This window comes from Adiantum capillus-veneris, chromosome 17, assembly GCF_014529385.1.
Source record: "Adiantum capillus-veneris isolate H3 chromosome 17, ASM1452938v2, whole genome shotgun sequence".
Lineage (NCBI taxonomy): Eukaryota > Viridiplantae > Streptophyta > Polypodiopsida > Polypodiales > Pteridaceae > Adiantum > Adiantum capillus-veneris.
This window is the reverse complement of record NC_140947.1, coordinates 16,366,556-16,654,913: the sequence shown is the minus strand read 5'-3', so window position 1 is coordinate 16,654,913 and position 288,358 is coordinate 16,366,556. Positions and strand designations below refer to the sequence as shown.

Sequence of the window (288,358 nt, the reverse complement as noted above, 5' to 3'; positions counted from 1 at the left end):
TTGGGGTTAGATATTTTCAAGAGCATGTTGCGCCACAAACATTTAGTGCTCTACATGCCATTGTCATGGTTGGGAGTGAAGAGTTGACAGTGCCACTAGAGAAAATAAGCAATCAATTAAGAGAGGAGTTTTATGTTGTGGACAAATCTCTCTCTACAACATTCTTGGTGGTGGTCAAAGATGACATAGTCTCCAATTTAAGTGGCATGGCTGCTCCTCTAGTGGACATTCCTTACATAGACCTTACTAGCCTAAGCAAGGAACAACTTTATAGTGGGGAGCAAGCATTGCAAAACTCTATTGTGGTAACGAGAATAAATAGTATTTTGTCTTTTTTCAACTCAATGACGAATCCCAATACCTTGACGAAGGTTCTTTCAAAGATGGTGCAAACCAAACAAGTGTCAAAAATTCCAAAGGTGTATAATGGTAACATGGTGTTTGAGTTTCCACCAATCTTAGGAAAGGTTCATTAAATGGATGCTATGGAAAGGTTCATCCTTAGGAAAGGTTCATCCAAACTTGAACATCGCATTTCTTGGAGTGTGTCGCAAAATCCATTATGAAGGTGCCCTAGTGTCTCAATGAATGTTGTCCCAAATTGGTTAATTGGGAAGTCAAACACAACGCATTTCAATGGCAGTATGCTAAAATTATCTTGTATGGACGAGTTTTGTGATGGATTTGGAGGCAAGCTTAATTGCCACTATTGTGGACAACCACTCATTTTTTTGCGTACATGTGATTGCTTCGTATATTATGTCATTCCAAGGGATGAAAGCATGAGCAATTTGATGGTACATCAAGGAAATCACCAGCATGACATGAGGGATGGTACATCCAAAGGACTCACTGATAAAACCAAAGAAATGGTTGCATGAGTCTTGAGTGTAGATAGACATGCAAGTGCATGAAAGGTATAAATGTGTGTGGTAATGGAAATTGTGACAACAAGTGTGATGCAAGAAGGGGGCTCTCACCATGTACTTGGTGAGCAAGAGTTTCTGAATGTTGCAAAGGCAATGGGCCCCTTAGTGAAGGACAATTGGTGAGGATGATTACTTGTTTCTCTTGTTTGTGCATATTATTTCAAAGTAACTAAATTACGTGTTACAAGTGTTGTAGGTTCATGGCAGCAAGAAGAAATGGGACAACAAAGGAGATCTTTGGTGTAGAGTCTTTGTTGCGGCTAAAAAGGGATTGCACATATAATTTTTTTCAAAGAAGCAAGTTTCTTGAGCAAGGAGAGAAAGTGGAGCGGTGCTTTGTGTTCAAGATATCCACGTTTGGCCCTGCATCTGGATTGGATTTGGTTAATCGGATGTGACTAAGTAGAACTCATGATCTTTGGCACGATTGGGTGGAATTTGATCACACTTGGTCCTTTACATTCTACTACTAATGCATTGCTATATTGCAAACTCTGCACAAGTTTCACGGGAATGTTTAGAGAAGTGAAATTTTTATAGTTTTGTTGCTATTGATGCAATTGGTCATCATCATTTGCCTAATCCTACAAGTCTATCAAAATACTTGTGTCTGCTATAGAGAAGATGACCCAAGAGAAAATCTAGGATAACATGCTAATTTTGAGTTGTGTGCAAAAGGGTATCAAAGAAGGACAATGGGCATGCTTGTGGTGGATGGAGAGGTCTTGCAAATTCCTAACTTCTTTTAGACAACATTTATGCTAAAGAGTATAGAAATGTATAGACAAGGTGTTATTTTTATTTTCTTAATGTCACTTAGTGTGGGGAATGGTTTTGCAGGCTAAGAAACTGGTAGAATATTTTGAGTCTCATGTGGAGGTCTTCATGAAAACAATGGCCCAAATTTTAAGTAATCTTATGGAGACATGGCTCTAGAGAGTCCCCATGCATTTGTCTTGCCACAACCATGTCGCACCATGCCCTCCACCTTAGAGATACTAAAAGAAACCTCCAAAACCCATGTAGAAGCCTCTTCTCATCTTTTTGAGGATTTTGATTCTAGCATTGATTGATAACCGATGACAAGGAAACTATTGTGTAATCCTCTCCTCACCCCTCACCCCATCACCCAACACCCCCACGCTCTCTAGTATGCTCTTCTTCTGGTGACCCAACACCTCCGCGCTCTCGCCCACTCTCATAAGTATCAACCAACACCTCAACCATCTCCATAGCATTAGTCAACACCCTTCATCGTTCATGCTTTGGAGGCTACTTCTCTTCACCCAACTTGCTAACCTTCCATTCATGCTCCCTCGCCCTCTGTCTGTGATTCTTGAGAGCTTGTTTCTACTTCCCTCACTATTGTACAAGTAAAGGATGTATCTCCCTAGAGTGAGCTTTTGCATTCTACAACTGATGCTCATGTTTGAAAAGAATCTCCCTCTACTATAGATCAAAGTTAAACTGAGTGTGTCTTCTCCTTAGCTAGCATGATCCCTTTCCCATCAAGTGGTATCAGAGCCATGGTGTGCTAGCTAGGTTTGTTATCATGAATTTGTGTGTGAGTAATTAGCATCTCTTAATCATTTCAATATGCTAGGTTATATTAGCGCTTCCTCTCTTGCTAATTTTGATTGTTACTATACTTCCTTGCATTTACATTTTTTGGTTAGCACCAACTCATTGCCTAATCAACTTGTAATTGAGGAATATGTTCATGGTACTAGCCCATTGAGCCACTACCCTCATTATAAGCTGGATTAGGAAAGCAATTAGTGCATTCAATCTTTCTAATAATCTCTCTACTTGAGCACATTAAGTAGGTTATTACATTCACGTTTAGTATTGCGCTTACTGTTGATTTTTTTTCACATTTTGCATCTGCAATCATTGTTTTTGTCTTCGCAATCACCTAACACTATTCACCTCATCTCAAAGCCGTCTCATAAGATCTCTATAGAGCCTTCTAGCTCTGTATTTGAGCTCAGGAGCCCCTTCATCTCCATGCCCAAAACAATTCCTAAAAATAGGTGTGAGTGTGTATTTGTGTGTGTGCCCCCCTTGCTAAACTAAGCATAAAGACTTATTTGTCGGGTGTCTCTCACAAGATCTTTTGTTGGCCCACTTGGATAGCATATACCTTGTAAGGTGTCCATTGTGGGTGAGGTGATGAGCTCAACTCCCTAGTTGTAGAGTGAGCAATGTGGGCGGATCTCAAGCAAGCGGAAAACTGCAGCTTAATACAAGTCAGGTCCGCAAGAGGGTGTTCCCGCATCCCATGCGACACCTTTGCTTGCAACCGGACGCGAGAAACTTCAAGCACATTTTTTTTTCTTTTGGCTCCGTTGGGCCCCCTTCCCATGCTAATCTAAGCCTTCTTGAGCTCCAGTTCTCGTGGCCAGTATCGCATCCAAGAGGCTTTGGATTACCCCCTTACCAAGGGGCTCATCCCGTTTGCCACTTCTTGCAGACTTGCATTCAAATTCCAAAAGCTTCCAAGGCCAAGGCACTAGAGCGCATCTCCAAGCCAAATACTCCAAGGTAAAACAAAACCTTGAAGGGTAGCTTCACTCATGTGAAGAGGTACTTCACTCAAATTCAAGAGGAAAAAATTCTCTCTCTTGCATTTAAATTAAAATCTTGCAGCCAAGCACAACAATTTTGCAATGTATGATTTGATATCTATCACCAAGGATATATGAAATTGTAAGAAGCTTAGACACTGGCCTTGGAACAATTCTCAAGAGCAAAGACCACTCCAAAGCATTGGGAATTGGGAATTTCCACTTCAAGGGGAGGAAATTTAAGCATGTTTTCACTTTTTTGCATCTTAGGATTTGCACTTGTTTTTGATAAAGCTCAAGAGAAGGCTCTAGAGACAGCGACATCATTGGCACCACCAGCAAGGTGCAAATCAAAGACTCCAAGAATGAAATGAAGAAAAAGGGGGGACGACAGACGTGTTTCAAGAATCAAAGACGCAGATTTGTAACCTCTATGCCAAGAAGAGGTTTTCTTTTGTCATCCTTTATGGATTTGTCATCCTTCGTGGATATGTGTTAACAACCTGTGTAGATACCATGTGTCATCCTTAGTGGATTTGTCATCCTTTGTGGAATGTATTGACAACCTATGTGGATACCATGTGTCATCCTTAGTGGATATAAAATCTTTAGTGTATTGTCTTAGTACAAACCCCAAGGGGAGAATGGTAAGGTATGGGATTTGTTCTAGAGTCACTAGAGTGTGAGTGAATGAGAGAAGAGGTTTCATTATCCCACATTTAATGGTGTAAGGTTGTAGAGCTACTTAAATCTCCTTTCATGAATAAAGTTTATGAGTCCAATTTAATCTATCTTGGAACCTAGTTTGCTTGAGTAATAATCTAGCCTACACACGCTCACACTTGTGCACGATGTTTGTCTATCACCCACCTTAGCTATCACGATCCCATTCCCATTAGAGAGAGAGAGAGAGAGAGAGAGAGAGAGAGATAGAGAGAGAGAGAGAGAGAGAGAAATTTCCCTAGTGTAGATGAGCGCAAAGAGGATGCTATCAAATGTTAAAAAATTACTTAGCTCATCGAAAGCGATGGGAATGAGTGGGAGAACCAAGAAATATCACATATCAAAAAAGTGTGCTCGCATTGAGTGTGATTTATGGCACATTTGTCCTATATTCCATTTTGGTAGAAGGAAAATATGTGCAAACCGTGGCATATACTATTATTAAGGTTTTTAAGCAATTAAAGTCTATGTTTTAAAAATGCAAAAATTTGAGATGGAATAAGTAAAATGGGATCTACCATTGTAGTAGCTCACCCTCCATTGGTTGGTGGATAAATTCTCTCTCTAGCATTAAAAAGACCAAATTTAAGTCCAAACTTTCCCTAATGGGCATCCCTCTCCACTATCAGGTCCCACCGTGATGATATTTTGAAGAGGAGTTTTGCGGTGCTATTCTTGGAACCCACCATAGCCATACCTCCCAACAGCTGATACCAAAGTTGAGGGTACACGTACTTGGCAGGCAATGGATTAGTACATTTTGAAACTTTGTCTCACTTATGTGGCAAAGTAGAGCCAAGACATGATAAGGTCATAGAGGAGAGCCAACGAGCATTTTGAAATGCTATCTCAGGCGGCTGGCATCTTAGTTATTTATAGGCGTCTTGATATGCCCTTGGGCTGATTCAAGTGTTAGGCGGGTATGCATCTCCAATCAGCGTCTTGAGACATAGGAAAACTCTACAATCCAACATGGTTAGCAGATGCGTTTTCTAGAGTAGCTTCTTGTGACTTTGCAAGGAAAATCCACAACATCATGAGATATCAATAAAGCTTTTGTTTCAAGAAACATATTGAGAAGTGAGTCTCTTTTGAGCATAGTCTTGAGTATTTCTTTGAGTTTGATTTTTTTAAATTTTAATTCTCCACTTGCATTTAGCAATGTATGTGATATGTCGAATGAAGTTTGGCAAAAAAAGGACCCCACTTTCGTCCCATGTTTATTGCAATGTTCATCAAGAATTGTTTATCAGCTTTAAGGTATCGGCCAATGTATTTCATATAATATTTTTGAACTAGACACTATTTCATTGTATAAAAGCACTAAGATCTTCCCTACACTCTTCATTGGTCTACTTGTGTGCTGGATGAAATCAAGAGAATCGTGTTTTATAAGAAGCAACATAGTCATAGTCTCATGCATCAAGCTTCACAACTCAGCATGATTGAGTTGTTTTATGATGTGAGGCCAACGGCTAAGTGGGATCGGCATGAGGGTTGCCCTATAAGTAGAGGGCAGGATGTCTGGGTAGAGTATTGGTTTCCACACCCTCTCGCCTTTTCAATGCTATCAAAGCTTGATATACAGATTCTATATTGGGGTGTACTTCATGCAAGGGCATGAACGATGGAGAAGATGAGGAAATAGAAGCTCTTAAGCTTGCAGGACCTCTAGCACACACATCCCTTAGGTTTTTGACCTTCACAAAACTTTTCGTGGTTGGGTTTATCGGGTGTGCGCAGACATGTGGCAGCCTTTTTGTTTCTACACCTTGGCCAATCGGCCCCTTCCTCACGAGCTATCTTTTTCTTCATCCTTTCACATTTTTGCTACATGCCATGGGTGCTTTTTGGGGAGCTTATTTTCATACCATGACCCTAATTTTGCAAAGTTTTGGGCTTGCCAAGGGCCAGGTCCCTTGTAGGAATATCGACCAATTTGAGATAGTAGTCACATGTATCTCTCAAGCAATCCGCCTTGCTCTTGGTTTTGAAAACATAGACATCTCTTCTTGACAACCAATAAATACAACAATTTTGCAACAAAGCCCACCAAGGCTCGGTTTGGTAGTGATCAAAGTAAGGCTTTATAGTCACAAAATTTTTTAGCGATCAAGTTTTTCAAATAGGCCTTTTACTATTGAAAAAGTTGAAGCTCCTACGGGTTCTAATTGTTATCCCACATGGTAATTGAAGGATTTTGAGTTAGCATTGGTATCAATTTTCTTTCAGGAAAGTCACATCAGTTTTGGCTTTGGTTTGGCACAGCCAGAGTCTCTTTTGAGTTTGCGGTTACTCTAGAAATTTGGCAAAAGCGTTGCACGATGGTTTTAATACAAGGTATTCATCTTTTAATTGTTAGCACACCATGGATTTAGACATAGACATGCATCATATGTTTGATTTTGGGCATCCTGGACCCATTAGGCCCACAGTTGCATCATAGTTTGGATGCTCTCAGGGAGGGGTACCCACAGGAAAACTGGCACAAACGACAACATAGAATTGCTTGATTTGCAATAGTTTAGAGCATTTCAATCATTTATATCTATTTTTGAAACAAATTTTGCATGTTTGAATGAGAATGCCACTACATTTTCTGATTTGGTAGTGCACTATATGCAACAGCAGGCCAAGGGCCCTGCAAGTGAGCAACGTCCAATTTTTTTGAGCATTGTGCCTAAAAATCCCATCCCTAGCATGCCAGAGCAAGGCTCTAATCCGGACCCATTGCTAATTTTTACTCAGAAAGAGGTGGACGAGTTATTGAAAAACACAAAACCATTGATCTTTTAAGAGGATGAGAAAGAGTACAACAAAGATGTTGTGAAAATATTCCGAAGTAACTGGGATTATTATCATGATCTTTGTCAAACTCTAGATGCAATCAAGGCATTGCAAACTAGTTTAACACTACAAGGTAAAGCCTATAAATGGTGGATGTTGCTCAAGGAGAGAGGCATCAGACCGCACACATGGGAAACCTTTCAGGATGTGGTTAGAAAATAATTTATGCCCACTAATGAGAAGGTCATAATTTGGACTACATGGGATAATTGTTCGATGCGTTAGAATAAGAATGCTTGAATATATCTTGCATTATAAAAATGTTATCCTCAAGCTAAAGGGTCTAGATGTGTTAACCCTCATGGCTCACGGACACCCTATCACCTACGAGACGGACGTTGTAACCTACGGCGGACATTGTATTATTTATTTGGTAGAGTCAGGTACCAGGCTTATCGGTCCAATAGAAAAAGGGTAAGAGTGATCGCCGATGAGAGACGCACTCTAACTGGAACATTCAAGGAATTAGTTGGCTAAGCATGGGCGTCCAAGTGTGAATGGGGTGAGCTCATATAAAAGTCAACTAAACCTAAAATTCACTCATTCTCTCATTTGTGCAATTGAAGAGTGCTCTTGCTCCATCTCCTTCTTCTTCTTCTTCATCTCTTTGTGTGTGTGTGAGAGAGAGAGAGAGTGAGAGAGGGAGTGTGTGGGCAATCGAGCATTACGAAGACACGACGGCGGTGAAGTGGTCGAGCACGGCGAAGCGGCGGCTCCTTCTTCTTCGCGGCGAGGAATCCTCCATGAAGCAAGCGTAGAGCGGTGAGGGACACATCATCGCCTTCTTTGAGCTTACTAGTTTAGGCTTGTTGTGTGCTTGGAGCCATTTGTGGCTCGCACACGGTGTATCGGCAAGTTCCTTGCATTGACACGTGAGACATACGCGCACATTTTTGGCGCCGCTGCCGGGGAATGCCATACATGAAGCTCTAGTAGCACTCTGTGCTTCTCCGTGGTGCAATTTCTATTGTAGGAAAGGTAAGGAAGGAGTGTGTGTGTGTTAAGAAGAGGGATTTGGTGTTATACTGTGTGTTTTTTTTGTTAATTGAGTTTTCAAAGGTTCTGTGTTTATTCTCTGTGTATTAAGGTAGTTAGTTTTCTTTGTTAATAGAGATTTCAAAGGTCTGTAAACATTCTCTGTGTATTAAGGTAGTTAGTTTTCTATGTACAGTAAGTAGGAAGTAGATTAGTGAGAGTTAATAGAGTGTGTTAGTGTGTAAGAGTAGGTGTATTAGTTAGAAGTAGGTAGAGAGAGTGTGTGTGTGCTCTCGCGCAGGCCGCGGCAGCCTTATCCTTTTTTTTTTTAAAAAAAAGTTAATTTTTTTTTTAAAAAAAATTAAAAGGTAGGACTGGGATCGGGAATATCTCCTTGACCCAAGCCCAAGCTCACGCTTAGGCCTAGGCCTCAGTCGCCTTTTAAAAAAACGAATTTTAGCTTCACACGTAGCTAAAAATTGATTTTTGAGGACCAACGGAACCTCAGATGCCCGAAAATTGTGTTGTAAAGCACACAGCGACCCTTTAAGTGATACGCTAGTTTCGAGCTATCACACACTTCAATCAAAAAAATCAAACATTAAAAAAAAAACATTCAAAAAACATCAAAAACAAGAAAAAATCAAGTAGAAAACGGGGTGTAAAACACCCACAAAACAAAGCAAGTAACCTTTGAGGGTACTTGCCGACACTTGTAGGGCACCCAAAGCACATGTATCTACGCTTTGGTCGTGTGCTAGAGTCCGAACAACTAGCTAGTGCTTCGATTTACGGGGGTACTCACTATCCTTCCACGCTAGGGTCTACGCCCTCGGCGGGGACCCAAGGTAGTGCAACCCAAGACCCAAATATAGCGGCTAGCGACTCTTCCTCTGACTACGATATTATGGAACAGCATCTTACACAAAGCCCCGGGAAAAAAATGAAACCGTGCCTAGCTGGGCCCAGCAACCTGGAACTAGTGTTTTTAGCCGTTTGATGGAAACTTTTAGTAGAGCTACGCACTCTGAACCTACGGCTAGTGAAGTAAACGAAGGAGGTGGGGAAGTAGAATCACCATTCACATCTCTTGTAGACCCCACACTCCCTCAGAGTGTCCACGTGGACATTCTACCTACCTCATTTAATGAGGGCCCTACCGAGCTACCACCTTCCAAAGTCGCCTCTAGGGTAGCGGTGACTAAAAGTCAAAACACGGGAAGCAACATTGCATCCACCTCACGGCAACCCTCTAGTACACCAAGTTTGGACGGAGTATTTCTCAATGAAAATTGGGAATATGACCTACACACGGAGACTTTGACCGTCCTATACATGGGCTACACATACCATGTGGGTTGGTTAGAAGTTGTACAATCCACATCTAGTGCCACTAGTCTAGAGGAACAACAACACATGATCTGCAATGTCATCCATAGGATTATCCAGTCCGAGAGGCAAAATCGAGGAATAAACATACCTTCGACGGGTCCTATGCGATTTTTAGACACGGGCAAAGAGAAACAACCCATTCTATCACAAATGGAGACTCCCCCAGTGAGTCCCATCGATCCCCCATATGTTGTTTCGCCAGGGGTCTCAATGCAATCTGAGCCCACAAGTGATAATTTTACTTTTCCAAGTCTAGCTCATCTTTCCCTTGATGACAGCACGGCTACCATGCCTACCCCAATGATGGGCATGCCAAGAAACACACCATGGACCTCGTTTGTTAGTAAAGCACCGCTACATGGTAGCTCAATGCCTGCAACAGTACCTACAAGTGTGTACCAATCGGATGCACCTATGGGTCCATGTACTCATGTAGTCCCTACCCCTCCCATTGTTTCAACTACCTATGCTCCACAACCACAATACACAAGTTCTTATTTCCATGGGACTATACCGGCTAGCATTAGCATGTCACATCCAACGTCTGCTATGCCTAGGGCCACCCATATGAACTATGGACCACCACATGGCACAACATCGTACCCAACGTGGAACCCAAGGGCTTCCTATGCGCCAAGCCCAATGCCAATACCTACTCCACATGTAGTCTCTGGAGCGCCTTCACCCACGGTACCTGCTCACTTAGGTGACTTGGCAACATTTGCTCAAGCTATTGGTCGATCTATTGCTGAGAATATGCGTAACACGCCTGATAGAGAGCCTAGAAGTAAGGCAGTACAAATAGCCAAGCTTACACAAAAATTTAGTGGAGACGGGGATGTGCGAAAGCATATCGAAGTGTTTGAACAAATATGCGATTCCTTAGGAGAACACAATGACCTACATAAGAGCAATGCTTTAAGCCTAACCTTAAGTGGAAAGGCTGGGGATTGGTATAGAACCCTAAGGGTGGAAGAAAAAACGATTTACCCTACTCTTAGGAGATTGTTCTTAAAGGAATACATACGAGAGGGAGTGCTTTGGGGTGTAGCTTCTCAGCTCTAGAAAGCCCAACGAGAGAAAGGAGAGTCGGTGAGATACTTTATAAGTCACTTGAAGCATTTGAATTATCGTTGTAATCCAAATGAGCGCTTCAACAATAACCAAATGCTTGATAGATTCATTAGGGGATTACGACATGAGGATATCTACAATGGCCTAGTCATTAGAGGTATCACCACTTGGGAAGCAGTCACCACCAATGAGATCCAATTGGAGGATAATTTAATGATTCAAGGAGAAAGAGTGTCTGTTGAGACTAAATCTATTAGCTCGCAAGAATCAGGGCATCAGCCAATGACCCTAAAGCCTATTGCTAAGGAGCCAAAGATATCTGAGATGACTTTAGCAGATCTCACCAAGGCTATTCAAGAGAGTCTTAGAGACAATAGTGCTCCGCAAAACAATCATATGTATCCAAGAAGGGAGCAGCAATGGTGCTCAGTATGCTATGGACCGCATAGTACTGGTGAATGCCCTACTTTTAGAGTACAATTCAATGCGAACTGCAATGCCTGTGGGAGGTATGGTCATCAAGCTAAGGATTGCATAGTATTTAAGCGTGCGATGGCCAATAGACCAACCTTAGCATGGACAGACACACCTCGAGTGCCTGCATTGATGCCGGCCCCACCTCTTGAACAAACAACACAACACATGGTCCCTAGGGCCCAAAATGTTGTTCAAAGAACACCCTTACCACCTCCAGTGCTAGGACCGCAACCACCACATCCAAGAATCACTTCTGTGAATCAAGTGGGTTGTGAGTCATCTATTTCTTGTTTGGAAGGCTATGAGGAAGATATAGATCCTAATATCACCTATGGGATGGATGTGCTTCAAGAAATTCCACAATACTACATGGAGGACTATAGGGGACAAGTCAAACCTATATATCAAGTAGCTGCTCTTGCGGCAAGAGGCCAAAATATCAATTACACCGCTAAGAGACCACCTCTTCAATGCTATGAGTGTGGAGGTCCACATTGTGTAGCCGAGTGTCTTATTAGGCTACAAAAGAACGCAACACTAATGCAAACCAATCAAGCGAGCACGTCTACAATGCCGATACTCATGTGTAATCGATGTGGCATAGATCATTTGATTGCCCAATGTCCAAATAATCCAAATGCACCGAAGATCACGCCATTAAACTTGATTGAAGTTACCGAGGAGCCATCACCAAGTACACCCGTGGTACCAGTAAACGTACTCACACGATCGATGCTCCAAAAACAAAAATATATTCTTGAGGAAAGAGACACGGCATCAATTGCCCAATCTCAGAAAAAGAAGAAAACACGAAGAAAGAGATCGCAAAAAGCAATGAAGTCAGACCCCAGTTCAAAGACCAACATAGGGACTGGTGACGACCCCGTATATATGAATGACGCTGAAGAAGATTCTGATTCGGGTGAAACCATGGAGACCAAAACGACCACTAACATAGAAACCAACAAGGAAGATCTTCATGAGCCACAATGGCCAGGATCCAAAAAGAAGATAGGAACTTACCCAAACCCTACAGAGGAGATTGAGCGAGTCAAGCAATTAAGGAGTTTGGTAGAAGATACCCAAAGGGATCTAGAACCAGCACCTAGGAAGATCCAGATTACAGACACCGTGTTCCCTACGCAACAACAACCTCACCAAGTCCATAGACCCTTGGACATACCTAGTGTTATCCAAGAAGAAAGTGACTTAAAGTCATGGGAAAGTGGGCGTACTCACTTCTTGATGGAAAGAATGTTTACAGAGGGACTACCTGATCCTATCGAAGAAATGGAGATCCCCTCTTCCCCACGTCAAGGGACTCAAGGCCAAAAGGTGCCGTTAAACATTGCCAAATTGATGGATTTCATGTCTTCAGAAGTTAGAACCACCATCATGTCCAAACTATATAAAGACCCCGAGCTAGTCTCAGCTCTTCGAGCCTTCCTCAATGGAGAACTGAAGTTTGGGCTACCACAATTTGCACAGATGGATGGAGCTGGGGAGATGCCAACAGAGGAGGAACACTTAGATCCACAACCCAACCTAGATGAGAACCTTGTTATAGAAATACATGTTAACAAGTTGGGACAATACTTTGAGGGTGATGAATCCAATGCGACTATACCAATCACTACTAAGGGATTAACTGTGAAGGGAATCCTTGATGGTGGCGTTGGGGTTAGCATTGTGACTAAAAATTGTTGGGAAACTATGGGAAGACCTCACCTTGCGACCACAACCATAGTAGTGAAGATGGACAATGGGTCTATTGTTAAACATATTGGGATGCTAGAAGATCTCAAGATCAAGGTCTTTGGACATAAAATAAGGATTACCTTTATTGTTATGGATTTCTCCAAACACACTATGGCATCGGAGATGATCTTAGGACGTCCTTTCATGAGGGAAGCAAAAATGGTGCATGATTGGTCTAAAAACCATGTATACTTGCAGTTCCAAGATTCTGTCATTCGAGTGGATCTTGTGACGGGTCGAGCACATCCTCTAGGAAACAGGTTTATAATTGATCATAGATCTGACACCACAGTTCACTCGGCCCCATTGCAGTATTGTTACACGTGTAAAGCGGACACTGATGTTGGGGAAGATTCTCCTTATATGGATGTACTACCTGGGATGACTGAGTCGGACAATGTGGATTGGGTCCACCTAGCAGCAACCATAGACGCTTGGGGAAATAGGAGGACGACATGGGTAACACCTGAGGGGGATGAAATGCCCGTACCCTTAAATATGCTACAAGCAATGCATATAGCTTCTGACAAGGCTCATCCTAATATAACGAAGAAAACATACAAGTGGGTCCCTAAAACTTCTTTAGCGACCATGGCTAGTACTAAAAAACGAAAGCCTTATAAGAAACGTACCACTCGCCCCAAGAAAAGCAAGAAAACATGGCGTTGGATACCTAAACAATTATTGGAAGCCCAAGGCTACTATCGAGGAAATGATCAAATTTGGGTGCCAAAACCTAAATTGTGTTCTTACCTGTCACCCAATCCTTATGAACCCACTCCTGTAGCTCCAAAACAAATTGACAATCGCGGAAAGAAAAAAATCACAGAATACTATACACCCGCTCCAGAGCTAGTTTGGGTACCAAAGAAAGAACGATTTGTTCCACCTAGCTCAGGAAGGGGGGAGTCCCATGAAGCTTCTAGCTCCTCATATAATGCATCCATAGAGGTAAAAGCTTCTCCACAGCCTCCACCTAAAATAGTGGACCTCCATAAAGCTACAAAGGAATCCACACTTCCCAACGTTCAAGAATCACCTGATGAACCACTTCAAGTCCGATCCTGGGAGAGTACCTTACCACCCTTGCAACTCGATGAGGCACCTAAGGTAATAGAAAACTACTGGCAAAAATCCTCACCTATTATTGACTGGAACAATTGGTTTCAAAGGGTGACGAGCACATTTCAAACGATATGATCTACCCAAGGAAGGGGGGAATGTTTGCTGACAGTCATCATTCACTCACTCCCCTCTCTCTCAATCTCCCAATCTTAGGGAATGTATATATAAAGGCTTATACTCACAAAAAACGAAAAAAAAAAGAAGAGCAAGAGCAATTAGCAAACGAGTATGCACAATAAAAGTCAAACCATTGACCAGACCTACACATTCACATTCGGTACACTGAAACAGAGACCTATGTCATTAAACACCTTTGATCCTCATCACTCGAGTGACGGAGGGTAGGTAGAATTAGTATGATAGGAGTGTTTCTCTTTGAGAGTTGAGTGATTAGCAAAGTTCCTTTTCCCACTGATGTGCCTCCTAGAGGTATTCTTTGTGTTTCTTAGTGTGTACAGGAACGTGTTGCTGTTGTTAGGATTTGGACCTTCATGGGATCTTTCTCTCATTCACACTTCAAATCAAGCGCGATCATCAACACAAACAGGTGTTTCTTGTCCATTAGCATTGCCCCTTATCTTTTTGTGCATCTATGATTGTCTGCTTTGATTGTGATTGGTAGCATAATATTCAGCGCATTTGCTTAGTACCAAACATTAAATTCAATGAATTTTTTGTCATAATCACTTGTCTAGATTTAAAAATCAAGCAGTCCGACTAAGCTAGTTTGACCAAGTTAGGTGTTAGAGATCTTCTCTTAATACCATGGGGAATGCCTTCCTAATAATCAATGGTTACTTAGGTTCTTAATCCGATTTAGGTAGCATTGTGTGAAATGTACTAGGGCTTTCTAGTGGGCTTGACCCTATTGACCTTTAGCTTAAGTATTATAAAGGGAGTTTACTTGTGTGATGAGCCTAGGGAGGTGTATCAGTGTTATATGACCCCCCAAAGTTACAAAATTAAAATGCTGAAAATGAACAAACAAAAAATCAAAGTGCCACATTGTAAAATCTTAAGCTGGAAGAAAAATCTCAGCTTGATTGGGTACTTCACTCACATGTATCGTCTATGGTACTAGAGCCCTAGAGGTTCCCAGTGTCGGCGCTTTTCCTTGAAAAGCAAAAAACCCAAGGCATACAAAATAAGCACACACATCAAAATTGAATCACTGTGAAAAGACTTTGGGGAGTCAAAGAAAAAGTAATCAGTCAGGCGATGATTTCATGAGAAATTCCTTTAATTGTAGCTTAACTACAAGGTCTTCTAGGTATAGCCTCTAGTCAGCCCTCGAACATGAAATACTTGGCTCTCGCGATTAAACAACTTAATTGACCAAAGATAATTAAGAAGCTTACCCATGGTATTAATAGTCGATCTCTAGTGCCTTTCGACCATTAAATTAGCGACCCCAGACTTGTTTAATTTTTTACCTTTACATCTATTTATGCATTTGATTATATTGCAATTTAATGTTTATTGCTAACAAATGGTTTAAAATTCTGTTACCAATCACATTGTCTGCCTACAACTGCATATGCTTTTTTATTCTATATGAGAATGCAATTACTGTGCCAATGTTGTTTGATTTTGCAGTGACTGAAGAAGGCTAAGGACATTCATCTCAAATGCTCTTCCACCTCGACGAACGAGCTTCAACTCAATAGCTTCCGAGGACGGAATCTACATCAGGAAGGGGGGCATGTTAACCCTCACTGCTCACGGACACCCTATCACCTACGAGACGGACGTTGTAACCTACGGCAGACATTGTATTATTTATTTGGTAGAGTCAGGTGCCGGGCTTGTCGGTCCAATAGGAAAAGGGTAAGAGTGATCGCCGATGAGAGGCGCACTCTAAATGGAACATTCAAGGAATTAGTTGGCTAAGCATGGACGTCCAAGTGTGAATGGGGTGAGCTCATATAAAAGTCAACTAAACCTAAAATTCACTCATTCTCTCATTTGTGCAATTGAAGAGTGCTCTTGCTCCATCTCCTTCTTCTTCTTCTTCATCTCTTTGTGTGAGAGAGAGAGGGAGTGTGTGGGCGATCGAGCATTACGAAGGCACGACGGCGGTGAAGCGGTCGAGCGCGGCGAAGCGGCTGCTCCTTCTTCTTCGCGGTGAGGAATCCTCCACGAAGCAAGCGTAGAGTGGTGAGTGACACACCATCGCCTTCTTTGAGCTTACTAGTTTAGGCTTGTTGTGTGCTTGGAGCCATTTGTGGCTCGCACACGGTGTATCGGCAAGTTCCTTGCATTGACACGTGCGACATACGCGCATAAGATGCCTTCCAACAAGTACATGGGTTCTCTCCTAAGCTTAAGAAGCATGTTGAAACCTAGTATGCCAAGATGCTTGAGGAAGCTATATTGCAAACTCATATTCATGATGATCCATAAGAAAAAATAATTGTGTAGCACACATATGCTTGATACTTTGCATATAAGTGAATCTCACAGTCATAAGAAGAGAAATTTTATGGTAGCCTCATTTGATGCATCCAAGAAGCCCAAAGGGTATAGAGGACGTCTATGAAGTGAGGAATTTGAAAAAGGAAAGGAAGATAAGTTACGTTTTAATTTCTTAGTAATGTTGGATGGAGACAGTTTCCCTGATTGATATAACCACCAATAAGAAGGAGATAGTGCACACCAAAAAAAGAGAGGGTTATCTTTTAGGTTTTTGAGCCTTGTAAAGGCATTTAAAAGGATTCACACACGATGGATGCCCAAGTTGGTTTGATCCCTAACAATCGGCCCCTTCCATCAAACTTGGCATTTTTACAACTATTATCATCATTCACCCACTTGAACTAAGTTCTACACTCTCATGACACCACGAGTTTTTGGTATACATGCCCAAGTTGGTTTGTTCCCTAACAATTGCCCCCTTCAATCAAACTTGGCATTTTTACAACTATTATCATCATTCTCCCACTTGAACTAAGTTCTACACTCTCATGACACCGCAAGTTTTTGGTATACTCACCAAGTGTGAGTTTTAGGTTTTCTCACAACCCAATGCTACTACCAAGCCACCACCATGTGGGGTTTTTGGTTTACTCCCAAAGCTCGGGTTTAGGTTTACCTCTTAACCTCATGAGTATGGAAACAGAGGTGGAGCTTCACATTGGGAAGACCTCCGGTCTCATATTTCCTTAGTCAAGGTAGTTTCTAGTCCCATACAAATGTTCACAAATAGATAATCACAAGTACAAATGTGGGGTTTTGCCAAGAAAACATATATTTCACAGCATACAAGGGAAATGTTTACCTTAATATTGGTTTGAAAATTGAAAATGGTTACCTCCCCATAATGAAACTACAACTTGAAGAAAAGGCTTCATTTACTTCAAATAGATCTAATGCTTTGACAACAGTTGGGGTAGCTATAACTGCATATCATTTTAAATGTTATTGTCTCAACTGCCTTGCAAGAAAAATTCAGCATTTTAAGATGCATTAGGAAGCCTTGACCATCGTTGGTGGATGGTGTCATCTTGACATGCAAATGGTTGAAGCAAGCGGAGCCTGCACAATGGGCAGAATGATAAGACAGTAGGTAGGAGCATTTTGAGATGCTGCCTTGTAGTAGACCCTTGTGAGGTGCCACTTGAGAGAGGCCTTTCCTTCCCGCGAGTGCATCTCAATATGCAGCCAAAGCTAGCCCTTTGCCACCCAAAGCCTCCGTGTGCCTCAAGGCACCCAATGGATCCAATGCTCTTATGTGCTATAGCAACAACAACGTGTTGAGAAGCAACGCTACAAGTTGAGACATCAGCTTGTGGAGACTATGATGAAGAAAAGGTAGGAAGGCCACTTTTGATAGCATTTTGAGAGGTTTTTGTGGCGTTCTTGAGTGATGGTGAGTCCATCTCCTCCAACCTTGCTGTGATAGTAGTAGCTATTGGGATGGAGACATCCTCCTTGATCGACATAACCATAACATACGAGAAGGACATAAGAAAAAGATAGCATGCACAAAAAAAAGGATAATCTTTTAGATTTTTGAGAATTTTAAAGGCATTACAAAGGGTTCTCATATGATGGCCACCCAAGTTTACTTAATCCCCAACAAGGAATTGGGCATGGTGAAAAGGATTGTCCAAAGGGAAACTTTACGACCCAAGGTAAGGAAAAATTTGTGTACATGGTGAAATTGCTTCTACTCCTAGAGCCCTCTTCTTGTTATTCCAATGTGGAAGTAACACATACCGAAGGGGTTAATAAGCGTTGTATTATGGCTTGTATGTGGAAACCAACTTTTTTCCCACATAATCTTGTGAGAATGCATGGTTCTATCCAAGGTCACAAGGTGAGAATCCTGGCAGATGATGGAGCATCTGAAAATTTCATTTACTACAAGTTAGTGAAATGTCTCAATATGCACCATAATCCTAGTTCCCGTTGCTACAAGGTAGTTATGATAAATGGCCATGATGTTGAAGTATGGGATACACGTTAAGCGTGTACCTATTGAGTAAGGGTAAAAGATAGCCTTGTATTTTCAAATAATGAATATGAATAGAGAAGATGTAGCGTTAAGTCGGGAGTGGTTGCATGGATTAGGATCATCATTACATCATAGCTATGAACATAATAGTCTAATGTTTAAATCCCATGGTATACAAGTGCTACTATTGAAGGAAAAGGATGTGCATTTCTCACTACTTATTTGTATAACCAAGCTTATGAAGCTCTCTTCTAATGATGAAATAGAAAAACTCTTTTTGTGTTACTCTTTGTGTCATTTTTTTAATCAAATGTTCTTCCTTCTCTTGCTTCCCCATAACAATCAAATATTGCTAGTCATTTGAAGGAACTTTTAATTGAATACAAAGATGTATTTCCAAAAGATTTTTAATTTCGGTTACCACCAACACATTTTGTGCAACATGACATAGATGTGGTTAGATTTAGTAAGACCGTTAGTAAACCACCCTATAGAATGAGTCATTTTGAAACAATTAGGTGTAACACCAACTTGTTGACTACCTTAGTAGAGGGTTAAAGTTAGTAAGCCCGTTAGTAAACCACCCTACACGATGAGTCATTTTGAGACAATCAGGTGTAACATCAACTTGTTGACTACCTTAGTAGAGGGTTTCATCAAGATAGTTCGTCACCATGGGCATCTCCCATTTTGTTGGTGAAGAAAAACGATGGTAGTTTACACATGTGTGTAGATAATCGTGGTCTGAACAAGATAACTATTAAGAACAAGTATCCATTGCCATGGGTGGATGAGTTGTTTGATAAACTCATTCATACTTGTATGTTTGCAAAAATGGATCTACAATCATGGTATCATCAAGTGAGAATTAAGCTTGCATACCTAAACCTACCTCCCAAACAAGGTTTTCACATTATGAATTTTTGGTTACACCTTTTGGTCTAACTTATGTGCTGGTTGCTTTTAGTCTCTTGAAACCATATATGGGCAAGTTTGTCATTGTTTTTCTTGCCTAGTATACAGTGCATCTAAAGAATAGCACTTACAATGCATTTGAGGAAGAGCACTTACATTGCATCTAAAAAAGAGCTTTACAACATGTGAAGAAGGTGGTTGATCTTCTTTGGCAGCACAAACTATATGCTAAGGAATCCACTTGTGATTGTTGAAAGCCAAAATTCTCTATTTGGGTGATGTAATTTCTCATGTAGGTCTACAAATGGATCGATCCAAGTGGATGTCATTCGTAAATGGCCTTTTCCAAAAAAATTGAAAGAGCTGAAGATTTTCTTGGGATTTGTATTTTTCATCATAGGTTCATTAAAAAAAATACTAGAATTGTTGTTCCTATGACGGACCAATTGAAAGCCAAGGGTAGAGCATTTCATGGGGTGACGCTCAATGGTAAAGCCTTGATGCACTTGAAGTTGCTCTAGCTATTGCACCCATATTAATAAGTGTAACACCTTTTGTGCTCAAGAAAGATGTTATTAATTGAGCTATTGGAGCAATTCTTTTGTAAGAAGAAAGGCCAATTGCGTTTGAAATCATGAAACTTGACCTTGCATATCAAAGTTATTTTTCTTATGAAAGAGACCTCTATGAAATAGTCTCCGATCTGAAAACATGGCAACATAATTTGTATGGTGCTCAATTTAAAATATTCTTTGACTATGAAAGTATAAAATGGCTTACACAGCAATCTGACTTAAAGGGTCGAAAAGCCAAGTGGACTAAGATTCTTTAGGAGTATAAAACAAAGCTCCGGTATCATAAAGGATGATACAATGTGGTAGCTCATACTCTTAGTACAATCCGCGATCAACTCTCACGAAACTTAAAAGTGAGTTTTTGGAGTCTCTTAAAGATACATGTGAGCGTGATAATGCATACTCCATGGTATGAAATTATGTCAAAAAGAGGGATCCTTCTTGATCCAATGCTGGCAGTGTGTCTCTTTCCTCCACACCTAGTTCTCCTCTTTCAAATGATGAGCTAACTAGATGGAAGAATTTTTCCATTGATGATGGTACCTACTGCACAACGGGAGAGTTTGTGGTACTGATGGATACAGACATTCGGTGCCAAATTCGTTATGAATGTAATGATAGGCCAGGTGCAGGATGCCTAGGCATAAAGAGGAATTATGCCTTCGTATGACAATATTTTTACTCGACAGGCTTACATGGGTATGTCTTGCATTGACAAAAATTTCAAGTTAATAAAGTAGTGTACCTGAAGGTAGGAGGTCTCTTGTATCCTTTGGATATTTCCAATCATAAATGAGAGAGCTTCTCTATGATTTCATTGTGCATCAACTAGCCACTGTAGGAGATCATGACTTGGTATGGGTGATTGCATATAGATTGAGTAAAATTAGTAAGTTTAATGGAATCATGTCCACTATTAAAACTCTAGATTTGGTCAAGTTGTTTGTTGACAATCTATACAAGTAATATGGATTTCCCAACAATATTGTGAGTGATCGTGATCCCAAGTTTAACAGTCATTTTTAGGGGACTATGTTTAAATGGCTGGAAAGACAACTCAATATCGATATTACAGATCATCTAGACACATATAGGTGCACTTAATGTGTTAATCAAGTGCTAGAGGATATGCTAAGAGCGTATGTTAGCAAGAAGTAGTCAGATTGGGAAGATTAATTTCCTATTTTGGAGTTTTCTTATAATACTGCAAAGCATGTTACAACAAGGTTTAGTCCCTTCATGCTTATGTATGATTTTCTACTTAGATCACCAATTACAGCGGAGTTGGCTACTGAGAAAATTAAGTAAGTCGAGGACTTTATTCAAAACCATTTGGATTATGATAAAAATTTCTCATCAAAATGTTCAACAAGCATAAAACAAATACAAGAAGTATCCTGATGAGAAACGTTGGCAAGTCACTTTCATGGAACGTGAAGAGATATTCTTATGTATTCCAGAGCATTCAAAAAGTCTAAAAACCGGTCCTATGCCTAACATAACTCCTAGATATTGTGGCCCATTCAAAATACTCAAGCAAGTTGCTGATATGGCCTACAAACTTTCTTTACATGTACACTCTACATTCATCCGATTTTTCATGTAAGTCATTTACATAAATTCTTTCATAGAAATGACAATGTAATTGATCATTAATTTTTTGTCAATTTCATTGACCTTCATCCTAGCCCCATGAACCCAATAACTTTTTAGACTATCACAATTTATGTACTCATCATCATGTGCATTGCCAAGCAATAGTTAAGTGGAAAGACCAACCTGAAGAAGGTGCCACTTGGAAAAATATTAGCATTCTTCAGAAGAAACATCCCAATTTTGTTTTCAATGACAAAAAAAATCATCCAAGGGGGGAGTTAATATGAGGCCAAGGGATAACTAGGACTGGCACGAGGACCGCCCTAGAGGGCAAGATGACTATGTGGAGTATCGATTTCCACACCCTATAGACTTTCATATGCATTGGATAGAGAAAGGAACATCACATGTATGGCATAGATAACGATTCAGCTTAGCTATCTAAAACCATGTTAAAGGGTTTTAAAATAAGTAATATATTATACATTTGAAAGAAATAGCATCTATCTCTAAGCTTGAATTGGCTTCATTTTGGTCATTGAAAACTGGTTGAATGTTTTTGGACGAGTTTTGTACAAAGTCAAATAATTACACACCATGGTTTCTAGGACACTTATGCCATAGGACCAATATGTGCTAATTCTTGAACATCAAGCCATTGAAATATTAATGTTGTTTTGAGCTAACCAGATAAAGACTAAATACATCCTCTTGGGCTCATCTCAAGATTGGCGTGTACGATTAACAAAATGGATTCATTTGTGAATTAGTTAATCTCGCTCAAATTCTTCGCTTGGTTTTTGGTAATCCTCACCTATGCAGGGTTAAAATAGTATCAAGACCAACCATGTTGTTATGTAGATTTAAAAGATGTAACTGACGTGGATAGGACTAAAAATGAGCATTCTAGATATATGTCAAAATGGCTAGTGTAGACCTTGCAATTGATTGAACCTTTGTCTAATTGTACTTTTTTAGGTTCCCAACATGCCTCTTATGCATCATATTGTTATGTTTTGGTTGTGTCTAATTGGATGATGAGAAAGAACCTTTGTCATTTAATAAAGCACAAAATTCTAAAGAATTGGTTGGCTGTAATGCAATCTGAGGATGATGCTATTGTGAAGAATGGAGCATGCCTTCATGTGACTTACCTCCTATAGCAAAAAGGCCATTAGAACCAAGTGGATATTCAAGTTGAAACATACTACATGATGATAGTGTTAATCAGTGTAAAGGGTAGACTTGTGGAAAACGGGTATGCTCAAGAAAGGGTATTGATTTTGATGAGACTTTTTCTGCCATATATCATATGACTACCATTTACAGAATTTTTGCATTGGCAAATGATAATGATGATTTGGAAGTGTATGAAGCATAACCGCGTGGTTTTGTTCAAAAAGGGCAAGAAAAAAAGACGTGTAAACTTAAAATGGCTTTGCATGGTTTGAATCAGACTCCAAGTGGTTGCTACACAAAAATATTCATGCTTACTTGGCTGCACATAATTTTGGGAATAGTCCAAGTGAGATAAATTGTGTGTCAAGCATGGATGATGTATGTCTGATCCTTGTGCTCTATGTTGATCACATGTTCCTCATTGGGTCAAGTGAGGCACATATTGTTGATCTTCAGGATGAAATGGGACTTGTTTGAAATGTCAAAATTGAAGCTTTATCATAATTATTTGGATATACACTGTAAGCAAGTTTCTTGAGGTATTGTTTTGTGTTAGACAAAGTACATTGTCATTGTTGTGTACATTCTACCTTGAATATTGAAAACCTATTGCTAATCCTATGGAGACATGTTTGAATCTGTTACCATATACATGTGGTAGTGATGTGTGTGAACACACTAGGACCGCCGGGGCATTTTTTCACTCTTTAGGAGGTTTTTTCTCCCGAGAATTGTATATACGCCCATCACTCTAGGGCTATCTATCTTTCCATTGCACACTAAGTAACACACTCTCTATTGTGTGCCTTGAGCTTCCTTCGTCTTCTCCAAGATGTGTGTGTTTCTCTGCAACCCTAATTCCAACAATTGGTATCAGAACAGGTCACGTCCTCCCGAGCTTAGTCGCCAGCTGCTCCAGCACATGCCTGCTCACTTTCTCCGATTTCAGTGAGCTTTGGCAAGCGTTCGCAGGTCGACAAATATTTTGGGGGAGCTTGTAGAGCTTGGTTTGCTGAGAATTTTGATTTGGGCTCATTTCGGCCTCCGTTTCCACTACAGGCAGTACTGCACATACTATTTCGTCATTTTGTGCAGAATTTTTGTCAGTGTCGTTTTCTGCATAACAGGTGCCTTATAGTCTTCTACGGTTTGTGCTATATAGCACAGGTTTTTCCCGCTCCATTTCTCCTATTTTTGGGCAGTTTTCACATCAGGTCCAGCATTTACCATGGCTGACAACAACAACACAGATGTGTTCAAGATGTTTGCTGCTGAGGACAGGTTGGATGGGGACAATTACCCTATGTGGGCTTATATGACGCAACATGTTCTTGTGTCAAAGGGCGTCTAGAACATTGTGCAGGGCATTGATGTACGTCCTGGTTTTGAGGATGTAGGCGATGTTGAGGATGTTGCAGGTCTTGCTGCAAGGATTGCAGCTGTTAGAGTTGTTTTGCCTAGTGCAGAACAAGCTCGTTGGGATGTTAAGGATGCGCAGGCTCATGCATTGATTGCGTTGTCTGTGAAGCGCACCATTGTTCCTCACATCCGTTCAGCAAAATCTGCAAAACAGGCTTGGGATATTCTAGCAGGTCTTTATGCAAGCCGCAATGAAGCTAAAATTGCTTTGCTGCGTAAAGAGCTGGAGTCGAAGATTATGCATGAGAAAGATGATATGGACACTTTCCTTGCTAGTGTTAAGGATATCAATGAGCAACTTATTTCTGTAGGTGAAGTTATTTCAGACAGTTCCCTTATGCAGACTGTTCTTGATGCCTTACCAGATTCTTACCAGAGTTTTGCTAGTACTTGGAGACTTATGACCCAAGGAAATCCAAAAGTTGTCAAGTTTGATGCATTATGCACATTGCTGTTGCAAGAGTCACTTTCCAGAAAAAACAGGACTAGACAATGTGCAGTTGAGCAGGCTTTTATTGCTTCTCAAAGAAAGGGTGGTAACAGCAATGCAACCACTTCTTATGGTTCTGCTGCTAGTGGCAAAAATTATGTTCCTAATGCTTCTGCTGGTAGAAATTCGTCTGCAAATTCTGGTGATAAGGGCAAAAAGAAGATGCGTTGCCATTATTGTAAAGCCAATGATCACTTGATCAAGTCATGTCCTAAGTTGAAGGCCAAAGAGGCTAAGAAGAAAGAGGGTGGTTCCACTGCAAATGCTGGTTCCACTACAAAATGCAGCCATTGTTGAGGGTGGTTCCACTACAAAAATTATGTTCATAATGCTTCTGCTGGTAGAAATTCGTCTGCAAATTCTGGTGATAAGGGCAAAAACAAGATGCGTTGCCATTATTGTAAAGCCAATGATCACTTGATCAAGTCATGTCCTAAGTTGAAGGCCAAAGAGGCTAAGAAGAAAGAGGGTGGTTCCACTGCAAATGCTGGTTCCACTACAAAATGCAGCCATTGTTGAGTCTTCTGTGAAAGGAGACTGTGATGCTGATGTTGATGCAAAATGGGATTTTAGCGCACAGTGCACTTACAATCCTGCTGTCCATGATGCATGCTTGTTAGTTGCTGCAGATTCACATGTGTGGTATTTCGACAGTGGTGCTACAAAGCAAATTACCTCACATCGTGAATTGTTCACCTCTCTCGAGTCTGTCCCTCATGGGAATTCAGTCACTTGTGCCAACAATGCCTCTTATCCGGTTCATGGAGTTGGAAAGATTATACTTACTGCTGTAAATAGCAGTTCCTTCACACTTGTTGATGCACTTCATGTACCTGGGATCCATAAGAATCTCTTGTCTGTATCCGCACTTGCTAGACTTGGACTTGTAGTCAAATTTGTGGATGACAGATGTACAGTTCATGATCTAAGTTTTTTGGTGATGAAATTGTTGCATCTGGCGTTTTGTATCGTGGGCTGTATAAGCTCACTTTGTACGACAAGTGTGGACAAAATTTTGCAAATGCTGTTGCAGATTCAAGGGCTATTTCAGATGCAAAACTTTGGCATGCACGTTTTGGTCATCTGAATTTTGCCAGTTTGTTGCGTTTGCAGAAATCTGATATGGTTGCTTCTTTGCCGCCTCTTGAAGCACCTGTCAAACATGTTTGTGAAGGCTGTATTCTCGGTAAAATGCAGCATTCTAAGTTTCCAAAGGATGGTTCAGTTAGGGCCACATGCAGGTTGCAGCTTGTGCATAGTGATGTTTGTGGGCCCATGCAAACTCCGTCCTTGGGCAATTACCTGTACTTCGTGACTTTCATTGATGATTACTCCAGGCATGCATGGGTATTTCCGCTTAAAGCGAAGTCCGAAGTTTTTATGTGCTTCAAACAATTTCTGGCTATGGCTGAAAATGTCTCGAAATGTACTATGGACACCCTCCATTCCGATTGAGGAGGGGAGTATATGTCTCATGAATTTAATGCATTTTTGGCTAGTCGTGGGATAAAACACCAATGTACAGTGCCTTATACACCTCAACAAAATGGTGTTGCTAAGAGGAAAAACAGGTCACTTAAGGAAATGGCACGATGTATGGTCAAAAGTCAAGCTTTGCCGCATTCTTTTTGGCTTGAGGCCATCATGTGTGCCACTTATGTACTAAACAGGTGTCCTACGAAAGCTTTGCAGTCTATTACTCCATATGAAGCATGCCATGATAGAAAGCCTTCTATTGAGCACATGCATGTTTTTGGTTGTTTGGCATATGCTTTGGTGCCACAAACACAACGTAGAAAATTGGATGAAAAGGCTATCAAATGTATTTTTGTTGGTTATAGTGCTGAAAGCAAAGGTTACAGGTTGTATCATCCGCAAACAAAACGAATTTTGGTTTCACGAGATGTGTTTGTGGAAGATTCTGTTCAACCCTTGCTGTCATGTACTAGAGACAGCAATGTAAGCTCACAGGACATTTATGACACTTTGTTGCCTCTTTTCAGTGGTGGAAATACGAATGTAAGTTCCAATGAGGCAAATGTACAGCCTATGGGGGTTTTTGAAAATGTTACAGATCAGCCTATTACTGATGCAGATATACATGATGTACTTGATGAGGAAAGGGCTGAAAATGAGCAGGCTAGAGGTATGCCAAAATGGCTGGTGCACACTTTGCGTGATAGTAAATTGGATGCACCTTTGTCTAGTCGAACTCGTTCACGCTCTCGCCATGCATCTTATGCATCAAATTGTTATGCTTTGGCTGTGTCTAGCTTACATGATGTTGAGGAGCCTCTGTCTTTTGATGAAGCACAGAATTCAGAAAATTGGATGGCTCCCATGCAATCAGAATATGATGCACTGATAGAAAATGACACATGGACTTTATGTGATTTGCCTCCTGGCAAAAAGGCCATTGGTACGAAGTGGGTTTACAAGTTGAAACGCAAGCCGGATGGTGAGATCGATTGCCATAAGGCTCGACTTGTTGCAAAAGGTTATGCACAGCAAAAAGGCATAGATTATGAAGAGACTTTTTCTCCCACTTGTCGTATGACTACTGTACGTTTTCTATGTGCATTGGCAGCTCATTTTGGTTGGGATGTACATCAATCAGACATTATTACTACTTTCTTGAATGGTGACATATTTGAGGAAGTTTATGTATCACAGCCTCGCGGTTTTGTCATAAAAGGACAAGAGGACAAAGTGTGCAAATGTAAGAAGGCTTTGTATGGGTTGAAGCAATCTCCTCGTGCTTGGTATGAGAAAGCTGACACTCATTTGGTTAAACGAGGCTTTCGTAACAGTCCAACAGAAAGCACATTGTATGTAAAGAGTGAGGATGATGTATTTCTCATTGTGGTTCTTTATGTTGATGATTTGCTGATCACTGGACCAAATGAGAGACATATTGCTGAATTTAAGGCTGATTTGAATGCTACTTTCAAGATGAAAGATTTGGGGCTGTTGCATCATTACTTGGGTATACAGTTTAAGCAGTGTGATGGTGGTAGTGCTTTGTGTCAGAAAAGTTACATAGAGACATTGCTATGTAAGTTTGGACTTGAGGATTGCAAACCTATTGCCACTCCCATGGAAACAGGTTTGAAGTTGAGTCTACATGATGCTGGCGATCCTGCTGATGTCACTCTTTACCAAACTGTTGGTGGCTGCCTCATTTATGTATGCAACACGAGGCCAGATATTCAGTTTGCAGTCTCACAGGTCAGCAGATTTATGCATAGCCCAGGGTCTAAGCATTGGCAAGCTGTCAAGAGGATTTTCCGCTACCTTAGTGGCACTTTACATCTTGGCTTGTTTTATCCCAAGGGGGGATCATTGCCGCCACACTTACATGCTTTTTCGGACTCAGATTGGGCTGGTTGTTTTGACACGCGAGTGTCCACAAGTGGTTTTTGTTTCATGCTTGGCAGTTCATGTATATCATGGTTGAGCAAGAAGCTACCTACTGTGGCCACTTCGAGTTGTGAGGCTGAGTACAGGGCAGTCTTCACAGCTACGATTGAGTGTGTATGGCTCAAACGCCTTATGGCTGATTTGGGTGTTGGACAGGACACTGCCAACACTATCTACACTGACAGTCAGAGAGCATTGGCAGTTGCGAGGAACCCAGTTTTTCATGCTCACACAAAGCACATTGAGGTGCATTACCACTATGTCAAGGAGAGGCTCTCAGCAGGAGAGATCAGCTTGGCTTATGTGCCAACACAGGACAACCTTGCAGATCTTTTCACAAAGGCATTGTCTCGTGAGAAGCTTGAAGCTTTCCGCAAAGCTTTGGGCTTACTCCCCTTTGTGGACTGATAATGTCCTTAGGGCATGGCACTTCCCTTTACTCATGTACCAGCTCTCGTTCAACGCATCACTCCAGGGGGGATTTGTTACCATATACATGTGTTAGTGATGTGTGTGAACACACTAGGACCGCCGGGGCATTTTTTCCCTCTTTAGGAGGTTTTTTCCCCCGAGCATTGTATATACGCCCATCACTCTAGGGCTAGCTTTTTTTTCCATTGCACACTAAGTAATACACTCTCTATTGTGTGCCTTGAGCTTCCTTCGTCTTCTCCAAGCTGTGTGTGTTTCTCTGCAACCTTAATTCCAACACGGTCGCCAGAAAGGCCATTTCTATATGGGCGCCGATTATCGCCAAGATGCTCGACATAAGCGATTGTAGCATGCAATGTGGCAGGGTTAAATTTGTGGACATCATCTTGCAGGGAAGGCTCAAGCCCGTCAACAAAGCTATGTAGTTTGTCAGAGGGGCTAAGAGTCTCTATCTCAAGAGTCAGTTTTTGAAACTCCAAGATATACGCGGCCAAGGAGCTTCTTTGGCTCAGGCGGCGGAGAGAAGACCAGGAGTAAAAATCCGCGTTTGCAGGCTCAAAAGCCTTGCAAAGGATGCGCCGGAATTTTTCCAATGTAGCGATTATCTTGCCATCTTTAACCCGTCGGCGCCACCAAAGGAATGCGGTATCCTTTAGTAGGAAGCTCGCCAAAGCAACCTTTTTACTTTCAATGAGATCTGTGTTCGCGAAATAAACATCCGTCTTGAAAAGCCAATGGTCTAGCACGCGCTTATCGGCAGCAGCGACCGTTGTATGGCTCCGGTAACTTTGCATCAATTTTCTTTTTCTGTGCTGTGCTTATTATTTTAAAAAGATATTTTAATTCTCGATTGTCTACCTCTGGTTCCGGAGCCTCGGCTTTTACTCTGCTACAGAGGAAACCAAATGTGTAGCCGGCTGGGTCCTTGACTGTGTTGCTGATGTTGATGCAGAATGGGCTTTTAGTGCAAAGTACACTTACAACCCTGCTGTCCATGATGCATGCTTGTCAGTTGTTGCTGCAGATTCACATGTGTGGTATTTCGACAGTGGTGCTACAAAACACATTACCTCACATCGTGAATTGTTTACCTCTCTCAAGTCTGTCCCTCATGGGAATTCAGTCACTTGTGACAACAATGTCTCTTATCCAGTTCAGGGAGTTGGAAAGATTGTACTTACTGCTGCTAATGGCAGTTCTTTCACACTTGTTGATGCACTTTATGTACCTGGGATCAAGAAGAATCTCTTGTCTGTATCCGCACTTGCTAGACTTGGACTTGTAGTCAGATTTTTGGATGACAGATGTACAGTTCATGATCTCAGTTTTGGTGATGAAATTGTTGCATCTGGGCTTTTGTGTCGTGGGCTGTATAAGCTGACTTTGTATGACAAGTGTGGACAAAAGTTTGCAAATGCTGTTGCAGATTCAAGGGCTATTTCAGATGCAAAACTTTAGCATGCACGTTTTGGTCATCTGAATTTTGCCAGTTTGTTGCGTTTGCAGAAATCTGATATGGTTGCTTCTTTGCCGCCTCTTGAAGCACCTATCAAACATGTTTGTGAAGGCTGTATTTTGGGTAACATGCAGCATTCTAAGTTTCCAAAGGATGGTTCAGTTCGGACCACATGCAGGTTGCAGCTTGTGCATAGTGATGTTTGTGGGCCCATGCAAACTCCGTCCTTGGGCAATTACCTGTACTTCGTGACTTCATTGATGATTACTCCAGGCATGCATGGGTTTTTCCGCTTAAAGCGAAGTCCGAAGTTTTTATGTGCTTCAAACAGTTTCTGGCTATGGCTGAAAATGTCTCAAAATGTACTATGGGCACCCTCCGTTCCGATCGAGGGGGGAAGTATATGTCTCATGACTTTAATGCATTTGTGGCTAGTCGTGGGATAAAACACCAATGTACAATGCCTTATACACCTCAGCAAAATGGTGTTGCTGAGAGGAAAAATAGGTCACTGACGGAAATGGCACGATGTATGGTCAAAAGTCAAGCTTTGCCGCATTCTTTTTGGCTTGAGGCCATCATGTGTGCCTCTTATGTACTTAACAGGTGTCCTACGAAAGCTTTGCAGCCTATTACTCCATATGAAGCATGGCATGATAGAAAGCCTTCTATTGAGCACATGCGTGATTTTGGCTGTTTGGCATATGCATTGGTGCACAAGTGCAGCGCAGAAAATTGGATGATAAGGCTATCAAATGTATTTTTTTTGGTTATAGTGCTGAAAGCAAAGGTTACAGGTTGTATCATCCACAAACAAAACATATTCTGGTTTCACGGGATGTAGTGTTTGTGGAAGATTCTGTTTAGCCCTTGCTGTCATGTACCAGAGACAGTAAGGTAAGCTCACAGGACATTTATGACACTTTGTTGCCTCTTTTCAGTGGTGGAAATACGAATGTAAGTTTCAATGAGGCAAATGAACAACATATGGGGGTTTCTGAAAATGTTCTAGATCATCCTATTACTGATGCAGATGTACATGATGTACTTGATAAGGAAAGGGCTGAAAATGAGCAGGCTAGAGGTATGCCAAAATGGCTGGTGCACACTTTGCGTGACAGTAATTTGGTTGCACCTTTGTCTAGTCGTACTCGTTCAGGCTCTCGCCATGCATCTTATGCATCAGATTGTTATGCTTTGGCTGTGTCTAGCTTACATGATGTTGAGGAGCCTCTATCTTTTGATGAAGCACAGAATTCAAAAAATTGGATGGCTGCCATGCAATCAGAATATGATGCACTCGTAGAAAATGACACATGGACTTTATGTGATTTGCCTCCTGTCAAAAAGGCCATTGGTACGAAGTGGGTTTACAAGTTGAAACGCGAGCCGGATGGTGAGATCGATCGCCATAAGGCTCGACTTGTTGCAAAGGGTTATGCACAACAAAAAGGCATAGATTATGAAGAGACTTTTGCTCCCACTTGTCGTATGACTACTGTGCGTTTTCTATCTGCATTGGCAGCTCATTTTGGTTGGGATGTACATCAATCAGACATTGTTACTGCTTTCTTGAATGGTGACATATTTGAGGAAGTGTATGTAACGCAGCCTCGCGGTTTTGTCATAAAAGGACAAGAGGACAAAGTGTGCAAATGTAAGAAGGCTTTGTATGGGTTGAAGCAATCTCCTCGTGCTTGGTATGAGAAAGTTGACACTCATTTGGTCAAACAAGGATTTTGTAACAGTCCAACAGAAAGCACATTGTATGTAAAGCGTGAGGGTGATGTACTTATCATTGTGGTTCTTTATGTTGATGATTTGCTGATCACTGGACCAAATGAGAGACATATTGCTGAATTTAAGGCTGATTTGAATGCTACTTTCAAGATGAAATATTTGGGGATGTTGCATCATTACTTGGGTATACAGTTTAAGCATTGTGATGGTGGTATTGCCTTGTGTCAGAAAAGTTACATAGAGACATTTCTATGTAAGTTTGGACTTGAGGATTGCAAACCTATTGCCACTCCCATGGAAACAGGTTTGAAGTTGAGTCTACATGATGTTGGCGATCCTGCTGATGTCACTCTTTACCAAACTACTGTTGGCTGCCTCATTTATGTATGCAACACGAGGCCAGATATTCAGTTTGCAGTCTCACAGGTCAGCAGATTTATGCATAGCCCAGGGTCTAAGCATTGGCAGGCTGTCAAGAGGATTTTCCTCTACCTTAGTGGCACTTTACATCTTGGCTTGTTTTATCCCAAGGGGGGATCATTGCCGCCAGACTTACATGCTTTTTCGGACTCAGATTGGGCTGGATGTTTTGACACGCGAGTGTCCACGTGGTTTTTGTTTCATGCTTGGCAGTTCATGTATATCATGGTTGAGAAAGAAGCAACCTACTGTGGCCACTTCGAGTTGTGAGGCTGAGTACAGGGCAGTCTTCACAGCTACGGTTGAGTGTGTATGGCTTAGACGCCTTATGGTTGATTTGGGTGTTGGACAAGACACTGCCAACACTATCATCACTGACAGTCAGAGTGCATTGGCAGTTGCAAGGAACCCAGTTTTTCATGCTCGCTCAAAGCACATTGAGGTGCATTACCATTATGTCAAGGAGAGGCTCTCAGCAGGAGAGATCAGCTTGGCTTATGTGCCAACACAGGACAACCTTGCATATCTTTTCACAAAGGCATTGTCTCGTGAGAATCTTGAAGCTTTCGGCAAAGCTTTGGGCTTACTCCCCTTTGTGGACTGATCATGTCCTTAGGGCATGACACTTCCCTTTACTCATGTGCCAGCTCTCATTCACGGCATCACTCCAGGGGGGATTTGTTACCATATACATGTGGTAGTGATGTGTGTGAACACACTAGGACCGCTGGGGCATTTTTTCCCTCTTTAGAAGGTTTTTTCCCCCGAGCATTGTATATATGCCCATCACTCTAGGGCTATCTATCTTTCCATTGCACACAAAGTAACACACTCTCTATTGTGTGCCTTGAGCTTCCTTCGTCTTCTCCAAGCTGTGTGTGTTTCTCTGCAACCCTAATTCCAACAAAATCTTGAGACTACTCTGATGTCAATATCTATCAGTAAATTGTCGATTGCCTAATTTGTGTATGCATTAGAAGGCCAGATGTTCAATATGTTGTCTCACTACATCTTGGGTTGTTTAATCCCGAGGGAGGATCTGCTAGCACACACGAGTGTCCACTAGTGGTTTTTGTTTCATGCTCGGCAGCTCATGCATATCTTGGTTGAGTAACTTGCCACTTCTAGTTGTGAGTCTTAAGTACATGGCAACTTTCACATCTACTACTTAGTGGGTTTGGCTCATACGCCTTCAGACTGACTTTTGGCTGTTGGACAACAGATTTCCACCATGATCTTTTCACAAGTGTTCCATACTCTCACAAAGACCATCAAGATGCATTATCATTATGTCAAGGAGAGATTCTCTAATGGAGAGGTTAGCTTGGCTTATGTGCCTGCGTAAGACAACCCTGTCGATCTTTTCTCTGCCTCCTAAGAAGTTCAAAGCTTCTTTGAAAATATTTGGGTCTTCTCCTCTTTGTGGTCTAATCACATGATGTGTGGCACTTCCCTATGCATGAGTGCAAACTCTTGTTCGTCCCATCACTCCAAGGGGGGATTAGGGGGGATTTGGTACCATATTATGGGACTGATGTCTGTGAGCACATTTAGGAGTTTTGAGACACGTTTTTTCCTTTTTTTCCCTTGGCTTGTATATACTTCCATCACTCTAGAGCAAGCATGATCTTTGTTTAGCATACTTAGTAATACTATGCATGTGGTGTAAGCTCTTAAGCTTATCCTTCATCTTCTTGATCCTCATGAGAATTCTTGCAACCGTAGTACCAACATGATTTATGGTGAGCTTATTTCCATTTACCTCATCTTTGACACATTTATGACTCCTCCCTTGGTTATAAGCAAGTAGAACTTGGTAGATCAAGGCTGTAGATCAAGGCTTGGGCCTTCCATGAAAAGGTTGTGTCTCCCTTTAAGGAGTATCTTCACCTTCACTAATTTCCTCCATGTTTGTAGCTTTGCAAACTCACCATTTCCTATGTAATCATATGTGTAATCCTCTTTAGAGTCATCAATATCATGATTTTTTATTTTCTCTGTAGCATGTCTATTGGGGGTTTGTTTAGGTCTATGAGTATGATTACCTTGAGGCACATTATATCTAGGCTAGCTTCATCATTAAAGATTGATTGAGAATGAGGGCACTCGTTCAATGCTTTCCAACATAGCATCATGTTTGGATCTTGAACTTGCTCTCTAGAAATGGATTTGTGACATATGCTTATGATTTACAACAACTTTATGGCTTTTGAGAGCCTCTTTAGAGATTTGTCGATTTTGAGAGCCTCTTTATCATATCTCCATCCCTTTGTTACTATCTTTCCCACTCTTGCACTATTAGTAAGATCATAAAGGGTCCTAGGACTAACTTCATGAGGAATGTATACTTGCCAAATTAAGCTATGTCAGGTGCATGCTCGTAATCTATTTTGAAAGTAGCATTTATAATTTGATCAAATGAACTTGGAGGTTTCTCTAAAGTTTATGTCTATGAGGTGAAAAAGTTATAAGCTTTCTTGTTCATGCTCATGCCACCTTGTGTCTAATATTCGGATGTTTGGTTTTCCATTTTGCTTTTAATACACCACCTCTAACTTGCAAGCGATTATGTCTAATCTACTAACTCGCACTATATTCAACTGGTGGATAATTAGGGCCTCACTTTGGTTGTCATTCTTATTCATCCATTTCCAAAACTACCTTTTTGAGGCATTGAGCTCATCCAAAACCATGGAAATTCTGAAATGGGGCCACTCTATGCAAAGGTGAAAGAATACGTTCGTCTTCCTTGTATAGTTTCTTACACATTTATCCTAGAGTTTTATTGGCTAACTATTTGTCTAGCATTTTCATTGATGAATCAAGATGGCTACTCATGCAAAAGATTTATTGGTCTCCTCCTCAAAATCAAGTATCATGATGTCTTCTATACCTTTCACACTTAACTCTTTAAAATGGTTTCTAATGGTCAATGGTACCTATGGGAGTGTGCAAATTTGCCTACAATTGTTTGTTAAACTCAAAACTTCTTACTTCTTGAAGTGCACAAGGGTGTTCTTTACAACTTTTTTGGCTAATTGAGTTTTGGCTATAATTGTACTCTCCATGGGTACCCTCACTAGCTCTAGGCTTTTTGTGATCTCATAGACCCACTGTGGATCCTCTGACTCTAGCTCCTGCAGATGATTCCTTTGCTTCCTTATCTTTACTTGCCATGGCCTCCTCTCTTCCATAAATGATCTATTTGAATCCTTCTCAGTGTCTTGCCTTGATAGTCATCACACCGGCTAGATGATATCATACTGCTCTTGGTCTCATAGTCTTGTAGACTCAACCTACATTGTTCTCGAAAAGAATCACATGTTCATTACCAATGTACACACATTTAATGGTCATTTTAAGAACAAATCAATGGGAGGAAGCATGGCCTTGCACAAGCGATTGGATTGTCGGGCCCCTTTTGATCTATAAACATGCATAGAAGCCTTGGAGGGAACCATGCATAAAAGTATGTGTCATTTTTTGGTAATAATAGAAGCATATTACGTTTTGGTCCCTTATTCAGGAGATACAATTGAGTCATGGCATATCTTTCTTCTTCTATTTGGCAGTCCATTATGTGTTGGCCATGATTACACATGTGCATTGGCATCTTGTCATATTCTTGAAATTATGGGCATATCCATCTTGGTGGCCTTTTTACCAAAGGTGCACTCTCTTGCCTTAGCAACTTTTCCGTCCTCATATTAGGAGCAACTAAGAACCCTATTTTCATGCTAGAAGCTGTAGGATGTTTTCTAGGATTTTGAACATGCTCTTTTGTGTAAGACATTACCATATTGTCTCACAAGCCAATTTTCTATCACTATATTTTTTGGATGCAGGAAAACACACACAGCTTGGAGAAGGCAAAGGAAGCTCAAGGCACACAACGGAGAGTGTATTAATTAGTGTTCAATGGAAAGATGAGATAGCCCTAGAGTGATGGGCGTATATACAATGCATGGGTGAAAAAACCTCCTAGTTAGGGAAAAATGCCCGACGGTCCTAAGTGTGTTCACACACATCACTACCACATGTATATGGTAGAAAATCCCCCCTGAGAGTGATATGGTGAACGAGAGCTGGCACGTAGACTATAAGGAAGTGCCATACCCTGAGGACATGATCAGTCCACAAAGGGGAGTAAGCCCAAAGCTTTGCGAAAAGCTTCAAACTTCTCACGAGACAATGTCTTCGTGAAAATATCTGCAAAGACTACCATGTACTCAGCCTCACAACTAGAAGTGGCCACATTAGGTTGAGCTCAAACATGAGATACATGAACTATCAAGCATGAAACAAAAACCACTTGTGGACACTCGGGTGTCAACACAACTAGCCCAATTTGAGTCTGAAAAAACATGTAAATCGGGCGGCAATGATCCCCCCTTGGGATAAAACAAGCCAAGATGTAAAGTGCCAATCAAGTACCAAAAAATTGTCTTGACAGCCTGCCAATGCTTAAATCCTGGGCTATGCATGAATCTGCTGACATGTGAGACTACAAACTTAATATCCGGTCTCGTGTTGCATACATAAATGAGGCATCCAATAGCAGTTTGGAAAAGATTGACATCCGTAGGATCACCAACATCCTGAAGACTCAATTTCAAACCTGTTTCCATGGGAGTGTCAATAGGTTTGCAATCCTCCAATCCAAACTTACATAGCAATGTCTCTATGTAACTTGTCTGACACAAGACAATACCACCATCACAATGCTTAAACTGTATACCCAAGTAATGATGCAACATCACCAAATTTTTCATCTTGAAAGTAGCATTCAAATCAACCTTAAATTCAGCTATATTTCTCTCAGTTGGTCCAGTGATCAAAAAACCATCCACATAGAGAATGACAATCAGAAGTACATCACCCTTATGCTTTACATACAATGTGCTTTCTGTTGGACTGTTCACGAAAGCCTCGTTTGACCAAATGAGTGTCAACCTTCTCATACCAAGCACTAGGAGATTGCTTCAACCCATACAAAGATTTCTTACATTTGCACACTTTATCCTCTTGTCCTTTCTTGACAAAACTGCGAGGCTGCGTTACATAAACTTCCTCAAATATGTCACCATTCAAGAAAGCAGTATAACAATGTCTGACTGCTATACATCCCAACCAAGCTGAGTTGCCAATGCACATAGAAAACACAAAATAGTCATACGACAAGTGGGAACAAAAGCCTCTTTATAATTTACGTCTTTTTGTTGTGCATAACCCTTTGCAACAAGTCGAGCCTTATAGCGATCAATCTCACCATCCTGCTTGCACTTCAACTTGTGCACCCACTTCATACCAATGGTCTTTTTGCCAGGAGGCAAATCACATAAAGTCCATGTGTCATTTTCTATAAGTGCATCATATTCTGATTGCATGGCAGCCATCCAATTTTTTGAATTTTGAGCTTTATCAAAAGACAGAGGTTCTTCAACATCACATAATCTAGACACAGCCAAAGAATAACATCCTGGTGCATAAGATGCATGGCGAGAACCTGAGCGAGTACGACTAAGTGCATCCAATTTATTATCACGCAAAGTATGCACCAGACGTTTAGGGATACCTCTAGCCTGTTGATTCTCAGTCCTTTCCTCATCAAGTACATCACGTACATCTGCAGCAATAACAGGCTGATCCGTAACATTTTCAAAAACCCCCATAGGCTATACCTTTGCCTCATTGGAAGTTACATTCAAACTTCAGCACTAAAAAGAGGCAACAAAGTGTCATAAATGTCTTGTGAGCTTACATTAGTGTCCATAGTATATGACAGAAAGGGTTGAATAGAATCTTCCACAAACACACCATCCCGTGAGACCAAGATACACTTTTTTTGCGGATGAAACAACCTGTAACCATTTCTTTCAGCACTATAACAAAAAAAAACATTTGACAGCCTTATCATCCAATTTTATGCGTTGCGTTTGTGCCACCAGAGCATATGCCAAATAGCCAAAAACTCACATGTGCTCAACAGAAGGCTTTCTATCATGCCATGCTTCATATGGAGTCATAGACTGCAAAGTTTTTGTAGGACGCCAGTCAAGTGCATAAGTGGCACACACATGATGGCCTCAAGCCAAAACGAATGCAAAAAAGCTTGACTTTTGACCATACATCGTGCCATTTTTGTAAGTGACCTATTTTTTCTCTCATCAGCACCATTTTGCTGAGGCGTATAAGGCATTGTACATTGGTGTTTTATCCCACGACTAGCAAAAAATACATTAAATTCATGAGACATATACTCCCCCCCTCGATCGGAACGAAGGGTTCCCATACATTTTGAGACATTTTCAACCATAGTCAAAAATTGTTTAAAGCACATAAATACTTTGGACTTTGCTTTAAGCAAGTACACCCATGCATGCTTGGAGTAATCATCAATGAAAGTCACGAAGTAAAGGTAATTACCCAAGGACGGAGTTTGCATGGGCCCACAAACATCGCTATGTATAAGCTACAACTTGCATGTCCCTAAGTGAACCATCGAATGCTGCATCTTACCCAAAATACAGCCTTCACAAACATGTTTGACAGGTGCTTCAAGAGGTGGCAAAGTAGCAACCATATCAAATTTTGCAAATGCAGCAAACTGGCAAAATTTAGATGCCCAAAACGTGCATGCCAAAGTTTTGCATCTGAAATGCATTTGTAAAATTCAGCCCACACTTGTCATACAAAGTGAGCTTATACAACCCATGACATGAAATGCATGATGCAACTCACCAAAACTGAGATCATGAATTGTGCTGACATCCACAAATTTCACAACAAGACCAAGTCTAGCAAGTGAAAATACATACAAAAGATTCTTCTTGATCCCAGGTACATAAAGTGCATCAATACGTGTGAAAGAACTGCCATTCGCAGTAGTCAAAACAATATTTTAAACTCCCTTAACAGGATAAGAGGATTGTTGGCACAAGTGATTGAATTCCCATGAGGGACATCCTCAAGAGAGGTAAACGAGTCATGATGAAAGGTAATGTGCTTTGTAGCAACCACTGTCAAAGTACCACACTTGAGCATCTGCAGCAACTGACAAACATGCATCATGGACAATACGATCATAAGTGCACTTTGCACTAAAATCCCATTATGCATCAACATCAGCATCACAGTCTTTTTCCACAAAAGACTCAACAATAGCTGCATTTGTAGTGGAACCAATATTAGTAGTGGAACGTGCTCTTTCTTCTTAGCTCTTTGGCCTTCAACTTAGGACACTAATTGATCAAGTGATCATTAGCTTTACAATAATGACAATGCATCTTTTTTTTTCTTATCACCAGAATTTTCAGACGAATTGCTGTCAGCAAAAGCATTAGGAACATGTGATGTTGTTGGGGTTAAGGCCTATGTGCCTTGACCGGTCGCCCAGGTCATGGGCGTCCGCCCACTGTTACCCTATACTTATAGTGAGTATACTATATAGGGAGAGCTGCCACTTCACAGTCTCCCCACCCACATTGTGTGTGTGTCTCCTTCTCTCTCTCTCACTCTCCGTTTGTGGTGCTCCCCGATCCCCTTCAATTGGTATCAGAGCGTAGGTGCGGAGGGAGCGTGTGTGTGCACAGTCACGACGACAGCGGAGAGCCAGTTTCATTCCCGAAATCGCGTCCGTGCGTGCGCGCACTTTCAAGAGTGCAAACAGGGTTTTGACTTCGGCATCGGCAAATTCAGCTTTCCGAGAGCGTTTCCAGCAGGTGTCCTGCCATTTTACCCCCCTTTCGAAGCCAATCGAGCCATCGAAAACCTCATTCGAGCTACGGTTGAGGAGCTGCATTTTTCAGCCCTCTTTTGGCAGTTTATGCTGCATTTTTGGGTCGAAACGGAGGTTTTTGGCATAGCTTTCACACCCGGACTCGGATACATGTGATCCAGGAGTCTACCTTGGGGTTTTGGCATGCTCCGGACGCGCTCGTTATATCAGAATTTTAAAATTCTGAACGCTGAATTTTCTACCGCAGCAGTAGTTGTTTATTGTGTGTCGAGGATTCCACACATGGTTTGCTCTCAGATGTGAGAGTGATATTTGCTGCAAGTTCCTCACAGGTGGGAGGATACGATGTATGCCTTATGTGGTTTGATGCTCAGGGAGACTAATGTGATTGCATTTTGAGCTCGGCAATGTATGCCTCGAGCATGTTTTTTGGCAGTCACAGGTAGAGCAGATATTTGTGTACTAGATTTGCAGGTGTTTGCAATCATGTATGCAAAGTGTGGAGATTGGTGCATGCATTTGGAGTGCGGTTTGATGCGCTTTGGTTGCTCATGGTTTTGAGCGTGTAGTCAGTTTGGTTACTGGTTTTGTGGCCATTTTACTGACAAAACTCTGGCAAAATTTCCCAAGGAGTTTTATGCGTATCATTTATGCGATCTAGGTAGAGATTGTGGGTTGCACTCAGCATTTGCGTGCGGTGTTCTCTGCAGGTGGGAGATTTGTGCGTGTGTATGCATCGATACCGCATAGTGTGAGCTTGGTGATTAGCTCACAGATTGCAGTGTGATACTAGAGCAGGCGAGGCTTGTATTGACATTGCGGGAGCTCTATTTTGGAGTGTGTCTCACAGGTTTTACATTGTGTTTCTGGCCATATTGGTAGACAGTTTCCAGGTGTTGTTGGTGAGGTGGTTTTGCTTTCTAGTTTGCTACATTGTGCTCATGGTAGAGACAGGTGATCGATCAGATTGTGTCCTCTCACAGATGCGCGTGTTTGATGGGTCAGACTTTGCGGCATGGAGAGAGTGTATGCTTGACGCACTGACACAGCGAGGGTTGCATGGACCATTGAGTGGTTATGCAGATAGACCTTCAAACATGTCTGACGATCAGTGGCAGGAGCTAGAGGAGATGGCACTATCTACACTCTCTTTGCACCTTGCGGAATCTGTATATGCTCTTGTTATGTATGAGACTACTTCGAGAGCACTTTGGTGCAGATTACATGAAATGTATGATAGATATGAGTCATCACGGACTCGTGTGAGACATGTACATTCACGAGCACGCCGACAAGTGACATATTGGTATTGTGGTCATTCTGGACACGTTAGACGACGCTGTTTTTGTCGTATGCGACATCGTAGGAGACATGGCAGTCTCAGAGATGTATGTAGTGATGCCATGGACTCAGTTGCTTTGACAGTTGAGGCACATGTACTGTCGGAGTATACTAGTGACGGGGATGTCACTTTAACCTCGAGCTATGCACGAGATTCTATACATGTGGATAGTGCACTCCCTTCGCAGTGGTTGCTAGACGCAGATGCTATGTTTCATGTCACGCCGCATCGTGAATGGTTTTCTAGCTATTCTAGCGGGATGCTTGGCAGTGTACGTTTGACCGATGGATCGGTGCATGCGATAGCAGGTGCAGGAGATGTGAGATTGTCATTACCGAGTGGTGCATCTTACTTGTTACGACATGTGCGCTATGTACCAGATTTGATAGTGAGTTTGATCTCGATTGGTCAGCTTAGAGATTGTAAATGTCAGATTTCGCTACGAAAGCGAGATTTTGTGATGCATTTGGGTTCGCTAGTGATTGCGAGAGGTGCCAGGTGTGGTACAGGTTACCCATTGCATGTGGATCACAAGAGAGACGGTAATGTCTCTGTGATCATGCAGCCAAGTAGAGAGCGAAAGAGCAGACGAGTCTCTTTTGCTTGTGGGTTGCAGGATGCTTTGCATGGAGTGCAGAGCAGTGACCTTGTTGTGCAGGTTGCGTCTACGGATGCACAGGTAGAGCGGGACAGCTCTAGTGAGTCACAGCAGGATGAGTCATCAGAGGTGATGACAGAGATGACTCACATGGATGCTGAGATGTCGGCTATTGTGGAGTCATTTCTTGATATGCTTATGCCAGAGCTTAATGCAGATTCAGGACAGATGGATACTCTTGGTACACATGTGATATGTGGTGGGCACGAGGAGTCACTCCAGAGCTCGGAGTCAGAGTGCCATGGTCTCTATGATAGGGGACAGGATTGCCATGAGTTGAGTTCTGAGTTGGAGGTGGCAGAGGTTGCCAGGGTTGCATCAACATTCGATGTCCTCATGTACGAGATGCTGATCTCGAGGCCCGACATAGCAGCTGCAGTGGGAGCATTTGCAGCAGGGTTGATTAGTTGTTCGATGACTGATCTCGGCATAGAGCATAGGGGAGGTTTGCAGGTATTGGACCGATACTTGCAGGAGTGCATGAGCTCTTGTAGACTCTTTGCAGAGCTTGGAGCTAGCTCTGTGTGGCTTCCGCAGCGGGATGTTTGTCTATCAGTTGAGCCGGATGCACTAGCTCATCGAGAGTCAGTGGGCATAGGTTGAGAGAATCTCTCACCTTCTATTAGTTGTACACTAGTAGATCTTGCTTAAAGGCGCATTGGCCTTTAAGTGGGAGGTTGTTGGGGTTAAGGCCTATGTGCCTTGACCGATCGCCCAGGTCATGGGCGCCCGCCCACTGTTACCCTATACTTATAGTGAGTATATTGTATAGGGGGAGCTGCCACTTCACAGTCTCCCCACCCACATCGTGTGTGTGTCTCCTTCTCTCTCTCTCACTCTCCGTTTGTGGTGCTCCCCGATCCCCTTCAGATGTAACACTCTCAAAAGAACCATGACAAGTGGCTACATTATTGTCACCACCTTTTCTTTGAGCAGCATAAAGGCATGTTCAACTACACGCTATCTAGTCCTTTTTTTTTTGGAAAGTGACTCTTGCAACAACAATGTGCATAATGCATCAACCTTGACAACTTTGAGATTTTCTTGGGTCATAAGTGTTTAAGTACTAGCAAATATCTGGTAAGAATCTCGCAAGGAATCAAGAACAATCTGCACAAGGAAACTGTCTGAAATGACTTCGCCTCTGCAGAAATAAGTTCCTCATTGATATCCTTGACACCAACAAGGAACGTGTCCATGTCATCTTCCTCATGCATAATCTTTGACTCTAGCTCTTTACGCAGCAGTTCAATTTTTGTCTCATTGCGACTTGCATAAAGACCAGCAAGAATATCCCAAGCCCGTTTTGCAGATTTTATTGAACGAATGTGGGGAGTAATAGAGCAATTCACAGACAATGCAATTAATGCATGAGCGTGCGCAGATTTTACATCCCAACAAGCTTGCTCAGTCGTAGGCAAAACAACTCTGCCATTAGTAATCCTATCACCAAAACCTACAACATCGCCTATATCCTTAGAACCAGGACGTACATCAATGCCTTGCACAATGTTCCAAATGCCATTTGACACAAGGACATGTTGCATCATATAAACCCACATAGAATAATTGTCCCCATCCAATTTGTCCTCAACAACAAACATCTTGAATACATCTATGTTGTTGTCGGCCATGGCGAATATCTGCACCTGATGTGAAAACTGGCCAAAAAGAGAAGCGAAGCGAGAACAATACGTGCTATTTAGCACAAACCATAGAAGATTGTAAGGAACATGTTATGCAATAAACGACACTAATAGGAATGCTACACAAAATGACAAAATAGCCTGCATAGTACTACATGTAGTGGAAACAGAGACCGAAATGAGACCCAATCATAAATCTGAGCACACTAAGCTCTATGAGTTTCCCCAAAATATTTGTCGACATGCTGACGTTCTCCAAAGCTCACTGAAATCGGAGATAGTGAGTAAGTGTGTGCTGGAGCTGTTGTGGCGACTAAGCGCGATAGGACACAATCTTCTCTGATACCATTTGTTGGAATTAGGGTTGCAAGAAAACACACACAACGTGGAGAAGGCGAAGAAAGCTCAAGGCACACAGTAGAAAGTGTATTTTCTACTATTTTTTTCTTGCTTGGTTATTTGTGTGTGTGTGTGTGTGTGTGTGTGTGTGTGTTCATCCAAGAGTAGTCTGTTTACAGGTAGAATGTTCCTGAAATCAAAATAATTTCACATGGGTAAGTAATTTTGGATTAACCCGCAACCTAAAATCAGCAGAGTCAAAGACTATAGTAGCTGTGAGCATGAATCCAATATATAGACAAGGAAAGACCATCTAACACCTATCAACCTAAACAAGAAATTATAAACAGCGAGTCAATCAAAGCCTATAGAAAAAATAATTCTAAAGCCAGCATCCTGGTCTCCTAACTTTTTGAGAGAACCTTGTATTGAGGACGTGTGTGTGGTTGTATTAAACTTATACTTATACACAAAAGAACATAAAATTTCAAAAGACAGTTGATTTTAGACAAAGAGCAATTACTAGCACAAAAATGACTCAGTTTTAAATTCATTTTTGTACACCAAAGTAAGAACGAAGTATCATTCTAGTGCTTTTATACACGAGATAGAAAAAAAATGGTTCTAAAGTAGAGGAGGTTGGATTCTTCATTGCCGGACAATAGCTAAGCCAAAAAGATCCTAAGTAAAGATAGAATTCTCACTTGCATCCATATAAAGAAAACAAAAGATTCATTAGCCTTAAATATGTATTAAAGGTGTCAACGAACCTATCAGTTGTTATTCATATCCTACTTAAAAAGTTTTTAACTTAAACGTACTATCCTTTTTAAAGTATCAAATATCACAAAAGTCTTTAGGAAAACGACACATCACATAGTAGGTCTATAACCCAAAAGAAGAGTGTTTCCATATACTTTCATAGTGATCAGTAGACCACCACCCTTTCTGATCCAAGTGTTAGAAGATCCCTTAAATATTTCATAAAAATTTGAAGTATTCAAGATATATTGTAATTAAAAAATTCTTTTTGAATTTACAAACCCCAAAACATAAAGAAGTGTTTTTTCACATGTTTTCATTGTGATAAGAAGGCCACCACCCCTTCTGATCCAAGTGTCAAAAGGTCCCTTAAATATTTTATAGAGAATTGAAGTATTCACGATATGATGTAAATTTTTGAAATTTACTAACCCCAAAACATAGAGAATTATTTTCCACATGTTTTCATTATGATCAGAAGGCCACCACCCCTTTTGATCCAAGTGTCAAAAGAACATGCTTCTAAAAGTCAGTGTATAATAGTCATCTAGAATTCAAATTATTCAAAGCTAAGCATCGACACTTGTTTGTCAAAGGCTCATGCATAATTTAATAAGCTTGAAGGCCTATCACCATTTTTCAATGAAGGAATAACTTGTAACAGGCAAAAGACCAGCAACATTCAAAATTATGGAATCTATTATAGCCGTTTCTTCCCTTTCGGCAAAAACCCCAACAATAGTTCAAGATTGGTGTCAAATAAACCAAAAGCTTATCCCATAATGACTAAAATGTAAATCCGACAAGTAGTCGAAATTCCTAGTAGCAAAGGGTCAAAATCAAGCAAAGAAATCAGAGCCTAGATTCCCAAGATCAACTATCAATAATATCTAAACCAAAATCACTAGTAATTTAAACAATTTCCAACTTTTTTAATGATCAAAGCATCAAGTCAAAAACCCATAGTGTTAATTTGTATGAGCATGCATTGGATACGAGTACTAGTCAAAAGATCAGTATAAGCCAAAGTACCAAGCTATCCACCCTTGTTTATGTTCAGAGTGAGTAACATCAAGTAGTTAGGTAAAAACTTGAGATGCAGCCCCATCATGGCCCAAAAACTTACCGACTATACCAATATGAGTTTAGGAATCTCAAAAGTATAATCCCAGCCAAAGTTAATGCCAGTACAGCTTCTCCAAAATAAAAAAAAGCTCTAAGATTGAGCAACCCGTAATGTCCACTTGTTGGAATTAGGATTGCAAGGGAACGTACACAGCTTGGAGAAGATGAAGGAAGCTCAAGGCACACAACTGAGGGTGTGTTATTTAGTGTGCAATGGAAAGATTGATAGCCCTAGAGTGATGGGCGTATATACAATGCAAGGGGGAAAAAACCTCCTAAGGAGGGAAAAAATGCCCCGACGGTCCTAGTGTGTTCACACACATCACTACCACATGTATATGGTAACAAATCCCCCCCGGGGTGATGCGGTGAACGAGAGATAGCACATGAGTAAAGGGAAGTGCCATGCCCTAAGGACATGGTCAATACATAAAGGGGAGTAAGCCCAAAGCTTTGCTGGAAGCCTTGAGCTTCTCACGAGACAATGCCTTTGTGAAAAGATCTACAAGGTTGTCCTATGTTGGCACATAAGCCAAGCTGATCTCTCCTGCTCAGAGCCTCTCCCTGACATAGTAGTAATGCACCTCAATGTGCTTTGTGCAAGCATGAAAAACTTGGTTCCATGCAACTACCAATGTGCTCTGACTATCAGTGTAGATAGTGTTGGCAGTGTCTTGCCCAACACCCAAATCAACCATAAGGCGTCTGAGCCATACACACTCAACAGTAGCTGTGAAGACTGCCCTGTACTGAGCCACACAACTAGAAGTGGCCACAGTAGGTTTCTTCTTGCTCAACCATGATATACATGAACTGCCAAGCATGAAACAAAAACCACTTGTGGACACTCGTGTGTCAAAACAACCAGCCCAATCTGAGTCCGAAAAAGCATGTAAGTATGGCGGCAATGATCCCCCTTTGGGATAAAACAAGCCAAGATGTAAAGTGCCACTAAGGTAGCGAAAAATCCTCTTGACAGCCTGCCAATGCTTATACCCTGGGCTATGCATAAATCTACTGACATGTGAGACTGCAAAACTGAATATCCGGCCTCGTGTTGCGTACATAAATGAGGCATCCAACAGTAGTTTGGTAAAAAGTGACATCTGGAAGATCACCAGCATCATGAAAACTCAATTTCAAACCTGTTTCTATGGGAGTGGCATTAGGTTTGCAATCCTCAAGTCCAAGCTTACATAGCAACGTCTCTATGTAACTTTTCTGACACAAGGCAATACCACCATCACACTGCTTAAACTATATACCCAAGTAATGATGCAATAGCCCCAAATCTTTTATCTTGAAAGTAGCATTCAAATCAGCCTTAAATTCAACAATATGTCTCTCATTTGGTCCAATGATCAACAAATGATCAACATAAAGAACCACAATGAGAAGTACATCACCCTCATGTTTTACATACAATGTGCTTTTTGTTGGACTGTTACGAAAGCCTTGTTTGACCAAATGAGTGTCAGATTTCTCATACCAAACATGAGGAGATTCAACCCATGCAAAGCCTTCTTAAATCTGCACACTTTGTCCTCTTGTCCTTTATTGACAAAACCGCGAGGCTGCGTTACATAAACTTCCTCAAATATGTCACTATTCGAGAAAGCAGTAACAATTTATGATTGATGTACATCCCAACCGAAATGAGTTGCCAATGCACATAGAAAACGTACAATAGTCATACGACAAGTGGGAGCAAAAGTCTCTTCATAATCTATGCCTTTTTGCTATGCATAACCCTTTGCAACAAGTTGAGCCTTATGGCGATCGATCTCACCATCCGGCTTTCATTTCAACTTGTAAACCCACTTCGTACCAATGGCCTATTTGCCAGGAGGCAAATCACATAAAGTCCATGTGTCATTTTCTATAAGTGCATCATATTCTGATTGCATGGTAGCCATCCAATTTTGTGAATTCTCTGCTTTATCAAAAGACAGAGGTTCCTCAACATCATGTAATCTAGACACACTCAAAGCATAATAATTTGATGCATGAGATGCATGGCTAGAGCCTGGACGAGTACGACTAGACAAAGGTGCATCCAATTTACTATCACGCAATGTATGCACCAGCCATTTTGGCATACCTCTAGCTTGCTCATTTATAGCCCTTTCCTCATCAAGTACATCTTGTACATTTGCATCAGTAATAGGCTGATCTATAACATTTTCAGAAACCCTCATAGGCAGTACATTTGCCTCATTGGAACTTACATTCGTATTTCCACCATTGAAAAGAGGCAACAAAGTGTCATAAATGTCATGTGAGCTTACATTACTGTCTTTAGTACATGTCAGCAAGGGCTGAACAGAATCTTCCACAAACACTACATCCCGTGAAACCATAATAGCTTTGTTTGCGGATGATACAACCTTTAACCTTTGCTTTCAACACTCTAACCAACAAAAATACATTTGACAGCCTTATCATCCAATTTTCTGCGCTGTGTTTGTGGCACCAAAGCATATGCCAAACAGCCAAAAACATGTATGGCCTCAAGCCAAAAAGAATGCGGTAAAGCTTGACTTTTGACCATACATCGTGCCATTTTCATAAGTGACCTGTTTTTCCTCTCAACAACACCATTTTGCTGAGGTGTATAAGGCACTGTACATTGGTGTTTTATCCCATGACTAGCCAGAAATGCATTAAATTTACGAGACATATATTCCCACCCTCGATCGGAACGGAGGGTGCTCATAGTATATTTCGAGACATTTTCAGCCATAGCCAGAAATTGTTTGAAGCACATAAAAACTTCGGACTTGGCTTTAAGAGGAAATACCCATGCATGCCTGGAGTAATCATCAATGAAAGTCACAAAGTAAAGGTAATTTCCCAAGGACGGAGTTTGCATGGGCCCACAAACATCACTATGCACAAGCTACAACCTGCATGTGGCCCTAACTGAACCATCCTTTGGAAAATTTGAATGTTGCATCTTACCCAAAATATAGCCTTTACAAACATTTTTGACAGGTGCTTCAAGAGGCGGCAAAGAAGCAACCATATCAGATTTCTGCAAACGCAGCAAACTGGAAAAATTCAGATGACCAAAACGTGCAAGCCAAAGTTTTGCATCTGAAATAGCCCTTGAATTTTCCACTGCATTTGCAAAATTTTGTCCACACTTGTCATACAAAGTGAGCTTATACAGCCCACGGCACAAAAGCCCAGATGCAACAATTTCATCACCAAAACTGAGATCATGAACTGTACATCTGTCATCCACAAATTTGACTACAAGTCCAACTCTAGCAAGTGTAGATACAGAAAAAAGATTCTTCTTGATCCCAGGTACATAAAGTGCATCAACAAGTGTGAAAGAACTACCATTTGTAGCAGAAAGCACAATCTTTCCAACCCCCTGAACCGGATAAGAGGCATTGTTGGGACAAGTGACTGAATACCACACATGTGAATCTGCAGCAACTGACATGCATGCATCATGGACAGCAGGATTGTAAGTGCACTCTACACTAAAAGCCCATTCTGCATCAACATCAACATCACATCACAGTCTCCTTTCACAGAAGACTCAACAATGGCTGCATTTGTAATGGAACCAGCATTTGCAGTGGAATCACCCTCTTTCTTCTTAGCCTCTTTGGCCTTCAACTTAGGACATTGCTTGATCAAGTGATCATTAGCTTTACAATAATGGCAACGCATCTTCTTTTTGCCCTTGTCACCAGAACTTCCAGACGATTGCTACTAGCAAAAGCAATAGGAAGAGAATTTTTGCCACTCGTAGCAGAACCATAAGAAGTGGTGGCATTACTGTTACCACCCTTTCTTTGAGAAGTAATAAAAGACTGTTCAACTACACATTGCCTAATCTTGTTAGTGACTCTTACAATAGCAATGTGCATAATGCATCAAACTTGACAACTTCAAGATTTCCTTGGGTCATAAGTCTCCAAGCACTAGCAAAAATCTAGTAAGAATCTGGTAAGACATCAAGAACAGTCTGCACAAGAGAACTGTTTGAAATGACTTCACCTGCAGAAATAAGTTGCTCATTGATATCCTTGACACCAGCAAGGAAAGTGTCCATAGCATCTTCCTCATGCATAATCTTCAACTCTAGCTCTTTACGCAACAAAGCAATTTTAGCCTCATTGCGACTCGCATAAAGACCAACCAAAATATCCCAAGCCTGGTTTGCAAATTTTGATGAACGAATGTGAGAAACAATGGTGCGCTTCACAGACAATGCAATCAATGCATGAGCCTGCGCATCCTTTACATCCCAATGAGATTGTTATGCCGTAGACAAAACAACTCTAATAGCAACAATCCTTGCAGCAAGACCTGCCACATCCTCAACATCGCCTACATCCTCAGAGCTAGGACGTACATCAATGCTCTGCACAATATTCCAGACGCCCTTTGACACAAGAACATGTTGCATCATGTAAGCCCACATAGGGTAATTGTCCCCATCCAATCTGTCCTCAGCAACAAACATCTTGAACACATCTGTGTTGTTGACAGCCATGATTAATGTTGCACTTGATGTGAAAACTGCCCGAAAAGAGGAGAAACAAAGTGGGAACAACACGTGCTATATAGCACAAACCGTAGAAGGCTGTAAGGCACATGTTATGCAAAAACGGCACTGACAAAAATTTTGCACAAAATGACGAAATTGCTTGTGCAGACTTGCCTGTAGTGGAAACGGAGTCCGAAATGAGCCCAAATCAGAAATCTAAGCAGACTAAGCTCTATGAGCTATCCTGAATTTTTTGTCCGCTTGCGAATGCTCGCCAAAATCCAATAGTCAATATAAACAAAATCCAACAGTAATTCCAACAGTTTATACCACATCATACTCATAAATGTCCTACCACAATCACCAATATACAGTGTTCCAATGGTTTCAAGTCCCTATTCATAATTTACGATTTGTTAAGCATTGAGCAGCATAATTTTTAAATATTAACTAGAAGGCACTTAAATTCTACAACATAAAATACAGTAATCGATTAGCATGGTGGATCAATTACAACAGTTGGTATAGTCGCCAACTAAATAAGAGATGAGAAAAAGAATATGTAAGGCAACGGGCATCACCACCAACACCATGTTGCAAGAGTTGAACCATCAAAGAGGTTATTATCACCTTCTCTTATTTTCAATAAGTTTTAATGCATAGATGAGCACGTGGTATCACCACGGCTCGTGGCACACTTTTAGACAAACTCAACCACGTAATGCAAATCTAAGTGAGGGAAACAATTATCCCTCACATAGTGCTAGATAGTTGCAAGTAGAAGACCATCAAACAATAATTGAGCAATAAGTCCCACAAAATCCGTTTACAGAATCGGCCCACAATCCAAGTTTGCAAGTGATGCCGCTACAGGGTTAGGATAGTAGGAGTCCTTCGCGATGGCACTGGGAGGGGAGAGAAAGGGGAAACTAGAGGCAATGCGACTACTCAATAGGCAAGGGCTCCCTATAGAAAAATGTGCAAGGATATCTTCAAACTCGAGAGAAGAGACAAATAAAGGATGTGTACGAGGTTCAGACAGTAGGTAACGGGGTAATTACTCAATTAAAAAACGAGTTTAGGGGTGAGGTCCCACTAGAACCTCAAGGGTTTTAGTATTGAATAGTAAATAAAGCAAATTTATCTTAGCAATCTATTTATGCCAAGACAATACAGGAAGGGGTCAAGCCCACGCGAGGTGATAGTTCTAGGGATTTTTTTGTGTGAGCATCAAGTGGATAGCACTCCAACGGATATGGTCAAATCCAATTGATACAGCTATAAAGGCTTAAGACAAGAATATCTCAATAGAGAAATTTCAAGCTAGTAAATCATTGATATAAGTGATGCAGGATAACAACGCATATTGCCACACACAGAGAGAGAGAGAGAGAGAGAGAGAGAGAGAGAGAGAGAGAGAGAGAGAGAGAGAGGGGGGGGGGGGGGGGGGGGGGGGGAGAGAGATAGGAGGTCTAAAAGTCATCCACAAGACAATGCAACCATCAGCATCAATGAGCATAGCATGAGGCATATATACCCATGGAAATTAAATAAAGGTAAAAACTACCATTTATTGCAAAAAAACCTAACTACTAACACTAGGTAACCACTTACAAGACAAAATATTCAACAACTCATAGCTAACACCAGAGACTCCCATTAAGGTACGTACAAGATAAATACTCAAGGTCACCCATGACACATTGTAACCAACAGAGTAGGTCATTAAGTCAAGCCAAGTATAGTGACAGTGTGTGTCAGTGTGTGTGTGTGTGTGTGTGTGTGTGTGTGTGTGTGTGAGAGAGAGAGAGAGAGAGAGAGAGAGAGAGAGAGAGAGAGAGAGAGATTTCTCAACATCTTCTAGTGGGAAAGATTGGCCGACGAGGAGATGAAAAAGGAGAGCTTACAACAATACAATAGCTAAAATTGGAGGAGGTAATCAACTAAAGTATACAATGGTTGGGAGATGGTAATGTAGTGTACGAGAGGATACAACTCTTTGATTAGAGACTCACAATGTAAATATATGCATTGAGTAAATAAGCATGACACGCATAATCTAGCTAGCTCCATTGTGGGTGTAAGATGGTGAACATAAGTGATAGCTAGCTCCATCGTGGGTGTAAGATGGTGTACATAATTGATTATTGGGGTGAAGCGGGCGGAGAGAGAGAGAGAGAGAGAGAGAGAGAGAGAGAGAGAGCACGTATTTTTTGAGTTTTTCGAGCAGGCGGCCGAGTGGGCGGGCCACAAGAGGGGGGGGGGGGGGGGGGGGGGGGGCTCTGTGTTGTGGCCTACGCATCTTGTGCACACTCTCTTTGGTGGATAGATGTATCGATGGCATACCCATGTATACTAATTGTCCATGAGTCGTGTGGGAAGGCCAAACACCATCTTTTACATTCCCCAAAGGTCAAGAGTCATTCCTAAGAAGAGAACTCAAGTTTCCCTCAACAATGCTCTTGCAGCTACTGATTTAGGAAACATGTTGGACCTAGGTTTAACTCGTCTCCTAGCTACTGACACCTGGTAATCACTTACAAGACAAAATATTCAACAACTCGTAGCTAACACCAGAGACTCCCATTAAGGTCAGGTAATCACCCATGAGACATTGTAACCAACATAGTAGGTCATTAGGTCAAGCCAAGTATAGTGACAAAGTGTGTGTGTGTGTGTGTGTGTGTGTGTGAGAGAGAGAGAGAGAGAGAGAGAGAGAGAGAGAGATATTTCTGAACATCTTCTAGAGGGAAAAATTGGCCTACGAGGAGACAAAAAAGGAGAGCTTATGACAAAACAATAGCTAAAATTGGAGGAGGTAATCAACTAAAGTATACCATGGTTGGCAGATGGTAATGTATTGTACAAGAGGATACAGCTCTTTGATTAGAGACTCACAATGTAAATTATATGCATCGAGTAAATAAGCATGATACACATAATCTAGCTAGCTCCATTGTGGGTGTAAGATGGTGAACATACTTGATAGCTAGCTCCATCGTGGGTGTAAGATGTACATAATTGATAGTGGGGTGAAGCGGGCGGGGAGAGAGAGACAGAGAGAGAGAGCACATTTTTTTTTTGAGTTTTTCGAACAAGCAGGCGAGCGGGCGCTCGGTGTTGTGGCCTACGCATCTTGTGCACACTCTCTTGGTGGCTAGATGTATCCATGGCATACCCATGTATACTACTGTCCATGAGTCGCGTGGGAAGGCCAAACACCATTTTTTACATTCCCCCAAGGTCAAGGGTCATTCCTAAGAAGAGAAGTCAAGTTTCCCTAAACAATGCTCTGGCAGCTAATGATTATGTTAGGAAACATGCTGACTCGTCTCCTATATAAAGCGATGGATGTACTCACTTCAATCTAAATAAACTTTTGTTTGCATTATGGTGAGACTTTGCTGGTGCCCCGAATTGTCATTTGCGTTTAGGATTTCCATTAGGCAAGCCTCTCTACGCATTCCACTAAATATATACAATAACTTCTCTATAGTCCCACTATTGGATGAATCTCTCAGCTTACTTCCTCAACCAATCTCTCAATTAGAAGAAACTAACATTCAAGTCCATGTGATAATACATCTAAAGAGTTTATAAATAAGCCCGTGAATACCCTCAGTGAATATGGTTGGCTCAATCAATTAGTTCCTAATCTTAATAGAGGATATTTTAGTCCTTGGTATTTGCAGCACATTTGTGAGACTCGGCATGCATTCATTTCTTCATTTGCGAAAATTTCTAGCCTGGTCAGTTTTTCTTTGGCATTGTTTATTACTACCTACCTCTAGAGTCTTCTCATTGTAGGCATGTGTTTTTGTAATGAGAATTTATGTTTGTGAGATCGTTTTATGCCTATTCTTTTATTTTTGGCTTCCCTTGTCTATTACTTCATTTGTGTTTTTCCCTATGGTTTGTAGTTTGTTTGTGTTTTTTGTAATACAGACGGGAACCAAGCCCATGTTTTTTTAAAAGGGAGACCCACTTATATCTATGAATTACAAAGAACTCATGGACACCCATCTTCTACTGCATTTCTTTTACGTGGCATGTTAACACCATGAACATATGCGTTAACATGTAGTCATTCTGTATAATAACAGCAAATGATTTGGAAAGTGAGCTATGAAAATAGCTGATCCTGAATGCCTAGTGTGGCTATAAAGGGTGGCAATCAACTTTCACCCTGCAAGTCTTTGGAGCATACCAAGAGCATATTCACCTCCACCGCGCTAAACTTAGGCAGCCAATATGATTGCAACGGAGCTTTTACTCGAGAAGAACAAAACAAGCTCTTGGAAGACATCCAAAGTTAAATCATGTATACAAGGTGCAAACGATCCTGAAGCTGGACCGAGTAATCGCACGGATCTAGACGAGCTCAACCAAGTCCTGACACTACTACATTCTCGCCGCACCATTCTCACTGTGTTCTCACACAGTTGATAATGTTACACACTCTATCATTGCCCTTCTGCCTGCCACCATGAAGTAAAGTGCTTACAAGTTATTACAACTTTAAGCTATTACAAGCAGAGAGTTTACTAGTATAATTACCTTGCATCACTGATAGGAGACATCATGAGAGAGTTCGGCAATGCATCAAAGTTGTCAGCCTGCAATGGCAGCTGTGTAGATTCCCTCTGGCCTCTTTCCAATGGTGTTGCCTCAAAGATTCCTGATTAAGATGAAGCCAAAAGGTTACTTTTCGCATTATAATGAATGGCATGTATGTATGTGTGTCTCAGCATGCCATCACATGTTGTGAAACAGAACAGGCTTGATGTACCTAGTCCAAGCAAGGAGGCACAGATAAGAAAGCCAAGAAACGAAAAATCCATTCCATAGATAAGCTCCAGTATGCTTATGCAACCACTCGTCACCAGAAGATGTTTCGGCGAAGCAACAGAAATGTGCAATCTGCAATTAAGGGCAATAAACCTGGCTTAGGCTACATATCAGAACGCAAGACCTTCGGTTGTTTCCAGCCAAGGAGATTTACCAAATTATAAATCACACATGCAAGGGGGGGGGGAAAAAGGGAGTCCATTCTCCCAATTTTTCCTCCTCATTATTTGGAAGAATGGCACTTTGAAACAGTTTTAAATACATCAATGCCTAGATGCTGCTTGCTGTTTTCATGAAAGAGTTCTCAAAAAGACTGCCATTAATGCAATAAGGACCTTGTTAACAAGTTTGACCCGTACATTAAGAATCCATGCACTGATCAGCCAAGTATAACGTTCTTTGCTAGACGCAAATACAGCCGAAGACGTAAGCATACGTTCCTTGAGCCCAGACATCACTCATTTGATTGGTGTTGTCTTGGTGTTTGTTGGTTAAGAGAACACACTCAAGAATAGGCCTCCATTCAAGGTCATATCCCCTTTTAAATAAAACCAAGTCAATGTGCAAGAGGGCCGCATGCTATTGGGCAAGAAATTTGCTGAGGCATCTCCCGTGAAAACCACTGATTGGTTACATGCTAAGAGCAGCAAAGGGGGATGCAAGCATACCTAGAACATGTGAATACACAACCACAACCAAGTGACTATGAAGTGTACACCTTGGCTAGAGCATAGAAATATGTCAAATGGCTGTGATGACTACTAAAACAAATTCCTCCTTTCAACATTTCTATCAGTCTTAGAACTTGCTTTTGCATGGTGAACAATGTAAAGTCATTTCTTCAACTTCATGGAAAACTAGCACACTCTTCAAGCCCAAGCTGAACAGCACTAATTGTGGCCATGATTAACAGCCTCTACAGTTGAAAAGGGTAGTTCACATACCATGAAGGTTGATACATTTACTGATTCATGTCCAGCAATAGCCATTCAGCTTTCAAAAATAAAAGCAAGAGCAACAAAAGAGTAACTTCCAAAAAGTGACTGAGCAATAGTGAATTGCCACATGTTACAATTGTAATCGTAGACAGATTGGAAAAGACTAAGTTTCAAAACCAAAATATAAATCTCATTTTAGCAGCAGGTGTGCACCCTTCGAAGATTCATAATAATTATTAAAGAAAGCATCAAAACATTACCACTGTTTTCTTTGCACAAGCATAATCAAAAGGTTTTGTCAATTCTGAACAGTCTTACTATAGAAACAGACGGAAACGGTTGGAAGAAAGTTTAAACATACCTCTCCTCAGCGATTACATCCACGTAGTAGAGCAGAATAATCCCAAACAATGTGTTAAGTATGAAAGTCCATATTGGTATGTTATGAGTTTGTACTTTGGCCTCAGCTGGTTTCTGCATTTAAACAAAATCTCTCTCTCTCTCTCTCTCTCTCTCTCTCTCTCTCTCTCTCTCTCTCTCTCTCTCTCTCTCTCTCGCTCGCGCGCGCGCGCGCGCATTGAAAGTGGGGCTTTGACCCTTAGCATTTCAGAAAATCGGTCCATGTACAAGAAATATGGGAAAAACCCTGATGAATGTAGAATGAGAATATGGGGGGAAATCCCATAACAAACTACAGGAAACATCTGAGGGTAAAGATAATTTAACCAGGTGGTGAAGTGTAGCTATCTAGGTAGTGATCAAACCTACACAAATCTGCCCAAAGCTCTGTCCACCTCATGTAAGGTGCAACGGAAGTGAATTGTTGATAGTGCTGAGGATCATGGATGAGTGCTCCAAACTGTGCTCAAGGGTTCCTTTTACTTACGAAAGGGAGAGCCTTCCGTTCTTCTTAGAGAGAGAGTGCAAGTGCAATGATCACAAACAAAGTGAATGCTACTGTGAATGAGAGTGCTAAGAATATGAGAGAGAGTGAGAGAGAGAGAAAGATACGACACCAGACGGTTCTCAAACCCCCCTCCAAGGGCCCCCCTCTCTATGGCGAGAGAGGTCTATGCTATAGATTGCACAAATCTGGTACAATGGTCTAGATGCTGTGAACTTGATGATGACAATGTCGCCGACGATGGAGATTATGCCGATGACGACGATGGTGTCGTCGTCAAGTCCGGGATCAACGACGATGGCGACGAAGGTGTCGTCGTCAAGTCCGGGATTTTCGATGACGATGACGAAGGTGTCGTCAAGATAGGGATTACGATGACGATGACGATGACGATGTCGACAACGACGATGGTGTCGATGACGACGGCGTCAAGGCTGAAAACTGGAAACGTTAGATGCTCTGCTATGGATCTGCTACTGTGGCCGTAATGCAACGCTAATCTCCAACTGCCGTGTCGTGCAAGGGCTGAAAAGCAAAAATGCTGGCTGATCTGGCTGAAATCTGGAAACGCTAGGCTGATCTGCTAATTTCTAAAAGCGCTAGGCTGATCTGGTTCTAGATGGGGAATCTGACGAGGATCTGCAACCGGGTGGGAGCGGGTTCTCGCAGGCTAAGGCTGAAACTGAAAACGCCGAGTATAGTGGCTGAAAACGCTGATCTTCTTCTTCTTGAGAAAACTCTAGGGCTCCTGCTGAGGTGTTGCCTGACTGTTGGGTGCGTGCCTCCTTGTGTCCCTGCTTCTTCTGCTTCTACTGAGTGCCCAATGGGTTTCTTTTATAGAACTTTAGCAATTTTCCCTACCTACCTTTTCAACAAAAGTCACTTATTAATAAATAAGTGAAAAATGAGTACTTTGGAAAAAAGGGTTCTATGCTCTGGAAAATGCTCATGATGGATACAACTATTCTAAGTGCCTGGACATGCACCGCCTGCGCACAAACTCATAAAGGTGTCAAAACACTTCCTAGGCTAACCTGAACCCTAGAAGAGGGATAGCTTGTCCACATGCACATAGGGTTAGATGTGCACGTGACACCTCAAGCGATGTAGCAAAAACCATTGAATCCAGTGTTGTTTATCTGACTGATATAAAGTCCAATGGTGTTTATCTGACTAATATAAAGCATCCTCTCTCTCTCTCTCTCTCTCTCTCTCTCTCTCTCTCTCTCTCTCTCTCTCTCTCTCTCTCTCGTGTTCGTTAAATACTATGGCTATAGGTGAACTAGGGTGGGTGATGGCATAAGTGAGAGAGAGTGTGAACAAAATATGTGACTCAAGCGAATTAGGTTCCAAGATGAATTAGCTTGGACTCATCAACACGATCTTGAGTTAAGTGCAAGTGATTACAAGTTCATAAGAAGCATTGCACCTCTTGTACACAAACTTGGTTGAACTTTCATTGAGAAATGGGCCTCTTTATACCAGGCCATACACTACTGCATTGCATATGGGTTTTGAGCCCCTTCACCTTCCAACAACTTTTCTATAACCTTCAACACCCCCCTCAAAGATACAATCTTTGCACTTTCCTTGAATGCTTTAAACTTGTTAAAGTGAGCCACAAGCGACTCGTCATCCTTCTTCTTCAATTTGTAAACTGCATTAATAAGTTGGTCTTTGAGCTCTTTGATGCGGTGCCAAATTCTCGGTTGAGAGTGTCCCAAGCCTCCTTTGCGTCCATGATCCCAGCAATGTATGAGATGACATCATCTCCTAATGATTGGGCGACTAGACCGAGGACCTTTTGATTAAATGCGATTGTTGTTGAGCTCCATGCTTCATTATTAAGCTCTATTAAATGCCATAAACCCTTGCGCATTAGCAAGTACATTGTTTTGCTCTACCATGTGAAAATTTATCCCCATTAAAGGTGGTGACGATGGCGAGTTTCTGCTCCATGAGGTGGTCTTACTTGGCAACTCGCATAAGCAGTGTCTAAACTCTACAGTGAGCGTCAGTGTTCACAAGAAAACAACCATTAGTGTAGATTGAAAATACACGGCTAGTTTGGAGGGTCACCTTGATGGACACCGGCTAGATTTGGAGGATGTTAGTGTAAGGAACCGGTGAAAACACCTTTTTTGGCATTCATTAATGTGGGAATGGTGCTTAACACCTTGCCACGATCAAGTATGTGCACAGAGAGAGAGAGAGAGAGAGAGAGAGAGAGAGAGAGAGAGAGAGAGATGTGACTCAAGCGAATTGGGTTCCAAGATGGATTAGCTTGGACTCATAAACACAATCTTGAAGTGCCAGTGATCACAAGTTCACAAGAAGCATTGCACCTCATGTACACAAACTTGGATGAACTTTCGTTGAGAAATGGGCCTCTTTATACCAGGCCATACACTACTACATCCCCCCCCCCCCCGAGAAAAAGATCCTTCTATTAGTTAACAAAACTGCCCATAGGGCTACAACCACCTCTACTAGAGAGGGCTACATCAACCATAAGGGGAGACTCTCCCAATGAAAAAACAACATATGTACAATGAGGGCTAAATCAAGAGATGGGAGGAGGGAAAAGCCACACAGGTGGACAGTAGTGCCATCTGGGCTCACGGACCATGGTGAAGAAAGGCCCAAGGCGCCAGAGTCGAAGGAACGCCTCTCTGCGCTCCCGCATGCGGTCAGAGCTGCCTTGAAGTCTCCAGAACTGTCCCCTGAGAGTATGGATTAACTCCAGCCAAAAATATCGAACAATCTCCGTTGGTGGCACAAGGCAAGCCTCGAAGATGCGGAAGCAACGGGCCTGCCAAATGAACCAGATTGTCAAGCCACAGATGAGCTCCCAACACACCTCTCTCTCACTGCACCACTCCTGTGGGGTAAGCTCTGTAGCAGGCTACATTGTAGGTCTGTATTACTATCATCCTCCAAGTGGAGGATATCTCAAACTATAGTGCAGTGCCCGTAAGTGTAGACCAAGCAGCTGCCCCCAAGTGTACTGCCGTGCTGTGAAAAGAGCTCGCATCAGCCAAAGGACCCGAAGCCAAACCTTCTGTGCTATGGGACAGTCCCACAAACGATGACACTGACTCTCCAAAGGATGGTCACAAGCTGTGCATGCTGCCGAAAGGCCAATATGTACTAGCCAGCTCCCCATTGCTGTAGCTCTATGTGCAACTAGCCACTGGAACAAAGTGACTCACCGCGGCTGTCTGGAGTCCCACAACCTTGCCCAAAAGGCTGACAAGAACTCAGCTATGAGACCCTCCTCCTGCCAATGAAATGTTGTAGCAGGACGAGCCTCTCTCCGTGCTGCCAGTATGTGATGTCCCAGTCGAACAGTGTACTAAAAGAAAGGGACCCTTGGATGGTAAGTCGAAGAGAAATGGTCCCTCCAAAACCACTCTCCAAGATCCCATTGCACTCGTGCCAGTGGGCAGCTCTCCTAAGCCCAAAGCCTCCAATGGCCCGTCTCCAGAGCTGCAGGGTCAAGATCGATGACACAAGTCCTCCCGCAGATGTCAAGATCCTCTGAAAACAACACTCTGCAACCTGTGGAGCCTCTATTGAGACTCTGTGTAGTCGACCCTTGCCCTCGATCTCCAAGAACATGGAGAGTACAGTCTCTGAGCAAGCTCGAACTTCGATAAGGACCTCCAATCGCGTGAAGGCCCCCATCCATTTGGGAGCTGCTGTCTCTAGAGGTGTGAGCCACTCAACTGGTACAGCCTCTGTGATGTCCTGACACATGGGCACCACACCCCTCTCATGCCATGCAGCTGGATGCTCTGTAACTCCTCTGGCAAACCTGAGAACCGAAGCCAGTCGCCTAGTGTGCGTGCTGGACCCTCTGCCATGGGACCCCAAGAAACAAGAGGGCTACTACCAGCCAAGTGGCCTCTCTGAGTGCTGACTATGGGGTTTCAAACAAGGGGCTGTCTCAAGCGCTCCTCCGTGCAAGTGGGCCAATGCTACTCCAGGCCTCTCCGCAGCTGCTCCCAAGAGAGAAGCAGACTCGCAGCAAAACGATCCTCCAATCTCCTATTCAGACCAACTCTGCGCATCTCTGTAAAGATCCATTTGATGGAGGGTCTCCAAGGGCCTCTTGCATGAGGCACTCGAGCTCTAAGCCGCTGAAGCAAAAACTCCTTCCAGGGCTCCTCCCCTAGAAGAAGTCCTCTGACAACAAACTTCCCAAGAAGGGTTATGCTCTGTTGTGCTCGGTCTATGATCCCCGACCCCCCCTTAGAACATGGTAGAGTGATGACCTACCAGGCTACTTTGGCCCGGGGTAGCTGAGTGTCGCGCCCTGACCAAAGAAAGTTCCTGATCAGCCTCTCTACCTGGCTGATGTAGGAGCTTAAAAAGAACCAACAAGATGTAAGTACCACATAGTAGCCAACAACACATGGTTGGCCACTACAACTCTGCCTGCCAAACAAACTCGTACCGAACTCCACTGAAACAACTTCCTCCTGTTGCTCAGGGATCAATCTGTTGCTCAGGGATCAATCTGTTGCTCAGGAGACAAGTCCAAGCCAACCTGACAGTCCAAGTGGCGAACTGCAGTCCTTGGGGGAATCCATCTAAAACCCTCACCTGGCAACCAATCAGGCGTAGGAGCACTACCAACCCCTCCAATTGATCAGTGCGCCTGATGCAAAACAAAACGTCTTTAGAGCCTGCTCACACCTGTGCAGGTTGGCCTCCTGGCCCTCAAAGTACAAAACTGAGTCGTCTGCAAACTCAGCATCCAGTAGCTCATCGCTCCAAATAGGGAGCGCTAAGCCACCTTGCCAAGTGGAATCTGACTCATCAAGATCCATCCACTTAACAAGAAATTATGTTGTGATCTTTCGTCTTGTCTCTATTTGACGAACATGAAGAATCTTCTCTGGAACAAGAATAATGTGTTCATCTTCAATTTCTAGCACATAAGAAGATAAGTCTGGAATAGGCGAATATCCTTGTATGTACTGTTTGAGCCAAGAAATGTGGAATGTTGGATGAAATTTTCCCCATGAGAGTGGAAGCTCCAACTTGTAACTGACAACTGAATACTTCTTGATTATCTTGAAAGGTCCATAGAAGTGAGGGCGCAACTTTGGAAAGACCAATTTGATAGTTTTGTAGCGATATGGGGCTACATATAACAAGACGAAATCTCCTTCTTGGAAATCTGAATGTCGTCGATGCTTATTGGCTTGCTTTTGGTATTTTTGTTGGACATGAACCAACTTGTCACGTACTTGAATAAGTACATCTTGCATTTCTTGAACCACCTGATCTGCTAGAGCTACTTTGTGTTGAAGAACAAAGTTTGTAGGTACAAGAGGAGTATGCCCATAAGCTGCTTGGAATGGAGTCATGCCAGTCACTGAATGGGTAGAGTTATTGTATGCGAACTCTACAAGTGGCAAATATTCTTCCCATGACCCCAATCGAATTTGTACGTAATGTCGAAGAATTTCTTCCAAAATTTGATTTACTCTTTTTGTCTAACCATCAGTTTGAGGATGGTATCCTAAGCTGAATAACAAATTTGTACCAAGAGATTTGAAGAGAGATGTCCAAAAATGTCCTATGAATTTTGGATCTCTATCTGAAACAATAGACTTCGGCAACCCATGTATTCTGAAAATGTGTTGCACAAACAATGTCGCAACATCTGGGGCACAAGCAGCCTTCTTGCAAGGAACAAAATGTGCCATCTTTGAAAACCGATCAACCACTATGAGAATCTGTGCATTGCCTTTTTGGGAACGAGGTAAAGTAGTGATATAATCGATGCTAATACTTTCCCATCTTTCTTGAGGTGCAGGTAGAGGTTGAAGTAAACGTTGAGAAAGTTGTTGAGAAGCCTTCATTGTTTGACACGAATGACAAGCTTTAACAAACTTGATAACATCTTGCTACTTCTGCGGCCCAAAATATGTTGCCGACAACAGTTTGTATGTCTTGTTGATGCCAGGGTGAGCAGCAAAAGAACCTTCATGATGCTCTTGGATCAAAATCTTCCGCAATGGTGCATTGTGAGGAACACCAATGCGATCAATATAATAGAGTAAGTCATCAATAATGGTGTAAGTCGCAAACATATTTATCTTTGTAGGAGTAGGAGTAGAGGATTTGAGAGCTTGATATGCGTCTCCAAAATCTCTATCTGTCAAATATTCATGCTTGAAACAAGCAGGTATTTCCACCAGCACACTGGAAATGGCAAAGTTGGTAGCACGAGGCATGCGGCTTAAGGCATCTGCAACTGCATTTGCAAGGCCCGGCACGTATTGAATAATCATATGAAAATTTTCCAAGAACTCAACCCATTGTACTTGACGAGGATTCATCACTAGTTGAGTAAAAATGTATCTTAATGACTGATGATCTGTCTAAACAACGGAATCTGCGCCAAGAAGATAGTGCTTCCAAGTATGAAAAATGGCCAAGGATTCCTTATCATAAACTGGGTATCCCATTTGAATGGCTAAAAATCTACGGCTTTCAAAAGCAATGACACGCTCATTCTGCATAAGAACACCTCCAGAAGCACGATCTGAAGCATCCGTCTCATCACCTAAAATGGTTGAGTAGGATCTGCAATAGCCAAGACTGGGGTTGTCAACAAGGCATGCTTAAGAGCTTTGAACTATTGTTCTGCTTCATTAGACCATTGAAGCTTATCTTGCTTGGTCAGCTCAGTCAAAGGAGCTGCAATATTTGAGAACTTGTGCACCTTGGTGTGATAAAAATTGGCAAGTCCCAAAAAAGAATGCACATCCAAGATAGTGAGTGGTAAAGGCCAATCCACAATGACCTGTATCTTCTTGGGATCTATTGCAACGCCATTAGCAGAAATAATATGACCAAGGTATTCCACCTGATTCTTGAAAAAATCACTTTTCTGTTTGATGATATATAGCACATTAGTTCGCAGAATTTGGAAGACAATCTGCAAATGTTCTTTGTGATCAACCATCGTTCGACTGAAAACAAGAATATCATCCAAGTATACGATCACAAATTTGTCAAGTAAGGACCGAAGATTTCGTTCATCAATGTCATGAAAGAGGCGAATATGACCTTTATCCAGCAAATCTTCTAGCTACCTACTGTATCTCTTGAGATTCTGAATATGAAACTCGATAAGGGGCTCAAATTGGTGGAGGTTAGCCAAGGATCAAATCAATTGGATGATCCACAGAACACCGAGGAGGCAAAGTGGTTGGTAGCTCATTGGGAAATAAATCCAGATGTGCTTAAAAGAAGGGTTGTGGCAAATAAGCAAGGGTTGACGAGGATTTAGAGTTCTCTTCACACGTCTTAGACTGTTCGTCACATGACTCTTTTATACTGGGTTTAGCATCTCGCAACATGATTAAAGCAGTAGCACAATCACATTTTCGAACCAGGCGTTTGACTTGAAGAGCAAAGACCAACGTGATGGGTTTGGTACTGAAGAGACCATGAAGCTCCACTTCATGCTGCTTGTGAAAGAGTCGAATAGAGTAATCTTTGAAATTGATGATGTAAGTTGGCCAAGGATTAAGTTGTAATGTGACAAGGGCATAACTGAAAAACCAAGTTGATCCTGTTAATTCTGAATCTGAAAATCCAGCTTTTCAATCCTTTTGTTGCACTCGAGAAAGGAACCATCAGCAAGTTCTACTTGATAAGCCGCCTCACTAGGTTGTGTTTGAAGGCAAAGTTTATTAACCAAGGATGTGCTGACGAAATTAGTGGAGCATCCACTATCCACAAGAACATTGATTGGATACTTGCCAACAAAGCCAAGAAGACTAAGGACCCGATTCGAAAGGTCCACTCGGACAACAACATGATTTCGAGCATTTAGCATCAAGGCACTCGCCACCTTAGAAACTCCAACACAATGCGCTGCTTGCTTGCCTTTATTTGGAACAGGAGGTTGGCTGTGGGCAGGTTCTGAAATTGTTGTGGGAATTCTGGCGAGGATTGGAAGGGTTTGGCTTCTTGGGGCACTCATACCACCTGTGCAGTCCATTGCAGATTGTGCATAATCCACGATGGTTGGAGTGGGAGGTTGAAGGATCCGATGAAGAGGCTTGCTACCTAGAAGAAGTATCCTACAGAAAGTCACGACGACCATTCCGTCTGTGATTGAGATGATTTCGTCGTCGATTCTGAGTACTTCCAGAAGATGAGGCTCGGGAAGCGGCTGCTTGTCCGAAAGACTGTGGTCAGAAGGAGTTTTGTCCAGCAGAATATTGTCCCGAAGATTGAGATCAGGAGAAAGAACACTTGTTTTGGCCACCTCGTCCTCTCTGCGATTACATTGTGAAGAGCCGGTATAATTGGAAGACCGGTCTGTTACCATACACATGTGGTAGTGACGTGTGTGAACCCCTCTAGGACCGCCGGGGCATTTTTTCCCTCTTTAGGAGGTTTTTTTCCCCGAGCATTGTATATACGCCCATCAGTCTAGGGCTAGCTATCTTTTCCATTGCCCACTAAGTAATACACTCTCTATTGAATGCCTTGAGCTTCCTTCGTCTTCTCCAAGCTCTGTGCGTTTCTCTGCAACCCTAATTCCAACAATTGGTATCAGAGCAGGTTACGTCCTCCCGGGCTTAGTTGCCAGTTGCTCCAGCATATGCTTGCTCATTTTCTCCGATTACAGTGAGGTTTGGCGACGTTCGCTCATTTCGGCCTTCGTTTCCACTTTAGGTAGTACTGCACAGGCTATTTCGTCATTTTGTGCAGAATTTTTGTCAGTGCCATTTTCTGCATTACAGGTGTCTTACAGTCTTCTGCGGTTTGTGCTATATAGCACGTGTTGTTCCCGCTTCGTTTCTCCTCTTTTCGGGCAGTTTTCACATCAGATGCGGCATTTACCATGGCTGACAACAACAAGATGTGTTCAAGATGTTTGCTGCTGAGGACAAGTTGGATGGGGACAATTACCCTATGTGGGCTTACATGATGCAACATGTTCTTGTGTCAAAGGGTGTCTGGAATATTGTGCAGGGCATTGATGTACGTCCTGGTTCTGAGGATGCAGGCGATGTTGAGGATGTTGCAGGTCTTGCTGCAAGGTATGCTGCTATTAGAGTTGTTTTGCCTACGGCGCCTACGGCAGAACAAGCTCGTTGGGATGTAAAGGATGCGCAGGCTCATGCATTGATTGTGTTGTCTGTGAAGCGCACAATTGTTCCTTACATCCGTTCAACAAAATCTGCAAAACAGGCTTGGGATATTTTGACTGGTCTTTATGCAAGTCGCAATGAGGCTAAAATTGCTTTGCTGCATAAAGAGCTGGAGTCGAAGATTATGCATGAGAAAGATGATTTGGACACTTTCCTTGCTAGTGTCAAGGATATCAATGAGCAACTTATTTCTGCAGGTGAAGTCATTTCAGACAGTTCCCTTGTGCAGGCTGTTCTTGATGCCTTACCAATTTCCTACCAGACTTTTGCTAGTACTTGGAGACTGATGATCCAAGGAAATCCTGAAGTTGTCAGGTTTGATGCATTATGCACATTGCTGTTGCAAGAGTCACTTTCCAGAAAAAACAGGACTAGGCAGCGTGCAGTTGAACAGGCTTATATTGCTTCTCAAAGAAAGGGTGGTAACAGCAGTGCAGCCACTTCTTATGGTTCTGCTGCGAGTGGCAAAACTTATGTTCCTAATGCTTCTGCTGGCAGCAATTTGTCTGGAAATTCTGGTGATAAGGGCAAAAAGAAGATGCGTTGCCATTATTGTAAAGCTAATGATCACTTGATCAAGTCGTGTCCTAAGTTGAAGGCCAAAGAGGCTAAGAAGAAAGAGGGTGGTTCCACTCCAAACGTTGGTTTCACTACAAATGCAGCCATTGTTGAGTCTTCTGTGAAAGGAGACTGTGATGCTGATGTTGATGCAGAATGGGATTTTAGCGCACAGTGCACTTACAATCCTGCTGTCCATGATGCATGCTTGTTAGTTGCTGCAGATTCACATGTGTGGTATTTCGACAGTGGTGCTACAAAGCAAATTACCTCACATCATGAATTGTTCACCTCTCTCGAGTCTGTCCCTCATGGGAATTCAGTCACTTGTGCCAACAATGCCTCTTATCCGGTTCATGGAGTTGGAAAGATTATACTTACTGCTGTAAATAGCAGTTCCTTCACACTTGTTGATGCACTTCATGTACCTGGGATCCATAAGAATCTCTTGTCTGTATCCGCACTTGCTAGACTTGGACTTGTAGTCAAATTTGTGGATGACAGATGTACAGTTCATGATCTCAGTTTTTTGGTGATGAAATTGTTGCATCTGGCGTTTTGTATCGTGGGCTGTATAAGCTCACTTTGTATGACAAGTGTGGACAAAATTTTGCAAATGCTGTTGCAGATTCAAGGGCTATTTCAGATGCAAAACTTTGGCATGCACGTTTTGGTCATCTGAATTTTGCCAGTTTGTTGCGTTTGCAGAAATCTGATATGGTTGCTTCTTTGCCGCCTCTTGAAGCACCTGTCAAACATGTTTGTGAAGGCTGTATTCTCGGTAAAATGCAGCATTCTAAGTTTCCAAAGGATGGTTCAGTTAGGGCCACATGCAAGTTGCAGCTTGTGCATAGTGATGTTTGTGGGCCCATGCAAACTCCGTCCTTGGGCAATTACCTATACTTCGTGACTTTCATTGATGATTACTCCAGGCATGCATGGGTATTTCCACTTAAAGCGAAGTCCGAAGTTTTTATGTGCTTCAAACAATTTCTGGCTATGGCTGAAAATGTCTCGAAATGTACTATGGACACCCTCCATTCCGATTGAGGAGGGGAGTATATGTCTCATGAATTTAATGCATTTTTGGCTAGTCGTGGGATAAAACACCAATGTACAGTGCCTTATACACCTCAACAAAATGGTGTTGCTAAGAGGAAAAACAGGTCACTTAAGGAAATGGCACGATGTATGGTCAAAAGTCAAGCTTTGCCGCATTCTTTTTGGCTTGAGGCCATCATGTGTGCCACTTATGTACTAAACAGGTGTCCTACGAAAGCTTTGCAGTCTATTACTCCATATGAAGCATGCCATGATAGAAAGCCTTCTATTGAGCACATGCATGTTTTTGGTTGTTTGGCATATGCTTTGGTGCCACAAACACAACGTAGAAAATTGGATGAAAAGGCTATCAAATGTATTTTTGTTGGTTATAGTGCTGAAAGCAAAGGTTACAGGTTGTATCATCCGCAAACAAAACGAATTTTGGTTTCACGAGATGTGTTTGTGGAAGATTCTGTTCAACCCTTGCTGTCATGTACTAGAGACAGCAATGTAAGCTCACAGGACATTTATGACACTTTGTTGCCTCTTTTCAGTGGTGGAAATACGAATGTAAGTTCCAATGAGGCAAATGTACAGCCTATGGGGGTTTTTGAAAATGTTACAGATCAGCCTATTACTGATGCAGATATACATGATGTACTTGATGAGGAAAGGGCTGAAAATGAGCAGGCTAGAGGTATGCAAAATGGCTGGTGCACACTTTGCGTGATAGTAAATTGGATGCACCTTTGTCTAGTCGAACTCGTTCACGCTCTCGCCATGCATCTTATGCATCAGATTGTTATGCTTTGGCTGTGTCTAGCTTACATGATGTTGAGGAGCCTCTGTCTTTTGATGAAGCACAGAATTCAGAAAATTGGATGGCTCCCATGCAATCAGAATATGATGCACTGATAGAAAATGACACATGGACTTTATGTGATTTGCCTCCTGGCAAAAAGGCCATTGGTACGAAGTGGGTTTACAAGTTGAAACGCAAGCCGGATGGTGAGATCGATTGCCATAAGGCTCGACTTGTTGCAAAAGGTTATGCACAGCAAAAAGGCATAGATTATGAAGAGACTTTTTCTCCCACTTGTCGTATGACTACTGTACGTTTTCTATGTGCATTGGCAGCTCATTTTGGTTGGGATGTACATCAATCAGACATTATTACTACTTTCTTGAATGGTGACATATTTGAGGAAGTTTATGTATCACAGCCTCGCGGTTTTGTCATAAAAGGACAAGAGGACAAAGTGTGCAAATGTAAGAAGGCTTTGTATGGGTTGAAGCAATCTCCTCGTGCTTGGTATGAGAAAGCTGACACTCATTTGGTTAAACGAGGCTTTCGTAACAGTCCAACAGAAAGCACATTGTATGTAAAGAGTGAGGATGATGTATTTCTCATTGTGGTTCTTTATGTTGATGATTTGCTGATCACTGGACCAAATGAGAGACATATTGCTGAATTTAAGGCTGATTTGAATGCTACTTTCAAGATGAAAGATTTGGGGCTGTTGCATCATTACTTGGGTATACAGTTTAAGCAGTGTGATGGTGGTATTGCTTTGTGTCAGAAAAGTTACATAGAGACATTGCTATGTAAGTTTGGACTTGAGGATTGCAAACCTATTGCCACTCCCATGGAAACAGGTTTGAAGTTGAGTCTACATGATGCTGGCGATCCTGCTGATGTCACTCTTTACCAAACTGTTGGTGGCTGCCTCATTTATGTATGCAACACGAGGCCAGATATTCAGTTTGCAGTCTCACAGGTCAGCAGATTTATGCATAGCCCAGGGTCTAAGCATTGGCAAGCTGTCAAGAGGATTTTCCGCTACCTTAGTGGCACTTTACATCTTGGCTTGTTTTATCCCAAGGGGGGATCATTGCCGCCACACTTACATGCTTTTTCGGACTCAGATTGGGTTGGTTGTTTTGACACGCGAGTGTCCACAAGTGGTTTTTGTTTCATGCTTGGCAGTTCATGTATATCATGGTTGAGCAAGAAGCTACCTACTGTGGCCACTTCGAGTTGTGAGGCTGAGTACAGGGCAGTCTTCACAGCTACGATTGAGTGTGTATGGCTCAAACGCCTTATGGCTGATTTGGGTGTTGGACAGGACACTGCCAACACTATCTACACTGACAGTCAGAGAGCATTGGCAGTTGCGAGGAACCCAGTTTTTCATGCTCACACAAAGCACATTGAGGTGCATTACCACTATGTCAGGGAGAGGCTCTCAGCAGGAGAGATCAGCTTGGCCTATGTGCCAACACAGGATAACCTTGCAGATCTTTTCACAAAGGCATTGTCTCGTGAGAAGCTTGAAGCTTTCCGCAAAGCTTTGGGCTTACTCCCCTTTGTGGACTGATAATGTCCTTAGGGCATGGCACTTCCCTTTACTCATGTACCAGCTCTCGTTCAACGCATCACTCCAGGGGGGATTTGTTACCATATACATGTGTTAGTGATGTGTGTGAACACACTAGGACCGCCGGGGCATTTTTTCCCTCTTTAGGAGGTTTTTTCCCCCGAGCATTGTATATACGCCCATCACTCTAGGGCTAGCTTTTTTTTCCATTGCACACTAAGTAATACACTCTCTATTGTGTGCCTTGAGCTTCCTTCGTCTTCTCCAAGCTGTGTGTGTTTCTCTGCAACCTTAATTCCAACACGGTCGCCAGAAAGGCCATTTCTATATGGGCGCCGATTATCGCCAAGATGCTCGACATAAGCGATTGTAGCATGCAATGTGGCAGGGTTAAATTTGTGGACATCATCTTGCAGGGAAGGCTCGAGCCCGTCAACAAAGCTATGTAGTTTGTCAGAGGGGCTAAGAGTTTCTATCTCAAGACTCAGTTTTTGAAACTCCAAGATATACGCGGCCAAGGAGCTTCTTTGGCTCAGGCGGCGGAGAGAAGACCAGGAGTAAAAATCCGCGTTTGCAGGCTCAAAAGCCTTGCAAAGGATGCGCCGGAATTTTTCCAATGTAGCGATTATCTTGCCATCTTTAACCCGTCGGCGCCACCAAAGGAATGCGGTATCCTTTAGTAGGAAGCTCGCCAAAGCAACCTTTTTACTTTCAATGAGATCTGTGTTCGCGAAATAAACATCCGTCTTGAAAAGCCAATGGTCTAGCACGCGCTTATTGGCAGCAGCGACCGTTGTATGGCTCCGGTAACTTTGCATCAATTTTCTTTTTCTGTGTTGTGCTTATTATTTTAAAAAGATATTTTAATTCTCGATTGTCTACCTCTGGTTCCGGAGCCTCGGCTTTTACTCTGCTACAGAGGAAACCAAATGTGTAGCCGGCTGGGTCCTTGAAGAAGAGAATGCTTGTAGGACGTCCAAACGGGATGTCGTTGATGCAAGACCGGTGGAAAGGGCCTGCTGGAGGATTGACATCTGCTCTCTCAGTTCGGCTATCAAATCTTCGGGTGGAACAGAGCACTACCTTCCTCAGACATTCTGATAGTTCAGAGGGAATATCTTGGAGAAGCTGGAGAGGTATGTAGGCCATAATGAGAGGAATTTGCTGTTGACACGGCGTCGAAATCCTCTAGGAACTCCGCTCCAAAATCGAATTCCTCCAAGAACTCCACTCCAAGATCTGAATTCTCTATATCTTCGACCTCGTTGACAGGAGGTGTGTCGTCTGGGATCAAAGGAGTATAATCGGGAATCCAGAGCTCGTTGTGAACCCGAACTAGAGGCTGCTGTGAGATGACATCGTTCACCGTATCGACCCGGCACTCCGTCACAGAATAGGCCAAATGAGGGTACTGCCTCAAAATGTGCTCGAAATGTGGCAAATGAAGAGGTTCGCATGTAACAAATATGTGCCACACCACCCTAACCTGGAATTGAGAGGCATTGCGATGTGTGACATACACCAGATAGTCCTTAGGCAAAGCTGCTAATGGTGGTGCAGGAACAGGACTAGGTGCACGAGTAGGTGCGGACACCGGAGTAGGTTCTAAAATAGGTACCGCCTCTGGAATAGGTGCGGGTTCGGGATTTAAGCAATTCAAAATTATAATCACTTCTGGTTCTTGTGCTGGTTCCGGTTCCGGCTCCGGGGTATCAGGAATGATAATAACTTCGGGTGCTGAGAGAGGGTACGCCGGTAATTCTGTGTCGAGAACCTCGTCTATGTACGAGACGTAGGGAAAAGTCGTCCAACGGTTCGCGTTGGCCATTGCAGAGGAGTGTACAGCACAGGGGAAAGGAGCGGCAGAGGACCAAAAGGGCCAGCGATGACTCTGTGTGAGAGAGGCGAAAAGCAATTTGCAACGCTTGCGAATTGGCATGGTTACGTATTGCTTGCTGGGTGATTTTACGCAAGTGGAAAATTGGCCAAGGGGTTTATTTAAGGGGTGCTTTCATATAGGCCCTTTAGTTATTGGGCTGGCCGGCCAGCGTTGCTGGTTTGGGCCGAAATACACCAGCGAAGCGTTAAGCTAATCAAAAAGGCAGCCAGCATGCAAAGAGGCAGCAATCGAAACGCTCCAACAGCACAAATGGGCAGCCAGCGTTTCATGAAAGGGCACGCGAAGCGGCGAGTCCATGAACGGCAAGAGGTACCACCATGCGAGGGCCATGTCCTTTCACAGGAAAGGATGCGAGCACATAAGCGCGAAGGGGTGTAACCCAACAAAGGGGTGCGGGCTGTTCGGGTACGCCGCACACACACACAAGGTTCTTCTGTCTCTTATTTTATTGAACTAAAATAAGAAAATCAAGTTACCTCATGCTCGCGAGGCTCACGACCTTCGGGTCTCGGGAAAAAAATTGCTCAAATACCACTGTAAGGATTCTAGTTACTAATCCTTAATCAAGTACTTAAACTCATGACTAAGATTTAAGAAACTTGAACTTGACTCAAAAGACTCTGTGTTTGATTTTTTGAAACTGTGATACAAGGGCTCCTTATATAGGAGACGAACAGGTACATATGAAAAAGTATGACCCTTCACGAAGAGACGCGTCCTTTAGGCGAACAGACACATCTATTCGATGAAGAGCTGCAACCATTGGTTAAAGGGGTATGACTAGTCGTTGAAGGAGTGTGCTTATTGGTGAAGAGGCATAACTTTAGAGCGAAGGGTTGTGACCATTCAAGAATAGGAGTCCTCCTCAGCTAGTCACACATCGCATCTGCATCTGTAATGAATATAGAAGTGTATTATTAATAACAAGTCACAATCGTGACAGATCTCCTAGCAACCGAGAAAGGTCTTGCCCCATGGGTCGGTAGGGGGGTAGAAGTGGAAGCAGTGGGGCTAGTAGGTGGGGAAGTGGGACAGGGGGAGCTGTGGGAAAGGGGGGGGGGGGAGGGGGGGGGGGGGGGGGGGGGGGGGGGGGGGGGGGGCGGCGGAAAAGGACTCAGGAGGAGGAGCTATCGGTGGTGAGGCTAGGTGGAGGGCGGAACTAGGGCCTCGTCTTGCTGAAGAGGATCAAACGATTCCCTGTGGGACGACTGCTATTGGCTCGGAGCCTCGCGACCACCCGGAGGGCCAAGCTGACATGGTGGCCCTTGTTGACGCCTGCCACGAACCTGCTACCAACCCTCCTCTGCCTGGGCCCCAAGCTCTGAGGGTGAAGTTGCCTGCGTACCCTGTGTTTCTGTCTCTTGATGGTGGCCAGCCTTAGAAGGTTGGGGCTGAGTCTGAGGTGAAGGTCGGGTCCTCCTCCGTGGACAGGCCTTCACAAGATGGCCAATTTGTCGACAAATGAAGCACTGATTCGGGAGGCCCGAATACTCCACACTCTGGCGGAAACAACCACTACTCACCCGAGGTAGTAGAATGACCTTCGGGAGGGTGTGGTGCGTCCCGAACAAGAACGCGTACTGAGGGTAAGCCATTTGCCTTGGCAACTACAGAGGATGCCGTACGAGGCGCCTCCAGGACAGTCCCAATCTCTGAGCCAATCCTGGACAAGAGAGGAAGGTACTCTCTCCTCATGCCGGGGAAGTAGACTGAAATGGGAAGGTCTGCCTCCTCGACAAGAACATCGGTAGCTGGGTCAAAACCATGGCGCCACTGTCGACAATGAGCTCGAGTTGCTCGGATGGCCAGAGGGCTCATCGCAATGACCTTGGACGCCATCTCGGGGGCCTCAAAATCTATCTAGTAATAGCCACGCCCGAGAAGCTGAACATCAAGGATCTTGCCCACCTCTACTAAAAGGCCGGCCTAGAAGAGATCATGCACCTCTCCTTTGCTACGTCGGTTGCCGATGATCTTGCAGATGATAGAAGTTTCCTGAAGGCGCTCCACCTTTGCTGCGAGGCTCGCTTGCTCTGTCAGCGAAAGAGCAAGTCGCATGGTGAGCTCTGCAGGGTCGGGCGAGGGGGCTTCTTGAGAGTCCCTCTGGGGTGAAGCATGAGCCTCCATCTACGTCTGTTGCTGTGATGGAAAGGGGAAGAGTGAAGAGTCAAGACAACCCTCTGAGAAACTCCGGCGAGTAGAGCAAAAAACACCACTGACGAGGCTAAACACAGCGAGGTCTTTAAAAGAAGGGGGGGGGGGGTGTGTGTAAATGGAAGGTGCACAAAGGGGCGTGGGCAGAAAGGGGGGACTGAGGATGGCGGGCTGAGGAGCTGAGGGGAGGCGGGCTGGGAGGATGGTGGGCTGAGGGCAGCGGGAGGGGTGGGGGGAGCAGCGCGGGAGTAGGAAGCGGAGGGGCGGGGCAGCACGGGCTGTGGGCAGGGCAACACGAAGAGGAAGAGGGTGGGCGAGCACAGCAAGCAACGAGCACTGGTTTTTCTATATTACACAATACTACATTGCATATGGGTTTTGTGCCATTGATAAGATGTTGGCCGCAAGTATCATTCAGCCCATTGAACACACACACAATGTATGCCCTTATTCCATATAAATATGACCTTGTATTAATGTATCATGTGGGGCTAGACATTGCCACCATAGCGGTCCCAACGGGCTCCATGTTGATGGAGGTAAGGCGGCACCATGGGAGTCGAGGGATGAGATAGGGTTCATCACACAAGAGGGAGGTAGGTAGGTGGGGACCTCGGCGTGCAGAGGCCAGCCGGTAGCGCGAAAGAGACGACATGCGCTTCAAGATAAATGACGTAGCAAGGTTAGGGTTCTGCAAAGGGCAGCACACAAGGTAAACACGATCGTGGCAGAGGGCAGGGGCTGTGGACAGCGGGCTGGATCTAGAGTGGGCACACCAGCCAACAGGCAAGTTCGCACAACAGAGGAGATGGGGAAGACGAGGTCGCGGCAGGTGCAAGTGACATCGCTACGCGAGCAGGATGCCATAGCTAGCGCTCTCTCTCTCTCTCTCTCTCTCTCTCTCTCTCTCTCTCTCTCTCTCTCTCTCTCTCTCTCTCTCTTATATATATATATATATATATATATATATATATATATATATATGCAGAGACCAGATCACGGTACCCCACTCTATTTGACAGGCCAGAGGTCTCATTACAGACAGTGATGACATCATTAGATCAGAGACTACTTGGGAGACTCTTGGTGGAGATACACCAGCATAGAGAGAGAGCCCTCCAGACCGGGGAAGGTGGAGGATCAAATAGGCAGACACACCTTACAGACTACTTCCAGGCTAGAGTACCCATGCAGCCACAGCCATCCACAAATCAGGGGATGACTTTGATACGAGCTGAGGAGGCCAGAGCTAGGCGGAGACCACGACTACCAAGATATCGCTCCAGGGCCTCTTTGACACACAGACGAGAGGTCCAGGCCATCAGGGATCGACATACAACATATATTCAGAGGAGGGCAAAGCAGACACTAGACATGGCGGGCATAGCCAGAGTCCTCACATCAGGCTCACGGATGTACCAGATACTACACCCTGCCATCACTACTGGATGGAGTTGATGTACCACACCACCCCCCTCCCTCCTCCCCTCACTCTCACTACACACATGCATGCCTCTTTATGTACACCGGATGTTTTGTTATTACCCGGTCACCCCACATCTGCACACCGGATGCTTTGTTATTACCCGGTCACTTACCACACTACACTTTGTACACCGGATGTCATTATTACCCGGTCATTCTGCACATACCAGATATCCAGAGGATATTCACATTTTTGTACATGGATCTGTCTCATAGGCCAGTTTTCTTTGGCCTTCTGAAGACGTAAATAAAATCTTTCTTTCTTTCTTTCTTTTCTCTCCCCCCCCCCCCCCCCCCCCCCCCCCCCCCCCCAACAACAAAAGAGCCACGTACCAAGCTATGGCTTTTTGATACTCTGGTTGCCTCAGCTATGCTATATGGAGTGAAAATATGGGGACCCTCAATAGATCATCATGGTCATCAGCATGGAAGTGCAGATAGGTGGCATTGGCCTCTCCATGATCCCCAAGATGATCAAGGTTAAGGAATCGGTTCCCCATGCGATCATCCGAGCCGAGCTGGTTGCCCCTCCTTTGGTGGTTGAGGCTCTTACAAGATCAGTGGCATTCATTCACAACTTATGGGCGCTCCCACGAGATCAAATATGCTCGGCTGGCCCTCAAGTCCTCCCGATACTTGACAGCATAGGGAGATACATCATGTTGGTATGCATAGATGGCAGCACAGTTTGAGCTACATGGTTTCTCTATGGACAAGCTCCCCCCCTTTCACTATTCTGTGTGTGTGTGTGTGTGTGTGTTACTTGGAGTTTGTCTACGATCGTACCTATTTTCAAGTAAGGGGACCCTATGGAGCCTGGGAACTACTGCACTATCATGATTGGACGCACATTGGCACGGTTGTACGCATACATCCTTGAGCAGCAGTTGAATAGATGGGTAGAGAGAGAGGGTGTACAGGCAACAGGATAGGCGGGTTTCAGGAGAGGTTTCTCTACTCTTGATCATATTCTGACACTCAGAGCCACTATTGAGGAGGGGAGATCACGCGAGAGATGGCTCTATTGTTGCTTTGTGGACTTCCGCAAAGCTTTCGATACAGTGCCCACAGCTAGATGTTGGGTTAAAGGCCTAAACAACCCCTTTTTGTACATTTTTATACTTTGTCCAGGTTCATATTGAACCTGGACACATTTTTTAAAGGTCACTTGTAATAAAAGTGGGAAAACCCAAAACTCACTTATTCAGTTTTCCCAAAAAACGTGAGCTCTCTCTCTCTCCCTCTTCGTTCTGCTAGCGCTTCCTTTTTGCAGCACAGTGCCTCCGCTTCAAGCCTCAAGGCCTGCACATCTTCGTGTGCTCTATCACTTGCACACACCGCCTCATCAACTCGTATCAGAGCCCAATTAGGGTTTGCTCCCAAACCTGCAAACGCTGAATTTCAGCCAAGGAGATCAACTTTCATGCGAGATTTTGCAATTTCGTCGCCAAAGGACTCGTCCCCGGACACTAGAGAGCTGAAATTAGGTCAAAATCAGCAAATTACAGGTTATGACAGCAAAATACAGGTTTTGCAAATGATGTATTAAGGTGTGGAACAATTTTGCTAAATCCCTGCGACCCCAAAAACACTGAAATTGCCGAAAAACAGGTCCTAAAACAGGTGTTTTCAGCAAATTTCAGATTTACACAGGTTTTTGCAAAGTGTTTTTATGATGCGACTACATTGAGGAAAGTGCAAATTGATGCAATCTACGCACGTTTGACAAATCTTGGCTATGTATGACCATTTGTGGCTCAATTTCATGCAATTTTGATGCTACAACAACTAAATTTGTTGTTTTCGAGCACAAATTCGCTCACTGAAATTTCCTGCGCATAAATTTCAGATATTGATTTTTATGCCCAAATCGACCTATTTTGCCCCAAATTGCTCTTGTGACCATTTGGAGTTGTACTGCATATCTCTGTGAGGCTATACTCCGGTTTTTGTGCATTTTGCCCAAAAATTCAGCGTATTAGTCCTCTTATTCGTGCAACTATGGCCTCATCTTCTTCGAATGTGAAGAATCTCTTCGAGATGAGGAGGTTCGATGGAACAGGCTTTGACCTTTGGAAAGACAGGATTCAGGGAATCCTATTTCTTAAGGATTGTGAAGGGGCACTTGAACAGGTAAAGCCACAGACTATGACGGATGAAGCATGGGTTAGTCTGAACAGGAAGGCTATTACATACATTAAAATGGCCATGACCGATGAGACAGTCATTGATGTGAAAGGTCTCACAAGAGCTTTTGATGTGTGGGAAAAGTTCAAGGGAATGTATGAGAATACAACGCCTATCAACTAAGTGCATTTGATGCGAAAACTTGTTGGCATGCAACTAGATGAGTCCAAGAGCGCTGCAAAGCACTTGTTGTTGTTCGCAAGCACTTTGTCGCAGTTACAGGATTCAGGCTTGCCCCCTTTTGATGATAAGCTGAAAGCTATCTTCTTGCTTATGACCTTACCTGAGTCATGGGAAACATTGCTGGTTTCATTGTCCAATAACCCCAATTTGACCTTTGATGGTGTTAGGGATTCTATCTTGAATGAGGAAATCAGGAGGAAAGCAAGTGGAGAGGGAGGCAGCTCTGCCAACATGGTTAGAGGCAGGACAGAAAAGAAGAATGCCTATGCACAAAGGAGTAAGAGTAAGAGTAGGAAAGGGGAAATGCCAGCAAAGGCAAAGGTAATGTGACTTGCTATCAGTGTGGCAGGAAAGGTCACAAGAAACCCGATTGCAGGTACTACAAAGCCGAGTTAGAACAGAAAAAGAATGGCGGAGACAAAAAGAAAGAGAAGAAGGAAGTCAAGACAGATGCACAGGATAGCTCAAAGGACAAAGAGAAGGCCAATGTGGCTTCTAGTGTTGTGATTGAGGAGCTGTCATATGTAGAGGACATCTTGTGTGCCACTTTGTCAGATGATGATGCTTATGACATTGATGCCTCTCTTAATGTTCATTCACAGGACATGCACATCACCAAGAGTGATCTTATTGATGCTTTGTTGACTGTCAATGATGCATTATCCCAGACTTGGATTGTTGATTCCGGTGCTTCATTTCATGTGACTCCTATCAAGGAGTGTTTCTCTACTTTTGATGCAGGCAAGCGTGGCCATGTATACCTTGCAAACAAATCATGCATGTTCCATTGAGGGTATTGGCACTGTGTATCTCTCCATAGATGGCACAAATGAGCTTGTCTTGCATAATGTTAGATATGTGCCGGGAATCAAAAAGAGTCTACTTTTTGTTGTTCAGATGGATATGCATGGTTACAGCATCTTGTTTGAGAGAGGATCATGGAAAATGACTAAAGGCTCAAAGGCTGATTGTAAAGGGCACAAAGAAAGGGACACTTTATTGCATGCATGGAAAGGCCGTTTTGGGCAAGTTTATTGCATTGGCTGAAATTAACTCTCACATGGAGTTGTGGCACAAGAGGCTTGGCCATATGAGCCAAAAGGGTCTTTCTAAACTTTGTACTTTGAACAAGCTTGATGCTAAAGGCACAAAGCTTGACTTTTGTAATGAATGTCAATATGGAAAGCAAGTAAAGCGTTCTTATTACTCTGGTGTCTCTCGTAAATCTTGTGTGCTTGATCTTGTACATTCTGATGTATGTAGCATGCCTACTAAGTCTATGGATGCTGCATGTTATTTTGTCTCCTTTGTTGATGATCATTCTAGGATTATTTGCTTAAGTCTAAGGATGAAACCTTTATTGCGTTTAAGAGATTTCATGCATTTGTGACCACCCAAACAGGTAGAAAGCTAAAATGCTTGCGTACGGACAATGGGGGGGAGTTCACAAGTGCTGAATTTAACAAGTTTTGTGAAAATTTGGGCATTAAGAGGGAGCTTACTGTGCCATACAGTCCCTCTTCTAATGGTGTGGCTGAAAGATTTAATAGGACAATTTGTGAGAGGGTGAGATGCATGCTATCCACAGCTAATCTCTCTCATGGATTTTGGGGAGAAGCTTTGAGAACTGCAGTGCATATATGCAATCGATCCCCTCACATGTCTTTGAAAGGTGACATCCCTGAAGAGGTTTGGTCTGGCAAACCTGCTTCATATGATCACCTACGCATTTTTGGTTGCGAAGCTTTTGTGCATGTTATACCTGAGTTGAGGAGTAAACTAGATGCGAAGTCCATTAAAGGCCTCTTCATGGGATATGGTGAAGAAGGAGAAATGGGCTACAGGATTTGGTTACCTCAGCTCAAAAGGGTTGTACGCAGCCGGGATATTGTTTTTAATGAGGCAAGGCTGCTTCAAAACAATTGTGCCTCAAAGCATGACCATAAAAGGGTGAAATTTTAGCATGACCAGCCACCTATTAGGCCTTTTTGACCCTCAGGATGCACCACAAATGGCTGAAAATGTAGATGATCCAGTGGTGTTTGAGCCGGATGATGTTGGACAGCAAATTGAGGCTCCTGAAGGGCATTTTGCAGCCACGAAACAATGCCGAAAATGGTGCTGAAAATGATGTACAGCAGCCCATTGTTGATGATTTTATTATGCCACCTGATGTAGACCCATTACCGGATAATGTGGATCATTAGGTGAGGCGGTCTACTCGTCCAAGACGGACTGTGAGCAGATATGTTCCCTCTTTGCATTACATTATGTTGACAGATGAGGGAGAGCCTCTTACGTATAAAGAGGCAAAGACGTGTGAGTCAAGCAGTAAGTGGGAGCTTGCAATGCAAGAGGAAATGAAATCCTTGTATGCAAATGATACTTGGGATCTTGTGCCATTGCCTAAAGGGAGAAAGGCTCTTCCTAACAAATGGGTATACAAGATTAAGATTGTGGATGAAAAACCCAAGTACAAGGCAAGATTGGTTGCAAAAGGATATGCACAGAAAGAAGGAAATGATTTTCAAGAAATCTTTTCTCCCGTTGTAAAGCTTACAACTTTACGTGTCCTTTTTGCTCTCGTTGCGGTGCTTGATTTAGAATTGAATCAAATGGATGTGGAGACAGCGGTTTTTCATGGTGACATTGAAGAGGACATATACATGAAACAACCTGAAGGTTTTGTAGTTCCTACAGGTGAGGAACTTGTATGCAAACTGAAAAGGGCTTTGTATGGTTTGAGACAATCATCACGGCAGTGGTATAAGAAGTTTGACACTTTTATGCTGTCTCAAGGCTTTAAACGCAGCCATGCAGAACATTGTTTGTATACGAAAAGGGATGACGATGGTAGTCCCATCATACTTGTTCTCTATGTTGATGACAGCTGCTTGCCGGGAAACATAAGACTAGTCTTGATGCTCTGAAACGTAAGCTAAATTCAACATTTGCTATGAAGGATTTGGGTGATGCAGAGCATATTTTGGGCATGCGTATTAAAAGAGATAGAAAGCTGAAATTGTTGTTTTTATCTCAAGAAAGGTACATTGCAAAAGTACTTGACAGGTTTAATATGGCTGATGCTAAGCCTCTTGGAGTACCTTTACCTCCATACACTAAGCTTAGCAAAGCAAATTGCCCAAAGGATGAGGTGGCATTGAAAGCAATGAAGGGAATCCCTTATGCATCAGCTTGTGGTTCTCTTATGTATGCTATGGTTGCCACTCGTCCTGACATTGCTTATGCACTGGGAGTTGTTAGTCGATACATGTCGAATCCTGGCAAAGCGCATTGGGAAGCTGTCAAATGCATTTTGAGATATTTGAAAGGTAGACAATCAAAGTGTATCTGTTATGGCAAAAGTGACTTAAAGTTGCAGGGATATTGTGATGCAGACATGGCAGGTGACATGGATACCAAGAAATCTACCAGTGGATATGTATTTGCCATTGCTGGAGGTACAGTCTCTTGGTGTTCTAGGTTACAGAAAATTGTGGCATTGAGTACTACTGAGGCTAATATATATTTCAGCCACAGAGGCTTCAAAAGAGGCCATTTGGTTGGGCAGACTTGCAAAAGAACTTGGCATGCCTCCCGTGTTGGGTTGTGATAGCCAGAGTGCTGTCTATTTAGCCAAAAATGCCATGTTTCATGAGCGTACCAAACACATAGATGTGCGGTACCACTTCATACGACAGGTATTGCAGGATGATCTAGTCAGCTTGACTAAGATCCATACATAGGATAACCCTGCAGATGTTCTCACCAAGAGTCTTGCTAAGGCTCAACATGAGCATTGCATACAGCTGGTGGGAGTTGGTTAACTTAAAGGCGTCATTTATGCCTTTAAGTGGGAGGTTGTTGGGTTAAAGGCCTAAACAACCCCTTTTTGTACATTTTTATACTTTGTTCAGGTTCATATTGAACCTGGACACATTTTTTAAAGGTCACTTATAATAAAAGTGGGAAAACCCAAAACTCACTTATTGAGTTTTCCCCAAAAACGTGAGCTCTCTCTCTCCCTCTTCGTTCTGCTAGCGCTTCCCTTCTGCAGCACAGTGCCTCCGCTTCAAGCCTCAAGGCCTGCACATCTTCACATGCTCTATCACTTGCACACACCGCCGCGTGCTCATCACTAGATTGATGTGCAGACTACAAGAGATGGGGGTACCCAAAGAGTTGATTCGGGGGATCATGGCTCTATACAAGTTAGTAGTGGGGCACGTACGCACTCCAGAGGGTATTTTTCTGATTTGGTTCACTCCACTATTGGGGTGAAACAGGGTTGCCCGCTATCTCCTACATTATTTGGCATGTATGTGGATGAGGTTGTTGACTACATTGAGAGGGATGGTGATAGAGGAGCACAGCTGGCAGGGACATGGATCTCATTATTGTTATATGTTGATGATACTGTGTTGATTTCCGACTCCCCGGAGGGAATGCAATGTCATTTAGCTGCTTTGTACACATTTGCTCACGATAGTGGATTGTCTGTTAACTTGGGGAAACCAAGGTTATGGTGTTTAACACCACACCACAGTGGGTCAGGAGGTCAGCACCTACTTTTACATATGGCCAGGAGATGGTGGAGTATACAGATGCATACACCTATCTTGGGGTAGTCTTACAGAGGACCGGCGTTTTCATTGAGGAGAACAACAGAGACTAGATTGACAAGAGCTTATGCAGCCTTAGGAGGTTTGGAGAAGATGTGTTCGCAGGTTCAGTTTCAAGAACCTCGAACAAAGCTGTGGCTTTTTGACACTCTAGTGGCTTCAGCTATGCTCTATGGGGTTTAGATTTGGAGGCCCTCACAGGACCACCAGGGCAGATCTGGTAGCACTGATGAATGGAGTTGTATAGAGAGGCCTCTAGTCTCTATGATCTCTCGGATGATTCGGACTAAGGCCTCAGTGCCACATGAGATTATTCGAGCTGAGCTACCTGTCCCCTTCTCTCGTAGTTGAGGCCCTTACTAGATCAGTTTCCTTCATGCATGATTTATGGGACCTTCCCAGAGACAGATATGCTCAGCTTGCCCTTGAGTCATCCCGACACAGCATGTTGGTATGGGCAGATGACATCATGCTTTCAGTCACATGCTTCAGCATGGATAGACTGTCTCCATTCCAGTACTCCTTGGATGCGCCCTCCCTTTCTCTCACACGGACAGAGACCACTAGACTTTTACGTCAGGTTTTGATTCAACTAGATACCAGAAGCACAGGGATACAGGCGGTACAAGAGTTGGGCACGAAGATGGCTTTCTATAGAGAGCATCTCCTCCAGCTAACAGAGGATGGATATGTGATCAAACCGGCCTATATGGACACTCATTAAACCTATGGAATACGATGTGCTATTGGTCAAATGCCCACATCATGCATCAGCTAGAGATTGAGACTGGCAGATTTAGGAGAGTACCAGCAGAACCCAAGATATGCCAGTTGTGTCATATAGAGCCAGAGGCAAAGTTACATCACATTTGTCATTGTCCAGTATACCTAGATGAATCTAGGATAAGCCCAAATTCACCCTTAAAGGAAAGTGCAAGGTATAGACCCATGGTAGTCACCCACAAGACAATATAACCATCAGCTCCATCATGCATAGTTAATCCCCACTAACGTCGTCAGTGCCCAATAGTGGGTGTAGAACTAGGTACTAACATATGCTCTCAAACACAACACACACCACACGCGCATACACATGAGCATACATCAACACAAAGTTAAGTGTACCGAGTTTCTGTCACGACTCTGGAGATCAAGGGCAGACTCAGCCATAATGAAGCCTAGCACTAAAAGAAGCATTAAATCGGAAAAATTAGCACAACAATGAGGTAGTTGATAGGGCATGTGCACCACAAAAGATAGAAAGAATTAGCACAATATCAACTGGTCGTAACTCAAACGAAAACTTCACAATGTGAAGTCTGCATGTCCGCTATACGACTAAAACATATACCTAGATGAATCCAGGATAAGCCCAGATTCACCCTTGAAGGAAAGTGCAAGGTATAGACCCATGGTAGTCACCCACAAGACAATATAACCATCAGCTACATCATGCATAGTATTGACTAAATACCACGACATCCCCACTAACGTCGTCAGTGCCCAATAGTGGGTGTAGAACTAGGTAGTAACATATGCTCCCCAACACCACACACACCACGCGCACACACACGAGCATACATCAACACAAAGTTCAGCGTACTGAGTTTCTGTCATTGTCCAGTATACTATGAGATAAGAGGCCACTTTCACTGTCTATTCAGAGAGGGCTTTGGACCGTTGGCTAGAGTCATGAGATATCAGGATCAGAGATGCCTCGGGTTGTTTTGGCTAGAGCTGCGCAGACACACGGAGAGTCTATTGAGGAAACAAGGTAGTGGGAGACATTCATAGAGGGAGATCACTGACTTCTTAATAACATTTCATTTCATCTCTCTCATCTCTCTCTCTCTCTCTCTCTCTGGGAGATGACCTTACATTGGCACAAGTGGCACACATGCAAGAGTTGATGCCAGAGATCAGGGCAGCAAGAGAAAAGGGGAAAATCGCCTTTTATAGAGGAGGGAAAGTAGTGGTTCTGGAAAAGCGCTCATCATGACGGTGCGAGACCTATGGGGCGACGCTCCGGATAGCGACGTGGAATTGTAATGGATCATATAGGCTAGATGTAGGTGCATTTGAAGACAGCTTTAGGGACAGAGACATAGTTTTCTACTCAGAGACACACCAGATACCGGGACAGCTTATGCCACATGTGAAGGGGTATTTATGGGAAACAGTTGGTCGACCAGACAAGAGATCTCTACGAGGTAGCCGGGGTTCGGGAGGAGTAGCAGTCTTATTTAAAGAGGAGCTGAAACCACTACTACAGATTATCAAGAAAGATGAACAAGCAAGTTATATGTGGGAGAGAATGAGAGCCAAGACAGGTAGATTTCTATATATCGCTATATGCTACTTCCCTCCAAGTACATCAGTCTACTCCTCACCTAAAGGACAGTCCCCTTTCTCCATATTGAATAATGACATATGGGAGTTCTCTAGAGATGGAGACATCGTTCTCTTAGGAGACTTTAATGCCAGAACGGCCAACTCTCAAGCAGTATTCTATGATACTTCTGAGGAAATGCTCAGAGAAGTGGATTTATCACAGGAGGGGCTTACTAGAAACTCACACGATAAAGAACACACTGAATATGGGAGACATCTCATGGAAATGGCAACTACACATGGTTTGGCCATACTTAATGGTCTAGAGAATTTCCCTTTATCTGGGGGATTCACATGCTTCCCGCACAAGCATGGGGCCAGTACAGTGGATTATGTCATGACTTCACCAAGCTTTATTTCTAGTATCGAGGACTTTAAGGTGGGACCCAGACCGGTTGGGATTGCAGTGGATCATGCTCTCTTGACCTTATCAATCTCCTTCCAATACAATGCCTCTCAAGTACAAAGGAAGAAGACACACACAAGATATACTTTCATGCCAGAGACTGATTCAGTCTATGTGGAAACGATCTATAATAGGATGTGGGCAGCCGAGCCAGTATATACTGTAGAGGAGATTACTTCTCAGCTAACAGAGATACTACATGGAGCAGCACAAGAGGCATACCCACATACTCAGCCTGATCAGAAGAGAGGATCTGGGAACATGCCTCAAAACAGTTGGTACGACGAGGAATGCAGAGAGACGAGAACCCAGGTCCAGAAAGAGCTTACACTTGGGATCATCACATATAAGCAGTCTCGGATTGCTCTTCGGCGTATAGTACGTCGCAAGAAAAGGGCATTTTTAGCCAAACTCGAGAAGGATTTATATCAGCTCTTCTTGAGTCAGGACTCACATGAGGCCTGGCGTTTATTTCACGAGCACTCATCGCCTCCAACAATTACTTCTCCTGAGATTGGGGGTCAATATGTAACATCATTATATACGGTATCTGCACAGACTCTATTACCAGATCCGCTAGAGCCATGCCCTCATAGTAGTCTCGTACAATCCCGTACGTTTTGCACGCGTACGATGATGTGCGGTACTAAACGAACTAAAAAAAATTATGATGTACGATGACGTTATGTACGTTCAAATTTAAAAAAACAAATAATTCTCAAGTCTAAGGGCCTAAGGCTTAGGCCTTAATACTTACTTATAGAAACTTGACATTTGTATAGATTACAAGTTAGTAGTTACAATACTACATAGTACATAGTACAATGTAAAGAGTCAAGACTCAAAGACTAAAGAGAATGAGCATTACATAAACCAAAATGATCATTGAAATTTGATAAGTAGAGACCAAGTGGCAAGGGCTACAAAGTACTCAAAAAGTGGCAAGGGATACAAAAAAGTGGGGGGACCAAGTGGCAAGGGCTACAAAGTACTCAAAAAGTGACACACCATAATAGAGAGACTAAATAGTAAAGTCACTAGTCACTAGTGCTCTCATCATCTTCCTCATCTTCCTCTTCTGAGCCTTGCTCATCAACATCATCCTCTTCCTCACAAGAGTCGAAGGATGACGGCTCATAATCTCCATCACTAATGAGGTTGCCTTCATCATCATACTCTGGCTCTCGAGGCTCTCTATCCTCCATAGTGATGGCCGCCGCACAAGAGCCGCTTCCGGAGCCTCGCCGCACATAGGTCCTAGGAGCCTCCGTGGGTGTTGTTGATGCTTTGCCTCTACCTCTTGTAGCCCTGGCACCTCTGTCTCTTGTAGCCGATGTAACTCCATGGATGACGACCTTCTTGCGTGATCGTGTGCGAGAAACCCGGCGATCAATCTCCTCAAGCTCCAAGTAGAGCTCACGAAAAATCATTTGCTCCTCAGGGTCTTGCTCTTTATTGACACTCTTTAGAGTGTCAATGGTAAGTGTGAGCTCATCCACGTTGACCTATTTGACATTTACAGCATTGGACAATGAAAACATAATTAGTATATTCAAACTAATTAAAGACTAAACTCTAGAGTATAGAAAATGGAGTGAGTAGTGATTATAATTTATAATTTATACCTGTCGAGCCATAGGCATCTCATGCATAGAGCGCAACATGCGTAAGTTGGAGCGACAATAGATAAGTCGCTCTAATTGCTTCGTTGAGAGCTTGTTTCGGATTTTGGTGTGGATGAGGGAGTATGCGGACCAATTACGCTCACATGCTCCCGATGAGCAATCCTAAAACACATCAAGAGAGGCATAAGCTATAAGAGACAATAGTTGAAGAGATTAAGCATAAAATGTAAAAGGTTGAGGCTTGTCGCTTACTTGGCCAAGAACCCTCAAAGCAAGTCGTTTGAGAGTAGGCAATTGATAGCCAAAGCTCTCCCACCAAAATAAAGGCTTCACCAAGGATTGCCGCTTCCAACACAAGTTGGAAGTAAATGCGGTGCCTCGTTGGTCGCTATAGTTGATTACCTCTTGGAGAAATGCTCCAATGTCCTCTTCTTTTAGCACCTTAAAGAGGTAATTGTTGCGCTCCTCAATAAGCTCTTGATTTGCAAAGAGTTCGGGCTTCTTGTAAGCCGGATGCAAGAGAGCCGCAAAGTAATGGATAGGTCTCTTCATCCAATCCCACCGCTTTGTGATTAGGAGGAGAATGTCGTCTCTCTTGGGAGAGTCCTCGAGGTAATCACTACAAGAAGAGAGAGGAAATGTACTAAGTAGAGAAACAAGCATGTAGAATTTAAATATATAGAGAATGACATATGTAATAATAAATATGTAGTTATACCGTGTTCCATCGGGAGCCCCATCTAGGATTGTAGACTTCTCAATCTCCTTGTAAGCTTCCTCCATGAATTGCCATAGAAGCCCAATAGTTGCCCCTTCCATGTCGGTCATGCGGAGAGCCTTGTACAAGGGCAAGATCGCAACGACAAGACCCTTAATTTCTTGCCAAAACTCCTCCCGCAAGCAAAGCCATTGGATGGCTTTTGCATCTTGTTGGGAAGCGGCGGACTCTCCATTCATCCACTCCTTAAACTCATCGGAGACCATGGTCTTTTGTATTTTGTTTTGCACATCATAGAGCCGCTCTAAAAGTAGCCACATGGCGGCAAAGCGAGTGGCCGATGGCTTCTTCAACTCAAGGTCGGAGTAGGTGCGGTAAATGGCAAGCACCCTCACTTTGCCATTGATGAAATTGATGATGGAGAGTGCTTGGTTGAGGATATCTTTCACCCAACCTAGCTCCCCTATGTCTTCAAAGAGAAGGTCAAGGCAATGAGAGGCACATGGAGTCCATACTATGGATGGAAATTCCTTCTCTAGCCTCTTACTCATTGCCTTGCAATTTGAATCATTGTCGGTAATCACTTGCACGACATGCTCTGCACCAACCTACACAAGAGGCATTTGTGACAAGAAGAGTTAAAACTTAAAAATTAAAACATAGGACTCATTGGCAATTGCTCAAGACATAAAGGCTCGATTTACGGTTTTACCTCAATAATGGCTTGGCGAATGTGCTTCCAAATGAATGCCCCGGTCACTTTCTTCCCTCTCGAACCCGCATCCACCGCCCGTAAGAAGTACGTGCCAAGAGGACAAGAAACAAGAATGTTGATGATGCCCCTCTTCTTGCGGTCGCTCCATTAGTCGGAGAGGATAGAGCATCCATACTTTGCCCAACCCGCACGTACGGGCTCAAGTGACTTGTCAATCCTTGCCCTCTCTTCATCAAGCTTCTTTGTTCTCATGTCATGGTATGACACACCCGTCCACCCTTCGCATGGACCAACCGCCGCAATTGCTATGATCATCCTCTTCCATCGCTCCAACCGAAGAATGTTGAAGGAGAGATTGCATTCAATCACCGTGCGGGCAATCTCTATTTCCGCGATTCTTTGTCTCTCCTTGAGGAAAGACAAGGGGCCGGAGCATCCACCCACCGATTTCGCAAGAGAAGTTTGCTTTGCCGTCTTCGGAGGCCGGCCGCCATCACTTGAAGACCCCTTGGACTTCTTGGACTTCTTGGAGGAGGCACTACCATCACATGAGGCCGCGGTGGCACCGGTAGCCATGGACATAGTTGGAGAGGCCTCTTCCTCCGAATCGGAGCTATCAACATCCGGCGACACGAACTCATCCGAGGTGACTCTACCCTTGCGTGTCTTCAATGGAAGATACTTTCTCTTGCATTCCGCAAGGATATCTTCGGGGATATTAGGACATGGCCCCGCTTGTCCTCCTATCTTTGTCAAGTGGATGATGAGACGGGTGACGGAAGAGGTCATAGCTTTTGGGCAATATTTGCACCACCACTTGCAAGAGTTTTGCTTGCCCCCCACCCGCTCAAAATATCGGCAATGCTTCTCAAAGGCTTCATGAAGAGGAGGCGGCATTATGTAGTATGTAGCTAGTAGCTACTAGTATGATGTACGATGTATCAATAGATTAGAGAGAGAGAGAGAGAGAGAGAGAGAGAGAGAGAGAGAGACCCAAGGAAGCTTGAAGGAGAGACCCGTCACGGTGTCACCCAAGGGACCTTGAAGGAGAGAGATGGTAGACCCAATGGAGACTCGAGAGCTTGAGAGCTTGAAGCTTCAATGGAAGCACATGGAGATGAGAGGGTAGAGCATTGAGAGGCTTAGGGCTAAAGCTTGTAGCTTGTAGTTGTAGGTTGTGTTGGATAACAAAGGGGAAGGGTTGCTTAAATAGGAGAGGAAGAGCATGTGAGGCTTGACATTTGAGCAATGGGCATTGGCCCTTGGGCAATAAGCATGGCAATGTGCCAATGGCCCATGGGCAATAAGCATGGCATTTGGCTTCAAAACTGCCCGCAAACGGCTCCAAAAGGCCTATAAACTGGACGTTGCAAAACGGTCAAAATGCTGCCAACGGTCATAAACTGCCGAAAAAAACAGGCCGGACGGAACGAACGGAACGAACGGGACGGGTCCGGCCGGACGGAACGAGAGGTTCCGTTCGACGTACGAAAACTACCCTGCATGCCCTGCTACCAGTACCTTCTTTACTACGGAAATGGTGGAAAAAGTCATTGATAAGATGAAGACAAGAAGAGCATATGATCATGAGGGTTTAGTAGCAGAACATCTGATCCATGCAAAGGATCTACTTTCAGAGTCCTTGCTCGTCTGTTTAATCGGGTCATGTGTGAAGGATTACCTGAATCTTGGAAATTATCTACTATCGTACCTATTTTCGAGTCAGGGGATCCTATGATACTTGGGAACTACCGTACCATTATGGTGGGTCACACATTGACCCGACTGTACGCATCCATTCTGGAACAAAAATTGAGTAGATGGGCAGAGAATGAGGGCATAAGGGCAACAGGGCAAGCTGGATTCAGGAGGGGTTATTCCACTTTAGATCATATTCTTACGCTCAGAGCCATTATTGAGGAAGGAAGAGCAAGCGGGAGAAGGATGTATTGTTGCTTTGTGGATTTTCGGAAAGCTTTTGATACAGTACCAAGGTCCAGATTGATGCGCAGAATGCAAGAGTTAGGGGTCCCCAAAGAGATTATCTGGGGGATCGTGGCCTTATACGGGTCAGTAACTGGTTATGTACGTACTTCAGAAGGGGATTCCGACATTGTTCATTCCACCGTTGGAGTAAAGCAGGGATGCCCACTGTCCCCTACTTTATTTGGTATGTATATAGATGAGGTATCAGATTACATTGATAGAGAGGGTGACAGAGGTGCTCAACTTGCAGGGTTATGGATCCCTCTGTTGTTGTATGCAGATGATATTGTATTGATAGCAGAATCACCATATGGAATGCAGAGGCAGTTAGATGCATTACATAAATTCGCGGAGGACAGCGGACTATCGGTAAATTTGGGTAAAACCAAAGTTATGGTGTTTAACACCACACCGCAGTGGGTTAGGAGATCGGCACCTACATTTGCATATGGCCAGGATACAGTAGAGTACACAGATGCATACACATACCTTGGTGTGGTATTTACAGGACCGAAGTTTACTCTTAAGAAAGCAGCGGATGCTAGATTGTCCAGAGCCTCTGCGGCCTTGGGAGGGTTGGAGAGGATGTGTTCACAAGTGCAGTTTCAGGAACCACGAACAAAACTTTGGCTCTTTGATACTGTGGTGGCTTCGGCTATGCTTTATGGGGTCCAGATTTGGGGACCATCTGTGGATCAGGATAATTGGAAGTCAATGGAGAGACCTTTGGTATCTATGATTTCCCGAATGATTAGAGCCAAGGCCTCCGTACCACACGTGATTACCCGAGCGGAACTAGCTGCCCCTCCGATAGAAATTGAAGCTCTTACCAGATCAGTGTCCTTTATACATGGTTTATGGGATACAAATAATTGCCGATATACTAGATTGGCCCTCGAATCCTCTCGACAATTAGCAATGAAAGGAGATACATCATGCTGGTATGCGCAACTGTCCTCGTGGTTTCAGAGACACGGGTTCAGTATGGAAAGATTACCCCCCTTCCAATACTCTCTTGAGGCTCCATCACTGGCAATCACACGAACGGAGATTAATAAAATCATCCGCCAGGATCTTATACAGTTGGACACTAAGAGGACATGAATAGACCCTACACAAGAATTGGGCACGAAGATGGCTGACTACAAAGAAAACTTCCTACAGCTATCTAAAGATGGTTTTGTGATTCACCCGAGCTACATGGATACCCAATTGTCTCATGGTTTGAGATGTGCTATTGGTCAGATTCGTACATCCTCACACCAGCTGGAAATTGAATTTGGCAGATTTAGGGGAATCCCACCTGAGAGCAGAATTTGCAAGTTATGCGGAATGGAGCCGGAGACAGAATTACACTACATATGCCATTGCACAGTATACTATGAGATACGTGGGCGTTTCCATTGCCTATTTAAAGAAGGCTTTGGACCTCTAGATAGAGTCATGCAATACCAAGATCAAAGGTGCTTAGGCCTGTACCTACTGGAACTACATCAGCACAGGGATAATCTAATGAGAAGACAAAGAGCACTACAGCCTCAGAGGCAGATCACAGATTTCTTCGGATCGAGAGAAGCAGGAATGGAAGGAGAAGCAAGAGGGTGTCTGGCTAGAATGCTTCTAATCCTTTGTTGTAGTCTCCTCCGGTGAAGTGTGCTTCTGCATCTCGGTCGTGGTCGTCTCGATTTCCTAAGCTCAATCGCCCTATCAATGAGGGTGCCTTTAGTATGAATGTGGGTACTCCTTTGTGCTCGCTGCTGGTCAGAATGCTCCTGAGAAGTTTATCTAATACTTTGTATTTAGTTTTTCGCATTTATTTTCACACTTTCACACTTTTCAGACATTGTAACAGATTCACCACTTTTGTATAAGTTTGGTCTCATAGGTCACTCTGGCCTTTTGAAGACTTTAATATAACATTTCATTTCATTTCCTCTCTCTCTCTCTCTCTCTCTCTCTCTCTCTCTCTCTCTCTCTCTCTCTCTCTCTCTCTCTCTCTCTCTCTCTCTCTCTCTCTCTCTCTCTCTCTGTGCGAGCATTCGAAGAGGCACAGGAGCTTGAGCTATACCGCCTATTCATGAGCATGGATAGCGCGACAGCATGGCGCACCCTGCGCGAGCCACGTCCGACTACAGCTATTGAGGATCCACAGATATGGCATGATTATGCAGAGCGACTTTACGAGGTGCCAGGACAGCCTCCTATCCCACAGCCACACGAGCCACGCCCCACGTGCTCCTCCTTCTTTACAGCACAGATGGTAGAGAGGGCCATACGCCGCATGCAGCACAGACGATCAGCTGACCATACTGGATTACAGAGTGAGCACATCATTTATGCGGCCTCCACTATAGCCCCGTTGATTGCACATGTCTTCAACCGGGCTATAGGGGAGGGCTTCCCAGAGGAGTGGACACAGCACACCATAGTGCCTATCCACAAATCTGGCAACACCCTGGATCCAGGGAACTACAGGACTATCATGATTGGCCACACGATGGCCAAGCTATATGGAGCAGTACTTGAGGCACAGCTCAGCTGCTACGCAGAGATCGAGGGTTTACGAGCTCCAGGCCAGGCAGGTTTCAGACGAGCTTTCTCCACCACTGATCACATCTTCGTTCTGCGCTGCCTCATTGATGGGGCAAAGGCGCGGAAGAAGAGGCTTTACTGCTGCTTTGTGGATTTCCGCAAGGCCTTTGACACAGTCCCACGCGAGAGACTCTTCCAGCGCCTTCACAGCATTGGGGTACCAACAGAGATGATTTGGGCCATATATGCTCTCTACGAGAAGGTGACGGGTCGAGTTCGTTGCCCAGGCGGTTTTTCAGAGACCATTGCTAGCACCATTGGTGTTAAGCAAGGATGCCCACTCTCCCCGACACTCTTTGGGCTCTACAGCGACGAGATCTCCGACTACATACTGCGAGCAGGGGGAGAGGGGAGCGACTTGGCAGGTACTCCGGTCCACATCATGTTATATGCTGATGATATTGTGTTGATTTCAGAGTCACCCGAGGGCTTGCAACGCCATCTTGAGGCCTTGGACGAATTCAGCACACACAAGGGGTTGACTGTGAACCTTGGCAAAACCAAGGTTATGATCTTTCACACATCCAGTGCAGTGAGGAGCGCTGCCACCTTCACAGCAGCAGGAGGAAAGGTTGATGTAGTCACCTCCTATGTCTACCTTGGCATCACATTCACCAGCCTACCAAGACCCTTCACTATGAGGCAGGCTGCTGCTGACAGGCTCACCCGAGGATATGCAGCTCTAGCCATGCTAGAGCGGAGATGCCACCAGGCACACTTTCAGGAACCCCGCACGAAGGGGTGGCTTTTCGACACCTTAGTCACCCTGGCCTTGATGTACTCGGCGGCAGTATGGGCACCAGGATTGACAGCTGACCAGTGGACACAGCTTGAGAGGCCACAGGTATGTATGATCTCACGCTTGCTCCGCAGCAAGAAGACAGTGCCACATGACATTATTAGAGCCGAGCTCGCCACACCACCCATGGTGGTAGAGGCACTATTCCAGACAGTCTGCTTCATCCAGAGGATGAGAGAGCTACCTCCTGACAGACTTACTCGTAGAGCATTTGAGGCAGCTATACAGCTATCAGAGAGTGGGCATGAGAGAGCATGGTACTCACAGGTCAGAGCATGGTTTGAGGGACACGGTCTTGACATGGAGAGCCTACCACCATTCCAGTATGACCCCCACTCACCATATGTTCACCTCTCTCGCAGTGAGAGGAACTTGGTACTGAGAGAGGATTTGTGGCAGCTATACACTAGGAGAGTCTGGGAGTCACCTGGCTTGGGGACGAGGATGTCAGATTACAGAGACCAGTTTCTCACCATATTGTCCGGGGGGTTCATACAGAGACCACGCTACATGGACACATATATGCCACATAGCTCACGGGTGGCGATTGGTCAGCTGAGAGTGGCTTCACACAGGTTAGAGATTGAGATCGAGAGACATACTGGTGTTCCCAGGGAGGAGCGCGTCTGCAGAGCCTGCACAGAGGAGGTGGAGAGTGAGGAGCACTTTGTATGTAGATGCAGAGCATACACTGAGATCAGAGGCAGGTATGAGGCCCTATTCAGAGGACAGCCCACTCTCCGAGAGATCATGGACTCTCGAGATCAAAGACAGCTCGGACGGTTCTTACTAGAGATACAGAGCCATTGGGACACACTACTACAGCCACACACAGCTACACAGACAGAGGGGAGACAGTCGCAGCTCACAGACTTCTTTCAGAGGATTACCGCCCCTCCCCCACCAGACACTCAGAGGGGAGTGACACTCCCACAGGCGGAGGTGAGCCGAGCTAGACGACGACCACGAGTCACAGGCTACAGGGGCGCGAGCTCCCACCACCGACAGATCGAGGAGATCCGAGCCCGGGAGCGCCGTGCCACTGAGGAGCGAGTGGCCCGGATGAGGGCCGACCCGACAGCTTTCATCCGGGCAGCCTTGGCACCAGACCCGCCCATGTACCACATCTTACATCCCCCCATTAGTACAGGATGGAGCTAGATAGCTTGATGCATTCTCATGATTGTACTACCTTGAGCATATAGACATGCATATACCCCTAGAGATAGAGCTCCATCCCTCCTCAGATACCCCAATACCTACACTCAGTTCAGTTTTGTATCAGTTTTTGTTTCATTTGTCTTTCCGATAGACGGATGACATACACACCATGTACATTTGATTTGTCTCATAGGCCGATTTCGGCCTGACATAGACGTTAAAAATCTTTCTTTCTTTCTTTTCTTTCTTTCTCTCTCTCTCTCTCTCTGCGTGCGTGCGTGCGTGTGTGCCACTTTTTTCCCTTACTCCGCTGCTCCTAGCTTTTGCAATATCATCCATCTTTTGTAACTTTATATCACTGATAGTTTTTCCCCTGTTATTGTACATCTCTAGGGTTTTTTAACTACATGTAGCTTGATTACGTAATGCAAAGGATTCCAAGCCCTCCTTTTCTTGCAAAAAAAAAACCCAGGATACATCCATAATAAGAAGTCATCAAAAAGTGGTGTAGAAGCCACTTGCTGTGTGAAGCGATGCCAAAAGCTCTGTCCACTTCTGGTGGTACAGCAAAACCGTGTAGTCCAATGCTAGATACCAAAAATGATCTCAAGTATCTGATTGTAAAAACCATCCTGGAGCAGCTCATAGAAACCATGGGACTGGGATCCTTTAGGCTGTGCCTCCAAATCATTCACGTCCACTCCATTAGATCCCTATGTGGTACACCAAGGTAGGATGCAAAACTCCTACAGAGCCATACTAGCATACAGTAAGAGAAGTGGAAAAAGTCCACTTGTCCTTCACTATGAAGGCCAAGGGAAGGTACCAAATTGAAGGGCTCTCTAAACATACCAGCTTTCCTAGAGCATCATTAATCTGGCACTCATACAAGTGTGAGAACTAACTAAAGTCTATGAAATTGCTGGCCTCCAGCATCTGCTCTTGTTAAGTATCATAGACAGTAATCTCTATCCAGGGGGGCTCATGCAGGGTTTGCAACCTGTATCTGATCATAGGTGCCCTCTGGACCTAAAAATGCCGAGCCTGGTTCTGAAGGAATTGCAAAATGAAAGAGCCGAGAGGATATGGAGCATTTGCAGGTGAAGCAAAGCCTGCTTAATAATCGAACTCCTTTGCTAAACAAGGAAAGGTGGGCCGACATCCATATGGATAATGGAACATCTGAAGGTGAAACAAAGCCCGCTGAATAATCAAACTGCTCAGCTAAACAAGGAGACTAATTTCCTGCTACCCCCCAACAGTGCCTACCCTGTGAGAGGCACATGTGATTGGATCTACAAAGAATCAACAGGTTGCTAACTGGACAGAAACCTGAGAGCAAAGGTGCACATAGGAGAACAAGTGCACGGCGCTAGTTAATGCACGCTACATGCTCTTCCGGCTCTTCTAGCCAAGGGCAAACACCTACACGAAGCCTTGCTATAAACCCTTCAGACATGTTTGCAGCAAGTTTTCTGAAGGATTTCCTAACACAGATGCTGATTTATGAAGATATTGCATTGTTAGCAGCTACTCATTTCTTTTGTTAGGGACTTGGACACGCTACAAGGATACTCTGTTGCTTGCCTTTGTTGGCATGAAGCACATTTCTTAATAAACCCATCTAGTAACTTTCACCTACCCATTCCTCCATTTGAAAAACCTCACAAAAGTTCATACTTGGATTTTTATACATTTATGATCATAATCAGCTATGCTTCTCTTGAGTAAAAGATGATTATTGAGCCTTAAGCAACCACCACTTCGGTGCTATTAACGGTGGGTTGACCAACGTCAGGAACAATAAGACTTCATTAGGCTCAACAAAACCATTAGTCACCTGTGTTGCCTCAAAGACTGCTACTGGGAATAAGAAACAAGATGCTGCCACAACCGTCACCACATGCAAGCGCCTTTTCATTTGTGTCTGGCACAAGCCATAAACCCAAAACAAAACAAAAAAGCTACATCAGGAACAGCAATTACAAAACAAAGAAAAACAAACAAATGACTTACCCAATTAGAGCATCTTGCTTGGTTGTTAAGTTGCATTACTCACCCCTTTAGTAAGAATATAGAATACATAATTCTACACACTATAATAACCATACTTTCTTGCACTTCTAAGTCAAGTCTTTAACCACACCCTTTATGGTCAAGCAGATTCTTTGATGAATAAGGTACTGATTGCCCTAAGTTAGAATCCAGCATTTGTCTATATGATGCCATAGTTGGTTACATGCATTTAGACATGAGATTGTCAATTGTGTGTGTGTGTGTGTGTGTGTGTGTGTGTGTGTGTGTGTGTGTGTGTGTGTGTGAGAGAGAGAGAGAGAGAGAGAGAGAGAGAGAGAGAGAGAGTTCTGCCGTGACCAATGCCAACTCTCAAATTCTTAAGGTCTAGCAGCTTGCACAGGTATTCGCCTTTAGCAGCTGCTGCACTCATGCCTATTTATTGAGCTGCTGCTGCAGCACAGTAAGTTGGGTACTGCTGTCGAAAGGACCACACACACACACACAGAATGAAATGAAATGAAATGTTATATTAAACGTCTTCAAAAGGCCAAAATGATCTATGAGACCAAACTGATACAATCTTGGTGGATCAAATACAATGTCTGGGTACAAAAATAAAGGAAGTAAAGTGAAAAACTAAAATCTTAACTACTAGATGTGAACTAAGCAGCTAGCTGGAACTGTGTAGGATATGAGTAGGGGGGTGATAGTAGTGTCACGTGCACATCTAACCCTATGTGCATATGGACAAGCTATCTCAGGTCTAGGATTCAGGTCAGCTTAGGAAGTGTTCTCGCACATTTGTGAGCAGGCCGTGCATGTCCAGGCACTTAGATTAGTTGCATATCCTCTGGTGCACACAGCATGACATTCAATAACCATCATGAGCATTTTACAGCGCATAGAACCCTTTTTCCCAAATTACACATTTTTCACTTATTTATTAATAAGTGACTTTTGTTGGAAAAGTGAGTAGGGCAAATTTGCTAAGTTACTATAAAAGAAACCTAGAACCTTTTTTCCCAAATTACACATTTTTTACTTATTTATTAATAAGTGACTTTTGTTGGAAAAGTGAGTAGGACAAATTTGCTAAGTTACTATAAAAGAAACCTAACGCTAGCACTTTCTGGCAGAAGAAGCAGAAGAAGTTCCAGCAACTTGCAGTGCCCTTCTCAACAAGACCGGCAGAGAACCTAGCGTTTTCAGCCAACAGAAGCAGAACGGCCTAGCGTTTTCAATTTGGAGTTTCCCGGGCATTTGTGGGAGGATTTGTGTCATAGATCCTGACTTAGCAGCTCTTGAGACAAGCCACTGGAGGCTGTGGGCTTGGGAGAGCTGTCCACTGGCACCAGTGCAGTGGGATCCTGGAGAGTGGTTTTGGAGGGACCCTTTCTCCTCAGTCCGACCATCCAGGTGTTCCTTTCTTTCAGTACACTGTTTGACTGGGACGTCACATACTGGCAGCACGGAAGAGACTCGTCTTGCTGCAGCACCTCATTGGCAGGAGAAGGGTCTCACAGCTGAGTTCTTGTCAGCCTTTTGGGCAAGGTTGTGGGACGCCAGGCAACCGCGGTGAGTCACGTTGTTCCAGTGGTTGGTTGCAGATCGAGCTACAACAGTGGGGAGTTGGTTTGTACACAGTGGTCTCTCGGCAGCATGTGCAGCTTGTGACCATCCCTTGGAGAGTCAGCGTCACTATCTTTTCTGCATTACAGTTTGAGCTATCCTCCACCAACAGGATGATAGTGATACAGGGGGGTCGACCTACACTCCAGCTTGCTACAGAGCTTACCCCACAGGAGTGGTGCAGTGAGAGAGAGGTGTGTTGGGAGCTCGTCTATGGCCTGACACTCTGGTTCATCTGGCGGGCCCACTGCTTCCACATCTTCAAGGCTCGCCTTGTGCCACCAACGGAGACTCTTCGAGATTTTTGGCTGGAGCTAATCCATACTCTCAGGGGACACTTCGAGAGACTTCAGGGCAGTTCCGACCGCATTCGGGAGCGCAGAGAGGAGTTCCTTCAACTCTGGCGCCCATTTCCTGATCTAGCCTCATTGTACATATGTTGTTTTTTCATTGGGAGAGTCTCCCCTTATGAGTGCTGTAGCCCTCTCTAGTAGAGGTGGTTGTAGCCCTATGGGCAGTTTCATTAACTAATAGAAGGATCTTTCTCTCGGGGAAAAAAAAACTGAAAACACTGGCTGATCTGCAAGAGTGCTCGGGCTGAAATCTGAAAACGCTGGCTAATTGCTGCAAAAACACTCAAGCTGATCTGGATTTGCAAACGTTGAAGCTGATCTACTGCTCCTCTAGCTCTTTCTTTACTTGTCCAAATCAATGACTCAAGTGCTCCCTTTAGAGGCAAGGTTTGGGGCTTATAAATCTCTTAAGGTTGAGATAGGGCAAAACCTCCGTCAAATTTCAAAAAAATAAATCATAAAAATGATTTATTCATAACTTTGACGAGAGCTCAGTTTCTAGGTGAAACTGTCGCACATTTGTCAATCCATGAATCCGATTGACACAGCGAATGGCTCGTTGGATTCCTCTAACCTAAAACTATATGCACGTCATGCCAAATGCCCATCGTAGTGTAACACCTATCAAAACGCGTGTACCAACATTTATGCAAGAGGGTTCCAAAACTCAAAAATTTGCTCTAGAAGTCAATAAAGCATGTCCACGTGGCACATAGAGCCATGTGCACGTGGCATCCCCTCCTATTTATGGTGAGGTATTCGTACCGAACTCCATGCACGCCATAAGATTGTCTAGGATGAAGTTCCTTCTAGATGATGTCCTCCACGGTGACTTTTGTGAGAAAGGCTCCTTTGGATGATGTGGAAATGTCCAAAACACAAGGATGGTGATGATGCATCTACTCGCAAACAATGGACTCCCTCTTGCATCAACCATGTCCTCGGTGGTTGCCAGCCAACAATAGCCTTTGTTGCCCCAACTCGATGGTGTGAGCCAAACTGCAAACCGGATGGATGCTCGTAGAGCGAATGGCTGGCTATGCAAACGCGGATGTCCACAAAGGTTACCGGCGAGCCTATGTTGCCCCTATGCGGGAAGATTGGCGAGAGCAACGCCGAATGGGAGATGAAGATGGATATGTCCTTTTAAATGCCCGCGAACGATGGTGAGTCCTTTTAAATGTCCTTTTACATGCCCGCGAACCATGGCAAGTCCTTTGATGTCTCATGAAACCGCCAAGTAACTCCGTTAGAGATGCAGGCTCCTCTTCGGGCTTCAACTTGATTGCCATATGATGGAAGCCCCAGATGAATCCTCCTCTCTGCAACGGACGTGGCCGGGAATGTAGGTTCACATTGCCTGCAAACTCTTGCGGTGATTGCCTCGGATTGAAACCCTTCGGCTCCAGATTGATGGCCACCAATTGCTAAGAAGATGCAAATGGTGTGGACCGGATGTGCTGCCAAAGATGTGTACAAATTAATGACGATGCAATGCCTCTTTTGGACTGATGAAATTCTCCAGGCAGATGGCAGAGAGGGTTGTTCAAACAATGCCAAGACTCCAAAGCTAATAGGCTGATTTGGATGGCGCCTTCCTTTGTCATCATGGGCCGCTAACAAATCCTAATACTTGCAATCAACATCTTTATGTTTGCAGTGCATGTCTTCAATGATGCGATCTCTCAAAGAATTTATGACTGCAAACATCCATGATAGGATTTCTTTATGTCGAGGTGGCCAAGCGCCCACACCAAGTCAACTACCCTGTCGCAGGCACATCACAACTGTAACCCCCGGTATAGAGTATTTGCATTTCCTACGCTCAAGGCGCACAGTCCTACATGCAATGGCAGGTCCTTACAGAGACCTTAAAGATCTAGCCGACGAGGAAAGTTGAACTCAAGTTATTCAAGAGGGAAACCAACCCTCTCAAGGGCCCTTTCAAGGGCTCCCCATACAGTTGCCGATGTGGTATTTGCTTTTAATTGTGTGAATGGAATGTGCACACATGTAATACCTCAAGTGCAAACTCTAACTTGAATGGTGAATGTCCCCGCTATAACTCTTCAAGATGAAGCACCTCCGGGGCTGATTTTGTCACAAATTGCTGACGTGTCAAGCCACCTAAGAACGGAGCCAACTTGCAAATCCTGGCCGAGGGGCCTAAACCCTAGAAGAAGCAGAAGCAGGAGAAGAAGTTTCACGAACACACAGAATTGCATAAAGGCTGATGACGTGGCAGAGTTGTACCGAAGTTTCACGAACACACAGAATTGCGTAGAGGTTGATGACGTGACAGAGCTGTACGGAATCCTGCATTTTACGTTGACATGACGACGTGGCAACTGTAAGGACGCTCGGCTTTTGCGCTAACAGGTGCTGACGTGGCAATGTACAGATTTCCACGTTTTGTGCTTACACGTGCTGATGTGGCACTGTACAAATTTCCCTAATTTACAATGGGCACCTTTTGGACAATATGCTTTTGAACCGGTTGCTTTTGAGTTTGAAAGATTTTCATGTAATTGCTTTTTATGGCCAAGGGCCTTTTAATGTGTGCAGAGGGCTCATTCTTTGGCATGCTTCAGTGTGAAGGTGCAGGGATTGGAGTAACGGCATTGTACTCAGTTGAAGCAATATAAAGAAATACCAAAAGGGGAATCTGCCGCTCGCTACTGCTGCACGCCATCGCTGCACAACCCTCCCCCCCCCCCCCCCCCCCCCCCCCCCCCCCCCCCCCCTCCCCCTCGTGCTGCCTCCCGCCCCCTGCCAGCCCTTGCGCGCTTCAGCCCTGCCCAGCCCGCACGCATTTGCCCAGCCCGCTCGCCCCCCTTGCGCACTCCAGCCCGCTGCCCTTGCTTCGTGTTTCCCCCCAGCCCTCTGCTGCCCCCTTCTCGCGGCGCCATTTCCCTGCCCGCTGCCTCTTGAATTATCGCGCGCTGCCTTATCCGTTTCCCCCCACCGTCTTCGTCGTTCCCGAAGGTTCCTGCACTTGGCTCTGCACTTGGCTCTGCACTTGGCTCTGCACTCGGCGTGCTCGGTTGCAGAGTCTCTTCACCGTCCGCTTCTTCGCCACAGCAGTAGACACAGATGGAGACTCCAGCTTCGCCACAGAGGGACTCATCCAAAGCCCCCTCGCCCGACCCCGCTGAGCCCACCATTCAACTTGCTCTTCCGCTAACAGAGCAAGCGAGCCTAGCCGCAGAGGTAGAGCGCTTGCAGGCGACTTCTGTCATCTGCAAGATTCTCGGCACCCGACCTAGCAGAGGAGAGCTGCGTGACCTTCTCTAGGCCCGGCTTCTCGCAGAGGTGGGCAAGATCTTGGACGTACACATACTCGGACGGGGTTACTATCAGATCGAGTTTGAGACCTCCAAGATGGTGTCCAAGGTCATCGCCATGGGTCCATTGACCATCCGAGCAGCACGAGCCCACTTTCGACAGTGGAGACATAGTTTTGACCCTGCTTCGGATGTTCTAGTAGAGGAGGCAGACATTCCCATCTCTGTCTGCTTTCCGGGTTTGCAGAGGGAGTACTTACCACTTCTGTCCAGGATCAGCTCAGCCATTGGGACTGTCTTGGAGACACCTCGTACGGCAGCCTCAGTAGCTGCCAAGGCGGTTGGCATTCCCTCAGTTCGCGTTCTGGTCAGAGACACTCACACGCTCCCGAAGGTTATTCTTCTGCCTCGGGTGAGTGGGGGTTGGTTTAGACAGAGTGTGGAGTATTCGGGCCTCCCGAACTAGTGCTTCATTTGCCGACAGATGGGCCATCTAGCGAAGGCATGTCCACAGAGGAGGCCTCGACCTACACCACAGCCTCAGCCCCAGCCTGCAAGGGCTGGCCAGCAGACACACAGAGAGACAGCGCACGCATACAGAGCCACCCTCTGAGCTTGGGGCTCCAGCGGAGGAGGGATGGCAGCAGGTCCGTGGTCGACGACAACAGGGGCCACAGCGACAGCCTGGCACCCAGGGTGGTCCTCAAGCACCTACTCAGCAGCAGTGGGTTCCCACAGGGAACCGGTTTGGTCCCCCTGCTCCAACCCCCACCCCAACTTCACCCTCGACAGCACCTCCCCCTCCAGAGTTTCCCCCCTCTTCCTCATCCTCCCCCCCGCCTCCCGCCTCCCGCTCCCGCCGCCTGTCCTCCCGCCCCTCTACCTCTACCGTTCCCCCCCGCCGCTCTTCTCCACCGCTCCCCCCTGCTCCTTCTCCCCCCCCTCCCGCTCCAATTCCACAGTCGTCTCAGGGGGCAGGGCCTTCTCCGGCTACTAGGAGATCTCTTGGCAGCGCCTTTGCCACGAGTCACTTGGCGAGAGAGGGACAACCTTTCTTGTGGCCCCCTCTCCAGGTGCAGACGCCCCCCCTTGCAGACATCCCTCAAGGTCTGACGAGCATTGACATCCGGCGCCGATGGGACTTCTTCGACTACGACTTCACTCGTTTTCTCGGCGACCCCTCAGCAGACCATGAGGCAGGGTCCATGTTCTGTTCCTTGCAACTAGGGGGACAGAGGCCTTGGACTCTGCAGTTGGCTTCTCCTTTCCCCTCTGCGGCAGGGACCAGACAGAGTGGACTCTCGACTCAGTGTTGGGATGGTTACACACACAGGTCCTAGAGTTCTCTCACCACATGGGAGAACTAGGAGTCACAGACTTTGTGGCCAACGTAACCGCGAAACGTTTCAGACCCGAAACGTGGCGTTTCACCCCGAAACGTTTCGCCCTAGGCTAAGGCCTCATTGAAACGTATGACCGAAACGCCAATTTTGTGTATATATAGAGTTATGTATCGACAAAATAGGTGTTCACAGTGCAGTGAGTAAAGACACATGCTATGGTAACCTTGAAATAGCATATACATAATAAAAAAAATAACTATCTAATGGCCAAATTCTCTAAAGGAAATTTTTTATTTCAGGCATTTCACTCTAGGCGTTTCACCCGTTTCGCGTTTCAGGCCTGCTGAAACGCGTTTCGCGGTTACGCTGTTTGTGGCCATTGGCCAAGTTTGCGGTGACACCTCTAGATTCAGCAGGATGTAGACACATTGTGGTTTACTTCTTTGCCGATACACAGTGCTTGCCATGCTATGTATACATTCATGAGGACTCCTGGACAGAGGAGGTTGCTTTACGTACCGCTCGCTCTACTTGGGCTTGGGCCAGGCACTCGATGCAATCACGCCTATCTAGAGGACGTTCGGATGCGGATTACTCCCCATCCAAGCCAGCCTCGAAGATAGCCCGTCTAGCTGCTGCGGCAACATCTGTTCTCTCTCACTCCCCATGAGGATCGTCTCATGGAACGTGCAGGGACTAGGTGGGCCCCAGTTTCAGCGTCAGCGGGGCCGACTGCGTCAGGAGCTTCAGCGCTGCCTTGTGGGAGGAGAGATTGATCTCCTTATGCTTCAGGAGCACCATCTGTGTGAGAGCCGCATTAGACGTTGTGGTCAGCTCTTGCGTGGACGATATGACACTTTTTGGTCAGCTGCTTTTGGACCTAGAGACATCCAGGGTGGGGTATGTATGACTATTGCGGACTCTTTGCAAGCAGGCCATTGTGGGCAAAGGGATTATTGTGCCAGGCAAGGCTCAGTGGATTACTATGCAAGTTCACGGTTACCTAGTGGGCTTCCTGAACATCTATGCGCCCAACGTGGCAAGTGCTTGAGTAGAGTTTTGGTCACAACTAGTTGAGTCTCTGCCGCAGGCAGAACACTGGTGCATAGGAGGGGACTTCAACATGTTGGAGGACCCTTCTGACAGGATTGGTGGTAGCCATGCTACTGTGCATGGAGTTGAGTTGGCAGCTTGAGAGAGGTTTTGTATGACTCTTAGGTCTCGGATGTTTGGTAGCACTCTGGCTTTGTAAGGCCCCCAGACAGCCTTGCTTTCTCGCGTCCGGACCACAGAGTGGGAAGAGTGAATCTATCGCGGATAGATCGCTTCTACACTAGTGACCACTTCAATGACTTGGGTGGGACAGTGGGCATTCTGGCAGGGACTTCCTTCTCGGACCATGCACCAGTGATCCTCACAATGGCAGACAGGCAGAGGAGTGGGAGCACGATGCTTCGCATCTCAGAGAGGATCTTGTTGGATTCAGCACTCAGAGAGCGGGTAGAGGCTCTCTGGACAGAGAGCTTAGACAGGCACGATTCTCCTGCTGACAGAGTGGCCTCAGGCCTAGCTCAAATTAGCCGCTTCTTTCTCCAGGAGTCTTAAGGCTTGCCGGGCTGCAGCGAGAGAGGAGCAGCAGCGTCTCAGACGGGGCATTGCTTCGCTACAGAGGATGCAGGAGCAGCATCCAGGCAGTCCTTGGTTGGAGGAGCAGCTACAGCAGGCTCGTCAGAAGCTTGTTAGCACAGAGGAGAGGCGCCATGAGTTTGCTTTCCACCGACAGGGAGCTCAGTGGACCCAGGTGGGCGACAGAGTGACGGGTGCTTTCTTTGAGACAGTGGGACCTCGGCATTCACATACCAAGGTCAGTCAGTTGAGGAGGCCCGATGGATCAGTTGCTTCTGAGCCCGAGGATATGCGTGCAGTTGCTACTGACTTTTACCATGAGTTACTGTCTGCAGAGCCCCAGTGAGAGCGCCAGGATGCATGCAGGGAGCAGGTTTGGGCACAAATGCCTTGTCTTGTGACTGAGGAGATGCGTCAGAGGCTTGAGCTACCACTTCAGCTTGAGGAGCTGCACACAGCTCTTAGGGCCCTCCCCCGTGGTAGCTGTTCGGGTGAGGATGGGCTGACTCCCAGTTTCTTCTTAGAGTACAGGGACCTATTGGGCCCAGATCTCTGTAGTGCTTTTCAGTACATTTTGCACACGGGGGTGATGCCTGAAAGCATGAGTGAGGACCTGATATACCTCATTCCCAAGGAGGGTGGTTCCTTGGATGAGATTCGATAGTGGCGTCCCATCACCATCCTCAACTCAGCCTACAAAATTCTTGCCAAGGCTCTGAGTTTGAGAATTCAGCCACTTCTAGAGAGCCTTATACATGGGACTCAAACAAGTTTTGTCAAGGAACGCAGTATCCTTGACAACATCTTTACTTTTTGGGAGGCTTCTGCCCTGGCACGGCTCCGTGGTGAGGACCTAGTGATTCTTCTTCTCGATTTTGAGAAGGCATATGACAGAGTTGACTGGGACTTTCTAGAGGGCACTCTACGCAGGATGGGCTTCTCAAATGCTTGGATCATAGGGGTGTTAGCTTTGTACAGACAGGCCCACAGTCAGGTTCTTTTGGCGGGAGGTAGAGGTGATCGCTTCATGCTCACACGTTCGGTCAGACAGGGCTGTCCTCTTGCCCCCTTCCTCTTTCTGTTCTATGCGGAGGCGATGAGCAGGTTTTTGGTGTCGCAGCAGGTTGGTCTACGGGGCTTAGCACTCCCTATTCGGGGAGATGAGCTTCTGGACGCTAAGTTTGCCGACGACTCAGCCTTGTACTTAGAGGGCAAGGAGGCCAACCTTCACAGGTGTGAGCAGGCTCTGGAGACCTTCTGTTGTGCATCGGGCACATTGATCAACTGGAGAAAGACAATGGCTTTCTCGGTTGGTAGTGCTCCTGTACCCAATTGGATGCCATGAGAGGGTTTTAGGTGGATTCCCCCGGGGACTCCAATTCGGTACATGGGTTGTCAGGTTGGTTTGGACTTGTTTCCCAAGCAACAGATTGCTCCCCTTCTCTTGTCTATCAAGAGAAAGTTGTTACATTGGAGCTCAGCACGACTTTCTTTGGCTGGCAGAGTAGTAGTGGCCAACCAGGTGTTGTTGGCGACTATGTGGTACATCACTTCTTGCTGGATTTTCTTGAGTTCTTGTATCAGCCAGAACTTCCTTTGGTCAGGACGTGACACTCAAATAGCCCGAGCCAAAGTGGCTTGGCAGGTCATCACTCTTCGTTGTTCACAGGGAGGGCTTGAGATCATTGACCCAGCACAGGAGAGCAGAGCCCTTCTTGGGAAGTTCATCGTCAGAGGACTTCTTCCAAGTGAGGAGCCCTGGAAGGAGTTCTTGTTGCAGCGGCTTCGTGCTAGGGTGCCTCAGGCAGGAGGCCCCTGGCAACCTTCGACCAAATGGATCTTCACAGAGATGCGCAGAGTTGGTTTGAGCAGGAGACTGGAGGACCGCTTCGCTGTGAGTCTGCTTCGCTCTTGGGAACTCTTGCGGCGAGGCCTGGAGCAGAGACAGCCTACTTCCACGGAGGAGCGCCTACGGCAACCCCTTGTCTGGAACCCCATGGTTAGCACTCAGAGAGGCCACTTGGTTGGTAGTCGACCTCATGTTTCCTGGGGTCCCATGGCAACGGGTCCAGCGCGCTCTTTAGGTGACTGGTTAGAGTTCAATGGTTTGTCAGAGGAGGTGCAGGGTTTCAAGCTACAGGGCATGAGAGGGGTGCGGAGCATGTGCCAGGACATCTCAGAGGCAGTTCCAGCTGAGTGGCTCACACCTCTCGAGCCAGTAGCACCCAGGTGGATGGGAAGCCATCGCACGACTGGAGGTTCTCATCTCCGTCAGGGCCTGCTCAGAGACTGTTCCCTCCCTTTTCTTCGAGCTTCAGGGTGGGGGACGCCTACAGCGAGTTGCAGTAGAGGCCCAACAAGTTGCAGAGTTCTGTTTTCAGAGGGTCCGAGTAGTGGGCATCTGTGGGAGGACTTGTCATAGATCCTGACCCGGCAGCTCTTGAGACTGGACACTGGAGGCTGTGGGCTTGGGAGTGCTGTCCACTGGCATGAGTACAGTGGGATCCTGGTGAGTGGCTCTGGAGGGACCCCTTCTCTTCTGCAGACCACCCAAGAGTCCCTTTCTTTCAGTACATTGTTCGATTGGGACGTCATATACTAGCAGCACACAGAGAGCATAGTTACCCGGAACGCGGAACGGGAACGGCGACAAGATCCCCGCGGAACGGGGGAACGGCTAGGGGTCCGGAATGGGAACGGCGCGGAACGGGAGGTATAAAAAACACCCAAATAGTGCATTTTTTAGCACCTTGTGTTCAAATACAAGGAGTATTAGAGTGCTTTGACTCTAATACTCACAAAAAACTCGTTTTGAAGACCATTCAACCTTGCTATGACTAGATGATGAGAGAGAGAGAGAGAGAGAGAGAGAGAGAGAGAGAGAGAGAGGGAGAGACTCGAGAGAGTGAGAGGGAGAGGTAGAGATTTGAGAGAGTGGGAGGGAGAGGAAGAGAGCTTGAAGGCTTGAAGCCTTGAGCCTTGAGAGAGTGAGTCTTGAGAGAAAGAGATCTTGAGAGTGTGAGAGGGAGAGAGCTTGAGCCTTGAGGATTAGCTTGTGGAGAGAAAGGGGGAGGGGGGTGCATTTTATGAGTCCTTGAGGCCTTGCACACTTCAAAAAGAGGCCCAAACATTTACTTCAATTTTTTCAATTTTTGCCAAATTTGTTTGTAGCCGTTGGCCGTTCCAGGGGCATTCCGGAACGTTTCTGGGGCGTTCCGGAACGGCCGTTCCGGTTTGCACTGGCCACTCGGAACGTCAGACGTTCCGGGACGTTTCGGAATGTTCGGGAAGGGAACTGTCCCCCGGAACGCCGGAACGGGGGCTAGGGGGCGTTCCCCGGTAACTCTGACAGAGAGGCCCGCCCCGCTGCAACACCTCATTGGCAGGAGGAGGGTCTCACAGCTGAGTTCTCGGCAGCCTTCTGGGAGCGATTGTGGGACTCCAGACAGCCGAGGCGAGTCACCTTGTTTCAGTGGCTGGTCGCACACAGAGCTACAGCAGTTGGGAGCTGGCTAGTGCATAGTGGTCTCTCGGCCGCATGTGCAGCTTGTGACCATCTTGTGGAGAGTCAGCATCATTGTCTCTGGGACTATTCTGTCCCTCGGCCCAGCAGGTGTGGCTACGAGTTCTTCGGCTGATCTCCACGGCTCGACAGTACACTTGGGGAGCAGCGGCTTGGTCCACCCTCACGGGCCCGGCACTTCAGTTTGAGCTATCTTCCACCAGCAGGATGATAGTGATGCAGGAGGGGCGACCTACACTCCAACCTGCTATACAGAGCTTACTCCATAGGAGTGGGGTAGTGAGAGAGAGGAGTGTTGGGAGCTCATCAGTGGCCTGACACTCTAGTTCATCTGGCGGGCCCGCTGCTTCCACATCTTTGAGGCTCGCCCTGTGCCGCCAGCAGAGATTGCTCGCGATTTTTGGCTAGAGCTGATCCATACTCTCAGAGGACAGCTTGAGGGACTACAGGGCAGCTCTGACCGCATGCGGGAGCGCAGAGAGGCTTTCCTTCCACTCTGGCGTCCTGGGTCTTTTTTACACCATGGTCCAGGGAGTACTCCGATGGCATTACCGACCACCTGTGTGGCTTTTCCCTCCCCCCATTTCTTGATTTAGCCCCATTGTACATATGCTGGTTTTTTCATTGGGAGAGTCTCCCATCATGGTTGTTGTAGCCCTCTCCTAAAGAGGTGGTTGTAGCACTATGGGCAGTTTCAGTAACTAATAGAAGGATCTCTTTCTCGGAAAAAAAAAAAAAAAAATACCGAAAGGGGCGCCAAGGTTTGGGGCCAATACTCTCCGGGGTGGAATTCCGCCACTCCGTGTCGCGTGTGCTCTGTCTCTCTTTTTCATTTCAGTTGTTATTGAAGTGCTAAAAGTCTGTTCTTTTTTATTGGCACGTGGTGCCCGTCTTGTGACAGATTTGATGCACCTTTGGATTCGTTTACATGTGGGATTGCAGATGGCCACCAAGGGGTAGATCTTGGGCTGATTTGCACTCCCGATGTAAGAGGAATGAAGAGCTGAAAACGCAGATTTCGATGATGCCGCTAATGGACAACAATGGGAGCACTCGATGCCACGAGGGAATGGCGTTGAAGAGATTCAATGGGCTGTTGAAGTACCGGACCGCATCTGAGAGGTTAGCGTTCGTGGATCTTGCACACTTCCGGCGATGGAAGGACTGAGAACTGAAAACGCTGGCTGATTGCTGCAAAAACGTTGAAGCTGATCTGGATCTACAAATGCTAAAGCTGATCTGCTACTGCTCTAGCGCTTTCTTCATTTGTCCAAATCGATGGCTCAAGTGCTCCGTTTATAGGCAAGGTTTGGGGCTCTTAAGGTTGAGGTAGGGCAAAACTTCTGTAGAAGTTTGATGAGAGCTCAGTTTTTGGGTGAAACTTTCGCACGTCTGCTGATACAAGATTTCAATTGACGTGAGGAATGGCTCATTGGATTCCTCTAACCTAAAACTATATGCACATCATGTGAGTGGTCCACCGTAGTGTAACAACCCCTATCAAAACGAGTATACAAACCATTGATGCAAGAGGGTTCTAAAACTGAAAATTGGCTCTAGAAGTTGATGAAGCAGTCCACGTGGCACATAGAGCCATGTGCACGGGACACAAAATGCAAATCCAACCAGTGTTTGCCGCACGGTCAGATCAGCCAGTGTTTGCAGATTCAGCCCGCTATTTGCAGATTTCAGCATCTGCGTTTTCAGAGCGTCATCGTCGCATCGTCATCACCGCCGTTGTGACCGACATAGAGTCAAGATTCAACAGATACAAGATTTGCAGATTTCAGCCCTTATCGTTTTCAGATTTCAGCCCGTCTCGTCGTCGTCGACATCGTCAGCAAGTCCATTGCATTTAGACCATTGTACGCCCTTGGAGGAGGGTTTGACAGCTTTTCTGGTGTCGTATTCTTCTCTCTCTATCTCTCAATCTCAGCACCTTCATTCACAATGTTTACCACTTTGTTGTGATCATTTGCACTATCTCACTAAAGGAACGGAAGGTTCTCCCTTCCATAAGTAAAAGGAACCCTTGAGCACAGTTCGGAGCACTCATCTTGAGCAAAGTTCAACATTCACTTCCGCTGCACCTTACATTGGTATCAGAGCTTTGGCAGTGTTCTTATCACTCAAAGAAAGAACCAAAGAATTTTTTTTTTTGCTTGTTGCGGTCGCACGTAACCCAAGTCCACTTGGGCGTGTCGATTCCTAATCGTGTTTTGAAGAGTTACAGGAAACCCAAGAAAGAAGGGCTTGTCCAACCTCCCCTTGTTTCTCTTTTCACTCATTGAGAGCGAACCGTGCACTTAGTGGCTGGCCAATCACCGTGAGGTGAGAAAAAGGAACCTTGGTGTGAGCGCAAGGCCGCCAAGGGGTGCGCCCGCGGGACAGAGAAGAGCTCGGGAAAGAGAAGATCCTTCTCTAACAAAGAGTGCAAGCTAAAGAAAGAACCTCAAGAACTCAAGCCCTCGAGGACTCAAGAACCTCAAGAACCTCAAGAACTCAAGAACCCAAGAACCCAAGAACCACAAGAACCCAAGTTCCTCGTGAACATAAGAACCCAAGACTTCAATGTATGGTCATCACTTGAAGCGGAATGGATACTTCGCATGGAGGTGGCGAAGAAGAATTTTCCCCACCAGGAGGTTTTTCCGACCCTCCCCCTTCTCCATCTACGCCAAGGATTGCACTAAATCCTATGGAGGCTTTGGTCGAGACGATGATGGACATGATGATACGACAAGAAGCGCAACGCGCCGCCTTGGAGCGCGAGCGCGAAGAAAGAAAGGCAGAATTGGATCATGAACGCGAAGAAAGAACGACAGCCTTAGAGCGTGAGCGTAAGCAAGTGCGCTTGGCGGCCAAAGAAAGAAAGGCAGAATTGGATCACGAGTGCAGAGAAAGAAAGGCAGAATTGGATCGCGAGCGCGAAGAAAGACGAGCGGCCTTGGAGTTAGAGCGTGAGGCATAGAGAGACCAACGCATGCAAGAGTAGGCCCTACAGGTACTCACCTCGAAACCCGAGCCGGCCAAAGATGTTGGTGGTTCACCAAGTGGCGCAAGCCGAGATTCGGACTCCAACAACCCCGTCACAGAGAAGATCACATTCAGTAAGTATGACCGTAAGATAGATGCTAGTATTATTCATTCTTGGTTGCATCTATTTAATGCTTATTTTGCGACAACTAAGAAGACAGGGAATAGCAAGGTTTTAACGGCAGCCATGTATCTTGCCAGTGATGCCATTAATTGGTACCACGCATGTCAAGAGGCACGGTTGGCCGTGCATCTAGAGGAAGCTAACGGAGACGTGCCCCTTTCCTTCAATTGGGCCGACTTCCAAGAAAAGCTCAAGGCGCAGTTTATGCCACCATTGTACCTAGCACGGTTGAAAGACGATTGGCACGGTCTCAAGAAAAATGGTATACCAATTATGTCTTTCTCTAATCGTGTTTTGCAGCTCGGTACCCAATTACGCAAATCGGATAATGAGCGCAAAGAGGCATTCCTTTATGGATTGGATGAGTATATCAAGTATGATGTCGAAGTACTCGATCCAATCGATTTCAACAAGGCGGTAGCGATTGCTCTCGCACAAGAGATGAAGCACAATAAGGGAAAGCCGAAGGAGAACAAGACTTCTCAAGGTACCACTCAAACTTCTCAGAACCCTCAGAACGGTAAGAACGGTAAGAGTGGTAACTCTTCTAACCAATCTTCCTCTAGTCTCTCAGAAAAGAACTCTCCAAATGAACCTAAGGGTAAAGCAAACACAATTGCTAAACCTAAGCTCACTCCATATGAAAAGGCAGAACAAGGAATTTTAGGAGGATATATCCCGTCGGAAGAACAAAGCATTTATTCTAAGGAAGGTCGATGTTATCATTGTCACATCAAGGGTCACATAAAAAGAACATGTCCTAAGCTTGACTCTAATGAATCTAAATAACCCACAGAACCCACGCCCTCTGTGAATGCAATAAATGAGAACACGAGTGTGACCCAAGTTTCTCATGATCCTGCCATTGATGAGTCTCTCATTAAGTGTTATGGTCATGTGAAGGGTCAGCGTTTTGTCATATTGTTTGATCCAGGCAGTATGCATGATGTGATAAGTGACTCTCTTGTTGAAAGAGCCCGCTTGGAGTTAGCAAGACATCTCCTTTCGAGGTGTCGGGCTTCGCTCCCGGTATGGACTCTCTCAACACGCAAGAGTGCCTTGATGTTTTGTTCACTGTTCAACAAGCGTCCTTCCACAAAAAAATTGTAGTATCTCCTCTTTTAGGATGTGATATGCTTTTAGGCATTCAATGGTTTCGTGAGCACAAACCTCTCATTGATTGGGCAGCCAATACTTTCACTTTCAATGCCAAAAGTGACTCTCTCATTGTCATTCATGGGGAGGAAGTCGTTCATTCTTCATCTCTCATTTCTAATGTGCAAGCGAAGCTTGAAAAGAATCAGGAAAAGGAGACTCTCAGTCTTGTCTTCTCCAAAGCACGACACACATGATTTGCATGATCACGATGTGATTATTCACGAGCATGATGAATTGCAGGATAAAGATGCGATTGTTCACAAGGATGATGGTTTAGTTGATGCTTATTCTAGTGAAGCTAACCTCATTGCAGATTCGATCAATCACGTAGAACGGATCTTGGCTCTCGAGCCGAGGTCCAAGGAACCTACTCAGGAAGTATTATGTGTTCGTATGATTAGTCAGCATGCATTGTTCGAGTGTTTCATTCATGAAGGTTTACTCTATTTTAGTCACCGTCTTTATGTAATCCCTTTTCATAGGCATGCCATATTGTACGTTGAACATGATTCACTCATGAATGAGCACGGATATATGCGGATTACTCATGAAAAGATGAAATGTTTGCACCCGAGGAATTCACATTCCATGTCTCTTCCTTGACATGACACAGTATCCGAAAGAGCACAAGAAGGACTGAGCATCACCCATCGGCATTTCCATTATGATTTGCCACAGCTGATAGAATTAGATCAGAAAGACAAGTTTCGATCCCATTGTTTGCGTGTGTTTGATAAACGGTTTGGCACTCTGTCCATATGTTCATCTACATTGCATGCATAGTCTTTAAAGAAGACTAGAATTTTTCCAGTCACTTTACATGGAATGGGTATGTTCATGTTTTTGTGTTGGAAGTGGTTTCAGGAATTTTCATCCTCAGAGATTCTTGAAGAAGGTAGACGCATGACTCTAGACGAAGTTGAAGCATTGAAGCAGCCTCAGATGACTGTCGCTTTCGGCGCGGCCCAAAGAAGCAAGCGTTGTAGACCTTTATAAAGTTCAAGTACCGTATGACCCACGCATCAGAGTGGGCCGGCGAAGAGTCCTTCCCACGATTCAAGACACTGTTGTCGTTCTCCCTCGACGCCAAACAGTTCGGTACCAGTACCTCACTTTAAAAAAGAGGGGATGTCACGTGCACATTTAACCGTATGTGCAAGTGGACAAGCTACTTCAGGTCTAGGGTTCGCTTAGCTTAGGAAGTGTTTTGGCACCTTTGTGAGTCTGTTCATAGGCCGTGCATGTCCAGGCACTTAGAGTAGTTGCATATCCTCTGGTTGCACACAGCATGATCATCAGCATTACCATCATGAGCATTTTACAGTGCACAGAACCTATTTTCCCTATTTTAGCCATTTTTCACTTATTATTAATAAGTGACTTTGTTGGGAAACTGGGTAGGGCAAATTGGCTAAGGATATATATAAGAAAACTAGCACGAGCACTTTCTGGCAGAAGAGGCGGCAGGTACCAAGTGTCTGGCAGTGCACCTTCTCAGCAAGACCCATGACGGAACAACATAGCGTTTTCAGCCATCAAGACACAACTAGCATTTTCTGCAGCAGATCAGCCTTGGCGTTTTTGCAGACAACAGATCAGGCCTAGCGTTTTTGCAACATGCAGTCCAACCTAGCGTTTTGCAGATTCGCGACGATAGAACATCCATTTACATCAATGTTTTCAGTTTTCAGCACTTAGACCCCGCAGATCAAGTCCCGAACCTTGCAGATGTCACCTTCCCGCAGCAGATCCTCGCCGCACGGTCAGATCAACCAATGTTTGCAGATTCAGCCCGCTATTCGCAGATTTCAGCATCTGCGTTTTCAGCGCGTCGTCGTCGCATCGTCGTCACCGACATAGAGTCAGAATTCAGCAGATACAAGATTTGCAGATTTCAGCCCTTAGCGTTTTTACGTTTCAACCCGTCTCGTCGCCGTCCTCATCGTCGTCGACATCGTCGGCAAGTCCATTGCATTTAGACCATTGTACGAGATTTGTGCAATCAATAGCATAGACTTCTCTCGCCATCGAGAGAGGGGCCCTTGGAGGAGGGTTTGATAACGTTTCTGGTGTCGTATTCTTATCTCTCTCTCTCAGTCTCAGCACCTTCATTCACAGTGTTTACCACTTTGTTGTGATCATTTGCACTCTCTCACCAAAGCAACGGAAGCCTCTCCCTTTTGTAAGTAAAAGGAACCCTTGAGCACAGTTCGGAGCACTCACCTTGAGCAAAGTTCAACATTCACTTCCGCTGCACCTTACACTGAAGCACGTCCTCGAGGCTCTCGGAGCCTCAGGACTTATCTTAAGTACCTTGGTCACCATATCGGCCTCTCAAACTCAATCTCGTAATAGCCTTGGCCCAGAATCTGCACGTCAATGAGCTTGCCGACCTCAGCTAAGAGGAGGGCCTGCACCAAATTCGAAACTCCCTGTGACTAGGATGGGTGCCGACAATCCTACAAATGACGAAGGTTGTGTGGAGCCGACCAACCTCCACTCAATCTCGTAACAGCCTTGGCCCAGAATTTGCACGTCAATGAGCTTGACGACCTCACCTAGGAGGAGGGCCTGCACGAAATCTCAATGACTAGAATGGGTGCCGACAATCCTACAAATGACAGAGGTTGTCTCGAGCCGAACGACCTCCACATCAAGGCTCGCTTTCTCTTCCAAAGATTGCAAAAGTCATATGGAAGCCTCTACGAGGGCAAGCAAGGGGGCTGCGGCTGAGTTCCTCTGAGGCGAAGCAGAAGTCTCCATCTGTGTTTGGTAGTGTTGCGACAGCTCGGTGAACAGAAGCACAATCAAAAGCGAAAGAGACGGGATGGGCGAGGTGACGACAGAGGCGTGTGAGTGCTCGAAGATGCTAGCCACAGCAGGAGGAGGACAGGACAAGGGCGAGGGCGAGGGCGAGGGTGAGAGGTGGCAAGAGGGATGGGGAGGGCCGGTGGCAACACGAGGGAACCAGGAAGAAGGCGAGCACGAGAAGGGGCACTGGTCTCAGCAGCACAGCAAGCAGTCACTAGTGCACATGATTTGAAAGTTTCTTTTGTAGCAATGAATAATAAGCAAAAGGAAAGAGGTCGTTGTGCCTAGTGGTATACAACATAACTTGCAAGCAACTCGAAGAGAAATAGAGAGCCTTTGTACTTGAATTAAAGCAACGGGAGTGGAAGCTAACACTAGAAATTTCACCACGACAGAAATAAATACCTTTAGAGAAACCCGCCGAGCTATCACTCTACAAAGTCCTGCAAGGACACCACCAAGAAGTGCAGAAGACATTGGCTGGAACCCTACTGATTCTTTCTCTGTGAATTTTCCATCTATTTTCCGATCAGCTCTATATGGTGCTTCAAGTCAAGGTTGCAATAGTCGAAAATGGAAACATATTATCTCAAAATCTGCCTCAAAAAACAAAAGGTGCAGACCTCATAGATATAGCATATACTAAGTTAGGATATAAAATGGCGACGACGTTGACATTGCCCATCCTTGAGAGAAAAACAAGTAAGATGCAAGCATAGCCACCAAACCTGCTACCTGACAAACGAAGCAGTCATGACAGCATAACCATTTTTTCAAGAAAGCATTGAAGGAAAAACAAATATCCAGCATAAAAATTACCTTTTTCCATTTCCCACCACCTCTACTGAGGATGAGAGTTGAAATTGCACCCAGCACGGCTCCTACATATTCTGCCATTATTGTTCTGACCAGAATAATCAATCCCAAAGACAATAAAAACAGCGAACTCAAACTACTCAAAAGCTAACCTGCAATTGAGTTTGAGGCGTAAAACAAAATAGATTAAACGGAACTTTTCACAGTCGTGAGTCGCAAATGTTTGATAAGATGCGCTTCTCGCTGGGTAAATCAGTTCCCCCCCCCCCCATCCCCCCCCCCCCCCAACCCAAAAAAAAAAAACACTAAAAACCACATGTTGATCCCTAGCACTGATTTCTACTTATATGGTGGTAGCAAGTGGATAATAAGGGCAAGTTAACCCATTACAATAATCAAGATATAATAATATTTAGAGACTGAAAGTGCAAGGGCAAGATTTCATAGGAGAGGGCCCCCTTCTAATATAATTTTCATAAAATTATTGAGATCAAACATGACATAGAGATTTTCTATGAGCTGTGTCACAATCAATCCAGCATAACAACACCTCAAAAACAATTTAAATATTGTCACGTGCACATCTAACCCTGTGTGCATGTGAACAAGCTAACTCCTATTTCTAGGGTGTAGGACAACCTAGGAAGTGTTATGGCACCTTGTGAGCCTGTATGCAAGACCTGCATGTCCAGACACTTTAGAGTAGTTACATCCTTTGATTGCACATGAGCACAGCCAGCCTATGCTAGGTGTAGGCACTGGGGAGTGTTCCCATATAGATCATTAGTACCTAGCCTAGGTATTTACCAGCATGAGAAGCACTTCTTATAAGTGAAATTTTTTATAAGTGGCATTTAGCCAGTTACGGGGCTTTTTAAGCCTTGCCCGACCCAGCCTTGCTTGACCTATAAAGGTGACCCCAAGGGTCACCACTAGAGGCATAAGTCAATACCCCCATGGGCATACAGCGCCCTCAGAGCAATACCCAGCCCTAGTGTCTCCATTCCAGCAGCATCCCTGGCATTTTTCACTATCAGCTCCAACCACCCTAGCATTTTTGCCTAGCGCCAGCCTACAGTACCAGATTCAGCCCGCAGTACCAAATCAGCCCGAGCGTTAGTATTTTCAGCCCTTCACCATACAGCCATGAAGCGTTTTTGCATCAGATCAGCCATTGCAGATTTCAACCATCAATTCAGTCAGCGTTCTCAGATTTCAGCTAGCATAACGTTTTGCATTTTCAGCCCTTAACCTCACAGATCCAAGCACCTACAGGAAGATCCCATCAGCATCTCCACATCTAGGACCATTGTATCAGCATTTGTGCAATCTAAAGGAAACACCTCTCTAGCGATAGAGTGGGGGGGGGGGGGTTGGTTTGGGACCCTATCCGGTGTTAGTCTTCTTCTCTCTCACTCACTCACAGAACATTCACTCATAGTATTATTCTCTCTTCACTCTCTAGTCTATTGCACAGTTCTATCATGATAAAAGGAACCATGGATACGCACTGAGCACTCATCCTAAGTTATCACCGTAAATCACTTCCCCTGCACATTACAGATACATACCGATTGATCAAGGTGAATCCCAGATTCACCCTTGAAGGAAAACGCAAGGTATAGGCATCATCAATGCCCAATACTGGGTGTAGAACTAGGTATCAAAATACGTTCCCACGCACGCACGCACACATGGTTTTAGCATGGATGGACTGCCTCCCTTCCAGTCCCCCTCTCTCACTATGACATGGACAGAGATCACTAGACTTATCCGGCAGGACTTGATTAGGAGGACTTGGATAGAGCCTACTCAAGAGTGGGGCACGAAGATGGCTTTTTACAAAGAACATTTTCTCCAACTCACGGCAGATGGCTTTGTAGTCAGGCCCAGCTATATGGATACACATTTACCATATGGGGTGCGGTGTGCTATTGGCCAGATACGCACATCCTCACACCAGCTTGCAATTTAGACTGGCAGATGTAGAGGAGTGCCAATTGAGGCCAGGGTATGTCGTGTATGCCATAGGGAGCCAGAGACAGAGCTACATTACATATGTCATTGATCCACATACTAAGAGATTTGCATGTGATTCCATTGCTTATTCAGGGAGGGTTTTGGACCACTTTCCAGAGTTATGGGATACCAGGATCAAAGATGCTTGGGTTTGTTCTTGCTTGAGTTGAGGAGACATACAGATTGCTTGTTGAGGCGACTAGAGAGACAGATTCAGGGGCAGGTTACACACTATTTCACGCCAGCCATTACCACTAGACAGCTAGACAAACAGGTTCTGTGGCAGAGTTCGGATCCCACCTCCACTAGAGGCACACTGATCAACCATGCGATGGACCTAGGGAGATCCAGGGGTCCACGATTACAGAGGAGGGCATCCCAACATAGACAGAGATTATAGAGGAGGATTCGGATTTTGGCACGCCACGCACATACCCAGTCCGGTTTTTGACCATGGAGGACACCGAGGAGATCAGACACCAACCGATGCTGGATTTACATTGAGCTTGTGGACTATCCCCTTCTTAGCAGCTTAAGTTTCTTGCATCCCTCATTATTTTGTACCTTTGTATTGACTAGAAAGTCTCTAGTCTTTCCCCCACTTTCACTTCCACTACAACATTTTGTTTTACGATGTTAGTCTTTCTTTCATCACACAGACTTTGTATTAGATTCACCAATTAGTATTAGTAACTTGTTGGTCTCATAGGTCGTTTTGGCCTTTTATAGACGTTAATATATATATCATTTCATTCCATCTCTCTGAAGCTCGGCTCTCATCTCTGCACTCCTCATCATACCAACTATTCTGGGGCATGCTCCCAGAATGTCGTCTCTTGCCCGGCTGAGTGTGTGGGTATGCCACTGATGCAGGCCCATTGAGTGTCTCAGTCAGTAGAGGTGCACTCCTCCACTGAGAGGCCTGTACCATTTGTGTCAGTTATGCCTTCCAATAGACGGTCCCAGATCTCCTCTGTATAAACGAAATCAGTCTCTGGTGTAAATGTATAGCGGGTGTGTGACCTGCCTCCTGATGTCTGGGTTGTACTATACTGAAATTTAACGGACAGTGTCAAGAGAGCATGATCTACTGCTATGCCCACTGGCCTGGCTCCCACTGTGAAATCATGAATGCAGGGGGCAAAAAGCTCGGTTGTTTCATAACATAATCCACTGTACTGGCCCCATGTATGTGTGGAAAGCATGTGAAACCAGCTGCTTCAGGAAATCGCTGTAAGCCATTAAGTATGGCTAATCCATGTGTAGTCGTCATTTCCATGAGGTATCTCCCATACTCCGTCTGCTCTCTGTCATCTGAGCATCTGTCAAGTCCCAACTCACCCACATCCAGCTCTCTAAGCATCTCATCTGAAGTGTCGTAGAAGACTGTCTGCGAGTTGCCCGTTCGGGCATTGAAGTCCCCTGGCAGAATGATATCACCATCCCTAGAAAACTCCCATATGTCATCATCTAGAATAGAGAAAGGCGACTGCCCTCTGGATGCAGCATACACTGATGTACTGGGAGGAAAGTAACATATAGCAATATACTTATTTATTTTGTTAATCTGACTTTGTATCAGATACACCGCATTGTAACTTTCTGGTCTCATAGGTCACTTTGGCCTTTTGAAGACGTTAATATAACATTTCATTTCATTTCATTTTATTTCTCTCTCTCTCTCTCTCTCTCTCTCTCTCTCTCTCTCTCTCTCTCTCTCTCTCTCTCTCTCTCTCTCTCTCTGTGTGTGTGTGTGTGTGTGTGTATCAGCTCACCCTTTGTATTCCCTTTGTATCAACTTTCACCCCACCCCTACCCACTATTTTCTTTTCAGTTCTTTGTACTTTTTGTACCCAGACCTGGTATTAGATTCACCACATGTAACCTTTTGGTCTCATAGGTCATTTTGGCCTTTTGAAGACGTTAATATTATATTTCATTTCATTTCTCCCCCAAGTGTGGTAGATTGAATATGCTATCATTTGATTTGTCTCATAGGCCGATTTCGGCCTGACATAGACGTTAAAAATCTTTCTTTCTCTCTCTCTCTCTCTCTCTCTCTCTCTCTCTCTCTCTCTCTCTCTCTCTCTCTCTCTCTCTCTCTGTGTGTGTGTGTGTGTGTGTATCAGCTCACCCTTTGTATTCCCTTTGTATCAACTTTCACCCCACCCCTACCCACTATTTTCTTTTCAGTTCTTTGTACTTTTTGTACCCAGACCTGGTATTAGATTCACCACATGTAACCTTTTGGTCTCATAGGTCATTTTGGCCTTTTGAAGACGTTAATATTATATTTCATTTCATTTCTCCCCCAAGTGTGGTAGATTGAATATGCTATTTCCGTCTTGAATAACAGGTCTTGAGTTCAACTCTCCTCGTCGGCTAGATCTTTAAGGTCTCTTGGGATAGTTTCCTACGACGTTAAAACTCTCTTCTTCTTCTTCTCTCTCTCTCTCTCTCTCTCTCTCTCTCTCTCTCTCTCTCTCTCTCTCTCTCTCTCTCTCTCTCTCTCTCTCTCTCCCCCCATTAGTACAAGATGGAGCTAGATAGCTTGATGCACTCTCATGATTGTACTACCTTGAGCATATAGACATGCATACACCCCTAGAGATAGAACTCCATCCCTCCTCAGATACTCCACTACCTACATTCAGTTCAGTTTTGTATCAGTTTTGTTTCATTTGTCTTTCCGATAGACGGATGACATAAACACCATGTACATTTGATTTGTCTCATAGGCCGATTTCGGCCTGACATAGACGTTAAAAATCTTTCTTTCTTTCTTTCTCTCTCTCTCTCTCTCATTCGAGCAGAGCTAGCTGCCCCCCCCATGGAGATTGAGGCGCTTACCAGATCAGTGTCCTTTGTGCACAGCCTATGGGATACTACTAGAGACAGATATGCTAGATTGGCCCTTGAGTCTTCCAGACAGTTAGCTCTACAGGGGGACACTTCATGCTGGTATGCACAGATGACTTCATGGTTTCAGACGCATGGCTTCACCATGGACAGGTTGCCCCCTTTCCAGTATTCTCTTCAGGCACCCTCGCTGTCTCTTACACGGGTGGAGATCACTAGACTCATTCGTCAGGACCTGATCCAGCTCGACACTAGGAGGACATGGATAGAGCCGCCTCAGGAGTTGAGCACAAAGATGGCTTTCTATAGAGAGCATCTTCTCCACCTCACAGGAGATGGGTTTGTGATTCGACCCAGCTACATGGACACACATATGTCTCATGGTTTGCGTTGTGCCATTGGTCAGATACGCACATCCTCACATCAGCTCGAGATTGAGACCGGTAGATTCAGAGGGATACCAGCAGACAGCAGGATATGCCGATTATGCCAGAGAGAGCCAGAGACAGAGTTGCACTACATATGTCATTGCACAGTGTTCTATGAGATACGGGGGCGTTTCCACTGCTTATTCAGAGAGGGTTTTGGTCCTCTATCTAGGGTCATGAGTTATGAGGATCAGAGATGTCTTGGACTATATCTACTTGAGTTACACAGGTATAGAGACACTTTACTGGGGAGAGCTAGAGAGAGGCAGTCCCAGAGACACATTACAGATTTCTTTTCACTAGATATGGGACAGCCAGAGGAGCAGCCACCACTGCAGAGCTCGTCCCACACTCATTCGACCACTACTGGCACTCTCATCGACCGAGCATTGGAGCTACAGAGATACAGACGACCGCGACTGAGGAGAGGAGCTACACAGCATCGACGGAGACTACAACAGAAGATTCGAGCCATACTCTCTCGACATCCAGAGTGCAGATGAGGATGGATCCTCACCATTTCTTCCATCTTTGTTTCTCACACTGTTACATCCAGTTTACCGGGTACCTATTGTATCAGCTGCTACACCCACGTAGTTTTAGATTGTAGTAGTAGTAGTAGTATTTTGTTCCACTTCTAGTTCTTTTGTACCCAGACATGGTATTAGATTCACTATTTTGTAACTGATTGGTCTCATAGGTCATTTTGGCCTTTTGAAGACGTTAATATAACATTTCATTTCATTTCATTTCTCTCTCTCTCTCTCTCTCTCTCTCTCTCTCTCTCTCTCTCTCTCTCTCTCTCTCTCTCTCTCTCTCTCTCTCTCTCTCTCTCTCTCAGGATTCGAGCCATACTCTCTCGACATCCAAAGTGCAATGAGGATGGATTCTAGTAGTAGTATCTTTGTTCTAGTTATTTTGTACCCAGACATGGAATTAGATTGACTATTTTGTAACAGATTGGTCTCATAGGTCATTTTGGCCTTTTGAAGACGTTAATATAACATTTCATTTCATTTTCTCTCTCAGCTTGCTGATTCTCAGCCAATTTGCCAAGGCAGTGGCCGATCTGCACCAATGGGCAACATTCAAAATCTCTGAGAATGTGCAGAAATTTTCCTATTGCCCCAATTTCTCACAGAATTTCAGAAATTCTGAATCTTATGAACCTTTAAGACTCTGAAATTGCAGAAATTTCAGATTCAGAATTTACCTAATGCCCAATTTGCACAGAATTTCAGAATTTCAGAATGTGCATTGTGTATTTCATAAAAATTCAGAACTTCTGAATTCCTTACAAAATTTAGGAATTTGTGTATCATACTTTCAATGTTCAGAATCCAAACAATACACAGACCACTTGATTTTTAGAATATGGCATATGCATATGCCATAGATTCTCTCTCAAAATGTCAATGGACAAATTCAATGTCACTTTTCTCTGATGATACAATATCTTGTTCAATTGGACCCATGAGAAGGAAGTGCAGAGTAGATTGGGAATTTGTCGAGAGAGTGAAGCCCTTCGGAAGAGGGCAGTATACCTGCAAATGCAAGTTTTGCCCCAATTTCTGAGATGGGGGACCCGACGGGTCCCGACCACATCAGGACATATATGCTTTGGGTTGAAGGGCCATGGGTTCACAAGTGTTTGCATGCATCACAAAGTGGGTTATGCACAAAGGAATTGGTTGAGCAAGAGTGGCCTCATATTTTCTAAACTAGATGTACATGCCATTGTCTTGACCTACTCTTTGAGGATATTGGGCAACTTGCATGGGTGAAGCTAGTGTTAACTAAAGCCACACAGGCTGTTACATTTTTTACCCGTAAGCACACCATGTTGGCTTTGTAGAGACCTAGCTCATGTGTAGGTTGTATCCATGTCCTCTTCGTATCCAACTGAATCAAGTCCTTTTTGATGAGCCTGGTAATCTCTACCCTAGTGAGGGAGATGGAGGGTGCATCCAGAGAGTACTGAAATGGGGGTAGCCGATCCATACTAAAGCCATGTAATTGAAACCAAGAAGAGAAGAAGAAGAAAAGAGTCGACACGGCACGGCGTAGTTCCGCGCCCAGATGCATTGGCCCCAAAGACTAGCACCCCTTCTCGGTATTTCTTTCTTATTATACTTCACAAAGTACAATGTCCGAGGGTCCTCTTTCTCTAGTGATGCTCTTAAGCTAATCTGCCAAGAGTGAGGCCCTGGGGGCACACTTATAAAGGCCCCTGGCCAAAATCAATTACATGAAAAGCTCTAACTCAAAAGCATCAGGTCCCAAAAGCGAGTTCCCAAAAGCTCGCGCCCCTTGGGCTTTTCTGTAAAAGGCGAAATTCCATACGATGCCACATCAGTAGTCAGCGCAAATTCCGGGTTGTCTGTACAACCTACTGCATCAATAGCCGCTACGCAATTTTTGGTCCCTTGCTTTAATTAGAAGAGGTTTAGACCCCTCGTCCGAGTTCTGTAAGTTGGAAAGAGTTAGGGTTTTTAATCCTAACACCCTTGAGGCACCAGGAACCTGTAAGTTGGTAAAACTTCTGCCTCTCTCTCTCTCTCCCTGTAGACCCTTCCGCCAAGCTCTATCCTTTGGCATGCCACATCATCACTTTGTGACAAGCTACTAGGGGACTTGTTTATGAGCTCACACATCGCATTGGTGAAAAGATACAAGGGATAGAGGGGGGGGAGCTCTACAAAGATACACGCTTTGTGTGTCAGTCGGTGGAACATGACATGCGGCAGGATTTTTTCTCCATCCTATTTGGAGATCCAAGGCCCCAGATAACAAGAAGGAGGTACATGCAGGGTGGATGGATGTGATAAGAGTGACACACTAAGTATGATGTTGACCTCCCTGGCATATTTTTTATGAGCTTGATGTTTAAAAGGCAATATCAGGCACATTTTCTCGTGCAATTGCAACAGATGAAAAACATATTCACAAGGAACAAAATGGTGGGAGACATTTGGAGCTCATACACCAAAACTGTAGCAGTTGGCTGTTCGAGTATGCACATGTGCTTCACCTTGTGAACGCAATTCAAGCACCTTTTCTCTTGTACATACCAAGAGGAAGAATAAATTGCTTCCCAAGATTACACAGAAGTTGGTATACACTCACACAAATTTTCCCCTTATCTCGAATTCAAGGGAGTTTCAGAAGATTGAAGTCACCTTGGAAATGAATCATGATCGACAATGAGAAGGATGATGAGAGGATTCTTGCATTGCAAGAAGTTACACAGGGAGAAGAGGATACCATAACCCCTATTGTTACACCCATTGGGGAGTTATAACTGCTAGTACCTGCAATGTTTCAGAGTCCCAAGGTGAGACTGATGAGGATGCTAGTGATGATGGGGTGACGAGGAGGAGGATGCTGATGTTGATAATGATGAGGATTATGACGCTTGAGGCATGGATGCTAGGGTTCATTAGTTGTGGTTGCATTTGAGTTGTGCACCTTCGATTGGTTTTGGTTTTGTTTTGGTTCAGTCATGTAGTGCCTACTTAGTTCTAATGTTCATCTATATATACCTAGATGAACCCAGGAAAAGCCCAAATTCACCTATGAAGGAAAGTGCAGCTACAGACTCATGGTAGTCACCCATAAGAAAATACAACCATCAACTTCATCATGCATAGTATTGACTAAATACTACAACATCCCCACCAACATCATATACTATGTATCAGCGATGGCAAAGGCTTTGGTTCCCTAACAAATTTTGATGGTTGACTTAAGTCCAAATTTGTCATTTGCTATGTACTTGGTTTCAATTTCATTGTCCCAACCCTCAAAGTTGTGAATCAAAAATTCTAGTTTGAACTTTGATGATTGAAGTTTTGCACTTTAAATCTCAGGTTTCAGCACTTTCAAGTTTCAATACTTGACAACTATAAGCAAATATTGGATATGTACAGCATAAACATTTATCTCCCTCTAAACCTTTGCGCCCTACCATGTAAATTTGTATAACAATTGATTTAATTTTGGCCACATATGTTCGACCCAAGGGCCGAAACGTACTCGAAACATACTTCCATACCAAGTATGTGTTTGCCATATAGTAATGTATGGAAAAAACTATGGTTACAATTGTTCTATGAGCCCACTCACAAAATCCCAAAACAACTGGGACCTTGACATTCAATTTATAGGCATTGGTCACCCAAAAGCTACCAAAACATATGCTATTTGCGTAACTGGCACGGCCAATAACCCACGCAGGAGATTTGCAACAATAAAACTTGCGTAGAAACTACCACATCAGCATGTCATATGGATGTACAAAGTTTATGAAAGTGAAATAGCTTTTTCTCTTAACCCAATTGGTGTTAGATCAAGTGGACAACAACAGTGGTTCTAAAATCTGTGAAGAAGATAATAATGCTTTCACCACATATCAGGCATTTTAAAATTAGTTGTCCTTCAGTTTCCCTAAATGGGCAACCATGATAAACATTCGACAGCACCTGCCACTTTTTGGCAATCAACCATCCAGGCTTAAGTACATTAGATCAGAAGACGTAAATTTAGAAAGAGAAAACCCTGTCCTCAGCACTAGATTGCTGAAATGAGGACATTGAACTTCAAAAACAAACTTAATGCACCTCTTTATTCGTTCTTTAGATTTTCTTTTTTATACTCTTTTGGAAGATTCTCTATAAGGGTAGACAATGGTTAAGAACTTCCATATTTCACATTTCAGCAATTGTATAAATTCCAAGGCTCTATCTACGTGTAGCTACTCTGTTTTCTATACATTAGAAACAATTGTTTTATCCACATTCAGATTCACAAAGCATCTTACAAGCTTATTCGAGCACTTTGTTGGATCTCAACTGGGACAATTGCACAGAGTAGGATGTTGTCTTAGATGTGACCAAGTTAGTGGGACAAGCCACCTAAAAGACCAGAGAAATGAGACTCGACTGTGTCAATTACGTGCGAGGACAATCGCACTCATTGTACCTTTCTTTAAAGACTTAAAAACATTCACTGCAGTAATCAAGCCATTTACTAATTTTCATTTCCACCCTGTGTGTCATGAGGACACACTATGCCCTTGAAGTTTTGAACAAAAGACATGCACGCAAACAGACAATGAATATAGCTTACATCAGAATGGAAGAAAGCTAACCATGTCAAATCAGTCGAACAATAAAGATAATGGACTGGTTGGAAATCATTTTACCTTAAAGGACCGCAAGCACGCAGTCCAAGCCCCCACAACACATATGAGATTGCCAAAAATGCCCCATTGATTATTGAAGGAACAAGCTGCTCCACAGATTGAGCACCCATTAGTGACAATAACACCAGTAATTTTCTAGCCAAAAAGCTCCCCATATAATTAAGCACCTGATATGTAGTAAGCGATCGACCTCTCCATGGACGATGGATAATGAGAAACACTATTGCTGCTGTCGATATGCATAAGAATGTGAAAATCACAACTGAGCTGCCTGACAATAAAAGGTACTGGTACACAGTGTAAACAGAAAGCAATCGCAGAAATCTTCCAGCCAGGTGGACAGCATGCAATGGGTATATCCTGCAATTCAGCTCTGTAAGTTCAGCAATGCCAGATGGATCGACATCAATACAGACGTCACTACAATCAAGGTTTGCTACAAAAATGCAGAAGACACCCCCAAGAAAATCAACCGTAGTTTTGAAAAAACAAACAAATCTAGTGCTAAAACTTTAAAAGCTGATGTACAAGCTACAGTGGAAACAATATCACAACACGCATATATGCACACAGTAAAACAATATTTCTACCTTGACAACAATGAAGGCAAGCAAAAACAACAACAATTGACCATAGAGCACGAAAACATATACAAAACATCACTGTCTGACTCATAGGTTAAATGATTGTAGGACTCTTGGTCTTCTTCCACTACATGAAGCTTTGCTTTGCGTTTGTCCTTGTGTCACAAGGGCATGGCAACTGCTAACCTTAGTTGTTGGTTTCTTTCCAATGATTTTTATTTAATTTTTGGGACCCTCTTTTTGAAGTTGCAAATGGCTGGACATTGTATGGTCAATGTGAAAAGGCCGACAGCCAAGAGTCACCCACAGACGGGAAGGCCTTGTCACCACGAGTTGGTGGGCCGACCGGCACAGGAATGCGAACAATAAAAGGGTGTCTAGGCTTAGTTCAAAGTCAGTTAGGGCCCCTGGGCCCTCGCAACACTTACAAGTCGGTGGGTACTAGGAAAATTAACTCAAAGAGGCATAGTGGACACTTGGCAGCACCAGAGCCTGCAGAAAATCAAATACTGCCACCTCAGCTCGGAATTTGCGCAAAATCCACTTGAGAGCTGCCTCTCTCTCTCACTATAACTTACAGTGTGTGTGTGAGTAGTTGGTGCATGTGTTGAAGCTTTAATGGAAAGCTTGCCTTCTTCCTTGCACTATGTAGCGCGATGATTCTGCTCTCGCGCACCTCTCTCCCCCTTTTGAATACAGAAACGTGATGCCCCGCTCGAGGGCTTTTCATCTGTATAAACAATTGTGTGGGTTCATGCGCTTGCACGGGTACTGGATTAGCTAGTTGCTAATCCCCCGTAGGTATAGGTGAATTCGGAGAGATTTCACGCGAGAAACCTCATCCAATTCAAAGGGCAAGTAACCCTACAAGTGCGGGAGCTTGAGGACTTGCTACCGATGCGACCGGTTCGCGAAAAGGAGCCAAATACAGCCTGCTGTGTATTTTGCAGGTTTAGGGTTTCGGTCTTAAACGGTCCCTAATACCCCCAAGAGGTCCGGGAAGCGACGGGACTGCTGTGCGGGCGATCTGGCGCATTTTCAGGGCAGAAAACAGAGAATTCAGCGTGCTGCAGATTCTCGCCAGGTTTTGCAAAGTGTCCTTACGCATCAGAAAAGTCACTTTTTGCATGGGGATACTGTCTGTGAAGCGTCCTAGTACAGTTATGCTGCCAAAAAATCGGGCCAGAACACGTCATTGTCAGCCAGGATTATGCAGGGGAGCTCGTAGGAAATCACTGGTTTTATTCCCTCTTTGAATACAATAAAGAAATACCAAAAGGGGCGCCAGTCTTTGGGGCCAACAGGTGTCGGCGTCTGCCTGGTAGCGCTCTAGCTTCCAAGCCAGGTGTGTTTGAAGTGTCAATTCCCGATACAGGTTTTTAGTTGCAAAGTCTCTATGTCCTAGAGTCTAAAGTAAAGTTTCGGGTGAAAGCCTACGTCTACCGCCCTACCGGCCAGTTTCATGGTTCCATTGACGAGACAGAATCACTTTTTCCTCAAGAAGTGAGCCTCGGTTGGTTTGCGGCGAAGACACATAGTACAAGAACGCAGGATTACAGTATGTCCGACAAAGGGAATGGCATTATGGAAGAGGGTTCCTCTTCACAGAACAGGCAGGCAATTCCTGCAGTGTTTGAGGTTGGCGAGAGTTCACGGCCACGCCTATCTGTACCAGAGTTACCGGGGAATGCCCCCTAGCCTCCGTTCCGGCGTTTCGGGGGGCAATTCCCTTCCCGAATGTTCCGAAATGTCCCGGAACGTCTGACGTTCCAGGTGGCCAGTGCAAACCGGAATGGCCGTTCCGGAACGTTCCGGAACGCCCCCGGAATGCCCCTGGAACGGCCAACGGCTACAAACAAATTTGGCAAAAATTGGAAAAATTGAAGTAAATGTTTGGGCGTCTTTTTGAAGTGTGCAAGGCCTCAAGGACTCATAAAATGCACCCCCCTCCCCCTTTCTCTCCACAAGCTAATCCTCAAGGGTCAAGCTCTCTCCCTCTCACACTCTCAAGATCTCTCCCTCTCAAGACTCACTCTCTCAAGGCTCAAGGCTTCAAGCCTTCAAGCTCTCTTCCTCTCCCTCCCACTCTCTCAAATATCTCCCTCTCCCTCTCACTCTCTCGAGTCTCTCCCTCTCACTCTCTCAAGCTCTCTCTCTCTCTGTCATCTTCATCTAGTCATAGCAAGGTTGAATGGTCTTCAAAACGAGTTTTTTGTGAGTATTAGAGTCAAAGCACTCTAATACTCCTTGTATTTAAACACAAGGAGCTAAAAAATGCACTATTTGGGTGTTTTTTAACCTCCCGTTCCGCGCCGTTCCCGTTCCGGACCCCTAGCCGTTCCCCCGTTCCGCGGGGATCCCGTCGCCGTTCCCGTTCCGCATTCCGGGTAACTATGATATGTACCTCTTGTAGTGAATGCTCCACCAGTGCAAGGCTTTATGACTGGGCAACTTGAAGATGATGCATTGAACATTCAAGACTCAATTGGTTGCCGTTGTGAATGTGTTTTCTAGATTGGTGCAAAACCCAAGGTTTATGGAGTTTTTGCAAGTGCCACAACAGACAAGGCAACTCACACAGCCAGTAGAGCCCGATGAGGCTCAAGCCCAGGTACGTCATACGTCCCAGCAAGATAGGGAGCACTCGCACGTTGCGGAGTCAGGGGCTCCAAGACAGGTTCCTTCCGTCCATGAACAGGTGGTTAGGACACCATTCCACAGGTTTTGCCAGTTCAGCCCGCCACCTTTCAGAGTCCACATGTTGCATTAAATGGACAGGAAACCAGTTTCCAGGTAATGCATCAGGTTTTTCCACCACCCACGGTACATTCTGGGTATTTTGGGGATGGATCTGTGTTCCAAAGTATGCCTGGTTATGCGGCTCGAAACCAGCAATATATTCCAGGAACGGTGTTTGGGGGTATGCAAGGCATAATGCCAAACCCCCCGTATGGTAATATCAGCATGCAACAAGGCTTTCAGAGCAACCAAGGCCAGTTTGGGGTGCCACAGGGCAATTTTGGCATGGCTAGTTTTTCTGGACAGCAGCCAGATATGGCACTTACGACGCAAAATGTCAATGGCCAATGAATGCCGATGATCCCTACTACAGTGCCCATGTTGCAGACAATCCCCTATGACAATTTGGGGGCATTGGAAAAGCCAAAAGCTTACAAAGAAGGTGGTGAAGCTGTAAAGTTTAGCACTTTCAGCGGCTTTGAGGATAGGGCAAAGGCTCTTACTTTCCTCCAACAGTTTGATACAACTTATGCAGGAGGGAATTTTACAAAGGCCTCTAAAGTCAGGAAAGCTACCACTTTCTTGAAAGACAATGCGCTTACATGGTGGACGACATTGTTGATGCAAGGACAGGCACCCGCCACATGGATATACTTCAAGCAAATGTTTGCATATGCATGGCTGTCAAATGAATTTGAAGCCGATGTCATGACGGATTGGCACCAACTCACTGCGGCTACGTGCAAGAGCCTACAGGAGTACAATCTGAGGTTTTGTAAATCATTGCTCTCGGTAACCTCCTACAGGTTTGTGCCACTGACAGAGCAGATTGAGAAGTATTCTTGTGGCTGCCTAGAGGGCTTCGAGATTATTGTACAAAGAATAGAGTGGCTACCCTCACTCAGCTTATGGAAGTTGCAAACACAGGTCTTGCCTTGTTGAAGGGAGAGGATAGTGGGTTTCTGGGCAACGTGAAAGGGGGGCAACAAAAGAAAAATTCAACAAAGAAGCCCTTTGTAAAAATGGCTCCTAAAGCGTCACAAGGGTCCAAAAAGGTCAACAAGGACAAGGACTCAATCGGGACTTCTGGAGCGCACGCAAAGAAACAAAAAAGGAAGCCTTTTGTGCGTAAGTCACTCGAGGGTCTTGATGGCTGAGAATAAATGCTTTATATGCGTCGTGCGAGCAGCTTGGTCACTTTGCTGCAGATTGTCCACAAAGAAAAAGACCAGCTCACTCTGATGATAGAGAGGAAAAGAAAGGAAAGAAGCCCAAGCCCAGGGCAGGTTTAGTGCCAGACAGTGTGTCAAAGGATGGTGTCCGAATGAATCCCGCAAAGGTTGAAGCTATAAAGACATGGCCAGACTTAAGGCCTGTGCGGTGCACGATGTTCGACGCTTCTTGGGATTGTGCTCATATCGGGAATTTTGCAGAGATAGCTTCACCTCTTCACACTTTGCAAAAGAAAGAGGTCACCTTCAGATGGACCCAAAGAGAGATTTCAGCTTTCAGTCTCTTAAAGGAAAAGTTGACTTCACATCCCGTGATTGTTTTACCAGATCTCAGGAAGTCATTCGTGGTCCAGTGTGACGCGTGTGGCAATAGCATCGGAGCAGTGCTAATGCAAGATGGTCGGGTAGTAGCTTATAAGAGCAGAATCTTGCGAGGGCCAGAAAAGACTATGCAAATCTATGAGAAAGAGCTACAAGACATCATTCATGCGCTCTCTAGCAAGAAGCACTATCTATTAGGTGCTGATTTTGTTGTCATCAGACCTTGCGATACTTCTTGACACAGTCAAAGCTATCCGAAAAGCATATGCGATGGGCAAAAATTCTTTCTATGTTCCACTTCCAGATTATGCATGTGGAAGGCAAGAAGAATGTTGTGGCTGATGCGTTATCAAGAAAGCCACAAATTTCAGCTGTGTCAATTCCTTATCATCATAAGCTTGATGATACGAAGGAACAGTACGCTACTGATGAAGATTTTGCAATGATCTTTGAACAGTTGCAAGATGGGCAACGTCATGAGCACTACTTCCTCAGAGACGGTTTTATAATGATGCATGGAAGACTTTGTGTCACTAGGCCATTGCGATATAAGATCATGGTAGAAAGTCATGTCCCACCGCATGCAGGGCATCGTGGAATTGATGCGACAGTGAAAGCGGTAGAGACGTTCTTTTATTGGCCTACTTGAGGAGAGACGTGGATGCCTTTGTGCGAGCATGCATGATTTGGCAAAAGGTCAAGTTTGACAAGCAAAAGGCTCCGAGGTTATTACAGCCACTGCCGATTCCGGATAAGCCACGGGAAAGCATTGCTATGGATTTTATCTTTGATCTTCCAAGAACACCGACAGGGAATGATGGTATATGGACCATCATTTGCAGGTTCAACAAGCAGGCCCATTTTATTCATGTCAGGAAGAAGATAAAATCTGACCAAATGGCACGGTTGTTCATGTACAATGTGTTTAAGTACCATGGTATGCCACAATCGATTGTCAATGATCGTGATCCTCGCATGAGAAGTTTGTTTTGGAGAGGATTATTTGAGAACATGGGCACTATGCTCAAGTTCTTGTCTTCGTTTCATCCACAAACTAATGGACAGTGAGAAGAGGCTAATTCTATTGTCTTGAATCTGCTGAAAGTTTTTGTGTCAGATAATAAGGGCAAGTGGGAACAGCAGCCCAACGTTTTCTCAGGAAGCATATCAGTGTTTCCAGATTTGCAGAGCCAGTGTTTTCAGCTTTGCCAAGCCAGCAATTTGCAGATTTCAGCCCCTAGCCTCATCGTGGTTGCAGACCCCTGACCTCGACCTCGCTAGCAGTTTGGCATTCAGCCACAGCCTCGTCGCCGTCATCGTCGTTGTCGCCTTCGTCGACACAGTAACCAGTACCAGTACCAGTACCCAGCATTAGTAGCATCAATACCCATTAGCATCAAGATCTCAGCGTTCAGTCATTGTATGAGCATTTGTGAAAAAATAAAGGAAGTACTTGCTCGGCAACAGAGCAAGGGGGCCCTTAAGGGTTTGAGAAAAGGTTGTACCGTACGTACCTACGGATGCCATCCGTACGGTGCGTCCGTACAATACGGATCCGTATCGCACGGATTGCATCCGTACGATGCAGTTTTTTTATATATAAAAACTGGCAACGCGTAAGGCGTCCGATGGTACGATAGGGTAGCGCTTTAGTTTTTGGGCAAAGCTCTATGTATTCACTACAGAGAGTTGTGCGTTTCTGTAAAAGTTGCAGAGCAGGTGCAGAGCAGGTCTGTGAGCGCCTTTCTTGCGAAGAAAACACCATGCCTCGCGAAGCCAACCCCCTCTGGAACATTCACACCAATGTCATCGAGATTGTAAAGAGTCCATGGCAATCCGGATCAGGTACACGACGTTGACAATGCAAGTACTATGGGATGCAGAAGACGAGCACGGTCACTCGTGTCGTCAGGCACTTGACGAGAATAGGATGTACAGCCAATTGTGGAGCATGCAAGAAGGTGCCTCCTGCTGTAAAAGATCAGCTGATTGCAGAAAAATTCCCAGCAATGGCAGGAGGAAACAAAGGTAGGGGAAAACAATCTACGCAAGACGCTCTTCATGATGCCCTTCTCGGAGACCTTGGGGACACGGACACTCAAGATCAAACAGTGGGAAGTAGTGAACCTAGTGCACAAGCTCAATCTAATAGGAAGAGGGCTTGTGTCATGCAAGATGTTGAGGATGTGTTTTCTAAGGATGTTAATGATACGGAGGATGTCACAGGGCCTCGGCAAACCACCTTGCCCTCGCGTGTGCATACTCAATCTTGGATCAAGGAGTGACAAAAGGTGGCGGAGATGGAGATTGCTCGCACTCTTATTGAGTGCAACATCTCCTTCAATGTATTGAGGACTGACCAATGGAAAAGGATGGTGAAGGCTATTGCTCAAGTTGGTCCCACAGATACATGGATTGGCTTAGAGTACAAGAAAATGCGCACCACAATGCTTGATGAGCAAAAGGCTTTGATTGACAGGGCGTTGGTTCCAGTGAAGGCAGGATAGAAACAATTTGGGTGCACAATCATTTCAGATGGTTGGAGTGACATACGTCGACGACACATCATTGACATTCTTGTGTCATCTTGCCTTGGCACTTATTTTTTGCGAGCCGTGGATGCAGGGAAGCTAGGGAAACATATTGCAGGTCAGTTCATTTACATGCACATCCGGCAAGCTGTTGGCGCAGAGAATGTGGTACAGGTTGTCACTGATAATGCATCAAATTGCAAAGCAATGGGTGACTTGATTTCAGCAGAGTTTCCATCCATAGTTTGGACCCCCTGTGCTGCACATTGCCTTGATTTACTCGTAGAGGGGATAGGGAAACTCCCTTGGGTGCTGCCTATTGTGTCTAATGCAACAAAGATCACCACTTTCTTCCGCAAGAAGCACCAAGCACTTGCCATCTTCAGGAGGCACGACCAGTTGGATATGGTACGGCCCTCAAAAACCAGGTTTTCCTATATGTATTTGGTGCTCCATAGGCTCTTCAAGCTGAGGGATTCCCTCATGCAAATAGTGGTGGATCCCAAATGGAGAGAGATGCACAATTCCCAGCAGGAGAACACTAAGTGCATCCAGAGGCGTGTTCTTGATGAGAGCTTTTGGACAGAGGTGCAGTCTCTCACAGTGGCTTTGCAACCTGTTCACGTGTTGTTGCGTGTCACGGATATGGAGGGTTCCACACTGGGGCTGGTTTACCATCTGTTCTTGCAGATGAAGAGCCACATTGCAGAGTATCCTTCTTTGTCTCGGCAGCGGTATGTTTCCTTGATTGCATCATTGACAATTGTTAGCAATTGTTTTTTTAAGGTAGCTCGGAGCTAGTACACTGAGATGCTTCTTTTTTTATGGCTGTGTGCAGACGAGATGACATACTAGCTATTGTGGAGAGTCGATGGACGTTCATGAGCCGTCCTATACATGGAATGGCTGAATGTCTCCATCCTCTCTACAAAAAGCGAGAACTATTCCATTTAGGAGATTTGCTTGCACTGCGCGATTCATACATCTCGTTGAGGTATGACGAGGACACACAATTGGAGATTGATGCTCAGATGACGAGCTTCATCAATAGCTTAGGCCCTTCCTTTGTGTGGCCAGTGGCACTGAGACAGGAGGCCACCAAGTTTCCTTTGACTTGGTGGCAGAGCTATGGGAGACAGGGTCTTCCAAAGCTTACAGATCTTGCATTACACCTACTTTCGCAGGTAAATACTAAACCTAAACCATTGCCACTTTTCTAGGTAAATACTAAACCCTAAATCATTGTAATTTCCCAATTGAAGGATTGCTCTGCGGGTGCTTGTGAGGGCAACTGGAGTACCTACTCATTGATCCACACCAAAACACGCATAGACTAAGCATTGCACAACTAGAGAGGTTGGTTTATTGTAGAGCCAACACGAAGCTTGTGCCTACCATGCTTTGGGGACACCAAAGCAGGTAATATTAAATATGTGGTTTTGTTAACTCGCCGATTTTACTCTATGATGATATGATCGAACTCTTTGTAACGTACATTCGATTTTTCTATGAGCACGTAAATCCCACACAGGTTAAGATGGTGCCTGATCCCACTATAGAGAACATTGAGCAGCAGACGAGAGATGAGCAAGAGGAGATTCTTCAACTCCTTCATAGAGAGTTGGAGAGTGTGGATCTGCGTGTGACCAGATCGCGAGCACGAGCATACAGCATTCCACTCCTAGAGCGAGTTCCAGATCCAGATATTGTACGACGTGAGAGAACTCGCAAAGGAAAGCTTCCTGTCCGCAAAGCACGAGGCCGTGCAAATGAGGCTGTTCGTCTCATTCACGCTACAGAGGAGGAGGATCTTGAGGATGTTGCAGAGCAGCCACAGGTGTCTATGGTTGTGGAGCCAAAGTACGACGACGAGGGCAATGTCTTGACACATGGAGACATTCTCTCCTCTGCAGAGAGCTCATCTTCATCCGATGATGAGTTCTAGGCTAGTTGCTTGGGAGAGAGAGACTTGAGTCTCTTTGACTGAGGACTCCATTGGGGTTTTTCCAGTATTATTCATGCTATATTAGTTTTAACTTTTGGCATTTGCACCTTGTTGGGTTATGAGCTTTTGTAGTTGGCATCAGACATTGGTCATGATTGATATGTCATTCTCATTGGTCATGATGGATATGTCATTTTCATGCCAGGATGATTGTAGTGTTGAGTTTTGTATTTGCAGTATTTTGATCATCAGTAGTCAATCTTTGGATCTTCACTCTTGTACGATCATTGATGTACATTGTCTCTTACCTTACAATGCTATGTTGCTTTTAAGTTTATGGTATTGAGTCTGTCATACTATTACTCAAATCTGGTATTGTGTCCCATGTTCGTATCATGGACCATGGTAAGTCACTTGATTGATGTTTAATGCGGGTAGGCCTTTTAATTTAGCCATATAGATTGATAGTTATTAAAATTTGTAAGCTTCTTTGTGAAATTTCAAATGTTTTTTCTAATTTTTTAGGGTTTTTTTACCAATACTGCGTATTTTTACGTACCTTAAACCTCAATCCATACAAGACTACGTACCTTAGTACCGAATACGTACAGTATTTTACGTTTGGTTCCACCTTGGTTTGGGACCCGACATTCGGTGTCGTCTCTTTCTCTCTCTCTCGTGTCTCTCTTTCTTTCAGTTCAGTTTCAATTTTTTCAAGCGAAGTAAAGTGTCCCTTGTGTTTGTGCAGAGTACCTCATCCGAGCTAAATCCTTAAACACTTCCGTGACAGTACAGGTGCCACATCAGCATGTCAGCGCATTTTGCGGGCTGTCCGTACAGCAATGACACGTCATCACTTCTCCACGCAATTCTTTTGTGTGTGTGTGTGTGTGTGTGAGTGTGCGTGTGTGTGAGTGGATATTGCTTTATCTTTAGGTCACTTGGGCCCCATCGGACGGGTCCCATAAGTTGGTGGAAACTTCTTCTGCTTCTTCTTCTGTTGCTACTACTTCTTAGGGTTTAGGCCCCTCGACCGGGATGTGCAGGTTGGCTCTGTTCTTCAGTGGCTTGACACATAAGCAGTTTGTGACAAGGAGCTTGTAAGAACTACTGCATCCTTGGATTGTTGGCCAACTGCTGAAACATTTCCATGCACCTATGCAGTTGAGCTCCGAACATCCTATCCTCTTCTTAAAGAATTGAAGGAACTTTCTCTGTGCCATGTGAGGAAGATTCCTCTTCAGGTACTTGGTCTCTCTTCTCTCCATATTGACAAGCTTTGTGTTGCTTTCACCCACAATAATCCACGCTGCATTTTTTTAAGGAAAAGTGATTATCCCGTCAATAGAACCATAAGGCCGGCCCGTACCCAGTAGAGAGTAGTACTAATTCAATCACCTGTTAACTTTACACAGAGCACTTGCTGTCCAAAAACGCTTCAAGCTGAAATCTGCTGCGACTGAAATGCTGAATTCGGGGCTGATTTTATGCTGTTCGAAAAACGCAGATTTGGCTGATGAAAACGCTGATATGTCTGCTGCGTTTTGGTGCTGAAAACGCTGCCTTTTTGCTGCGGATTGATGCTGAAAACGCCAGGGGAAGTGGGCGGAGGGCTCTAGAAAACACTAGATGCCAGATGCTATGGCGATCTAGGGTTTGCTGAAAAAACGCCAAGGGAATGGCTGCAGGCGATGGTGAGGAAAACGCTAGGGTTGCCTGCATGAGGGAATCGCCCAAGGACTGGGGAGTCTTGCTGAGAGAGAGGGAACCTGTCACCGAAGCCTGCTGTTCTCCTTGCTCATCTGCTACTTAGTGCTAACCTTGGTTTGCTTATATATTTTCTTACCCAATTTGCCCTACCTACTTTCCAACAAAAGTCACTTAAATTAATAAGTGAAAAATGTCAAAATTAGGTAAAATAGGCTAAATGCACTGGAAAGTTCCCTTGAAGGATTCGGATGGATTCTGATGGGAATGCTTATGATCATGTTGTGTGCAACCAGAGGATATGCATTTACACTAAGTGACTGAGCATGCACGGTCTACGAATAGACAAAAGTGTCAGATCACTTCTAATCTAGACTGACTGGACTGACAGAACCCTGTTATGCTGTAGCTTGTTCTCGGATACATAGTCTTCTTCTTCCGAAATGTCCTTTGAAGGTGTTCCCTGAAACCCTTTCAACCAAGAAACATGGAAAACATTGTGCATTGACCATGAGTTAGGCAACTGCAATTTCATTGAAACCTCATTTATCTTTTTAATGACTAGAAATGGACCATACATACGAAAAGACAACTTGGGACACTTCTTTCCAACTTGCTTAAGACGTTGCTTCATGATTCTTAAATACACCCAATCTTCTTCCTTGATCGAAACATCCTGACGATGCTTATTAGTCTGTCGTGAATAAGATTCCTGAGCCTTGCTTAGCCGACACTTCACACTCTTAGAAATCTCATCCAATGACTGACTTTCAGCATTGGCATCAGGCATCTGACTGACCGAGCGAGTCAAAAGTGACTGGAACAGACGGCCAAAAGTTGGCTCATACGGAGTTCGACCAATAGCAGAGCTGATCATGCACATATGACTTTAAAACATCAAAAGCCAATTGATTGTAAATTTCTGTTTGACCATCTGACTGTGGATGAAAAGCCGATGAAAAAGTCAACTCAATGCCAAAATTTTCAAAGAGTGCGCGCCAAAAATTGGACATGAACTTAACATCCCTATCTGAAACAATTCATTTTGGCAAACCACAGAGGGGGGTACCAATGCTTAATGAACAACCGTGCTACATCTTGTGCAGTAACTGTGGCTTTACAAGGAATCAATATGCAAAACTTGCTGAAACGATCAACAATTGTCAAACATTGAGTGTTCCTGAATGCAAACTTGGTGGTAGGTTAGTCACAAAATCCATAGAAATATCTTGAAAAGGTCCATCAGGAATAGGCAGCGGGAGCAAGAGGCCTTGCTGCTTACCTCGAGGAGCTTTTACTTTTTGACATATAGTGTACTGTGTGACATAACGAAACACATCTTTTCGCATTTTAGGCCATAAAAGAATCTTTCAATTTTTTCCAAAGTGGTCTTCATTCCCCTGTGCCCACCCATGAGAGAATCATGTGCATCATGCAATATGGTTGGCCTGAGAGAGGGCAACACACATAAACGTTGATGAAAATACAACAAACCGTCACAAATGAGATAGTTGCTTGGCCCTTGGGAAGCAAGAACTTGCAACCAATGCTTACCAAACTCGAAATCCACATACTGATTCTTCATGTTGTCAAAAGACTCACCCTGAATAGAAAATGTGGATCTTGACTCAAGAGCCAAAATCTGTCCTTTGCGACTCAACGCATCTGCAACAGGGTTAGCTTTTCCAGGCATATACTCAATCAAACCGCCAAATTGCTCAAAAAATTGTGACCACCGTGCTAGGCGATCACTCCAATGTGCACTCGGCATAGACTGTAGCCACTTGAGGGCTTGATGATCTGTGCGAACTGTAAACGCTCTACTATAAAGAAAATGCTTCCAATGCTTAAGAGAGTGAATGACAGACAAAAGTTCTTTATCATAAACTGAATAATTCTTTTCCGCACTATCGAGCTTCCGGCTAAGGAAAGCTACAGAACGACCAGGCTGCTGAAGCACAGCGCATATGGCGACATTGCTCGCATCCGTCCACACCTCAAAGGGATCATCCCAAGAGGCAAGGATAAGACACGGTGCTTCTGTCACCGCAAGCTTGAGAGCTGCGAAAGCCTCAATGGCTGCTTCGGGCAAGTCTACGCGCTGACGGCGAGTCTTTACCCCTTTCAAAACATCAATCATAGGTGCAGCAATGCATGCAAAATTCTCGATGTGCGGACTATATGCTTGACATAAACCAAGAAAAGAACGCACATCATATGCAGTTTTGGACAAATGCCAATTACGAACCTGTTCCACCTTCGCGGGATCTAGCTTGACGCCTTCTGCAAAAATGATATAACCCAGATAAGTGACTTCAGTAAGAAAAAATTCAAACTTCTTAGCTGCAATGTACAACTGACACTCATCCAAACGGGTTAGTACCCTTTCGACATCTCTTTCATGTTGTTCCCACGATGCAGAAAAAATGAGAAGATGAAAATACATACACCGACCATATCGCCGAAACGACCTACCATGAGACGATTAAATATACCCACGGCACCTGTCAATCCAAAAGGCATAACAATATACTCCCATTGCCCTCGCTCGGTGTGAAAAGCGGTCTTGAAGATGTCGCCTTTGAATACCCGTACCTGATGGTATCCACTCTTAAGATCGACCTTGCTGAAAACCTTTGCCCCATTGAGCCTATCTAGGATATACTCAATGCGAGGCATCGGAAACTTGTTCTTGACGGTCATCTTATTTAATGTCTGTAATCAACACACAAACGAGACGAACCATCCTTTTTGCGAACAAACAAAATAGGGGCAACAAAAGGACTTACACTAGGGCGTATGAATCCTCTAGCCACCAACTCCGTGAGTTGTCGCTCTAACTCTTCCTCCTGTGTCTTGTTCAAACGATAGGGAGCCTTACTGACAGGCTGTGCCCCCTCCATAAGCTCGATGCGATGGTCCTCCGGCCGCTCGGGTGGGAGACGAGGTGGAAGATCATGCTGCAAAAAGAGATGTTTAAACTTCGTAAACAAATCTGAATACTTAGCTCGAGCCTGAATGCTCTGGGAAACTAGAGCAACATAGATGAATGCCGCTTGTGCTTCTCGTCGTAATTCACGCTTTACATGCACATGAGAGATGAGAGGCAAAGAATGCAAGTCCTCCTCGGCACGAATGATGAGGGCGGAGTCAGTTTTGGCATGTAAAGTGAGAGTATTAGCCTCCCAATCAATGAGAGGGTTGAGTTCACGAAACCATCTTATGCCCAAAATCATATCACATCCTGAGAGAGGAGACACAAGAAATTTCCTACTGAAAGAAGCTTGTTAAACGGTAAACATCACATCAAGGCACTCTTTCGTGATGAGAGAGTCCATACCAGGAGCCAACCCAGAAACCTCGAAAGGAGATTTCTGACTAACCTCTAGGCGGGCTCTCTCAACAAGAGAGGGACTAATCACATCATGCATACTGTCTGGATCAAACAATATGATAAAACGCTGACCCTTTACATGATTATAACACTTCATGAGAGACTCATTAATGTGTGTGTCAGAGTCATGAGAAGATTCAGCGTGGTGCGTTATAGTGCTTGTGGTTGCTGTGGGTGCCTTTTGTTCTTTAGGTGAAGCTGTCGTAGAACAAGCCTTCTTAATGTGACCCTTGACGTGACATTGAAAACATCTACCTTCCTTAGCATAAATCACTTGTTCTTCAGCCGTGATGTATCCTCCTACAATTCCTTGTGCAGCTTTTTCATCTGGGGTTAGCTTAGGTTTTGCAAGTGCTTTAGCTTTACTCTTAGATTCATTGTTCTTTTCCGAGGAATTAGAGGAAGAAGGGCTAGAAGAATTACCATTCTTACCGTTCTTACCAATCTGCGTGTTCTGAGAATTCTGCGGGGTTCCTTGAGAAGTCTTGTTTTCCTTAGGCTTTCCCTTGTTGTGCTTCATCTCGTGTGCGAGAGCAATCGCTACCGCCTTGTTGAGATCGATTGGATCAAGTACCTCGATATCATACTTGATATACTCGTCCAATCCGTAAAGAAATGCCTCTTTGCGCTCCGCATCCGATTTGCGTAATTGAGTGCCGAGCTGTAACACACGATTAGAGAAAGACATAACCGGCATACAATTTTGCTTGAGAGCACGCCAATCGTCCTTCAATCGTGCGAGGTACTGAGGTGGCATAAAGCGCGCCTTGAGCTTGTCTTGGAAATCAGCCCAACTGAAGGACAGGGGCGTGAGTTGGTCGGCTTCCTCTAGGTGCAGGCTAGCTGTGCCTCTTGCCATGCGTGGTACCAATTGATGGCATCACCGGCAAGGTACATAGCTACCGTTAATACCTTGATTCCCTATCTTCTTAGTTGTCGCAAAATAAGCTGTCACAAAAATACGGAAGCGTAAACTGACGTTTAATTGCACTTCAAATACTCAAGAGAATTAGAGGGAGCGAGAAAACTTGACACTTCATTGGGGACCAGAAGATGGGCTGGTCCCCCCCCATAAAGAGAATATCTTTATTACTAAGGGAGAATCTTTACAAGCACAGGAACGGGGCATACGCCCGTCCTCTATTCTTTCTTCTGTTCTGTTCTGACTACTGACTGAGAAAGTGTTTCCACTTTCTTACTGCTTAGGGGATTTCCCCTCTTCTGCGAGACTGGTTGGAAGCTCTCGAAAAGAGAGTCTATCTTCCGAAACAGCTCATCGGAAGCTCTCACAGAGGAGAGTCCATCTTCCGTTATGTGTTGCCTTCATGCTCATTCATTCATGCATCGAACACAAAAGAGAAACAAGCAAAATGCACACGCACATGCTTGCTGTAATTTTCTGCACATAACCTGAAATTCTTACCTGTGCGCACCCCTACGCCGAAACAGAGGTCTTCTTCGCGATGGAATCGCGCCAAACTTGATGTAGACTTAGGATAAGGAGAGAGAAGAGGATTTCTATGGCTGATCTGCTGAAAACAGCCCTAATCGAGGTGATTAGGGGCTGAAAACAGAGAATTACAGCAGCCGCACTCTGCTAAGAGAGCGTCTACGGCAGCTTCTCGCGATGAAACTGCACCAGAAGGTGTCTATGACTGTGAGATCCCTTGTTCTTGACAATGGGAGCACAAGGCTACCACATATGTCGCAAGGGGCTGCTCTCAAGCTTCAATGGAGGGCTCCAGCACGTAGAGCACGCTCACATTAGGGGGGGTAGGTGTACTGCCAGCCTTGAAAATGGGGGAGGGGGGGCTCCTAAATAGCCATCAGGGAGAGGGGGCGCTAGGAAGAGAGAGAGGGTGAGAGAGAGTTAGTTTGGATTGGTAAGTGTGCCACTTGGCACACTTACTTTAAAAACTTAAAAACCATTCAACTTTTGACTTTAAAAACTTCTAGCTCATTAATTAAAAATGTGCAACTAACTAACAACTGCTACCAATGATTCTTTTATGAGAACACCAAAGGTCTGTCGGCGCAATGCCGCACCGGCACTGCACCGCCTTTACCTGTTCACACTTGTCCGGCCGCCCGCCCGCCCGAGCACGGACCGTTAAATTTAATTTAACGAAACTTATCCTAAGGCTTTATTAGCTTTATTAGCCTTAGGGTCACTGTTCTAAGGACCCCATCTCATTCATGTGCTTGTACTGACGCGCGTATTTTTCTGAGCCTAAAATCTGAGGCTACTGCTTACCCCTTTCTGAAGACCCGATTTCCCAATCACTAGGGCTTCAGGGTAATTTCTGCTAAGGTCCCTCTGAGGTGTTCTAGCCCGCATTTAGGCTCACCTGAGGCCTTAGAACTGCTAGGTCTATTCTGGTGTGCACACAACTAATTAGATAATTCTTTTCTCGTAAATAAATTAATTATTTACAAAGTCTGACTTAGTTACATAAGCATTAAATTGATGCAACCAAGAATAAATAACCGTAGCATCCATCTTACCATCATACTTACTGAAAGTCAACTTCTCTGACTGGGTTGTTGGAATCCGCATCGTGGCTTGCGCCACTTGAGGAACTCCAACGATCTTTGGCCGGTTCGGACTTCGAGGCAAGTACTTGTCGAACCAATTCTTGAGTGCATAGTTCTCTTTGAGCCTCTCGATCAGTCTCCAAGGCCGCTCGTCTTGCTTCAGCTTCCTCTTGTCTTTGTGCTTTTCTTTCTTCTCGTTCATCGCGCTCGCGTTCCAAGGCAATGCGATTCGCTTCTTGTTGTATGCCAATTCTTTCGTTTCTTTCTTCGCGCACGCGATACGCTTCTTGTTGTTGGGCAATCATGTCCAACATCGACTTGACCATCGCCTCCATGGAAGTTGGTACAACTCGTGGCGTAGATGGAGAAGGGGGAGAGTCGGAAAAATCTCTTGGTGGGGAGAACTCTTCGTCGCCTCTCTCATGCTCATCACCTAAATGCAAAGTATCCATTCCGCTTCGGGTGATGACCATGCACTATGATCTTTGGTTCTTAAGTTCACGAGGAACTTGGGTTCTTGAGGGTCTTAAGGTTCTTGAGGTTCTTGAGGGTTTTCCTTCGCTTGCAATCTGTGTTTGAGAAGGATCTTCTCTTCACCCGAGTTCTGCTTTTTTCCACGGGCGCACCCCTTGGCAGCCTAGCGCTCGCACCAAGGTTGCTTTTTCCCACCTCACGTCGATTGGCCGGCCGCTAAGTGCACGGTCCGCTCTCAATGAGAGAAAATAGGCACAAGGGGAGGCTGGACACGCCCTTCTTTCTTGGGATTCCTGTCACTTTTCAAAAACACGATTAGGAATCAACACGCCCAAGCGAACTTGGGTTCGTGCGACCGCAACAAGCAAAAAAATTTCTTGTGATTCTTGTGGTTCTTTCCTTGAGTGATACAGAACACTGCCAAAGCTCTGATACCAACGTAAGGTGCAGCGGAATGAATGTTATTCTTTCTCAAGATAAGTGTTCCATATTTTGCTCAAAGTTCCTTTTAGTTCTTATGGAAGGGAGAGCCTTCCGTTCTTAATGAGAGAGTGCTATGGTCACGAACAAAGTGAGTGGACACTATGCATGCAAGTGTATGAGACTGAGAGATAGAGAGAGAGAAGAGAATACGACACCAAAGAGTGTTGTAAAACCCTCCTCCGAAGGCCCCACTCTCGTTGGCGAGAGTGGTCTACGATTGATTGCACAAACTGGTACAATGATGATGCATGTGACTGATGCAAGTCTATGCTATGCCAGTGATGACGACGGGGATGGCGAAACCGGTATAAGGGCTGAAATCTGCAAGTGTGTATCTGCTGTCCAAAAACGCTCAAAGCTGAAATCAGTTGCGACTGAAACGCTGAATTCGGGGCTGATTTTACGCTGTTTGGAAAACGCTGATTTGGCTAATGAAAACGCTGATATGTCTGCTGCGTTTTGGTGCTGAAAACGCTGCCTTTCTGCTGCGAGTTGATGCTGAAAACGCCCGGGGGAAGTGGGCAATGAGGGTTCTCGAAAACGCTAGATGCCAGATGCTATGGCAGGGTTTGCTGAAAAAACGCCAAGGGAATGTGTCACGTGACACATCCCAACCCTATGTGTCCGTGGACAAGCTACACCACAGCAGGGTTCAGTCAGTCCAGTCAAGTATAGATTAGCAGTGATCTGGCACTTTTGTGAGTCTACTCGTAGACCGCGCATGCCCAGTCTCACTGAGTGTAGATGCATATCCTCTGGTTGCACACCGCATAAGCATAAGCATTTCCATCAAATTCCATCAGAGTCAGTTTGGGGATTTTTCAAGTGACTTTATCCTATTTTTCCCTATTTTTAACATTTTTCACTTATTTATTAAGTGACTTTAGTTGGGAACTCAGTAGGGCAAATTGGGTAAGTTAATATATAAGCAAACCCAAGTTAGCACAATTGGGCAGATGAGCAAAGAGCACAACGGGCTTCCCCAAGCAGCAGGTGTTCCCTCCCTCTCTCAACAAGACCTCCCCAAGTCATCCCCTTGGTGAGCCATCCTCAGCATTTAGCATCGCCATCCACTCCCTCCCTTGGGCGTTTTCTCCCACAACAAAGCATCGCCATCAAGCCTCTATGCTGGCGTTTTTCCCCCCTACCACAAGCAGCCAATAGCGTTTTTGATTCAGCAATCTCAGCCAGGCCTCAGCGTTTTTACTAACGCTAGCAAGTGCTGCAGAATCCCAGCGTTCCCAGACACAAAAACGCAGCTTCTGCCCCACAGCAAGGCAGCGTTTTCAGCCCTCAAACTCAGCCCAAAAACGCAGATTTGTCAAGCAAGGAACCTCAGCGTTTTTGTCATCAGTATGAACCTCGACAACCCCATCATATTCAGCCATAAAGACAGCAGTGAAACAGTCATTTTCAACCCCCAAACAGCCACAAAATTCAGCAAATAGAAGATCCCAGATTTCAGCCCTAAGTCGTCGTCGTCATCACCGTCGTCGTCGTCGGCATAGTCCAAGTTGCATCAGTCCATTGCATACGCATTGCACACCTTCGTGTAATCAAAGTAGACCACTCTCGCCGACGAGAGTGGGGCCTTCGGAGGAGGGTTTTACAACCTCTCGGGTGTCGTATCTCTTCTCTCTCCTTCTCTCAATCTCATTCACTTGGACGCACAATATCCACTCACTCTGTTCGTGATCATAGCACTCTCCATAAAGACGGAAGGCTCTCTCCTTCCCTAAGAACTAAAAGGAACCTTGAGCAAATATAGATCACTAATCTTGAGAAAATACAACATTCATTCCGCTGCACCTTACATTGGTATCAGAGCTTTGGAAGTGTTTTGTACTACTCAAGGGAAGAACCACAAGAACCACAATAAATTTTTTTGCTTGTTGCGGTCGCACGAACCCAAGTCCGCTTGGGCGTGTCGATTCCTAATTGTGTTTTGTTGAAGAGTGAGAGGAATCCCAAGAAAGAAGGGCTTGTCAAGCCTCCCCTTGTGTCTCTTTTCACTCATTCAGAGCGGACCGTGCACTTAGCCGCCGGCCAATCAACGTGAGGTGGAAAAAAGCAACCTTGGTGTGAGCGCAAGGCCGCCAAGGGGTGCGCCCGCAGAAAGGAGTAGAACTCGGGTGAAGAGAAGATCCTTCTCCAACGCGATTTGCAAGCGAAAGAAAACCTCAAGAACCTCAAGAACCCAAGACCCTCAAGACTCAAGAACCTCAAGAACCTCAAGAACCCAAGACCCTCAAGAACCCGAGTTCCTCGCGAACTTAAGAACCCAAGATCATAGCGCATGGTCGTCACCCGAAGCGGAATGGATACTTCGCATACAGGTGATGAGCATGAGAGAGGCGACGAAGACTCTTCCCCACCCGGAGATGATTTCTTCAACCCTCCCCCTTCGCCATCTACGCCACCAAGTGCACCAAACCCTATGGAGGCAATGGTCAAGCAGATAATGGCCATGATGGATAGACAAGAAGCAAATCGCCTTGCTCAGGACCGTGAGCGCGACGAAAGAAACGCAAAACTTGCCGTGAAACAAGAAGACAACCGACTTGCTTTAGAACGCGAGCGCAACGAACGCAAAGAACGGAAACAACAAAGAAAGACGGATGAGGCGGCAAGAAACGCGGCCTTGGAGGCCGATCGTACAGCTCAAAGATTGGCTTTGGAAACCGAGAGTGAAGCTCAACGAGAGCTACGCACTCAAGAATTGCTTCCACAAGCGCTAGTATCAAAGACCAAACCACCCAAAGATCGTGGGAGTTCCTCAAGTGGTGCAAGCCACGACGCGGATTCCAACCACCCAGTCACAGAGAAGTTGACTTTCAGTAAGTATGACGGTAAGATGGATGCTACGGTTATTCATTCTTGGTTGCATCAATTTAATGCTTATTTTGCGACAACTAAGAAAACAGGAAATAGCAAAGTTTTGACGGCATATGTCCCTTGCCGGTGATGCCATTAATTGGTACCACGCATGGCAAGAGGCATAGCTAGCCGCGTACCTAGAGGCAACCGACGATTTCACGCCCCTCTCTTTTAGTTGGGCTGATTTCCAAGACAAGCTCAAGGCGTGGTTTATGCCACCTCAGTACCTTGCACGATTGAAGGACGATTGGCGCTCTCTTAAGCAAAATGGTATGCCGGTTATGTCTTTTTCTAATCGTGTTTTGCAGCTAGGCACTCAATTACGAAAATCGGATGATGAGCGCAAAGAGGCTTTTCTCTTTGGATTGGACGAGTATACCAAGTACGATGTCAAAGTCTTCGATCCAATCGATCTCAACAAGGCGATAGCGATAGCTCTCGCACAGGAGATGAAGCACAACAAGGGAAAGCCTAAGGAGAACAAGACTTCCACAAGTACCTCGCAGACTTCTCAGAACCCTCAGAACGGTAAGAACGGAAAGAATGATACTCTTCTAACCAATCTTCCAACGGTCTCTCATCAAAGAATTCTTCCAATGAATCTAAGGGTAAGGCTAACACAATTGCTAAACCTAAGCTTACTTCAGATGAAAAGGTAGCACAAGGAATTGTAGGAGGATACATCACGTCGGAAGAACAAAGCACTTATTCTAAGGAAGGTCGTTGTTTTCATTGTCACATTAAGGGTCGCATAAAAAGAACATGTCGTAAGCTTGAATCGAATGAATCTAAAGAACCCACAGCACCCACTTCCTCTGTCAATGCAATGAATGATAACACGAGTGTGCCCCAAGTTTCTCAGGACCCTCCCATTGATGATTCTCTCATTAAATGTTATGGTCGTACGTCGGGGCACCGTTTTGTCATATTGTTTGACCCAGGTAGTATGCATGATGTGATCAGTTCCTCTCTTGTTGAGAGAGCCCGCCTCGAAGTTAATCCGAGATCTCCTATCGAAGTCTCTGGCTTTCGTCCCGGTATGGATGCTCTCATCATTGAGGAGTGCCTTGATGTGTTGTTTGCAATTCAACTGACTGCCTTCACGAGAAGATTTGTTGTTTCTCCTCTCTCAGGATGTGATATGATTTTGGGCATTCGATGGTTTCGTGATAATGACGCTCTCATGAAATTTGCGACTAACACTATTAACTCTCAATGCCGACAGTGATTCTCCTATTGTCATTCATGGAGAGGACATTGCTCCTTCTCCATCTCTCATTGCTAAAATGCAGGACAAGATTGCAAGGATTCAGGAGAAGGAGACTCTCTCAGTCTCTTCTTCTCCAAAGCATGATACACAGGATTTGCATGATATGAGAAGCATGATGATTTCAAGGATAATAATTTGCATGATGATTTGGATGACAATGACAAGCGTGATGATTTGCATGATCAAGATGTGATTTCTCACAAGCATGATGAGTTGCATGAAGAAGATGTGATTGTTCACAAGGATGATGTGTTAGTTGATGCTTTTTCTAGTGAAGCTAACCTCGTTGTAGATTCGATCAATCACCAAGAATCGATCTTGGCTTTCGAGTCGAGGTCCACAGATCCCCCACAAGAAGATTCGATAGATCCCAAAGAAGCGATCTTGGCTCTCGAGCCTAGGTCCAAAGAACCCTCACAGGAAGTATTATGTGTTCGCATGATTGATACACACACATTGTTCGAGTGTTTCATTCGTGATCGTTTCATGTATTTGAGTCAGCATCGTTATGTGATCCCTTTTCCTAGGCATGACATATTGTTTGTTGAGCACGTTTCTCTCATGAATGAGCACAAATGTATGCGGATTTTTCGTGAAAAGTTGAAAAGTATGTATGTAAAGAAGTCACATTCCATGTCTCTTCCTTGGCATGACACAGTTGTAGACAGAGCACATAAAAGTATGAGCACCAAGCATGGGCATTTCCGTTGTGAATTGCCACAGTTGATTGCTCTCGATCAGAAGAGAAAGATTCGATCTCATTGTTTGCATGTGTTTGATAAACGGGTTGTCACTCCATCTCTATGTTCATCTACATTGCATACACAGTGTTTAGAGAAGACAAGAGTTTTTTCCTTCACTTTACATGGAATGGGTATGTTCATGGTTTTGTGTTGGAAATGGTTTCAGGAATTTTCAGCCATGGAGAGTCTTGAAGACGAAAGAAGCAGGTCTTTAGACGAAGTTGAAGCATCGAAGGAGCCACAAAAGACTGTCGCTTTCGGTGCGGCCCAAAGAAGCAAGCGCTGCAAACCTTTATGAAGTTCAAGTACCGCACGACCCACACATCAGAGTGGGCCGGCGAAGAGTCCCTTCCAAGATTCCAGATGTTATTGGCGATCTCCCTCGACGCCATACAATTCGGTACCAGTACCTCAATTTGAAAAGGAGGGGATGTCACATGACACATCCCAACCCTATGTGTCCGTGGACAAGCTACACCACAGCAGGGTTCAGTCAGTCCAGTCAAGTATAGATTAGCAGTGATCTGGCACTTTTGTGAGTCTACTTGTAGACCGTGCATGCCCAGTCTCACTGAGTGTAGATGCATATCCTCTGGTTGCACACCGCATAAGCATAAGCATTTCCTTCAGATTCCATCAGAATCAGTTTGGGGATTTTTCAAGTGACTTTATCCTATTTTTCCCTATTTTTAACATTTTTCACTTATTTATTAAGTGACTTTTGTTGGGAACTCAATAGGGCAAATTGGGTAAGTTAATATATAAGCAAACCCAAGTTAGCACAATTGGGCAGATGAGCAAAGAGCACAACAGGCTTCCCCAAGCAGCAGGTGTTCCCTCCCTCTCTCAACAAGACCCATCCACTCCCTCCCTTGGGCGTTTTCTCCCACAACAAAGCATTGCCATCAAGCCTCTATGCTGGCGTTTTTCCCCCCTACCACAAGCAGCCAATAGGGTTTTTGATTCAGCAATCTCAGCCAGGCCTCAGCGTTTTTACTAACGCTAGCAAGAGCTGCAGAATCCCAGCGTTTCCAGACACAAAAACGCAGCTTCTGCCCCACAGCAAGGCAGCGTTTTCAGCCCTCAAACTCAGCCCAAAAACGCAGATTTGTCAAGCAAGGAACCTCAGCGTTTTTGTCATCAGTATGAACCTCGACAACCCCATCATATTCAGCCATAAAGACAGCAGTGAAACAGTCATTTTCAACCCCCAAACAGCCACAAAATTCAGCAAATAGAAGATCCCAAATTTCAGCCCTAAGTCGTCGTCGTCATCATCGGCATAGTCCAAGTTGCATCAATCCATTGCATACGCATTGTACACCTTTGTGCAATCAAAGTAGACCACTCTCGCCGACGAGAGTAGGGCCTTCGGAGGAGGGTTTTACAACCTCTCGGGTGTCGTATCTCTTCTCTCTCCTTCTCTCAATCTCATTCACTTGCACGCACAATATCCACTCACTATGTTCGTGATCATAGCACTCTCCATAAAGACGGAAGGCTCTCTCCTTCCCTAAGAACTAAAAGGAACCTTGAGCAAATATAGATCACTAATCTTGAGAAAATACAACATTCATTCCGCTGCACCTTACAGAATGGCTACTGGCGATGGTGAGGAAAACGCTAGGGTTGCCTGCATGAGGGAATCGCCCAAGGACTGGGGAGTCTTGCTGAGAGAGAGGGAACCTGTCGCCGAAGCCTGTTGTTCTCCTTGCTCATCTGCTATTTAGTGCTAACCTTGGTTTGCTTATATATTTTCTTACCCAATTTGCCCTACCTACTTTCCAACAAAAGTCACTTAAATTAATAAGTGAAAAATGTCAAAATTAGGTAAAATAGGCTAAATGCACTGGAAAATTCTCTTGAAGGATTCTAATGGATTCTGATGGGAATGCTTATGATCATGCTGTGTGCAACCAAAGGATATGCATCTACACTAAGTGACTGGGCATGCACGGTCTACGAATAGACTCACAAAAGTGCCAGATCACTTCTAATCTAGACTAATTGGACTGACGGAACCCTGTTATGCTATAGCTTGTCCATGGACACACAGGGTTGGATGTGTCACGTGACACGCTAGCTGATCTGCAATGCAAATGAAAACGCTGGCTGATCTTGGTTGCTTGAAAATGCTAAGGTCTTCTTGCGGTTCTTGCTGAGAAGGTGGACTTGATGGTCTTCAGCCTCTTCTCCCAGAGAATGCTAGTGCTAGCTTTTCTTATATATATTCATACAATTTGCCCTACCTAGTTTCCCAACAAAAGTCACTTAAAAATAATAAGTGAAAAATGGCTAAAATAGGGAAAATAGGTTTTCTGCACTATAAAATGCTTATGATGGAATCTGATGGTAATGCTGATGATCATGCTGTGTGTGACCAGAGGATATGCATCTACTCTAAGTGTCTGGACATGCACGGTTTGCAAACAAACTCACAAAAGTGCCAGAACACTTGGCTGACTGAACCCTTGTCATGAAGTAGCTTGTCCACGTACACATAGGGTTAGATGTGCACGTGACATCCCCTCCTTTTCAAAGTGAGGTACTAATACCGAACTGTATGGTGTCGAGGGAGATCGCCAACAGCGTCTGGAATCCTGTGAAGGACTCTTCGTCAGCCCACTCTGATGTGTGGGTCATGCGATACTTGAACTTCATAAAGGTCTGCAACGCTTGCTTCTTTGGGCCGCGCCGAAAGCGACAAAGTCATATGTGGCTCCTTCAATGCTTCATCGTCGATAGTCATGCGTCTACCTTCTTCAAGAATCTCCGAGGATGAAAATTCATGAAACCACTTCCAACACAAAAACATGAACATACGCATTCCATGTAAAGTGACTGGAAAAATTCTAGGCTTCTTTAAAGATTGTGTATGCAATGTAGATGAACATATAGACGGAGTGCCAAACCGTTCATCAAACACACGCAAACAATGGGGTCGAAACTTGTATTTCTGATCTAAATCAATCAACTGTGGCAAATCACACTGGAAATGCCCATGCTTAATGCTCAATCTTTCTTGTGCTCTTTCGGATATTGTCATGCCAAGGAAGAAACATGGAATGTGAATTCCTTGAATGCAAACATTTCATCTTTTCATGAGTAATCCGCATACATACATGCTCATTCATGAGTGAATCGTGCTCATCGTACAATATGTCAAGCCTATGAAAAGGGATCACATAAGGACCGTGACTAAAATACATGAAAGCATCACGAATGAAACACTCGAACAATGCGTACTGACTAATCATTTGTACACATAATACTTCCTGTGGGGGTTCTTTGGACCTCGACTCGAGAGCCAAGATCGGTTCTTCGTGATCTATCGAATCTGCAATGAGATTAGCTTCACTAGACAAAGTATCAGCTCAACCATCATCCATGTGAACAATCACATCTTTATCCTGCAAATCATCATGCTCGTGAATAATCACATCTTGATCATGCAAATCATCATGCTCGTGAAAAATCACATCTTGATTATGCAATTCCTGTGTGTCGTGCTTTGGAAAAGAAGAGACTGAGAGAGTCTCCTTTTCCTGATTCTCTTCAATCTTCGCCTGCACATTAGAAAAAAGTGGGACTAACTCTTGCATGTGTTGGCCTCTCTGTTCGGCCATCAAGCATGTTTGCGCGCGCTCACGCTCAAAGGCTAACCGTCTTTCTTCGCGCTCGCGATTCAGTTCGGCTATTCTGTCTTTGTGCTCACGCTCCATGGCTGCCATTCTTTCTTCGTGCGATGCTACGTGTTGTCTACTTTATCGTATCATCATGTCCATCATCGCCTTGACCAAAGCCTCCTTAGGATTTGATACAATCCGTGGCGTAGATGGGGAAGTGGGAGGGTCAAAAAAACCTCCCGGTGGGGAAAATTCTTCTTCGCCACCGCCATGCTCATCACCTCCATGCGAAGTATCCATTCCGCTTCGGATAATCACCATACACTTAAGTCTTGGGTTACACTTAAGTCTTGGGTTCTTAAGTTCACTAGGAACTTGGGTTCTTATGGGTCTTGGGTTGCTGGGTTCTTGAGTCTTGAGGTTCTTGAGGTTCTGGAGTCTTGAGGTTCTTGAGGTTCTTCTTTAGCTTGCAATCGGTGTTAGAGAAGGATCTTCTCTTACCCAAGCTCTTCTCTTTCCCGCGGGCGCACCCCTTGGCGGCCTTGCGCTCACACCAAGGTTGCTTTTTCCCACCTCACGTCGATTGGCCAGCCGCTAAGTGCACGGTCCGCTCTCAATGAGTGAAAAGAAAAACAAGGGGAGGCTAGACAAGCCCTTCTTTCTTGGGATTCTTGTCACTCTTCAAAAACACGATTAGGAATCGACACTCCCAAGAGGACTTGGGTTACGTGCAACCGCAACAAGCAAAAAAAATTATGTGTTGTTTCCTTGAGTGATATAGAACACTGCCAAAGCTCTGATATCGATGTAAGGTGCAGCGGAAGTGAATGTTGAACTGTGCTCAAGATGAGTGCTTCGAAATGTGCTCAAGGGTTCCTTTTACTTACGGAAGGGAGAGCCTTCTGTTCCTTTACTGAGAGAGTGCAAATGATCACAAACAAAGTGGTAAACACTGCGAATGAAGGTGCTGAGACTGAGAGATAGAGAGAGAAGAATACGACACCAGAACATTGTCAAACCCTCCTCCGAAGGCCCCACTCTCTATGGCAAGAGCGGTCTATTGCTATTGATTGCACAAATCTCTACAATGCTTTGGACTTCCCGACGAGGTCAACGACGATCGCGACGGGATGGGCTGAAATCTGAAAACGCCAAGGGCTGGAATCTGCAAATCTTTATCTGCTGAATTCTGACTCTATGTCCGTGACGACGGCGATGACGACGATGCGACGACGACCGCTGAAAACGCAGATGCTGAAATCTGCGTTTTCCGGGCTGAATCTGCAAACTTCGGTGGATCTGACCGTGCGGCGAGGATCTACTGTGGGAAGGTGAGATCTGCGAGGTTTGGGACTTGCAGTGCGGAGTCTAGACACTGAAAACTGAAAACGCTGATGCAGGGAATGTCTTCACGCCGGAAATCTGCAAAAACGCCATGCTGAAAATCTGATGTAAAAACGCTAGGCTGAATCTGAGGTCTGCAACAAAACGCTAGGCTTTTGTTGTGTCCTGCTGTTGCCGGGTTGGATCTGCAATGCAAAACGCTGGCTGATCTGCAATGCAAATGAAAATACTGGCTGATCTTGGTTGCTTGAAAACGCTAGGGTCTTCTTGCGGTTCTTGCTGAGAAGGTGCACTTGATGGTGGTCTTCGGCCTCTTCTGCCAGAGAATACTAGCACTAGCTTTTCTTATATATATTCATAGCCACTTTGCCCTACCCAGTTTCCCAACAAAAGTCACTTAAAAATAATAAGTGAAAAATGGCTAAAATAGGGATAATAGATTTTCTGCACTGTAAAATGCTTTTGATGGAATCAGATGGTAATGTTGATGATCATGCTATGTGCAACCAGAGGATATGCATCTACTCTAAGTGTCTGGACATGCACGGCCTGCGAACAAACTCACAAAAGTGCCAGAACACTTCCTAATCTAGGCTGATTGAACCCTTGTCATGAAGTAGCTTGTCCACGTACACATAGGGTTAGATGTGCACGTGACACCGCTGCTCACTTTCACATGGTATCAATCGCCAAGCTTTGGGATCTGCATTGATTTGCTCCCAGAAGGCTAGCGCTAGCAATTTGAGCCCTTCCATCACGGCAAAACTGCAAAACGCTACATAGCGTTTTCAACCCTAGTGTTTTCTGCAAATCCACGCTAGCGTTTTTTGGGACCAAGCCTTGCGTTTTTGCAGCCTAAGGCCACGATCTCCTTCTCTCTCCCTTGGCGCTTCTTCCCTGCATCAAACTGCAGCAGATCGGCATCAAGACAAGCCTGCGTTTTTTTTACGCCAAATCTGCGTTTTTGTGCACTTGTGCGTTTTCTAAGGTTGTTGTGTTTTCAGCAAACGCTAAGCATCTTGTACAACCGGAAGCGGCCAAGACTTGTATGGGAGACCCTTCTGCCGCCTGGCACTTGCAGATCTATACCTTGAACAGGTATCTACACCCAATCGGCACCATTTTGGCTTTGATTAATTGCTGTTTTTTTCTCTGTTTTCAGCCCATCAACGGCTGAGAAGTGCGAGAACCCCCTCCTCTGACACTCTACGACGCTCCTATACCAATCAGTAGCGTACAGGCACGCTAAAATCTCTATTACAGCAGCCATTTCAGCACTCTTTGCAGCGTTTTTTAGGGCGGACAGCAAGCTGAATTTTTGCCCTTTGTGCAATTGATCACTCCCTTGCTCGTTAGGACACCATCCGGTGTGTCTCTGTCGGAGGCGACATCACCTCGGCACGCATGGCTTGCCTCTTACTATTCAAGCTTCCCCCACGCTTTGATCCCTACTTTCAGAGTTTGCTCACATCTGGACGTACCTCTTTTCCCACCCGGGACGAAATTCTCCCTTCCCTCAGACGGATCGAGGGGCACTCCGCATTCAGAGCTAGAGGTGATATTGATGCAGAAGGAGCTTTGATAGCTCAAGGAGGCAACAAGAAAGGTAAAGGTAAGAAGAAGAAGAAGAACAAGGACATAGAATAATAGCACTGCCACAAGAAAGGGCACAGAGAATCAGAATGCAGAAAGAAGAAGAGAGACGAGGCCAGCAGGGAGAAACAGACAGCCTCGACTGCGGTTGTAGCCTCTCACGAGACGGCAGGGACCGCTCTTGTCGCGACGACGGACCACGCTCTTGCTACATCGCAGTCACGTACTTGGGTTATTGACAATTGATCCACCACTCACATGACTCCCCACCAGTCTTGGTTTAGCTTTCTCAGAGAGACTCATGGGCAAACCGTCACTATGGGTGACAACCATGAGATTCCAATGTTTGGCACAGGCAAGATTACCCTCTTTCATGCTACCTCAGACCCGAAGTTCAGTTCAGTGGAGGCGCTTTACATTCCGGACATGGCCTTCAACCTACTCTATGTATCGAGTTTGGACTGTCAGGGAGCTGACATACACTTTGAGAGTGGCACAGTGATCATTTCTGATTCTATGATAGGTACTATCCTTGCACGGTGTGAGCGCGATGGTTCTCTATATCGCCTCACTGCTCTTCTGTCTCGGACCACGGAGTCTTCTTCTCTATGGCATGCACGATTTGGACATCTATGCTATCAGCAGCTTCAACAGGCTGCTAGGACCTCTATGGTGGAGGGTTTACCAGTGACGCGCTCCTCATCAGGCATATGCAAGGCTTGCCAGATGGGCAAGCAACAAATGGTTGCCTTTCCGAAGCAAGCATCCAACAGAGCTTCAGCACTGCTCGCACTTGTTCACATTGATCTATGTGGCCCGATGAGCACTCCTTCATTTTCTGGCTCACAGTTTTTGCTTGTGCTTGTGGATGATTTCAACAGGTACACTTGGGCTTCGATCTTAAAGCTCAAGTCAGAGGCTTTCAGTTTCATTCGAAATTGGAAGATGATGGTTGAAAAGGAGGACTTGCACGTCAAATGTATTCGCTCAGACAGAGGGGGTGAGTTCACCTCGAAGGACATTGTAAAGTGGTGCAAGTCAGAGGGCATCTAGCGTCAGCTGACTACTCCCTACACTCCTTCCCAGAATTGAGTTGTTGAGCAGAAGAATCGGACTATCATGGAGATGGCTCGTGCGATGCTTGCGCTTGCTTCTTTGCCCTGGGTTTGTTCTATGGTCGCTCCAAGGGTTGCACCTTACTTGGTTGGTGCGATTCAGATTGGGCAGGAAATCCAGATACTCAGCGCTCTACTAAAGGAGTAGGTTTCACACTCGGCTCGGGACCCATTTCATGGAGCAGTAAGCGGCAACCCACCGTTGCGCTATCTTCCACAGAGGCGGAGTACAGAGCAGCTTGCTATGATGCTTGTGAGGCCAATGGCTACAGAGATTACTGTGTTTTCCCCAGACTGCTACGACTCGTCTTTTGTGCGACAATCAAAGTTGCATTGCTATCGCCAAGAACCCTATCTTTCACACTCGGACAAAGCACATTGAGGTGCAATACCACTATGTTCGGGAGCAGGGGTTTTGGCTAGAGATCTTCATTTGGAGTATGTCCCTACAGTGGACAATGCAGTAGACATCTTCACGAAGGCTGTACCTCAGCAAACTTTGGCTTCTCACCTTCGACTCATTTGTGTTGTCTCAGCATCCAGTGATGGGAGGGGGTGTTAGAGTTACACCACCGTTGCTTCGCCGTTTTGTACGGCTAGTGATTGTCCCGGGTTGGCCACCCATCGCACATCATGTAGATTGCACGTGTCCGGACGGTCATTTTTTGAGCCTCGCTGGGCGCACACATTTTTAGCCATTTTTGGGCTTTTATGTTTTTTGCACCAGTTACACACTTTGCCCTACCTCAACCTAAGATTCTATAAATAGAATGTTTAGGGTCTTGTAGTCATTCAGATTGTGTATTGAGAGCATCATTTGCAGAGCACTTGTGTTCTCTCTCTCTCTCTCTCTCTCTCTCTCTCTCTCTCTCTCTCTCTCTCTCTCTCTCTCTCTCTCTCTCTCTCCATCCAGTGTTTTCGGCGCGCATGGCTCACACCCTCTCCACTGCTCACTCTCACAATACCCACCAACTTATAAGTTGTAAGTGACTTGCCAAGTGGCCCAAATTCCATTTTGGCGCACACAAGCTTCCATACTCATCAGAATTCAGTGCTAACTGGCCCAACGAGTCTTAGACTGACCGACCTCGATTCTGAGAAACCCATTCGGCCACACTCGTTTCACACTGGCCATGCAATGTCCACTTATAATGTTGTAAATGACTTGCCAAGTGGCCCAAATTCCATTTTGGCGCACACAAGCTTCCATACTCATCAAAATTCAATGCTAACTAGCCCCACGAGTCTTAGACTGACCGACCTAGATTCTCGATGTGAGAAACCCATTCGGCCACACTCATTTCACACTGGCCATGGAATGTCCACTTGCACCTTTTCAAGGGTTTCGGGAAATCCAGTAAGAATAAAATAAATAAAAATATGTAGTACATATTTAAAGAAAGCAACAGGAAAAATACACCTCTTGGTGACAATCGACTTCTTTAAAGCTTACTTCAAAGGCGAACGGATGGCAGTGCGCTATTTCGAGTGCATCTCATCAAGCGGGTGAGGACCCTTGGAGTACTGAAGCATCTATTGGGCACAAGCATCAACGTGCTCTTGACACTGCATCTCCATTCTTTCGTACTCAGTAGGTGGAGACGGGCTGTACTCTTCCGAATCTTCCGAAGGTGCACGATGTCCATTGGAATCTTCATTATTCTATCCCAAACTAAAGTGGTCACGTGCCACAGTTTCCTCCTGGCAAGATTCGTCGATTGAATCCATGTGTGCTGCGAGTAAAGGGATCGAATCCTTCATAGAAGAAGAATCGACAAAGCTCCCATACCATTGTAATAGGCTTGGACACTCGAAGCCGAGAATCTACCACAACACACGTAAGAAAACTAAAAGAACTGAACAAAACTAAGAGAGAGAGGAAATGGCACTGCGTAGTTCCACACCCAGAGAGACTGGCCCCAAAGACTGGCGTCCCTTTCGCTATTTCTTTATTATTAATGCTTCACAAAGTACAATGTCCGAGGGTCCTCTTCTCAGCAGCACTCCCAAGCTAATCTGCTTGCAATTGAGGCCCTCGCAATGAATTTATAGGCCCTGGGCCTTCCAAAGCAGTATACATGAAAAGCTTCAAGTCTTAAAGTACCTTGGCCCCAAAAGCTAGCGCTAGAGCTGCCAAGCGGAAATTCGTGCAAGTGCCACGTCAGCAGTGCAAATTGCAGTCCACGGAGGTCTGTACGGTGCCACATCAGCATGTCAGTGCGAGACCCAGGCTGTCCGTACAACAGTGCCACGTCATCAGCTCCATGTAATTTTTAATCCTTGTGTCCCTGAGGCCCCATCAGACAAGGTCCCATAAGTTGGTAGGAACTAAATTTTTAAAAATAGGCCACCCAGCAAAGAGACTTAAAAGTTGGTAAAACTTCTTTCCCATCTTTCCCTAGGGATTCGACCCCTGTCCTTTAGGTCATGCCACGTCATCACTTTGTGACAATTGGATTTCTTTTGCACGTGTAATCCTAAGTGATTACTCTTCTCTAAGGGGGGAGGTATGTCACAACCTGGTGACATGGCATGACCTATACCATAGACCTAAACAGCAGTTGAGCTCAAGCTGCACTAGAAAAGAGGATCAAAATCTTGCTTGGCATGCCCGCATTTTGCAACGGAATTCACAATGACGTGGCAATTTTTGGGCGACAGAATTCAACAGCATTGACTTTTAAAGAGCTTTTAGGCACAGTAATAAAAAAAGTTGACTTTTAGTACTTTTTCTTTGTAAAAGTAGGGTCAAGCGCCTATAAAAAAAGGGTTTGTGTGAAATATCACATGATCAATTGGAGATCGAAGCTCGCATTTGCAGTTGCACACTCGAGTTATAAAGAAATACGCAAAGGGTACCTAGTTGAGGGGCCAATGATTCTGAGAGGGAACTCGACCTCGCTCTGTTTCATCTCTAGCTGTTAAGTTCTCTTTCTATTCAAGAGTATTTGAAGTGTTTCGGATTTGTTTTGATTGTTTGATGTCTGTTCCAATTAGCCATCCCATCGGCATGTGGTGCCCTTCAGTTACATTTTGACGTCAAAGTTGCCTGAGAACTCAAAATGAAATTTTTTGAGGCAAATCATATCCTTGGCATGCAAATCATGCGTGACGGGTCCACAAAGGTTCTTTACTTGTCTCAAAAAGAGTACATAGCAGAGTGCTTAAGGAGAGGGGGAAGCTTATTAGCACTCCATTGCATCCATAAGTGAAACTTAGACAAAGGATTGTCCCAAATTTGATGAGGAAAGGGTTGAGATGGCTAAAGTCCCTTACATGCATGCTATCAGTCCTAAGATTCATGCCAACATGGCCACTGATACAAGAAACATTGGGCGATAAAAAAATGTGATACTTGAATGGTACAAAGGAGTCGTATATTTGCTTTGAAGGCAAGGAAGCATGTGTCATTGGTTAGACAGAGTGCAGACTATGCAAGCAACGTAGACAACACAAGGTCTACTTCCAGCTATATGGTTAAATTAACTCATTGTGTAGTTTCATGACGACAATCCCAGTATATTGTACAAGCTGGCAAGGAAGCCATATGGCTTACTCGTCTATGAATATTGTTGCAAAGTTCCTAATTTTGTAGTGTGAAAGTCCAAGTGCTGTTGATTTGGGCACTAAATTCGGTCTTTCATGTGAAAATGAAGCACATAGATGTGAAATATCCCTTTATTCGCAAGGTTCTTGTTGAGGACACACACATCGAGCATGTCAAGATTCACGCAAATGACAACCCTATAGATCTTTTTACAAAAGGTCTATCCTTCAAGTGGTCTGAACTGTCAAAGTACTGATGGACATTGGACAGAGATACAAACTCTTCATCCCTTACATATTTGTCCATAGCCTGCTTAAAGGCACATTGGCCTTTATGTTGTTGGGTAAAGACCTTTGTGCCTAGCCCAGCTTGTGCTCAACCGTCTATTCTAGCAGTTAACCATACAATCTGCTCTCTCTCTCTCTCTCTCTTCAACAAGAGAGAGGACATCCCCCAAACTTCCTCTAATCCTTGCTATTTATTGGATCAATCAGTGACCCTAAGGGTCACTCACTATCAATTGAATTTATGGCACATCCAGCCAATGTGCATCTCACACTAAAATGCTGAGTCAAGGGTTGGGCAATACTCGAACAAGAGCACAACAAAGTAGATTATTAAATCACAATGCAAAAGATAAGATGGCCTTAGAGAAATGGATGTATGGATGCCTCAATACATGAGAAATTGCAAGCAGGGTAGTTTTCGTACGTCGAACGGAACCTCTCGTTCCGTCCGGCCGGACCCGTCCCGTCCCGTTCGTTCCGTTCGTTCCGTCCGGCCTGTTTTTTTCGGCAGTTTATGACCGTTGGCAGCATTTTGGCCGTTTTGCAACGTCCAGTTTATAGGCCTTTTGGAGCCGTTTGCGGGCAGTTTTGAAGCCAAATGCCATTCTTATTGCCCATGGGCCATTGGCACATTGCCATGCTTATTGCCCAAGGGCCAATGCCCATTGCTCAAATGTCAAGCCTCACATGCTCTTCCTCTCCTATTTAAGCAACCCTTCCCCTTTGTTATCCAACACAACCTACAACTACAAGCTACAAGCTTTAGCCCTAAGCCTCTCAATGCTCTACCCTCTCATCTCCATGTGCCTCCATTGAAGCTTCAAGCTCTCAAGCTCTCGAGTCTCCATTGGGTCTACCATCTCTCTCCTTCAAGGTCCCTCTCATCTCCATGTGCCTCCATTGAAGCTTCAAGCTCTCAAGCTCTCGAGTCTCCATTGGGTCTACCATCTCTCTCCTTCAAGGTCCCTTGGGTGACACCGTGACGGGTCTCTCCTTCAAGCTTCCTTGGGTCTCTCTCTCTCTCTCTCTCTCTCTCGCTCTCTCTCTCTCTCTCTCTCTCTCTCTCTCTCTAATCTATTGATACATCGTACATCATACTAGTAGCTACTAGCTACATACTACATAATGCTGCCTCCTCTTCATGAAGCCTTTGAGAAGCATTGCCGATATTTTGAGCGGGTGGGGGGCAAGCAAAACTCTTGCAAGTGGTGGTGCAAATATTGCCCAAAAGCTATGACCTCTTCCGTCACCCGTCTCATCATCCACTTGACAAAGATAGGAGGACAAGCGGGGCCATGTCCTAATATCCCCGAAGATATCCTTGCGGAATGCAAGAGAAAGTATCTTCCATTGAAGACACGCAAGGGTAGAGTCACCTCGGATGAGTTCGTGTCGCCGGATGTTGATAGCTCCGATTCGGAGGAAGAGGCCTCTCCAACTATGTCCATGGCTACCGGTGCCACCGCGGCCTCATGTGATGGTAGTGCCTCCTCCAAGAAGTCCAAGAAGTCCAAGGGGTCTTCAAGTGATGGTGGCCGGCCTCCGAAGACGGCAAAGCAAACTTCTCTTGCGAAATCGGTGGGTGGATGCTCCGGCCCCTTGTCTTTCCTCAAGGAGAGACAAAGAATCGCAGAAATAGAGATTGCCCGCACGGTGATTGAATGCAATCTCTCCTTCAACATTCTTCGGTTGGAGCGATGGAAGAGGATGATCATAGCAATTGCGGCGGTTGGTCCATGCGAAGGGTGGACGGGTGTGTCATACCATGACATGAGAACAAAGAAGCTTGATGAAGAGAGGGCAAGGATTGACAAGTCACTTGAGCCCGTACGTGCGGGTTGGGCAAAGTATGGATGCTCTATCCTCTCCGACGGATGGAGCGACCGCAAGAAGAGGGGCATCATCAACATTCTTGTTTCTTGTCCTCTTGGCACGTACTTCTTACGGGCGGTGGATGCGGGTTCGAGAGGGAAGAAAGTGACCGGGGCATTCATTTGGAAGCACATTCGCCAAGCCATTCTTGAGGTAAAACCGTAAATCGAGCCTTTATGTCTTGAGCAATTGCCAATGAGTCCTATGTTTTAATTTTTAAGTTTTAACTCTTCTTGTCACAAATGCCTCTTGTGTAGGTTGGTGCGGAGCATGTCGTGCAAGTGATTACCGACAATGCTTCAAATTGCAAGGCAATGAGTAAGAGGCTAGAGAAGGAATTTCCATCCATAGTATGGACTCCATGTGCCTCTCATTGCCTTGACCTTCTCTTTGAAGACATAGGGGAGCTAGGTTGGGTGAAAGATATCCTCAACCAAGCACTCTCCATCATCAATTTCATCAATGGCAAAGTGAGGGTGCTTGCCATTTACCGCACCTACTCCGACCTTGAGTTGAAGAAGCCATCGGCCACTCGCTTTGCCGCCATGTGGCTACTTTTAGAGCGGCTCTATGATGTGCAAAACAAAATACAAAAGACCATGGTCTCCGATGAGTTTAGGGAGTGGATGAATGGAGAGTCCGCCGCTTCCCAACAAGATGCAAAAGCCATCCAATGGCTTTGCTTGCGGGAGGAGTTTTGGCAAGAAATTAAGGGTCTTGTCGTTGCGATCTTGCCCTTGTACAAGGCTCTCCGCATGACCGACATGGAAGGGGCAACTATTGGGCTTCTATGGCACTTCATGGAGGAAGCTTACAAGGAGATTGAGAAGTCTACAATCCTAGATGGGGCTCCCGATGGAACACGGTATAACTACATATTTATTATTACATATGTCATTCTCTATATATTTAAATTCTACATGCTTGTTTCTCTACTTAGTACATTTCCTCTCTCTTCTTGTAGTGATTACCTCGAGGACTCTCCCAAGAGAGACGACATTCTCCTCCTAATCACAAAGCGGTGGGATTGGATGAAGAGACCTATCCATTACTTTGCGGCTCTCTTGCATCCGGCTTACAAGAAGCCCGAACTCTTTGCAAATCAAGAGCTTATTGAGGAGCGCAACAATTACCTCTTTAAGGTGCTAAAAGAAGAGGACATTGGAGCATTTCTCCAAGAGGTAATCAACTATAGCGACCAACGAGGCACTGCATTTACTTCCAACTTGTGTTGGAAGCGGCAATCCTTGGTGAAGCCTTTATTTTGGTGGGAGAGCTTTGGCTATCAATTGCCTACTCTCAAACGACTTGCTTTGAGGGTTCTTGGCCAAGTAAGCGACAAGCCTCAACCTTTTACATTTTATGCTTAATCTCTTCAACTATTGTCTCTTATAGCTTATGCCTCTCTTGATGTGTTTTAGGATTGCTCATCGGGAGCATGTGAGCGTAATTGGTCCGCATACTCCCTCATCCACACCAAAATCCGAAACAAGCTCTCAACGAAGCAATTAGAGCGACTTATCTATTGTCGCTCCAACTTACGCATGTTGCGCTCTATGCATGAGATGCCTATGGCTCGACAGGTATAAATTATAAATTATAATCACTACTCACTCCATTTTCTATACTCTAGAGTCTAGTCTTTAATTAGTTTGAATATACTAATTATGTTTTCATTGTCCAATGTTGTAAATGTCAAATAGGTCAACGTGGATGAGCTCACACTTACCATTGACACTCTAAAGAGTGTCAATAAAGAGCAAGACCCTGAGGAGCAAATGATTTTTCGTGAGCTCTACTTGGAGCTTGAGGAGATTGATCGCCGGGTTTCTCGCACACGATCACGCAAGAAGGTCGTCATCCATGGAGTTACATCGGCTACAAGAGATAGAGGTGCCAGGGCTACAAGAGGTAGAGGCAAAGCATCAACAACACCCACGGAGGCTCCTAGGACCTATGTGCGGCGAGGCTCCGGAAGCGGCTCTTGTGCGGCGGCCATCACTATGGAGGATAGAGAGCCTCGAGAGCCAGAGTATGATGATGAAGGCAACCTCATTAGTGATGGAGATTATGAGCCGTCATCCTTCGACTCTTGTGAGGAAGAGGATGATGTTGATGAGCAAGGCTCAGAAGAGGAAGATGAGGAAGATGATGAGAGCACTAGTGACTAGTGACTTTACTATTTAGTCTCTCTATTATGGTGTGTCACTTTTTGAGTACTTTGTAGCCCTTGCCACTTGGTCCCCCCACTTTTTTGTATCCCTTGCCACTTTTTGAGTACTTTGTAGCCCTTGCCACTTGGTCTCTACTTATCAAATTTCAATGATCATTTTGGTTTATGTAATGCTCATTCTCTTTAGTCTTTGAGTCTTGACTCTTTACATTGTACTATGTACTATGTAGTATTGTAACTACTAACTTGTAATCTATACAAATGTCAAGTTTCTATAAGTAAGTATTAAGGCCTAAGCCTTAGGCCCTTAGACTTGAGAATTATTTGTTTTTTTAAATTTGAACGTACATAACGTCATCGTATATCATAATTTTTTTTAGTTCGTTTAGTACCGCACATCATCGTACACGTACAAAACGTACGGGACCGTACGAGACTACTATGATTGCAAGTGATAGTCCATGGCCTACAAATGATGAGGTTTGATCAACGAGAACAAAAACGCATGTGAGACTTCTGTAAAATGCATTTGCAAGCCAAAACCTAGATGATAAAATCTTTTGATGCTGCAGGCTGCTTCATGGCGGGCATTCTCAAGACAGCATCGATCTTCATAAATTGCAATGTTGTGAGGTCCTGATACGTGAGCAACATCTCTACCTTGTTGTATATCTAACCATAGACTATTATGCAATTGCTTATGCACAAAAGAGAGCAACAAAAACACCATTCTCGGTGTGTAATGCATTCGTAAAATGCAAGATAATCTTAGCTCAAGTGCGCCACTGCTTGAAGGAAGAACACAAACCTGGAGGATCTGCCCGACCCCAAATTGTATCTGCTTAGACGGATTCTTCCTCGCGAACTTCCTTCCAGCAACATTGTTCTTTCCAATACATTAGCTCACTCGCTCGCTCGCTCGTTTCTGCTGAATGCCTCTCTCTCTACGATTCGAACCTTGGACGTTACGAGAGAAGCTTTTAACTTTGTTGAGATCTCTCTCTCTCTCTCTCTCTCTCTCTCTCTCTCTCTCTCTCTCTCTCTCGGGATAGTTTCCTACGACGTTAAAATTCTCTTCTTCTCGGGTGTGTGTGTGGGTGTGGGTATGTGTGTGTGCGCGGTAATAAGAAGAGGAAGATGGTATAACCTTTCTATCACCCAAGTGTGGTAGATTGGTTATGCCATTTCCCTCTTGAATAATAGGTCTTGAGTTCAACTCTACTCGCCGGATAGATCTTTAAGGTCTCTTGGGATAGTTTCCTACGACGTTAAAATTCATTTCTTCTTCTTCTTATTCTCTCTCTCTCTCTCTCTCTCTCTCTCTCTCTCTCTCTCTCTCTCTTATTATCGTCCTCGTATGTCGGACATGACCTATGGGACCAAAGATAGATGTGATGTACTATTTGTGGGGATGATAAGTGACTCAATGCTCAAGGAGCGTGGTGATGAGAGTCGCGATGGAAAGCCCACACTCTGGCTAGAAGAGGAAAGTATGTAGGTATAGATCATGACTGAAAATGTGAGGAAAGCAAGTTTGGATGTGAGCAAAAGTTGAGCACTCTAGTAGTGTGTGGTACTCAAACTCTCGAATTTGCCGAGAGCATAATGTGCATAGTCGATGGGATTCTTCTCTATTGTCCCAAGGTCACACCTTATATTGAAGGGGCTGCAATAGTGTGTATCGCCGACAAGGGGATAGGCTCAAGCATATAAGGGTGAGTATTGCTCCCTCTTTCAATGACGAACATGGTTTTGTAGTGAGGCGATCCAAAGCGGACAACAAAGAGAGTGACTTATAAACACTCTTCTAAGTTCTCGTACTGCTCAATTGGAGCTATGGCACAACAGTGGACAACACAATCAACAAAACCACATACAAAGCCTAATTAAATGGGGGTACCACCTAATTATGAATACAAACTAAAACACACACACACACATACCAAGACCACTTTACCACTTTGGTTTACTTTTACAACATAGCACTTTGATCACAACAAACAAACATGGAGCTTCACAAGAAATTTAATAGCACAACACAACCAACAAACCCACAACCAACGCCTAACTAAATTGGGGCACCACCTAGTTTTGGATGCGAACTAGAACACAAACACAAACACACACAAAGATAAAAACATGTTATTACTTTGGTTTACATTTACAATAAACATAGCACTTTGATCACAACACACAAACATGAAGTATCACAAGGTACCATTAATGACACAATCTACATCCAATGATTGATCTTTTGCATGCCAAACATTGTCTTAGGGTTGCAGGAGCCCTCTTCAGCGCTTCACCCTCTTACAATGACTTTTTAGACAAAAGACCAAGACCACAAAGACTCATAACCACACAAATCTCAAAACAACACATATGAATCGAGCAACAACACGTTTTACACTATCAAGCCTCCACAAGTGTGTCATCAAATGGATGAAAGAGCTAGAAAGTGTACTTTTGAACACCTTCTTTTATACACCAATTTCAAGGTTTTATTGATATGAGCAAAGTATATAAGGTGAATTGAAATGTAGCTAAGTAGGTCTATACACTTCAAGACTTCCCAAAGGCATAAATATTAGATATGATGCATAATCTCTATGCTTCAATGATACAAGTGGGAGTCTCTCTTCACTAATGGATGCTCATCGTTCAATCTTTGTTTTTATAAGGAAGGAAAGGGTTCTATTTATTTGATTTGATTATTCAAATCAAGACTACAAGAGAAAAACTTAGTTTAGGATTTTGTGCTTTCAATTCAGGGTGCATCTCTCTTATGTCTTTGACTCACATGGATGTGGCTAGAGAATTATTTAGAGTAAGAATTATTTAGAGTAAATGGAGATGGAAAAAGAGAGAGGTGAGTACATTCTACTAAAACTTTTCTACTTGCCTGAGATTATTTTGAGGAAGTGCATTCGAAGTAAGATTAGTGGTTATAGTAAGTTAGTTACTATTAAAAGATTCAAGCTCCATGCATGTTAGGTTTAAAGCATAAATAATCGTGATGGGAAGAGAGTATAAATAGTGAAGCTATAGATTCACCTTAAATCTGCAAACTGCCGCTTGAATGTTGCGTAATTCTAACCTCCCATTTGCATTTATGCACTAGGGTCTTGTTGGATATAGATAAATGTGGTGGTTATGGATGAGAAAATCTCTCTTATAGAGGTCAATGAAGGTTATGGATGCTCATTTTTCAAAAAAAATTGTGAAAGTTGAAGACTTGGTAATTTAAGTGTAATACAGAGATAGGGAGAGGTATGTGTGTAGACTGAGGTGGAGTTTGAAAACTATAAACGTGAAGAGAGGAAGTCGATGAGTAAAAGGGTGAGAGAAGATGAAGAAATTGCAGGTTTGGGGGAGGAGAGAGATAAATGTCTGTGGTTGTAAGTGTGAGGAAGGGGACTCCATTATTTTTGCGATATCTCTCCGTCTATAGCTACAAAAATTACCAAAAATATATGAGCCAAAAGTTCAGCTCTTAATCCAAAACTTTTATGTTTTGGACTTCTTCACATTCAAAGAGTAGATGGATGCCAAAAATTCCTCGAGATTGTGTGATGGAGTGCCACAATCTTCCTTTTATTGGGCATTGAGGCAGCAATAGTACCTTGAAAGGGGTGGAAAAGTATTTCTATTGGCTTCAACTCAAGAAGGATGTGGATGAGTTTGTGCACACCTCTTTGGTGTGTCAAAAGGACAAGCACAAAATGGCAAGACTCCTACAACCTTTACCTATTCCCGACCGACTTTGGGAGAGTATAGCAATGGATTCCATCTTCAATATTCCAAAGTCTCAAAGCCCAAGTGGACATTGTGGTATTTGGAATGTCATCAATAGATTCATCAAGTACGTTCACTTCATACCGATAAAGCGGACACTTAAAGCCAATCGTTTGTCTCACAGATCTTTAGACGACAAGCATTTATGAATAAGCCATATCAATTTTCACATATATATGAAATTTAGATGAAAAAATATGGTCAATAAAATAACGAGAAGTGACATACTTAGGTTTAGTAAAACATGCACCTAAATCCAAATAAGTAGATATTTTGGCACACACACAATACTTAGACCCTAACTACGAGAAAACATTTATGTACAAGAGTGTATCATTATATTTTATCCAATTTTTTGTTCATTTATCTAAATAATTCGCTAGCTGAGGTTTTTAATTGTTGATAACTAAGTATTATAACTCACAGACCTATGTACAGTCGAATTGAGAGACAAAATCACCACATTATGGTGACTTTGGTGTCAATGGGGTAGCTTATAGTCGCAAAATTAGATAGCCAAAAACTACATAGGGGCAATATAGGTGGTGTAATGTATGAAGCATGACCCACAGATTACTGTAATACATTGGCATTGTAGAAAAGCTTCTTCATATGGGAGTCTGTTAAGGCATCATGTAGCAAGTGTAATGTATCCCATCTCACGAACCACCTTCTTTATGTCTTGCATCCATCATGTGCTCAATCTCTTGCTTTTATGCATCTCATAAGTTTGTAAGACATCAATTTTGGACATTTTCAAACTCTTTTTAGGTAGAGTTTGAGATGCTCCCCCTCACACTTGAACTCCATAAAGAAGAATCAGTGTCACCAATTTGTCAAAAAGATCCTTTTGACAACCCAAAATTTGACATCCCCCACATTACACATGTTCTCAAACGCATATCACACTCTCATTCATGCATAGCACATTCATGCTACTTGTGATTGACTCAAACCTCAAGGCCAAGATACATAATGCTCTCGACCACTTCAAGTGGATAATTGTTGTACACCATGCATGGCTTCTCCTTATGCTTGGTTTTCACAAGCATAACCTTTGTTTTTTATCCTTCACAATCAGTCCACTATACAAGGAAAATCTCTCGAGGAAAACCATAAGATTTTATGCATCCTATAAATTATATGCTAAAAGCACTACATCATCCACATACAACAAAAGCATGATTACCGCATTGCAGATAGTAACCTCTTTGATATGTTCTTGTTGCATAAACTCAAGTACCATTTGTTGCAATGGATTAATGCATAGACTAAAGACAATTGGTGACAATAAAAATCTTTGTTTAACCCCAATAGTGTTTGCAAAAAAATTTGCAATTCCTCTTCCTTTGTACAATTGACATATCACAAGAAAACCGCAAGCATAAATTCAGTTGGTACTCGGAGTTCTTCCATTTGAGGGCGTACATGGGAGTGAACCGTAACATGGGATCTTTTCCATATTTGGTTGCTTGTATAACTGCTTACAATGCTTATACATATCCATAAGACCAAAATTGCTAGCCGACTTCCCCTCTTTTTCTCTTCTTTTGATTTGTGCCTTTTATGCATGTAAATGTCTTTGATAGTTATCTTTGTTCTTAGTTGCATTTAGCTTTGTCAAGGACTTCCAAGAATTTTGACACTCTTTATGAAACCACCCCTTCCGTGATCTACCTTTGACATGCTTTATGGAAAAGATTTCTTTGGCACATTCTTCGACATGCTTTATGGAAAAGCATGTAAATGCCTTTGATAGCTATCTTTGTTCTTAGTTACATTGAGCTTTGTCAAGGACTTCCAAGCATTTTGACACTCTTTTTGAAACCACCCTTGCATGATGTACCTTGTTGATACCTTTGACATGCTTTATGGAAAATCATTTTTTTGCACAATAACAAATAAAATTTTGGAATACTTTCCGTTTAGCTTCCAAAGGTGTAGCATGTTGAAGCTTTGTCATCCATAACTTTTGCTAAACCATTTCAATATAGATGAGTGCTTGTTTGAGATCCAACTTCACCTCTAAATCTAAGGGCACCAAGCTTCAACTCCCCTTCTCTTCCACACACACACACACACACACACACACACAATTGAAGGGACACGGTGGTGGTGGAAGTGTGCGGTGTGGATGCACGTGTGTGTGAGGTGAGGAAAATGGATTGTGTGGGTGGAGAATAGAGCAGGGAGCTCTACCTCTTTATTCTTTGTATATAAAGGAATAAGGGTAAGTTAATGGATTGGTCATTGGGCAGTTGGACATCAATTTTTTGGCCCTAGGCAAAGCACATGCCACCTTTACCACAATATACTCATATCTAAAGACAAATGTGCCGATAAGTGGTTACTACTAGCTACCTACTAGCATGTATAATATATAGATGAGAGACACTCTCAACCTATGCCTATTGAATTGCTCACTTGATATGCATGCAATCAAATTGGCTCTAGTGATAGGCGAGTGTGTGTATCCATGCTAGAGCCTACATGAAAATCTTGTAGACGTCTTTGTATAGTCTACATAGCTCCACAATGCTAGTATCAATCATTGTATGACTGACAATCCTTGCTACAAATGCTCCCACTCCATCTGCTACGTTAGGCAACAACACTAGTAGTTTGTAAACGAGGCGCCCAAACATTGACAAAATCTGCAGAATCTTGGTTGTAGTAGCCTCCTCAGTGCTATCTGCATACACTCTATCATCGTGACTACTCATCACATATGGATGTTTCATCATCGACACTAGGATGGCTACGTGCCTGTCATCCATAGGTGGAACTATGTGCTCTCGCATCACCTCATTAGCGTCTAGCATGAGCATATCAAAGAACTCCATGTCTGTCGTCTCTATCTATGTCTCTAGCAAAAAGACCTTCTCAGCCTCTGTCTGCACACACTCCAAAGTCTTTTAAAAAAAGACCTACCTGCCTCTGTCTGCACACATTGTCGCTCTACCTCTATTTCTGCATAATTTATTGGCATGTCCTGCATAGCTAAAAGCTCCATCTCTAGAGCATATTGGAGCTCATTTGCAAATGAGACACGCTTTTCCTCTTGCTCATGACATTCCAGTAACAAAATTGAGAGTATATTGTCTCGTACCTCAGATACATGCATAGGATAGACCAAGACACTTTGTGCTCCCCTCGTGATCACTAGTGATTTACAATGCATCTAGAAAGACTGCTATCTATTGGGGTAAAAGAGGCATATGCCTTGCCACTAACTCTCTACTAGCCCTTGTACACTTATATAATAAAGACCCTCTCTCTCTCTCTCTCTCTCTCTCTCAAATCCTTGAGTGGTGTTTCCCCCTTCTTGCTTGCTCTCCCCCTTCCTACATGCACACAAGCATGAGGGACATCCGGCCCTCAATTGTTGGGGTAAAGGTGCCATGTGCCTTGCCCCAGGATGGACGTCCACCAATGTCTGCCACTCATTGAGCTCACTGACCCACTCTTTATATACATAAAGTAATAAGGAGTGAGTGTTGATAGATGATGACATGGTCCGATAGCAAGAGGATGCAACCTCTCTAGCTAATGATTGTAAAGGACTAAGCTTACTTAAGAGGCTATTTTCTAATGAACCATTGCACTTTTGAGTTATATCAATTATGTCTATATTCTCTCTCTTGATGCTCTTTCCCTTGGCATAGCCCTAGCCCTAATTTGCATTGCTCTAACCCTAACCCTAGCATCATGGTGAGCTTAAGGCTTCATCCACAATAGCTTAGCTCACTAATAATGTTTAGGGTTGAGCACACACTTCCCAATAATTGCACTCTGGTCCATTCACTCCTGTGTGTGTTATCTTATGTGCTCCACCTCCTTCCTCACACTCGCACACGTGCATGCTCCGTCATCGCTCTCACAAGAGGTATCACAGCTTCAGTTTCTCAACCCACTTCCAATGCACATGCACAAGCTTTAAGGTGGAGGCTCGGAAGAGGTTGACCATGCAAAGGCTAAAGTTGTTGGAGTTAGTTCTACAAATCTTGGAACTCTATGAACTCTACAAAGTGAGCTTCTAAGATTGGAGTTATTTTTGGGGGCACTTGGAATTAGTGCATCAAGTGCATAGCAGGACATTACAAAGAAAGTGTTGGACCCCATAACCAAAAGATAGCATAGGGAATTTTTGATGTAAACAAACAAAACGTTGAACACTACACGGTAAAACAAATCAAGGATTGCTTGAAATTAAAGTTGAAGGCAGTGTTGTAGTGGGGGGGGGGATCGAATGCACTAATGAAAATGTGAAGGTAGCGTTGGTGATTTTTTAGGGAGTAGCACTAGCAAATTGAGGCCTTCAAGGTAGCCAAATAGAGAGAGACAAGGAGCTCAAGTGAAGAGAAGAAAAGAGAGGGTACGTAGCACTCCTCCATGCATGCACTTCACATACCTTCGACAATAGGAAGAAGAAGCGAGAGGAGAGAGGAAAGCCCTTGGCTGCCCCTCTCGGCATCATGCAAAGAGAGAGTGTGTGCGGAGTGAAACTCTATGCAACACACACTATTAGCATCAGGCTAACAAAATGGTCCATTTTTTAGCTTAATATTTTAACTTCACTCATTTTTTATAGAAAATCCAGTCATGTCCAAAGTTGTAATTTCAACTATTTTTATGGAAATGTAAAGTTCATAGTCGAGGCTGTGAGATTTCAGCTTGTAATTAATCGTATGTGATATATTTCTAGTCCCTTCCTATCTAGATTTGAATCTATTTTGACTTTTTAAAACCTTGGTTAAGGAATCAAAAGCCAACTTTTGTAAAAAAAACCCATATGAAATTTTTGGATAACAAGCATACGTACAGTCTCTGAGCTTTATGTACTCTCTTGCAATCTTCTCTTGCACAAAGTTCCCTCGCAGATTGTCTAATGGGAATGTCGTTGTTTCATCGTGTTCACAGGTGAAAGCCCTACACAACATTGTAAGTTTCTCGCGATGATTCCATAAGTTTGTTGTATCTAATCCTCTTCTTAATCTGATCACATAACTTAAGTTTTAAGCATCCAAATCGCATATTATGCATAAGAGAGGTATTATGGCAACATGGCTAAGCTATTGAGTGCATTATGACGGAAAAAAGATTAGGCCAAAACAGTCCTAAAGATAATAAAGTGTTTTTTGAAAAAGTGGTTAAAGTGTGGATTTGAGACCCTAGGCATGTGTGTTTGAGCTCTATCTACCCAACCTATAAGTTTGGTAACAATTGGACCGTTTGCTTGGTGAATTGTCAAGGTTTTCTTGCAGATGTCACACTTAGTTATGTTGTTTAACATACAATTGAGTGTTGGATTAAGTAGATACACATTATTTCACGGATTTCATGTTTAGTTATGTTGTCTAACATACAATTGAGTGTTGCATTGAGTAGATACGACTTGAGTGTGTTTTTCAAGAGCTTGACAACCTCTTGTAGCCTCCATGCACTAGTCGCATCTACTACGTCCCATGGTGTGACATTTATGTACGTGGCTCTTGCTATCCCTACAACAAGATAGAGCGATGCTTGGGAACCTCAAAACTTACATTTGGTGCCATTGTCGGGGACGAGATGACCTAAACTAGAGAAAACCTCAACACTCATATATTATTGTCCAACACTTTCTCTAGGTTTACCTAGAGTAAAACACCAACTTTTAGAAATTAAATAGTTCAGGAGTGTCCTCTTCAATCGTGTAGAGGTGTCTTGGGAGTAGTCATACTTGCCAGGACCTTTTAGATATAGATTAGGTTGATTTTGAGTGGTTGACGAGTTAAGCTATATCAAATATGAAAGCTGATACTCATTTCATAAGAAAAACAAGTGTTTTACTACCTTCTTGCTGATTTGACTAGGAGTAGGTTAAGTAGATACCGAGGTGGATTTTTGACCTATCTCACCCTCTGAATTGTCATTAGTGGGTTGTTTCATGAAATTTTAGAGTTTTGAGGTTCTAGACTCCTAAGGAAATCTTGAAAGACCACAAAACAACATCTCTGATCAAGGATAGGTCTTAGAAAAGATGTGGAAATTCAGTAAGTCAAGATCAACGTTTAAGAAAAAAATTAAGGTTTGGCAAAAAAAGAAATTATTATCTCTTATGTGATTACTGCATGCAAATTTGAAATTTTCTTGCCAAAAAGTACTTGTAATTTATTGTATAGGACTTAAATGTCATCAAAATTCTACAAAAGTTCAGGCCCAAGCCTATAGATAGAAATCAATTTTATGTATTTTTGGCTTGAAATTGAACTTTTAGCTCAGATGTAGCTTATCTAGGTAAAATATAAACACTTTTGTGAAGGCTTTAGGAGTTTCGATTTCATTCGTGTGTGAAATTCAAGTCGAATCTGCTTCCATCTTTGACCAAAATGTAAGTGAAGGTAAGTATACCCAAAACTGTTCTAAATGGGATGAAACCACTTAACATGTATTAAAATGCCTTCTACTAACTCTGTAAGTTGCAAAAAGTTAAAGAACTTGCAAATCTGAACACCATGATAATAAGCGTGCTTATTATCCTCTGACCTGGAAATGCAAATTTTTCATCATTTGGCAATACCACAGACTAGAACATAGTGTATTGAGCCACTGATTCATATTGAATTCAATTGGAGTGGTAAAGTGTTAATTAGGTCTAGATTTCAATGAAGTCTAATAACAGATACAAAGTTGAGCTTTGAAAGTTAAAGTTGAACCGAACTTCATGAAACTTTTTATATGACTTGTTTATAGTGTGAACATCTAATGCAAGTCCAAAAAGTGGGAAAAATCCTTCATTTCAACCTATGAGATAATAAGCGTGCTTATTATGTCATACCATGAAAATTAAGCTTTTTGAAAATTTCTTAAAGGGGATTTGACCTAGGGTATTAATAGAGTGTATGTATCAAAATTCAAGTGATTTAGAAAAGTTTTGATTTGGATAGCCACTTGAATTGCATCAAAAATTTGCAGACACTAAAGCTAGCAAGAAATTGTACAAAACTTACGCAAACTTGATAAAAATTGATTCACAGGCTATTGAACACACCCTTAATTAGTGTGAATCAACAAAAGTGAGAAATGATGTTTTTATGACCCAATAGATAATAAGTGTGCCTATTATCTATTGTTTGCTAGAGAGCTCAAATTTGAAATTTTTGATTGCCAAGGTTTTAAGACCTATCATATAGATAGTTTGAAAAATTTGGAGTCATTTAGACATTGTTTGCTAGTAAAACTAAGTTCTTAGGAATTGAAGGTTGCAAATTGGTCCTTTCACTAATTTTGTAAATTTGATACTAAAACTTTTTTACCAAGAGTCATTGTACATACTTGCGGCTAATAAATTGATTTGTATATGTTGATTTTGCAGAATTGATCAAGATCAAGGTCAAGTCAAGAGCCAATTTGGAATTGTGACAATTGAAACAGGACGGTGGTTCTAAAGGCCAAGTATTCAATTTCATTGAGCATAATTGGCCTTTATGTAACTTTTTTTATGTTTTGTACTAGCAAATGATGTATTTAATATAAAAATCAAGAGTAGAGTGTCAACTAAGGAGAGTGTTAATCAAGGGGACTATTAGAGAGACCATAGTTGAATGGAAACTTTCTTTGACTCTAGTTCAAAAATGTCTTCTTTATCTTCAGGCAAGTGTTGAGAGTAGAAAGAGTATGGAATAGAAAGAATATTGGACTTCTATACTTAATTTGAAGGATTTAGAATGACCCTAATAGATAAGGATTTGACTTGGTTTCAAACTATACCTTCTGGATCCATTACAGACTGGCCAACCTTGGCTAAAACATTTTTTTTTTGCTCGTTCAAAAATAGGAATTCATAGTACGATAGCACAAATCTATAGCTTTAAGCAAAGACAAAGAGAGTCTGTAAGGGACTGTGTTTGTAGAATGAGGAAATACATTGATAGATACCCATGTTTTGCCCTTGTGGTGGACCCTTCCTGGTATATCCTCTACATGTTGCTCATCATATCATTCATTTTCTTGAGCATGTCCTCTATGGCATTCATTGGGGGTGTCACAATGTGTCCTACTTGTGTTGGCATAGAGATGTAGTTTGCTTGCTCTGTGTGTCTTTCATAGTGCTCTTCGTTGAAAATCTTACAATTATCCCCGAGTCTATAGCATCTGAGATGCATGCTTCCAGGGTAGTGTGTTTGTTGATATACATTATAACATGAAACTCCTTGTTGAGTTTCCCTTCAAGGAACAATGAGAAGCCTCTCATCAGTTGGAATTCCCATAACGAGGCCATCTAAATTGTATGCCATCAAAGGAGAATGGACAAACCATGAGACCAATGAGTGTTATTATTGACCAAAGTACCATGGGAATGTCCAGTATGTGCCTATGAGACCACAACGGCAACCTATGTATAGGTACTACCTAACATGGAACAAATGCAAAAGCCACCCATGGCTATGGAGATACCACAACCCGTGCTAGGTCAACAACCACCCCTACTAGGAAACAATGCAATACAAGTTAAGTACATGCATAATGAAGGATATGTGGAGGAGAAATCCATAGTACCGGTCATGCCCTATAATGAGGCTAGTTCATCAACTGTGGTAGCAAAGGAAGCATGTTGCCAAAATCACAAGGCTTGCTATTGGTAGATAAAATTTACATATCCATCAATGCTACCTTGGAAGCTTTCCAAGCGGGCATAAAGCAAGTTAGACAATGGAGACAAAATGAAAAAACTATCCAACTCTTGATATAGAAGCCGCAAAGCTAAAATCTTATCAAAACTTAGTGCAAATCATTCTAACAATTCTTTAAGGAACATAAATAAAAATTGAAACCATTGGTAATCCCATAAAAGGTGAATCGAAACCAGAACCAATGGAGATAAAGGACATTAAAGAATTGGTGGACTCTTTACTTGAAAATGGCGAACTTGAAATCGTAGTACAAAAAAGTGTAGACATACTAGAATCAATTCCCTTAGTAGAGAAAGACTGGCAAAATCACTTGTGGAAAAAGGTAACTGAAATCATCTCTACTTGAGAAAGTTTGGTTAGACCATCCACCCATGGAATTGGACTGAAAATATGTAGCTTTTCTAAAGCTCAAACATACTCTCATACTTGGGAGATAACAAAGAAACATCCTTGGTATGTAAGACCACGAATCTAAATCAAGCAAAGAAGACTTTAGATGTGGAAAACCTTCAGTCAATCATGTCAATGTCTATTCAATGCACTATAACATTTGGAGAATTATTGAATATCAAAACACATTTATGAAAAAATCTACAAAACACTTTGAAAAAAGTGAGAATCACAAGATTGTTAATGAAAAAAGTCAAAGAGTTAAGATTATAAGAATCTTGAATTAAACTTGTCGAATCCATTCCTATGAACAAAGTAGGAGTTACTTGCATGGGAAATGAGGGAAACATGACTTTTCCTATGGAATATAATGATGTAAAAACCAATGCTATATTGGACAATGAGGTTGGCATTGTCATTGCCACTAAAGCAGTCTAGGAAGCCTGGGATAGACTAGCAATCTAACAAACAAGAATGAAATTGCAAGTAATAGATGATCACATCAAACGACTAATGGGATTTCTAGAAAATATGATAGTTAGCTCATGTGATATTGATTACCAACATACGTTTTTGTAGATTTTGGGACGTAAGTGAACTATGAAATAATTTTTGGGCAAACTTTCATGAGACATATTCAATTGATCCAAGATTGGGAAAATGATTACCTATTCCTAAAATAAGTAGGATCAATCACATGAGTAAAGTTGAGAGACCACTCTTACAAGGATGTTCTAAAAACACCTATTCAAGAGTTCAATTCCAAAATATCAACTAAAATCAAATTACCAGCAGGGTTAAACAAAGACACTCCTATTTGTTTGAGACTCTTATCATAAAGGAATCTGGCTTAGAGAGGGAGCAATGTGAAGAAATCTATTTTTGCAAAAAGGAAAGTTTTTTTTTGAATATTTCATTCAACATCAAAGATGACAACAAAGATAAGGGACAAAATGAGAGAGTAAACTGAAACGAAATTAATTTGTACCAGAAATCAAAGGCAAGATGCAATGTTTTTATGATGATTGACATGGAAGATTGTATCAAAGAAAAATTCACCGGTAAATACCCCACCTCAAAAAAGAAAAGAAAATGAAACAACAGAATGGAACAAAACAGAAACCTCAGAAAGACAATAAAGCAAAAGAAAAAGAAACGTCTATAACTAAAACACAAAGAAAGGCCAAGTATCGAGAATTGAAAAGAACCTTGAAAGAGGTTTGGACCACTGAAATGGAATCAAAAGTGACAAACAAGGGGATATACGTGTTCCATCTCACTACAAGAAATACACTTTGAAGGACTAAAAGGATCATCGTAGAGCAGGCCATGAGACTACCTAGGGAACAAGGAAAATATTACAAAGGGCCAAACATGCCAAAAAGATTGACCTAGTAGAACCTACGGAAGAATCAAATCTTGCTTACATAGCAACTGACTTGTCTCAAATCTTGCTTACATTGGGACCTTAAAAGAATATAGGCATATCTTTCAATGGTCTTATAAAGATCTCAAGCGAGTGGATTTTGACATTTGTCATCATACTATACCCATTGAGATGATGCTAATTCAAGTAGACAAATACCCTATACTTATAATGATATTTTTGCAAAAAAGATTAAGGAAGAGATTGAAAAACTCAAAGACATGAAATTCATCTATGAAATTGAGTACATTGATTGGATGTCCCTACTCATGGCGGTACCAAAGAAAAACAAAAAGTTAAGTGTGTGTGTTAATCTCAAAAAGGTGAATGCTCTGACTATAAGAGATCATTATCCTCTTCCTATCACTGATCATGTTGTGAAGAGAGTGGTTGGAAAGGAAGCTTACAACCTTTTAGATGGATTCTCTAGCTACAACTACCTAGCCATTGATCCAAAAGACCACCACAAAACGGTTTTTGACATGGAATGGGGAATATTTGCATACAAAGTCATGCTTTTAATCTAGCAAATGCTTTAACAACATTCTAAAGGTAGATAAGCCATGCATTCAAGGAATACTTGCAAAAATTTGTTAGAGGTTTATATAAATGATATGTGCATGCACTCATCCAAATGAGTAGACCATTTTGAGCACCTCAGAAGTGTTTTTGAGGAATGTCGCCTATATAGGATTTGGTTAAATTTTGAGACATGTATGTTCATAGTTAGAAAAGGTAAAGTTCTTGGACAAATTGTTTTTGAGAATACAATTTCTATGGTTATAGAGAAAGTGGTAGTGAATTATGAAATGCCTATATCGACTAATATTAAGGAAGCTCAAGCATTCATGAGACATTGTGGACATTATCAAAGATTTACCTACATGTATGTTGTAATTGCTAAACCCAATTATGGCATCATCGCTCAAATTTTATGGACTTACACGTGTGAAGAGTTAGCTTAAGTAAGCTTTTTTGTCATCTTGTTGGAATGACATTTTCCATGTACATGTTGAGCTAAATTTTTGCTATTTGTAGCATATTAGCACAACCAAGAGAGGGAACATGGATTTTCCCATTTCATATGCTATAAAAAAATTGAACATGGGAAAAAAGAAATATACCACTATAGAGAGAGAAGGACTTGGAATGGTGTATGCCATCAAGTAGTTTATGCATTACTTATGGGAATATAAGTTTGTTTTCTTTGTAGACCACCAATCACTACTTTATCTTGTCAACAAACCATGTAACGAATTGTAAGATGGTTCATCATCTTACTAGAGTTTGACTTTGTGATCGTTGTTAAAAAGGGCAACACACACTAAAGTGCTAATCACTTATCAAGGATCACCTCAAGGGAACCTCCCAAGGGAGTTAACGATGATTTTCTAGATGTATATTTGTTCTCAGTTGAGATGATTATATTGGTCTATTTCCTAAAACAACACATCCCAAAATTCAAAGGCATGGTCCTTTTGTGATTGAGAGTGTTTCACCAAGTGAGGCTATTAAGTTAGCCACCTTAGATGGAGAAATCATGAAAAATTGGATAAGAAAATTTCATTCGCAAAAATATAACTTACCATTAACCAATGATCTTTTAGAAATAATGCATAAGCAAAATAACATGAGATCATACACCAAAAAATCATTGAGGAGGCTCACATTCGAGTACTGAACAAAAAAGTGGCAAAATGACTGGTCCCAAAATCATACCAATTAATATGCTTTAGGTTCAAGCTCTCCATTTCACGCAAGCCTTGGTAGAATATGAGGTTCAAACAAATGATGAATGGTTTGACATGGGGACTACAATGGCCTTAAAGAATGGAGCTAAAGTCAAGGCATCAGCAAATACAGGTGCCAAAATCAATGTAGTAAGTTATTTCACCTAAAGAAGGCAACTATGCAATGCTTGGAGTATTCAAGAGCTAAAATGGGAATGATCAACCTCAACATCTTTGTGCACGGATTTTGTTGCCCACACACATTTATCTGCATTCTAGACAAGCACATGAATGAAGACATGGTACTAAGAGTTCCATGGATGTGAATCTTTAAAGTTATTTAAGATTGGGATGCCAAGGTCTTGGAACTCACGCTAAAAGGTAGACATCTAAAAGTACCATTTGCTTACAATAAAGAAGAATGGAAAGCAAACCTACGAACTTCAAAGTCGACAAAACCATGTCCCAACACAACACCTATGTCAATTGCTTGACAAGATCTATTCTCATAAAACAGGTATGTAAAGAACCAAGAAATATTATGTACCAAAGGCTCAAATTAAAGAAAATCCTAAGCAGATTTGGGTGCCCAGGGAATAAGCAAAGTACCTACAAACCACAAAAACCAACTATGACACCAAATAACAAGAAGAAGTATAACCACCTAAGACCAAGTGGGTGTGGATGCCCAAGAATAGGCCAAAAGTAAAGACACCAATAAAGATAATTTATAAGTAGGTGCCAAAGATTTCATAGCCACCAACTTAACCAACAAAACAACAACTAATCTCTCAAAGGACTAATGAAACATACAAAGATGATTGTTTGCAAAGGACCTTTAAAGAACATGTTCAACTACTTCAAGTCTTCTATTGAAGAGAATTAATTAGCAAGAAGCCTCAAAATTAGATATCCTTGAGTATCTGCTCAAGATCCTCCTCTTGCACAACATAGTGTTTTGCAATGCATTGATAATGCATGCTTGGTAGTGCCAATCAAGGCTATGCATAGACACAATTTTTGTTACCATATACATGTGGTAGTGATGTGTGTGAACACACTAGGACCGCTGGGGCATTTTTTCCCTCTTTAGGAGGTTTTTCCCCCCGTGCATTGTATATACGCCCATCACTCTAGGGCTATCTATCTTTACATTGCACACTAAGTAACACACTCTCTATTGTGTGCATTGAGCTTCCTTCATCTTCTCCAAGCTGTGTGGTTTTCTTTGCAACCCTAATTCCAACAATTGGTATCAGAGCAGGTCACGTCCTCCCGTGCTTAGTTGCCAGCTACTCCAGCACACGCCTGCTCACTTTCTCCGATTTCAGTGAGCTTTGGCAAGCGTTCGCAGGTCAAAAAATATTTTGGTAAGCTCAAAGAGCTTGGTCTGCTCAGAATTTTGATTTGGGCTCATTTCGGCCTCCGTTTCCACTACAGGCAGTACTGCACAGGCTATTTCGTCATTTTGTGTAGAATTTCTATCAGTGCCGTTTTCTGCATAACAGGTGCCTTATAGTCTTCTACGGTTTGTGCTATATAGCACAGGTTGTTCCCGCTCCGTTTCTCCTATTTTCAGGCAGTTTTCACATCAGGTGCAGCATTTACCATGGCTGACAACAACAACACAGATGTGTTCAAGATGTTTGCTGCTAAGGATAGGTTGGATGGGGACAACTACCCTATGTGGGCTTATATGATGCAACATGTTCTTGTGTCAAAAGGTGTCTGGAACATTGTGCAGGGCATTGATGTACGTCCTGGTTCTGAGGATGTAGGCGATGTTGAGGATGTTGCAGGTCTTGCTGCAAGGATTGCAGCTGTTAGAGTTGTTTTGCCTACGACAGAACAAGCTCGTTGGGATGTTAAGGATGCGCAGACTCATGCATTGATTGCGTTGTCTGTGAAGCGCACCATTGTTCCTCACATCCGTTCAGCAAAATCTGCAAAACAGGCTTGGGATATTTTAGCAGGTCTTTATGCAAGCCGCAATGAGGCTAAAATTGCTTTACTGCGTAAAGAGCTGGAGTCGAAGATTATGCATGAGGAAGATGATATGGAAACTTTCCTTGCTAGTGTCAAGGATATCAATGAGCAACTTATTTCTGCAGGTGAAGTCATGTCAGACAGTTCCCTTGTGCAGACTGTTCTTGATGCCTTACCAAATTCCTACCAAACTTTTGCTAGTACTTGGAGACTGATGACCCAAGGAAATCTTGAAGTTGTCAAGTTTGATGCATTATGCACATTGCTGTTGCAAGAGTCACTTTCTAGAAAAAACAGGACTAGGCAGCATGCAGTTGAACAGGATTTTATTGCTTCTCAAAGAAAGGGTGGTAACAGTAATGCAGCCACTTCTTATGGTTCTGCTGCGAGTGGCAAAAATTACGTTCCTAATGCTTTTGCTGGCAGTACTTCGTTTGGCAATTCTGGTGATAAGGGCAAAAAGAAGATGCGTTGCCATTATTGTAAAGCCAATGATCGCTTGATCAAGTCGTGTCCTAAGTTGAAGGCCAAAGAGGCTAAAAAAGAAAGAGGGTGGTTCCACTGCAAATGCTGGTTCCACTACAAATGCAGCCATTGTTGAGTCTTCTGTGAAAGGAGACTATGATGCTGATGTTGATGCAAAATGGGATTTTAGCGCACAGTGCACTTACAATCCTGCTGTCCATGATGCATGCTGTTAGTTGCTGCAGATTCACATGTGTGGTATTTTGACAGTGGTGCTACAAAGCAAATTACCTCACATCGTGAATTGTTCACCTCTCTCGAGTCTGTCCCTCATGGGAATTCAGTCACTTGTGCCAACAATGCCTCTTATCCGGTTCATGGAGTTGGAAAGATTATACTTACTGCTGTAAATAGCAGTTCCTTCACACTTGTTGATGCACTTTATGTACCTGGGATCCATAAGAATCTCTTGTCTTTATCCGCACTTGCTAGACTTGGACTTGTAGTCAAATTTGTGGATGACAGATGTACAGTTCATGATCTCAGTTTTTTGGTGATGAAATTGTTGCATCTGGCGTTTTGTATCGTGGGCTGTATAAGCTAACTTTGTATGACAAGTGTGGACAAAATTTTGCAAATGCTGTTGCAGATTCAAGGGCTATTTCAGATGCAAAACTTTGGCATGCACGTTTTGGTCATCTGAATTTTGCCAGTTTGTTGCGTTTGCAGAAATCCGATATGGTTGCTTCTTTGCCGCCTCTTGAAGCACCTGTCAAACATGTTTGTGAAGGCTGTATTTTGGGTAAGATGCAGCGTTCTAAGTTTCCAAAGGATGGTTTAGTTCGGGCCACATGCAGGTTGCAGCTTGTGCATAGTGATGTTTGTGGGCCCATGCAAACTCCGTCCTTGGGCAATTACTTGTACTTCGTGACTTTCATTGATGATTACTCCAGGCATGCATGGGTATTTCCGCTTAAAGTGAAGTCCGAAGTTTTTATGTGCTTCAAACAATTTCTGGCTATGGCTGAAAATTACTCGAAATGTACTAAGGGCACCCTCCGTTCCAATCGAGGGGGGGAGTATATGTCTCATGAATTTAATGCATTTCTCGCCAGTCGTGGGATAAAACACCAATGTACAGTGCCTTATACACCTCAGCAAAATGGTGTTGCTGAGAGGAAAAACAGGTCACTGACGGAAATGGCACGATGTATGGTCAAAAGTCAAGCTTTACCGCATTCTTTTTGGCTTGAGGCCATCATGTGTGCCACTTTTGTACTTAACAGGTGTCCTACGAAAGCTTTGCAGTCTATTACTCCATATGGAGCATGGCATGATAGAAAGCCTTCTATTGAGCACATGCGTGTTTTTGGCTATTTGGCATATACTTTGGTTCCACAAGTGCAGCGCAGAAAATTGGATGATAAGGCTGTCAAATGTATTTTTGTTGGTTATAGTGCTCAAAGCAAAGGTTACAGGTTGTATCATCCGCAAACAAAACGTATTCTGGTTTCTCGGGATGTAGTGTTTGTGGAAGATTCTGTTCAGCCCTTGTTGTCATGTACTAGAGACAGTAATGTAAGCTCACAGGACATTTATGACACTTTGTTGCCTCTTTTCAGTGGTGGAAATACGAATGTAAGTTCCAATGAGGCAAATGTACAACCTATGGGGGTTTCTGAAAATGTTTTAGATCAGCCTATTACTGATGCAGATGTACATGATGTACTTGACGAGGAAAGGGCTGAAAATGAGCAGGCTAGAGGTATGCCAAAATGGCTGGTGCACACTTTCCGTGATAGTAAATTGGATGCACCTTTGTCTAGTCGTACTCGTTCAGGCTCTCGCCCTGCATCTTATACATCAGATTGTTATGCTTTGGCTGTGTCTAGTTTACATGATGTTGAGGAGCCTCTGTCTTTTGATGAAGCACAGAATTCAGAAAATTGCATGGCTGCCATGCAATCGGAATATGATGCACTGATAGAAAATGACACATGGACTTTATGTGATTTGCCTCCTGGCAAAAAGTCCATTGGTACGAAGTGGGTTTACAAGTTGAAACGCAAGCCGGATGGTAAGATCGATTTCCATAAGGCTCGACTTGTTGCAAAAGGTTATGCACAGCAAAAAGGCATAGATTATGAAGAGACTTTTTCTCCCACTTGTCGTATGACTACTGTACGTTTTCTATGTGCATTGGTAGCTCATTTTGGTTGGGATGTACATCAACCAGACATTGTTACTACTTTCTTGAATGGTGACATATTTGAGGAAGTTTATGTATCACAGCCTCGCAGTTTTGTCATAAAAGGACAAGAGGACAAAGTGTGCAAATGTAAGAAGGCTTTGTATGGGTTGAAGCAATCTCCTCGTGCTTGGTATGAGAAAGCTGACACTCATTTGGTTAAACGAGGCTTTCGTAACAGTCCAACAGAAAGCACATTGTATGTAAAGTGTGAGGATGATGTATTTCTCAGGTTCTTTATGTTGATGATTTGCTGATCACTGGACCAAATGAGAGACATATTGCTGAATTTAAGGCTGATTTGAATGCTACTTTCAAGATGAAGGATTTGGGGGTGTTGCATCATTACTTGGGTATACAGTTTAAGCAGTGTGATGGTGGTATTGCCTTGTGTCAGAAAAGTTACATAGAGACATTGCTATGTAAGTTTGGACTTGAGGATTGCAAACCTATTGCCACTCCCATGGAAACAGGTTTGAAGTTGAGTCTACATGATGCTGGCGATCCATTGGCCTACCATGAAAGTGAACATACAAGAGTATGTTTCTAAATGTGTGGTATGCTTTGCAACAGACAAAATTTGATAGAGGGAAGCAACTTGGATTGCTTCAACCCTTGCCAATCCCTAATTCACCATGGAAGATCATATCCATGGATTTTATCTTTGGATTGCCTAAGTCTATCCATGGGAATACGGGAATATGGATGATAGTAGACAGGTTCAGTAAACAAGCTCATTTTATACTTGTCAGAAAGACTATCAAAGCCCATCAAATGGCAACCCTCTTCATTTCACAAATTTTCAAGTACCATGGCTTGCCAATGTCCATAGTGTCGGATAGAGATCCTAGAATGACCAGTAATTTCTGGAAGGGTCTCTTTGAGAATTTAGGGACAAGGCTAAACTTCTCTTCGGCCTATCATCCACAAACGGATGGCCAAAGTGAAATAGATAACCTAACAATTCTCGATCTACTAAAAGCCTATGTAACGGAAGTAGATCAAAGATCCCAATGGGAGAAGTACTTACCCTCAGTGGAGTATGCTTACAATAACACTGTACATACTTCCACGGGAAAAGCACCTTTCGAGGTAATTGAGGGAAGATCAAAAAGTCCCTTTCTACTTAAGGTACATGGGAAGATCTTCGCTGGAGATGAGTATAGCCGAGACCTACAAGAATATTTTAAAAAGATTAAGGATGCTATCTCTATCTCACAACAAAGGCAAAAGGCTGCTGCTGACAAGCACATAAGAGCTCAAGCCTTTAATGAAAATGATTAGGTCTTATTAAAGTTTCCCAAGCCTCGATTAAGGCACACGATGGGCAAGATTCCTACGGGACACAAAAAGTACTATGCTAAACTAGCAAAAAGGTACTATGGTCCCTTCCAGATTCTTAGGCCAATCAATAAGATGGCCTATCAACTCAAGTTGCCCAATCATTGGCTCATACACACTGCTTTCCATGTGAGCCTATTAAAGCCTTACGAAGGAGAGCCACCTCAAAAACCAACTACTGAAGACCCACTGGAGATCGAGGACCAAGAGGAGGTGCTGCAGCCCGAGTCCATTCTCGGACATGACGACAAGGTACTAAGAGGCGGTAAGACTATCCGACGATATCTTATTAAGTTTAAGAATTATCCTTTTGAAGATGCTAGATGGATGCAAGGCATAAAATTAAAGGAGAACCTAAACCTTGTCAATGCTTACAATGCTTCCCAAGAGTAAGAAAATGTACAAAATGTTAAAAATGAACAAAATTTTTGTCTTATAAGACTCTCTTTTTCTTTATTGTGCACAAAAATGAAGTAGTATGCATGCTTAGATCAAGTTTGTGGAGACGACGTTTCCCAAACACCAAGTAGAGCTTGTCACTCTACTATGGAAGATTGATAGGACTAATGTGCAGACATGCTTGCGGCAGCCTATGGCTCTCAAGCCCCAAATGGACTAGTCATCCATTGTGGAATGATGTCGTAGGGTAACATAGGGATCCTCTACCCGCTAAGAAAAGGACTCATGAATATGTTTTATCTTCTCTACACCATAGTCGAGGATGACTATGATTTCGAGAGAGAGTTAATGTCATAATAATCAATATCTAATTCTCCTAAATGATTTTCTCATGTTAAACCGATCATTTAATATGGGGAAGTGCCAGTGGAGAAAAAGCTAGAATATTGGTGAAGCTAGCAGACCAGCCACAGTAGGGATCCAAAGGAGGGAAAATAGGGATCCAAACGGGGGGTCATCTGCAAAAGAGCCATGTGCAACAATGGGCTAAAAAGACCCTAAGGTTCAGCCCATTAAGACTTCCAAAATGCTAAGGTTCCAAAATTCAAAGGTTGTGTCCAAAGGTCAACCATGGGGGAATTGGATGCTTTGTGTGTGTGTCAAAAAAGTCTTTACAAATCCCTACTTAGGAGGGGGCGAGCCTTCCTTGTAGGGGATGAGAGGGAAAGCCACACACACACACACAAGCTCCCTTTACACAAAGGGAATGAGGGACACATGTCAGCTCCCTAGGCCAGATGCCCACAAGGTGTACCCAATTCCTATTGGATGGCCTTGGAGGTGGACCAATAAGAATTAGGCTAGAGTAAATCTAGTTTAATTAATTTAAAAAACACTTAATAAAAGAACCAATGAGAATTAAGTCCTCTAGAAGACTATTGGACAGTTTCCCAAGGGGTCCAATGAGCATTCAACAGCCCAATGGCTTGCCTGATTCCTATTGGCCAGGAGGCAAAGGGGTCCAATGAGAGTGTAGTTGAATTATTAAATTACCTAAAGCTCTCACAAAAGGGGAAAGGCGGACACATGTCAGAAGGCTATCACTTACGTTGCTTAATTGTCATTGGCTAGCCCTAGGGAGGTCCAATGAGAGGGTAGCATGAGCAAATAGCAAGAGGGGTCGACCAAGAGAGAGAGGGGGCTGATTTTTGCAAGGAATTATCACACACACACTCACACAATCTCATGTGTGAAGCAAAGAAGACTCTCTCCCCTTCTCAAGCTTTAATGGAAAGCTTATCACCTACTCCAAGCTTGTGAGAAGGGAGGCCTACACCAACAACTCTTGGCTTTGTGATGCAAATCCAACCAAGAGCCAAGCTTCAATGCATGCTCATCTCCTCTACCATGCTAATTACTAAGCTAAGCTATGCTAATATGAGTGATTATGTGAGGAGATGTACATCTTTCTCGTAAGAATACTCCTTCTTCCTCTCAATCTACTCTCATACCCTGCTAGCTCTCACCATCTTTGAAGGTGCGTGAGGTCTTGGGTCAGAGACCGGGGAGAATTAATGTTTTGTTTGATAAGTGTTTTGCTTAGTGCATGAATCTTTCATCTTCATTGCACTAGCTAGTCTTGAAGGAACACAAAGAATTGTATTGTACAATGTCTCTCTTGATGGGAGAAATGATAATACAAAGCGTTTTGGAGGGGGGACCGGCTCCATGCAAATCCGGTCCTCAACTGTTGTCAATAGCTTAATTTCTCTCTCTTTTGAAAGTATTGTTCATGCTATGTAACTAGGTGTTATGATTTTTGTTGCTCTCTCCACCCAAGCACTCTTGTAATTCTCATTAGGAATCTATTCTAATGAAATGCCCACTATGTTCATGCTAATTTCCACTACACACATGTTTTTAGGCCATTAAATGTTACATTGGTATCAGAGCACAAGGTTTCTCTTTTCTTGCTCAAGAAGGGAGGTCCTCAAGCTAGCTATAAATGGTTGGTATAATTAATTGCCTGTGAGTAAGTAGAATAGGGATTTTTCAGCCTTGCAGTGTGCCTGCCTTCGTGCAGTTAACGGGGCATCACCGTCGTGAACTATGGTCTTTAAAGTGGAGTCCTACGGGGCTTGCCTACGGCTTAACCACTATTGAGCTATTAGAAGCTTGACAGGAGCCGGTGCTATTTTGGTGTTGAACGACCCTCTCTTCTATTCCTTGCAATTAATGGTATTCGAGCCACGTGTATAGTAGCTTGAGTGCTTTTTCTAAAAGGGTAAAGAGGAGTAGCAACTAGGGCTTGAAGTTCCAATGTACACCTAAAAAGTTTACACCTAAAAGTTGTTAGAATGGCTGGCAATAGTAAAGAGAGTGAAATTAATGTTGATAACTTTGATTTAGCTAATGAGCAAGCTACTAATGATGCTCCGATGCTTGTTAACTATCTTGTTTCTAGGCTTCAACAAGCCATGGGCAATCCATCTCTCCAAAGTGAAGTGCAACGGTAGCTCCGTGCTCACGGGATTCTCCAAGCTCACCACCATGACGAGAGAACACCTAGGAAGCCTCCTTGTGAGACTTCCAAAAGAGGTCTCTCTCCGATTCAGGAAGAATAAGAGAATCCATACGAAGGGCTCAAGAATTTACTTCTTGATAATGCATCTCCTTCCCAAAGGAGATCTCCTTCTCAACGGATCACCTTGGCGGAGATGGCTCCACGAAGACGACGGGCTAAACGCTCTCCATCACCACCAAAGCGGAGAAGACCATCGCACCCTTCTCCACACCATAATTCAAAGAGGGATGATAGAAAGCAAGAGAAGAAAAAGGCGAGAAAGAGGACACCCTCTTCTCCATCTTCTTCATCCTCTTCCTCTTATGAAAGTGACGGTGAAGACGAAGAAGATCAAGACAAGAAAAAGGCAAGAAAGAGGTCACCCTCTTCTCCACCTTCTTCAAATTCTTCACCTTCTGAAGAAAGTGATGGTGCAGCCTTTGAACCATCAAATAGAAGAGGCCATAGCAAATCCTACGCCGCATGGAAGAGGTCGTCCAAGCTAAAGAAGTTCAAAGAGGGAGGGAAGAGCATCTCTTTCCTTACCTATGATGGCACCTTTGGTGCTACGGACAAAGTCTTGGCCTTTATCCAACAGTTTGATACGGCATTTGGAGATGAGGGCTTCACGGAGTCCTCTAAGCTACGCCATGTAGCTATGCAATTTCAAAAGTCCACCAGGCAATGGTGGTCTAGCCTATGAGCCAACGGTGAAGCTCCGTGAACATGGAAAGCTTTAAGCGCTTCCATTATGAAGCAGTTTTTGGCCACCGATGCCAAAGACAAAGTACTCACCGAATGGCGAAGCTTAAAGCTCTCTCCCTATGAATCCATCCACAAATATGTAGACAAGTTTTGGGACCTACAACTCAAAGCAACTGTCTTCAAAAAGTTGGATTTTGGAGAGAAAAAGCAACAATTTTGTGCGGGCTTAACCGAAGAAATGGCGGAGTATGTCAACTCCCAAAGGCCACGTACCATATCGGTGGTAACACACCATACTATGGTGGCCTCTCGAATCAATTTCCAAACGGGGGCTAAAAGAAATAATAAGCCCATGGAAAAGAAGGGTTCCAACGAGCCTAAGGGGAAGGACAATGTCCAAAAGTCTCCTAAGGGAAACTCCAACAAAGCTAAAGAGAAGGGAGTTTACAAAGGTAAAAACAAACTCTCTCCTGAGGAGCTTGAGCGTTATCGCAAGGATAACCGGTGTTTCAAGTGCGGAGAACAAGGGCATGCGTACCGTGCTTGTCTCCAAAAGAACAACCGCCAAGATCCTCCTAGAGTACCTTGGTTGAAATCCAAGAGGAGGAGACTCACCAAACTCATCACAAAGGATCTCCTCTATGCCATGCTTGGGGAAAGGTAAGAGAACATGATGCTTTTATTCTCTTTGACCCTGGTTCTACTCACAATTTTATATCTATAGAGTTGTCCATCAAGCTAGGCATACAACCCTATGAGATGGGAGATGTTCTACCCGCAGACAGTGCTTTCAAGGGGCAATAAGCTTCAGTCACTCCCTTAATCGGGAAATTGAGGCTTCATGTCCAAAGCTATGTGGACAAAGAGGACTTCTTTATCTCTCCTCTCAAGCATGAGGAGGTAATCCTAGGGGCACCATGGTTTGATCGCCTTGCTACCAATGTTAAATTCCCTGAAAGGAGAATCTCCTTTAAGTTCAGGGAAAAAGACACGTATATAGATACTAAGGAAATGGGTAACACTATCCCCATTGTACATACACCAGCTTTCAACAAGTCAATAAAGAGCTCTATTTCCATGTACATGATTTTTGTTAAAGATTCTCAAAATGAACCTAATGCTTTAGCAAAAGAAAATAAAAGCAACCAAAAGGAATTAGAGTTATCCAATTTTCTCAAGGGGTTTCAAGATGTTTTTATTGACGACATCCCTTGTGAGCTACCTCCTAAACGAGGTAATGATGACCATGCAATTGAACTTCTTCCAGGAAGTTAACCGCCTAACAAACCTCCTTATAGAGTTTCTCAAGCTCAACAAGAGGAGATTATGCGGCAAGTGCATGAGTTAGTTGAGAAGGGCATGGTTAGACCTAGCTCATCTCCATTTTTCTCACCTGTGCTATTAGTGCAAAAGAGAGACGGCACATATCGTATGTGTGTCGACTCTAGAGCACTAAATAGGATCACTATCAAGAATAGGTTTCCCATTCCACGGGTAAAAGACCTATTTGATAACCTACAAGGATCAACCTACTTCAGTAGCATTGACCTAAAAAGTGGCTATCATCAAATAAGGATAGTTGATCAAGACATTGTAAAGACCGCATTTCGCACCACCATTGTTCTTTACAAATACATTGTCATGCCTTTTGGCTTCACCAATGCACCAGCCACATTCAACCGCTTGATGGAGAAGCTATTCAGGCCTCATCGAACCTTCACTGGAGTGTTCTTTGATGATATTATCATCTACTCTAATTCATCAGAGGAATACAAGCAACACCTCCAGGTAATATTTCAAGTTTTAAGAGAGAATAAACTTTATGTTATGGATCCATCAAAGTTAGAGGTAATAAAAGGATGGCCTAAACCAAAGAATTTTCATGAACTAAGAAGCTTTATAGGTATGTGTGCATACTATAGACGCTTCATAGAAAAGTTCTCACAAATTGCGGGACCATTACATGACCTAACAAAGAAAAGCGTTAGGTATACATTGTCTGCTAAGGAGAACAATGCTTTCGAAAAGCTTAAAGAAAAGCTTATCTCTCAACCTGTGCTTACACTACCGGATCTCTCAAAACCATTTGAGGTCCAATGTGATGCTTGTGGTGATTGTCTTGGAGCTGTTTTGCTTCAAGAAGGGAATGCCATAGGCTATGAAAGTCGAAGGCTCGACCTTGTTGAGCAAGCTCTAGGAATATATGAGAAAGAATTCCTTGCAGTTCTACATGCCTTAGACTCATGGAAGCACTATTTATTGTGGACTCCTTTCATTTTGCGAACGGATCACCAAAGTCTTAAGTACTTCATGACTCAAGCTCTCCGACAAACAAATGAGGTGGGCAAATTTCCTTTCGCAATTTCATTTTCATATTGCTCACATTGCTGGCAAGCATAATCAAGTAGCTGATGCACTCTCAAGACGGCCAAGAGTGAATACGGTTTCCATAGCAACTCACAATGATCTATCTTCAATGATAGATGAGTATGCTATTGATCCCGATTTTAGAGATGTGATTTCAGCCCTTTCATTAGGGAAGAAAGAAGAACCATTTACTTTACAAGATGGTTATCTTCTCTACGGCAATAGACTATGTGTTACTAACTCTCTACGTGAGAAAGTAATGTATGAATCTCATGCTCCACCTTATGCGGGGCATAGAGGGATTCAGTCTACCTTAAAGGGAATTGAAACATATTTCTATTGGCCTACCATGAAAGTGAACATACAACAGTATGTTTCTAAATGTGTGGTATGCTTTGCAAAAGACAAAATTTGATAGAGGGAAGCAACTTGGATTGCTTCAATCCTTGCCAATCCCTAATTCACCATGGAAGATCATATCCATGGATTATTAAGGATGCTATCTCTATCTCACAACAAAGGCAAAAGGCTGCTGCTGACAAGCACATAAGAGCTCAAGCATTTAAAGAAAATGATTAGGTCTTATTAAAGTTTCCCAAGGCTCGATTAAGGCACACGATGGGCAAGATTCCTACGGGACACCAAAAGTACTATGCTAAACTAGCAAAAAGGTACTATGGTCCCTTCCAGATTCTTAGGCCAATCAATGAGATGGCCTATCAACTCAAGTTGCCCAATCATTGGCTCATACACACTGCTTTCCATATGAGCCTATTAAAGCCTTACAAAGGAGAGCCACCTCAAGAACCAACTACTGAAGACCCACCGGAGATCGAGGACCAAGAGGAGGTGCTGCAGCTCGAGTCCATTCTCCAACATGAAGACAAGGTACTAAGAGGCGGTAAGACTATCCGACGATATCTTATTAAGTTTAAGAATTATCCTTTTGAAGATGCTAGATGGATGCAAGGCATACAATTAAAGGATAACCTAAACCTTGTCAATGCTTACAATGCTTCCCAAGAGTAAGCAAATGTACAAAATGTTAAAAATGAACAAAGTTTTTGTCTTATAAGACTCTCTTTTTCTTTATTGTGCACAAAAATGAAGTAGTATGCATGCTTAGATCAAGTTTGTGGAGACGAAGTTTCCCAAACACCAAGTAGAGCTTGTCACTCTACTATGGAAGATTGATAGGACTAATGTGCAGACATGCTTGCGGCAGCCTCAGGCTCTCAAGCGCCAAATGGACTAGTCATCCATTGTGGAATGATGTCGTAGGGTAACATAGGGATCCTCTACCCGCTAAGAAAAGGACTCATGAATATGTTGTATCTTCTCTACACCATAGTCGAGGATGACTATGATTTCGAGAGAGAGTTAATGTCATAATAATCAATATCTAATTCTCCTAAATGATTTTCTCATGTTAAACCGATCATTTAATATGGGGAAGTGCCAGGGGAGAAAAAACTATAATATTGGTGAAGCTAGCAGACCAGCCACAGTAGGGATCCAAAGGGGGGGCCATCTGCAAAAGAGCCATGTGCAAGAATGGGCTAAAACGACCCTAAGGTTCAGCCCATTAAGACTTCCAAAATGCTAAGGTTCCAAAATTCAAAGGTTGTGTCCAAAGGTCAACCATGGGGGAATTGGATGCTTTGTGTGTGTGTCAAAAAAGTCCTTACAAATCCCTACTTAGGAGGGGGCGAGCCTTCCTTGTAGGGGATGAGAGAGAAAGCCACACACACACACAAGCTCCCTTTACACAAAGGGAATGAGGGACACATGTCAGCTCCCTAGGCTAGATGCCCACAAGGTGTACCCAATTCCTATTGGATGGCCTTGGAGGTAGACCAATGAGAATTAGGCTAGAGTAAATCTAGTTTAATTAATTTAAAAAACACTTAATAAAAGAACCAATGAGAATTAAGTCCTCTAGAAGACTATTGGAGAGTCTCCCAAGGGGTCCAATGAGCATTCAACAGCCCAATGGCTTGCCTGATTCCTATTGGCCAGGAGGCAAAGGGGTCCAATGAGAGTTTAGTTGAATTATTAAATTACCTAAAGCTCTCACAAAAGGGGAAAGGGGGACACATGTCAGAAGGCTATCACTTACGCTGCTTAATTGTCCTGGCTAGCCCTAGGGAGGTCCAATGAGAGGGTAGCATGAGCAAATAGCAAGAGGGGTCGACCAAGAGAGAGAGGGGGCTGATTTTTGCAAGGAATTATCACACACACACTCACACTATCTCATGTGTGAAGCAAAGAAGACTCTCTCTCCTTCTCAGGCTTTAATGGAGAGCTTATCACCTACTCCAAGCTTGTGAGAAGGGAGGCCTACACGAACAACTCTTGGCCTACATGAAATGCCCACTATGTTCATGCTAATTTTCGCTACACACATGTTTTTAGGCCATTGAATGTTACATTGGTATCAGAGCACAAGGTTTCTCTTTTCTTGCTCAAGAAGGGAGGTCCTCAAGCTAGCTATAAATGGTTGGTATAATTAATTGCCTGTGAGTAAGTATAATAGGGAATTTTCAGCCTTGCAGTGTGCCTGCCTTTGTGCAGTTAACGGGGCATCACTGTCGAGAACTATGGTCTTAATAGTGGAGTCCTACGGGGCTTGCCACGGCTTAACCACTATTGAGCTATTAGAAGCTTGACAGGAGCCGGTGCTATTTTGGTGTTGAACGACCCTCTCTTCTATTCCTTGCAATTAATGGTATTCGAGCCACGGGTATAGTAGCTTGAGTGCTTTTTCTAAAAGGGTAAAGAGGAGTAGCAACTAGGGCTTGAAGTTCCAATGTACACCTAAAAAGTTTACACCTAAAAGTTGTTAGAATGGCTGGCAATAGTAAAGAGAATGAAATTAATGTTGATAACTTTGATTTAGCTAATGAGCAAGCTACTAATGATGCTCCGATGCTTGTTAACTATCTTGTTTCTAGGCTTCAGCAAGCCATGGGCAATCCATCTCTCCAAAGTGAAGTGCAACGGCAGCTCCGTGCTCACGGGATTCTCCAAGCTCACCACCATGACGAGAGAACACCTAGTAAGCCTCCTTGTGAGACTTCCAAAAGAGGTCTCTCTCCGATTCAGGAAGAAGAAGAGAATCCATACGAAGGGCTCAAGAATTTACTTCTTGATAATGCATCTCCTCTTCCCAAAGGAGATCTCAAGAGCCTCCATCAAAGGAACGAGAAAGAAGTGAGTCTCCCGCCACCTCGGCGGAGATGGCTCCACGAAGACGACGGGCTAAACGCTCTCCATCACCACCAAAGCGGAGAAGACCATCGCACCCTTCTCCACACCATAATTCAAAGAGGGATGATAAAAAGCAAGAGAAGAAAAAGGCGAGAAAGAGGACACCCTCTTCTCCATCTTCTTCATCCTCTTCCTTTTATGAAAGTGACGGTGAAGACGAAGAAGATCAAGACAAGATCAAGACAAGAAAAAGGCAAGAAAGAGGTCACCCTCTTCTCCACCTTCTTCAAATTCTTCACCTTCTGAAGAAAGTGATGGTGCAGCCTTTGAACCATCAAATAGAAGAGGCCATAGCAAATCCTATGCCGCATGGAAGAGGTCGTCCAAGCTAAAGAAGTTCAAAGAGGGAGGGAAGAGCATCTCTTTCCTTACCTATGATGGCACCTTTGGTGCTACGGACAAAGTCTTGGCCTTTATCCAACAGTTTGATACGGCATTTGGAGATGAGGGCTTCACGGAGTCCTCTAAGCTACGCCATGTAGCTATGAAATTTCAAAAGTCCACCAGGCAATGGTGGTCTAGCCTATGAGCCAACGGTGAAGCTCCGCGAACATGGAAAGCTTTAAGCGCTTCCATTATGAAGCAGTTTTTGGCCACCGAGGCCAAAGACAAAGTACTCACCGAATGGCGAAGCTTAAAGCTCTCTCCCTATGAATCCATCCACAAATATGTAGACAAGTTTTGGGACCTACAACTCAAAGCAACTGTCTTCAAAAAGTTGGATTTTGGAGAGAAAAAGCAACAATTTTGTGCGGGCTTAACCGAAGAAATGGCGGAGTATGTCAACTCCCAAAGGCCACGTACCATATCGGTGGTAACACACCATACTATGGTGGCCTCTCGAATCAATTTCCAAACGGGGGCTAAAAGAAATAATAAGCCCACGAAAAACAAGGGTTCCAACGAGCCTAAGGGGAAGGACAATGTCCAAAAGTCTCCTAAGGGCAACTCCAACAAAGCTAAAGAGAAGGGAGTTTACAAAGGTAAAAACAAACTCTCTCCTGAGGAGCTTGAGCGTTATCGCAAGGATAACCGGTGTTTCAAGTGCGGCGAACAAGGGCATGCGTACCGTGCTTGTCCCCAAAAGAACAACCGCCAAGATCCTCCTAGAGTACCTTGGTTGAGATCCAAGAGGAGGAGACTCACCAAACTCATCACAAAGGATCTCCTCTATGCCATGCTTGGGGAAAGGTAAGAGAACATGATGCTTTTATTCTCTTTGACCCTGGTTCTACTCACAATTTTATATCTATAGAGTTGGCCATCAAGCTAGGCATACAAGCCTATGAGATGGGAGATGTTCTACCCGCAGACAGTGCTTTCAAGGGGCAATAAGCTTCAGTCACTCCCTTAATCGGGAAATTGAGGCTTCATGTCCAAAGCTATGTGGACAAAGAGGACTTCTTTATCTCTCCTCTCAAGCATGAGGAGGTAATCCTAGGGGCACCATGGTTTGATCGCCTTGCTGCCAATGTTAAATTCCATGAAAGGAGAATCTCCTTTAAGTTCAGGGAAAAAGACACGTATATAGATACTAAGGAAATGGGTAACACTATCCCCATTGTACATACACCAGCTTTCAACAAGTCAATAAAGAGCTCTATTTCCGTGTACATGATTTTTGTTAAAGATTCTCAAAATGAACCGAATGCTTTAGCAAAAGAAAATAAAAGCAACCAAAAGGAATTAGAGTTATCCAATTTTCTCAAGGGGTTTCAAGATGTTTTTATTGACGACATCCCTTGTGAGCTACCTCCTAAACGAGGTAATGATGACCATGCAATTGAACTTCTTCCAGGAAGTTCACCGCCTAACAAAACTCCTTACAGAGTTTCTCAAGCTCAACAAGAGGAGATTATGCAGCAAGTGCACGAGGTAGTTGAGAATGGCATGGTTAGACCTAGCTCATCTCCATTTTTCTCACCTGTGCTATTAGTGCAAAAGAGAGACGACACATATCGTATGTGTGTCGACTCTAGAGCACAAAATATGATCACTATCAAGAAGAGGTTTTCCATTCCATGGGTAAAAGACCTATTTGATAAGCTACAAGGATCGACCTACTTTAGTAGGATTGACCTAAAAAGTGGCTATCATCAAATAAGGATAGTTGATCAAGACATTGTAAAGACCGCATTTCGCACCACATTTGGTCTTTACAAATACATTGTCATGCCTTTTGGCTTGACCAATGCACCACCCATATTCAACCGCTTGATGGAGAAGCTGTTGAGGCCTCATCGAACCTTCAGTGGAGTGTTCTTTGATGATATTATCATCTACTCTAATTCATCAGACGAACACAAGCAACACCTCCAGGTAATATTTCAAGTTTTAAGAGAGAATAAACTTTATGTTATGGATCCATCAAAGTTAGAGGTAATAAAAGGATGGCCTAAACCAAAGAATCTTCATGAACTAAGAAGCTTTATAGGTATGTGTGCATACTATAGACGCTTCATAGAAAAGTTCTCACAAATTGCGGGACCATTACATGACCTAACAAAGAAAAGCGTTAGGTATACATGGTCTGCTAAGGAGAACAATGCTTTCGAAAAGCTTAAAGAAAAGCTTATCTCTCAACCTGTGCTTACACTACCGGATCTCTCAAAACCATTTGAGGTCCAATGTGATGCTTGTGGTGATTGTCTTGGAGCTGTTTTGCTTCAAGAAGGGAATGCCATACGCTATGAAAGTCGAAGGCTCGACCTTGTTGAGCAAGCTCTAGGAATATATGAGAAAGAATTCCTTGCAGTTCTACATGCCTTAGACTCATGGAAGCACTATTTATTGGGGACTCCTTTCATTTTGCGAACGGATCACCAAAGTCTTAAATACTTCATGACGCAAGCTCATCGACAAAAAAATGAGGTGGGAAAATTTCCTTTCGCAATTTCATTTTCATATTGCTCACATTGCTGGCAAGCATAATCAAGTAGCTCATGGACTCTCAAGATGGCCGAGAGTGAATGCGGTTTCCATAGCAACTCACAATGATCTATCTTCAATGATAGATGAGTATGCTATTGATCCCGATTTTAGAGATGTGATTTCAGCCCTTGCATTAGGGAAGAAAGAAGAACCATTTACTTTACAAGATGGTTATCTTCTCTACGGCAATAGACTATGTGTTACTAACTCACTACGTGAGAAAGTAATGTATGAATCTCATGCTCCACCTTATGCGGGGCATAGAGGGATTCAGTCTACCTTAAAGGGAATTGAAACATATTTCTATTGGCCTACCATGAAAGTGAACATACAAGAGTATGTTTCTAAATGTGTGGTATGCTTTGCAAAAGACAAAATTTGATAGAGGGAAGCAACTTGGATTGCTTCAACCCTTGCCAATCCCTAATTCACCATGGGAGAGCATATCCATGGATTTTATCTTTGGATTGCCTAAGTCTATCTATGGGAATACGGGAATATGGATGATAGTAGACAGGTTCAGTAAAGAAGCACTAAATAGGATCACTATCAAGAATAGGTTTCCCATTCCACGGTTAAAAGACCTATTTGATAAGCTACAAGGATCGACCTACTTCAGTAGGATTGACCTAAAAAGTGGCTATCATCAAATAAGGATAGTTGATCAAGACATTGTAAAGACCGCATTTCGCACCATATTTGGTCTTTACAAATACATTGTCATGCCTTTTGGCTTGACCAATGCACCAGCCACATTCAACCGCTTGATGCAGAAGCTGTTCAGGCCTCATCGAACCTTCACTGGAGTATTCTTTGATGATATTATCATCTACTCTAATTCATCAGACGAACACAAGCAACACCTCCAGGTAATATTTCAAGTTTTAAGAGAGAGGCTATCACTTACGCTGCTTAATTGTCCTGGCTAGCCCTAGGGAGGTCCAATGAGAGGGTAGCATGAGCAAATAGCAAGAGGGGTCGACCAAGAGAGAGAGGGGGCTGATTTTTGCAAGGAATTATCACACACACACTCACACTATCTCATGTGTGAAGCAAAGAAGACTCTCTCTCCTTCTCAAGCTTTAATGGAAAGCTTATCACCTACTCCAAGCTTGTGAGAAGGGAGGCCTACACGAACAACTCTTGGCCTACATGAAATGCCCACTATGTTCATGCTAATTTTCGCTACACACATGTTTTTAGGCCATTGAATGTTACATTGGTATCAGAGCACAAGGTTTCTCTTTTCTTGCTCAAGAAGGGAGGTCCTCAAGCTAGCTATAAATGGTTGGTATAATTAATTGCCTGTGACTAAGTAGAATAGGGAATTTTCAGCCTTGCAGTGTGCCTGCCTTCGTGCAGTTAACGGGGCATCACCATCGAGAACTATGGTCTTAATAGTGGAGTCCTACGGGGCTTGCCTACGGCTTAACCACTATTGAGCTATTAGAAGCTTGACAGGAGCCGGTGCTATTTTGGTGTTGAACGACCCTCTCTTCTATTCCTTGCAATTAATGGTATTCGAGCCACGGGTATAGTAGCTTGAGTGCTTTTTCTAAAAGGGTAAAGAGGAGTAGCAACTAGGGCTTGAAGTTCCAATGTACACCTAAAAAGTTTACACCTAAAAGTTGTTAGAATGGCTGGCAATAGTAAAGAGAATGAAATTAATGTTGATAACTTTGATTTAGCTAATGAGCAAGCTACTAATGATGCTCCGATGCTTGTTAACTATCTTGTTTCTAGGCTTCAACAAGCCATGGGCAATCCATCTCTCCAAAGTGAAGTGCAACGGCAGCTCCGTGCTCACGGGATTCTCCAAGCTCACCACCATGACGAGAGAACACCTAGTAAGCCTCCTTGTGAGACTTCCAAAAGAGGTCTCTCTCCGATTCAGGAAGAAGAAGAGAATCCATACGAAGGGCTCAAGAATTTCCTTCTTGATAATGCATCTCCTCTTCCCAAAGGAGATCTCAAGAGCCTCCATCGAAGGAACGAGAAAGAAGCGAGTCTCCCGCCACCTCGGCAGAGATGGCTCCACGAAGACGACGGGCTAAACGCTCTCCATCACCACCAAAGCGGAGAAGACTATCGCACCCTTCTCCACACCATAATTCAAAGAGGGATGATAAAAAGCAATAGAAGAAAAAGGCGAGAAAGAAGACACCATCTTCTCCATCTTCTTCATCCTCTTCCTTTTATGAAAGTGATGGTGAAGACGAAGAAGATCAAGACAAGATCAAGACAAGAAAAACGCAAGAAAGAGGTCACCCTCTTCTCCACCTTCTTCAAATTCTTCACCTTCTGAAGAAAGTGATGGTGCAACCTTTGAACCATCAAATAGAAGAGGCCATAGCAAATCCTATGCCGCATGGAAGAGGTCGTCCAAGCTAAAGAAGTTCAAAGAGGGAGGGAAGAGCATCTCTTTCCTTACCTATGATGGCACCTTTGGTGCTACGGACAAAGTCTTGGCCTTTATCCAACAGTTTGATACGACATTTGGAGATGAGGGCTTCACGGAGTCCTCTAAGCTACGCCATGTAGCTATGCAATTTCAAAAGTCCACCAGGCAATGGTGGTCTAGCCTATGAGCCAACGGTGAAGCTCCGCGAACATGGAAAGCTTTAAGCGCTTCCATTATGAAGCAGTTTTTGGCCACCGATGCCAAAGACAAAGTACTCACCGAATGGCGAAGCTTAAAGCTCTCTCCCTATGAATCCATCCACAAATATGTAGAAAATTTTTGGGACCTACAACTCAAAGCAACTGTCTTCAAAAAGTTGGATTTTGGAGAGAAAAAGCAACAATTTTGTGCGGGCTTAACCGAAGAAATGGCGGAGTATGTCAACTCCCAAAGGCCACGTACCATATCGGTGGTAACACACCATACTATGGTGGCCTCTCGAATCAATTTCCAAACGGGGGCTAAAAGAAATAATAAGCCCACGGAAAACAAGGGTTCCAACGAGCCTAAGGGGAAGGACAATGTCCAAAAGTCTCCTAAGGGCAACTCCAACAAAGCTAAAGAGAAGGGAGTTTACAAAGGTAAAAACAAACTCTCTCCTGAGGAGCTTGAGCGTTATCGCAAGGATAACCGGTGTTTCAAGTGCGGCGAACAAGGGCATGCGTACCGTGCTTGTCCCCAAAAGAACAACCGCCAAGATCCTCCTAGAGCTACCTTGGTTGAAATCCAAGAGGAGGAGACTCACCAAACTCATCACAAAGGATCTCCTCTATGCCATGCTTGGGGAAAGGTAAGAGAACATGATGCTTTTATTCTCTTTGACCCTGGTTCTACTCACAATTTTATATCTATAGAGTTGTCCATCAAGCTAGGCATACAAGCCTATGAGATGGGAGATGTTCTACCCGTAGACAGTGCTTTCAAGGGGAAATAAGCTTCAGTCACTCCCTTAATCGGGAAATTGAGGCTTCATGTCCAAAGCTATGTGGACAAAGAGGACTTCTTTATCTCTCCTCTCAAGCATGAGGAGGTAATCCTAGGGGCACCATGGTTTGATCGCCTTGCTGCTAATGTTAAATTCCCCGAAAGGAGAATCTTCTTTAAGTTCAAGGAAAAAGACACGTATATAGATACTAAGGAAACGGGTAACACTATCCCCACTGTACATACACCAACTTTCAACAAGTCAATAAAGAGCTCTATTTCCGTGTACATGATTTTTGTTAAAGATTCTCAAAATGAAACTAATGCTTTAGCAAAAGAAAATAAAAGCAACCAAAAGGAATTAGAGTTATCCAATTTTCTCAAGGGGTTTCAAGATGTTTTTATTGACGACATCCCTTGTGAGCTACCTCCTAAACGAGGTAATGATGACCATGCAATTGAACTTCTTCCAGGAAGTTCACCGCCTAACAAACCTTTTTATAGAGTTTCTCAAGCTCAACAAGAGGAGATTATGCGGCAAGTGCATGAGTTAGTTGAGAAGGGCATGGTTAGACCTAGCTCATCTCCATTTTTCTCACCTGTGCTATTAGTGAAAAAGAGAGACGGCACATATCATATGTGTGTCGACTCTAGAGCACTAAATAGGATCACTATCAAGAATAGGTTTCCCATTCCACGGCTAAAAGACCTATTTGATAAGCTACAAGGATCGACCTACTTCAGTAGGATTGACCTAAAAAGTGGCTATCATCAAATAAGGATAGTTGATCAAGACATTGTAAAGACCGCATTTCGCACCACATTTGGTCTTTACAAATACATTGTCATGCCTTTTGGCTTGACCAATGCACCAGCCACATTCAACCGCTTGATGCAGAAGCTGTTCAGGCCTCATCGAACCTTCACTGGAGTATTCTTTGATGATATTATCATCTACTCTAATTCATCAGACGAGCACAAGCAACACCTCCAGGTAATATTTCAAGTTTTAAGAGAGAATAAACTTTATGTTATGGATCCATCAAAGTTAGAGGTAATAAAAGGATGGCCTAAACCAAAGAATCTTCATGAACTAAGAAGCTTTATAGGTATGTGTGCATACTATAGACGCTTCATAGAAAAGTTCTCACAAATTGCGGGACCATTACATGACCTAACAAAGAAAAGCGTTAGGTATACTTGGTCTGCTAAGGAGAACAATGCTTTCGAAAAGCTTAAAGAAAAGCTTATCTCTCAACCTGTGCTTACACTACCGGATCTCTCAAAACCATTTGAGGTCCAATGTGATGCTTGTGGTGATTGTCTTGGAGCTGTTTTGCTTCAAGAAGGGAATGCCATAGGCTATGAAAGTCGAAGGCTCGACCTTGTTGAGCAAGCTCTAGGAATATATGAGAAAGAATTCCTTGCAGTTCTACATGCCTTAGACTCATGGAAGCACTATTTATTGGGGACTCCTTTCATTTTGCGAACGGATCACCAAAGTCTTAAGTACTTCATGACGCAAGCTCTCCGAAAAACAAATAAGGTGGTCAAATTTCCTTTCGCAATTTCATTTTCATATTGCTCACATTGCTGGCAAGCATAATCAAGTAGCTGATGCACTCTCAAGACGGCCGAGAGTGAATGCGGTTTCCATAGCAACTCACAATGATCTATCTTCAATGATAGATGAGTATGATATTGATCCCGATTTTAGAGATGTGATTTCAGCCCTTGCATTAGGGAAGAAAGAAGAACCATTTACTTTACAAGATGGTTATCTTCTCTACGGCAATAGACTATGTGTTACTAACTCACTACGTGAGAAAGTAATGTATAAATCTCATGCTCCACCTTATGCGGGGCATAGAGGGATTCAGTCTACCTTAAAGGGAATTGAAACATATTTCTATTGGCCTACCATGAAAGTGAACATACAAGAGTATGTTTCTAAATGTGTGGTATGCTTTGCAAAAGACAAAATTTGATAGAGGGAAGCAACTTGGATTGCTTCAACCCTTGCCAATCCCTAATTCACCATGGGAGAGCATATCCATGGATTTTATGTTTGGATTGCCTAAGTCTATCCATGGGAATACGGGAATATGGATGATAGTAGACAGGTTCAGTAAAGAAGCTCATTTTATACTTGTCAAAAAGACTATCAAAGCCCATCAAATGGCAACCCTCTTCATTTCACAAATTTTCAAGTACCATGGCTTGCCAATGTCCATAGTGTCGGATAGAGATCCTAGAATGATCAGCAATTTCTGGAAGGGTCTCTTTGAGAATTTAGGGACAAGGCTAAACTTCTCTTCGGCCTATCATCCACAAACGGATGGCCAAAGTGAAATAGCTAACCTAACAATTCTCGATCTTCTAAAAGCCTATGTAACGGAAGTAGATCAAAGATCCCAATGGGAGAAGTACTTACCCTCAGTGGAGTATGCTTACAATAAGACTGTACATACTTCCACGGGAAAAGCACCTTTCGAGGTAATTGAGGGAAGATCAAAAAGTCCCTCGCTACTTAAGGTACATGGGAAGATCTTCGCTGCAGATGAGTATACCCGAGACCTACAAGAATATTTTAAAAAGATTAAGGATGCTATCTCTATCTCACAACAAAGGCAAAAGGCTGCTGCTGACAAGCGCAGAAGAGCTCAAGCCTTTAAAGAAAATGATTAGCTCTTATTAAAGTTTCCCAAGGCTCGATTAAGGCAAACGATGGGCAAGAATCCTACAGGACACCAAAAGTACTATGCTAAACTAGCAAAAAGGTACTATGGTCCCTTCCAGATTCTTAGGCCAATCAATGAGATGGCCTATCAACTCAAGTTGGCCAATCATTGGCTCATACACACTGCTTTCCATGTGAGCCTATTAAAGCCTTACAAAGGAGAGCCACCTCAAGGACCAACTACTGAAGACCCACCTGAGATCGAGGACCAAGAGGAGGTGCTGCAGCCCGAGCCCATTCTCCGACATGAAGACAAGGTAGTAAGAGGCGGTAAGACTATCCGACGATATGTTATTAAGTTTAAGAATTATCCTTTTGAAGATGCTAGATGGATGCAAGGCATACAATTAAAGGAGAACCTAAACCTTGTCAATGCTTACAATGCTTCCCAAGAGTAAGCAAATGTACAAAATGTTAAAAATGAACAAAGTTTTTGTCTTATAAGACTCTCTTTTTCTTTATTGTGCACAAAAATGAAGTAGTATGCATGCTTAGATCAAGTTTGTGGAGACGACGTTTCCCAAACACCAAGTAGAGCTTGTCACTCTACTATGGAAGATTGATAGGACTAATGTGCAGACATGCTTGCGGCAGCCTCAGGCTCTCAAGTGCCAAATGGATTAGTCATCCATTGTGGAATGATGTCGTAGGGTAACATAGGGATCCTCTACCTGCTAAGAAAAGGACTCATGAATATGTTTTATCTTCTCTACACCATAGTCGAGGATGACTATGATTTCGAGAGAGAGGTAATGTCATAGTTATCGATATCTAATTCTCCTAAATGATTTTCTCATGTTAAACCGATCATTTAATATGGGGAAGTGCCAGGGGAGAAAAAGCTAGAATATTGGTGAAGCTAGCAGACCGGCCACAGTAGGGATCCAAAGGAGGGAAAATAGGGCTCCAAAGGGGGGGCCATCTGCAAAAGAGCCATGTGCAAGAATGGGCTAAAAAGACCCTAAGGTTCAGCCCATTAAGACTTCCAAAATGCTAAGGTTCCAAAATTCAAAGGTTGTGTCCAAAGGTCAACCATGGGGGAATTGGATGCTTTGTGTGTGTGTCAAAAAAGTCTTTACAAATCCCTACTTAGGAGGGGGCGAGCCTTGCTTGTAGGGGATGAGAGAGAAATCGACACACACACACACACACACACACACACACACACACACACACACACACACACACACACACACACACACACAAAGGGAATGAGGGACACATGTCAGCTCCCTAGGCCAGATGCCCACAAGGTGTACCCAATTCCTATTGGATGGCCTTGGAGGTGGACCAATAAGAATTAGGCTAGAGTAAATCTAGTTTAATTAATTTAAAAAACACTTAATAAAAGAACCAATGAGAATTAAGTTCTCTAGAAGACTATTGGACAGTCTCCCAAGGGGTCCAATGAGCATTCAACAGCCCAATGGCTTGCATGATCTCTATTGGCGAGGAGGCAAAGGGGTCCAATGAGAGTTTAGTTGAATTATTAAATTACCTAAAGCTCTCACAAAAGGGGAAAGGGGGACACATGTCAGAAGGCTATCAGTTATGCTGCTTAATTGTCATTGGCTAGCCCTAGGGAGGTCCAATGAGAGGGTAGCATGAGCAAATAGCAAGAGGGGTCGACCAAGAGAGAGAGGGGGCTGATTTTTGCAAGGCATTATCACACACACACTCACACAATCTCATGTGTGAAGAAAAGAAGACTCTCTCTCCTTCTCAAGCTTTAATGAAAAGCTTATCATCTACTCCAAGCTTGTGAGAAGGGAGGCCTACACCAACAACTCTTGGCTTTGTGATGCAAATCCAACCAAGAGCCAAGCTTCAATGCATGCTCATATCCTCTACCATGCTAGTTACTAAGCTAATCTATGCTAATATGAGTGATTATGTGAGGAGATGTACATCTTTCTCGTAAGAATACTCCTTCTTCCTCTCAATCTACTCTCATACCCTGCTAGCTCTCACCATCTTCGAAGGTGCGTGAGGTCTTGGGTTTGAGACCGGGGAGAATTAATGTTGTGTTTGATAAGTGTTTTGCTTAGTGCATGAAGCTTTCATCTTCATTGCACTAGCTAGTCTTGAAGGAACACAAAGAATTGTATTGTACAATGTCTCTCTTGATGGGAGAAACCATAATACAAAGCCTTTTGGAGGGGGGACCGGCTCCATGCAAATCCGGCCCTCAACTGTTGTCAATAGCTTAATTTCTCTCTCTTTTGAAAGTATTGTTCATGCTATGTAACTAGGTGTTATGATTTTTGTTGCTCTCTCCACCCAAGCACTCTTGTAATTCTCATTAGGAATCTATTCTAATGAAATGCCCACTATGTTCATGCTAATTTCCGCTACACACAAGTTTTTAGGCCATTCAATGTTACAAAACTAATGCAACCTTCTAAAGATGAGGATGATGAGGGTCCTATGGAAGAACACAATGTTGATGACCAACTGTTAGAGCAGAAAGTACTTTAGAACTATTGAACATCAAATAAGCAGTGCTAAAGATAAAACAGAAGGTGTGTGAAAGGAGTTCTAAGCACCTTAAGGTTCCACTACTAGTTATAGTAAAAGAACCTACCTAGGGAGCTACAAGGCTAGAAAGAGAGAAAGAAGCCTTCAAAAGGGAAAGATGCCTACAAGGTGATTTCAAAGAATTTTGTTAGCCAAACCTAAGAAATCTTTGAACAAAGAAACCCATGTACCATCAAGAAGAGGACAATCTAAATTTTATCTAGAACTAGAAAAAAAGAGAGAAAATAGAGGTGAAATGAAAATGGAAGAAAAAGTAAGCAAAACTAAAGCCAAGGGAACTTCTACCATTGTGCTAGTCCCACAAACTATTATAAAGCCATTATCCCCCATACAAGAAGAGTCTCAAGAAAATATGTAAGAAGCAACCACTCAAGAGATTCCCATCACAAACATAGAAGTGCCAGAGACTGCACAAGTTGAAGAAAAGATAGAGGAGAATTTCTTAAAGATCTAAAGTTGACAAAGCAGTAAAAGAAATATAGTAGGAGGATGTTGAAGAACAGCCAAAGGAAGACACAAGGAGAACAAAAGGTAGATATTGGGGAGGCCAACACCTCTCAAATGGCTAGAATTAAAGATATAGAGGCTTATACATAGTTTTCACATCACATAATAAAAAAGATGAAGCAAGAGGTATATGTCCGACAACGCAAACTCAAAAAATACAAAGGTAGCTGCCACCTACTAGAGACAGAAATCAAAGTGATACATGATTTTTTAGATGAACTTACTACTCTCCATACTCCACAATTAGTCACAAGTGAAGATATTAAAGTTACAAGCTACCAACCACCAACAATTGGAAGAAATGTCCAACAACATGGCTATGATGTTGGAGCAATTCTCCTTTGCAGGTGAAGACCAAAAAAGAATATCCAAGAGTTAAATACCACATTACTAGTTAAAAAATGCAATATTGTAAATTTACTCAATTTTTATAGAAAACCCCATCATGCCCAAAGTTGTAATTTCAACTATTTTTACGAAAATGTAAAGTCGATAGTCGGGTTTGCAAGCTTCCAGCTTGTAATTATCTCTAGTCCTTTCTTACCCAGCGTTGAGTCTATTTTGACATTTTAAAACCTTGGCTGAGGTATGAAACCCTAGGCATGTGTGTTTGGGCTTTATTTAATCGACTTATAAGTTTGGTAATGATTGGACTTCGTTTGCTCAGTGAATCATCAAGGTTTTCTTGTGGATGCCACACTTAGTTTTTTCTGTTTGACATACAATTGACTGTTGCATCGAGTAGATAAGGATTGAGTATGTTTTTCAAGATCCTGACAACCTCTTGTAGTTTCCATGCACTAGTCGTGATGATGCCATCCCACAATATGACATTTACATATGTGGTTCTCACTATCCCTACAATGAGATAGAGTGAAGCTTGGAAACCCCATAACTTACACACACACACACACACACACAGACACACACACACACACACACACACACACACACACACACACACACACACACACACACACACACACACACACACACACACACACACACACACACACACACACACACACACAAACACACCTCAATTTTCAATTTTTTGATGGACCTTATTAGGCATCTATATTCCTCATCAATTTTCCTCATCTTCATGGCATTGGCGTCTTCGAAATTCGGCATTGGCAAGGCACTTTCGTCCGATGATGAAAGCCAACATCCACAACTCCTATTCTGTGCTTGTGGCATCACTGAGACAATTGCAACATCAACCTTGGATTCTCACACCCTCTCTGACATTGTAGAGGGCGAGATGGAGAGACAACTTGCTGCTAATGGGAGGCAAAGTGAGCTTGAGATCTTGGAAGCCATATGTGCCATGATTATATGTTTACCTCATTGGTCTCAAAGACTAACTCTCTCTGATTGTCAGCATCACCATGTCCGCTTATAGATACATGTGGAGTGATACGTTTCCTTTTGCATCAAATTTGGTGCTGTCACATATGTCTTGATCTCTCCATGTGTGTTGAGAGTAGATTTGCATTGCCATATGAATTTTTGTTTTTTGTGATGTATGCCATCTATGGTTTGAATTGCTCTAGCCTAGTAGGCTATCACAGGTCTTGACAATCTACAAGTTTGCAAACAATGGGTATTTGGAAAATTATGGTTTTATAATAGGTCACAGGTGTGGGAAGTTTATGCGTATAGTTTTTATACAAATGGTATTGAGGAGTGTGGTTTGAGCTCCGTTGAGAGCATGTATCGCCATATGTATTACTTGCATCACATGGTGCCAACTTGACACATACCTACTAAGTTTGGTAGCGACTTTTGTCATATATGCACATTATATGTGTTTTGTACCATTGTATGATTTTGTGGTATTTATTGTAGTCTATCTATGTTCAATAGTTGATAGATTTTTGGTCATTTTGTAGTGTTTGAGATCATCTCCCACTTTGGAATCTTGGATGAAATTTTTATAATTGAGGTTCGCATCAAAATTATGCTCATTTTTTAGGGGAGACTTTGTCCAATTTTCCCTAGATTTATTGCCATAGTTTTGGTTTGATTGCCATCCATTCACTTGATACATTGAGTCGGTGATTCCCTCTTGTTGGTGTTGACTTTGCTTCCACATAGTGCATATGAAATGTATGCTCGTGTGGCTATGAATTATAAGTAGATGACCTTTAGTTTTGGTAGTGGTCGAGTCATTCTTCCACTTGCCCTACAAGTTCTAGGTACATTTGGAAGTTGAGTTTTGCATTAGTATGATGATTGGAGAGCACAATGTGGTTACACTGATGCAAGAGATTTTATGTGTTAATGTGCTTGGGCACTGTGAGTGTTGGTGCACTCTTTTTGAGAGCGTTTTCTCCCCATAGGATGTTACTTTTTATCGAGGTTTGGTGTACTTCTCTTTTTGCATTATTTTATGCACATTGCCCTTGTACATGCTATAGATCCATAACCCTTGTTTATTTTAGTTTGATATTGTTTTGGTGATAGTGGTTGAGTTGATTTCTCATTTTGATATTCACTTATGGTAGTTGATATGTGTGAAATTTTGAGTCTAAGATGATGACTCATGTGAGACAACGATCTCATTCATCTCGATACTTAAGTTGTTGGTATTGTGGTCACATGTGGCACATTAGACAATGCTATTTCAGATGCATGAGATAGCAAAGGAGATATATAAAAAATGTAGATGCAAATTTGACACGTATTAGAAAAGTAGTTATAGTGTGTTGTATATGCCTGTGATGATGATGCCATGATTTCCTCGAGTATATCTCTTGTAGATACGTCTATGGAAAGCACACTTTATCCACATTGGTTACTAGATGGCAATGCTGATTTTCACATCACAGCATGTTGTGAGTCGTTTAGTAGTTTTCTAGTGGGAGACTTGGTTGTGTACAACTTGCTGATGGTTCAGTGTGTGACATAGAGGGTGCAAGAGACGTATGATTGTCATTGCCCAATAATGCAAACTATGAGCGAGGGACAACTACCTTAGAGTGAGGATTGACGGGGCCATGTGTGACTAGTTTTGGTGGTGATGCAGGGAGTGTTGAGATACCTACTATGGATATATTGGTAGAGGTCAATGCATATGGTATATATGAGTTTTCCACAACATCAGCCTTCAATACTCTCATGTACAACATCTTAGTGCCAAGACCTGATATAAGAGCTGAAGTGGGAGTGTTTACAGTTGGATTTTCACGTGCAATTAATGACACTAGCATGATGTATCATGGAGGAGTGCATGTAATTACAGGATACATGTAGGATATGCATGCTAAATTTAGCAAGGATATATGCTTTTGCACATCGCTGGAGCCTATACGGTGGCATGCATCAACTTTGAGAGAGCCAATGGGAATAGGTTGATACAAGATTCATCAGGCTTATACCTCTTGTACATACCACTAGGTCCTATAGTAACACCACTTATCAACATTTGCCTTTAAGTGGGAGATTGTTTAGGTAAAGGTGGCGCGTGTCTTGCCCTATGATGGACGCATGTCTTTCTCCATGATGAACATGGAAGATTGTTGGGGTAAAGGTGGTGTGTGTCTTGCCCCATGATGGAGATATAGTGTCCACCACCGAATGAGCTCACTAACCCACTCACTGAATCTTTATATACATAAAGAAATAATGAGTGAGTGTTGATTGTACTCTGCTCCATCCAATCCTATGTGTGCAATCTTTTGTGCTCCACTTCCTTCATCGCACTTGCACACATGCAGGCTCTACCATACATCCTCAAAATCTCTAAGAAATATGTGACACCCATTGTCTACTAATTGTCTCACTAAAGTCAAACTTTGTCTTTGCTAAGGAACATAATGCACATCTCAAAGTGTATATAATGCACCAATAGAGAGTGACATACATACACCACTTTTTTTTTGAATGGTCGCAGTTTTTTAGATCAATGACCACCTTGACTCCCTTAGTTCATACTCCCCCCTTGTTTGTCACTACAGAATCCTTTTCTTTTGAACCTCAACCCTTTTTTTCTCTATCTCTATCTCTAGTCCTAGCTACTCCATCTCTCACACCACAATGCTTGATGTCATCATAAATTTGTATGTATTTGATTGCCTTGGATGAGTCTTTCAATTGAAGAGGCACAATGTACTAAAAATAATCATTTGTGAGGCTTATCTTGAAGCTTCGCAGCATCTTGAATGCATCGATCCCTTTCAACTTGAGTATTATCTCTCTATAGTCCAAGATGTACCGAACTAGGGACTTGTTCTTTGCTTGTCCCATAGCTCCCAACTTCTCTCTTCTTCATTTCCTGGCAAGAATTACTTATGCAACATCATTTTGAACTCCACCCAACTGGTAGGATGAGTAGTGAAACTCATCCACTACTTGTACACCTTGCAAGTCAACAAGAAGCTAGCCTCATCGGGCTGCACATGACTAGGCTGCTTTCGTAGTGCATAAATGTCATACCACTTTGCTAAGAAGGAATTCACTAATTTCTCCCTTTTATTACCTCTAAAGCTAGGCAATATTAATTATTTGAGTAGGGACGAGGCTGTCTCTATGGATGGCCCTGTAAACGCATCGGCCTAGAGTCCCGTTTTGATAGACTGCTTTTGGCGTGTACAAAGTAGCGTGTATATGCATGGGCATATGTAAAAAAAGATGTAAATACATGAATTTGGGAGCTTTGCAAACTGGTTTCGAGTCTAAAAAATGATGCGACATGTACACATGTAAATAATCATGCTTGCTTGCCGAGAGTCGGGCACACATACATGCCTGGATAGGGTATCGAAGCCTTGGATGTGGTCTCGAGTGGATTCTTTTGGCTCTAGGAATTTTTTTTTGATCTTTTTAGAATGTAAATAATGCAAGAAAAATGTGTGGGCACTCTCATCCCGCCCGAGAAGTTTGGCACATGCCTGTAACTGTCTATTTGCGGTGCCTGATATGTAGCGGTGTGCGAACCACCCTAGAAGTGGCCAAAAGTGGAATGTGGGTATGTGGAAATTATTTTTGTGTATCAAGCACCAAGCCTACAAAGTTTGGTGGATTCTGGAGTCCGTTTGGTATTTTTCATGCGAAAAATGCCCGCCAAGGGTCAAAACTGGGCTTAAAACGATAAAAAATGTCCAAAATGGTGTGAAAAGCTTAAAATTGCCACATCACTCATGGTGTCATGATTTTTTAGGATGAAGGATAACTTTTGAAGCCAATTCTTAGCACTTGCACCTTTCTATGTGTGGGAGGAAGCAGGGTTCCTAGAGGTGGTCTAGTCTAGTCTCGTCGCATTCGCGTCCTATTTTCGAGTGTGTGGAGGAGTGAATGAGAGATTTTCCTCTTCAAGTTTGCACTTGGGAGAGCCTATGGAAGTTTTTAGGTTTCCATGTATGTGTGTGTGCGAGGAATTGAGGGAAGAAGGTGCCACAATCTTTAAGACTATGTGACCCTGATGCTATTAGGGTTGAGGCTACTCAAAGAGTCCAACAAAGTGGAGTTTGGTGAAGCTTTTGCAATGGTTTGAGAGAGGCCTTTTGTGATTGGATTTTTTGAAGTTTTGATGGTTTTTTTTGTTTATTTTGGTCACCATCAAGTGTGATTTCAAGCCTTGATCAACTTGACTCACCTTGTAGTGTTTGCGGGCAGGCAAGGGCTTGTAGGTCGAGGTGTTTGGAGTTTGAATAGGGATTCTGCGGAGGATTTTCATTGAGATCTTGAGTGGTGGTGTGGAATTTAAGTAAATTCCTTATGTTGTTTTAAGGTGTCGGGGTGGGTGAGTGTGCGCATGGTGTCTTTTGCTCCATCATCCTTTGATGATCCTGTTGGGGAGCGAAAATTTGTCGGTTGTGCACCCAAGTGAATTGGTTTTGCTGTGAAGTTTGAGCATTATTTAAGAAAAGTGGTGGTTCGGTTGAGGCATAAGACATTAAATTTTGTGGAGCTACTCATGCAAGGGAGAAGAAACTTTGAAGGATGGCCTATAGTTGGGAGTGTTCACACAGGGAAGGAGGATGTGAAAGATTGGATTACTGACTTTGAGTGGCATACACATGGTATGCACATTGTGAATGATGAAGAAAAACTTCATGTGTTTCCTCTTGCACTCAAAGGAGAATCTCGCGAGTGGTTTGAAGGTTTGGAGGAAGACAAAAAGCAAACATGGGAGCAAGTGAGGCATGCAATTTTTGACAGGTTTGGCAAGAGACTTACAGCGACAGAAGCAACGACAAAATTGACAGGTTTGCAACAAGATGTTCATGCTAACTTTCAAGTGTTTTTGAAACACTTCAAAGGACTTTGCGAGAAATTAGAGACATCATCCCAAGTACCTCCAAGGGATTTCTTTAAAGTGCGTGAGTTTATGGATTGTCTCCATCTAAGTGTAAGGGAGAAGGTGGATCAAGAGGAGACTTCTACATTTGAAAGAGTTGTGGAAATTGCTGAGGCCAAGAGCAAGAAGATCAAAAAAAGGTGGGAGCAAGGTATGGCACATGTTGAGCCAGTTGTGGTGCAACTAGTGGTTCCTATGGCAACGGATGATAGGGTGGAGTGAGCAGTTCAAAGTCCAGATCCTGTTACAGTCACGACTTTGCATAATTGTGCTAGTCAATCGCAAGAGTTGAGGATTAACATAATGGATAGAAACCAAAGAGAAGAGCGTGTAGCTAGGAGAGGCATGGGACGAAGGCTACAAGGTAGATGCTACAATTGTGGTGAAGAGTTTCACTACACCCATGATTGTCTTGAGCCGCCAAGAGAGTAAGGAGGGATGTATCCCTTGTATGGGCGTGGTTGAGGGAGAGTAGAAGAAAATCATCAGGAGCGGGCACTAGAAGGACCATCGCGGAAACAACAACCACAACCGTTGCATGCAAATGGAGAAGGTAGGGCTATCAAAATCATTACCCTTGAGCATCAAGATGTGGATGTCTTGGCCAATAAGAGAGCGAGGCATGATAGGGAGAAAGAGACAAAGAAGAAAGGGAAACAATATCAAGGAAAGGGAAGGCTAAAGTAGAAGATCAACAAGAGAGCAGTAAGAGGTGATGACAAAGAAAAATAGATCCAAAGGATTACCCTCTTGGCCGGGGTGTTGAAGACTATGATATTGTTGATGGCATACAAAATCAAAAGGCCAATATATCTTTTGGTCAATTAGTGGCTTTGAATGCTAAATTGAGGAGGCAATGGACCAAATGTGTGAGTATGCGGCCTCCTTCTAAAAAGAAAAAGCATGGTGTCATCCTTGAGGGTTGGTCACCTGGTGGATATGGTGCCAATAGTTGAAGCTATGCTAGGAAAGAAGACAAAAGTGTAAGCATGCTATCATGAAGGAAATAGGTATCAAGATGTCAATGAATGCTTCAATTGGTATGACGATGGCCAACCACAAAAAGGCAAGGTGTCTTGGGATAGCTGAAGACGTTAAGATAAAAGTCTTGGGGATCTAATGCTTGGTTGATTTCTACGTTATGCAAGCGGATGAGAATGCTTATCCCTTGGTGCTAAGTAGGATTGGGGCATGTGCTTGATCACCATCCCCGACCAAGAGAAAGGAAGGACCATTGTCTACAACATGAAGACACACAAGAGCCATACACAAACCCTATTGGAGATGCAAGAAATGAATTCAATAGAAACTACATCATACGATAGTGATGCTTTGTCTACATCATCAAAAGAAAGTGTAGAGGAAGGCTTGATGCAATTATGTCATGATCTATTTGGGAGAGTGTCGAAAAGGATGTATCAATGCATGATGTGGAGGTCAAGGACGAGAAGGAGAATCCAAAAGCAATTGTAGAGCTTGCCAAAGTGAACGTAAGGAGCATGTTAGGAGAGGATTTGAGAGAGAAAGAAAACGGGTATGTAGACATGTTTGCACAATTTCCAAAGCTATTCGCCATTGAATATACATAGTTGCAAGGGGAAAAAGGGTCGAGCATAGAATCAATCTAAAAGAAGGTGCCAAGCCAAAGGTTCAAAAGTTTAGGAGGTTGGGGATCATTCATGAGAGGGCACTTCGTGAAGAGGTGACAAAGTTTCGGAAGCAAATTTCATCTTTTGAGTGGAGGAGTGTGAATGGGTCTCTCCAGTAGTTATTGTGCCCAAGAAGAACAAAAGATTTAGGATATGTGCTGATTTCAAACCGTTGAATGTTGCCACAAAAAGGAATCACTATCCACTTCCCTTCTTGGATGAAATCCTCAATCAAGCTAGAGGGCATGAATGCTACTCAAGCATGGATGGAATTTTTGGCTACTTTCAGATCTTGATAGTGATTGAAGATCGATTGAAGATAACCTTCATTACTCCTTGGGGTTGTTTTTCTTATAAAAGAATGCCTTTTGGGTTAGTTAATGTATATGCTACCTTCCAAGGGTGGATGAATAGAGTGTTTGGTCCCTACATGGATACATTCATTCGAGTTTTGTGGATGACATTGGATGTTATAGCTCCAGAGTCACACATTTAGAGAAGTTGAGGTTGAGTTTTGAAAGGCAACAGGAGGGTGGGCAACTAAACCCAAAGAAGTGTAAATTTTCTTATGCCAGAGTCCATTTTCTAGGACATGTGGTTTTCCAAAATGGAATAGAAGCTTACCAAGAGAAATTTAAGGCTTTATTGCTTATGGATCCGTCCATCAACACAAAGGATTTGACATCATTTGTGCATAAGCTCGGGTACCTATCGTGTTTTTTTGGATACTATGTTTGTATGTGTACTCTCTCCAAAAATTGAGTCAAAGAGTTCAAGAGTTTGAGTGGAATGAAGACATGCAACAGGCTTTTGATGGTGTCAAGGAGGTATTGTGTGCTTTACCAACAATAAGTCCTCCTGACTTGCAATCAAATTTCTTAGTATCTATTAGTGTGGGGTCAATGGCTTTTGGGTCGGTCCTCTTACAAAAGCAGGGAAGGAACTTCAAGCCAATATATTTTGAGAGCAAGATGAAGAATGTAAGCAAGTTCTCCTACACAAAAATGGAACATTGGGTATTTTCCTTGGTTCTTGATTGCTTGTCGCTCGCAGGTTCAAAACATATTTGTTGCCCCAAAAAATCTATTTGCTCACCACATCAAACCTTTACCTTATGTAGTACAACATTGGAAGCCTAGCAAGTGCATCTTAAAGTGGACTATGGGGCTTCAAGAGTGTGAGTTTGAGTTTAAAGTGGATCATTCTATTTAAAATCACTAAGGCGGACATAGTGGTACACTAGGGAGGGGAGCTTCCGTCTTACCAAAGAATTGACAAGGATGATCATGAAGAGGAAGTGGATATTACAAATGTGTATACGATGATGTTTGATGGTGCATACTAGAAAGTTCTTCAAAAGGCAAGTGGCGGGGTAATCATTAAGTACCCAAAAGGCGATGTAATCTTTTCTAGAGCTTACAATCTTGATGAAGCTGAAAGTAACAATGAGGCTGAGTGCCTCACACTTTTCCTTGGATTGAAGAAATGTGTTGAGTTTGGATTGAAGGGGGTCATTGTGAAAGGGGATGCATTGTTAGTCATGAATAAGTTGCCTAGTTTGTGGAATGTTAAGAAAGAAAATTTGAAGAAGTGGTTCTATGGCATCAAGAAGCTTTTTCATGAGTTTGAGAAGATACAATTTAAGCATGTTCCTCGTGAGCAGAATAAAGAAGCTGATGAGTTGGCTAGGGACAATTTGGATGCCTTGGTAGCTCCTTTAAAGGTCAAGGAAGCCTTGTATACAGGAAGGGAAGCACTGCAAAATGTAGAAGTATTTCTTAGTAAAGGACAATGTCCAAGGCATGTCAAAGGTTTGACGTAAGAGAATAGTTGCAAAAGCAAGAAACTACACATTGGTAGGTGAGGATCTCATGTTTTATGGCAAAGATAGCATTCTGAGGAAAGTGCCGTACAAAGAATAAATAGGCTTGATTTTAGGCCATCAAGGTAAGGATCATGTATTCTTTTTGTATTTTGAGAGTGGGTTATTATTGGCCGTCTATGATCAGAGATGCTTATTTTTGGTGCAAGTCATGCCATGAATGCCAAGTGTTTGCAAACCAAAATCTTTTGGCTGAGCCTCAAAAAGCTATACTATTTTTTGATGCATTTGCAAAATGGGAAATGGATGTTGTAGGTCCTATGGGAAGGATCAACAATGGCAAAAAGTATATCGTTGTGGTTGTGGACTATTTGAAAAAGTGGGTGGAAGCAAAAGCTGTGAAAGATGTAACAGCAAGAAGAGTGGCCTCTTTTTTATATGAACAGGTGTGTTGTAGGTTTTGAACTCCTATGGTTATCATTTTTTATTGTAGACCGGGGTTTAGGGGAAAATGTTAACCACCGATGTCCACTTCTAGTAGTCATGTACCGGGCTTGTCGGTCCAATAGGAAAAGGGTAAGAGTGATCGCTGATGAGACGTGCTCTCTAACTGGAACATTCAAGGGTTAGTTGGCTAAGCATGGGCGCCCAAGTGTCAATGGGCGAGATCATATAAAAGTCACCTAAAACTAAAAATCACTTATTCTCTCATTTGTGCAATTGAAGAGTGCTCTTGCTCCATCCCCATCTTTTTCTTCATCCCCTTGTGTGTGTGTGTATGCGAGAGAGAGAGAGAGAGAGAGAGAGAGAGAGAGAGAGAGAGAGAGAGAGAGAGAGAGAGAGAGAGAGAGAGAGAGAGAGAGAGAGAGAGAGAGAGCATTGCGACGGCACGACGATGGCGAGGTGGTTGAGCGCGGCATGGCGGTAGCTCTCTCTTCTTTCTGGCGAGGAATCGTCCATGAAGGCGAGCATAGGGCGGTGAGTGACACACCCTTGCTCTCTTGAGCTTGCTAGATTAGTCTATTGTGTGCTTGCAGCCATTTGTGGCTCGCACACAGTGTACAGAAAGTCCCTTGCTTTGACATGTGCAAGAGACACACACATTTTTGGCGTCGTTGCCGAGGAAATGCCATGCATTGAGCTCAAATAGCACTCTATGCTGCTTTGTGGTGCATTATGAAATGTAGAAAAGGTAGAGAAAGAAGGTGTGTGGCTTGTGGAGAAGGATTTGTGACCTTTGTTTTTGTTGCAGTGTACTGTTTTTGTTAATAAGGTGTTGCAATGTACTATGTTTTCTGTTAATAAGATGCTAGCTTTAAGGTTTTAGATCTATAACGTTAGATCTGTAAGGTACAATAAGTAGATTTGTTAGTTAATTAGTTGGTGTAGCACTGTGTTAGTGTGTAAGAATAGCTCTAATAGTTGCAAGTAGGTAGGTTAGGTGTGTGTGTACTCGCACGCGGCGCAACCACGGCGAGCTTATCCCAAAAAAAAAATAAAAAAATAAAAAAATTTAAAGGTACGATTGGACCAAGATTAATCCCCAAGCCTAATCCCAAGCGCAAGCCTAAGCCCACGCTCAGGCTCAGGGCTCGGTCACCCTTGAATTACTTATTTTAGCCTCACACCTAAGTAAAAATCGTCCCTTTTGAGGACCAATAGAGCTTCGGGTAACCAAACGCTGTGCCGTAAAGCACACCACAGCCCCCTAAGCGATACGCTCATTTTGAGCTATCACACGCTTGAATCCAAAAATTGATCGTAAAAAGACATTTAAAAACATCAAAAAACGAGTGAAAACGGGGTGCAAAACACCCAAAAAATCAAGCGGTTAACCTTCGAAGGTATTCACCGACGCTTGTAGGGTGCCAAAGGCATATGCATCTGCACTCTGATCGTGTGCTAGAGGCCGAGAAACTAGCGAGCACTTCGACTTACGCGGGTTCTCAATACCCACCTACCTTAGGTTCCGGGCCCTCGGCGAGGACCCAAGGTAGTACAACCCAAGACCCAAACATAGAGGCTAGTGACTCTTTCTCTGACTACAATGTCATGGAAGGTTACCCAATTCCTAATCCCGATAGCTCAAGCCAAGACATGCATGCTATGGGCCCACAGTTCGGGCCGAGCATGCTTAGACGCTTGAAGGAAACCTTTAGTAGAGCCACTCGCTCCGAACATGGAGCTAATGATGTAAATGAGGGAGGTGGGGAAATAAATTTTGCATTCATGACCAACGTAGACCCCCATGCTCCTGGAGAGTGTGCACGTGAATACTCCATTCACTACACCCCCTGAACCTTCAGAGCTATTCCCCTCCGAGGTTATATTACCTGATGGTAGAAGCCTTGCCGAAGTGCAAGAGGTCGAGTGATATATCATTGCGGCTAGGGAAAAGGAAATTGAGAGCTTACGCAAGGCGGAGCACGAAGAGAGTTAAAAGCGAAAGCCCCTATGTCAATATCCTTGCTAGGAGAGCAATTGAGTGCTCCTGAATTAGCAACCACTAAGTGGGCGACAATCGTTGATTGATATGCAGTGAGGTAGGTCGCATGTTGTGAGGGTAGAACCTGCGAGGAGGGATTATGTATGTAGTGAGCCACGACAATGGGCACATGGGTCGATTAGAATCCCAATCAAGTGTGAACAAAAATAATAACCAAAATGCATCTGGTAGAGATTTGGTACCATGAGCAATTACATGTGGTCTTCATTAAAAGAGAGCATGTGGGCTAGCACCTACCAACCAATTTTTTTTTTGAAGTGGTCATTTATTGAGAGTGGCCGATGTTACATATGATGTCACATAGTTGTCCGATCATGCCCAAGAATAAGTGTCCCCTGCTATTCTTATATTTTTCTTCAGATAGGGATCAAAATACGTTATTGATTAGTATAAAGCCTTGTGTATATACAAGGTAGGCATAAATTTGTAAATAGGAATCCGCATAGATTTATTGAATGAACCAAACTCCAATAACCGTCCAGTCACAAACTCCAATATCCGCCCAGTCGAACAATGTGGCAAGGTTAGGGTCTATGTATGCCAATTGGGATGCATGCACTTGTATGTGAGGGCATTAATGTATCTTCGCGTCAGCCAGTGGGGACTCAGCTAACCCTATTAATGAAAGAGAATCTCCTTCGGATAATTGCTAGTGGTCAAACCAAGACCTTGCCATAGAACATTATGATACTCTCTATGTGTGTTAAGGATACTGTGAGCTAGAGAAAGCGAGGTAAATGCCAAGTCCAAGGTTACACAGAATAGTGCAACAAGTCAGTAAGTATGAGAGAATGGGACATTATCTTCTGCCCATGTAGATAAGTGTGTGTGTGTTGGACGTATACGCCGCGACGGACGTCAGCACAGCGAGAACTCACCTAACATGTAATGACAGCTAAGGATGAAGCTCGACCCGCAGGCGCATGGAAGCAAGCATAAGGTGTCAACCTACACTCGACCGACTCCTAACTAATTCCTACAGAGGTCTCTACCAATTGTCTAAGTCACAGCCTTCAAGAGTGCATAAGAGGAAACTTCCTACAACGCTTTCTAGAGTCGAACGCCCATCAAACAATCTCGAAACACCGTAGAACTTGAAGGAGATCCTAATAATACCAATAGGTCACTCTCCCTAAGGTCTAAGAATCAAAATCCCAACCCAAAACATCTGGTGCAGAAACACGTAGGATGTTTGTCCGAAATCTGCAGGTCTTCGTTTCCAAAATCTAAAGTGCCTAATGTGTAGTTCTACTCAATGTGAACGCGTGGATATGCTGCAATGAAAAATCGGACAACGTATGCTCACCCAAACACCCAATGAAGCTCGTAGAAGGAGCTCGCAAAACCGGACCGTACGCGCGCAATGTAGGTATCGGCTCGTAGCTCTCGTCGGGGGCAACACGTTGCACTTTTCCGCACTCGATTCCGACCACCGGAGCACACGTAGCGTCAAGATGAAGCTCACACTCTCTCTCTCGTACACAGTACGCTCACTCACAGACTTCAAAACTTGTTTTTTAAAATGACAAAAGGTTTTTTCATTAAGGTCAAAAAGTGGTATATCTACCTTACAATTCTCAAACCCTAAAGTTCCAAAATCAACCATCTACTCGATCTAACTATCAAAACTAGGATACAATCTGGAAACTTCTGTAAGTCCCAATATTTACAAGGTGAAAAATCAGGTTTTCCTCATTGAATGAATAGTTACAAAATAATAATCCTCCGAATAGTTAGATGCCATGGGGTGTGTCCAGCTTCTAACACTCCCCCCCTCCTTGCTCATGTCGTCCCCGACATGGCCTTGATCTACTGCTTCATCGTCTTTAGTAGTGATTCATATCTGGCATGCAGGTTCAGCATTGTTGGGCCAAAAATGTCAGTATTTATGGTGAAGAAGCCAGTGTAGAATGCTTCTTCAAAAGCCTGGAGGTGATAGGATGGTAGAAACATTATCCTTTGATACAGAGCAAGTATCACCTCCTTGGAAGGCTGACCTGACAGATCATAAGCGCATCTGTATGTATCTTGGAAGAAAAAGATGCTGTCAGTGACCTGGCCTGGCTTGAAGGTCTCGAACACTGCTAAGATGGTTTTGCAGATTTTCCTCATCATAATGCATGTAAGGTCAGGTGAGCCAGTGAACAAATTTATGGCGCCCGTTAGGGTTTTCACCATGTATTGGACACTTATTCTCTCACCCGCCTTCAAGCCCGACAGCTTGGGGTAGTTCAGCCAAGTGGGTTGGCTTCTTTGCAAAATTTCCTACGCTTTCCACGTCCTAATCCTTGGTAGAGGACAGAAGCTGAGGTTGTCTCTGATATTTTTAGGTGCCTCTACCAAGTGGATTAGGTATTGTGGGTACTTTGTAAGCCACGCCTTCCTACACTTTGGCTGAGAATCCACAATGAGCTTGACCCCTTCTGGTTTTGCGGTATCTGCATTATTAAGAGGTACAGTTGGCTCTTCTCTGATCCACTTGTTTATGGTAGCTGCCTCATATTTCAGCAATGGATATGGGAGAGAGGGTTGAAGCCACTCGCGCCTAAGGTTGCTGGCGTCAATCTTCTGAATGGTCATAGATTTGAAGACCCTCTGCTCCCACTCCAAGGCTCCTTTGTGGTTTCTCTGAGCTCCACCTCTATTGCTTTACGCAATTTTTCTTCCTCTTCTTGTGTTAGATCCTGAGGCTCTTGAGAGGATCCTTCTAGGATTTCCTCTTGCATAGGCGTGTCCACCGGATCTGCCATATTTTCTAGATCAATGCCCTCATTGGCGGCTGGCCCTGTGCTCTCTGCCTCTCCTCCTTGCTGGCCTTTCAACTCCTCAATTTGCCTGAGGAGTTTTTGCTTTTCCATTTCAGCTTCTTTGCCCATATTCATGAGGAGGTCATTAAGTTCGGCGTTTATTCTTTCCGCCTCCTCGAGCTTTCTCTTCATGCTTTCTACTTCTTCTTGCAGGGCTTTTTGGCCTTCTTCCATTCTCGTTTGCATGACTATAGAGCCTTCTGCCATCATCAATCTCTGCTTTTTCTCTAGAGTCAGCTCTTTCTGAAGTTCTTGCATTTTCTCTTCATAGAGTTGACTCTCAGTCATGATTTGAGTCGAGCTAGTAGCTCTGACTCTAGCAGGTGATGCTCGCAGCCTCTGGATGGTCTGATCTTTGACCTTGAGTTGGTCTTTGAGCTCTAAGACCTCATCCTGGCTTGCTTCTTGATCTATTTCTGCTCTTTCCTTGGTGTTCCTCATGGCTTCCACTTCTTTAGATTCTTCTGCCAGCTGTAGTGTCATATTATCTCTTTCCTTCTCGGCATCTAGCAGTGACTTGCTGAGCTGCTGACACTCTTCTTCCACTGCTCGCATTCTTTTTGCGGCTTCTTGATTGGCTTCCTCCATTGCCTGGCAGCTTTGTAATGCTCTTGCTAAGCTGGCATGTAGGTCAGCTTCTCTCTCCTTTTGCCTTTGACTTTGTGCTTGCAGAGAATCTACTTCCATTTTGATCTTTTCTTCAGTGGCCTTGAGAGTTGTCATCTCTTTCTCTGAAGCCATGGATTGTGCTCTCAATCCTGTTAGCTTTGTCATCACCAAATCCCAGTCATTGGAGGGCGGGTGCAGGTCCACTGTGTCTATAGCAATTTCCTTTAACTCCACTAGCCTGATGCCTTGCATCTGTTCTTTAGGCCCTGTCCTCGCCAAGTCGAATGCGACTCTGGCGGCTTCTTCCTTCGTATATCCTGCAGCTAGTAGGTCCAAAAATACATAGTAAGAATCTTCGAATTCTTTTTGCTCACTTTGAGGAGCCTCTTCTTTCAGCTCTGGCTCTTGCCTTTGCTCTTGCTCTTCTCCTTGCCGTTCCTCTGCTTTGTCTTCAGCCTCCTTATCTTCTGGTGGGGGGCTGCTAGGAGGTGTTGAGGGCGGTGGTGACGGCTGTGGGCTGGGTTTAGGGCTGGCTGGTAGAGATGCAGGTTTGCCCTTTAAGTCCTTGTCTGCTTTTGTTTTTCTTTCTCTTTCCTCGCTCTCTTGCTCATCCAGCAGTTTCTGCCGTATTTGTTGTACTTCTTCCTCTGTGAAAGGGACATGTGGAATGTTCTCTGATGCAGCATCAAGAATCTCAAAATTCTTGATATAATCTTCAAATCGGTCCCTTTGCACTCTTCTGGACGATCTTGACATAGACTCTAGAGAAGGCTTCCAGAGTTCACTTAAATCACCCTTGAGGGCTCTCTCCGCTCGAAAACTCTCCATCAGCCTCTCTAGTCTTGCCGCTTTCTGTGACCTTGTTTCTTTGGCCAGCACTTGAGCAAACTCCTTCTTCCCTTTCTTTTGCTCGGGCTGCTCCTCTTGAACTGGCTCTATCCGTCTTTTCAATCTTGTTGCCACCTTTGGTGCTCTTTGTGGCTCGTCTTCCTTGTCTTCTTTTAAACTCAGCCAATCATTCTGAGACGGGGGGTCGGCCACCTTCCTTTTGCGTGTAGTGCTCCATAAATCACCTTGGTGATTAGTTCTCCTGGCACTATATAAGTTGGCTTCTTGTTGCTCATCTTTACTAGGCTGTCATGTATATATGCTGCATAGTTGATTATCTTTGGGGTGCCTTTCGTCATTGCCCACGTGAATGTCGTGGCAATTGCACCTGGCGGCATCTTGTACTTCTGTGGCCTCTTCATGCACATGTGGAAGTACTGGTTGTATAACTGGCTCATGATTGCCACTCTTGGGTTGGCAATGTCTTCAAAGGTGTAATTCCCCTTCTTCTCTTTGTACACCTTGACCTCATCCCTTCTTTTTGTTACACTATCCCCCTCATTGGAGAGGTCTAGTGCATCTGCTACAACCCGCTCAGTGATTATTATCTCTGTTTCTGGTCTGCCTTGTAAATCTGTTACTTTGGCCACTCATTCCTCTTTGATGCTTGTCACAAACTCCCAGACTCTCTTGATGTCCACTCCTGCCGGTATTGCTTCAAAGTAGTTGTGGAGATCAATCTTCTCCAAGTATCCGGCCATCTTGCTTCGTACGAACTCATTGAGTTCTCTCGGCAACATTGGTAGCTCAATAACATTGCCTTCAGTGTCTTTGAACACTCCTTGGTAGATCTTTAGGTCGTTGGACTCTAACAGATCCTCTTGTATACATGTGCTGTTGGGCTTTAGTGTTCCTTCTGGAATGACGAAGCGTTCCACTTCTTCCAGATAATCCTTGATGGTCATTCTCTTCTTCTTTACCGGTGACTTCAAGGCTGCCATAGATCCTGTTGCACTCAGTAGTCCGAAGTTAGCGTTTGTTCCATATTAGCTGCGAAACTGAGTTTTACTTATCCAAATGACTTGAAAATTGAAAATAAAGCTTAAAAGGAAATTGTGAAGCTGTGCATGTGCTCACAGTGCAAATTTGGCCAAAAAAATTCATCTAGACATCCTATGCGTAGGATGTCTTTTTCATTAGAATTGGTTCATACTCGACATGCTGGTAGTGTATGGCTCATGGAACATGGCTATATGCTTGGATTTGGATTTGGATATCAAAAAGTGGATTTTTTTGGGCTAATTTAGGCTTTAGGTCACAAGAAATTGATGTCCAAATGGGTTGAAAATTGGTATATGGGCTTATTGCACCATGGGATTGGCTCCCATGATGTCATTCTTTGCACAGAAGGCTAAATTTATGCTGGAGACATCCTATGCGTAGGATGTCTTTTTCATCAAAATGCCCTGTGCGGTGTTTTTGGGCTCAAAAAGTGTATCTTGAAGGTGTTGGGGGTCAAAAATGATTAGAATGGCCTCAAACTTGATATATGGGCTCCTGATGATGAGGTGATTGGATCTGGAATGATCAAACATCCCCTCCTGGTCAAAAAAGTCAAATAGACATCCTACGCGTAGGATGTCTATTTCATAATTTTTTTCTTCTGACCACACAGATTGGTTGTTGATGTGTTGGTGAATGTGTTGTGCAAGTTTCATTGGATTTGGACAAGATTTGAGGTCTATGGCCCATTATTGCCTCTATGCCCTAACTTTGCGTTTTTCCATGCATATGAGGTCAAATTTGGTCCAAATGTGATGAGACTTGGTGATAGCTTGTATGTAACGGCTCCAATCCCGCCGACACCAAAAGCGGGATGGAACCTTTGACAGGTCTCTAGGCCTACTAAAGTCAAAGCCTTTAAACAAGAAAAATTCTAGGGAATTCACCCTTACCATTGGCAATGGTTTAGGTTCATAGCCCTAGAAGAGACCTAGTCCTGTCTCGCAGTGGAAACGGGATCCTTAAAAAAATTTCCGGCCCTAAATCTTCATCCTTTAGATTAAGGTTTCCTTAGCCAACGCTTTTTTCCCTCTAACATATGTGAGGGCACAGCCGCTGGTGGATCCCTCGTCCAAGTGAAGTTTCTAAACGTTTTAGTGCGCGGGAATGGATAGTTACGTGACTAATCAGGTCCACCCGTCCATGATTGACAACCTTAGTCAATCCCCACTTACCACCCCGCACTCACACATGATTTTATTGTTGTTTAATTACTACCAAATTCTTTCCACAATTTAAATAATGATTCCTTTTTAATTTTTCAAATGCATTTCCTTAAAGCAACCTTTTAAAACAGCATTGAAGACATTCTTTCAGAAAACAGACATCTTTAAACTTAAGACAAGGTACTGTCATTTTAAGGTATCACTGACCAATACTAACTTGTCTCAAGACCACCTATACAAGGGTGAAAAACGGCACCCATTCCTTATTTATATCACCGGGGTGGAAAAAGTCTTCACCCAAAGTCCCGGTGCCCATACTCCAAAACCAGTTGCCCATACAACCGGGCGGTTCCTCTAGGATAAACTTAAAAGTACTATCCATAAACATAAACAAGCACGGGGTAAAGACTCCACACGTGCAGAGGTAACCGACTCCTCCATGATGGTATCTCCATCGTTACTCATTACCTGGAGTAAAAATATTTCCAAGGAATCAGAGGTGTCTTGAGACAAGCTGTCTTAAGGATGGTCAAACATTTCCTTCCTATTTCAACCAGTAATAACCCAATCATTTCTTTCCTAATTACAATCATTGATCGTGGGTTTCGTGGAAGTTACCTTCCTTTTTCAGCCAGTGTTTTCCTTCCTAACCCTTCGTATGCAATGTTTAACTTAAAATGAAATCTAAAAGCTTATTAATGGCATAATTGAAAACCACCTGGGACTAGTCGTCCATCTGCTGTGGGGCAGGTGCCCGTAAACTCTCCTTTGTTGGCCTATGGCTAGGCCCTGCTTCATGGTCGTTAGTTGCTTTGTTGCGTTTGTTACTAGCATCTTCATCTTCCGTCAAAGGGTTTCCCCTGGTTCTCTTGGGGGCCATTTCGGCAGCCTTATAAAAAGACTTAATCCATTAAAGGATTTATTGTATAACATTTATTTTTCCTTGTTACCCAAAAATAAGGGTTTTGGACCTTGGTTAATTCTTTGGTATTTAGATAATTTTATTTCTTAATTTTTCTTATCCATTATATACAAAAATTGGTTACTTTTGACCAAAGTACGTCCCTAAACTATTTATCTAAGGTTAGGATAATTATAATAGATTCCCCAAAGTATATTCTTTCTCTGGTATTGATATCAAATGGTTTCTATTTACTTTACTATATTCCCTTTTTTATTTTTCCCTAAAATTGTAGTAATTTTACTGAGATATATAGTTAAACTAATTTTCTAGTGGTAGCATAATTACCACAGGTTCCTTGAGGTCTAATAAACCTTTGATAAAGATCTCAATTCAATTTAAGTCTCTTTACTAATTTCCCCTATTAACATTGTTCAAAAAACAGAGTAATTTAGCTAAAGTAATTAGCTAACTTAACTTTCTGAACTTCTCCTAATTATCACAGGTACTTGAACACTCAATTAATCACTGATAATTATATGGAAGCATTTGAATTCCATTTACTAATTTCCCCTATTAAAATTTCTCAAAAAACAGGGTATTTTAGCTAAGATAATTAGTTAGATTAACTTTCTGACCTTCCCCTAATTATCATGGGTTATTGAGCACCTGATTAACCATTTATAATTATATGGAAATATTTTAATTCCATTTACTAATTTCCCCTATTAAAATTTCTCAAAAAACAGGGTATTTTAGATAAAGTAATTAGCTAAATTAGCTTTCTGAACTTATCCTAATTATCACGGGTTATTGACAGCCTGATTAACCACCAGTAATTATATGGAAGTATTTGAATTCCATTTACTAATTTCCCCTATTAAAATTACTCAAAAAACATGGTATTTTATCTAAAATAATTAGCTAAATTAGTTTTGTAAACTTCTCCTAATTATCACAGGTTATTGAACACCTAATTAACCACTGATAATTATATGGAAGCATTTGAATTTCATTTATTAATTTCCCCTATTAAAATTGCTCAAAAAACAGAGTATTTAGGCCTAATTAATTAGGAAAACTTCTCAAAGAATTATAGGATAATTTTCCTAGATTAATAACTGTTTAATGTATCTCTGATAAATAATTCAACTTAATCTAATCCTAATTAATATTTTTACCATTAATTCATGGCTAAATTAGCTAATTCCAGCCCTAATATGAGAGGATAAATAATTAGCTTAGTATTAATAAGCTTAACTGTAATAATCAGCAGAGATTGATTAATTTAAAGAGGTTTAATAAGCATATATAGGCCTAATCTTTGATTAATTAATCATTTATCTTAATCTAACCTTACTAATTGAGAGGGATTAGGTTAAATACCTGTTAGGCTAATCAATTAGAGACTTAACTCTAATGATTTCTGCGTAGTGTTTCTCCCTAGATGAGAGAGAAATTCTCAAGGCTCCGAGTCTAACAAAATATGAAGAGAATGGTCCTATTTATAGCTTTTTCTGGGCATCTGGCAGCTTTTGGCAGCTTTCCCCTAGTCCAAGCAACTCCCCATGCTGAATTTTGTGCATTTTTTTGCCATCACTGCCCCTGGCAAGTTTCCACAGCTTCCACACTCACCCCATACCTTCCATTTGCTTGTTTGATTTTTGCAGATTTTCCATGATGAAATTTGGAATTTCATATTTAACTCTAGAACCTTAGTGTAAAGAAGTCTTTGCTAATGATTAAAATGAACCCATCCAATTTTTGTTATTAATTAAAATTCTATGGTAATTTCCAAGGTCCCGTAACTGTTCCCGTTTTTATCGGAATCAGATTCTGAAAATTTCTAGACATAGTAAAGCTCTGCTTATAATTCCAAAAATACAAAAATTAATAGTGTTTGGAGTCCTGCAATAGTATTTTCCATTAAGTTATTCAAGCTTAGTACAGTTTTGAAGGTTTCGGAAACTGGAAACCTTACAATCACCCCAACTTAAGGATTTGAGATGTCCTCATCTCAACCGAAATTGGGAAAATCCTTGTGAAGGGATGCTTCATCCTCCCAGGTGGCATCCTCGGTAGGGTAGTCCTTCCATTTGACCAAATATTCTCTGATAACCCTGTTTCTTAGACTCCTTTCCCTGGTATCGAGAATACAATCTGGTTGGAGTTCAAGAATTCCTTGCTTCTGCATCACAATTTGTTCGTCATCTAGAGTATGATTTGGATTTGGGATGTAGGGTTTTAGAAGACTGATATGGAAGACATTATGGACCTTGAGATGCTCAGGCAATTTTATTTTATAAGCTTGATCACTGATTACTTTAATCACTTCATACGGTCCACAATATCTGGGGCTTAGTTTTTTGTATTTTCCCAAGGATAAAGTGCTTCTTTTTGGCCGAACCCTTAGAAATACTTTATCTCCTTGTTTGAAAACCCGATCAGTCCGTTTTTGATCAGCATGTTGTTTCTGGCGATCCTTGGCTGCCTGAATGTCTTGCCTTATGGCTTTGGTTTGGGCTTCCATTTCCTCCAACATTTGCTTTGAAGCTTCTACCCTTGTAGTAGGATCAGAAAAGCTTAGGGGTGATATACACTCATGCTGTAACAATTAATGGCCTAATAACTTATGTGTAGCGGAAATTAGCATGAACATAGTGGGCATTTCATTAGAATAGATTCCTAATGAGAATTACAAGAGTGCTTGGGTGGAGAGAGCAACAAAAAGCATAACACCTACTTAGATAGCATCGACAATATTTTCAAAAGAGAGAGAAATTAAGCTATTGACAACAGTTGAGGACCGGGTTTTCATGGAGCCGGTCCCCCCTCCAAAAGGCTTTGTATTATGGTTTCTCCCATCAAGAGAGACATTGTACAATACAATTCTTTGTGTTCCTTCAAGACTAGTTAGTGCAATGAAGATGGAAACTTCATGCACTAAGCAAAACACTTAACAAACACAACTTGAATTATCCCCGTTCTCAGACCCAAGACCTCACACACCTTCGAAGATGGTGAGAGCTAGCAGGGTATGAGAGTAGATTGAGAGGAAGAAGGAGTATCTTACGAGAAAGATGTACATCTCCTCACATAATCACTCATATGTAGCATAGCTTAGCTTAGTAATTAGCTTGGTAGAGGAGATGAGCATGCATTGAAGCTTGGCTCTTGGTTGGATTTGCATCCACATGCCAAGAGAGTGTTGATGTAGGCTTCTATCTCACAAGCTTGGAGTAGGTGATGAGTTCTCCATTAAAGCTTGGGAAGAGATAGTCTTCTCTTTCCTCACACATGAGCTTGTGTGAGTGTGTGTGTGATAATGCCTTGCAAAAATCAGCCCCCTCTCTCTCTTGGGCGAGCCCTCTTGCTAATTGCTCTTGCTGAAGCCTCATTGGCCCTCCCCAAGTCAAGCCAATTACAATTAAGCAGCATAAGTGTAGCCTTCTGACATGTGTCCCCCTTTCCCCTTTTGTGAGAGCTTTAGGTAATTAAATAATTAAACTAAACTCTCATTGGGCCCCTTTGCCTCCTGGCCAATAGGAATCAGGCAAGCCATGGGGCTCCTGAATGCTCATTGGACCCCTTGGGAGACTGCCAAATAGTCTTCTAGGAGACTTAATTCTCATTGGTTTCTTTTATTAAATGTTTTTAAATTAATTAAACTAGATTTACTCTAGCTTAATTCTCATTGGTCCACTTCAAGGGTCATCCAATAGAAATTGGGCACACCTTGTGGGCATCTGGCCTAGGGAGTTGACATGTGTCCCTCATTCCCTTTGTGTAAAGGGAGCCTGTGTGTGTGTGTGTGTGTGTGTGTGTGGCTTTCTCTCTCATCCCCTACCTTTAGGGCTCGCCCCCTCCCATGTAGGGATGTGCAAAGACTTTTAGGGCACACACAAAGCATCCAATTTTCCCTAGGGTTGACCTTTGGACACAACCTTTGAATTTTGGAACCTTAGCATTTTGGAAGTCTTAATGGGCTGAACCTTAGGGTCTTTTTAGCCCATTGTTGCACATGGCTCTTTTCCAGATGGCCCCCCCTTTGGATCCCTATTTTCCCTCCTTTGGATCCCTACTGTGGCCGGTCTGCTAGCTTAACCAATATTCTAGCTTTTTTCTCCCCTGGCCTTCCCCACATTAAATGATCAGTTTAATATGAGAAAATCATTTAGGAGAATTAGATATTGATTATTATGACATTACCTCTCTCTTGAAATCATAGTCGTCCTCGACTATGGTGTAGAGAAGATAAAGCATGTTCATGAGTCCTTTTCTTAGCGGGTAGAGGATCCCTATGTTACCCTACGACATCATTCCACAATGGATGACTAGTCCATTTGGCGCTTGAGAGCCTGAGGCTGCCGTAAGCATGTCTGCACATTAGTCCTATCAGTCTTCCATAGTAGAGTGACAAGCTCTACTTGGTGTTTGGGAGACGTCGTCTCCGCAAACTTGATCTAAGCATGCATACTACTTCATTTTTGTGCACAATAAAGAAAAAGAGAGTCTTATAAGACAAAATCTTTGTTCATTTTTAACATTTTGTACATTTGCTTACTCTTGGGAAGCATTGTAAGCATTGACAAGGTTTAGGTTATCCTTTAATTGTATGCCTTGCATCCATCTAGCATCTTCAAAAGGATAATTCTTAAACTTAATAAGATATCATCGGATAGTCTTACCGCCTCTTAGTACCTTGTCTTCATGTTGGAGAATGGACTCGGGCTGCAGCACCTCTTCTTGGTCCTCGATCTCCGGTGGGTCTTCAGTAGTTGGTTCTTGAGGTGGCTCTCCTTTGTAAGGCTTTAATAGGCTCACATGAAAAGCATTGTGTATGAGCCAATGATTGGGCAACTTGAGTTGATAGGCCATCTCATTGATTGGCCTAAGAATCTGAAAGGGACCATAGTACCTTTTTGCTAGTTTAGCATAGTACTTTTGGTGACCCGTAGGATTTTTGCCCGTTGTGTGCCTTAATCGAGCCTTGGGAAACATTAACAAGACCCAATCGTTTTCTTTAAAGGCTTGGGCTCTTCTGTGCTTGTCAGCAGCAGCCTTTTGCCTTTGCTGTGAGATAGAGATAGCATCCTTAATCTTTTGGAAAGATTCTTGTAGGTCTCGGCTATACTCATCTGCAACGAAGATCTTCCCATGTACCTTAAGTAGCAAGGGACTTTTTGATCTTCCCTCAATTACCTCGAAAGGTGCTTTTTCCATGGAAGTATGTACAGTGTTATTGTAAGCATACTCCACTAAGGGTAAGTACTTCTCCCATTGGGATCTTTGATCTACTTCCGTTACATAGGCTTTTAATAGATCGAGAATGGTTAGGTTAGCTATTTCACCTTGGCCATCAGTTTGTGGATGATAGGCCGAAGAGAAGTTTAGTCTTGTTCCTAAATTCTCAAAGAGATCCTTCCAGAAATTACTGGTCATTCTAGGATGTCTATCCGACACTATGGACATGGGCAAGCCATGGTACTTGAATATTTGTGAAATAAAGAGGGTTGCCATTTGATGGGCTTTGATAGTCTTTTTGATAGGTATAAAATGAGCTTGTTTGCTAAACCTGTCTACTATCGTCCATATTCCCGTATTCCCATGGATAGACTTAGGCAATCCAAAGATAAAATCCATGGATATGCTCTCCCATGGTGAATTAGGGATTGGAAATGGTTGAAGCAATCCAAGTTGCTTCCCTCTATCAAATTTTGTCTTTTGGCATACCACACATTTGGAAACATACTCTTGTATGTTCACTTTCATGGTAGGCCAATAGAAATATGTTTCAATTCCCTTTAAGGTAGACTGAATCCCTCTATGCCCCGCATAAGGTGGAGCATGAGATTCATACATTACTTTCTCACGTAGTGAGTTAGTAATGCATAGTCTATTGCCATAGAGAAGATAACCATCTTGTAAAGTAAATGGTTGTTCTTTCTTCCCTAATGCAAGGACTGAAATCACATCTCTAAAATTGGGATCAATAGCATACTCATCTATCATTGAAGATAGATCATTGTGAGTTGCTATGGAAACCGCATTCACTCTCGGCCGTCTTGAGAGTGCATCAGCTACTTGATTATGCTTGCCAGCAATGTGAGCAATATGAAAATGAAATTGCGAAAGGAAATTTGCCCACCTCATTTGTTTGTCGGAGAGCTTGGTCTGCGTCATGAAGTACTTAAGACTTTGGTGATCCGTTCACAGAATGAAAGGGTTCCCCAATAAATAGTGCTTCCATGAATCTAAGGCATGTAGAACTGCAAGGAGTTCCTTTTCGTATATGCCTAGAGCTTGCTCAACAGGGTCGAGCCTTCGACTCTCATAGCCTGTGGTGTGCCCTTCTTGGAGCAAAACAGCTCCAAGGCAATCACCACAAGCATCGCATTGGACCTCAAATGGTTTTGAGAGATCCGGTAGTGTAAGCAAAGGTTGAGAGATAAGCTTTTCTTTAAGATTTTCGAAAGCATTGTTCTCCTTAGCAGACCATGTATACCTAACGCTTTTCTTTATTAGGTCATGTAATGGTCCCGCAATTTGTGAGAACTTTTCTATGAAGCGTCTATAGTATGCACACATACCTATGAAGCTTCTTAGTTCATGAAGATTCCTTGGTTTAGGCCATCCTTTTATTACCTCTAACTTGGATGGATCCATTTGGATGCCATCTTGAGAGATAATGTGACGTAAATACTGAATCTCTTGCAAGAAAAATTCACTTTTCTTTTGATTAACATAAAGTTTATTCTCTCTTAAAACTTGAAATATTACCTGGAGGTGTTTCTTGTGTTCCTCCAATGAATTAGAGTAGATGATAATATCATCAAAGAACACTCCAGTGAAGGTTCGATGAGGCCTGAACAGCTTCTCCATCAAGCGGTTGAATGTGGCTGGTGCATTGGTCAAGCCAAAAGGCATGACAATGTATTCGTAAAGACCAAATGTAGTACGAAATGCGGTCTTTACAATGTCTTGATCAACTATCCTTATTTGATGATAGCCACTTTTTAGGTCAACCCTACTGAAGTAGGTCGATCCTTGCAGCTTATGAAATAGGTCTTCTACCCATAGAACGGGAAATCTATCCTTGATAGTGATCCTATTTAGTGCTCTATAGTCGACACACATACGATATGTGCCGTCTTTCTTTTGCACTAATAGCACAGGTGAGAAAAATGGAGATGAGCTTGGCCTAACCATACCCTTCTCAACTAACTCATGCACTTGCCGCATAATCTCCTCTTGTTGAGCTTGAGAAACTCTATAAGGAGGTTTATTAGGCGGTGAACTTCCTGGAAGAAGTTCAATTGCATGCTCATCATTACCTCGTTTAGGAGGTAGCTCACAAGGGATGTCGTCAATAAAAACATCTTGAAACCCCTTGAGAAAATTGGATAACTCTAATTCCTTTTGGTTGCTTTTATTTTCTTTTGCTAAAGCATTAGGTTCATTTTGAGAGTCTTTAACAAAAATCATGTACAGGGAAATAGAGCTCTTTATTGACTTGTTGAAAGCTGGTGTATGTACAATGGGGATGGTGTTACCCATTTCCTTAGCATCTATATACATGTATTTTTCCCTGAACTTAAAGGAGATTCTCCTTTTAGGAAATTTAACATTGACAGCCAAGCGGTCAAACCATGGTGCCCCTAGGATTACATCCTCATGCTTGAGAGGAGAGATAAAGAAGTCCTCTTTGTCCACATAGCCTTGGACATGAAGCCTCAATTTCCCGATTAAGGGAGTGACTGAAGCTTCTTGCCCCTTGAAGGCACTGTCTACGGGTAGGACATCTCCCATCTCGTAGGATTGTATTCCTAGCTTGGTGGCCAACTCTATAGATATAAAATTGTGAGTAGAACCAGGGTCAAAGAGAATAAAAGCATCATGTTCTCTTACCTTTCCCCAAGCATGGCATAGAGGAGATCCTTTGTGGTGAGTTTGGTGAGTCTCCTCCTCTTGGATTTCAACCAAGGAAGCTCTAGGAGGATCTTGGCGGTTGTTCTTTTGGGGAGAAGCGCGGTACGCATGCCCTTGTTCGCCGCACTTGAAACACCGGTTATCCTTACGATAACGCTCAAGATCTTCAGGAGAGAGTTTATTCTTACCTTTGTAAACTCCCTTCTCTTTAGCTTTGTTGGAGTTTCCCTTAGGAAATTTTTGGACATTGTCCTTCCCCTTAGGCTCATTGGAACCCTTGTTTTCCGGGGGCTTATTATTTCTTTTTGCCCCCGTTTGGAAATTGATTCGAGAGGCGACCATAGTGTGGTGTATTACCGCCGATATGGTACGTGGTCTTTGGGAGTTGACATACTCCGCCATTTCTTCGGTTAAGCCCGCACAAAATTGTTGCTTTTGCTCTCCAAAATCCAACTTTTTGAAGACAGTGGCTTTGAGTTGTAGGTCCCAAAACTTGTCTACATATTTGTGGATAGATTCATTGGGAGAGAGCTTTAAGCTTCGCCATTCGGTGAGTACTTTGTCTTTGGCATCGGTGGCCAAAAACTGCTTCATAATGGAAGCTCTTAAAGCTTTCCATGTTCGTGGAGCTTCACCGTTGGCTTGTAGGCTAGACCACCATTGTCTGGCGGACTTTTGAAAGTGCATAGCTACATGGCGTAGCTTAGAGGACTCCGTGAAGCCCTCATCTCCAAACGCCGCATCGAATTGTTGGATAAAGGCCAAGACTTTGTCCGTAGCACCAAAGGTACCATCATAGGTAAGGAAAGAGATGCTCTTCCCTCCCTCTTTGAATTTCTTCAACTTGGACGACCTCTTCCATGCGGCATAGGATTTCCTATGGCCTCTTCTTTTCGATGGTTCAAAGGTTGCACCATCACTTTCTTCAGAAGGTGAAGAATTTGAAGAAGGTGGAGAAGAGGGTGACCTCTTTCTCGCCTTTTTCTTGTCCTGATCTTTGTCGTCTTCACCATAGCTTTCATAAGAGGAAGAGGATGAAGAAGATGGAGAAGAGGGTGTCCTCTTTCTCGCCTTTTTCTTCTCTTGATTTTTATCATCCCTCTTTGAATTATGGCATGGAGAAGAGTGTGATGGCCTTCTCCGCTTTGGTGGTGATGGAGAGCGTTTAGCCCACCGTTTTCGTGGAGCCATCTCCGCCGAGGTGGCGGGAGACTCGCTTCTTTCTCGTTCCTTCGGTGGAGGCTCTTGAGTTCTCCTTTGGGAAGGAGATGCATCATCAAGAAGTAAATTCTTGAGCCCTTCATATGGATTCTCTTCTTCTTCCCGAATCGGAGAGAGACCTCTTTTGGTAGTCTCACAAGCAGGCTTCCTAGGTGTTCTCTCGTCATGGTGATGAGCTTGGAGAATCCAGTGAGCACGGAGCTGCCGTTGCACTTCACTTTGGAGAGATGGATTGCCCATGGCTTGTTGAATCCTAGAAACAAGATAGCGAACAAGCATTGAAGCATCATTAGTAGCTTGCTCATGAGCAAAATCAAAGTTATCAACATTAATTGCACTCTCTTTACTATTGTCAGCCATTCTAACAACTTTTAGGTGTAAACTTTTTGGTGTACTTTGGCACTTCAAGCCCTAGTTGCTACTCCTCTTTACCCCTTTAGAAAAAGCACTCAAGCTACTGTACCCGCGGCTCAAATACCATTAATTGCAAGGAATAGAAGAGAGGGTCTTTCGACACCAAAACAGCACCGGCTCCTGTCAAGCTTCTAATAGCTCAATAGTGGTTCAGCCATAGGAAATCCCCGTAGGACTCCACTATTAAGACCATAGCTCTCGACGGTGATGCCCCGTTAACTGCACAAAGGCAGGCGCATTGCAAGGCTGAAAAATCCCTATTCTACTTACTCACAGGCAATTAATAATACCAACCATTTGTAACTAGCTTGAGGACCTCCCTTCTTGAGCAAGAAAAGAGAAACCTTGAGCTCTGATACCAATGTAACAATTAATGGCCTAATAACTTATGTGTAGCGGAAATTAGCATGAACATAGTGGGCATTTCATTAGAATAGATTCCTAATGAGAATTACAAGAGTGCTTGGGTGGAGAGAGCGACAAAAAGCATAACACCTAGTTAGATGGCATCGACAATATTTTCAAAAGAGAGAGAAATTAAGCTATTGACAATAGTTGGGGACCAGATTTTCATGGAGCCGGTCCCCCCTCCAAAAGGCTTTGTATTATGGTTTCTCCCATCAAGAGAGACATTGTACAATACAATTCTTTGTGTTCCTTCAAGACTAGCTAGTGCAATGAAGATGGAAACTTCATGCACTAAGCAAAACACTTAACAAACACAACTTGAATTATCCCCGTTCTCAGACCCAAGACCTCACACACCTTCGAAGATGGTGAGAGCTAGCAGGGTATGAGAGTAGATTGAGAGGAAGAAGGAGTATCTTACGAGAAAGATGTACATCTCCTCACATAATCACTCATATGTAGCATAGCTTAGCTTAGTAATTAGCTTGGTAGAGGAGATGAGCATGCATTGAAGCTTGGCTCTTGGTTGGATTTGCATCCACATGCCAAGAGAGTGTTGATGTAGGCTTCTATCTCACAAGCTTGGAGTAGGTGATGAGTTCTCCATTAAAGCTTGGGAAGAGATAGTCTTCTCTTTCCTCACACATGAGCTTGTGTGAGTGTGTGTGTGATAATGCCTTGCAAAAATCAGCCCCCTCTCTCTCTTGGGCGAGCCCTCTTGCTAATTGCTCTTGCTGAAGCCTCCTTGGCCCTCCCCAAGTCAAGCCAATTACAATTAAGCAGCATAAGTGTAGCCTTCTGACATGTGTCCCCCTTTCCCCTTTTGTGAGAGATTTAGGTAATTAAATAATTAAACTAAACTCTCATTGGGCCCCTTTGCCTCCTGGCCAATAGGAATCAGGCAAGCCATGGGGCTCCTGAATGCTCATTGGACCCCTTGGGAGACTGCCCAATAGTCTTCTAGGAGACTTAATTCTCATTGGTTTCTTTTATTAAATGTGTTTAAATTAATTAAACTAGATTTACTCTAGCTTAATTCTCATTGGTCCACTTCAAGGGTCATCCAATAGAAATTGGGCACACCTTGTGGGCATATGGCCTAGGGAGCTGACATGTGTCCCTCATTCCCTTTGTGTAAAGGGAGCCTGTGTGTGTGTGTGTGGCTTTCTCTCTCATCCCCTACCTTTAGGGCTCGCCCCCTCCCATGTAGGGATGTGCAAAGACTTTTAGGGCACACACAAAGCATCCAATTTTCCCTAGGGTTGACCTTTGGACACAACCTTTGAATTTTGGAACCTTAGCATTTTGGAAGTCTTAATGGGCTGAACCTTAGGGTCTTTTTAGCCCATTGTTGCACATGGCTCTTTTCCAGATGGCCCCCCCTTTGGATCCCTATTTTCCCTCCTTTGGATCCCTACTGTGGCCGGTCTGCTAGCTTAACCAATATTCTAGCTTTTTTCTCCCCTGGCCTTCCCCACATTAAATGATCAGTTTAATATGAGAAAATCATTTAGGAGAATTAGATATTGATTATTATGAAACATGCCCATAAAGAGCATTGAATGGTGACATCCCAATGCTTTGATGAAAGGAAGAGTTATAGGCAAATTCCACCAAAGGAAGAAATTGGATCCATTTTCGGGGTTCTCTACCACAATAGGCTCTAAGGATGTCTTCAATGACTTGGTTTACTCTTTTTGTCTGGCCGTCTGTCTAGGGGTGATAGGATGTACTGAAACATAGCTGCGTTCCTAAGGATTCAAATAAAGATTTCCAAAATTTTGAAGTGAATTTTGCATCTCTGTCACTGACTATTCTCTTAGGAAGTCCGTGCAATCTGAAGATCTCTTTGATAAAGAGACGGCTTATGTCTGATGCAGTATAAGTTGTTTTTACAGGCATCAAGTGGGAGACTTTAGTCAACATATCCACTACCACCATAATGGAGTCGTAACCCCCTTGAACAGTGGGAAGTCCTGTTACAAAGTCCATGCTAATGAGTTCCCACTTCATCTGAGGAATGTCCAGAGGTTGAAGTTTTCCTGGCATCATTACCCGTTCAACCTTAATCGTTTGACATGAAAGACATTGTCTGATGTAGCGAAGTATATCTCCTTTCATTCCTGGCCATAAATAACTTTTCCTTATGGCATTAAGGGTCTTTGTATAGCCGGGATGGCTGGCAATTGGAGCATTATGTCCTTCATAAAGGATTAACTCCTTTAATGTTGGATTTTTAGGAATGTAAAGTTGATACTTATAATAGAGAAGCCCCTCTTCAAGTGAATAATCCTTGATTTTGTCTTTCTCTTTTTCTTTTAAATCCTGTTGATTGATAACCTGTAAAAGTTTTTGATAATCCTTATCTTCCAGGGAAGCTTCTTTAACCTTGTAGAGGATTGGATTGTCAACTATGGAAATAGCCCCAAGAAAAACCTTATGGCTAAGAGCGTCAGCAACCACATTCTCTTTTCCCGGTTTATACTTTATCTCAAAGTCATATTCTTGTAATAGTTCAATCCATCTTCTCTGCCTCATGTTGAGTGTTGCTTGTGAGAAAATCCATTTTAAACTCTGATGATCGATGATCAATTGAAATTTTCCTCCTAGAAGGTAATGCCTCCAGAGTTTTAGAGCATGGATAACAGCTAGAAGTTCCAAATCATGAGTTGGATAGTTCAGCTCGTGAATTCTTAATTTTCGCGAGGTAAAGGCGACTTGTCTACCTTCTTGGTTTAAGACTCCTCTTATAGCAAGACCGCTGGCATCTGTTACTACTTCAAACTCTTGAGTGAAGTCCGGAAGTTTGAGTACGGGAGCTGATGTGAGATTTTGTTTCAGTTTGAAGAAAAAATCTTCCTGTTCTTTCCCCCAGGTAAGTTTGGCTGACTTTTTAAGTAACCGCGTCAAGGGAGCGGCGATAACTGCATAATCTTTGACAAAGATTCTATACCATCCTGTAATGCCCAAAAATCCTCTAATCTCACTGCCGGTTTTGGGTTGTGGCCAGTCTATTATATCTTTAACCTTTGCGGGGTCTACTGAAATTCCTTAAGGGTTGATTATAAAACCAAGATAACTAACTTCTGGTGTGGAGAACACACATTTACTCATCTTGGCATATAACTGATGTTGGCGTAGAAGATGGAGTACTTTACGTACATGGTCTTCATGATCTTTTTCATCCTTAGAATATACCAGGATATCATCAAAAAACACCAACACAAAATCATCTAGATATTCTCTAAATATATCTTGCATGAGACGGTTAAAAGTGGCTGGAGCATTTGTAAGGCCAAAGGGCATCACTATGAATTCATAATGCCCATACTGGGTGTTGAAAGCAGTTTTGTAAATATCTGCCTCCTTAATCCGGATTTGGTGGTAACCTGATCTGAGATCAGTTTTTGTGAATACCTTGGCTCCATGTAACCTGTCAAGCAATTCATCTATGCGAGGAATGGGGTACTTATTCTTTACTGATACCTGGTTAAGCCCCCTATAGTCAATGCAGAGACGTAAGGATCCATCCTTCTTCTTTTGGAATAGAACATGTGCTCCCCAAGGTGAAATGCTTGGTCTTATGAATCCCTGCTCAATAAGCCGACGAAGCTGTTCCTTTAATTCAATAGCTTCAGGGAGGGACATTTTGTAGGGTCTTCTTGAAATTGGTTCACTACCTGGAAAGGTTTCAATTTCGTGGTCTATATCTTTGGGAGGAGGTAAATTCGAAAGATCTTCCGGAAATATATCCGAAAATTCTTTAAGCCATTCTGGAGTTGGGTTGTCCCTTGAATCATCTGCCTTGTTGAGTTTCACTACAAAGATCTGTTGCCCTTTACGTAACCCCTTCAGAAGTCGGCTAGCCTTGACTAAATGAGCCTTAGGTTTCCCATTTAATCCTTGTACTAATGTTTCTTCACCTAAGTGATTTTTGAAGGTTAAGTTCCCTTGAGCACAATGAATTTGGGATTGATTTTTGATTAGTTAATCCATTCCTAGGATACCATCATAGATTCCTACTGGAAGAGTTCGAAAGTAGGATGAAGTCAGGGTTCCCCCTAGTTCAAACTCAACTTTCCCAGCTGTAAATTGAGATAGAACCTCTTTTCCATTTGCTAATTCTACTACTAATTTCTTGGTAGGATATTGGTTCAATTTAAGTTTTCTTAAACATTTAGGGGAGAGAAAAGAGTGTGTGCTACCACAATCTATAAGTAGTTCAAATTGTTCACCTTCTCTGTTTGCAGTGGTTTGGATGACAGCGTACTGTTGTCAAGCTCCAGGATTATCAATGGCGGAAAAAAGAGTAGCTGTTTCATCTTCCTCATCCTGCAATGTAGGTTCTCCTGATGCAGCATAAGTTCTGGCTCCTCTACCTCTTCCTCTGCCTCGTCCTCTATTGCCTCTACCTCTTTGATTATTCCCTTGTCCTATTTGAGTCTGAGAAGGGGATCTGGTAGCAGTTTGAGGATTTTGTCCCTCAGGACATTGGCTTCTGTAGTGTCCCATTCTATTGCATCCATAGCATCTGATGTTGGGAAAAGTCTGCTCTATATTGGTTGCAGCTGACACTGCCCTTCGCTGACCTCCTTGATTATAATTCCCCCGTGCTCTTCCTCTAGAGTTATTGTAGTTGTAATAGTTTCTGGCAGGAGGGTTTCCTTCCGCTGCAAGTGGTTTAGCTCTTAGAAGAGCATCTTGAATAGAGGTGGGTCTCATAGCTTCTAGCCGGTTACTCAAGGGTTTGTTTTAACCCTGACAAAAACGAGCAATCTGTTGTTCCATAGTCATTGGTGGGGCGTAACGTCGTAAAGACACATATTTGGTATAATACTCTTCCAAAGTAAGCCCTAACTGTTTGATAGCGAAGAACTCATTCATCTTGATAGCTTGGTGAGCTGGAGGAAGATATCTTTCTTTCACTGCCTGCTTCATTCTTTCCCAAGAGGGACTAATGGAAGGATTATCTCTACAGTATTGTTTCCACCAAAGTTTGGCGTCTCTGGTGAGCCGGAACATTCCTAACATTGCTTGATTCTCTGAAGCAGTTCCTGCTGCCAAGAAATAATCATCCATGGCGTCGAGCCATGCTTCGGCATCACGTTCTAAATTGGTTCCTTCTCCCTTAACAGTAGTTTCTTTTCTTGGGTGGGAGGATAGAGACTTTTGGCAATTCCCTGAGTTTGTAATTAATAAAGATGTTTTAGTGTTTATACTACTTTTGTTTTTTTATGCAGTTCTCCAATTTGTATACTTTTTAACATACTAAAAACAAAAATCTGACAATCATTAACACCATTTCAATTTAACTACACAAGCATGTCATAAAACCATGGTATATACAAAGGTTGATACAACACTAACTCATACTATGTACAAGATGGGCTCATACTATCTACAAGATGGACTCATGATATATACAATGTGTGATTCCCTAAATCAACAACCTCTTTACCACTGGTGGGTCTGACAGGGGATCAAAAAAGATGACGTCTGTTAACCCTCACGGCTCACGGACACCCATCATCTACGATGGACGTGTATTATGTATTTGGTAGAGTCAGGTACCGGGCTTGTCGGACCAATAGGGAAAGGTAGAGTGATCGTCGATGAGAGGCGCACTTTAACTTGGACATTCAAGGGATTAGTTGGTTAAGCATGGGCGCCCAAGTGTGAATGGGGTGAGCTCCTATAAAAGCCAACTAAACCTAGTTTTTACTCATTCTCTCATTTGTGCAATTGAAGAGTGCTCTTGCTCCATCTCCATCTTCTTCTTCTTCACCTCCTTGTGTGTGTGTGTGTGTGAGAGAGAGAGAGAGAGAGAGAGAGAGAGAGAGGGAGAGTGTGTGTGCGATCGAGCATTACGAAGGCACGACGGCGGCGAAGCGGTTGAGCGCGGCACGACTGCAGCTTCTTCTTCATCGCGGCGAGGAATCCACCACGAAGGCGAGCGTAGAGCGGTGAGTGACACACCCTTTGTTTTCTTGAGCTTGCTAGTTTAGGCTTGTTGTGTGCTTGGAGCCGTCTGTGGCTCGCACACGGTGTATTGGCAAGTCCCTTGCTTCGACAGTGCGGCAAGGAGCGCACATTTTTGGCGCCGCTGCCGGGGATATGCCCTACACTAAGCTCGGTTAGCACTTTACGCTTCCTTGTGGTGCAATTTCTATCATAGGAAAGGCAGGGAAGGAGTGTGTGGAGATTTCTGTTTTTTGCGTTTTCTGCAATTGCTGTCAAGTTTCAATTTCTGCTATTGTCTGCGTTTTTTCAATTTTCGCAATTTCTGCATTTTCAAGTTCGGCGTTTTCAATTTCTGCAATTTTCTGCATTTCTGCGTTTTTTTAATTTTCTGCAATTTCTGTATTTTCTGCAATTTCTGCGTTTTTTCCTGCAATTTTTGCAATTTCTGCGTTTTTTTCTGCAATTTCTGCAATTTTCTGCAATTTTTGCATACCTGCGTTTTCAATTTCTGTATTTTCTGCACAAAAAAAGAATTTTTTTTTTTTTTATTTTTTCTCCCAAAAAAAAAAAAAAAAGAAAATAAAAATTCGGAAATAAAAAAACGCGAGTGAGCGGGCGGCGAAATTTTTCGAAAATAAAAAACGTGACTCTTAAAACGGGCGGGTTGGTTTGTATAAAAGATAGATCGGGATCGGGATCATTTTCCGAAAATAAAAAAACGCGAGTGAGCGGGCGGCGAAATTTTTCGAAAATAAAAAACGTGACTCTTAAAACGGACGGGTTGGTTTGTATAAAAGATAGATCGGGATCGGGATCATTTGCCCAAGCCCAAGCCCAAGCCCAAGCCTCAGTCCTCAGTCTTATGATATATACTAGACTCACTCTTATATATATACCCTACTCCCTCAAGAGAGAATGAGAGCATGTGGGATAAGTCCTCCACTCTCCTCCTTTCTCTTCCCACTTGCACCCTTAGACTTTCTAGTTTGGGCCTAGTTCCCTACTGGAAATTGACAGTTTTAGGGATTCCGAGGGCATAGAGTGACCAAACGGAGGGCTATAAAGCACGGCACGACCCTCTGACCGATACGCTCGTTTTGAGCTATCACACGGCCCATTCCACGACACGCTCTAAAAAATCTAGCAAAAAAACAAACAAAAAACACGCTAAAAACTAGTCACAAGGCCTCCTAGAGCAGCTTTTTGACACCTTAGGGTATCAAAAGCACATGCACTTACGCTCTGGGCGGGTGCTAGAACACGAGCATATTGAGGGTGCTTCTGTTCATACGGACACCCATTACCCATCCACGATAAGCTCTAGACCCTCAGCGGGGACACAAGGTAGCACCACCCAAGACCCTAAAATAGCCGCTAGTGATTCCTCCTCCGACTCAGAAATCATGGAAGCATACCCTACCCAAAACACTGAGAGAGAAGGCCATGCACCTCCCAAAGCTCCACAGCCTAGTACTAGTATGTTTAGCCGTTTCATGGAAACATTAGGTAGAGCTACTCGCTCGGAACCTGATGCAAATGAAGCACACGAAGGGGGTGGGGAAGTGGACTCTCCTTTCACATCGCACGTGGACCCCACACCCCCAAAGAGTGTCCATGTGGATATCCTACCAACTTCTTACCAAGAAGGCCCTGTTGAGCTGTCTCCTTCAGAAGTTCCCTCTAGAGTACCGTTGGTGACAAGTAAAACCACGGGGAGCAACATTGCTTCTACCTCACAAGAAACCGTTAACACGTCGACTCTAGAAGGATTGTTCATTAATGATCATTGGACATACGACCTCCACACTGAGGTGTTGACGGATCTACACTCTGGCCACGCCTACCATGTAGGATGGATAGAGATTGTACAATCCACCTCTAGTGCCACGAGCATCGAAGATCAACAGAAAATGATCTGTAATGTTATCCATGGCATTATTCAATCAGAAAGGCAAAACCGAGGGGTAAATATACTCTCAACTGGCCCCATGAGATTTCTGGATACGAGCAAGGCTCAACAGCCTACTCTATCTCAAATGGAGACTCCTCTAATGAGCCCCATGGACCCATCTTACGTCATTTCACCTGGGGTCTCTATGCAATCTGAGCCTCCGAGCGAAAATTTTAGCTTCCCTAACTTGGCTCAACCCTCTATCAAGGAAAACACAGTGCTCACTCCAGGGATAAGCCTAACAGAGAATGTACCGATGACATCTACGGTTAGCGCAGTGCCACTACCTAGTGTTGTAGTACCTAATATGGGGCCTCGACCGTATGTGCCTCTAGCCCCTTATGCACACATGGCCCCCACACCTCCAATTGTACCACTTGCTTATGCTCCTCGAGTGCCGCTCCCTAGCTCTTATCCGAGTGGACCTATGCCCGGTTATGTTCCATATCCTGCATCATCCACACATATGCCAAGACCGGTACCCGTTCCTCTCCCACATATGATTCCAAGAGTACCTCCACCGGCCCTACCTCCTCACATAGGTGACTTGGCAGCGTTTGCTCAAACCATAGGTCGATCTATCGCGGAAAATATGCGTCATGCATCTGATAGAGAGCCTAGAAGTAAGGCAGTACAAATTGCCAAACTCACGCAAAAATTCAATGGGGACGAAGATGCTAGGAAACACATTGAAGTGTTTGAACAAGTATGTGATTCCTTAGGGGAACGCAACGAACTACATAAGTGCAATGCCTTAAGCTTGACATTAAGTGGGAAGGCTGGAGATTGGTATAGGACCCTAAGGGTGGACGAGAAAACAATCTACCCTACCCTTCGAAGGTTGTTTCTAAAGGAGTACATACGAGAAGGTGTGCTTTGGGGTGTAGCATCTCAGCTACAGAAGGCCGAACGTAAGGAAGGAGAGTCAGTAAGGGACTTCATTAGTCGTCTAAAGCACTTAAACTCTCATTGCCCTGTAAATGAGCGCTTCAACAATAACCAACTACTTGATCGATTCATTCGAGGGTTGAGGAATGAAGGAATCTATAATGGACTAGTGATTAGAGGTATCACAACCTGGGAAGATGTCACTGCCAATGCAATCCAATTAGAGGACAACTTGATGATAGCAGGCATGAGGGTGTCTACTTACACGAGATCCACTAGCTCACAAGCCATTGAGTATGAACCCATGACTGCAAAGCCCATTGCCAATGAGCCAAAGGTATTTGAGACATTCTTGACAGACCTCACCAAGGCAATCCAAGAGTCTCTTAAGGATAATCGACCCCCTCAAAATAGTCACATGTATCCAAGAAGGGAGCAACAATGGTGTTCCATTTGCTTAGGTCCACATAGCACTAGTGAGTGCCCTACGTTTAGAGTAAAATTTAATGGAACTTGCAACGCATGTGGTAGGTATGGTCACCAAGCTAAGGATTGTTTAATGATCAAACGTATGATGGCAAATAGACCACCTGTAGCCTGGACGGATGCGCCTCGAGCTCCTGTATTGATGCCTACTCCACCTGTTGAGCAACTACCGCAACACATGGTCCCTAGATCTCAAAATGTTGTACAAGCTACACCGTTACCACCTCCTGTGCTAGGACCGCAGCCCCCGCATCCAAGAGTCGCCCCTATGAACCAAGTGGGTTGCGAGCCATCTAATGCTTATGCAGATGGTTGTGAGGAGGAAATAGACACTAGTATTGCCTACGGACTTGATACATTGGAAGAATGTCCTATATACTACATGGAAGATTGTTGGGGACAAGTCAAGCCGGTTTATCAAGCTGCTGCTCTCGCATCCAGAGGTCAAAATATCAACACCCAGGCTAGGAGGCCACCTCTTCAATGCTACGAGTGTGGTGGACCACATCGAGTAGCGGAGTGCCCTATTAGGCTGCAAAAGAATGCTGCACAGATGCAAGTGAATCAAGGGAGCACGTCTGCAATGCCAATACTCACATGTAATCGTTGTGGCATAGATCACTTGATTGCCCAATGCCCCTATAACCCAAATGCGCCTAAAATCACACCCCTGAATTTGGTCGAAATTGCTAGTGTGACATCGCCAATACCACCCGTTGCACCCGCTTATGCGATTACACGGTCCATGCTTCAAGGGCCAGGCCATATCCTCGAAGAGAGAGATACCGCGTCAATTATCCAAGCAAAGAAAAAGAAGACATGAAGGAAGAAGTCGCAGAATACGGAAAATTCAAAGCCAAGTTCCAAAACAAACATAGGAACAGGAGATAACCCCGTGTATATGAATGACCTCGAGGATGATTCAGATTCAGTCGAGACAATGGAGACTAGAACCAATACCACAAAGGGAAAGAACGACAAAGAAAACGGTAACATGGAACCAAATGAAAACCGAATAAGAGAAAATCATAAAGAGCCTCTGAAAACACCACAAGTGTTTCCAAATCCAATCCAAGACCCCCAAGATAAACCGCAGGGGCAAAAAGGGAAGAATCGTAAAAAGAAGATTGGGACGTACCCAAACCCTGTAGACGAGATTAAGCAGGTGAAACATCTAAGAGGTTTAGTGGAGGAGACTCAAAGGAAACTAGAACCAGAACCCATGCATGTAAAAATTCATGACACAGTGTTTCCCACGCAAGTTCATCCACCCCACATGAACCATAGACCGTTAGCCATATCTAGTATCATCCAAGAAGGGAGTGAGGACAGGACATCAGAAAGTGAGCATACACCTTTCTTGTTGGAAAGGATGTTTAACGAAGGAATACCTGATCCCATTGAGGAATATGAGATTCCATCCTCACCAGTTCCTAGTCAAGGACCTACACCCTGCAAAACGCCAATGAATGTTGCCAAACTAGTGGACTTCATGTCTTCTGAGGTCCGAACCACGATCATAGCAAAGCTGTATGGAGATCCTGAGTTATTCCTTGCACTTCGAGCATTCCTTAACGGAGAGCTACGAACGGGATTACCGCAGTTTGCGCAACCAAATAGGCCTGACTCGATTATGATTGATGAGGAAAATCATGTGCAATCACTTGACTTAGATGGACACGAGTCTGTGATCGAGGTACCCATTAACGAATTAGGCCAGTATTTTGAAGGCGACGAGTCTAATGCGACCCTACCCATCACTACCAAGGGATTAACTATAAAGGGAATTCTTGATGGTGGTGCGGGAGTTAGCATCGTTACAAAAGATTGTTGGGAATCCATGGGAAAACCCCGCCTCAGTGTTACTAACATTGTGGTAAAGATGGCAAATGGTACCATAGCCAAACCTATGGGGATGCTCAAGGATCTTAAGATCAAAGTTCTAGGACACAAGTTACGACATACGTTCATTGTAATGGATTTCTCTAAACACCTTATGTCGTATGAAATGATTTTAGGACGACCATTCATGAGGGAAGCACAAATGGTTCACGATTGGTCTAAAAATCATGTCTATTTGCAATTCCAAGACTCTGTCCTTAGAGTGGATTTGGTGACTGGTAAGGTACACCCCTTAGGGAGTAAAACCATTATTGATCATCGCTCTGACACCACAGTTCACTCGGCCCCACTACAATATTGTTACACTTGTAAGAAGGATACAGACATTGGCAAAGATTCTCCTTACATGGATGTGTTACCGGGTATGACGGAATCAGACAATGTAGACTGGGTCCACCTAGCATCAACCATAGACACTTGGGGAAATAGGGGGATGACCTGGGTAACACCTGAGGGGGATGAAATGCCTGTACCCTTAAATATGCTACAAGCAATGAATATCCCTTCTGACAAGACTCATCCTAAGGTAACGAAGAAAACATACAAGTGGGTCCCTAAAGCTTCTTTAGTGACCATAGCTAGTGCTAAAAAACAGAAGCCTTGTAAGAAACGTACCACTCGCTCCAAGAAAAGTAAGAAAATGTTGCGATGGATCCCTAAACGACTATTGGAAGCCCAAGGCTACTATCAAGGAAATGATCAAATCTGGGTGCCAAAACGTAGATTGTGCTGTTACCTATCACCTGACCCAAGTGAGCCCAATCCCGTAGCTCCAAAACGAATCAATGATCGTGGAAAGAAAAAAATCACAAAATGCTACACACCCGCTCCCGAGCTAGTTTGGGTACCAAAGAAAGAACGATTTGTTCCACCTAGCTCAGGAAGGGGGGAGTCCCATGAAGATTCTAGCTCCTCATGTAATACATCCATAGAGGTAAAAGCTTCTACACAGCCTCCATCTATAGTAGCGGACCTCCATGAAGCTACAAAAGAATCCACACCTCCCAGTGTTCAAGAATCACCTGATGAACCACTTCAAGTTCGATCCTGGGAGAGTACCTTACCACCCTTGCAGCTTGATGAGGCACCTAGGGTAATAGAAAACTACTGGCAAAAATCCTCACCTATTACCAACTGGAATAATTGGTTTCAAAGGGTGACAAGCTCATTTCAAACGGTATGATCTACCCAAGGAAGGGGGGAGTGTTTGCTGACAGTCATCATTCATTTGTTTCCCTCTCAACCTTTTTCCCTGACCTCTCAATTCCAATCTTAGGGAATGTACATATAAAGCTTTATACTCACAAAAAAAAAGAAAAAAAAGGAGCAAGAGCAATTAGCAAACGAGTATGCACATTAAAGTCAAAACATTGACTCAGACCTACACATGTCACATCTGGTACAATGAAACAGAAACCTATGCCATAAAACACCTTTGATCCTCATCACTTGAGTGATGGAGGGTAGGTAAGATTAGTACGATAGAGTGTTTCTGTTTTAGAGTTGAGAGATTAGCAAAGTTCTCTTTTCCCACTGATGTGCCTCCTAGAGGTATTGTTTTTGTTTCCTAGTGTGTACAGGAGCGTGTTGCTATTGATAGTATTTGGACCTTCATGGAATCTTTATCTCGACTCACACTTCAAATCAAGCGCGACCATCGACACAAACAGGTGTTTCTTGTCCATTAGCATTGCCCTTATCTTTTTGCATCTATGATTGTCTACTTTGATTGTGATTGGTAGCATAATATTCAGCGCATTTGCTTAGTATCAAACATTTAATTCAATGTAATGTTTTGTCATAATCACTTGTCTAGGTTTAAAAATCAAGCAGTCCGACTAAGCTAGTTTGACCAAGCTAGATATTAGAAATCTTCTCTTAATACCATGGGGAATGCCTTCCTAATAAACAATGGTTACTTAGGTTCTTAATCCGATTTAGGCAGCATTGTATGAAATGTACTAGGGCTTTCTAGTGGGCTTAACCCTATTGACCTTTAGCTTAAGTATTATAAAGGGAGTTTACTAATATGATGAGCCTGGGGAGGGTAACAATGTTATATGACCCCCCAAAGTTACAAAATTTAAATGCTGAAAATGAACAAGCAAAAAATCAAAGTGCCACAATGTAAAATTTTAAGCTGGAAGAGAAATCTCAGCTTGATTTGGTACTTCACTCACATGTATCGCCTATGGTACTAGAGCCCTAGAGGTTCCCAGTGTGGGCGCTTTTCCTTGAGAAGCAAAAAACCCAAAGCATACAAAATAAGCACACACATCATAATTGAATCAATGTGAAAAGACTTTGGGGGGTCAAAGAAAAAGTAATCAGTCAGGCGATGATTTCATGAGAAATTCCTTTTATGGTAGCTTAACTACAAAGTCTTCTAGGTATAGCCTCTAGTCAGCCCTCGAACATGAATACTTGGCTCTCGCGATTAAACAACTTAATTGACCACAGAAAATTAAGAAGCTTGCCCATGGTATTAATATTCGATCTCTAGTGCCTTTCGACCGTCAAATTAGCGACCCCAGACTTGTTTAATTTTTTACCTTTACATCTGTTTATGCATTTGATTACATTGCAATTTAATGTTCATTGCTGACAAATTGTTTGAAATTCTTTTACCAATCAATTGTCTACCTAAAACTGCATATGCTTTTTAAGAGAATGCCATTACAGTGCCAATGTTGTTTGATTTTGCAGTGACTGAAGAAGGCTAAGGACATTCATCTCAAATGCTCTTCCACCTCGACGATCCACCTTCAACTCAATAGCTTCCGAGGACGGAATCTACATCAGGAAGGGGGGCATGTTAACCCTCACGGCACACGGACACCCATCACCTACGATGGACGCGTATTATGTATTTGGTAGAGTCAGGTACCGGGCTTGTCGGACCAATAGGGAAAGGTAGAGTGATCGTCGATGAGAGGCGCACTTTAACTTGGACATTCAAGGGATTAGTTGGTTAAGCATGGACGCCCAAGTGTGAATGGGGTGAGCTCCTATAAAAGCCAACTAAACCTAATTTTTACTCATTCTCTCATTTGTGCAATTGAAGAGTGCTCTTGCTCCATCTCCATCTTCTTCTTCTTCATCTCCTTGTGTGTGTGTGTGTGTGAGAGAGAGAGAGAGAGGGAGAGTGTGTGTGCGATCGAGCATTACGAAGGCACGACGGCGGCGAAGCGGTTGAGCGCGGCACGACTGCAGCTTCTTCTTCATCGCGGCGAGGAATCCACCACGAAGGCGAGCGTAGAGCGGTGAGTGACACACCCTTTGTTTTCTTGAGCTTGCTAGTTTAGGCTTGTTGTGTGCTTGGAGCCGTCTGTGGCTCGCACACGGTGTATTGGCAAGTCCCTTGCTTCGACAGTGCGGCAAGGAGCGCACAACGTCTTTTGGTCCCCTAAACCTTGGGCTTTTATTTTTCCCTAAAATTGTAGTTATTTTACTACGATATATAGTTGAACTAATTTTCTAGTGGTAGCATAATTACCACAAGTTCCTTGAGGTCTAATAAACCTTTGATAAAGATCTCAATTCAATTTAAGTCTATTTACTAGTTTCCCCTATTTAAATTCCTCAAAAAAGAGGGTATTTTAGCTAGAGTAAATAGCTAGATTAATTTTCTGGCTTTCTCCTAATTATCACGGGTTCTTGAACACCCGATTTACCCCTGATAATTATATGGAAGGATTTGAATTCCATTTACTAATTTCCCCTATTTAAATTCCTCAAAAAGAGGGTATTTTAGCTAGAGTAATTAGCTAGATTACTTTTCCGGCTTTCTCCTAATTATCAAGGGTTTTTGAACACCTGATTAACCCCAGATAATTATATGGAAGGATTTGAATTCCATTTACTAATTTCCCCTATTAAAATTTCTCAAAATAGAGGGTATTTTAGCTAAGATAATTAGCTAAATTAACTTTCTGAAGTTCTACTAATTATCAAGGGTTATTGAACACCTAATTAACCACTGATAATTATATGGAAGCATTTGAATTCTATTTACTAATTTCCCCTATTAACATTGCTCAAAAACCAGAGTAATTTAGCTAAAGTAATTAGCTAACTTAACTTTCTGAACTTCTCCTAATTATTATAGGTACTTGAACACACAATTAATCACTGATAATTATATGGAAGCATTTGAATTCCATTTACTAATTTCTCCTATTAAAATTTATCAAAAAACAAGGTATTTTAGCTAAGATAATTAGCTAAATTATTTTTCTGAACTTCTCCTAATTATCACGGGTTATTGAACACCTAATTAAATTCTGATAATTATATGGAAGCATTTAAATTCCATTTACTAATTTCCCCTATTAAAAGTTTTCAAAAACAGGGTATTTTAGCTAAAATAATTAGCTAAATTATCTTTCTGAACTTATCCTAATTATCACAGGTTATTGAACACCCGATTAACCGCTGATAATTATATGGAAGTATTTGAATTCCATTTACTAATTTCCCCTATTAAAATTACTCAAAAAACAGGTTATTTTAGCTAAAGTAATTTAAGTCTATTTACTAATTTCCCCTATTAACATTTTTCAAAAAACAGAGTAATTTAGCTAAAGTAATTAGCTAACATAACTTTCTGAACTTCTCCTAATTATCACAGGTACTTGAACACTCAATCAATTACTGATAATTATATGGAAGTATTTGAATTCCATTTACTAATTTCCCCTATTAAAATTTCTCAAATACAGGGTATTTTAGCTAAAATAATTAGCTAAATTAACTTTTTGAACTTATCCTAATTATCACGGGTTATTGAACACCCGATTAACCGCTGATAATTATATGGAAGTATTTGAATTCCATTTACTAATTTCCCCTATTAAAATTACTCAAAAAATAGGATATTTTATCTAAAATAATTAGCTAAATTAACTTTCTGAACTTCTCCTAATTATCACGGGTTATTGAACAGCTAGTTAACCACTTATAATTATATGGAAGCATTTGAATTTCATTTACTAATTTCCCCTATTAGAATTGCTCAAAAAACAGAGTATTTAGGCCTAATTAATTAGGAAAACTTCTCAAAAAATTATAGGATAATTTTCCTAGATTAATAAATATCTAATGTATCTCTGATAAATAATTCAACTTAATCTAATCCTAATTAATATTTTTACCATTAATTCATGGCTAAATTAGCTAATTCCAACCCTAATATGAGAGGATAAATAATTAGCTTAGTATTACTAAGCTTAATTATAATAATCAACAGAGATTTATTAATTTAAAGAGGTTTAAGAAGCATATATAGGCCTAATCTTTGATTAATTAATCATTTATCTTAATCTAACCTTACTAATTGAGAGGGATTAGGTTAATTACCTGTTAGGCTAATCAATTAGAGACTTAACTCTAATGATTTCTGCGTAGTGTTTCTCCCTAGATGAGAGAGAAATTCTCAAGGCTCCGAGTCTAACAAAATATGAAGAGAATGGTCCTATTTATAGCTTTTTCTGGGCATCTGGCAGCTTTTGGCAGCTTTCCCCTAGTCCAAGCAACCCCCCAGGCTGAAATTTGTGCATTTTTTTGCCATCACTGCCCCTTGCAAGTTTCCACAGCTTCCACACTCACCCCATACCTTCCAGAATTTGCCTGTTTGACTTTTGCAGATTTTTCATGATGAAATTTGGAATTTCATATTTAACTCTAGAACCTTAGTGTAAAGAAGTCTTTGCTAATGATTAAAATGAACCCATCCAATTTTTGTTATTAATTAAAATTCTATGGTAATTTCCCAGGTCCCGTAAATGTTCCCGTTTTTATCGGAATCAGATTCTGAAAATTTCTAGACATAGTAAAGCTCTGCTTATAATTCCAAAAATACCAAAATTAATAGTGTTTGGAGTCCTGCAATAGCATTTTCCATTAAGTTATTCAAGCTTAGTACAGTTTTGAAGGTTTCGGAAATTGGAAACCTTACATTGTAAATGTCATTTAGAAAATGTGCACGATGAAAAATGTTGGAGTTTGTGCCCAAAAGTGCCCTTGAGACATCCTACGCGTAGGATGTCTCTTGGTGATTTTTTCATTGCTGGTGCTCTCAGTGCTTGCCCTTGGTCCCCCTAAGTCACTTTTGAGCCTAATTTCAACAAAAAAGTCAAATGGATAGAGAATAACTCCCTGTGTGGACTTCAGAGCCTCCGAGCCATTTTCTGACTTTTCGAGTGCTTTTTGGCAATGAAATTTCTTGATGTTGGTCTCCATAGCTTTCCGATCCCTTGGGGATCCTTGCCGTATGGTTTTTGTCGACTTTGGCTTCACCGGAGCTCCATTTGGCAATTTGTCGCTCTAGAAGCATCCGTGGTTGCGTTTACATACCTTTGATGATTTGTGGTGGTCTACCACCATAGAACTTGGTTGTTGATGGTCTAAGAAGGCCGCTTGTGAAGTTTGGTGGCAAACGGACTTGCGGTTTGGTCGCAAGTGCAATTTGACGCTTTGTGTGTCTGATGCCGTTTCTGAAGTTTAGTGCAGCTTCGGGTAACTTTTTGGTCATGCGGGTCATATAGACTTGTCGAGCATCTCGAGATGCTCCTACCCATGAATTTTGGTAGCATTTGGTCGCTGTTTCGCCGATTTCCCATTTGGTGGCCTCTTGCGGGTTTCTGGGAATTAGGGTTTTTCCCGATGGTTTCCTACTGCCTTTGGACATCCAAGACTGGTCTCCTAAACTAGGGTAAGCTGCCGATGAAGTCTTTTTGCTTTCGGGTTAGCCGTTAGGCCGCCGTCTCTACTTGTAGGTCTCTACCGCCCGCTTTGTGTGTGACCCCTATGCTAGTTTTCGCGACATAATGACAAACATGCGCGAAAAGCTCAAGGTGGTGAGCCTACCTCTCATGTCTGGAGCTCGTCGGGTAGTCGTGCGCGTCGTAGAAGCTGCTGGAAGGTCGATCCGCTCTAGGTGGCAGAAGTTCTCTCCAGTAAGTCAATAGTGAGAATGAAGTAAAAATGAGGTGAAAATTTCTTATAATGGAGGTCCCCAAACCACTTTTCATGAAATTTGACATGTGCTCCTATCTTCTTGCGAGATGCGGTTTAGGCTCAAAAATTTCTTCATTTGGACTCCATTTGCTCTGTTTACCAGAAATTTGGCATTTCGGTCAAAACCTGGCCAAAACACGCTTTCCGCTCCAGTCTCATAATTGCACCCCCACTGTACCATAGGTTGTCCTATAGTCACTGATCATTCCCATATTTTTTGTTTTTCATTATGACTGTTTTTCACCTGCTTTTTGTATTTTTGAAGTTTTTCCGCCGAAAATTAGCAAAATTAAAAGAAAAATAACAAATCAAACCCAAAAAATCCCCAAAAATCATAATAAATCACAAACATCACTGCAAAACACTATATACACTTGTTTGCAATTTTTATGGCCGGATTTCTCCATTTTATCAATATTTTTCTCGAAAAATGGCTATTTCTACTTATATACACACACACACACCTAGGGGCTTGATTTGGCGTTTGGCCCCATATACCTGTGGATACATGCTGTATAAGGGCATCTATACTTGGGTTACTCCAGAAAATTTCGCAATCAAACAACAACCCCTAAAATAGTCGAAAATCATGCCCTTTTTTGCTGTTTCTGTTATTGGTTCCGCATTTGAGAATGCCTCCCCTCCTCCTAGCCGGAGTCCTCCCGGACGACAAGGTATTGTCTCGGAGTATGTGCCGTGCATAGGTTGAAAAAGTTGTGCTAATGCCTGGCCTAATAATGTGGCCCTATTTTATGCATACTCGGTCAATGCATGGAAAAATTAATGCTGAGAAGGGAATAAGCAAGATGCTTATTGGCATTCGCCGTCGAGGTTTCCTGTTTTCTTTGCAAGTAACGTAACTCTACTGCTCTCTGTTTAATTGTCTTTTTTGCAAAAGGCAAAGCCGTAGCTGTGTCTAAGGAGAGAATTGGCTGGGCCGTAATGGTTATGGGCCTTATTTCCTTTGCTCTCCATTGGTATTTTGTTGCTGCCGATTTTTGTAGATGGTTTGGCACTTTCTTGTTTGCCACTGATTTATTGTTGATTGGCATCCAGATAAGTCGGTTTTCCTTTTTCAAATGCAGCTGTCTGCCTTCCGTTGTTGCTTGTACTGAAGGGAGTTCCTTTTGCTTTTGCTTTGGTATCCAAATGTGAGTGACATTTGGGTTATGGCTAAGAATTTTCTTTGGGATCCATATCTGTTTTATGCCCTTGGTTTGTGGTTGAACCATCTGCTTCGGTGGAATCCTTTTGTTGCATTGTTGTTTGTCTGCCATGTCATTTTGATCCTTCCGCATCCATACTTGTTTCTTTTGTTTTGGTAACCTAGATCTTTGCATTGTGGCCGGTGACTTCATATGTCTGTACGTAGCATGGTTGGCGCTTACTTGATTGTTGGTCTCGGTTATCAAGTCGTTCTTTGATGGCATTTTTGCTTTTGTCTTCTGTTCTAATGATTGCATGGCTTGCAGCTGATCATTCTGGTATTGCTGAGCAAAGGCTATCACCTGTTGTTCATGTTCATGCTGAATTTTGACTGCCTTTGCTTTCCAATCTATCTGCACATTGTACTCTTTTTGCCAAGGTTGCCCCAACATCATTGGGTGTTGTGTGCTTTCATCCGCCACTACATAGAATTTGTGTGGGTAAAGATATTGATGTATCTGTACATGCAATATAGTCCATCCCAATGTTTTCAACGGGTGTGATGTGCTACTTTCCAGAACTTGAGCACTAGGATGAAGTTGACCTGTGACTTTGAGCTGTTGGTATAATCCGTAAGAGATCAAATTTGCTTGAGCTTCCGAATCCAGCAATGCTGTTGATTCAACTTGATTGCTGCCCACTTTAACCGCAATTATTGGCTCCAATGTTTCTTCATCCAACTTCGTTAGTCGAATGGCATTGATTCGCAATGGTGGTCCATTTTGTTGTTGTTGTCGCAGAAGTCTTCTTTTTGCAATGCGTTCTTGTGCTTCTGCTTGAGCTTCCTGTCATACCCTCTGTTTTTCCTTCATTCTTTGTTTTCCTTGATGAATTTGTTGGAGCATCTCCTGTGTGAGTGGTAGATGATATCTCTTCAGCCTACATCCACTAACCCAGTTTGGCATTTCTTCACCTGCTAATGTAGCAAGCTTGATAGCTCCACTTTGTGATAGATCACTAATCACAAATGGTCCCATACCTCGCTTTTTAAGTTTCTTGGCATGTTGCTTCAAGGTATAAACAAGTACGTAATCACCTGTTTTGAATTCTTTAGTGAGCACATGTTTGTCAAAAAACTCTTTTTGTCTTCTCTTTTTAGCATAGATTGAAGCCACAGGTCGTAAGCGGAGTTCATCTAGCTTTTCAAGATCATCTATTCGTGAAGAGAGCTCATGCCCTATCCATTCTAAGCTTTTTGCTACTCGTAGAGTTGGAATTAAAAACTCTATGGGTAGTATAGCATTTAGGCCAAACACCATGTTGTATGGTGTTGTTCCGATTGATGTTTTGTAAGCTACCCTGTATGCCCATAGTGTTGAGTGTAGCTGTTGATCCCAATCCGCTCTTGATTCTGACACTATTTTAGTGAGAACCGTGCATAGTTTTTTATTTGTGGCTTCAGCTTGTCCATTGGCCTGTGGATGGTATGGTGCAGATTTTCTATGTATGACCATGAATTCCTCTAGCAGGTATTCAATCACTTCATTGAGAAAATGTGTCCCACGATCACTGACAATTTCTATTGGTAACCCCTAACGTACAAAAACATTCTCATACAAAAATTGTGCAGTGGTGCGTGCATCAGCTTTTTGTGTTTCTTTGGCTTCGACCCATTTTGTGAGATAGTTCGTAGCCACTATGATATATTGGGTATGGTGCGATATGCAGGGGGTGATATAGGTCCCACAAAATCAATGCCCCATTTTTGAAATGCTCTTGCTCCCATCATTGGCCGTAATGGCATCTCATCTCTTTTTATTGGCACCTTGGTGTGTTGACATGCGTCACAACGCTTTACAAACTCTTCAGCATCCATGTGCAATGTAGGCCACCAAATTCCTACGGTTAAGCCAATTTTTGCCGTCTTATCGCCCGAAAAATGGCCTCCACTTATTCCGCCATGTGCATGTTCTAGAATCAGCAGGTATTCGCTTTCACTTGCACAGATTCTAAGTTGATTATCCTTTCCTCGTTTATAGAGTTGGTTCCCAATTAACTGAAAGTCACGAGCTTCCAGCTCTATAGCTTTTTTTCGTGCTCTTGTGATGTTCTCAGGGAACGTCCTGGTGGTTAAGAAGTCAATGATATATTGACTCCATGCAGGTGCTATGTTTACCTGAAACAAAGTTGCGTGATCCACTGGTCGTTTGGCACTACATATAGTACAATTGGTAACATAAGAATGTGTGTCCGCATACATAGTTGGCCAATAAACCCCTAACTGTTTCAGTCTCTGGTGTGTTTTCACTGTTGAACAATGAAATGCACAACCCTGGACATGTGCCTCTTCAAGGTAGCACTCGACTTCTTCTGGATTTATACATAATCGTAGGATTAGGTCCGATCCAAGATGATACAGCCGTCCTGCTTTCAACTGGAAGTTTTTTGTTTGTCGAATTGTTTGCTGTTTTGATTTGCATTCCGTATTATCAAACCCACTTCCAAAGGAAAGAATGCTAACAATTTCCTGAGACCATTTGGGTACCATTTCAATATTGAAAAGATAAGCATCTGGTATGTCATCATCTACTCCTTCAGGAGCTTCCCCGTTGTGTATCCTTGAAAGATGATCCGCTCGTAGATGGGTTTTACCCTTTTTGACCACCACTGTGAAGTCAAATTCTAGCAATATAATAAACCAGCGTACGATTCTCCCTGTATTGCAAGGTTTATTTACTAGATACAAAAGAGCTTGATGATTTGTGAAGAACACAAATTTATTTGCGAGCAAATAATGCCGAAATTTCTTTACAGCATAAATCATTCCTAACCCTTCCCGCTCGGTGGTTGTGTACTTCTTTTCTGCACTGTGTAACTGTCGGCTTGCATAGCAAACCGGAAAATCCATTGTTCTGTCTCCAGGTTGAGCCAGAATACTTCCAATGGCATATGCTGTAGCATCAATGTGCACATGGAATATCTTTTCCCAATCTGGTGCTTTTAGTACAAGTGCTGATATAAGGTTTTCATTCCGCTTTTGGAATGAAGTTTCACACTCCTCGGTCCACTCGAAATTGACTAGCAAATGATACAGAGGTTGTGAGATAACCGCATACATGTATATGAATCTTTGATAATATCCGCAGTGGCCCATGAAGGATTGCACTTGTTTCGCATCAGTAGGCCTGGGTAGGTCTACAATGACTTTGACTTTGTCTAGGTCTGTGGTTATGCCATTTCGTGAGACAATGTGTCCTAAGATGCGGCCTTGCTTAACCATGAATACACACTTTTTTTCCGGGTTAAGACAGATTCGATACGTCCTGCATTTTTCAAAGACCTTTTGCAAATGGTCGATATGCTTCTCTCGTAGAAGAGAGTGTACACAAAGATCATCCATGTAAATTTCTAAGAATATTCTTAGGTATTCCTTGAATGCGTGAGTCATTTACCTTTGGAAAGTGGCTGGTGCATTAGTTAAGCCAAATGGCATAACTCGATACGCATAAATCCCCCATTCTGTGGCAAACGCTGTTTTGTGTTGATCCTCCCTTGCTATTTCCAGTTGATTGTATCCTGAAAACCCATCCAGAAAGGAATAAGCCCGTTTCCCGGCCACTCGCTCAAGTACATGTTCTGTGATTGGCAAGGGATAATTATCCCTTATGGTTGCCGCATTCACCTTTTTGAGGTTTACACATACTCGCAGTTTTCCATTTTTTTTGGGAACTACCACAATGGGTGACACCCAATCTGTATGTTCAATCTCATAGATGAATTCAGCTTCCATCCGCTTATCAATCTCTTCTTTGATTCGTTTAGCAAATGTGTCATTATATGTATAAGGACGTTGTTTGCTAGGTTTTGCATCCGATTTCAAAGGAATTGTATGTTGGCATATCGATGGATCAACTCCTTTGAGGTCTTTATAGGACCAAGCGAACACATCTTTATACTTCTTGAGAAGTTGTGTTAGCTGTTCTTCCTCCTCAGGCTCTAAATCGTTAGCTATATAGACCGGCTGAGGCTTTTCACCTGGTTCTGCGAGGTCTATCTTTTTTGCATTTTCAGGCCCATCGTAAGATTCTTGGTTGGTTCTTTCCCTGACTGGTGGTGTCATGATGATTTTTCTATCTTGGATATTAAATTTCCAATAGTGTGATGGTACGTTCATGTTCCCCTTTTCTGACTCCCCTTTACTATCACTATCGTCTTCAGTAGTCCATATCTCTCTCAAAGACAATTTCAGTTCTTGATATTTCTGTTTATGCTCCAGTTTGGTCCCCTCTTGGTCTTTTGTTGTTTCTTTTTTTTATTTTTGAGATTTTTGTGATTTTGTTTCGGTCTTAGCTTTTCGTACCTGTTTTATTTCCTCTCGCGTTCTCTCTTTTCGATCTTCTGAGAATCCTCCTGATATTTGATTTTTAACACAATCTTCTGCTTTTACAAGCATCAAATAGTGAGTTTTACCTTTTATCTTGGGCATCAGGTTCTCTCTTGCTTTATTTCCTGCTCGTTTCCTCCTATAGCGTTCCTGGCGTTTAGGGTGTTGATTAGCAAAATCATAAAACTTGATATTCTCGGTTTCATTTCTACGCTCGCTTGAGGTGTCTGAACACTCATTATCTGCTTCATCATTTACTTCCAAATGTTCAGAGGAGTTGTAAAACTCTTCTTGTTCTAGTGGTTCTACCGTCTCTTTTTCTCATGGTATAATGCTTACCATGTAATAGGGTAACACATCATAGCCATCCTTATCGCAAAATTTTGTTGTTGGACTGTCGGTAATGGTACAGACATCCAATGTTGCTAGTATGTGTTCCCATTCGAGAGGTTCCAAGGCATCTTGATGGAAAGGTTCCGGAATATACTCTTTGTCCTCAATTGCTCTTTCTAAGACGCATTCCTCTCTTCTTAAGCTTACACAATGTGAAGCTCCGCACATCCATAGCTCTTTTGGTTGCCCTAACCATGCTGGAAGCTCTGATCCTGCTACTGTAGCTGAATCAAACTCTTCCACATGTGTTTGGTTCACATATTTGTAACTATGGTCTTTCAGGTGTATTTTAGTTGTTGTCTCGCCATGTCTGAGGTATATGTGGTCATAACCCCAATCTTGGACCATCTTCAATTGTCGCATGAATGGTCGTCCCAAGATGATCTCATAATTGTTCTTTTTGTCGAAATTGACTATTGCAAATGTATGCTCATACTCGATTCCGCACGAAGTGACAATCACTTTTTCTAAGAGTCCTAGAGGCTTCTCCATGAACCCATTGCCAATTGCAATTTCATTCTGGTAGCCCTCAAAGCTGGTTTTTCTTATTTTTTCCAGATTTCCTTGGTGGCGATAGCAACTCCCGCTCCACTGTCAAGAATAGATTTGGAAACTACTTCTTGGAATTCTACTGGTAGCATGATGTTTCCATCTTCTCCCTCGCAATATTCTCCAACCTTGTTCAATGGTACTGGCCTAGTGTTTAGTTGAGGCCTGTCCAACTCTCTGATCCCTTCCTGTAGCTTCAAGGTGGGTTCTTTCACTCCAAATTTTTCTAGGCACTTACCTACTGTGGTCCACATGTTTGGTCGTAACCTTAGGAGTTCTGCTAATGTGATTGTGCATGCCACCGGAGTGGACAACAACTCAATCAATCCTTGCGAATCCATCACTTTGTTAGAAGAAAGTCTTTGAGATGGGATTGCTCTCACTTCCGACTTGGCTTCGTACTCTCCTAGGTAAGAGGGTAAAGTTCTCTTCGAGTTTGGTTGGCTGTGCCCCGAACTAATTGATCCTTGGTCTCCCCCTTGTGAATGTATCTCAAAGTTCATTTGCGATCTTGCCTCAAATTCTTCAATAGGAGGTAAGATCACATTCTTTTCTTTTCTCATGCTATTCATGTGGTTACTCATCCTATTAGCCTCGTTGGCCTCATGGATTTGCTTCCACAGATCATCTAGACCGTTACAGTCCTTACCCATTTCTGTCAATAATTTAGGCTTGAACCCATCACTTGTCCCATCTGTGGTATTTGGCACTATGATAGGCTCTCCTCTGAACTCATAGGCATTAGTGAGTCTTTCCTTAGTTTATACATGTTTCTCTAAATTTGGTTGGATAGGGGTTGGAGCCGGTGCCTCATGCCAATTTGCAGGTTTACCCAGCGGGTCTTCCATCAATGATTGAGCTGTTTCGATCATCTTTTTACACATATCCAACCTCTGTTTTTCTATTTCTGCATATGGATAAGTCATCCACCTTTGCTCCTGGGTTTGGTTCTTTGTAAGTCAAGCTTCATAAGCTTTTAGAAGTGCATCCAACTGCTCATTTACCTTGTCAGCGAGTACAGATCCTCCTGATCCTGCACTTTTGGGCTCTGCTATTTCCTTAGGTGCTATAGTTACTGTGGTGTGTGAGCTTAAGCTAGCTAGATCCTCTAACCGCTCCAATCTATCCTTTGTATGTTTCAACTCCTCGGATAGGGCTGTTTGCTCTCGTTCCTTCCTGGCTTTCCTACGCGCCTTTCTAGCTTTCCAAGTGCTTCTCTGATTTCTCGTTTTTGAACTTTGGGCATCGGCTTTTGGTTCTTCAACTATGGGTTCGTTCGTCCTTCTTTGGGCTTGGGCTCGTGTTACCGCCTGGATGGGTATGATTGTTTCATTTTCCGATCCTCCACTGGAAGGTACTGTTTCTAGCATGTTCAAGGTGGTTTTTGCTCCTTTGCTCGGGTTTTTAGGGCAATCGGGAATCAAATGAGTAATTCCACATTCTGGGAAATACACATTGACTCTAATGATTTCATCATGAGGACAGTCTCTCAGCCAATGGTCTCCACCACACTTGTAACAGGGTCCCTTGGGTTGTTGAGGTGCTCCTTGAGCTCCTCTTTGTTGGTGAGCATGTCTCTTTCCGCCCATGCCTCCATTGGCTATGAACATCAGTGTTCGTTCATCTAAGCTATATCTTCCTTCTCCTGATGCCTGTGCAGCAATTGGTGGTCATGTATTTCCTATCATGCTCCATGGTTCTGGTGTCGAGGGTTCTTCCGTTGGATAATAGACAGGGTTTGCCGCATATCCATTGGGATCTTCATAATATGCATGCATAGGCACCAAAGCCTTATCCTCTGATTCAGTTATTGTTGGTGTGTATCTTATACCAACTGATCGTAATCCTGGTAGGGGTGGTTGTTGCCCCAACACCGGTTGTGGTCTTTCTACACCTACAGGTCCTGGTAGGTTGCGTGCTTGATATCTAGGCATTGGTGGAACTTGGGGAGAAGCTACCGGAGCTTGGGGAGCGTAAGGTCTGTCTCTCACATATCCCTTGTTATAATAACATTCCTCGGTCCCATGGTTTGTCCATTTTTGTTCAATAGCACACCACTTGGGCTGTTTAACCTGGGGTTTGGCGTACAAGTTGATCTTTTTTAGCACTTCATCTACAAGCTGCTCCTGGTTTACCGCTACTTCTCCTTTCAGTGCTGTCTTAGAAGACGTGCTTCCACTTTGTTGTGAAGATGAATCATCATCAAGGTCCTTGAACTCCCCTTCTTTGTAGACCGCACAATTGTCCACCAGGTAAAGATCTTCCTTGGTCAACTCATTCAACGTAGTGCTTCTCTTCATATGTAAGTCTTTCTGGAGATCTGCATTCCTTAGTCCTTGGATGAATATCAGCATAAGTCTGGACTGAGTTGGCAGTTCTTCAACAGGACAGAACTTAATATATCTTTTTAGTCTTAGGACTGCCTTTTGTACAGATTCTCCATCTTTCTGTTTGAATTTATGGATCTGTGAGATGGTATTATGAGCTATTCCCCTTTGTGAGAATTCCTCGATAAACTCGTCAAACACTTCCTCCATAGACTCAAAGTCTCTACGCTCTACAGAGTCAAACCAAGTGGCAGCATCATCCTCTAGGGTTAGACCAAATCCTGCAAATTGGGTAGGAAAGTCTAACACCTCTTTGGCTCTAATTACACGCACAAAGGCTGCTACATGATCTCTTGGGTCTCTGCTTCCTGTGTATTTCTTGTTTACCCATTTTTGCACTTGAGAAGACCTAATTCTTCGATGGTCTACAAACCTCATCATTGGATCTCCCCGTCCTAATCGATATACATCCTCAAGCCTTGTGTAATAGGCTGGTTCCTCTCCCAGTGGTGCTCCTAAACCATAATTTCTAACGGTTCTCGCTGGAGGTGGTTCTTCTCTTTGAACTCGTTCTATGGGTGGTCCTCCAGGTTTTGTCGACCCTTGAGTCTTTGGCTTACTCTCTGCCTGATACCTTGAATAGAGTGGTGGTTCTTGCAAAGCCCTTAGCCCTCGTGCGGCTTGATAATCATCTTGATTTCGATCTTGTTCCATTGTTGCACTCTGTCGAAGCCATGCCTACAATGATGGCTGGTTTGCTGGTTGGTCTTGGTTGTTGAATGCTTGCGGTCGGGTGGAATGTGAGGTAGCGTCATACTCATCTGAAAAAGGATTCGTTGACTTGCTTGGGGTGTAGGTGGCTCTTGTCACTTCCTCAGGGGTATATGCTGATGCTCCTGGACCTGTTGCCCTTTCTACCTCCTCTGGGAGAATACGTTGGTATTCTCGCCTGTATCTATCAACAAAAACTATACCCTTCCCCGTAGCAATTTCATAAGAGAATAAGTAAAGAACCTTGTCTTTGCTTAATTCGTTTACGTATGGTTCTTTGCTGTGAAAGTAAGAGACTATACCCTCACTCTCATGCTTGTAGATTCCCACGTTCTCGTTATAAGTTGAAACCCTGGTTGTTTTCTTATCATACATAAAAATAGCTCCAAGCCGATCAATGTTTGGTGGAGGTTCTTGAGTTTTTGAAACATTTTCCCTTTTGCCACGTTATCTCCATATTTGTTGTAATCTTCAGGGTTACTAACTATTAGATAGTGGTTCCCCTTTTCGTCTCGGAATCTATCTCCATCATCATATACTCAGATTATCTCCAATCTCTGAGCTGGTCTCTCTTCGATACAAATGCACTTGCGTCCTCGATAGTCAGAATAGACTAGGGCTCCCCTCGAGTTTGTTCCCTCTAAGAAGATCATAGTGAGCTTGGAATCATTCAGAGGATTTTGGGAGGTGCTTCCTCCTCGCATAGGTCCATCATAGGTGAAACCTCCTGGCTATTGACTACCCATCATGAAGAAATATTTGTCTGACGAAGTGTCAGTATCACCACCTTCCTCAATAATCGGTGCTAGCGGATCTAGCCTTGCCCGAGTTACACTCTCTTCGGTGGACACTAAGCTACCTTGGTCACCTGCCACCTTCTGGTCTCTAACAATGTATCTTCCTGATCTTAAATTCATCAAACTTATCAATGCAATTTATCACAAATCCAACCACTCACCTGACAAAGTGTCAGTTTTTGCACAACTTCTTGCTTTGTTGCTGAATATACCTGTACACAAGCGTTTTAATTTTGGCAATCGAGTCAAAGCATTTATCTGCTAGAGGTTATCTTAGTAATGATTGGTATAACTGGAGAGTTAATCTCAACCACTACTGTATTTTATACACTATTGATGTTCTGGATTAGGTCTGCTAATCTGAAACTGTACTACCCTTAGATGTTGGTCAATTTACGCGAAAAAGTCTGAATTCAGTCTTTGCTTCGTTAAATGGGCAAACAAGGTCCAAATTCACTTCTGAAAGAAGTTCTGGAACCCTTAAGTCAAATAGAATCTCATTGTCTATGCTAGATCAAATTTTCTTTGCAGTATGCCTCAATAGACATCCTACACGTAGGATGTCTCCTGCTGTGTTTTGCCTGGATTTTTGCACTGTGGTTTCCCCTTGTTGTGCTGAGCCTACAGTTGCTTTTACTTTTTGGTTTGGACACCTATTAGCTGGTCAATGAGTCAAAAATCTGTTTCGACAGCCTGTTGCTGATATCGATCAGTCTAATTAACTCCAATTTGGACCAAAATTGACTAGGAGGCTTGCCTTAGGCTATACAACACCTGGCTATGCTCACTGTCAAAGTCTGGCTTCAATTTCTTGCTTTAGACATCCTACGCGTAGGATGTCTTTTTCATCACAATGGCTTCAAACTCAAAGCCCAGGCTCCCCTTGAGTTGCTGATCACTTTGGTATACTCAAAATTTAGTTTGGAGTCCAAAATCACTCAGAAGACATCTTACGCGTAGGATGTCTTTTTGGCCCGTTTGACCCCAGACTTGTCCCACAGCTTCCCCTTGATGTCAGTAACCCAGTGGTATGCTTAGATTTTGGTTTGGATTTCAAAAGTCCCAAATTTCAGCTGTTCTTGCCTTTTTCAATCAAAAATGCTAAAGTCCGCTTTGAACCCAATTTTCTCACCCAAATGAGGTGAAACCTCTTTCAGTCACTCAATATATCATGCAAGACATGCTCATGCAGCCATCTTATGGTTTTGGTCTCAAAATAATGTATTGGCACTATTTGGGTAGGATGTCTGGCAATTTCAGTCTATCTGGCCTTATCCTATCAAGATATGGTCAAATTTCCACTTTCCAGTTAAAATTGGGGTAAACCCTACCTTCTGAACACACTGGTAAACTCAAAACCCCAAAATTCCTTCCAGATAAGCCTATAGACATCCTACGCGTAAAATGTCTCTTGGCTTGAAATTAATTTTTTTCCTGACAGAAATGCTTCTGATGCTCTGTAGATCTATCAGAAACACTCACAGTAACTTTTGGACTTCATTAGGCTTTCAAACACACTTTTGCATCTTTTTGCATCTTTTAAAAACTTGTGATGACTTTACCAAGCAAGTGTACATGCATGAAATGCTCTAGATCCTGAATCATGATGTCCTACTTACTCTACTCCTACTTATCATGTGAAATGGTGTTAATGGTGTTTTTGGTTGCTTTTTGGCCTCTCCGGACTCTCAAGCTCTCCTCTCACCGCTTCTACCACTCCAAATACTACTCTAGAACTCGACTACTACCTAAAATTACCTTGGTCTACCTTATCTACCTAAATCGAAAGATCTAGGCCAGACACACACTTCCTAGACTCCCTCTAAGACCTAGAGAGTCCTCCACCCTCTGGTCCTATCTAAATGTAAAGCGAGACTCTTGGCAAGACAAAAATCCCAATCCTCAAGGATTAGTCTCAATCACCTACCTAAGGTTTTCGTCCCCGACAGCGGTGCAAATGTTGGACGGATACGTCGCGACAGACGTCAGCATAGCGAGAACTCACCTAACATGTAATGTCAGCTAAGGACGAAGCTCGACCCGCAGGCACGTGGAAGTAAGTATAAGGTGTCAACCTACACTCGACTGACTTCTAACTAATTCCTACAGAGGTCTCTACCAATTGTCTAAGTCACAGCCTTCAAGAGTGCATAAGAGGAAACTTCCTACAACGCTTTCTAGAGTCAAACACCCATCAAACAATCTCGAAACACCGTAGAACTTGAAGGAGATCCTACTAATACCAATAGGTCGCTCTCCCTAAGGTCTAAGAACCAAAATCCCAACCCAAAACACCTGGTGCAGAAACACGTAGGATGTCTGGCCAAAATCTGCAAGTTTTCATTTTCAAAATCTAAAGTTCCTAATGTGTAGTTCTACTCAATGTGAACGCGTGGGTATGCTGCAATGCAAAATCGGACAACGTATGCTCACCCAAACACCCGATGAAGCTCGTAGAAGGAGCTCGCAAAACCGGACCGTACGCACGCAATGTAGGTATCGGCTCGTAGCTCTCGTCGGAGGCAACACGCTGCACTTTTCCGCACTCGATTGCGACCACAGGAGCACACGTAGTGTCATGATGAAGCTCACACTCTCTCTCTTGTACACAGTACGCTCACTCAAAGACTTCAAAATCCCAATATTTACAAGGTGAAAAATCAGGTTTTCCTCAATGAATGAATAGTTACAAAATAATAATCCTCTGAATAGTTAGATGCCGTGGGGTGTGTCCAGCTTCTAACAGTGTGTGTGTGTGTGTCTATTTAGTTAAGTATATTTTTTGGTGGAGTAAGAGAGTGAGGGTACCCATGTTGCTAAGTATATATACATACTCAAACAAAGCCAATCATTAGAGCTTGCCATGTATTTCATGGTGCATGTCAAGTTGAGGACCCGACACCATAGGATCGAGAGTAATGCTTGAGATGGATAATCAAGACTTAGACTTAAGAGAAACTATAGAGCATTGTGTCCTAGACAGAAAGCACAAGCAGGAAAAGTAGCTTAAACTGATGAGCTTACAATATTGATGAAATGGGACCTTGCTTGGTCATGCGAGAAAAAAAGAAACTATCTGCATCACATGCATCATCACCATCACGACTAGTCATGTATGGAGATGTCAACTCTGAATCTTGGAGGAACACCTTCCCCTCATCAATAGGGAATGGATCTGCATGTCCTGACATAAGCATCTCATCCTCTAGCACAAAGAACTCTATATCCCTCATCTTCATGCTAGGAGGCGTCGTTGAGAATCAATCTGCTATGTCTTGTTAAAGCATGGCCGCTCTAGCTCTATAGCAAAAGACATGGCGTGCATAGCAATCTAGAGATCCATCACCATCACGACTATTCATGTATGGAGATGTCAACTCTGAATCTTGGTGGACCACCTCCCCCTCATCAATAGGGAATGGATCTGCATGTCCTGACATAAGTATCTCATCCTCTAGCACAAAGAACTATATATCCCTCATCTTCATGCTAGGAGGCGTCGTTGAGAATCGATATGCTATGTCTCGCTAGAGCATGGCCGCTCTAACTCTATAGCAAAAGACATGGCATGCATAGCAATCTAGAGATCCATGAAAGAGACTCCTCTTGTCTATCATTAACATGTTTGCAACACAATTGAGACTATGTTGTCTCGTCCTTAAATACATGCATAGGATAGACCAAACCCCTCCCGGGTTCCGTTTGCAACCACTAGCAATCCTCAATGTATTTGAAAAGGTTGCTCTCTAAGTAGTACCTAACATTCACTATCTCTCAATTTTCTCACAGAGATCAAAATTTGTCCCACTGAGGAACATATCAGACATGATAAAGTGTGTATGATACGATTATGGTCAATGATAAACATACATCTCCTATGTCCTCTATGTCACACGCTAAACCATCAACGAGTTGCACACAACTTAGTCTCCCACAAGAGAAACCACTAAACCACTCACAGCATGGTGTGACATGAAAAGCAGCGTTGGCATCTAGTAACCAATGTAGAGAAAGTGTGTTAGGCATATACATATCTGCAAGAGATAAACACAAGGTAAGTGTGACATCACTATCCCTGGCATAAACCAGGACTGCAATTGCCTCTCTAACATGTGTCAAAGATGCATCTTCATCTTGCATACATCTCCTGTCACATGTAGGCTATAACACTATGATGGTCAATCAACCAAATGGACAAGGACGTGGTTGGAGTGCCACGGCAAGGGGCCATCCAAAGTTCATTGGGTGAGGATGCCCATGCACAAGTGCACGGGTGGCCAAGAAAGTGTGGACAACATGACACACTATAAGGTCCGGGAATCGGGAAGTCTTCCTCATTCTCCTCTACGGTTGTGTGGTGAGCTAGGGTCATCACCCTGCTTGTGTACCCAGAGGAGTGTCACACTACGATTCACATCAACATGTGTGAACGGGCCCACATGAGCCTTAATTTAGCTTTTGATTGGATTAAGGTGGGATTGAAAGGATAAGGGAAATTTGTGGCTATAAAAAGGAAGACAACAATGTAGGCTATGGAGAATTGAAGCTCTCACTTTGGCTCTCACACTCTCTCAAGAATAATCACACACTCATTACACACTCACCCTTTTACCCTTCCTCCCTCCCTCTATCTCTCTCTCTCACTCACTCTCATTTTCTCTCCCTATCTCTCTCTCTTCACTTGTGTTAAGTCACGTAGGTGGGAACCTGTTGGAGCAATCGGGTGTGCTGCCTTGGGTAAACCGCAAAGGGATTGGGATAGAGAGCCATGAAAAAAGGGAGGGGCACCAAACCTTGGGTAGCATAGATCAGGGTAGGATGGGGAATTCCAAAAAAGGAGGCAATGGGGGGGTTGAACCCATCGCTAGCAGCCAGCAGGGTCGTGAACCCACCCCTAGCATCCAGCGGGGTCCTCATCCACCAACAACCAGCTAGCAAACCACCTGCTACTATAGCACACCCTCGCCTTCACTTCCATAGAGGACCATCAAAGGCTTACTGATTACTATGTTCTTGTCATCCACCCCACACCCCATGGATTGAAATTTCAAACATTCTTTCTCTCTCTTCTTTGTATTTACACAAAGGCACTGTTAATTGAAGGGCTTGAAAAATCCTAAGCTCAAGTAACTCAGCAAGAAGCTTTGCAAAAGGATAATATCTTTGACTACGCATCACTTTGCAAGTATTTTGACCATGACAATCTTGCTCCTGCAATGAAAAGGTGACAACATTGCATTAACATTGACACCCGCATGTAACTCTCGCAAGAGAAATGGGTGATTATTTTTCTCTTGCACTTTTGTAATGATTTTGAAAATCTCCATTATTATATTTTTTTACATTTAATTTGCTAGAAAAAGAAAATTAAAATGTCTACTAGGCCTAGTGTGTCTCTACCTCCCTCTAGCTCTTTAGGATTTTTGAGTTTACTCTCAACAATCATGGGCTTAATCTTGATCAAATTATTCGACTGTAGACGCCATGTTCTCTCTTGATGACTATGACCTAGCAGACTATGCTGACGTCGTTGACGTCTTGTGAGAGGTAGAGCTCTCTAGTGGGATGTTTAAATATTTTAATGCAAAATTCACCACCTTAGAGAAGGTCTAGGCTGACATATTCATGATGTTAGAAATCATCTCCACATGCCTCGATGCATTGATAGCTACTTTGATAGGCTCTCCTATTCCTCAAAGTAGGAGAGCTCCTATGGTGACAATGAGTGTAGCCTCACTTGTAGTCACGGTGATGGAGCAAAAGACACCGTGCGCACACTCACCGACCGTGATACCTTAAAAAAACACAAGGAATTTACTTAAATTCCACACCACACACACCACCACTCAAGAGCTCAATGAAAATTCTCCCAAAAATCCCTATTCAAACTCCAAACACATCGACCTACAAGCCCTTGCCTGCCCGCAGACACTACAAGGTGAGCCGAGTTGATCAACACTTGAAATCACACTTGATGGTGAACAAAATACACAAGAAAAACCATCAAAAACTCAAAAACTCCAACCACAAAAGGAATCTCTCAAACCATTGCAAAAGTTTCACCAAACTCCACTATGTTGGACTCTCTGAAGTAGCCTCAACCCTAATAGCACCGATACAGGGTCACATAGTCTTGCAGAAATCCGCACCTTCTTCCCTCAATTCCTTGCACACATACATCCATGAAAACCTCAAAAATTCCATAGACTGTCCCAAGTGAAAAATTGAAGAGAAAAATCTCTCATTCATTCCTCCACACACTCGAAAACAGGGCAGGAATGTGACGGGACTGCACCAAACCACCTGTAGTAACCCTGCTTCCTCCCACACATAGAGAGGTAAAAGTGCTGAGAATTGGCTTCAAAAGTTCTCCTTCAGCCTGAGCAATCATGGAACCGTGAGTGGTGTGGCAATTTAAAGTCTTTTCACACCATTTTGGACCATTTTTTGACCTTGTTAAGCCCATTTTTGGCCAATTTTGATCCCTGGTGGGCATTTTTTGCGGAAAAAATACCAAATGGACTCCAAAATCCACCAATAAATAGTTATCGCATGTGCCAAACCTCTCGGGCGGGATGAGAATGCTCACAACTTTTGCTTGCATTATTTACATTCTAAAAAGTTCATTAAAATTTCCTAGAGCCAGAATAAGGCACTGGCCAGGCTTCGATACCCTATCCAAGCATGTACGTGTGCCCAATTGCCGGCACACAAACATGACTATTTACAATCATGTGTACATGTCGCATCATTTTTTAAACTTGAAACCATTTTCCAAATCTCCCAAATGCATTTACTTACATCTTTTTGTACATATACACATGCATATACACGCTACTTTGTACACGCCAAAAGCAGTCTATCAACATTGCCTACCCTCTAGGTTGAGTATTTATGCCAAGAGACTATTTGCATTTGGAACCACATCCCTTGCAAAATATTTCTTCAATCTATAACCATTTATTACTATTTTTTAAACTTGAAACCATTTTCCAAATCTCCCAAATGCATTTACTTACATCTTTTTGTACATATACACATGCATATACACGCTACTTTGTACACGCCAAAAGCAGTCTATCAACATTGCCTACCCTCTAGGTTGAGTATTTATGCCAAGAGACTATTTGCATTTGGAACCACATCCCTTGCAAAATATTTCTTCAATCTATAACCATTTATTACTATAGCGCAAATGTTTGCCAGAGAGCCTTTCCAACTCATATGTGCCATTAGAAAATACATGCTTCACTTTGTACGGCCTCAACCATTTGTCCCTCAACTTCTTTTGAAAAGTGCAATCCAAGTGAGAATCATACTTCATCACCAGCTCTCCCTCTTTAATTTCTTTTTCTGGCAACCTCTTATTCATTTTCTCTATCCTTTTCTTTGCTTAATAATCATTAGCTTTCTCTCTCTTCATTTACAACAACTCTAGAGCAAGAATTATTTCCTACAACTTGTCTTTATGCTTACCTTGCATTCTACACAACAAATTCAAGGCATCCAATTGTACTTGTATGGGCATGAGAGCTTCCTTTCCATAAACAAGCTCATATGGCCTAAACTGTGTAGACACTATATATGCAATTCTATAAGCCCACAAACACTTTTCCAAGTCTGAGTCCCACTCCTTAGGATGCTTTGTAGCATACTTTGATAACACCTTCACAATTTTGATAACACTTTTCCAGGTCCGAGTCCCACTCCTTAGGATGCTCTATAGCATACTTTGATAACACCTTCACCCTTTGACCATTGTAGTTTTTCAACCAGCCCATTGCATTGTGGGTAGTAAGGAGAAGAATGCCTATGAGCTTTTTTTTTTCCATAAGGGGTGTTTTTTTCCATAACACCCCCCCCCCCCCCCCCCCCCCCCCCCCCCCCTATTGGCACAATAGGGCCCTCATTATTTCACTATGCCGCCGACTTTTTGATATGGGACAAAATATATAAGGGCTGTTTTTTAAAAAAAAGAGCAAGAGGACATCCTCAGCTATCATCACAAAGGGAAGGTGGCTCCTTCCACCCTCGGACCATGAACTGGTGCTCTCTCCCCAGGCAATAATATCTTCTGACGCCTGAGGAGCTCTCACAGCAAGGGGCGGCTCTGCTCTTTCACTTCGGGCGCTTAGGAGGCATGCAAACCAACCTATAAATATTAAGGTGAGGGCACTCCTTAGCCCTCACTTAGCTTGAGATTTAGTTTCTGGTTGTTGTTATCTCGCTCTGTGTCGTTTACTGCTTGAACTTCCTAAAGCTATGGAGCTTGCAGCTCAAACTTCTCAGGTACTGTGGTCTACCTAAACTCTCGTTTGCTTACTCTAGAAAACTAAATAGGTGTGTTTTCAAACGAAATTTCTTTTATCAGAGTGCTTGATATGGTAACCTTGGGCAAGGTACCCTGCCTGATATAAACTAACAAAGTATGGATTATCCTCCATACATGTGTTGCCTCTAAACTTGGACTGGTTAGGACGCCTCTATGGTTTACTGTCGGAGACCGACTATCTTTTCATAATGGGATTGATTGTCTCCTCTTGGGCTAGGCAATGATAAGGAATAGATGTAATACTATGGCATATATTGGTGATTAATGGTTGTTCTGCTGCTTTGGATGGAAAGTAACTAGGAATAGTTGAACTCATTAACTGCATATGATCTTAGGAAGGGGTGTTTTGTTAATCCATGTGCAGGAGAATACCATATACAGGCTTTTTTCATAAAAAACACAGTCGATACTGTTTTTTCTGCATAATAGCCGGGTCTTGCCACAGGCTTTTGAAAATGGCTCTGTAAAAAGCAGCCGAAGTACTTCACCTCTGCTTAAATGAATAAGTATTTATATGAGGCAGGATGTATGTGTGTATAGGGGTATGTGGATGGAAGCATGATGGGTGGCTTGTCTTATTGGCCGTTCTTAAACATCTGCTACATCAAGATATTTGCATGGGATTTGGTTTCTAAAAATAGTTATATCCACTGTTGGATTACAGTCAAGGGGTTTCTGCCTACTGATTTTCTGGAATGAGACTGCGTGCAACACATGCATCTCTCTACTATGTATTTTTTAGGCCTTTTTTAAGCCGCTGCAGGTCGTTTTGACTACTGTCTAAACTGGTTTTCGGCTTTAAATTGGTTTGCAGTTCTTCATTGAGGAAAGCTCGAAGAGCTAAGAATAGCTCAGGGTCTCCATATAGTTTGGACATGATGGTGGTTCTGACTTCTGAAGCCATGAAATTTATCAGTTTGGCAACATTTAATAGCACCTTTTGGGATTCAGCCCTTGGACGTGGGGAAGATGGGATCTCCATTTCTTTGATAGGGTTAAGTAGTCCCTCTGTAAACATTCTTTCCAACAAGAAGTGAGTACACCCACTTTCCCATGACTTTAAGTCACTTTCTTCTTGGATGACACTAGGTATGGCAAGGGGTCTATGGACTTTGTGAGGTTGTTGTTATGTAGGGAGCACTGTGTCTGTAATCTGGATCTTCCTCGGTGCTGGTTCTAGGTCCCTTTGGGTATCTTCTACCAAACTCCTTAATTGCTTGACTTGCTTGATCTCCTCTATAGGGTTTGGATAAGTTCTTATCTTCTTCTTGGATCCTGGCCATTGTCACTTATGACGATCTTCCTTGTTGGTTTCTTTCTTAGTGGTCATTTTGGTCTCCATGGTTTCACATAAATCAGAATCCTCTTCAGCATCGTGTTAGAAAATAAGACGTAGCTAAATAGATCTTTTGAGTAGATTACTTAATGGAGAGAGATAGATTTCACACACAAGAGATTATAGAGTAGAGAGAGAGAGAGAGAGAGAGAGAGAGAGAGAGAGAGAGAGAGAGAGAGAGTATACATGATATACGTGGTTCACCCAATGTGGGCTACGTCCACGGGAAAGCAGCCACTCAATGGATTTAGCACTTCAAAAGAAGAAGTAGTTTACAAAGGGATTAAACCCTTGATAGAGCTCCCGCCTTGCTTCACTCTCACCACCTCACACTCACCTTGTTGCATCAACTTCACACTATGAAATGTTTGTAGAAATGGCCTCCTTTTATAGGCCAAAAGGGCTGCCCTCTCTTATGAGAGACAACCATGTGTAGTCGCCCTTGTGCGAATAAGTCCAAATCGGACCCTCCAATCCGCCCATGTGTGGCCGCCCTTGAGAAGACAAGTCCGCTTTTGAATTCGGCCACCGGCCACCGGCCATTGACTTCCGACCACCGGCCACCGGCAAACCGACCGGTTGTTTTCCGACCACTTTCCGGCCACCGTCCGGCCATAATATTCCGGCGAAAAGGAAGTCTCGGGGGACTCCGTCCCCAAGGCCTCTAAAGTTGCCCCTGATTCTTGTCCGTGAAAATTTTGGTTTCCGGTGAGTGATTTTCCTTCACGCACGATGGCTTCTCCTCATAATGGGGGCCTTACAAATGTGCGCTTTTACCACAGAAAATTACAAGGGTAAATCAGGCTCCATACTTAACACGTCGTTCATGTATATGGGGTCGTCACCAGTCCTTATGTTGGTCTTTGAACGGGGGTCTGACTTCGCTGCTATTTGCGATCTCTTCCTTCATGTTTTCTTCTTCTTCTGAGATTGGGCAATTGATGCCGTGTCTCTTTCTTGAAGAATATAATTTTGTTTTTGGAGCATCGATCGTGTGAGTACGTTTACTAGTACCACAGATGTACTTTGTGATGGCTCCTTGGTAACCTCAAGCAGGTTTATGGCGTGATCTTCATTGCATTTGGATTATTCGGACATTGGGAAATCAAATGATCTATGCCACATCAATTACACATGAGTATTGGCATTCTAGACGTGCTTGCTGGATTGGTTTGCATTAGTGTGGCGTTCTTTTGTAGCCCAATAGGACACTCGGCCACACGATGTGGACCTCCACACTCACAGCATTGAAGAGGTGGTCTCTTGGTAGTGTAATTGATATTTTGGCCTCTTGCAGTAAGAGCAGCTACTTGATAGACAGATTTGACTTGTCCTCGATAGTCCTCCATGTAGTATTGTGGACTTTCTTCAAGCACATCAATCCCATAGGAAAAATTAGGGTCTATATCCTCCTCACAGCCTTCCAAACAAGCAATAGATTACTCACAACCCACTTGATTCACATAAGTGATTCTTGGATGTGGTGGTTGCGATCCTAGCACTGGAGGTGGTAAGGGTGTTGTTTGAACAACATTTTGGGCCCTAGGGACCATGTGTTGTGACGTTTTTTCAAGAGGTGGGGTTGGAATCAATGCAGGCACTCGAGGTGTGTCTGTCCATGCCAAGGTTGGTCTATTGGCCATCACATACTTAAATACTATGCAATCCTGAGCTTGATAACCATACCTCCCACAGACATTTCAATTCCCATTGAATTTTACTCTAAAAGTAGGGCATTCATTGGTACTATGCAGACCATAGCATACTCAGCACCATTGTTGCTCCCTTCTTGGATACATATGGTTGTTTTTTGGAGCACGATTGTCTCTAAGACTCTCTTGAATGGCCTTGGTGAGATCTGCTAAAGTTATATCCGATATCTTTGGCTCCTTAGCAATAGGCTTTAGATGGCCATTGTGGATATTATCGTAGATTTATCTACTCATACTCTATAATTGTAAAACCACTTTATGCGCTGATAACTAAATTTGAGTGGACAGATGAGTGCGAGAAAGCTTTTCAAACTTTGAAGCAAAGGTTGATTTTCGCTCCAATTTTGAAGACTGCGGATTGGGAAAAGATATTCCACATCCACGTAGATGCATCTGCATATGCTATAGGATGCATACTTGCACAACCTAGAGAGAACAACATGGATTTTCCAATCAGCTACTCTAGTAGACAACTGAACAATGCAGAGAAGAATTACACAACAACTAAGAGGGAGGGTTTGGGTATGATCTATGCGGTGAAAAAGTTTAGACACTACTTGCTTTCCAATAAATTTGTATTCTTCGTTGATCACCAGGCACTGCTGTACTTAGTAAACAAACCTTGCAGTACGGGGAGGATTGTACGATGGTTCATCATACTGCTTGAGTTTGACTTCACGGTAGTAGTCAAAAAAGGAACTACACACCAAAGAGCGGATCATTTATCTAGAATGATGCATGGAGAAAACCCTGTAGGAGTTGATGATGATTTGCCAGATGCGTATCTTTTCAACATAGAAATGGTTCCAAGATGGAGCGAGGATGTAATTCCTTTGTTGACTATTGGGGCATTGAATGTGACAAGACAACCATCTACCATTGCAGCATCTAGATCATTGGTAATGTTGGTGGGAAGGCTATACAAACAGGGATCGGATCAAATCCTTAGGCTTTGTGTTGAATCGAATGAACGGGAATTATATCTAAACCAAGCTCATGTACAAACGACGGGGATTCACAATGGGCATGCACAGACGTATCAAAGATTGATGAGAATGGGTGTGTACTGGCCGAAAATGCAACAAAGTGTTCATATGCATATCAAATCATGCGTTAGCTGCACATTTCAAAAGCCGATAGAACACGCGACTCTATTCAAATTATCTATAGCACCCCGATGGAGTAACTACATTGTTGAATACCTCACCACCGGGATATTGCCTGAAGGGATGAGTAGATCACGTATCAAAACGATCACGAAAGAGGCAGAAAACTATGTACTGATTGAGGACAATCTTTACAAGAGGGGAAAAGACAATCAACTGAGAATGTGCGCGACTGAAGAGGAATACATTCCTATCTTAGAGCAAGCACATGGTGGACAAGCTGGAGGACATTTCTTAGCTGATAAAACGGCCAAAGCAATTCTTATTGCAGGCCTATGGTAGCCTACACTATTCATGGACGTTGAAGAGTTTGTGAAACGATGTGACGATTGCCAGAGGACAAAGATTCCTAGAGCATGAGATGATATGCCCTTGAGGCGAATGATGGGGGCAAGAGCGTTTGCGAAATGGGGAATAGATTTTGTAGGACCGATTACGCCTCCTGGATATAAAACGCATGCTCAATACATTATTGTGGCAACAGACTATCTAACAAAGTGGGTGGAAGCGAAAGCAACAACCAAAAATGATGCAAAAACGACAACACAGTTTTTGTATGAGAACATTTTCACCAGATATGGCTTACCAATAGAGATAGTAAGCGATAGAGGGACTCACTTCATCAATGAAGTGATCGAATTCCTATTGCATGAATTCATGGTAATTCACAGGAAGTCAGCTCCCTATCACCCACAAGCTAATGGCCAAGCAAAAAGTACGAACAAGATTTTGGTGATAATTCTCACCAAAATTGTTAGTGAATCGAGAGCTGACTGGGATCAAAAGCTGCATTCAGCTTTATGGGCATATAGAGTAGCTTACAAAACATCAATCGGAACGACTCCGTTCAACATGGTTTATGGAATTCAAACGATTTTACCACTTGAATTTTTTATTCCCACGCTTCGGGTCGCTAAAGAATTAGAATGGACGGGCCATGAATTATCCAATCAGGTAGATATCTTGGAAAAACTTGATGAAACTAGATTGAGAGCAGTTGCTTCAATCTACGTGCAAAAACAAAACATGAAATCATTCTTTGATCAACATGTTATCATCAAGGAATTTGCTACGGGGGACTATGTCTTAATGTATATCCTGAAACAACATTCTCGGAAACTCAAAAAGCGAGGCAATGGACCCTATGTGATTCATGAAATATTGTCTAGCGGTGCCATTAAACTTGCGACATTAGAGGGAGAGGAGATGCCTAACTGGATTAGTGGTTGGAGACTAAAGAAGTAAAACCTACCACTAACCTCAGAGATGCTTGCCAAATTACACGCTGCGAAGGAGCGCAAGAACAAAGCAAATGCGACAAAAGCTCAAGCGTAGGAGGAGGCTAGAATCAAGATTTTAAAACAAAAATAGAACTTACAACAACAAAGACTTCCTCAACTAGCAGATACGGCTCAAATTCCTCTTTCTATAATTCACACTGATGAGCAATGGGAAACAGGAATCGATGTTCACATCAATGTCAGACTTCAGCATGGCAGATATCAACGAGCATTGATTGACACAGGAGCAAGAGTAAATGTGGTCAACTTCTCCACTTACAAGATTCTTACAAATGAACCCCTAGTGTAATCCACACATGATTTACAAGCCGCAAACGGGGCAACAATGCCAACATTGGGGATAGTAAACTTACCAATCAATATTGATGGAAATAGTTGTCCTCATCAATTTTTCGTAATGAAAGACGGAGAAATTAGAGAATCACTATGTTTGGGAGTTCCATGGATGGAACGTACAATGCATTACTGAATGGTCAGAACATGCATTGATATACACACACAACTCTAACAAATACATGACTCTATTCACCAAAACAGATCACTCGTGGCCGAGTATCCCCATCGACAAAAGCAACCAGCTCATCAGCCAAAAACGCCAAAAATGGCTGTTCGAAAAGTATCGATAAAGAAAAAAATCATGCAAAACAAACAGAGCCAGATATGGCTATCCAAGGAAAAAATCCCCACGAAAGCAGCACCATATCAAAGACCTTCAGGAGTTAGTCCAGAGTGGAAATGGCAACCAAAACTGGAGAAAACCAAAGATTCGGCGACAAAGCTCGAAGGGAAACCCAAAAGTCAAAATAGGAAGCCTGAACTACCAAAATGGCACTGGAAACCTATGAAAATTAAGGAAACTAAATTAGAATCTGTAAAAGTGCAACAAACCGCATACAAATGGGTTCCAAAAATAGTTGCCATCACAACACCAACAATCAGGGAAAGAGCAATTTGACTGCAAGCTCTTCTTTCCCTCACCATCAAAAGCCACTGAAAACTACATTCAGTCCCCGCATCTTGCACAACACCTTGTTACCCAACGCATTGTCTCAAACATGAGAATAGGGCCACATTACACGGCCATGCATATAGATACAGATTTCAAAACCCATGCACATGCACCCAACCTTCGTCCGGGACGACTCAGTCTAGGAAGGGGGGAGTAACTGATGAATCTAGCAGTAGTCAGGACCATTAAGGGGTCCAACGTGTATATATGTACATAATGTGTGTGTTTTTCATTATTTAGAGTTCAATTTCAAACATATTTGATCAAAATCTGGAATTTTTAGCGTTTTCACCATCCGACCAGCATAATAATGAGCTGTAATGAAAAAATCCGGAGCATTGGGATGCTTCTAGTGAAAACATATGCTTAGGGGTGAGTATAATAATTTTTGACTAATTTTTTCCAGTTACTAAGTATTTTCAATTTATTTTATTTGATTTTCGTTAATAAAACATCAAAAAATAAAAAATATCGCTCACAAGTGTCGGAATCAAGTTCTGGAAGCAAACGCCGAAGTATAATGATAAGGTTATCAAGCATGGAAGATATGAAGCTAATCTGAAGATGTCAAATTTCAGCCTTAATGATCATGACTACATTTCACCAAAATTGCATCAAATGGTCATACAACGCCGGAATGACAAGCGGTTCAACCCACAGGTGGTATGTAGATTACATCGGGATCAAAGATAAGGAAAATCAGCCCTATGTCACGAAAACCTCGGGAAGATATAGGCCAGGTAGGCCAAATTCTAGCTCATTGTTCATTTTCACATTTTGAGAGAGAAGAAGAGAGCTTCTTGACCTAGAGTGAGCTGCCACATTTCTACCCCGTACGGACGGTTAGAGCCACCATTTCATACCAGATTTCACAGGTAAAGATCAAGTCTATTACGCATGCAAGCGCGAATCATTGCACAAACGGGTGAAGGGATCAAATCAAAGTCGGATAGGGTCAAATAGGTCAAGGGCCCTTAGAGGCATCCAAACAAAACTTTTTTCAAGCACAGAACACATCAATGTGCTCCCCACAAGGTCAAGAACAAAGCCATGTGATCAAATCTCAGTTTGGTGGTGGTACAACGATCGCGATCGGTGTACCTCACTAACAAAACTTTGGACAGAATCTGCAAAAAACCTCCCCTCAGCCTCGCCTACAATCTGCAGGTGTCAAAAATCATTTTGGCCTCTATGGTACGATCATGATCGGTGCCCCCAGATGCAGGTTTTGCAACTTTTAATTTGGCCCAGGCTTGGAACTCAATTAAGGATACACTCTCTTGAATTTTCACGGAAAATGCACAAAATTTTCTCATAGAATGGGCCTAATTTGTCAAACACAACCGAAACGGGAAAATTTGACCTACAACTACCAAAATCCGGTTAAAAATAATGATGGGGATAGTTTGAAGGGCATACTTGTCTGACTAGGAGTCAATATAGTTTAAAACATCGAATGGATCTCATAATCTCCTACAAGTACAGATATGATCATTTCAGTCTCGAATGATCACACAAAGGGAGAATTTTGACCGAACCAATTCCAAAGACCAAAAGGTGACTTAGGGATGCTCAAATATCACATTGGTATCCAAAGAATGCCTGAAAAATGCACAAGTCTGGAAAATCTCCCAAGACGGGGTATAAAGTGCCTGATCAAGTCAAAATCAGACAGTGGAGTGGGCCGATGCTAGCAGCACATCATGGAAGAAGTGAAAGCTCTAAAACTAACTTCAACTAACTCCAGGCTCCAAGCAAAATTCATCAGGAAAACCCAATATGGTTAGACTTAGTAAAATAAGGTCAAACAATGAAAAATTGCTCTAATTTGTTCATTTTAAGTCCAAACTTGGAAATAAATCATCAGTGGGCTAGGCAGGCATAGGGGTCCATGAACATCCAGTTTTCACCCAAAAAAGCCCAGGTACTACGATCGCGATCGGTGTACCTCAGCATCAGATTTTGACCAAAACCTAACAGATCCCTTGTAAACATCTTGTTCAAGTCACCCATCAAGTTTCAAGCCATTTGGACATCAAAAACTCATGAAAAGTCAAAGTCTAGTCCAAAACTCCCTTGTAACCCAAAATTGAGACCTATAAACTCAAAAGTGGTTCAAATGAAACACAGAGTGGACCAAAATGACCCTCCAACTATCAGCAAACCACTCATGTGATCAAATATAATTTTGGCCTCTGTACTACGATCGCGATAGGTGTACCTCAGGCCCAGAATTGGCTCAGATTTTAATCAGTCATAGCTCTAGTCTTCCTAGTCCCATTGGTGAAATATGGACAAGAATGGATGAAATTTGTTCAAGTTATGATCAGTTTTAACTTTTGAATTGTTTTTTACTAAAAGTCTAAATGCGACTGATTGTGAAAGGAAAATCCTGACAGCTTGTGATTCTACTGACACAGAATGCCTCGCCAAAATAAAGAAAGGCAGTGGACAGCAGCACCATATGAAGTGGATGAGCTCGCTACAAATGAAAAAACTCACATCTCGGATGAAATACTAGCTCAGATCCCTGCTCACATTTTCATCTCGAAGTTTAGGGATGCTGATGGTGACATGGTAAAGACGACTATCATGCCACAGGAAATATGGAATCTCCACCGAAGTCCGGAGGTAATAGAGGCAGTGTGGGCTGTGCATTTGGAGCAGTTTTTCATATTACAGCCATGGGGAACAGACTACATGAGGGCCCACGAGCTCATGAGCTCGATACAATATGATGGACAGGCAATGCTCACGGACAAGGATGGATCGAAGGTAAAAGTAAAGATCACGAAGAAATCATCAAACGAAGCTTTGCATTTCCTTCCAGGGCAACACAACTTGTTGGCAAAGACCAAGTCACTGGATAACGAAAAGGCATTTGTCAAAGCAAAAGGAAACAAATACAAATACAGTGACATGATATGAGGGAGAGTTGGAATTACCGATGAGATTGATCTCTCAGCATTTCAAAGTACAAAAGCCTCCTCGCTACACTGATCCAATCCTGCACATTGCCGTGGTCATCGCTCTAGCAACAGCCAAAAATAGAACCATTCGCTGCGACTATGGTTCTTACATCTTGGAAAACTTGGTCGAAGCAAATTTGAAAAGCTCGGCAAAAAACAAAAGCTACATGAACGCAGAGCCAATGCTAACAAGAATAGCATACCAAGCTTTGGGAATGATTGAAGATCTGCCAGCTACCAGTTCTCAAAGGGCCCTGATTCAGAAAGCAAAGCTGGTTGCTCATTCAGTAAGGATGACCACTGGCGTAACATCATCGCGCTCAGCCAAGGCATCCAACAAAAGCTCGAGTGATGAAGAAAAGACGGAGACTGATGGGGAAGGAAACTCTCAAGGGTCGAAAGACAAAGGGCCATCGGAGTTTGAAGAAAGCGAGGAGGAAGACTCCACAAAGCCGCTCGAGAGAAAAAGGAGGGAAATAAGTGCAGTACCGTAGTCTGACCTTTAAAAAGCATATGCAGAAGCCCAACAAAGAGTCAATGAAAGAAGGACCAAGTTACGGGCTGATAGACAGGCAAGAGCTGCTGCAACACAACAAACACAAAAATGAAGATTCGAGAAGGAAAGAGAAGAAAGAATAGAAAATGCAGCTGCATACGGGCTGAAAAGCAAAGGTTAGAAGTAGAAAAAAAGGCTGCAAAAGTGGACATTTCTTCGCAGACCACTGAGGGAACGAAGGAAAAAGATGCAGCTGATGATACAAACCAAGAAGAGCAACTAAAGAAAACTCAAAGAGAGAGGAATGTGGAAGCGCGACGGGCGGCGGATTGGACCCGCCAAAGAATCATCAAGATTTTAAAGATGCTTCACAGTCAGGGGAAGATGCTTCCAAAAAGAGGCATGTACGAGAAGAAGAAAGCTCACCTCCTCCCTCGCCTAAATCACCACCTCCTCCCTAGCCGAAATATCCTCCTCCTCCTCCTCCATCAAACAAAAAACCGCCACCTCCTCCTCCTTCAACCTTGCAAAAGGAGTTTATACCTCCTACGGAAGCAATCGGATACCATGAAGCCTGCCAGGCTGTTGTTGGTTTTGATTACAGGCAAACTTTAAAGGAATTAGAAAGACAGTTCCAGTGCCAGTACGTGGTGCTGAGAGAAAAGGAAAAGCAGGTATAGGAGGCCCAACAAAAGCAAGCATCTGGGCAAGAGAAGTTAGAGAGCCTGAGGCCACGATTGGAGCTCGCGACGAGGGAAAGAGACATTGAGCAACAACAGGCTCAGTCTCTGATCAGAGATTTGGTGGACATCAGGATAGATTTGACCGCCAAAGAAAAAGAATGCCAAGAATTGACGGCAAGAGTACAGAAAGCAACGGAGCAGCTTGCTTACGAAAGTGCAAGGTTTCAGAGAGTTAACAGTTCGTACAACAATGTCAAAAGTACTCTGACAACCTTGATGGAAAACCAAGAACCTGCTGGAGCATTGGTCTCCACATCGGACAATGCCACAACATTGAACACCATAGCGGCACTGAAATCGTAGCTAGAGCAAGAAAAGCTTCAAAGACAGTTGCTCTTATCAAGAATGATGGCCCAGACGGCGGCAAATGAGCAAAAGATAAAAGAAGTGGAGCAACAACTCGCATAAGCAAGCGCCGAATTAGAGACTCAGAAGCAGATCGGTGACACACTGCTGAAGGAAAAGGAAGATCTGATTTTTCAACAACAAATCAGAGCAGACAAAGCCCAGAGTCAACCGCAACTGCTGTCCAGACAACAAGTGCATGATTTGCCTGAAACATCACACCAAGGGGAACAAGAGTACGAATTTGCAGAGCCAGATCTGGATATTAGAGATGAGCTCACTGAGCACTTTAAGGACATGCCAGAGGGACCAGCAAAGGATTACATGCTCTATGAAAAGAAGATAATGGAGCCAGTAGCCGTGGCCTACTTACAGCCAGAAGAGTAGGTGGAAGGGTTTGGCCACAAGTACCCACCACTTCCTCTGATATGCCATGAAGCAATTCTGTGGAAGGAAACGATACGGCTAGCCCTGCCATGAAACAAAGATGGGGGTTACGAAGGCATTGCACTGACACCGGAAGTAGCCCAGATACCTGTCGACGACCACCCAAAGTGGAGGCATAAGTGGTTGGACAAACGGCCACAAGATCTAACTAACTACCACAACGCTCCTCAGTATATACAAATAGATCCTACTTTCTGCCCAGTCCCTCGAAGACGCACGTGGAGGGATTTTGCCACATGGAAAGGCTCAAAACAACAAAAGCTAAACTACCCAGTCTTGACAGCACAGCAGCCTCCTACGGTAGCCTACGTGGTCAACACATTGAATTCGACAGTCACCTTGTTACGGGATGTCCCCGACGTGGCTTGTCAAATGCTAGTAAAGATAGCCCGGATGATCATCACCTGCATCCAGGTGTTTAAAGACACTGAAGGCGACGATCATCCGTGGAATCTGTTCTTGGAAGGGCACAAAGGGATCTGCTGGAATCTCCAGGATTCGCTGCCATGACACATTTTGATGGAAATGTACTCCAAGCTAATGTACCTGCCTTCATACTACTTGCAGACATTCGAAGAGGCCTTCATCACAGGGTTCTTTGAAATCGACACAAGGATCTTCCATCCTATGGCGAAGGACCTCAAGGCACGGTACGTAGCATACCAACACACATTAAGTTAAAATCCTTTCAGACAGCATCAAGAAGCCCTGGAAGCTGTCCTTCAAACAAGAAGCTTTTCAGCAACACTTGCTTCATTGGAGTCACATCAACGGCCAAAGCACTGAACATGGACGAGGGCGTGCAAGGATAAGGAAGGGGGGAGTGTTTGGTGGACGAAGCGACAAGCGGCCATTTCCAAAGAAGGGTCATATTTTTATGAGAAACCTTTGTAAAATTCTTTTGTAAGAGAGCATCTCTAAGCCGAGAACTTGTCAAAGGATTTATGATTATTCTTCTGGGAACATTTGTATATTAGAGAGCCAATTAGAAGTTAGGAGCTTTTGGTTGGACAAGCCATTTGTAAAGACCTAAACTATAAAGGTCATTTTTTGTAAGTTTGAACATTATCTTTTTGATGAGAAACTGAGAAGACAGCGTACGTTTGAGAGCTCCTTCTTGCTCCAACTTGTAATCTTCTCTATTGTGGCTACGGTAATCCAAATTCAGATTCGTTTATTGCATTGTGTTCCTCTTACTTTGCTCTTCCATTCAAACGTAATCATTCAAGATTCGGTGTAGGTTTTTAACTACGATTTTGAGACCTTAAATCGCTGTTTTGAGTGTTTATATGCGTATTTTATGTTGTTTTGACCCTAAGTGAGGCTTTAGGGACCCTAGAACGACCCATAAGGATC

The 288,358-nt window shown here is 43.2% G+C and overlaps 4 protein-coding genes and 1 pseudogene across 4 annotated transcripts; 3 read left to right on the top strand and 2 right to left on the bottom strand.

The window, feature by feature from the left end:
• Positions 1-54,099: 54,099 nt before the first annotated feature.
• Positions 54,100-166,458, bottom strand: LOC147436857 (zinc transporter). Its single transcript, XM_086486252.1, has 11 exons — positions 166,299-166,458; positions 127,266-127,458; positions 127,099-127,184; positions 116,593-116,677; positions 116,430-116,508; positions 116,179-116,315; positions 96,711-96,797; positions 56,233-56,345; positions 54,875-55,005; positions 54,643-54,763; positions 54,100-54,563 (listed from the first exon to the last, which is right to left on the bottom strand). The coding sequence occupies exons 1-11, from the start codon at positions 166,370-166,372 to the stop codon at positions 54,509-54,511; spliced, it is 1,161 nt and encodes a 386-aa protein (XP_086342378.1). The 5' UTR covers positions 166,373-166,458; the 3' UTR covers positions 54,100-54,508.
• Positions 86,123-89,804, bottom strand: LOC147436860 (uncharacterized). The gene is made up of 5 exons (XM_086485846.1): positions 87,618-89,804; positions 87,152-87,518; positions 86,900-87,061; positions 86,372-86,779; positions 86,123-86,194 (listed from the first exon to the last, which is right to left on the bottom strand). The coding sequence occupies exons 1-5, from the start codon at positions 88,166-88,168 to the stop codon at positions 86,123-86,125; spliced, it is 1,560 nt and encodes a 519-aa protein (XP_086341972.1). The 5' UTR covers positions 88,169-89,804.
• LOC147436859 (uncharacterized) lies at positions 162,571-163,534 on the top strand. Its single transcript, XM_086486254.1, has one exon. It carries the CDS (start codon positions 162,571-162,573, stop codon positions 163,480-163,482), a length of 912 nt encoding a protein of 303 aa, XP_086342380.1. The 3' UTR covers positions 163,483-163,534.
• LOC147436858 (uncharacterized) lies at positions 163,622-165,805 on the top strand. The gene is made up of 4 exons (XM_086486255.1): positions 163,622-164,182; positions 164,282-164,648; positions 164,739-164,900; positions 165,021-165,805. Exons 1-4 carry the CDS (start codon positions 163,632-163,634, stop codon positions 165,486-165,488), a joined length of 1,548 nt encoding a protein of 515 aa, XP_086342381.1. The 5' UTR covers positions 163,622-163,631; the 3' UTR covers positions 165,489-165,805.
• Positions 166,459-196,424: 29,966 nt separating the features above from the next.
• LOC147436856 (uncharacterized) lies at positions 196,425-286,513 on the top strand (annotated as a pseudogene).
• Positions 286,514-288,358: the final 1,845 nt, after the last annotated feature.

What these genes read in the sequence shown, in the direction of transcription:
- LOC147436859 (XM_086486254.1), top strand. Translation starts at nt 162,571, where the DNA reads ATGCTGCCTCCTCTTCATGAAGCCTTTGAGAAGCATTGCCGATATTTT.
- LOC147436858 (XM_086486255.1), top strand. Translation starts at nt 163,632, where the DNA reads ATGAGTAAGAGGCTAGAGAAGGAATTTCCATCCATAGTATGGACTCCA. An exon ending in CTTTGAGGGTTCTTGGCCAA is followed by an intron (nt 164,649 to 164,738) that starts GTAAGCGACAAG and finishes GATGTGTTTTAG; the next exon opens with GATTGCTCATCGGGAGCATG. An exon ending in AGATGCCTATGGCTCGACAG is followed by an intron (nt 164,901 to 165,020) that starts GTATAAATTATA and finishes AATGTCAAATAG; the next exon opens with GTCAACGTGGATGAGCTCAC.
- LOC147436860 (XM_086485846.1), bottom strand. Translation starts at nt 88,168, where the DNA reads ATGAGTAAGAGGCTAGAGAAGGAATTTCCATCCATAGTATGGACTCCA. An exon ending in GGGGCTCCCGATGGAACACG is followed by an intron (nt 87,519 to 87,617) that starts GTATAACTACAT and finishes CTCTTCTTGTAG; the next exon opens with TGATTACCTCGAGGACTCTC. An exon ending in CTTGTGAGGAAGAGGATGAT is followed by an intron (nt 86,195 to 86,371) that starts GTTGATGAGCAA and finishes AGTACTTTGTAG; the next exon opens with CCCTTGCCACTTGGTCTCTA.
- LOC147436857 (XM_086486252.1), bottom strand. Translation starts at nt 166,372, where the DNA reads ATGTTGCTGGAAGGAAGTTCGCGAGGAAGAATCCGTCTAAGCAGATAC. An exon ending in CGTGCTTGCGGTCCTTTAAG is followed by an intron (nt 116,678 to 127,098) that starts GTAAAATGATTT and finishes TATTCTGGTCAG; the next exon opens with AACAATAATGGCAGAATATG. An exon ending in GATGTAATCGCTGAGGAGAG is followed by an intron (nt 55,006 to 56,232) that starts GTATGTTTAAAC and finishes CCTTAATTGCAG; the next exon opens with ATTGCACATTTCTGTTGCTT.